At 39.9% G+C, this 281,553-nt stretch overlaps 4 protein-coding genes across 5 annotated transcripts; 2 read left to right on the top strand and 2 right to left on the bottom strand.

Annotated features, from left to right (window-relative positions):
- The first annotated feature begins 597 nt into the window (after positions 1-597).
- On the top strand, positions 598-41,759 carry ASZ1 (ankyrin repeat, SAM and basic leucine zipper domain containing 1). Its single transcript, XM_050323792.1, has 14 exons — positions 598-708; positions 2,221-2,317; positions 7,271-7,393; positions 10,453-10,564; positions 20,568-20,679; positions 20,925-21,059; positions 23,442-23,554; positions 26,493-26,568; positions 26,903-26,959; positions 33,598-33,710; positions 38,071-38,176; positions 38,597-38,710; positions 40,502-40,585; positions 41,697-41,759. The coding sequence occupies exons 1-14, from the start codon at positions 598-600 to the stop codon at positions 41,757-41,759; spliced, it is 1,416 nt and encodes a 471-aa protein (XP_050179749.1).
- A 6,099-nt stretch (positions 41,760-47,858) lies between these two features.
- On the top strand, positions 47,859-62,179 carry WNT2 (Wnt family member 2). The gene is made up of 5 exons (XM_050323796.1): positions 47,859-47,965; positions 49,289-49,512; positions 52,319-52,596; positions 55,494-55,758; positions 61,950-62,179. Exons 1-5 carry the CDS (start codon positions 47,886-47,888, stop codon positions 62,177-62,179), a joined length of 1,077 nt encoding a protein of 358 aa, XP_050179753.1. The 5' UTR covers positions 47,859-47,885.
- Positions 62,180-69,172: 6,993 nt separating this feature from the next.
- On the bottom strand, positions 69,173-211,451 carry ST7 (suppression of tumorigenicity 7). Of its 2 annotated transcripts, none has more exons than XM_050323790.1 (15): positions 211,253-211,451; positions 134,411-134,493; positions 126,086-126,245; positions 121,780-121,834; positions 121,091-121,206; positions 119,898-119,973; positions 117,989-118,143; positions 114,681-114,778; positions 102,725-102,839; positions 93,079-93,151; positions 91,426-91,528; positions 81,737-81,887; positions 77,374-77,466; positions 74,249-74,388; positions 69,173-69,494 (listed from the first exon to the last, which is right to left on the bottom strand). In XM_050323790.1, the coding sequence occupies exons 1-15, from the start codon at positions 211,401-211,403 to the stop codon at positions 69,399-69,401; spliced, it is 1,665 nt and encodes a 554-aa protein (XP_050179747.1). In that variant the 5' UTR covers positions 211,404-211,451; the 3' UTR covers positions 69,173-69,398. The 2 variants fall into 2 exon arrangements, with proteins under 2 accessions (XP_050179747.1, XP_050179748.1); XM_050323791.1 differs by lacking the exon at positions 211,253-211,451 and adding an exon at positions 174,574-175,063.
- A 15,802-nt stretch (positions 211,452-227,253) lies between these two features.
- CAPZA2 (capping actin protein of muscle Z-line subunit alpha 2) lies at positions 227,254-243,627 on the bottom strand. Its single transcript, XM_050323798.1, has 9 exons — positions 243,504-243,627; positions 241,312-241,363; positions 240,577-240,640; positions 239,806-240,012; positions 238,518-238,597; positions 235,932-236,010; positions 232,361-232,432; positions 229,117-229,179; positions 227,254-228,233 (listed from the first exon to the last, which is right to left on the bottom strand). The coding sequence occupies exons 1-9, from the start codon at positions 243,610-243,612 to the stop codon at positions 228,093-228,095; spliced, it is 867 nt and encodes a 288-aa protein (XP_050179755.1). The 5' UTR covers positions 243,613-243,627; the 3' UTR covers positions 227,254-228,092.
- Between the last annotated feature and the right edge of the window lie 37,926 nt (positions 243,628-281,553).

Below are 281,553 nucleotides of genomic sequence, written 5' to 3' on the forward strand. Positions count from 1 at the left end.
AAGACAACGCAGAAAGAATCGTGTCTTGTCGATATCTGGGGAGTCTTTCTGCTGTACCTTCTGCAACCGGACTTGTCTATCTCGCATTGGCCTTTTTAGCCATCAGCGCGCTTGTAGCAAGCGTGGGTAGAGCCCTTCTCAAATCTTCGTTCGTGAAGCCCAGCCATGACGATGACACAAATACGCCAGCCACAGATCTAGAGACCCAAATTCACACATTGCTCTGCTGCCTCACCCGGCACCCACAAAGCAGCTGCACGCCAGTGCGCCGTGTCACAGCCGCCACTGGTACTGGTTTCTTCTACCAGGCACCGTGATGGAATCCCCAGGACAGACCAGCCACCCCTTGCCCTGTCTCGGCACAGCCGCCCAGCCAGTGAGGGCAGTCCCCGCACGGCCCAGGCCCCGCTGCCCGGCCCGGGCCCGGCCGCCCCTGCACAGCCCTGCTGAGCCACGGCCGGCGCGCGCGCTCGGAGGGGCGGGGCCGGGCGGGGCGGGGCGCGGGCGCGCGGGAAAGCGGCCGTCGCGGGCGCGTGCCCCGGCGGTGCGGCGCGGCGCGGCGCGAGGCGAGGCGGGGTGAGGCCGGGCAGGGCCGCCATGGCCGCGCTGCTCTGCCGCTCCTACGTGGTGGCGGGCGGCGACGAGGGCAGCGACAGCGACAGCGACGAGGGCGGCTGGGACATCGGCATCGTGCGGCAGGAGCCGCAGGTGGGGCTGAGGCTCTTTGCGCCCGGCGGCCGCGGCCGGGCCGCCTCGGGGTGGGGGGCGGCCTCGGCCCGGCGGTGAGGAAGCCGAGCGCAGTGGGTCCCCGGGGAGCGTGCGCCTGGTGCTTCCTCTGAGGCCATTTCCCACCAGGGCGGCCTACCCTCAATCCATTAAAAGAAACCTGAGTGTTAGTTTAAAAGACTTGTCTTCCGTTTAGTAGCATGCCCGAGTCCCTCTTTCAGCTTGAGGGTGAAAGTGACCAGAGTCCTGTAAAACTGTTTTATATGTAGAATCTGTGAGACTGTGTCTTGCTAAATTGGAGATTTCAGTAGTTTTATTGCATCTAACAGGTGTGAGGCATCTGTTAGTGTTAGGTAGAGGGAGATTCCGTGAGTGGTTTTAGGTATTGGTTTGTCTCGTGGCAGGAATTGGAAAATGGAAGTAACTGAATTCTTGCAGTACTCAGGCTGAAGGTTATAGCGTTGCTTTAGGGTCTTGGCCTTGAAGTAGAGCTTCCTATCCAAAGGTGTCCATTATTTAAAAATTGCTGGCTGAAGCAGAATAAAAATAAGGCTAAATTATTTCATTGTCTCTTTCTCACCTTTGATTTTCTAGACACTTGGTAAAATCTTTACAAAAGTTTTTGGAAAGGTGTGGTACAATGTGCTGTGAAAATTGTATAGCTCTGAGTTATAATGTTATGAGCTAAAAATTTATGATAAAATAACTTTGTCTCATACTCACTTCTGTCCATAAAGAGACTATTGAATAATCTTATCACTAGTGTATATGAGTGTTCTGTACAAATCTGTACAGTGCCAGCATCAATCTCCAGCTGCATCTGCAGCTTTGATAGAGGAAAAATCTGTCATGCTTTTGAAAAGAAGTTAAATTGGGCAAGGTCTGATGTATAAACTAGTCTTTTGGTGAGAGTATTTTTCAGCCAAATCGTTAATGATGCAGCAACACAAATGCCACTGTCACCACAGGATTAGGAGGAAGGGTAGCCCTTCACAGCAGTGGACTTGGGCTGTGTTAGGCCAGACAGATGGTCACTGAGCTCCCTTGAGCCAATCTCAAACTTCCATGTCTGATAGTTACATTTTTTAATGTTGCACTTCACAACATATGAAATGTGCACAAAAAAAAAAGGTACAGAAACGCGTTGCTAAGTTTTTCTAGTGCCATAAGATGAAAACAAATTTTCATTGAAATCTAATACTGGTAAGAAAAACTGAGGGCAGCATAGGAGGATAGCAGATCTGTTGAGAAAGAAAATATTTACATTTTCAGAGAACGGAATCTTTCAGAATAATTTGTTTTCAAACTTAGGCTTTGTGGTAGACCCTAAACAGATCTACAGAGATGGAAGAAGGAAAGTTGTCTTGCTCTTTCTCTGCTCCTGCACTCTGCTCTTTCAGAGACCATTAGCACTTTTATACTGAAATGAAACTATATTGGTTTTGCCTTGAAACAGTCGGTAGGTTTTAACTTAACTTTTCCTTGTTTATCTAGCAGTTGGATCAAATGTTACAGGCGGAAAAGAATGAGGCATTAAAGAAGGCTCTGTTTCGTGGTGATGTGTCTTTAATTGAAGAACTCTTAAACTCAGGTGAGGAAAGGAGTACTCGTTTGAATAAATTGTAAAGTTTCTCCTTCCAAAATGACACGTTGAGTGCATGTAGGAATATGTGAATGTTTCCAATACAGGTTCTAAACTCTTATTTTAAAGATTAAATTACTTTTTCAGTGACTCAGCATTCAGGATTCCAGCACGTTCCTCCTAACTTATGGGTTTTTTTGTCAGTCAGGAGCCCTGAAAATTGAGAAAACTGTAATAGTGTGAACTGTGAAATGTTTCTTTGTTTTCAGATGCATCTTTAGCCTGCAAATATCAATTACAAACACTGAATTTGACGTGGTTTATATTGAGGGGGAGAATTCAGTGGGTGGTCTTATTTTGGTGTTGAAGGTTGTATGGGGCAGGGTAAGAAGGGGAGGCTAGCTTTTCTTTTTTTTTTTTTTTGGTCTTAATGCTTCCCCAGTTAGGAAATTCCTTTTCTTTTTTGTTTATTGGGGGTTTTTTGCCTCCTTCAGAGCACGGTTAAGTTTCTGGTATGTGCCCAGTGTGATACTGCTGTCCTGGCAACATCAGCTGGACAAAGATTTTGTGATTCTGAAAGGTCTAACAAGCTTTATGTGGCATTTGTCACCAAAAAGTAGTTTGTTTTAATACCAAAAGCCTTTTTTCCTGTTCTTTTACTTAGTATTTGTCTGTAATGTGTTTGTTAATCAGTGTTAGGCAGATTGGATCATTTATTGAAGCATCTAGGGCAGAAACTGCATAGCTGAGCTGACCTGCCTAGTGATAATTGTCAGGAAGTTCTGCTTCAGCAAGCAAGGAGAATATAGTACCCAAGAGCTTGTTCTCTAAGGAAAATCTGTCTTATGGCTGGAAGAAAGTAGTTTCTTAGTTAGCAATGGGTTTTTTTCTGAGTTTTAAAACAGTGACATTACTTGTCCTTTTAGAAGATGACTGTTTCTCAATACGATGGGGAAATGGTTTTCTTTTTACATGAAGTAAAACTATTGCATGGACTGAAATAGAATAGATGGAGTGCGAGCGTGAAATACATCTGTCTTGACTTGAGAAAATATGTTCTTATTTATGGGTAGAATTTTTAGTTATGTCTGTGCATCAGACTTCTTAGTTGTTTTGTTACAACCATCCATTTTCAATTGCTTGTATTGCAGTCAAACATCAATAGTTCACTTTCTGTGTTGATACCTGATACACAGTGAACAGTTCTGTGCTGCTAGAAGATAGGTATCTGTAAGAGCATAAGGTCAGGCCAAAGATTCATGTAGTCTAGTTTCCTGTCTCCTGAAATGAACAGGGTGGTATCACAGAAGATTATATAAAATGAGATCAGCACTAAATTTTGAGCCATCCAGTACTGTCCTGAAAAGCAGTAGAACACAATAATTCTCTATCAGAGAGATCTTTCTGAAGAAAGGTGACATTATCCTTCAGAGGATTGGTGCTCAGTCTGATTAAATCTTTGCCACCAGAGTTGCCTTTAGTGTATGTTCAGTAGAGCTTGTAGGAGACTCACTACCAGCACTCCACCAAACTGAGGGTTTGTGTTTGAAGTGGATTTCCTAGCAACTGTTGGGGCCATTCTTTCAGGTAGGGTGAGAACATGTTGTCTTCTGGTTTGCTTAAATGTTGCTTTAAGGTCTTTGGTGCTGAGGCAGGTTTAGAGAGCTCCTTTAGGAGATGGACAAGCACAGTGTTTTCTCTCCTCACTCCTGTAAAACAGCAGCTTGTTAAGAACAAGTTCCTGAAGTACAGTGTTACAAAAAGTAGTGCAAGCAAGTAGCAGGTTCAAAGATGACTTGAGCATTTTGGTCTGCTTTGGGATTAGAATAGTTAATGCCATATAATTAATGTGTTTGATATCCTGAAGGGGAATTCAAAGTTAGGACCTCATGATGGTTAAGGCCAATTAAAAATGTAAATACAGTCAAATCCTCTTTCCTGTTTTAATTCAGCAGTTTGTTCCACTTATATCTTTGCATGAGTGCTGGAGTGCATCTCATCTTTTGTTAGCCAGTTCAGAGAATTACAAATACTAGTAAACTACAGGAGTGGGAGGGGGCAGGATATGTGAGAATAATTCAGTTTAGGACTTTGAGCCCTGAGTCAGGTAGGAAAGTCAGGTTGTAGTTCTTCAGGCTTGCTAATCTTTTTGAATTTGAGGTGCATTTTTCTGTATAAAAATAGCCTTTCTACCATAGTTATTAGCCACAGCCAACAGAGTATCTGAACGGGATACCAGACAAACTGTAGTAGTTACAAAAAGAATGCAATTCTTCCTTTGCTGTTCTTTTGCTTCACCATTATTGATATGCTTCACATAGTTTCTGCTGTAGAGATCACCTTAGGCCAGAATTATTTCTCCCCATTGCTGGTTAAAGAGGAAGATATTTATCCGTTAACTCAGATTGTAAGAAAGCACGTTGTATCTGGTTTCTCTCCTACCTATAATTTTTGGTATCATGTGACTGAAAAATCTTCTCTGTTTATACCTACAAAGGAGCACAAAGAGGTAATGCCGGGTGGGGGAGCCCAAATAATAGCCTGACCCGGCTCTTCCCAGGCCCATCATGAAAGCCAGTAGCCCATCACAGGCGCATTTCTACAGTCTCAGAGGCAGGAACACAAATTACAGTCTCAAAGGAAGGGCTCTCGTAGGGCCCTTGTGCCTTTGGGCCAAGTGCCTTCAGAGACAGGAGCGAGTGAAAGATGTGCCAGTCACACGAGTTGGACCACAGGTCAGAGGCCTATGTGTCTGTGATGCCAGCAGCTGGAGGAGGTAGATGGCAGGATGAGACTATTGGCACTCTGTTCAAAGAGTGCTCTGGCTGTGGTGATCACTGTGGCCTGTGGTGTATGTGTGTGCTGGCTGGGAATACGTGCTCAGCATCGGTACAGGTTGGACCTTGGGTTGTGGAGCTACAGCAGACTTACTTCTCTCTGGCTGTTGAACCTAGCCTGATTTTTTGCTAAAAAGTGTTTTTCTGGGCTTCACTGTTGCCTTACAGGATTTCTTACAGGCCATTTTAAATGCTGAACTAATGCTGCTTACTTCAACAGCTGCTCATGTAATGAGAGTAATAACATACCTGAGTAGTCACCAAGGTGAGACATTTCTGGTTCAGTCAGCAGCTCCTAAAACCATGCAGCCAAGAAGCAACATGACTTACTGTTTCTGTTGTCCTTTCTTTGTCTTCCTCTGGGACTCCAGCTGGTTTGCATTATGACTTTCACACTGAGTGATACTTCAAGTCAGTCACTGCAAAGATGGCAGGAGACCATGCAGGACAAACAACATACCATTGCCAAATAGACCGTTCTAATTCTAGAACTTAAAAGAAGCACCAGCATCATGGCAGATACTGTCTGCTATATGAGTAAAGAAAGCATTGAGGAAAATACCTTCTCAAGAAGTTTGATAGGTCTTTCTATGCCTGTCAAATAGATCCTTTCTTGCTATGGGTCAGATACATATTAAAATAAAGAAAGATACATATTAAAATAAAATATAGAGCTCTGGATGTTACACAGACTGCTGACTGCTTTTCGTATGAGGAAAAGAGACTTCTTAAGGCTGACAGGGTGACCCCTTCTTGGTATTTCTTTCTTGCTAGTGTTATTTCAGTGGGCTGTTGAATCAGAGACACTAAATTCTTGAAATGACTTGTCTACAAGGAAGTTCAGATATGATGCTAAGGGACACTTGCTGGCTCTCCTTGTAGAACTTGTGTATGGGTTTCAACAGAATGTTTTGCACCCTGCAGAAAAACTGATGTACTGTGGCACTAAGGGCTGCAGCTGCTATGTATACATCACCAAGTAGATTTGATTGTAAGTTCTGTGGCTTGCAGGTGTTAGAATGCTTCAACACATGGCTTTCATTGCTGCCTCTTTACTGATTGCTTCTACAATTCCAGTGATCTAACAGTTAAAGAATCAATCCAAAAGCAGTGACCTGTTAGTCCCTCAGTTTTAATGACTTTATATTGCTACACTGAGCACATCTTTGGCATTGTACCAAGGAAGGGAAAGTAAATACATATTTTGCATGAAAAAGAAGGCATGTAGCTCAACTGTCATAAATTTGTTATGACAGTTTTGGTTTTTGGTTTTTTTTTAGAATTCTCTCTTCCAAAGAAGTATTTTTTATTACCTGTAGTTACCATTGGACTAATATGGAACCAGATGATGGAAACTGTTCTAGAGGAAGTAATATTTGTTGAAGGATTGAAGGAAAGATGATTCCTCTTATTGCAAAAATGCATAGAGTTTTTTATTTGAAAGTTGTCAGATGAGTATCTCAGTCTGGTACTTGGTTCTTTGTGAATTTGGAAGGGCTGGGCTGACAGGCAGAAACACTTCTAGCTATTGTAGCTGTTCTGGCTATTACAAAGAGTAACAAACAGTTCTGGTGATTGTGATTGAATCCTGCATAGTCTCCTATTTTTTCTGTTTATTGAGATAATATTTTGTTAGTGCTGAACGCAAATCTGCCAGTTAACTGCCTTGCAGGACAGGGAATAAAAGGAGCTGTGAAGCAGGAAACCCTGGATGATATGATCTTAATTGCCTGACAAGCAATTTGCTTCCACAGCAGTCCTCTTGGCTTGGCAAGAGTCAAAATTTTTCATTTTGATCTAAGAAAGCTATTTCACAGAAGTAGAGAAAACAGTGACTCTGTGCACTTACATGAAATTATTTTTGCAGCTAGATGTTTGGGATTTTTTAATGTAGTCTTTCTGTGGTAGTTAACTCCTTGGATTGAGAACTGAACTTCACTGATGTCAGCTTTAAAAGTTGTTTTCTGGTTCTAAATAAAGATGTATTAAAAAAATGCTGCAAGAGATTTCTTTTTCTGGGACTAAATGCATAGAGGGTGTAATGATACATTCTGAGAATAAAGTTTATAAAAAGCATATTTATTGTGATGCAGTTTTATGATTTTAGTATCTCAAATTTTGACAGGCGTCAGCATAGAAACTAGCTTTCAGTTTGGATGGACTCCCCTGATGTGTGCTGCCAGCGTGGCCAACTCTGCGGTAGTGCGTCTTCTTCTGGACAGAGGTGCCAATGCATGTTTTGAAATAGGTAAGATGTGAATTAAAAATACTGACCAGTAATGCTCAGCACCAGACATTGTCCCTATCCTTATTCTCTTGTTCACATACATAGGAAAAAAAATCAAAGCTCACAGTGGAATTGGGACCTAGTCTTCCTTTCACAGTTTGGAAGTAAAAGTAGTAGTTTTAAAATAAAAATTGTGGTCTTGGAACTGATCTGGAATCAGTTGATGCGTTTTCTTGTTCTCTCTCTCTCCATCCTGTTTTCCCTCCCACGTCTCAATCAGGTGTTTTTTTTAAAAAGTATTTGTAAGTACTTGTTCAAAAATTCTAGTATAAAATTGTACAGGTAAAAACTTCCTTTGTATGATCCTGTTAGAAAGTATATCCATGCAGAAACTAGACAGCATCCCAAACAACAGGAATAGCTTTCCAGTTCATGGGAAACTAATGTGGACTTCTGTAAAACTAGAGCGCAGTTTTTCTATTAAGTGAAAACTGTTCTTCATTGTTTTATTAGATCACCTTTTTCTGCAAGAATTCAGTGTGGCTTCTGAATAATATCAGTTCCTCTGTCAATTTTTATGGCTTAATAATAACTTTTTCCTACTTAAACTGTGGTTATTTTCCTTCTCTTCCATTGTGTTGGAATATTTATCCCGCAATACTGCCAAGTATGTAAAAGCAGTGATCATGTTTTCCAGTAACTTACCAATATCTGTAGTAATAGTAGACTAAAATGCAGATGGTACAAATCTGGCTCTGAAAGTATTCTATAACTTCTTAGCAGTTGATCAGAGTATGAGATTAGAGTAGACTGCCTGCACCAAAAGCAGACATGCCACCTTCTAGTTACTGTTTTTGTGGCCAGCTTCAGGGAACTTCCATGTGGCTGCCTACAGCTGTGGCTACCTACAGCTCAGCTGTTCCTTGTTTATGGCTGTAGAGCGCTATAAATGGGGCAAAAACTGCTATGGGCAATAGTTTAGAGTGTCCAGGTAACCAAATGTTTGGCATTTTTTCAGTGTGTAACTATATTTGCTCAAAGTGGCACCTTTCTAGGATCAGGTTTCTTGGCTTGTTTCCCTGTTAGACTGTGTAGGGAAACAGTAACTAGGGCATATGAGCAGCAGAGTACAGTCTAACCGGGAGCAGTCTTGTAAGTCATTGATCTGGGTCGGGACACGTGTTCAGTAAAACTGTACCATCCTAAAATGGTACTAAATCTCACCAGTCCTGCTATTTTTTTGCATCAGCAGGCAATCACATAATAATATATTCTATAATAATATCAACATATTAATATATATGTAACATAACATAATAATAATCCCATAATAATTATCATTTAATGCTTATAATCCTATTAACAGCTATACTGTTAATCACCTTCAGTCACTCTTCAGTCATTCTTTGTAAGTGGTTACTTAATTTTACCCTTTTTGGTAGTTCTGAAGAACAAGGAACGAATATATAATTTACTATGTGATGGGTTCAAGGATGTGTTGCATCCTTGAGGACTAATTTTGCTGGATATTCTGGGTTTTTCAGCTAGGTTGAACATAAACTTATGTTTTTTGCAGTTTTTTAGCAGTTTTGTCCACAAAAGAGAAACCTAATAATTCTACGATGTTTATTCCCTTTCTCTTGCTAACATGTATGAACTTGAGGTAGGCTGACAAAAATTAGTTTCCCACTCTTTATCACTACCTGAAATACTGAAAACAAGTATAACTACAGATTCCTCCTATACGGCATTCCCATATTAATGATGTTTATCACTACTTTTTTTTAAAGTCCTGACATCTTACCATTCAGGTTCTGGTTGATAACCAGGTTAAACATTTTGAGTTAAAATTGGTCACTGTACCAAGTAATAATTTCTATGTGAGTTAATTGAAAATTAAAAGATTGTATATTAAAAAAACCAAATTAATTTAAATGCAGAACTAAGTTGGGGAGATGAGGGACAAGAAGTGCTGAGAAATAGAGCAGAGAGGGTAAAGTACATAACAAACTTTCCATGTTTAAATACAATGAAGTCTGACCTCAGTTGAAGAATAAAGATGTTAATTATACAGTCTTAAAATTTCTACAAGAAAATTAGAAAATATGTTGTAACACTTGATGATGTGGTTTGAAGTAGGTACATCTAATACACTTGTTAAAATAAATTGCTGAAGGCATGTTTGAACTTGCGAACAGGTTTGTGCAGTAAGCAAAATGGGCAGTTATTCAGGTGGCAGTCTTCTAAATGACACTGGGGCCAACTAACTTGCTAGGATCCCCAAGGCATTACACTTCCCACATCTCTCTAGGTGAACCATGCCAAATGGGAGCTCCTGTGTTCTGTGGGCAGGCAGCAATGGTGTACAATTTTGATCTGTGAGCAAAGGTGGCATCGAACACCAAACCGGCTACAAAACTAGAGTAGCAGATAGCTGAGTATTCTTATGGATGGTGTAGATGATTCTAAATCCGCATCTACAACAATACTTTTAATACTCCTTCTGCTACTACTGCACCATAGTAACCTAATAAATTTAATTCCTTCTCCTTAAGACCTGTTATAAAGCTTTGTTCCTTCAACTGTGCGGCCCTCAGTTTTCCCTGAAACAGATGCTGCTATGTGTTTATAACACATTTCGTGCACCTTTTTTTGTCCATTGCAGTTTACTTCCTGTAAACTGTTTCTTCCTTAGACTGGAGGGGAGGAACAGGGACTGAATTGACTGGTGTGGAACGTGTTTTGAAAAACAGCCATCCACAGTTAAACTCCTACTGTTATTGTGGGGTATTTTCAAAGTATTCTAAACTTCAGTAGAAATACTATTTACTAGAAATATATTTGCTGTTGTGATTCACTCTCGTCTTTCTGAGTATCTTCTCAGGTGCCTTTGTCTTATCTGATAACTCTAGTGACATTCACAGACAGAAAAACAAGTTTCTTAGCCTCTTCTAAATAGCTTAGAGTATCAGAACTTGATTAACAACTCTAGCAAATATAAAGGCTTTTAAAGGAACTTCTGGATTAACATGCTATTTATATTTACAGATGTAATTTTTTAATTGTAAATTTCCAAACAGGTAAATACACTGTGTTGATGGCAGCATGTACTGCACAAACTTCAGAGGAGAACATCCTGAAGACTGTAGAACTGCTTCTATCAAGGAATGCTGACCCTAACCTTACCTGCAGGTACCAAAACCCCCTTGTCTGTGAATACAGCATAAAAGTTAATATTACTATACAGAGATGTATTTATAGACATAGGTGGTGGTGTTGGTTAAAGTGAGGTGTACATACTTTTTGTGGTTTCACTGCTGTCTGTGTAAGAAAAGATTAGTGCCCGGATACTTGTATCTCCTAGTACAGTTATTAATCTGAGTAAAGACTATAATCAGTTTTATCAAATTGTAAGTAAGTTCTTTAGCTGAACAAGATTTTAAATCAATTTTTCAGTTGACTGAAGTGTAAAGGCAAGAAATATGTTTCTGCCTTTCCCAAATCATATTGCCTCTTCTTCAAAGGGATATAAGTTAAATCAGTTAATTCTTTATTTAAATTCCTGTCCTCCTTTTGAGCTTTTTGTGGATATCTAGCTATATTCCTTTAACAGACTGCCTCCTGGGGATAAGAAAACTCTGTAAATAAAATAAATTTATTCCACTGCAGTCTGGAATAATCCATATTAAAAGGAGATTTTAATTCCTTTTAAAAACAAATAATAGCTTCTTTCTTCAATTATAACTTTGTATCTCAGCAGTTTGAAGCAGTGCATTGTTCAAAGATGTCTGTAGTTGCACAGTCTAATGCAATGGTTCATTTTACGTCAAAAATCAATAAATTCTGGGCTATCCCAGGGTAAACTGTCCTGCCTCTGTTGAAAAAAAGAAAATGCTACTTGGGTCAACTGGTTTTTCAGCTAACTGAAACTTTTTATACCACAACTCTTTCATCACATTACCTGGGATATATAGACTAAGTAGCTCTCTAAAAAGAATAGAATTGAAGGCCTCTTGCTTTTCATTAGTAGCATTCCAATACACAAGGCCCCGGACCTCACTGTGAGCATAGTACTGATAGACAAGGAGGAAACAATTGTGCTGATGTGCCACTTATGTCTGGTACCAAATTTAAATGCCATTCTTTTATTCTTATCAGAGAGGCTAAAAATTCTTCATGAGAGAAGAGAAGAGAAAGCTACAGTGTTTGAATTAATTACATATTATTGTTGTCAGATAGCTGGGTGTTAGATTAAACATCCTGCTTTAAAAAATGGGGGAGGTCTTTGCATTATTAACTTTGTCTTGGGTCTTGAAAATGTAAACCAAAGTGTAAAGCTGAAGGTTTACATTTGCAAAGGCCTTTGGCTAAACTTTGCTGGGTAAAAAAGTTTGGATGCTGACACAAAACATAGGAATTTTAAGGGCAAAACTTTATAAATAAACTTAGAGTATATTTTGCATTGTTGATCTTTATATACAAATATTTATTTACTATCTCTTTGTTTCCCAAGACCTTTTGCTAATGGGAGTTATGCTTGCATCCATCAGATAGTATTTAGTTGTGTTCTTTTCACTTTTGCAATAGTAGCCTTTCTCAAATGAAAAGATAAATTAAGTGACAATCAGAAATGTCATATTTGTGCCAAACAAAAGTAGAAGCTTGAAAAATCCAGACCACATCATCTAAAATCCTTGTGCTGCTTTTATGCCTTTCCAGTGTTTGACATCTGTGCATACCACTCCACCCTTAGGTCTGCTCAGGCAGCAGCTGCTGCTTCTCATGTCTTCTTCCTCCGTTTCTGAAACAGATATGAAACACAATGAACAGGGTTATGTGAAGATAAGGGATCAAACAGCCCCTCTCTGTGGCACTTCAGTCCCATTTCACCCATCTCGTTAGAGCAGGCAGGGTGTTCTGTAGGAGCCAACTGTCAGTGAACTGAGATTATTGTGAGAGTGCTCCCTGAGTGATCAGCCTGCCACAGGTGTTAAGATGTAAGGCTCACATTATTTGAGTTTTTCAGTGCTTAAGAACCAGAATGATTTAAGAAGCTTTTCTTTTATCCACCATCAACTGGAATGTATGTGAATGCAAAGCAGAATACTTAAATTTCATGTAAGGCAGAGTTTAATGTTCGTCCTTTTGTTGTTGCACTGTCGGGGCAACCGGTAGGCTCTTTTATTTCGTGTCATCTGGAGGTGATACACAGAAGCTTTCTTTTTTTTTTAATTTTTTTTTGGTCTGATTTACTAAGTCTGTGTGAAACAGGGAAGGACTAGTGAGAAACAAACTGGAAATCTTTAAGCAGTCTTTTTTTAAACCATTTTTTAAATCTCCGTGTTTTCTTAAAAGTTACACTGGTTTTATTAATGTTAAGTTAGGAATTCAATTAAGGCAAAATGAAAATGCATGACCAACTGGTAACTAAATTACTGCTGCTAGGATAACATGTCATAAGTTGTTTAGTAAATACGGGTTTTATTGACAGCATCCTCCAAGTTTTTGTTTACATAAAGCAGAGTTAAAGAATTGTAATGGATTTGCCTTTAAGGAGAGTGTTTTGAGTTGATGTTTGATGGTCATAGCTGTTTGTTATAAGAAGGTACAAGTAGATAAATGACTGAAACCTCCTTTGTTTTGGCATAAAGTCTTTGTCTCTTGTTCTGTATGGGATACGTGAAGGCTTGATTTTGTTTTTGAGTCATTTTTTCCCCTCACTTTTAATGTTTCTGGCACAATTGAGTCCTAGACAATGAACAAGCCATTCTTCAGTATTTCTGCTCTAAAATGGTTACAGATTTTTTGTACATTTAAAAGAAAGTCTTCAGAAAGTCTTGTGATTTTTTTTCCCTCTTTTTTTTTTTTTTTTTGATGAGTATTAGAAGAACTAGACCTTTTGTCTTTTGTAATTGTGCAGATTAAAAGTTGAAATGTACTGTCATGTACATGAATGCATGTACATGAAAGGTATAATCACTTCTTAGGTCTGGTATTAAGTTGCTTATATATGTTCACTTGTGCTTCCACTCAGAGCAGGTCTGGGGAGTATCAAAAACAGTTTAATTCTTAAAATTTTGGTCTATTTTGCCCTCTTGAGAAGATGATAATGGAGGGAAAATTTTCATCGCAGCATTGCTCAGTTCACAAGATAGGTCTTCAGGTTGCGTAGTCAGAACAAAGCAATTGTGTAACACCTCAATTTTAGCAAGATATATATTGCTACTGATAAGGCAATAAATTTGCAGTGCCACATAATTTCAAAGACGTTGACGCTGTCACTGCGCGATGGACAAACAATACATTCCAGTAAAGGTAAATAGCCTGGGAAAAGTTAATGTGCTATGGTGCATTCTATGTCTGGGGCAAGGAAATGAGAGAATTTTGTACTATTGAGTCAAAATCTTTGATCCAACTCCGAGCAGAAAGTACCTTGTGATGTTATACTATATTATACTTAATGCCTTTGAAAGAGTTTTTTATCCTAGCATTGTGAATAGGATAGAAAGACTTATATTGTTGGTCAAACATCATGACAGAGGGTTTTAATATAAGAAATCAGATGCAAAATTACATTTACCAAAGTACTGTGTTCATCTGGGCTATGCCCATGCATCTCTTCCTTCCTTCCAAGTTAGGGAGAAGTCAAAAATGTGGTAAATGTGTGAGTTCTGAGTTTGGCAGGGTAAGTAACTTTTGAGCGTAAGTATTGCATCTTGTTCATCAGAGGAGTCTAGACACTAAAATAGGTGATTGGATTTTTCCCAGCTATTAATGACTGTATGGCCAGGCTTACAGCTGTGGATCACAGTTTCTGAGCAGAGGTATAAAATACTCGGGACAGTAGGGAAATGAGAAGCTATTTTTCACAGAGGCATTCTGACAGTGTACTGTGGTGTCTTGAAAGGTCACCTGAGCAGCTTTAGAGTAAATAGAAACAAAACCTGTACTGAAATCTATTAGCATTCTATCCCAAGTATGTTAAACTTTCTATCATTGCTGCTACCTTACCCTGATGATGTGCTATTTGCATAGTATTGATTTGGATTTTTTACATGATGGAGAATTGTGCTTTCCTTAGAAAGGTGTAGTAGATTTCACATGTATGTGCTGAATTTTTGACTACAGAATTTACCTGCATTTTGAAAGTAGAGTTGAAAACAGTCTGAGAAGTTTTTATTTTGTGGGTAACTCATGATTTTCTATTTTATGTTTAAGTGTACATGTTTTTAGCTAAACAAGCTTGCCTGTAAAAATGTGACAGGAGTAAGGATGTAGGAGGACAGGAAGGATAACTGTGAATGTCACCACATAGAGTTCTGCCATCCTCATTCTTAATTTTTATACTAATTCCTTTTATAATCACACCCTTTTTATTTTTCTAGTCATATAAAGATAACTTCTTAGCTCTCTACTTTCCCACCTCTGTGTGCTGTAGAACTTCCACAGATACCTTTTTTAATTTTGAAACAATCATGTAAACAGAGTTCAGAAGCAGAAAAGTACAAGAGCTGACACTTTGAAATGAAACCTAAAACTAAGGAATCTGAAACTAAGCTGTCACTTTTTCCAACCCAACCTTTTTTCTAGAGCTGTATGTTCCTTTCTCCTAGAAAGTTCTGCTTCAGGAAGGTAGAGGACTCTCCTACCTTGCTCCAGCAGACAGAGCCTGGAAAAAGTGTCTTGTAACCCACAATACACTAAAGTATTTTCTTTCAATACTACCTGTTGTATACAGTTCCCCACTTCCTCACTTAAATCCTAGTAAGCCAGAAAATGGGCAAATAGATTTCCTTCTGTTGCTGTAGACACAGTTTTGCCACTGTTTCTCAGTTTGAGGCTTAATATGCAGCACTGGAGTGGTGAAATTCCAAGAAGTTCTGAGGATGCTCTCTGGTTATCCGAAGCACTGTTCAGTTTATGGCTTAGTAGTCTTGCAGCATCATTTCCTTGCTTTGGGATCTCGATAAGAAAAGACTGAGACTAAAGTCAGGGTTAAATTGTTTTCTACCTACTGTATTTTTTCTAACATTGATACACTGGTCTAGTTAATAAACATACATCCAGTTACGAGACTTTACTTGCAACTTTTCAAGATCTTGAAATACTGAATTTTCTATAGATGTTTCCCCAATAAACTGTGTGTAAATGGGAGATATCTCTTCTCCTTCCTCTTACGAAATTTTCCAGTGAAATTTTTATTGCTTGAGGGGATGATTCCAAACATAAGCATGTTTATTTGTCAAGTGCAGTGAATTCTGCACCACAGATTCATTTTAGTAGCAGGTACTCAGGACATTTTTCAGTGAGATATCTTGCTGTCTATCACCAGTTTTATTATGGCTCCTAGTTATCTAGGGTAGGAAGCTCCAGGGTGATAGGCCAGTTCACTGAGCTTGCTCTCTTGTGATAAAGTTTTGCCTCATTTTTTTGATAGGGTGAAGTGAGCCTGTAAGAAATTACGGTTGTATCTTTGTGTACATGTCACTTGCAAAGTTTTGGATGACCCTAAAAACTACAAAAGCTTCTGGTTTTGTCTTTCTCCAGCCTTAACACTGAAGCAGGGAGAGTTAGGGAATACGATGAAGCTTTGTCAGAGGACGTTTAAGTTGTATATCAGGAAAAGATTCTTCACCCAGAGGGTAGTTGGGCACTGGAATAGGCTCCCCAAGGAAGTGGTCACAGCACTAAGCCTGAGAGTTCAAGAAACACTTGGACAATGCTCTCAGCCACATGGTGTGACTCTTGAGGTTGTCATGTCAGGGGCAGGAGTTGGACTCTATGATCCTCATGGATCTCTATAAACTCAGGATATTCTGTTTTTCTAAAGATAAAAATAAACAAACAAAAATCTCGCTTCATTTGCATGAGACCTTTCTTTTTATTTAAGTGCTGAAAAGCTGGAAGCAAACATAGTTGAGGCAGGCAGCATCCTTCATTAATAAGTTACTCATATGCTCTTTAAGATTTTATTTATTTACTGACTGTGACTTGATTGTCATGTTCAATGTGGACAAATGTCTTGTGGCAAATTGTACCATACTTAACAGGTGTTTGGACAAGAAGGTCATCTGTAAGTCAGACTAGTGAAACATGGTGGTTCCTCAAAATGATGAAAGGATTCTGCAGATCTCCTATGTGGATGGTTATCACTACACTTTGTGAACGTTTTTAGATTACACTAACTGAGATGTACTGATATATTTAATTTCTCTTCAACTTAAGCAGAAAACAGTGGATTTGCCATGTTAAAGCTTGCTGTTGTGCTTGTGGGGGGTTCTTTGCAGGGTTAGGAAAACAAGGTTTGTTTTCCCTAATGCTCTCATCTCCCTCCTGTGGCCATACGTGTAAATGAACTCTGATTTCAGAGGTTGGCTCACAGCACCTCCTCCCATGTAGAGGTGTGAATTTGTGCAACACTCTGTTTCTATTTTGAAACAGCTTGTAGCCTTTGAAGTTAAAACTCGAGCATTAAAATGGAATACTTGCAGTACTAATTGTACATTCCTGTTGGTGGACCTTTTAAATGTCATGTTTATTGGGTTTTACTTGCAAATGGAGAAATTTTGTTGGTGTCTTTAATGTCATTGAGTTGTTGCCTTGATTTCAAATATCACATATGCAGTACTGTGCAACTGTAACCATATCATGTTCTTTAGAGAAAAGACTATTCTGTAGCCTCAGGGCTTTTGTTCAGTATTTTTCCTCTAAAAAAAAAAAAAAGGCAGATGGAAATTTTGAAGTAGTTACACTGTGCAAGTTCAAAAAACCAAAAAGACTGAGAGCAGGAGAAAGTAAAATGAAATTAGACATGGTTTGACTGTTTTTGCAGTCAGATGTAAATATTTCAAAGGCGATGGCATGGAAAGTGTGTCCAAGACTACCTACTACTGAAAAGAAATGTGTGGGACTGTCCACATTAGAGAAACAAGTTTGTTGCTACAAGGTGTTAGGTTGTAATCAGCTTCTCATTCTATACAACATAGGTATCCACAGATATCTGAAGATGTCTGGATATCTCGAGACATATAGAGACAGTGAGGTGTAGATATCAGTTAACTGTTAGGTTGCAGAGGCAGATTACAGAGTCTTTCTCTGTTTTTGTAGTATCTTCATAGGATCACAGGGTGATTCAGGCCAGAAGGGACTTCAAGCATTTTCTAGTCCAGCTTCTTCCTTAAAGCTACCTTTCCTAAGACACTGGGCTATATTGACATCTGATCTTGGAACTTGCTAAAGATGGAGACTAAAAAATTTCTCTGAGCAACCAGTTCCACTGATTGACCGTGCCCCATGGTAAAAATTTCTCCTCATATTCAGTCAAAACTTCTCTTTTGGAGGGTTGATGAACTGAATTGAATTAGTTCTAGACTGATACAAATATTTTTGCTTATTTCTAAGTAATTTACTTTTTTTCCCTACTGTAAGGCTGTTTCAAATTTGTAACGTGACTGGATTACTTTTAGTGCACTTTTAACTCTTTGCATAGACAAAATACTATCCTAGCATGAATGATCAAACCCAAAGAAAGATGTGCAAAGCCTTAGTTCTAGCAGTATTCTCTGGAAGTAGGCACAAGTTTTAAGACAGCTGCTTTAGGACATATGCTTTTTGGGATCCCTCTAGTGGTAGATGAATTTAGTATTAACAGACTCAGTACTGGGAGGAGCCATCCTCCCCTCTAGTCAGTCATCATGGCTAGGCTTTGCGAACGAAGATTTGAGAAGGGCTCTACCCACGCTTGCTACAAGCACACTGATGGCTAAAAAGACCAATGTGAGATAGACAAGTCCGGTTGCAGAAGGCACAGCAGAAAGACTCTCCAGGTGATATCGACGAGACGCGATTCTTTCTGCGTTGTCTTTTCTCCTCGAGAGTGATCCTGCGTGTGTTCTCAAAAGCAGCAGCAGCGTTATAGATGGTGTGTCTCCAGGCCTCCCGATTGGAGGCCAGGGTAGACCAATGGTGATGATCAATATGGCCAAGGCTGAGGGATTGTTTCAGGGAGTCCTTGTATTTCCTCTTCAGGGCTCCTCTCTTGCGGCAGCCAGTGGCAAGTTCCCCACATAGCACGATCTTAGGGAGGCGGTAGTCCTGCATCCTGGAGACGTGCCCTGCCCAGCGCAGCTGTGTTCTCAGCAGCATGGCCTCAATGCTCGTGACTGCTGCCTGTTCAAGGACAGACGTGTTGGTCACATAGTCAGTCCAGTGGATGTTTAGGATTGTATGGAGGCAGCGCTGATGGAAGCATTCTAAGAGACAGCGTTTAACATCCCCTCTAGTATATCCTAGGAAAATGAAATAATCTTTTGAAAACAGGTTTTTGACACGCAGCTGTACGTTACAAACAATAAATAGTATTTTTCATTAAAAACTATTGCTTTTTAGGATGCAGTGAATTTTAATTGAAGAGTAGTAAAATATATTTTAGCTTAAATCTGATTACTTTGTATCAACCAAAAACTTCACATCTTTGTCCTCCAAATACTACTTTCTTTTTTATTTCCTTTAAATCTGCAGTCTTATTCCACCAAAGAATAAATACCAAGCATCTGGAAAAATACTTGTGAACAGAAACTTTTGAGCAATATTTTTTTCTTTCAAAATATGCAGGGTGACTCACAATGACTTCGTCTTATAAGTATCTTTAGAAGGATAAGATCACTAGGCTGTTGTCATCATAGTTTTGGGATATAAAAAACAGAATAACGGAACGGTGGTGTCTAAGTACTCCTTCAACAATTGTAAGAAACAGTAATCCGTGTAGGAGAGAAAGTGTGAACAGCCACACTTTGTAGAATCACAGAATCATCAAGACTGGAAGAGATCTTCAAGATCATCTAGTCTAACCATCAACCTGCCACCACCATAATCACCTCTACACTGTTTCCCCCAGTGCCACATCTAGATGTCTGTGTATTGGGTCTTCACTGTTGCTTCCAGAGATAGTGACTCTACCACATCCCTGGGCAACTATTCCAACGCCTAACCACTCTTCCAGTGAAAAAAAATGTTCCTAATATCTAAACTGAACCTTCTGTGGTGCAACTTCTAGGAACAGAAAACAAAAATGGGATAAGGGGCAAAACTATTTTGGTTGCGTTTAGGTTTAGTAATTGAAAAGCTAAGATTTTCAGTGTGGTCTTTATACGTAACTCTCTGAAGACTCCTCTTGGGTGTACTTGGAGGGGGTGGTCCTGAACGTTGACAATGTATGTGTAGTCTGTACTGTTGCACTGCACCTCTGCACAGGGGTGGTAAGAGCTGTATGACCTGTGATTCTGTCACTTACACTGATGTTACCAGAGAGGGTTTAGGATTTATAAACACAGTTGTTGTTTTTAATATTCTTCCTCTTAAATATTCAGCTGTGATTTACAACTTGCCCTCCACGAAACTGCATATTTTTTTCCAAATTTAGGATTGAAATTAATCTGTATGTAGAACCCATCACTTAGGCTGCGTTTTAAAAATGAGAAATGGAAGTATGCCACTGTTTCATTAATTGAAGGGAAAAAAGATGATTTGTTGATAGTCTCTACTTTTAGTAGGGTAAAAACTGATCTGCACTTATGCTCATTCTCTTCTCATTAAGATGACCTGTGTGCTAAATGAGAGGCCTGCTGCTTCTGGGTCTGTGGTAGCAGCAGGAAGGATAGTCTTTAAAAACTGGTTTTGTATAGTTCAGAACCAGAACAAAAATGGTTTAGTCACCAAGCTGCAGCATTTCATAGCTGGGACATGTTAAGGTTTATTTGTGTGTTAATGTGCTACTTGAATTTGCAGGTGATAAAACATTGATACAGTTTTTTTTTTACTTTTTCTCCCAGAAGTACTGTATATATATATGTATCTATATTATAAACTACTGGAAGAGACATGTTTAGTTTCCTCTAAGTTTCCTTCTTGACAAGTTGAGAGGCAATTGACCTCTTAACTTTGTTTTAATCAGAAAATAAATGCAAACTACTAAAATACTTTAAACTTGTTAATTGGTTATAAATGAGTTGCTGGCTCTGTATGTTCTGTTGACTCCTGTGCTGAAGTATGAATGTAGTGTCTTGGTCTTTCATCCTCTGCTTAGTTCTTCTGCAGAACAGAGAATCTTGGCAGAACTGAGGTACTCTACTTGATAATACAGTGACATTTTAATATCTTAAAATACTTCTTTTTCACCTGACCTCTTTTCTTTCAGGAAAGAAATGACTGCACTGATGTATGCAGCTAGGAAAGGCTATGCTCGTGTTGTTGCTCTGCTTGTCGCTCATGGATCGCACATAAACGCCCAAGATGAAAATGGATATTCAGTAAGTGATTTACTTTTGTGTGTTGTAACTAATGATAAAAATTTTAAAAAGCAAGAAACTGCTAACTTGCTTCTAGGTACAGCTTTCTCAGAAATACCCATTGGAATTTTTTACTTTAACACTCACTTTGACATTCTTTGGCATTAATTGTCTTTGTCTCCAGATTGGACCATGCTTTATTGATTGATCCTCTGTTGTTTCTTGCTCCATACGTAAACTTGGTGAAACAAAGTTGTTCTTTGCAGGCATTAATGTGGGCAGCACAGCATGGACATAGAAGTGTAATTTTGAAGTTGCTTGAGCTAGGAGCTGACAAAGATCTACAGACTAAGGATGAAAAGACAGCAGCAGACCTAGCAAAAATCAATAAACATTCAGAGGTATTTCATTTCATTTTTCTTAGAAATGTAAATTTTATGTTTTACCTCAAAAATCTGTTAATAATTATATAATTTTCTATAGAAGTGTTACTTTAATAATTACATTAATTACATCATAATTATAGCAACTGGTTGTGCTGTTGCATCTCTATAGACAACTTTCTGTTATATCAAAGCCTTTCACAGTGCTGTAAAGGCATTATAGTAGTGTTTTGGTAACACTTTTTCTTTTTTCTTTATTCTTCCAGAATCCTTGACTTTAGATTTAGAATACAAAACAAGGGATTTTTCATGTTAGTAATGTTGGTAAGAGAAGTAGAAAAATATGTTGTTTTTTATCTCTCCGCCAAAATATGTGAGAGAATGCAGATATTGAACTAATTTGCAGAGTATAGTTTCTGATTGAATTTGGAAGTGAAAAGGCTAAAGTTAAAAAGAGAGGAAGTTGGTACTGACTATTTTCAAAATCTGTTCTTGGGAGGGAGGAAGGTGTAAAATAATGTAAATTGATCATCAGGTCGTGGGAAGAGCAGTGTAGAGAGCTACTGAAGACAATGTGTATTCTCCTAAAATAAATCTGTTTACTGCTGTTACCGGATGATGCATGGTGGATCAGTGAGACCATATTTCTGTGTGTTTTGCCTTGAGTTGCTCTTTCGAATGATGTGGCTTTCCACAGTGGCCCTTCAAAAATGCTTAATTCACTCTTACAAATTCTAATTCACTTTGCAACTTCTTTTTCTTACCTTTTTTTTTTCCTGCCAGACTCCGAGGCTAGGCAGGAGCAAAAATGATAACTATGCACAGAGCTGTCAGTGGAAGGTAGCAAGATCTGTGTCTGAGGCTCAGTGATCTGTTAGCTCAGGTTACTGGAAGAGGTTACAAAAGCTTTCTGCCTTTGATAAATGACTTGTTCAGCAGGTTACGGCCATATAATCTTATAACATGGCTTTCTCTGACATGGAGGGAATACAGGCTTCTCACACTTGAGAGGTGGGTCTTGCCTCTTGACCTGAAGTGCTGACTTTCACACAGTTGTTGCAAAGTCTTGCAGATGGTATTGAGATATTTAATGGTCATGAACTTCTTTCAGCTTCAGGATCTGCTCTTCAGGTAGTTGACAACCCAAGGGCCTGTCATACAGACTATGTCTGCAGAAACTGTTTCTGGGAGGGGAAATTTTTTTCATTTATATTATTCTGCATGTGACTGGGATAGAGTTATTTTTCTTCCTAACAGCCTCTATGGTGCTGCAGTTTGGGATTGTGACCAAAACAGCACTGGTAGCACACCAGTGTCTTAGCTATTGCTGAGCGGTGCTTGTGCAGCATCAAGGGCTTCTCTGTTTCTCACACTGCTCCCTATCTCCAGCAAGTAGGCTGGGAGTGAGCACAGCCTTGAGCTGCTAACTCCAGCTGACACAAGGGATATGCCATGCCCCAGTAACATGCTCAGTGATAAAATTGGACACCGGTTGTGCATTTCTCTGCTGGTGGGAGGTGGTGATTGCCTTTGCATCACTTAGGTTTTGGGTTTTTTCCCCTTCACCTATCAAACTGTATGTATCTCAGCCCATGAAAAGTTCTCTTTTTCTTACCCTTGTGATTCTCTCCCATACTGCTGAATTGAGTAGGGACTTACCAGCCAAGATCAACCCACTGCACGTATGTGTATGTGTATATGTATTTGAAACTGGCTAGTCACCTGAAATTCAGGCAAGTGATTTCACTATTCCGTTAGGTTTATTGAAGTTCTACTTGTTTTGCTGTTTTTCTGCTTGTTTTTGCTTGTTTGTTTTAGCGACTATCTTAAAACTCACATAGGGGCCGTTCAGTTTCTGGAATCCATCACTGATGCATAGTGGTGTCTAGCAGAAGGCTGCTTCTTTAATCAGTTGAAAGAATCTCTGTCTGTCAGATATAGTTAACTTAGATTGTCAGTTGTAAATTGATCAATGTTAAGTTAATATGTGTACTTGAAATGGAGACATGAAAACACTTGTGTGCTTTGTACCCTTTAGACAACTTATTGCCTTGAGATATTGAACTCTTGTCTACAAACCACAAAAATTAGTATGTTGGTGTTTGGCTGCTTCTGTAGTGACAGATGCTGACTTTTTTAGATCATGCTACATACACTGTTTTGTTCTGTGTCAGTTCATTGTTGTGCTGGAATTTGGTTAATTCAGAAATACTCTTGATAAGCTCTATGGGTGTAGTCTTAACTTCTCATTATAAATGTATGCTTTAGAGAAGAAGTGGCAGATGTTTCGTGTTCCCTGTAAGTAGTAATTGGTTATAGAACTCTTTATAGTCTTATTCACATGTATTTTTTTATACATTTTGAGTTTGAATAACAATTAATTCATTTCGGCTCTTCCAGATTTTTAGTTTGCTCTCTTTGGCTGCAAATCACGTGCAAGGGAGATACCATAAAACAGTTGAGCAGGAGGCTATCTGCAAATTTCTGACAGCAGTCTCTGACCACAGAGTTGGGTAAATACAGTTATAGTGTAATTTTATCTTATAAACTTGCCTAAGAGATTTTATTTGTTCATATCAATGATTAAGTTGATCCTATATATATGTTCTGTATTTTTTGGAGCACTGCCAAGAACCCATAGTAAGTATATTAATGTACTATTAATTTTTCAAGAATTATAAACAAAGAGCACAATCTAGATCTTTCTTTCCTCTCATTTAGTGTAAAGTGTAGTAGAGCCAGGGTCCAATGTCACTTCAGTTCTTTACAGGTCTGTTAAATTTGTGTACTCCCCTGTTGCATACTCCTTGTTCTGTGCATGTTTATTCTTTATTTGCATCTTTATTTTTGCATCTTTATTTGATGTTAAAATTACGATGCTTTTACTGAATGCCTCTCTTCAGCTTGATGCCACCAGGAAGAGCTACGCCTTTTTTTTTCTGCATATGAGTCAAAATTATGTATGAACACCAATTAAGCTCTAGGAGTTTGGGCAGAGCGTGCTGGTGACTGTGAAGCTTGAAGGTGTGTCCTATGCCTGAAATCAACCCCTGCTTCAGCAGCTTCAAAGATCTCTGATACAGTTTTGTTCCAGAACATGTTGGCTAAGAAGTCCTCAACAAACCATCTACTTGCAGCCTTCGTCTTGAGTTGCATGGTCTTAGAAAGACAGTTTCTAGAGCCCACAGTCTGTTCTGATAGATCAAATTGCCCCTGCTCAGCCAGGTCATGCTGAATTTGAAATGACCAAGTTTTGTATCATTAGGCTGATGGGTTGATGGCAGTTTGCAGGGTAGCAGTTCACGTCAGACAGTACCTCAGTTCGGAAAAAGCTTCACAGGGTTCTGTTGTTAGAATCAAAGAATCATTAATGTCGGAAAATACCTCCATCAAGTCCCAACTCTTGATCAAACACCACCATGTTAGCTAGCACTAAGTGCCACATCCAGTCACTTCTTGAACACTTCCAGAGATGGTGACTGCCACCTCCCTGGGCAGCCTCTTCCAATGCCTGACCACCTCTTCAGTGAAGAAATTCTTCCTGATGTCCAACCTGAATCTCCCTTATGTCAGCTTGAGGCCATTTCCTCTTGTCCTGTCTCTAGTTGCCTGGTAGAAGAGGCCAACCTCCACCTGGCCACAACCTCCTGTCAGGTAGCTGTAGAGAACAACTCTACAGGCCTTCTTTTCTCCATACAAAACAACTTCATCTCTCTCAGCTGCTCCTCACATGACCTGCTCTCTGGACCCTTTACCAGCTTTGTTGGCTTTCTCTGGACATGCTTCAGCACCTCAGTGTCTCTTGTAGTGCGGGACCCAATGTCTTTCTTGTAGTGAGTGGACACAACACTCAAGGTGTGACCTCACCAATGCCAAGTTCAGAGGGACAGTCACTTCTCTGGTTCTGCTGGCCACACTAGTATATGCCAGGATGCCACTGGCCTTCTTAGCCACCAGATCACACTGCTACCTCATGTTTAGCTGTCTGTCAGCCAGCACCCTGAAGTCCTTTTCTGCTGGGACTCTTTGCAGACACTCTTCCTTCAGTCTGTAGTGCTGCTTGGGGGTGTTGTGACCAAAGGGCAGGACCCAGCACTTCACTGTATTGAACCTCTACAGTTTGCCTCAGCCCACTGATCCAGCTTGTCCAGATCCCTCTGGCAGAGCCTTCCTACTCTGCAGCAGATCAACACTCCCACCCAACTTAATGTCATCTGTGAACTTACTGAGGGTGCCCTTCATCCCATCGTCCAGATCATCAATAAAGAAGTTAAAGAGGACTATCCCTAATACTGAGGCCTAGAGAAGCAGAACCAGTGACCAGCCTATTGGTTGGATGTAACTCCATTTGCCACCACTCTGGGCCTGACCATCCAACCAGTTTTTAATGCAGGGAAGAGGGTACCTGTCCAGGCCATGAGCAGCCAGTTTCTCCAGGAGAATGCAGTGGGAGACAGAATGGGAGACTTTACTGAAGTCCAGGTAGACAACATCCACAGCCTTCCCCTCATCCTGAAATGGATGGTCATAAAAGGAGATCAGGTTGGTCTAGCAGGACCCACCTTTGCTAAACCCATGCTCTCTGAGCCTGACCCCTTGTTTTTATGTACATGCTGTGTGATGGCACTCAAGATGCTCTTTCAATTTTTGACATGAAGAGGAGGCAGACCTTCATTTCAGGGCCTACAATAAGACGGAGCAAAGTATCTCATAACTCAGATTTTGGCAAAGGCTTCACTGTAGCAATAGCAGTAGTCCTTTCTGGATTTTGTATTTGTTCTTTGGTTTAATTCTCTTCACTACAGTTCATTTGATTGTTGAAAGCTGTTTAGTTATTCCCCCCTGTATACTTTTATATCTCTTGCTAGAGTGAGGAATCAAAATTGATATTTTATCTTTGATTAGAAGTGTTAAACTCTGAACCTACATTTCAGAGTGTAGTACCTCCTCAGTCTGAACAGTAGTCTTCTGACAACAATTTTCTTGACTGACTAATTTCCTCTATCTTTAGTTACATACATTTGTGTTTTCTTGATAACCTTTTTTGGCTTAACTGGGACCAGAAGGGTAAGAGTTGTGGACTGAATCCAGTTTATAAGAATGTTATCTGATAAGAATACACAGTTATCTTCCTTAACCCTACTTCCGCATTTTTCAGGCTTTTGTGACCCAACTTCAAGATTCAGTTGGAGTGCTTTGTGACTTAAATTGACCTTTATTTATGAAATTCATCCCCTTCAGGCTCAATTCAACTTATTAGACAGAAAAACATTTATAGAATTTTGATAGAGTAAATTGTATCCCATGATATTGATGGGATGCTTCTGTCATCAGCAGGTGTGTGCAACTTTAAGTTGCTTCACAGCTTTGTCTGAAGAGCTTTTCTATAGCTTTTTTTTTTTTTTTTAATTTCCACTGGTTTTAAATCGAGTCTCATTTATTATCTTACAGTTCCTGTTCACTCTTTGATGACATGGAAGTGTTTTTACATGGTCTTGGTCTAGAACACATTAGAGGACTATTGAAGGTAATCTTGTGGTGTGTCTGCTGTCTGTCAAGTAATCCGTGAAAGCCAAATGCAGCTACTGCATAATAAAAAGTTATATCACTATTACTATATTAATTCAAGTAAATTTATTAAACAGAAGTTTATATATAAAATGATAAGTTAAACTACAGTGAACTAGATTTAATTTCCTGATAATGTGCATTAGTCACAACATGTGATGTTTCTAAACTAGACAACTCTTTCATTCCTTTTGTTCCTGAAAACTGAAGTAAAATAAGGAAAAACAAATCAAGGGAAAACTGATTTCTTCTGAAATTCTCTTTGATGGTAGAAACCCCTTTGTTTTATACAGGAACAAGATCTAGCTTTAAGAGAACTTCTGATCATGAAAAAAGATGACTTAATAAAGGTCAGTTTACTACTTTGAAAGTTTTTTTTTCTCTTTTTAAAATGTTTTTAATCTCTTCTCTTTATAAATGTCTAACCTTGTAAGAATTCTTTCAGCATGTTCTGCAACTTCTTGAATTTTGATGTGAATACAGAATTTTTATGAAATGTGTAACAGATCAGTGAATGATCAGGGCTAAACAGGAAATAGTTCTGGTTTAAATTTTAGTTGTTACCATTTTTAGTATTTAGTATGATTTCCCTGAAAGGAAATCAGTGCTTGGATTAGAGTACATAATCCTAAACTACCACTTTAAATGTGGCCCTCCTTTGTAAGGTGGTAATTTTTGTTGGAGAAATGAGAGCTCTCCTGCATTAGAGTCTCTTACTTTGTAGAATCTTATATCCTACTCAGGTTTGTAAAACCTTACCAAAATAAAAAGATTTTGTTTCTTTCAGTTTACTGCAGCTTGGAAGGTCTTTTGCTGTTGTCCAGGATTAAGTGATGTATATTACAAAGCTTCAGTTTTCAGTGGAGATAAAGTGGTTGCTTTTACTTAGTCTTTACTAGATTTTTTCTTGTGGGGAACGAAAGACTTCCTGTGCTTACAGGAGAATGCTCTAATAAATCTGATTATAGGAACCTTCTTGGAACACGGCAAGTACTTCAGGCTTCAGAATTCTTCTGAGCATTCTTTGCCTGGTCTGGGATACCAGAGATGCCCCATAAAAATAGCTGCTTCAAGACTACTCCCTGCTGCTGATGTACTGCCATGTCCTTAATGTCAACTTTTTTTCCTCCCTATCCTGGTACCAAGGAGCCACATGTTCTAGCAGGTGGAACCAGAGTTTTATTCCTTTAAAGTGGATATCAACAAGGATGTTTCATTTGAAGTTTTGTCTTGTAACTGAGTAGAGTTTAATTGTTCTGACAGAACTCACAAGGAGTTCTGTATTCTCAGGGGGTGCACATATAGGGAGCTTTGTCAATTAAGAGATTTTTAAGAGTTCATCTAGGCCTAAACTTAAGCTAGTCACTTCGGTTAACAATAATAAGAAGTGCTTCTACAAATATATCAATAGCAAAAGGAGGGGCAAGGAAAACCTCCATTCTTTGTTGGACATGGGGCGGAACATAGTCACCAAAGATGAGGGAAAGGCTGAGGTACTTAACACCTTCTTTACCTCAATTTTCAACAGTAAGGCAGGTTGTCCTCAGGACAAGTGGCCTCCAGCTGGTAGACAGAGACAGGAAGCCAAATAGCTCCCCTGTAATCCAGGAGGAAACAGCAACTTGCTGAGCCACCTGGATCCTCACAAGTCTGTGGGACCACATGGGATCCACCCTAGGATAATGAGGGAGCTGGTTGAAGAGCTCGCCAAGCCGCTCTCCATCATTTACCGACAATCCTGGCTCACTAGGGAGGTCCTAGATCGTTGGAAGTTGGCAAATGTCACACCAATCCACAAAAAGGGCTGGAAGGAGGACCTGGGAAACTCCAGGCCCTTCAGCCTGACCTCAGTGCCTGGCAAAGTTGTGGAGCAGATCATCCTGAGTGCAATCACACAGCACCTACAGGATGGACAAGGGATCAGACCCCGCCAGCACGGGTTTAGGAGGGGCAGGTCCTGTTTGACCAACCTGATCTCCTTTTATGATCAGGTGACCCGCCTGGTGGATGAGGGAAAGGCTGTGGATGTGGTCTGTCTGGACTTCAGCAAAGCCTTTGACACCGTCTCCCACAGCATACTCCTGGAAAAGCTGGCAACCCATGGCTTGGACAAGGGCACTCTGCTGGGTTAAGAACTGGCTGGAGGGCCGGGCCCAGAGAGTGGTGATGAATGGGGCTGCATCCGGCTGGCGGCCGGTCACCAGTGGTGTCCCCCAGGGATCAGTGCTGGGCCCAGTCCTGTTTAATATCTTTATGGATGATTTAGATGAGGGAATTGAGTACACCATTAGCAAATTTGCAGATGACACTAAGTTTTGGGGGAGTGTCGATGAGCTGGAAGGCAGGAGGGCTCTGCAGAGGGACCTGGACAAGTTGGAGAGATGGTCTGATTCCAACGTGATGAGGTTCAACAAGGCCAAGTGCCGGGTCCTGCACTTTGGCCACAATAACCCCATGCAGCGCTACAGGCTGGGGACAGAGTAGCTGGAGAGCAGAAAGGGACCTGGGAGTTTGGATTGACAGGAAGCTGAACATGAGCCAGCAGTGTGCCCAGGTGGCCAAGAAGGCCAATGGCATCCTGGCCTGGATCAGGAACAGCGTGGCCAGCAGGAGCAGGGAAGTGATTCTGTACTCAGTGCTGGTGAGGCCACACCTGGAGTGCTGTGTCCAGTTCTGGGCCCCTCAGTTCAGGAAAGACATTGAGGTGCTGGAGCAGGTCCAGAAAAGAGCAACCAGGCTGGTGAAGGATCTGGAGCACAAGTCCTATGAGGAGAGGCTGAGGGAGCTGGGGTTGTTTGTCTGAAGAAGAGGAGGCTCAGGGGAGACCTCATCACTCTCTACAACTACCTGAGAGGAGATTGTAGCCAGGTGGGGGTCGGTCTCTTCTCCCAGTTAATCAGCAGTAGGACAAGAGGGCACAGTCTTAAACTGTGCCAGGGGAGGTTTAGGTTGGATATTAGGAAGAAATTCTTCACAGAGAGTGATCAGACATTGGAATGGCCTGCCCAGAGAGGTGGTGGATTCTCTGTCCCTGGAGGTTTTTAAGATGAGGCTGGATGTGGCACTTAGTGCCATAGTCTAGTAACCACAGTAGTGTTGGATCAGTGGTTGGACTTGATGATCTCAGAGGTTTTTTCCAACCTGGTTGATTCTATGATTCTAAATATTATAAGGCATGTCAGTGTGTTCTGATATTACTGATCATTGGATCATTGGACTGCATCCTGGTGTGGGACTTGTATGAATCCTAAAGCCCCTATTGACAGGAGTTTTGTTCTTAAAGAAGATACTTGTGGCTTTCATCTCATCCCTGTGTGAGCTGTCATGATTATATTCAACTGCAGATCTGACTGAGCATATCTTCATATTCATCGCCTCCTTTGGTGTTGTAGTCATTGCTTGTTTTTGTCCAGGGGACACTGGGGGAAGGCCTTGGATAGAATTGTGGAGTTGAGTGAATCGTTAAGCCTTACAGTTCCTTCTCCAAAGATGTGTAGTTTCACTCAATAGCTTCTGTTTCGGTGTTTTAAAATGTTTGAGGCTCCCTCAAACAAGACAAACTGAAAGTTTTGAACAAACTGAAATAGCCACCTGGATCAGCTGCTTCTGCACAGGAAGATAAAACAATTCCTGTGGATATCGCCTCTTAACTCTGCAACAGCAGAAAACAGTTCCTGGAAAATAAGTCATGCTTTGTGCAGGGACATAAATAAATTCGTGAGTCTTCAATTGAGAAATTAAAAAATTATGTAATGCTCCTGGCTTAGTAGCACTTCATAAGTTATCCTAAATTCTTGATGCAGTCTAGTTTTAGAGCTGTGCTAACAGTTTCTCCCCACACTGCTGATAGAACAAATCTAATCTGTTCCCTCGTAACTCCAGAGTTGAAAGTTTTTACTGTGATGGCAGACCTTCAGCTAACAGCCAGCTATTTTAAATAGCCTGGGTCTTATTACTACAAAGATTAATGATGACCTCTGATGGATGCCTCTGACCAAGCTGCTTTGTGTCCAGGGAACTGGGGAGAAATCCTGTCACTAACATGATACACTTTCCTCCATCAAACAATATCAGAAAGATATTTTCTCTGTAAATATCGTTATCTGTATTCTACAACAGAGCCTAAACAATGAGTCTTTCAAGCTGAAATCCTTGCATTCCTTAAGCTTATAAACGGTTCCATACTGACACAAATCTGTTCAATACACTGGGATGTGTCTCTTCAACATTTGAAGGGTTTTGTATGATTCTACACTGCTTGTGACACTCAAATTTATTTATTTTTTTAAGCATCTCTTGTTAGATAGCAACAGAAGTGATTTTACTCCTGGGTGCATTTAGGACTTGGTTTCTTTCTCACATTTTATTTAATTTAGAATAAGAGAAGTCAGTACCCTGTTCTGGATTTGAGAATAAATGAAATGTATAATGAAAAGTTGACACATCAAAATTCAAAATATAATCCAGAAATTTAACTATATCATTAGATAATTACCTCGTCTATGTGCTTCCATATCACAGTTCCAGGACTGTCACTCCTCTGCTCCCCCTCCCTACAAAAAAGCATTTAATATCTGACCAAAATGTGTCAGGTTATTAAAATTAGTGACCACTTGGGCAAGGGGGCAAGGATGTAAGAGTTCATGCATAGCCTCACTGGTTTTATCTGTATGGTATATCATCTTTCAGGTGTTGAGGCAATCTGTTATTCACTCTTGTACTGTTCATTCTGGAATGTGAGTTTGGGGCTTGGATTTTCAGGACTTGCTTTTTATCTATTTAAATCAAGAATAAAATAGTTGTTCTTTGAGTTGATGTGGCTAAAATTAAAATCAAGAGTGCACAAAGTCTGTTTTACGGATATAAGCAAGTTCTTCTAGAACACTTATACATTCTTAAGCAGATGGCCACTTCACAATAATATTCGTGTAATTTGGACTGCAGCACATCATTGAACCAACACTGACTTAAAAACTGACTTATCTATAAAGAAAGGCTTGTCATACTGTGATTGTCCCATGCATTCATTATTGCATGAACAGGTTCTGTGTCACCCTCATGGTCTGTCCAGAAAGGTAAAATATGTCTGCTTTGTGAAATAGTTTGGACTGGTCTATCAAATTCCTGTCTCTAAGGTTCCACACCTTTTTACCTTGATATGCAGAACTACTGTGGGGGTGAAAGGCTTTATCTGTGGTGACATTTATCACATTCTTTACTTCCTGAACTGTATTTTCAAGACATGGTGTCCCTCAGTCAGTGATCCATTTGCAGAAGAACAAAGTACAACATCTTCCTGATATACTGATCAGAAAGCTGCATCCTGATTTGCTGGTTTCAGGAAGGAGAAGGTGGAGTCAAAAGCACATCCAATCTTCACAGGAGTTCCTGCTTTAAGCAAGATAGTTCTACTATTCAGGAATAACTACCGTTCTGTAAATCAGCTTACACATACATGATAAGATAGCTGCTGTAATGCTTTGTAAGCATTAAGAAAATACTGATTCATATCAGATAGGGCTCCACAAGGCAAATGTGAGAGCTAATGAATTGAGCAAACTTACAGCTTGACATAAGTAAAGCAAATAATTTCTAGGAAGCCCAGACCTTTCTCTCTTAAGGCTACTAGTGATATTTGCTGAAATGATTTCAGTACATTTTGTTCAGGTACCCATGGTAACCTACTGGAAACTCAAAAGTTCTTGACACCTATACTTAAATTCCCAATAAATCTTGTTGGGATTTTACCTTACTGAAGAGCTTACCTGTCTATACACTTAAGGTTTTAAAATGTTTAAAGACACACTTGGGAGCCCATAGTTATTTGTTATCTGTGATTGGTGGAGAATCCAGAGGACAGTTTTATGCAGTCACGATGAACACTGGGTGTCACAAACGATAGTCTCAGAATAAAGCAAGCGTTTCTCTAGGCACTATCTCTTTCTTAGAGTTTTGATCTGATGTGTGTTGTCAGCTGTTCATTCAAAATTCTTTCTGCAGTAATTACAGAAATCTGGGATACTCTGAATACTAACATCTTACAGATTTCTGAGGCTTCAGAAGGGAGCTTGAGGTCCTCAGAACATCACTGAGTCTTGTATATCCTAGCTTTGGAGACTCTGGGATCCTTGCAGTCTCAAATTCTAGAGTGGTCTAGTCCCGCTGAATCCAAGTACTCAACTGGAAAGTTAGGGACAAAGTCATACTTGGAGCTGGCATTATAAGGTTTTTCACTTTTGTGGAGGATAATCTTAGGGCTGCTAACACCAGAAGTCCTGTCAGATGAGCAAGGAAAAGTATTGAGTGTGGGACAAAAGCATTTCCCTTTTAACAAAAGGACTATTTTTCTTAATTTACTTAAATGTTCTGCAAGAAAACTTTTAGCCTAGGATTTAAATATGACTTAAAGTTTAATCTGAGGTACTTGATGAATAGCACAGCGGACAATGTTTTCTGTCTCAGGGATTACTTGGAGAATTTTAGTTACTAGTGTTGGGTTTTTCTGAAGAAAATTGTGCTTTTCTTCGGTTAAAAAGGACCAGTTTCTTTCTGTAAAACTCTCCATTTGATGCTGATTTGATAGTTTCTTCTCTTTCTGAGTTAATGCTGTATCACCATTATGATTTGTTATTTTGCTCTCCGAGATGACTCAGATGATTCTGAAATAGATAAGCCTGGCATCCTAACAACACAGGGGTACTTACACAAACTGCTTTTAATTTTTTTTATAAATCCTAAGCCGATTTTCTGAGTATCCTGTGCAATTTCAATTTGGCAGTTTCTCAGCTCTTGTAATTCTGTTCTTCATCCTTAAGTATTTTTTGTGGTTTTTAGTTTTTTCCTTTGGTGCTTATGTACATTGTAATTATTGCAATAACTTAAAAGCAACTTCTTAATAATTAGAAGTTCATGTAATAAATGGTACTGTACTGTTATATCTAATAAGCATTAAAAGTAAATTGTGTTTGGAATTACTCTTTAAATTTAGATTGGCATTACAAATCCTGGAGATCAAGAGAAACTCCTAGGTGCTATTAACGAGCTGCAAGTGGATGAAAAAAGGCTTGAAGACTTCTCTGAAGTTTTGAAGCTGGAATTGAGGTATTAACTGTACATCTGTGGAAATGGAAGTGAAATATTAACTGTTTAAGGTGACCACATTATTTTCTGGGGCTCAAAGCTTAAATTCTCACACCTTATCCCATGCATAGTATTCATAGAAGATGCTAGTTAGTGAATTATGAGGGCTGGCAGTAGGTGTGTTTTTTGTAAAGAAAATTGGAAGCATAGATAAGACAGGCTCTGTTAGTCTTGCAATCAAATTTTTCTGATTGTAAGGTGCAATAAAAAGATGTGTGGGAGGGAGAGATGCATATAATTTCTCTATAGGCCTTTAATTTTCAACTGATAAATTAATATGTTGTACATGTGTATCTTAAATCATACATGTTACTTCTGTATAGATTCAGGGCTTCCTCGTTTTTCTCTTCCACTGGAAGCAGTTTTAACTGGTTTCTAAAACATCTCATTTTTTTATCTTACAAATTAAGCACTTTAGAAGTTATTTTCCACATCATAGATTATATGTATCAGTAGATTTATAAGGAAACTTTTTTTTTTAAGGAAGTGTTACTCCTTCAAATTTATGTTTCAACTTGATATTTTTCCCCATTATAGTCTTTAAGCATCAGCTCTGCAATACCTCTCATACTTTTAGTATAGTCTTGCGCAGTACCATGGAAGCCAGGCCTCTGAGCTGAGGTACATTGCTCAGCAACATTATTAAACTAATAATTTCTCTAAGCTCTGCTACAGCACTCCACATCCAGCACAAAAAGAAAAATGAAGGATATACTAGGTACAAAAGGAGTATTAGGATTTCTTAAACCTCTTACCCTTTACGTGTAAATACATTTTTTTTTCAGAAGACACACCTCGACTTAAGTTTAGATTCTGTGCTCGTATTTTTCCTCTTCTTACTTCCCAGAACCATAGAACAATAGCTACTGAAAATAGGATTAGACAGTAAAGGCTGAGTTCCTCCTTAAGGTGTGTTTATCTCCCTCTTGACTAGTGACCTGACAGTTGTGCTACTACTCTTTTAGATACTCTTTCCCTCTCCAAATCACTGGGGAGTACTATTCTATTATTTGGGTGCACTCTCTTAGTTATGTTGTTCATTGGACCAAAGAATGTGCCTGGGTTCAAATTCAGTCTATATGTGTCATGTTTTGGAGGCAGCTGAATTGCACCGTGACTGTGCATTAGCTGAGAGAGTTGGGATTGTTCAGCCTGGAGAAGAGAAGGGTCCAGGGAGACCTTAGAGAGGTCTACAAAGGGGACCTCCAAGACAACTGGAGAAAGACTTTTTACAAGGGCATGTAGCAATAGGACAAGGGGGAATGGCTTCAAACTGATGGAGGGCAGGTTTAGATTAGATATAAGCCTGGTGAGACACTGGAACAAGTTGCCCAGAGAAGCTGCGGATGCCCCATTCCTGGCTGGGTGTTGCATGGATACATTGGATGGGACTTCAAGCAACCTGGTCTAGGAGCAAGGTGTCCCTGCCCATGGCAGAGGGATTGGAAGGAGATGACCTCCAAGATCCCTTCAACCCAAACCATTCTATGATTCTGTGATTCTCCATCAAAACAAGTGGGTATTTTCAGAAGAAAATCCAGGTGCAAACTTGTACATGTGCTGTAAGACGGAAGAACCGAAGTTCCATCATGCAAAGGGTATAAACCAGTATGATGTTGATACACCATAAATAACTTTAACAGCATTTGAGCCATTCCTATTAAAATAGAGACTTTTAAGGGGACTTTGCTCAGTGTAAGCTTTATGCATTTTTAAGTTAAAATGTGTGCTTTTTCTATATCGTTCAGTATTAGTGTTCAGTATATATATTCAAACAGAGCAGCTTAAAAATTTGAACAGAGTGAATAACTGGAGAAATACAAAAAATTAACCGTTCACTGCATGTGTGGCCAAATGCAATAAAATACCAAAATGGTATCTGGTGCAGTCTCACACACCTATATAGAGCTATACAGTGATACATTTAATTCCTAGTACAGTGTGGGTTAAGATCATAGGAAGTTCTCAAAACCAGAAAATAATTGATTGATTGAAGATTGAAGTACACAAAATATGACAGCATTTCAATTATGGCAAGCACTGCATAGTTTTCTAGAAAATGGCTTGACATGTATTCTAGGAATCTGACCTTGAGACTAAAATCATAGGCTATGTTTACATGCTATTATATAAAGATTTTACTTCCCACTTGTTCAAAGTCATTCTGTGAGAAGGAAGATCAGTCATTAAGTCATAGAAAAACTAACATAGTAGAAAATGTTGAACTGATTGATTATAAACTCACAGAGTGTCTAGTGCTGTTTAGACACTGATGTTTTGACAACCATTCATTCTTTTTAAAAGTGATAATTTTTCGGAAAACATTTCTAAATATAAGAACAGATCACTACAATGGGTATAAAATTATATGAAAATGGGTCGGGGGGTGTGTTAAAGTATTAAGACCTATGGTATAGTGAAGTAGTATGAAAAGAATAAATGGTTTTCTTTCCCCCTCCCTAATTCAAGCCCTTGACACTCTTTATATTTGCTGAGAATCCTACCAGAATTCCAAAAAATAATTTCCTTTGTGATGAAACACAGAAGGTGCCATAACTGATCCCAGACATCAAGAAAGTTGTCTTTCTAAGCAGAAGGAAATGTCTGTGATTATGGCTTGGCTGTAGTAATGTGGGAGAAACTATGACACTATCTCCAGATGTTTAGTGTTTGAGTTTTTACTCAAAATACTCAGTTCAGTTACACTGTTGTGAAACAAATAGCTTATTTTGTAAATACATACTAATAGACTTTCTTACTCTCCCATCTTCATTAAAACCACGATCAATCTTAGTTTTAAACCTCCATTATGCCTACTGATGCATCTGTTTTTCTGTAAACAGGTATTTCTGTTTTAAATGTTAAAGTCTTAACAGTTCAGCACTGTTACAAATCACAGATGTCCTGAGCAGTGGTTGAAACTTTACTCACTAATGATCCTGTGCCAAAGTTGAAGGAAAGAGTTCTATGGCACTCAATGGTCTAAATTCCATCTCTGTCCAGATACTTGTGCTGCACTGGCATGTAGCTTAGTTTACTGGTTTGGCAAATTTCATGGATATCTTTTTGGCCTCAAAAGCAAGTAAGATGGTATGAGCATGTTGCATTTAGGTTTATTAGCAGATTGCCCTAGGGAATAGAGGAATGTTGGGATCTGAATTAGTTTATTCAGATCCTATGGATTTGCCAAAGAGGAAGTTCTACTTTAAGAATGTGTAAGTGTCTCTTGTTTTGACTCTACCTGTTATTCACCCGAATGACTCAGAGCTAATGGAATACTTTCCTACTGGAGATACAGGCACTTCTCAGCAGTTTTTCAGGGTTTGAGAGCTCACTATGTAAAAACAATTGAATGCTCTTCCTTGCCCTCTTTACCTCTTCCTGGTCAATAGCAACAAATTTCTGGCCAGCACCATAACTTACAACTAAAATTCTCTGACACTTCCAGAGATGTTGAGTCATTGTCACATGGAAGCTCTAAAATCCTACTGTTGAAATTAATCCCTTTTCTCCACTCTTTAAAAATTAGTTTGGTCAGTGTCTCCAGAGTTGTCTTCCTGTTAGTATTTGAGCACCAAGTATAAATTTTCTTCCAAATAGATAACATCAGATATTTTAGCCTTTGAGATATATGTTTCCAGATCTAAGGGCCAAGCCAGTATTATTGAATTCTTATTCCACTGTGCTGGGGACTAAACTACTCTAAACCTATTTATTTCAGTCCTAGCTCTAAAAGTAGAAAGCAGCTTTTTTTCCTCCCACATCTGCCTCAAAAATGTAAGCTGCAGGTCAGAAACATTGATATGTAGCATAAAATTGACTACAAATTCTCTCTTTTTGGTGTTGCAAGGCTTTGATTTGTGCACGCACACAGAGGAAAATAGTGTTGCAGTTATTGTGCATAGTGAGTTACAAAATTACTCAGGCAGCGGGTAACGAAATGTTGCAATTGATAATATAGGCTTGATGAGTCTTAGAAGTGCAGGTTAGTAGAATGTTTCTGAAAAGCTTTTGGGTGACACTTTTTCAGCTTTCAGTGTGTCTTACTAGTTGAATATTCCGAGTAACCTAATGATTTGTAGTCCTTCCAAAAAAAAAAGGGTAAGGGAGGAAAAACAGGACAAATAAGGAAAAAAAACTTGCTAAGATGTTAAATGTAGCCTTTAACTACTCAATGTTAAAATTACATTGGGGGTTTTTGTATGTGATGAAACTGCATTTCTGACTCATTAGCCAGTGTTGGAAATGCATAGGTAATATTTGGCTTGCAAAAAGTTGCAGGATTTTGATGAATTAACAAAATATTGCTTTATTTTTGTAGTGAAGATGAATTCTGCAAGTTTCTTCAGAAGCTGAATAAACAGTGTAATAAGTTGATCATTCCTGTGCAGAACATGAATAACCATTTCCGCAAAAATTCTCACAAGGTATTAAACCAAAGAAGAAAAGGTTGATTTAGAGTCTGTTATTCTATCTTGTAAAATGAAACCTATGAATACTTATCAAGTGTCTTGATTATTATATAGCTATATAGAGCCCTCCAGTGCTCTTTCTGTAAAGAACACTTTAAAAAAATAATTTATTTCAAAGATTTAAGCCACACAATTAAAGGAGATAGATTTATTTCATTATGTTTATCCTGATAGGAGAGATAATGTGACAAAAGTTTCCAAGAAAGGCTGCTAGAGATGGTAGATAATGTTGTGCAAAAATCATACAATTAAAACCCAACTTAAATGCAGTCATAAACTTTTCCTGGCACTATCTTTTGTGGTACATTAACTGAAGAATATTAAACTATAATATAAAATTATGTGATTGTGGCAAATAACTGTAACTATTAACAGATGGTACTGCAGTGGGCACCGACTGAAACTTACATTGAACTCTGCAAAGATTTGGTTTGCAGTGTTAAAAAGTTGGAAGAAGAAGTTGCCAAACTGAAGGACCTGGTGGTGGAGGTGAGTGTGTGCGAGTGAGGTTGTTAAATGTTATGTACAGATTTCTGATCCAACCTCAAATGTGACACCATCAGGGACATGTTTCATACATTGGTCTGCCACAGGCTTTTTATCCTTAGCTTGGGCATTGCATCCACCTTTCCCCAGACAGAATGAGAAATAATGTATAATATTCTACAGCAGTGTGGAGAGCCTCCAAAGGAAGGCACAGTCTACCTTTTTCTTTCTACATCAGGAAAGAATAAAGTGGAATGTATCCCTGCACTCTTGGACAACCATTGTGGCATAAACGCTATGCTGAATAGTGACACTCTTACTTTTTAATTAAGGAGTCTTTTGTTTGGAATTATTGACTCACAAGGAAGATACTAAGGTTTTATGGATTGAATGGGAGGCATCCCAGATAACTCTGTGGAGTGACAAAAGAAGAGGGTGGGAGAGGTCAAGGCTAGATGTTAGCACCACATCAGTCATTCTCAAACCAACACAGTGACACGCTCTTGTCAGATGGGGTCATTTTAAGTAATAGGCCAGTAAAAGAAACGGCTGCTGGGGTAGAGTAAATGGAGCATCAGTGTCAGAAAGGAATCTGTTGCTGAACGAAGCCATGTGGAACTCAGACCTTGAGTATAATGCTACTAATGCAATTTCCTGTAGTTTAAGTAAATTTAATGTAATATAACAGCCTTCTCCCAATAAATCACTTAACACCAAATATATTAAGAGGGAGAGATTGTGGCAAAAAACTTATTAGCCATTTGTTCCATTTTTTGCATGTGCAGTAATCAATTGCGTATATATTTGCCTTCTGTGTGTGCAGGCCAGTTATAAGAGCTGGGAGGGATCTGAGTTAGGTCCCACTTGAGTTTGCTCTTATCTGTACTTAAAGGTTTATAGCTGTCAAGATGAAGCATAGTGTCTTTGTATCCAGTGAAACAGACTTCTAATTGCTTTAAAATGCAGTTTTTGGTTTTTAAAATGCTATTATGTTTTATGAATTTTAGTTATGAAGACTTTAATACAAAACATTTTTGTGCTACTTAATTTATGATGGGGCACTTTTGAATGTAGAGCACCCAAATGTTTGTTATGAAAAGTGCAAATTTAAGTGAAACAGTTGAGCTGCTTACATAAAATGTTTGTATAAATTCCCTTAAAGCCTTCAGTACTGTTTGCAAAGCTTAGTCATTACAAGACTTTGTCAGCAGTACGTGTCTGTAGCATATAATTTTTGAAAGGGCAGTAAATGAGATGGCCTTCTAAGCATTATGAAATAAGGCAGGAAATCAGAACCTATCCCACCTGCCCTTCATGACAAGGCTCTACTCAGCTTCAGCATGTATTTGAGCAGGCACTTGTAAGGCTCTCTTTAATTTCGACAAAGGCTAATGTGTTACAAATTTAACTTGCTTTTTTAATAAGCAGTTGTTTTAGTAACTACATGGCAAAAGTTCTGGTTAAAACATTTGACAGTTGGAGTTCGGTTGGTTTGTTATTAGGTTTTTGTAGCATCTATTAGCCGTGTTTTACTCCTGAGTAATTAAGTTTGTAAATGAACAGTTTCTTTTTCAAATATATATTACAGAATGATTGAGTATTAGATAAGATAAAGGTTTACACAGTCATCTATTTCAGTTGAAGTAGGACAGAGACAGAAATAATATCGATCCTAGATGCATGTGAATTCTTAGGACTGGGTAATTTATAACCCACTTAATAAAATACTTAATAAACTTTCACACTAACTCTTTTTTTGTTGTACTTTTTATATGAACTTAACGTCTGCTTCAGCATGAACAGAAGAATGAACCCAACCAAGTGAAACTTCCGAAAAAAGCAGCCACCTTGGAAAAAAGATTAGTTAAAATGGGAGGGGTGACATTGCTTGGATTTGGTTTTTTCTTCTTTATAATTAAATTAGTAAAGAAAACCTAAATTTAAGTTTGGTGCTGTTTCTCATTATATCTGGTGTAGTATCAAGTATGTACTTTGATCTTGAAATAAAGTTATTCAAAATTGAAGCTGTTACTTAACAGTATCTTGTGGGTTTATTTTGAAAATTATTTTCTGTATACAATGTAGGTCTAAAATCCTGTCGAAGCTGCTTTTATTTTCTGGCTTAAGGCTGTGATTACTGCTTACTAATTACTAGTTTCTTCTTTTTTTTCCTCCATTTTTTACCTGTTCAGAGGTGAACATAAGCAAATTCGTCTGATTATATCACATGTTTGTATTTAAAATTATAATGCAGATGTGTTTTAGGCGTTGGGAGGATTTAAAATGTTTTAAGTATCATTCACAATCAAGAGGACTGTGAAGATCTTTTTACACATTGCCTAAAAAGTGATTTCCCACTGAACTATGATAATTCAAATTATACCTGAAATCTTTTTCCTTAGGGATACTCACTTCTATTAGGAGTTTCATCATATCTATTAAAAGGATTATAACAGTCCTTTGCTGTAAGAATGCAGGCAACTTAGAAGGCAAAGCAGCATATTTTTTCTTAATCTGGTCTTTCACTACAAATTTTTTCGTAATATTTTGTCCACTTCAAAAGGTATTTGTAATCCCAGAGTGAAGCATTAATAACTGGTTTTGATCTGCTTACCAAAACAGCTACGTTGGAAAAAGGTGAATTGGTGTAAGTGAATTCAAATCAGTTATGTTTTTACAGGCTTCAGTAAACATCTTTAAAAATGCAGAATATTTTGGACAGGAGATGCTTCTATCAAAATGAAACAAAAGGAATATAAAAAACCATAAACCTGGATGGGTGTGTTACACTTTAGATCTCTCAGTTTTCAGAAGTGTGTGGAGTCTTAATCTTCAGTATTCCCTCCAGAGACCACTAAGGAGAAGATAAAAACTTGAGTGCTATTCCAATTGCTGTTACTGCAGTTCACTGGTTTTTACCTCAGAGAACTGCATTGGGTGTTAATACGTTTCCTTGTTACTGCAGTTGTTTTACCTCTTTTCCTCACAGACATCTCCTTCAATGCAAGGAAAATCCCATAGAGTGATGAGGCTAGAGGAAAAAAGAACATAAGTTAGGATATCTTTTTTTCTGCTCCCCATTTTGGGTTAGAGGGGATAAGCTGTATTCACCACCACCATCTGCCAGCAGAAGTGGGAGTGAACATACTATCAGCCTGAACAAACGAAGTATAGAAAAGGAAATGTTTGTAAAATAGTCCCCTGTTTCTTCATAATACCTTGGAATTAATCCTAAACTAACAAGACATGTATTGTGAAAGGAAGAACCTTTTATATACACACCACTCTCTCTGATTAGCTCAAAATACAGTTCAAATGCAGTTGCCCAGTGCTGGGATTGCTCATAGCTATTACTAGAACTTTGACAGCTTATGTCTTTTGAGTGTTTCTGATGCATGAAGTTGTTGAGGTTTTGGGGGTGTTTGATAGTGGAGGGGAAATAGGCAGGCATGTTGTTCAGACTGTGTTTCCAACATGTACTTTGTATTAGTTAAGAGGAATTGTTTCCGCCACTAGTAAGATTTCTCTGATACTGCACTTGAGGAGATTCTGCTACTTAGCTCTTACTTCTCCACTTCAGTGATACTTTGCATTAACAAAGCCAGTTCAAAGGAGACTGAACAAAGCTTCCACTTCAAGAGGTGCGTTTCCTGCCACTAGTAGATCTTGATATTTGAGTATATATCGACAGTAAAAATGTAAATTATTTCTTTGCATGAATTTGAAGTAAGAATCTGGTCATATGGAGGCCTTTTGAGCTAAACTTGGAGGTCTTGCCATTGAACAGAAAATCTGCTCTGGAAAAGTTTTATCAGTGTTTAACTAAATTATTATGTCTTTGGTGTAAAATACTTATGAGGGAAAAAATAATGTGTGATAGTTGCTGATAATTTTTTTCTACTTTGAGAGTTGCAATAAAATATTCTTTGCAGACATGAGTCAGAGGTCTGAACTCTAGGAGGTGACCTCCCTAACACATTTGGAAGAAGCCAGTCCTTTTCAATTATCTTACAGATCACCTTTTTTGGATGCTTATGACCATGATTGCAAACACACGTGAACATCGTTTGGGTTAAACACAGGCTTTGTGCCAGCTGCATTCTTGGCATCGTGCACTGTTCAAGAATAGTGTTCAAAATGACATAAACCACTCATGGGAGTGACCATGTGTATGTTAATGCCCTCAGGACACGTGAGCACAAAGACTGTTTCTATTTTTGGAGTGACAGGAGGGTCTCAAGAGCTGTCAGTGGTAGAGGCCAAAATAAGCTTGATGGGAGACCAATGGCAAAAGCATCCCATTGTGACAGGGCCAGAAGCCCCTTGCATTCTCAGCATGGGTTACCTCAGGAGAAGATACTTCAAGGACCCAAGGGGTACTGATGGGCTTTTGGTGTAGCCACAGTGACTGAAGTAACGTAACGTTGGAGTAACTGCTTTAAGTTGTATTTGTTAATTATCAGTCAGGAACTGTGTTGCATGAAGAGGACATGCTAAGAGCTGAATGAGCAAAGATTATTTTGACCTATCATGTAATAAAAGGATTAAAATTTTGTTTACTTCCTTGGATTCCAGACTCGGGCTTAAAACAGTGAGTTTCAAGATCCTTTACTCACTTTCATGTTGTTGCAGTGCCTCTTTCAAATTCTCTGACAAGATATCACAATATGGTGGTGATAGGGCAGGGAGCAAAGAAAAAGATTCCTTCAACATCTGGCCCTGAGCTACACTGTCAAAATTCTAACCCCCACCAGCACTAAGGGAGCCTTCAGATGAAAATACCCCTGCTGAGAGGCCTCCTTCTGTAAGTCGTCAAATTGAAGTCATTATCCCAGAACAGGAAGAATACAATGATTTGCATATCTATGAAGGGATTGGAGGAGAATGCTAAAGAGCTTTGCATGTATTAAGCAGGTAAGCTGCGCAGCCCTGCTGGTATTGTTCTCCTCTTACAGTAGTGCAAATTGAGATGTGGAGGATTGAGTGAATTGGACCTGGAGCCAAATCCTGTGGATACCTAGTTGTTTAAAGATGCAGCGAGGTTCCTACTTGCAATGCCATTGGATACCTAACTTGTCTTGATATGGATGTTTATTCATACAATGGCCTTTTCTGAATCTTTAAACTGTTATGTAAAATTAGGGCCTTGGGTCATCCTGTGAAGATCTGAAGAACCTAAAGAATTTTTTTTTCCTAATTTTCCTGTCCAAGATACTCTGCGATTTGTGTGTGTTGTCTCTCTCCCTGTGCTTTGGGATTTGTCCCATTGTTTAAATTTGACTTGTGGAGTACATGGCCTGTCAAAAGACATTGCCCAGTTATTCCTGTTGGCTACCAATTGCAAGTAATAAAGAGTAGTTTGGGTCATGTGTAATTCTTAAATTGAGAGTGATGTTTTTTGATCACATTCTCCATTGACTTAAGCACGTTTGGTTTTTCTTCTTTTTTTTTTCGTCCAAGTGCTTTGTTGAGGACAAGACTAAAAATGTGCAGTTTATTATTTTTCCTCTTGTCATCTTTGAACCACCTCAGGTGTTCCCTAATGCTGTCACTTGCTCATAAGTGTGAGTAGGTGTTTGCTTACGTTTGCCTTCTCTGTTCCAGCAGTTCTGCAAAAGCTACAGGTTGTCTGTCCCAAATAAAGCTGCTGTGTTAATAGTAAAGTACTACAAATGTTGCTTTGGATCTTCTTTAGGTACCAATAAAAAGCTTTGAAGGTCTAAAAAGTATAACTGCAGGCTTCTGCTTTTAAAGGCATGTACTGTCATTTCTTTGTTCTGGAGGCACAATGGAAGTGTGTATTTGAAAATTTACATTTCCCTATTCTAGAAATAGGAATTTCCAGGTAATGGGACTCTGAATTGATAAGCAGTGAGATATGAAAAGGGGTATTACTGACATAAATCAATAATGCGATGTGTATCCTTGAAAGATTTAATAGCAGTTAAATTACTTCAAGCTTTTATCCTGATTCAAATGGTGGTTTCATATTATATAGAGCCATAGTCCCTGGAAGTGGGACTTACAGGGATCCCTCTGGATAAGGATTTTCACTTATTTTAAGCTGTGCTATTAGTAGTGATATATATGGGAGGATATTCTACTTAAGGGTTTGGTAGGGTTTTTTCTTACTAATTTTTCTCAGATGAGCCTTCCATGCCTTCAGCTTTCCTGAAAACAGTCTTTATTTGAATGTAGAAGTACAGGTTTAGCTACATTATTTTCACTATTGTATTGAAAAATCTCAGCCTGATTTCATAAGGTATGCAGAGAACTGGATTTTCAGTGTTCTGGCTACTCCACTGTCACCTGTGTTGCACCTGTATGGCATGATTTCTTAACTGGATGAGGAACTGTGTGCACATAATACTTGTTGAAGGCACAGCTTTCTAGATCCAGTCTGTGCTTGCAGCAAGAGAGGTCAGCAGCCTCTCCAGGACTGCATCAGGAACCAGCACACCCTCTCATGAGACAGTCCTCCCTGAACTTCTCCAACATGAGTCCTTCTCACGGGCTGTAGTTCTTCACAAACTTCTCCAGCCTGGATCCCTCCCATGGGTACAATCCTTGAGGAACAGACTGTTTCAGTGTGGGTCTCCTACACGTCCCAAGTCCCACCACGAGCCTGCTCCACCGTGGACTTCCCGCTGGGTCACAGCATTCTTCAAGTATCTACCTGCTTTGGTGTGGGGTCCTCCATGGGATGCAGGTGTATTCCTGCTCCACCATGGACCTTCTTGGGCTGCAGGGACACAGCTGCCTCACCTTGGTCTGCACCATGGTCTGCATGGGAATGAATCTGCTCCAACACCTGGAGTACCTCCTCATTGTTCACTAACCTGGGTGTCTGCACAACTGTTCCTCTCACACAGTCTTAACTCTTTGGCTGTAATTGCTGTTGCACAGAGGTTTTTCCCCCAGTGCTAATAAATTATCCCAGAGGTGCTGGTGGGATGGCTCACTGATGGGCTCAGCCTTGGCCAGTGGCAGATCTGTCTTGAAACCAGCTGGTATTGTCTCTGTCATATCTATGGGAAGCCTCTGGCATTTTCTCACAGAAGCCACCCCTGTAACATCTCTACTACCTAAACCTGGCCATGCAAACCCAATATGGTTCCCCAGTCCCCCTTCCAACCTTGCCTTGTCATTGTGTGTAATGACAGAGTGGTTGATAGAAATAATAGATCCAAGGTGAATTTGTGTAGGACCAGCACAAAATAGGGCTTGGAGAAGAAAAGGACATAATTGATGAGTTGCTGGTGCAGCTGTTACAGGTAAAGGAACTCCAGTTAGTACAGAAGGGTATCTCAGAAATTCTAACGGGTGAGCTTTTTATTGCAAGCCTGAGAAGGCTTGTAGCAGCAAGGACTGTAGCCTCTGCTTGTAGGGGTCCAAACTGAACTGGAATTTGCTGTCCTCTCTCTGGTGTTTCTCTGCCCTGGTAATTGATCCAAGGTGTATTGTAAACTTAAGAAATAAGTTGGCCAGCAGCTAAAAACTGGAGTGTGTTTTTACACACTGATAATAGCTTTATCAAATAGATATTGAGTGCTCATCTGTTGCTTTTAGGAGTTAGTCGGAGCTGTGGTTGCCTCTGGGCAAGTAGTACTGCTGGAGAAGCATTAATATGCTTCAAGCTTTAATTGCTCTTACTTCAAAGTCTTTGCAGCTTTTGGCATTGTAGCGTGTGGATGGGTATTGCTTTCTGGGGCTTGTTTGGGTTTTGGAGTATTTCTTTAAATTGATAAGTGGCTGATTGTTACCAACTCAAAAGTTGATTTAATTCTACCAACTCAAAAGTTGATTTAATTCTACCTTTTTCTTTCTGAAGAGGAATGTGCTTACATCTGGTTCTGTGTCTGATTTCTAGAAGTTATACCAAGAAACAGAGGAGACTGATGTCTCCTCTGCACACAACCATGGCTGTAATATGCTACCTGAAGAACAGCTGGCAAAGGATGCTTCCTAGCTTGCTTTTCCAGGATTTTCACCTGCAGTTGACAACTGAATTAATCTTTTAGGAACAAGAGCTGTGTAGTCCTCAGCTCTCTTAGCAACCTTTGTTTTTTGTCTGTTTCAGCCAACGAGGGCTCTCTTGGAACTAGGGCATCTCCAGCTTAGTAATGATAGTTCGTTGTATGAAATATTTGTTACCCTGCATTTGCCTTACAGAGATGATACCAAGTGAAAAAGTTCTTAAATCACTTGCTGAGTTTGCTTCCAGCCCCGGCCGCCTCGTCCCGCTCCCGGGCAGGGGCGGCCGGTGGCCGCTCGGAGCTGGGAAGCTCTGCGGCGGCAGCGGGTCCTCCCATCCCAGACTTCAAGCTCCGCGATGGGGCGCGCAGCCCGTGCCCTCGTGGGAGCGGGGTAGGCAGGGAGGCCCGGGGCGGAGCGGTGCCCGCGGAGGAGCCGGCCCGGCAGTGCGGGGCCCGGGGTGAGGGGAGCGGCCGGGCGCTCGCACACCCCGCACCGGGGCTGCTCTGGTTCTCCGCTTCTCCCCTCGCACCGCATCGCGGTTCCGTTCCGTGCTCGGCGTTCGCGAGCGCGCGTACCGAGCCTGAAATGCCGTCGTGCCGAACCCCGAGAGGTGCCAAGCCCTGCCGGTCTGTAGCAGCCGCCCGGGGCCGCCGCCGGCTCCGCAGCAGGTCGTGTAGCATCTGCTGGCGGGTTTGAACTCACTGTCTGCTCTTAGTGTTATTGGAAAGCAACTGGCTCCTCGGGATTCCTTGCCTAATCAGAGGTGTTACCTCCTCCTCTTCCCCCAGTGTCTCTTGACATCATTTCATCCATCAGACTTTCAGAGGAAAAAAAACACCAACCAAAGCAGAACCCACCCAGTCCGAGAGCAGCCCACACCAGCCCCTCAGTTTTGCCGTGACTGCAGGGAAGAGCTGGATCGGGGCAAAGATGAAGAATGGGAGCGGGGCTGAACTCCATGTCCTGAAGAGTTTGGTGCAGGGCGAACCGAGAGGAATCCAGAGCGATGCACCGACCGGCATCTCCCGTACCCCGGGAAGGGATCAGTAAGGCCAGGGGCCGCGTGTGGGGATGCGAAGGCGCTTGACTCACGGGAAAGAAGTAGCCCTCGAGGTGCGTTTGCCCCTGCTCGTAATTGTTTCTCCATGGGATTTCTTCTGCCCCCCGCAACTGACCTGATGTGGACCGAAGCGTTTCTAACATGAACTTTCTCCCTGGTATCTGGTGGTCTCTTCCCTTGGTCTTGATCTGGGCGACCCCACCAGTCACCTCTTCATGGTGGTAAGCTGTGCAATTCCAGGAATTTTTATTTGCTCTTGGGGAAGGTGGGGTCGGATTAATTGTGAATTGGGGGAGCCTCTCCCTCTCAGGCTCTGACAAGCGGAGCTCGCTGCTGCCAGCTGCTCCGGTCCATAAAGTCCGGCCTTAAGAGAGCGGGATTAGACAGTCCCGGCATCTCCTTCCACACCCCGTCCCCGCACCCCGACCTCCTCCTCCGCATAAGCACAACGCAGCAGCGGGGGCTTCGCGGGACTTTCGACAGGGCTGCGGGTGCGGGGGGAGCCGGCGGGGGCAGCGGGCACCGCCCGGGCGGCGGGGCCGCCGGGGGAGCGGGAGGAAGGCAGGGAGGCGGGCGGGGAACACGCCCGAGGGGCGCGGGTGAAGCGCTGCTCCTGGCAGCCGGCCCTCCGCGCCCCGGCGGTGCTGGGAATTGGCTACAGCAGCGCTATTTTTTTATTATTAATTTATTTTTTCCTTCTTCCTCGCCCTCCCTAGTCCCTCCCTCCTGCACATTTTCTCCTCGCTAAACTGCAAGGGCATAGGGCTGAGGGCCCTGCGGGCCCAGCTTCAGGTGATAGTTCGTGTCGGTAGCTTGCTGCACAACGGGTTTGAGTGAAAACACGCACTGCTCCTCAAACTGGGGACCCCAGCCAAGGCTAGCCTGAAAAGTCTTGGTGTAGGAGAGGAGTTAAACCCCTTCTTGTAAACCTGGGGAACACATTTAACCTTGACACCGGCTGACACGGGATCAAAGCCTGATTTATCAGACTGAGCATGTTTCAATAAAATGACTATCTGTGTCCTTAACTGTATAAATGTTATTTATTGCGATGTCTTTTTGTCATGGTGTCTTCTAACTGCCACTTAAATATATATATATTTGGAAGTCACGGCTTTAACGATTTTATGGTCGTATAAAATAATGAAAATGCAAGAAAATGACATTTTCTTCTGTTTGATCCCTTCAAAAGACACCTACAGAAGTTTGGGTTTTATGAAAGGTACCTTTCGAAACGTTTCAGGACTAATAGAGACCATCTGGATACAGATGATGTAATTTAATTTTTGTCAAGGTTTTTTTTTTTTTTTTTTTTTTAAGTACTGCACGGAGCTGCAACAGCGGGGCTTGGGGTTCTCCTGAATGCTTCACGTTATTAAAAAAACACAGTATCGGTGACTAATGGTAAAGGATTTCCACTAGAAAGGCAGAGGTAGCTGCAGCTCTGGACCACCTGAGGGTGCTGAGGACCCTCCTTCCCCTGGAGTCGGTGCACGGGGGTCGCCGCGGGCCCCCGGCGCTGCCCTGCCCCTTCCCTCCCGCAGGTACATGGGCGCCGTGGGCTCGTCGCGGGTGATGTGCGACAACGTGCCGGGGCTGGTGAGCCGGCAGCGCCAGCTGTGCCGGCGGCACCCCGAGGCCATGCTCTCCATCGGCCGCGGCGTGGCCGCCTGGACGGCGGAGTGCCAGCACCAGTTCCGCCGGCACCGCTGGGACTGCAACGCCCTGGAGCGGGGGCAGCGCCTCCTCGGCCGCGTCCTGCTGCGCAGTGAGTCCCGGGACCGGGGGCCGGGAGGGGCGCGGAGCCCCCACGCCTACGGGCTGAGAGTAAACGGGGCTTTAGAGGGTCGGCGTGAGGGTACAAGGGTTCCACACAAGGGTACCAGGGGTCATGTGGGCTGGCACTGCCCGGGCAGCGATGGGGAACAACGGGAAGCGGTGGCCATCCCCCTGTTATCCTTGTTCTTAGCAATGATGAAGCTTCGTTTTACAATTCAGGAGGAAGGGGACACTTGAAAGAACGGAATAACGCCAAGTGCTGCACTGCTTAAAAACGTGTATCAAATTAAAAAGACAAGGGGGTTGAGGGGGGATGTTGACATATTAAGGGCTGGCTCTGTAGTTCCCAACTTTTTCTTGGTGCATAATGGACCACAAATTGAAGGCTACAGGGAAACCGATGTGGCAGAATAGTGAGCAGGACAGAGAACTTTCCATCACAGCCCAAACTCGGGATACCAGTACTGGGGGTAGGGCAGGCTGAAAGGGGCAGCTTATGTGCCAACAGGAGCCCAGTGTGTTGGGATGGCAGACGACAACCCCTTCTGCAGGCTGGTTCCCACTGGAGCATTTTGCCTGGAAAGCACAGCAGCAGGGTACAATCCCTCCAGGGGTGTGAGGCTGGGACCTGCTCCCCACCTTGAGGGAGGATGGTTAAGCAGGGGGGGTATTGTCATCTAAATGTTGGGCTGAGGCATCTTGTGAGTCTTCAAAGCCTCTTATGTGGTCCTTTTGACTCAAAGAAATGGCTGGGATCTGTTACTGTGACAGAATGTCCTTACCTGAGTGATAAATGTGCTGAGATTCTTGGAAACTGTGGCTTTTTTCACCAAATACCACACCTGGGCCCAGAACTGTGGTGCACAGCCACTGTGAGCTGACCCTGAACTTGCACTTGAGTCCCTGGGATGTCCCCAGCACCATTCAAGACAGCCTCTCCAGGCTGTGAGCAGCATGCTGCCTGCAAGAAGAGGAAGAGAAAAGTCCCCAGGGGCCATTGCCCTACTGATGGGGATGGAGAGGAGAATGGGAGACACTGGACATGCTGGCCCAAGCAGTGGGATTTCATCCACAGAGCATCATTTGGTGCCAGGTTCTGCTACTGGTGAGCAGTTGGTTCCTGTAACCAGCTTCGTGTTCCCTTAGCAATTATTTGTGAGTAACCAGTAACCTCACCCATAGGCTGAAGTTTTCTGTGAGGTTTGTCTGTTATTCAGGAAAACATGTTTGGCAGAACATGGCCTAATTCTGATGAGGCTGCTTAATAAAAAAAGTAAAAATGCAGTTTTTCCTGAAGAGAAGTTTTCATTTCTGGCTCATGTGAGAGAATGATAGCATATCAGGCTTCTGAGCTCTACACTGAGCCTGATCAGGCTGTGATTGCCATGGAAATGTAGCTTGATAGTGCTCTAATAAAATTAAATGGTTTGTATTATTTAAATAAATTCAAATGAAACATTTATCTTCTAATGACACCAAGTGTTTAATTAACACTTTATTAATTAAATTTGGTTTTTAATTAACACTTTACGAAGTTTTGATAACTCTGAATAACCTGTCTCAGAAATAAGTCTTCAAAGGAGCATGATTTGTAACAAGCCATGGTATCTTCTGCCTGATTTTGAAGGCAGTGTAGGAAAGGCATGGTTTGTCCAGTTCTTTTGAAAACTTTTAGTTACCATTTGCTGAAGGTTTGCACAGCACAGGGAAGTTCAGGGACCATTCCTATTTGAAACATTTAGATACTACTGGAATTGAAATACTAAATAATAAGTTATATGGTGTAACGCTGCCTCTACAATAAAAAAACAGATAACATTTGTCTTTGGGGTCCTACTTTACTGTGCTAATATTATTTAAGGCTTACAAGTTCTTCAAACAGGTCTTTCTCACCGCTAGTGGTCTTAGGTACTGCACAAAAATCTATTTCTCCTTCTATGCTAGAAAACTCAAAAAGTAGAAAAATATTGCATTACCATAAATAGATTTGTGACAGTATAATATAGCTCTGCACTGTAAAGTACTATATTTTAAAAACAGTTATTACCTTGAAATATATACCTGAGAGCTCATGAGAAGGCATAGTCTAGAAATTTCTTTGGTATAATAAAGTATCTTGGTTAGGAGAAGGGAAAGTTGCCAGAGCAGCTGGCATGAAGAAGTCACAGCTGCCAGACCAAATCCTGCCTCAAGCATGACACAAGCAGTGCCATTGATTTAATGGAACTTGTTTGTGTCAATTATGGTTATGGGCTTGGTTCTAGGCAGAAAACCTAATTTTAGCTTATTTTCAGGAAATAACACTCAAGTTTTCTCCCTACCACCTTTTAAGCAAGAAAGTCTATTTCGAGTGCTTTGGAAGAGGAAAATCTAGTTTCAAGAGTTATTTGCAGTATTTTACAATGTACATGTTGTTTTAGTGTCCCTAGTTAATAATTTCTTAAACTTATCTCTCAAATCACCCTTCATATATTTTTATAAATCGGTGAAACATGATAGGAATACCAGCTGTCCTATTCAAATGTCTGTACAGAACAACTGATCCATGAAAGTATATTAATCAATATCAGAAGCAAATGTTTAATATTTTCCAACTCTAACACTATATTGATGAGCTTATACCAGGGAGGGGTCCTAGTTTGAACCATGACTAATTCTGGCTCCAGGGAATGTGTATTTGTGTGATTTCAGCCTAGTTTTATCTTTTGCTCTGCAAAAAAGTCCAGGCTTACTCTCTGGGCAGCCACTCAAACTAGCTACACCAGTGATTTTTAAAATGACTTCTTTTATTTCAGGTAGTCGGGAGTCTGCTTTTGTCCATGCCATCTCCTCCGCTGGAGTTGTTTTTGCCATCACCAGGGCATGTAGCCAAGGGGAGCTGAAATCTTGCTCCTGTGATCCCAAGAAGAAAGGCTCTGCCAAGGACAGCAAGGGCCATTTTGACTGGGGTGGCTGCAGCGATAACATTGACTATGGCATTAAATTTGCCAGAGCCTTTGTGGATGCCAAAGAACGGAAAGGAAAAGATGCAAGGGCGCTGATGAACCTTCACAACAACAGAGCTGGAAGGAAGGTGGGTGTCCATCCAACAGGTAGATATTCTTGGAAAACTCTTATGTGTCTGGAGCAGGTAATGGTTAGCTCTTGCTGTCTGGTCTCAGCAGTTAGGAAGAAATATAGGATGAGCAGAAGCCTGAGCTGCTGTTTCTGTCTCCCTTGAAGGTTCAGTGTGTGACAAAGTCAAAGAGACTGAATCCAACTGATTAATAGTCAGAGTCAGTTCAGTGGCTCCTTGTGTGGGAAGTTAAGCAGGAGTCCGAGTCATTGCAGGATCAGTTCAGATGGAAGTTTCATTTTGAGCTTAATTCTTATATAAGGCAAAGTTTTACTTTTGGTTAATACAGAATAGAAATTCCTGAAGACCACACTGAAGAACACGCTTGACTTTAAAGAGCAAATTCAAAATAACACTAAAGAAAAAAAAAATCATGTCTGTATGTATATGGTAAACCTACTTACAAAGTGAGCAGAGATAAATGGCAATTGCTTTACTTTTTAAGAGAACAAATCCAAACTACACGTCCCTCCAAAAGGCGTTGGTCTTGGGCCATGACCTGCCCTAAACGCCTTTTCTAAACACTGTATGAGAATATCACTCCTGAATTTCAACAGAAAGTCTTTACTTTTACATTGTAGGTGAATAGAAGGAGTAGTTGCCAGGTATGTTACCCACTACTGGTGCAAGGGCTGAGGAATTTGTGCATTAACATTTTGTGATGGTAGCTATAAATAGTAAGAGTAGTGCATGAAACTGGAATACGTTGTTTCATTATTTAAAACATTCAAAATTTACTGCTTCCACAAAATCTGAAATAATAAAAAAAATGTTTTATTATGCTAGACCAAGCACTTCTGAAACTATTTGTAGAGACTTCCTGTTTCTTACCTTTGGTTTTCCTTAAGGTATATTCAGTAGGAAGTAAATGGATCCTGTTCTGATCTTTTTATGTCAAAAATTTCCCTTTATATAATGTGTAAAATTATTTTGTATTAACTAACCATTGTTAAAAGAAATGATCCAATTTTAATGAATGGTACTGCAAGTAGATGATTTTCCTGATAAATATTTGTCCTTCACCATCTTTCCTCCACCTGTTTATTGCCAGCAAGTGTAATTAATAAGTAATATAAACAGATGAGGCTATTCAGATCAGTGATATGCACATGCAGTACTGTGGCTGTGTTTATGTTACTGTCTGAAAGAGACTACAGTCTACAAGAGAAGCGAAGTATTTTTAGGGGTGAATAAGTTCCATGATGAGAAGTACTTTCTGTGATAGTTGACCATCTTAGTAAGTTTTAAAAAATACCTCTGCCAAATACTAAAGAAGTACTGTTAAGCAGGTAGATTTTTAGAAGAAGATCAAGAGATTTTAATAAATATATTCTATTAAAAATAATGAACATGTTCTCATATGCCCTAGGACCTGCCTCATGGACAGGGATGCTGTTTAGTATCCAAAGTGCAATAGTGTAGGTTTAGCTTTGCTGGGATCTCACCACCTCAGCTCCCCATAAGCCTGGCATTTGGGCCTCGGTAAAACCATCTGTTCCCTTGGCTTTTTCTTGCCCCCAAAGGGCTGTCAACAAGTTTCTTTTAAAACTAGACTATTCCAATTGTATTAATTACAAGAGAAATAGAATAAATATTTGTTATATTTCCATATGAATCATAGAACATAACATGATGTGTATCAGTATAGGAACATCACTGACAAAAAAGGAGACCTGCATTCCTACATGCTTCTTCCGCTTTTCTGGCAAGTTGTTTTAAACATACGAGTAGTTAAACTGATTTGTGCTCAGATAATTAAAACCAAGCATCTGCTTAAATCCCAGATTTGTGATAGTATCATGGGCAATGAAGTGGGGCTGTGGGAATGCAAGTTACTTCTTCGAAGTAGTCCTATCATTTACAAGTTGAAAAGAAAATTAAAAGTACTTTGGTTTTATAATACATTCTCTCTTTATTACTAAGTGCTTGACTGAAAAATGCTGCTCCACTGTGCGTCAATCTCACTTCTAATCATAGAGCTTTCCTCTCTCTTACCTTCCTCCCATGGTGCAATCTCTCTTGTACAAATGCTAAAATGTTCATATTTCATGAACCCTTAAGGCATAATATTTATAGATCAAATATCCATATCTTCAGAATTAGAAATGAATTATTTATTGCCTATGAACCCATCTGTTGTTCTCCAACATCATGCAGATAGCCTAAATGTCTGCGATGAAGCTGACGTGGCTTTAATGCTATCAAGATGTTAAATAAATGATGAAGGCGATTTCTCCAGTGCAAGCTAATGAAGACCTTATTCTAAAATGTTTGTTAAAAGGTTTATAAACCTTTAAAGTATACTGTATTTTAAAATTTTGCATAGATCTGATACCCAGCCCAGGTTTGATGTTTTGTATAGCCTCAGTAAAATCCTTTAAATATGAGATGCCTATGAATTCCTGGACAATGTTTGAAACACTGTTCAAGGCAAAGGGCAACTTCATGAAGATGAGCCAGAGAGGGTCAGCATAGTGACGCTGCAGCTGGAACGAGGGGGAAAGGGAGTGCCTTCACCTCCCAAGGGGTTCAATGATTCTGTCCATTTCCCAGATCATCTCCTCCTGCCCAGTCTGCATGTGTGTCCTAGTGCTATGGACCACCTCGATCCTCGGGATGACTGGCAGGAGCGGGAAGGTAAGCCCACCAGCCGGAGGATTGTGTGTAAGGTTGAGTCAAGCAACCAGAGCAGACCAACCATGTGGGTTGGTGCTTGATGCTACCAGTGGGTGTCACTACAGACCATAACATGGACTCATCGCAGGCCTGGCATTACAGGATGAATGGAAAAGGGCTGAGAAGCAAGCAATTGTAGTTTGTTTTACCTGTGTATATTTTACTGCATTTCTAAACAGGCCGTGAAGAGGTTTTTGAAACAGGAGTGCAAATGCCACGGTGTGAGCGGATCGTGCACTCTAAGGACGTGTTGGCTGGCCATGGCAGATTTTAGGAAAACAGGAGATTATCTGTGGAAGAAATACAATGGAGCAATTCAGGTGGTCATGAATCAAGATGGCACGGGTTTCACTGTGGCTAATAAGAAATTTAAGAAGCCAACTAAGAATGACCTGGTATACTTTGAAAGCTCTCCAGACTACTGTATCAGGGACAGGGATGTAGGTAAGCCTCTATCATTACAGGTGAATGGTTTTATTTCAGACATTTGTAATTCAAAGGTCAAAAATTATCATTATTATTGAGAGAGAGTGTGTGTGTGTGCATGTGTGCGTGTGTGTGTGTGTATGTAAATCCATGCATGTAATCAGCTGGAAAAAGGCAGGAAGATGTTTTGGAAGGACAGCTCTGTAGAAGAACAATAGTTTCTCCATGTCTCTAGATCTGCAACAGCCAGTTGTTCTAATATAATTCAGCAGTTTCTGCCAGATGCTGTAGAGCCCTGGAGATGCTGTAAGGCAAAAGTGGCTTTCAGCCGCTTTCTGTTTGAGTTATGCTCTGGAGCAGGTCCACAGTGTACAGAACCACCTACACCTTGTGTCACACAGCTCACTCCAGAGCTGCCCCAAGTCCCGTGATGTCCCTGTGGTACCACCTCCTGTCACATTGCTTCTCTGCTCTGTTGTTATGCTACTGCTGCAGTGTCCTCCTTTATCTGCGCATTCCCTGCAGCTCACTGTGGCCGTGGCTCCCCTGGCTGTAGACACATCTCTCCCCAAGTGGCAGGTACAGCCCCTTGGTGCCAACCCAGCCATGCTTGCACCATCCAGGGCAGCTGTGGGTAACACGGAGAGGGGCAGCTGGAGGATGTGTAGGTGGGTGAAAGAACAGAGGTCAGAGGGACACCATGTTGAGTGACACTGTGGTTTATTCCTCCTTACGGGTGTTGGCTCTGTTCATGGCAACCACTGCATTCTCTGAAGAGTTGTGCCAGCCCCTGTGGGAAGAAATAAAGTTTCAGGGCTGCTATTACCGCTGAATTTCCTGCTTTCAGAGAGTCAATAGAGACACACCTAGCAGTGTTCTAGGATTCAAGGCATTGCCAAGCACCAGGAATCCTGCTAGCAGTTCTTGACCCATGTATAGTATTTCCTGATGTGGCAATTAAAAACTAGCAACTAGAAAACCAGAAACTGGGAAAAGAGAGCCAGACTGAGTAATGTATGAGAGATGTTGTGGAACTAATTAATAGGTTGTATAACAGACCAGATTGCACCCCATATGACATATCTGTAAGTATCTGGATAGCAGTGCAGCTCAACTCTTTTTGGCACTGCTGCATATTTACAATCCAAGTTTGCTTGGAATAAACATTGCAGAACAACTGTACCTAAATAAGAACAATATGTGAATTCCTGGTCATGTACTATTGATTTCAATGAACCCAGAATTTCATCCAGTATGCTTACATTGTACAGTGTTTTTGGTTAGTTGAGTAGTCAATGTAATTTTAGATGTTATTTATGGTTTTGGCAGGTGATGTTTATTACCTGCACAAGAACATATTCTTCCTTGAATAGTGGCTGATACAGTGAAGTCTAATACTTCAACACAAGTGAATAAATAGGCATGTTGTGGCATTGTGCAGAGACTAACTTTGCAGACTAGGATTTTTTCAAAACATTTCTTTCTTGATGTTGCTTCGTCCATTGTAAAATGCATGATTTCTTTTCTCCTGGAAGGAGAACCTGTACACAACCCAATTCTGTGTCAAAAAGCAATTTAATAATCTCTTTGTATTAAGCCTAATCTCATCTGTCAGTCTTGCATTTTTCACTGAAATGTATTACGTGCATTTGCCAGACACTGACAACCTGCCCAGAGATGGCAAAGTCTGACATGTGCTTTGGCCCCGTTCAAGATAAGGCTGTGGTTGAGGCAGCATTTCTTTGCTGCCCAGAATTCAGAGAATGTGGCTGTTTGGAAGAGTTTATTTTTAGCAAACTGCAGGAAACTTTTGGTGGGATATGGGGTGCCCTGCTACTTGTGTGGAGCAAAGGAAGAATCACACAAACAAAACCTGATCTGGCTTTGAGAGAGATGGTTTTTGGCAGCTGAACATTTTTTTCATTTTTTGTATTTGCCCTGTTGAGCACTCCGGAGTGTCAGCCTTGTTAAATGACTGCAAATGAAATGAGGTTATGGAAGTCTGAGTTTGGAAGTAGGTGGGGAGCATCTCAACATCAGCTAAATCTAATACCGCTTCATTTTAGTATGTCCTTGAATATAGTTCTACCTTACACTTGTATTCCCTGGAGAATGATTTAGTGCTTCAGGAAAAAAGTATACGTGGAGCTTGGTTAGTATGGGGACTGAATGAAGGATTCCCAGAGCAAATCTAAAGAAGTGTCCCAAGAGATGGTTTCACAAGCTGTAAAATGACCAAGCCAGTGTCCTCCGTGGCTTTGGTGTGCTAACACACAGGAACCAGTGGATTAAGGGTGCTCAGGGATTCTGCCATCAGCAGCCTACCCAGAAAAAATGCAGATACCTTCCCTTCTGCCACTGGAGCTTTTAGCCCTGGTTTTCCTCTCTATTGGTGGGCAGTCATCAGAGAGTGCTGGGGCTGAATACACCCCCCTGGGTCTGGCACTCTAAGCTAGGTAGCTGGACATTCATACATGGAACACCCCTACAGTATGAAAAATATGGTTTGTTTGGTTTTTTTTTCTCTCTAAAAGGAAAAGGGGAGTAATTGATTTCAGGAGAGATATAATATGTGGAAATCACTAATAGCAGTTCAATAGAGAATATAATAACATGACCACGTTTTTCCCCACATTAAGAATTCAGGAAGGACCCAAGGAAGATTTTCAGAAGTGTTCAGAATTCATTTAACTATGCTCACATAACTCTGCTGAAATAATTTTTGCTCACAATTTTGTACTCAAAATTTGATAAAAACAGAGATAGGGCATCCCAGAGAGCTTTGAAAAATCTTGCCATGAACATAGAAAGTTTGCCACTCTTCTTTATATTGTCATAAATTTCCAGCCTCCAAACCCAGTACAAGTATACCCAGGACTGCCTAGGGAAGGACCTGTTACGAATGATAGAGCTGTGGCAAGAACTAAAGTGACAGCTGCACAAGTGGCAGTGCCCCTGTCACACCTACTACCTTACTCTGAATGCATTACTTCACCTACAAAATGCTTTAAAAACCCCACTTGCTTGTCTGCTTTTATAAGCCTCTATTTGAAGTATTTTAAGTTTTAAAAGGTTGCTATTTGCCCATCCGTGCAGGCTAGGTTGATTGAAAGCTGTTGCCAGTTTATTTGGAACATGCTAGGAGACAAGCAGAGACTGCTTTAGGAATAAGCACATGAGCAGCTGTAGCCTGCTGGCCAAGCCTTTGTTAGAACCTGTTATTCATGTACACTACTAAGGCAGAGTAACATCTGCCTGCTAAAGAAACTGTTTTAGAACTGATTTATTAAAATTCATTTGTATAGAGCAATCAGAAAACTCCAGGCAGTATTTGGGTGAAGATTCCTTCTGCAGGGCGACCCCCACCAAAGCGAGCAAGCTGAGCTCAACTAAGCGTGTTGAAGTAACGCGTATGAGCAGGGAGGTTGTGTCCCCAAGTGTGGGCATCAAGGTGGAGGTGGTGGGCAAAGGCAGGATGGGGTTGGTGAGCATGTGTTGATTGTTCATATCTGTTCTGGTAGCAGCGAGGCTTCAGCCACGTGGAGGTGGTGGTGGAGCAGAGGCAGGGCATATCTATGCGCAGATAATCTTGAGCTGCTGCAGCAGTGCTTCAGGACCTGTTGCAAATCCATGTGCCATGTGCTTCAAGTCATCCCTCGGTTTCTCCCAGCGCTCGCATGGTCCCAGTTTGAGTACTGTCGACACCAGTGTCGCTGTCTCTGCCTGTACTTGGGCCTGGGATTGCATACTGGACTACAGTGCCCATCTCCTGTGTCCCCAGCTGGCAGGCAGGGTGCTGCAGCTGTGTTTGAGGGCCCTCCACATCTGGTCTCCTGGTGGAAAGCACTGTGGAGAGGCATGTGCAATGCTACAGGCAGCCCTCTGGAGCTGTGTGTTGGATGAGAAATCACTTGATCAGGGTGATCTGTTTTGGGTCCTTCACAGGATTGCTTTTGTGTTAATTTATTCCCCTTGCTGCCCCATGTCAGCCATTTGCTGCATTTTTTGAGGTAAATGAGGCCAAGTCCAGAGTGTAGCCTGGAATTTAAAGTGTAGCCTGTGAGTCCTGGTGTTGCACAAGATGTGTTAGTGCTTGAGGTATGTAACCCATGGAGGGAAACCAATCCTGATCTGTGTCAAAAACTTCTCACTGAGGTTGGCTGCGAACAGGCAGTCCCAGTGAGACTTCTTGGCCTGTACCTCCTAATCTGAGCATTGCAAGCACATTGGGTGTTCCAGCCCTGTGCAGGCTGACAGTGGAGCTTGTGATGACTTCCATTAGGGCAGCTCCCCTCCAAACACTGTCTGGCAATGGAGCAGCGCCATCACCCCGAGAGCCTCTGGGAGCTGAGAGGTTATGAAGGCTCTCAGTGGTTATGGAAATTAGAATGAAATACATATTTCCTCAAAACTGAATCTGGATAAGCTGTTTTTGTCAACATATTGTCGTCTCTTCATTGCTGGCCTAGGAAATCCCAGCCTCTCCTGCCTCCAATCTGTGCTGCCTGTTCTCTCCAGCCCCTCTATGCTGGGTTTTCTACATAGGTTCCAGTAGCTTTAGAGATACTTTTCTGTGAATATTTCCTGAGGAAAATATTGCTGGGGATTTCACTATTTTGGGGTTTTTTTAGGTGGAAGTCAAATAACGAATGTTATTTAATCAATAGAAGGGAAAAGATCATGTTATAAAGGAATAAATACATTTTAGAGCTTTAAGAATGGGGAAAAATATTTTTCAACTTAGTGTATGTTTGCTTAAGAAAACAGCTATGCAAACCAAGAAGAAAGGGTTTGATGTACAGACTGTAAAGTCAGCAGTATTAAAAGCTGTGGATGTTTTGCCAACATAATGTTGTGTGTAGGCATGGCAATTCCAACACTTGAAATGAAAACAAAGAGATTGCATGAAAACTTTTTACAAGTTAGAACATACTTCTGCCTCTTAAGTGCTGAGGAGGTGCTTCACAGGTAGCAGGCAAAGATCAGAAAACTGCCTTATTTTGTGCAGTGTCTTCTGCTGTCTTCATTACCCAGGGGCCTGTCAAGAAGTGCAGTAACTTGTGTGGCTCCTTGCTGCTGACTATTGCTCATTTTCTTTCTCACTAGAAAAGCCACAGAGATGCTGAAGACACTGTTTGAACTTAAAAAAAACTTCTAATTTTGCCTGGAAACTAAGCCTTTATATTAGCCTGTTTTAAATTTTGTCACAATCTGTGGATCATTTAGTCTCCTGTCCTAGTGGCGTAGCAAACGTTGATGTTGTGTTGTGGGCAGCATCAGATGTTAGCAGCTTCTGACTGTAAGCAGCTGAAATAATTTTGATTTTGAAGTTGGTGGTAAAACTCCTGTTGAAAGCAGCGAGTGCATTCTGCTTGGGTTCTTCTTCATTGCTGTGTGGTTTTCCCACACATCTGCAAGTAAGAACTTTGGAGCTGGAAACTACCCTGTGGCTCAGCTGAGGCCACTTGGCCAGTGCAGCAGCACCTTTGAAGCTCCAGAGCCCTGAGCCAGGGCCGGTGCCTCAGCCTTTGGCAGCAGCTGGTGAGTGGCTCCCAGGCTGGGCGACTGGGGCGGCCGTGGGTACCTGCTGAGCCTGGGGGCAGGTGGCCACACAGCACCCTCCTGCTCTGCCTGCAGCAGACCTCAACCAGCCATTTGATAGTAAAGCTTTCCAGGTGTATATTTCAACCTAATGAATATTTAAATATTTAAATAAATAGAGGAATCTAGGCTATGCAAGAGAAGGCTGAGGTGTGTTCTAGGGACTGAAACACTTCTCTGGGGCAGCAGCTGAAGCCTGTCCTGACTTAGATGCAAAAAGAGCAAAATTTCTGTCCCTGTGCCTGAGAGGCTGAATCATGCATCAGTCCCATGAAAAATCACAGTCTGAGGTGACATTGCTCCAGTCCCTGAGACCCCTCATTGCATCAGTGCCTTGGGGCCAGCCCTGAAATATTAAGATAATCAGGCAGAGCCTTGAAGTATTTGGTCCATTTTACTCCTCCTCATCTCCAGACCTGATTTCTAGGGGAAACTTGAGAGCAATTTTACCTTATTATAGGCATTTCTCTGGCTTGATGTTGAATCCTGGGTAATGTTATGCTGAAGGATCAAATAAATTGTGAATTATGTCTCCTATACCTATTTTCATATGCTTTCTGCCCTTCCTTAAAATCTGCCTCCTGACATTTACTGTGTTTCCTCTGTAGGGTCCCTTGGGACAGCTGGTCGGGTGTGTAACCAAACCTCCCGCGGCATGGACAGCTGTGAGGTGATGTGCTGTGGGAGAGGATACGACACCTCCCGTGTCAGCAGAATGACCAAATGCGAGTGCAAGTTCCACTGGTGTTGTGCTGTGCGCTGCCAGGACTGCCTAGAAGTGGTGGATATTCACACTTGCAAAGCACCGAAGAGCGCTGGCTGGATCTCCCGGACATAATGCACGGGCTGCTGATGCTGAGGACCACAGCCTTTTGCCCTTCCTGGTCCGAGCAGGGAAGGCATCTGAGGTCCTCACTACTTTTATGCCTGTTCTGCCTTTGTTGTTCATTGCACAGAAGTTGCTGAATAATTAATAGAAACGCTGCAGCATTTACTTTCCATTTCTGCATGACAGTGTTGCTGCAGAGTTGTCTGTGCATAAACTGATGCAGTTCTGGAAGGAAGTACTTGCGCCAGGACTCTTTCAACCACCATGTACCGTTCCTCCACTTGTCATCAGGAATACAGCAAGACACAAAAATGGGGCACTTCTTACCACCAACAATTGCATGGGCTGAACTTGCTCAATCATCTTCTGAAGGATCTTGGGCAGGTCACAGTTGTGCCCTGGATACAGAAGGGCTCAGGAGTTTGATTGGTTGGTGATTTCTCCATGAAAAAGAATTTGGGGCCAGGCTGGTGAAAGGCTTTACTGGAGGGGTGTTTGTTCATCCCTGGTGTACTGGAGTTTGCAGTAAGATGGCCACCTGAGGCCACCCTGGCCACCATTAGCACACTGTGGGGCGGAAATTGGCCCACATTTATTGGAATAAACCAAAGAAAATTGCAGGAGATATATTCAACCACAACACTTTCATAAACTGTTAATCAAAGCAAGTGTCTTAGTTATATGTTTGTGAAAACTTGCCTTAAAAGCTTTTAAAAAGTCATTAATATTAACTAGTGAGGTTTGGGGGCTTTTGGATCTCCAGGATCGAAGAGAAGAAATGGTTTCTCAGCTTAGCGAGAGTTGGTTACAGGATGCACAACTACCTAAGGATAAGGTTTCCTCTTTTTCACATGCAGAATAAGTGGAAAAACATTTGCAAACAGTGATGGAGAAGGAAATGCCTTGTCTCAATAATGATTTGGTTTCTAAAGAATTTATCAACTTCTGTCTTCTTTTAAATTTAATAAATCTTTAAAGTGTGTTCAAATGATACTTTCTATTCAGATGGGACTTCCAAATGAGATTTTTTCCTAAATACTTTCTACAAAAACTTATGCCTATAATTCAGAACCCATCCACCTTCGATAGAGGCGGTTCCAGGTTGTGTCAGGTCCATATGCTGGGCTGGGATCAGCACAAAACAAGTTGCTGGATAGATGTGCAGGCTCACAAGGCCCAGAAATCCTGCAGCCTTGGTGGAGAGGAACTGGGTCAGAGAGGGACCAGCTGCCTCTCCTGCAGGCAGAGACCAGCAAATGAGCCAAGAGAAGGATGGGTTCTGTGCCAGTAAGTCTAATAAGGCTCTCTAAAAGCACCCATGAAGAGTAGAGACAGGCAAGGTAATGAAAAAATAATCTAAGAAAAGGAGGTTGAATGGGTGATAGAATGTATTGTAGACACAGGTGAAATTTCCCTGTGAAAATGAAATAGACTGGAAGAACTCTAGTGGGTACAAACAGTGCAGGAAAAAGTAATATCCAAGTAGCAAATCAAGGCAATAAAGTGAGTAGCACTCTGGCTATGGTCTGGGGTTTTTTTTTGCTTTGTTTTGCTTTGGAGTTTTGTTTGGTTTGGGGTTTTTTTGTGGTTTTTTTTGTTTGTTTGTTTGTGGGTTTGTTTGGTTTTGTTGTTTTTGGTTTGTTTTGCTTTTTAACTATTTAAAAAGAATGGGGTTATGCATTCAACAGTTTTGAGAGAACAGTCATTTACATCTGCAAGGCTTTGGAAAAAGTTTGTATCATTAAAATGGTAATTCATCTCCAGAAGGCACAGCTGGCATTAAAACATGAGGAGGATCCAGAAGGGTATTTATTTGGACAATAAAATAACGTTTTAGTTACTGTATGTGGCAATGGTCATGGCTAGAAGTAAGAATAATCACACTTCTGTCTATAAGCCAGCTGCTGGTGGGAACAGCCCTGCCAGCGTTGGTGCACGTGCAGTGAGTGGTGTGTGTGTTATGTACGTACACACGTGCAGCTCAGTGGTTATACTGCTGGCCCCATTACTGCTGGCAGTTCTGGTTCTGGGCTGGATAAGGAAAATTTCATACCAGATTGTATTTAAAGGTGAGCTCCAAGGAAAATTTTTATTAGGGTTTTATTGTGAAATTAAATCTGCATGCAGTTCATAGCCTGAGCAATACCATACTTTAAGGCTTAAAGAATTTAAAAGCAGTATAATAATTTTTAATTTTTTAGTGCCACTTTTCTTGAAAGATTCAGGGAGACTTCAAGTAATCTAAAAAATTTCCTGTGTAATAAAGCTGAAAACATTTCAAAGTTCTGGAAAAAAAGAAAGCCTCATTCTTACAAGGGAATTTGTTCTAGGCAATGAAGTGAAAGGTAGTGAAGTCAGATCTTTTCTTAAATCTGTTATCTGGTTAATAATCCAGAAAACCAACCCACCTGAATTCTGCAGTACCAGGTAAAGTGTTTTGGGGTCATTGTATTAAAGGTGGAACTTTTATTCACCGATCTTGTTCTCCTGCACCAAGGTACATCTTGCTCCAAATCTTCCCCTGGTCTCAAAGGCTGGTGGTTCCTAAAGGCTGGTCTCATCGGGAAGATGGGGGCATTGAGTACCTTGGCCTTTTTGGTGTCCTTTGTCACCCCATCCAGCACCAGGCCCGTGCCAGGTGCGCAAAGCAGGATGACTTTCCCATTTCAGACGTGCCATATCAATAAACTGTCATGTGATGCCTCCACCAAACCTGCTTCACCAGAGAAAAACCAGAATATTTCACAGCATGGACAAATGCGTAAGCACTGAGCTGACCATTTATTTGATGATAGTTTTTTCTGGGCTTATATGTTTTTGGGGTTTTTTTGAAGAGCTCAAAGTAGGTGTGTTACAACTGTTAAGTATTTCTGCTGCGTCTTCCATGAAAAAAAAGCACTCCCAGAAGCTATTGCTATTTCTTAGTGGCAAAAGACTCAGAGATGTAAATATTGCTAGGAAAGGCCTCTCCGTAACCTTCAGCTAATCAAACAAATAAAAAAAGGAGGGGAAAAAGAGGAAGCAAAAAAAGAAGAAATAGAAATCAGGCAAGGCAAATTAAATAATCCTGTATTTTGTTCCATGGAATAAATTTACTCATGTATTTAGTCATGAAGAGGAAACAGCTGTCCCTAGGTAGACACTTTAGTGTCAGAATAATGTTAGTTGAAGCAAAAGGTTGTAGGATTATTTTTTTAAATAGGCAGTCCAATTTTCTTGAGGGAGTTCCCTTTAATTTGCTGCATGAACTCAGAGTCTAGCAGCGCCCTAAAATGCTGTTAGCCTGCCAAGCTTTTTGGGATCGCTCCCTCCCCACTACTTTCTTAACAAACTTTACCCTAGAAAAGTGTGTAGAGCTGTTTTATGTGAAATCTCATCTAAAAAATGTAATTTTCTTTTATCACATGGAAAATAGGGAATGACTTAGGAATGGTGGTGTATGCTACAGCATGTGGGCATTGAAACTTGAAGATTGTTGCTTTTTTTTTCCTACAAAATTATCTAAACCCAATTTGTGCATCTCATTCTGACCTCCCATCCCTGCATAACCTTCTTTGCAGATGGAAATTAGAAACAAAATATTGCATTTCTGGTAGTGTGTTGCACAGCTGCTGAAGGGCAGCCAGCCTGGATGCCCAAACCACAACTGCTGATCCCGGCCTGCAGGCTCCGTGTCCAGCCTTTTGTGGGCATCAGTGTATGGTGGCAAGGGGGATGTTTAGAGATTAGTGACGAAGATCTGGATCAGGGGAAGGTGCTTTTCCTAGGAAAAAACAGCTCCTAATCCACCTTGGCAGCACAAAGTATACCAACACTCGCTGTTCTACATGGCATTTGCCCTGCACTCTATGGAATGGCTACAGCCTTCATGCAGGGGATGGTTACTTTCAGGACAGAGATTACATACCAGACCATGCAGGTTTCCCCTGCCACTTCACATGACAACAAATGAACTTGTGTTATTATCTGAAAGACAGCAGCAGCTCGCGGGCTATAATCACAAACATGGTTTTGGGTTGGGTTTTTTTCATGTAACAGCTCATTTGCCTGCTCAGATGGGTACGACTTCATAAAGTAAGATCTCCTGTGTGGAAGTAGCAAAGGCACGTGAACGAATACACTGACAGCACCCTCTGAGGGGGGAGCTGGGCAGGAGCCCTGAAGGAAGCTGGGTGGCAGCTGGGACCAGGGGCCACCTTGTTCACTCTGTAACCAGAACCCCGAGGTTTTCAAGGTCTCCATGCGGTGGCAGCCACGCTGGCTGTGGAGTGTGCCGTGAGTGAGAGGTGCAGCTTCCTTTGGGTGTTTAGCTTCTGCAGGTTTCTGCAACACAGCAAAACTCCTGGTAATTTTCTACTGGGGTAAGGACTTCTATGTTCTCCCACTGAAAAATCACAGTCTGAGTATTCTGCATTCACATAAAACAATGAAGAAAATGCAGCCCTCCCCTACCAGCGCACTTCCTGCCTTGGAGAAGCTGTAAATCCATCCAGTGTAAGGGAGGGACAGAAGGTGACCAGCTTGACTTACCTGATGCTCCTCAGGGGGAGGAGAGTGTCCTCTCCTTTTTTGTTCTATGTAGATTAGTGTGAAGAGATAATGTGCATCCAAATTCTATCAGGTTGGCTTTAAAGAAAAAAGGAACTGCTAACATTTGGATTTAAAAAGTCCCCCCACCCTCCACCTCTTAAATCTGCAAACTGAAGATTCAGATGAGTTATTATCTGACCCAGATTTCCAGAAGGTTCATCTCTGCACTAAGCCAGAGGCTTTCCATCATTATAATTGTGGGCTGTATCTGCCTTTTCATGTACGCCATGCTGAACTTCACAGGAAACATGTCAGAGGCAGCAAAGCCTAAGGCAACCAACTCTGCCCAGTGGAAAAGAAAATCCTTTTGTTTGACTTGCCTAGTCTTCCAGATGCCTAGAATTATAATTAAATCTAGAGAGAGATTTTCTAGATAAAATCCATGGCTCATTACTACTAATTAGGGAGATGGATACTAGAAATGGTAGAGACAGAATTGTATAAAGGTATTTTTGAGTTCCTAAATGTTCCCCATAGTTCAAGGGAAGGACGTAATTCTTCCGGGAGTTATGCATTTCTTTTTATCAGAGTATTACAGAGTAATTCCCACACAGATCATAATTCTTCTAACAGAAGGTCAAACTACTACCTTAGCTGCTGATGAACATGGATATTTCTTTATACAGCTAGATATAAAGTGATGTGCAAATACATACTACGACTTATTAATCACAGCAATTTGTTTTTTTGAAATGTAGCGGATAAATAAATGAACTTTGAAAAATTTTTGAGGTGGCTGGGAATAAACAATACAAAGCAGAGGAGAAGAGCTCACTATGCCTGTTTCTTCTGACTTTCACCAGCCTTTAATTCTGACAATGCTGTTGTGAGGTAAACAAATTAATATGATTATCCCTAGTTTTTCAGCTAGAGATACCTGCTGTAAAGGTGTTTTCAGTGGCCATTCTAGCAATTCAGATGCAAATCTGAGAACACAAATACTGGCTCATTTCACACTTCCACATGCTTATCCGTTAGCAATCCACTAATATTAGCAATCCATTCTAATCTTATGCCACCTACTACATTACCTGTAAGCCATACATTACAGTGAATTGTTTTGCAGGAATAATTGCCAGACGAAAAACTTGTATGCAAATCCCCAACAAAGACACACCTCACCAGGTCTAACATTTGGCCATGGGGCTCACTGATCGCCTATGTCTTCCCTCAGCTCTCACTCTTACACCCAATTTCTCCTGGTGTGGGGCTGCCTTTTTTTTCCTTCATAGCACAACAGTGTTTGCTTTAATATGGTACTTTTACTCACTGGGACAAAGATCTGTCTTCTACCAGACTAACACATCTGTGATGCATCTAGCTAACACAAAGTAATGCATCTCCTGCTGTTAAGAAACACTTTCCTTTTATACTAACTCCAGTAATGGGAGTTTTGTCTTTGCTAACCCATTTCCTCACTGATAAACAAACTTATCTGCTGGTGATCACAGTCCCTCAAACTGCTCAACACTTTCAGAAGAATAGTGAAGATGAAATGGCAAAGTGGCATTTTTGATCTGCTTCATCAGGGTTATGTTTCCTTATCTGGAACAGCAGTTGAAAAAAAAAAAATCCTTGAGGCATCTGTAAAGATTCACTTCCAATTCTTGACAGAGAGGACTTCAACTTCCAGATGAAAATCTTAATCTGCCTTAGCAGAGGTGTCTGTGGGAAGTTTCCACCTACAGGGGTAACTTATAAATGAATACTTTGCCTAAACCTCTCACACCACAAAGATAAGATTTCCTGAGGTGAACACTAATAAGGGAAACACCAACCTCTCTATGAGCTGTGCACGAACTAACACCAATTTTGCTAATGAGCTTATAGTGTCAGGCAACAGTTTATAATGCTGATGTTTAATCTGTACAGGAAAAAGTTCCTGTTCTTTCATATCTGAAAAATACTACGAATGCAATAAAAACTCAGCAAGACATACACAAGAGCATCAGTGCAATGATCGTTCACTACAGGTAAATTTGTTTTCAATTCTCTGCCACTACTTGTTCTTTGCTCTGTAGACAGAGAACAATGCACAGAGCTCCTGGAGGTACCTGAAACAGCAGAGATGTGAAGAAAATCTGTCAAGTATGTGAACTTCTTGAAAATTCAAATGACGATAAAACTGACCTCTGTGCGGAGATGGGAATCAGAAGCCCAGTGTGCCATCCAAACTGCCTGGAGAGCCTAAACTGCTTTAAGCAAGAGCTTTAACTGTTCAGAAGCCTCTGAAGCAGTGATGCTTTCACCCAATGAACTCAAGAAAAACAGTGATAGTGTCGCTGACCTGTGAAGTTATTAGTGTTTTTTCATTAACTGAACAGGTAGCCAAGCCCTAGGTGGGGTGAAGCAGATGTGTTTATAAGCAAAAAGTAGAATCTGAGCTTTGAAGAAGCCAAAACACAGCAATGCTACAATACACAAAAGTTTATTTTTAAGTTTTTCTTTTCTGAAGGCAAAATATAATAGAACTTAACATCAATGTAATTTGTACAACAAAACAGTTTTTATGAGAACAGACAATCCATGAAGTGTTTTTAAGTCTTAGAACGGCTTCCCTTTTTTATCATGCTTTCTTGTGGTCAACAAAAAGTTGGCACCGAAGATGTCATGGCAGTCAGTCAGCGGGTGTGCTCCCTCAGATCCTCGTCAGCTGGTGCCACAGACTGGAGGGCAGGATACTTTCTACTTTTTCCATCACAAAATTTAAAGGAGCAAAGAGGGTGCTGAGAAACTGCAAAGAAATCAGACACACATTCAGATCAAAATCCAGGAAACAATACATCTCAAGAGAAAGCTGTCCAATAACACAAGTTATTCTTGCTGTGTTCCTCTGTAAAATCCTTCAGCATAAAAATTACATAATTCACATATAAAGACTCTCTGCCAAATTTTGGGTCTTGCATATACACAGATTTCTGGATTTTGCAGTAAAGAAAGCAAGAGCCTTATTTTTATGAAGATCAAAGTGATGAACTACAAAAGTTTTCACATATTTCACATGCTAGATTCAGGCTCATTCTGAAGCCTCTAAAACCTCAACCCAAAACCTACTGAAGAGAAAGAGAGGCTTTCTCATAGTGGCACAGTGTGCCAGACCACCTCTCAAAGATAAAAAGTGTGTCTTGAGATTCAGTTTCAAAATGGTCCTCTATTAGAAAACACAAAGAGGCTTCAAAATATTAATGTTCAGAACAGGCATATGTGAAAAAAAGTGGGTGACAGCGAACATTTTATCACAGGAAAAAAACAATGCTGGATACACATCTCAGAACTCAGGCACTCAAAGCACTCCCAAAATTCTGGGGAATGCATATTAACTGTGCTTTACATTACCTGCAATTCAACTGTACACATGACATACAGCTGTGCTGGGGCCCTATATGTGTATGAGAGAGTACAGCACATATGATGCTTATGCATTTTAAAGGCAATAGTAAGCACTCTAATTCTTGTTTTCCTCTTGGACGTGTTTGCATAAAATGCAGACACTGTATCATGGACAACTTGTGCACCACGGGAAAACTGGGTAACACTATCACTGGTAATGTCATTTTGTCATAAGCACAGGTCCAAAGAAAAAACTTCTAACTGAAGCAGAACACAATATTTCAGTCATGGTGCTAAAGGTCAAGCTGTATAACATGAGCTGCAGCTGAATCTATGTAACACTATCTTAGAGACTGCTGTCACTATTTCAAGTGGCTCCTCCAAGGAGAGGCATTCCCTCTGGTTAAGCTCTGAAGTGCTTAAATAAACGTGCCCCTTTAATTTTGCCAAATGCAAAAGGTTCATTAGAGGATATCTTCTGCTCTTTGAGAAGCACTTGATTTATGTGGTAAGCTTGTTCCATTACATCTACTGGAATAAAACTCAGCTTTGTAACTAGTGCAAACTATGTACTTGTTAAATCAATGACACAAGAATAATTTGCCTGACACTGAGTTTTATGGCAATTCATAGGAATTTTGTTGCTCAAGTAGTCAATTGTATTCTGTAACAAACTCTGCAAAGTATCTGCAGCTGAAAAGAAGCCAAGTTCTTCTTCACCTGAAAAATTAGCTGGTCTACAGAATACATTTAAAGTCATGGATACCAAAGCTTGGCTTTGATAAAGTCCAAGTAAAACCTCTGCTGACAGCAAGAAATTCAGGATGCCACCTACTCTCTCGTACAAGCTGATGTAAACATCTGCCTGGCCCTTGGAAAGCTCCTGGTGCTCAGTTCCTCAGACACCAATGGTAGATGCCTCAGATGCCCATCTGGTTTGTTGGCAGCACCCAGGAGGGCTTTGTCTGCATGACAGCGGCTGGTGGTGGTTTTTTTGTTTAGTTATTTTGTTTTAGTCTTTGTTGCTCTTTGGGGTTTTTTTAATTGTTTTGCATTTCCTTTAGACACTGACTCTCTTTTCCACAGGGATCAAAAAAAACCAGCACCAGTAGTACAGTAAGAATTCAGGGTGGCAGAAGGGGTGATAGGAGACCTGTAAAAAGTTTTTTATTATTATTTTGTATTTTAAAAGAAAATCAAGCTCAAATCAATCAAAGCTGGCAGAAAGCAACTTTCTGGGACTACCTTTTGAATAGCACCATTTGATTAAAACAGATATGTAAAAGCTTTCAAGTTTTCCCACACTGTTAAATTTCTGTATGTCAGTGAAAGAAATTCAATACCAACACCATGCTGGCAATTTCATCGAAGCTGTGCAATCAGAAATTTGTTCTGCTTGTATTTATATCTTAATTGACTTCCAAAAGTTTTTTTGTTAGAGAGGCTAGCTAAAATTAAAACCACAACACTCAGAGCAGGTTCTGGATCTAAACTATGGGTGCACTGATGGAGTTTGATGAATTCCATCCTACGTTAAACCTTCCAGAAGAAGAAGGGAGCTCTAAAATACCTTTGACCTCTGCATCCAGTGGCAGAATGCAGGCAGCTGGAAGGGACTGTCACAGTGCCACAGGCCACCTTTGGCAGTCTCTCACATGGAAGGGGTGCTCAGCACTTAAAGACTTTCTCCACCTTGAAGCACCCAGTCTCCGGGTTAATGGGCTATGGAAAAGCGCACGAAGATGCTACCTGGAGGACAGGTTAAAGTCCAAGGCCCAACCATGGCAACCTATTCAGTTTTTGTGAAATATGGTAAATATCAACTTACAGTAACACAGGCCTGGGCCATGGTGGCAATACTGCATCTGTGCAATGCTTTTGGGACTGGCAGCCATAAGAGGAAATTAAAGCACATGTGCACGTTTCACAGTGTAATCTACCACTATCACAGTGACTACCAACCAGACGGAACAGGTAATTCAATACATATAACAACAGAAACACTCATCACAGTAATCATTTAGCTATTTTGGGAACTAGTTACTTATGAAACGATTGTCCCTGAAAATGGAGAGTCAGGCCTGGCCAACTTCTCCTACAATCTCTCCTACTCTGTTCTGATAGAGCTGCACTTCAAAGAAATGTCTGCCATGATTTTCTTCAGTCTCATGCACCTGGGACACTTTTTCCAGAGAAGACAACAAAATGAGCCTTCTGAATCAAAGCCTTCCTATGAGCTACTAAATTAATCTCACAGGCTTAAATTCTGCCCTTGTACAACCAAAACTCAGCTGCTGCATGTAGTAGTTTATGAAGATTAAGATATAGTTAAACCAAGTCACAATGCATGTTAACTGACATACTAACCACACCCATACAGGTTCTGAGATCTTGAGTAATCTTTCTGTCTTTATGCACATAATGTAGCTCACATTTGAATTCCATTTGTCTGTGCTTATTTTACTAAGCAGGAGCTTTACCTGCTCTGATATGCAAAACTTGATAATGCCACAGAGAGCCTTGGGTGCCTATCTATCTATTAACACTAATGGCAACTGCACTTACACATCAGGGAAATAGATCCTTCTGGTCTGATTTTACTCTCCAAATGGCTTTGGAACCCCAACCACAGAGAAACAATTACCAACACAGCACCAGTGTAACTTTCATTCTCTCTCTCTGCACTCAGCAACCAAACCTGGGTGAGTTAAGCCAATGAAAACAGGCTACCAATTTTCTCCAATTCCAGAAGCTCACTGCCTGTGGCAGGAGAACTAAGCACATGCTGCCAGCTTAAGACGTATTGTTTGTTCAGGATACAAGGCTGATAAACACAGGAACAAGACTAATAGAGACAGATTTGGGATCAGTAACTATGACAGTATCAGAAAATCATAAATTCAACTGAAAGAGCCAAACAAGGGTCATGCACTTCAACAACATAAGGAACAAAAAACCCCCAACCACCACACAGAAGAAAAGCTTTACAAAGAAGTTTATGATCAGATGCCCAAGTTACACACTTATTGTCCACCAAACACCTACATACAAACTCAACAAACAAGAAAAAGTAATAATATTTTAGGTACATTTCAGCACTTTTGCCAATAGAAGTGGTTATCTTTTGCTACAACTTACCTTATTTTCTGTCTTCTAGAGCTAACAGAAGGAAATTCCTGATGCAAGAACCATTGCTGTACCAGACCTCTATCATTCACAAGTCCAGGTTAATAGAAGACCCGGCTTACTTGCAAATAGAGTCTCTTGCCACTTGCAAAGGGGTTTGAAAAAGTACTTACAATGTGGAATTTGCCAAAGACTTTCAGCCTTGCTTCCTCCACACCACTCCCTATGCCCCCCAAATCAAAAGCACTGAAGACATTAAAAAAAAAAGGCTAGGAGGTCATTTTGGAAACATAAGACCTACAGTAGATACAAATATGTTTGAGAAAATATATTAGAACAGAGGGTTATATTCAGTACTTCTTGGAGAAGGAGAAGGGTTTCTTATTATCCTAGAACTTTTCTGTTAGTGCATTTTTCATCTCCTAGGATGCTGGATCACTGATGTCCTCAGTTTTGCAAAGAAAAAAGTTTGTTTTAGAACAACTGATGGCTCTCCCCTCTCATCCTCTAACATTTATTAATCCTTGGTGGATGAAAAAATTCAGAATTAGGAGAGACTTCTCTGGATGTAGTTAAGAAAAGTTATGAGGAAATACTGAGACTACTTCCTTCTTGGCAGTTTGGGGAAAGAACACAGAAATTTGCCCTGTTTAACAGTACACTCTATTTCTGCTCATAATCAAGAGTTTCTGTTGCATTGGAAATCACAGCATTCATTATGGCTTTACACAATATAGAGGGGTTCTGCAAACCTTTATTAGTTTACTTTATTGGATGATATATGAAAGCCCAAAATCACAAGAGATCCAGCCTAGCAAGAGAGCCATATAAACTGGAGCCAGCAGACAGCGGTGTCTTTTACTGATTAGCATTCTTAACATTTGTGCAAATGTCCCCCTGCTCAGACATCAGTGGATGTTTTATTCATACTGCTGAATACGCAGATACTTGATACCTGGCAGTATTTAGCTCACCTAGTCCTGCATCAGTGTCTTTATCTACTAGAAGAGAGTGGCAGCAGAGAATACTCACAGCTTTTGCGAAGACCCCCATAAGCTCTGGGAACTGATGTGTCAGGAGGGCAAGCATGGCTGTGAAAGAACAGAGTCCAGCAGTGAAGAGGATGAAGAACGGAAGCTCTTTCTTGGGGTAAACTGAAACTTCATGAAATGCTGTAGAAAAAAAACAGGATGGGAAGGGGAATGCATTATACATTGCAAAAAAATCAAAAAACAATTACCAACCTGAACCAATCTAATGTTCTTACATGGTTTAAACAACTGGAAAGCAACCCAAAGTTGCTTTCAAAGGAAGAAATACATAGAAGGTCTGAAACATCTAAGGCCAACATTATTGTTGTGTCAGTCATCTCTGCCAAGTAATTCTCATCTGAAGACCGTTATTTCTGGTTTACTCTGGCCCTATGTACACATTACTTTTGCTTTACTTGTGTTAGCACTAACTATAATGCAGCTATGTAACAACCAATCCCAGAAAAGTAAGTTAGAAATAAAACATCTGGTTTTTTAATGCAGGTCCTTGACTAACAACATGGCTGCATGTTTGCTAAGGCTGATCCACAGACAGAGCAGAAACACGCTCCCAGGAGCAGCAGTGAGACCAACCTTACAGAAGCATGGCGGCAGACCAGTTTAACCAAGCTGTAAAACTACAGTAAATTCTGAATGTTTGATCTGTAGAACCAAGAAAAGTTACCCTAAAAATAGGACATATAAACATGTACTTTAAAACCTGGAAATTAAATTAATAGTGAATTTTTAAGGTGTTTGCTAATATACACTGAAAGGAATACAGATATTTACTTGATTCTGGTATAAAAAATCCTTCACTGGACTTTGGAGAAAGCAGCACTGAGAAGACCAAGAAGGTCAGAAAAGGACTGTGAGTACTTTACCAGAAGAATATATCCCTTAAACTTTTATGGTGGCTCAGACTGAAGGTGAAAATTTGGCTGGGTTGGCTTTTAAAAGTTCTGCTGGACTCTTACCTGTCTATTTCACTCCACCAGTCTATAGTTTGCAGCCACAGTCAAGATAAATGCAAATTCTGAAACGTTTTTTCTCATACAGGACCAACCTCAAGGCTTCCCATATATTCGAATCCTGTAGCTATTCATACACAAGAATACACTCTTCCATTTTTCCTACTTTCTTTGCTTCAGTGATCAACTTTCATCTCATTGTACTTGCAGACAACATAAGCAAAGAGTAATTCAGTAACATGGCAGGACAGTATTCTTGACTGCGTTCATCCAGAGTGCAGTGGTTCCCAAAACCAACAGCAAGAATTCATAAGAGTTTAAGTTAAAATATTACAAAATACATATGATTTTTGAGTCTGCTAGTTCAATCAGTTTAAAAAGGAAAGTAGAGATAGCTTACAACTTCTCTTTGATCTAAAATAAATTTAGAGATCAGAAATACCAGATCATGGACTTTTTAAGTCTAGGACCTCTTGAGCTCAGTTTCTTGCACTTCCTTTTGACACAGGCTCAACCTTGTTGTTCCAGTCTGTTATCCAGTCAGGGCAAAAGTTTCGTGACTGACATTTTTAATTTGGATAGCCTATCAGATTTTTGTGTTCTGATATAATTTCAGCTGACTACCCTTTATAACACGTGCAATTAAAGGGTGTGGACAGGTATGCAAAACCCCTCTAACCCACCTGCGTCTGTCACGGTATGTTAAACCCTTCCCTCCTCTAACCCAAGAGATTTTGCAGTGAAAGGCATTTCCCACTACTGCCAGAGCAGAACACGACTTTCTGCATATGCTGTTGAAGAGTCCCTGGCTTCTAACATTTGACAGAAACGATTAGTTTTGCATCTAAATAGAGAACGCTGAGCTATTCTGCATGACTTTGTCATTCCTAAGTCTCCTGACACTCCACCCTCCCCAGCTCAGCATCCCTCTGAGTAAAGCAAGCAGAGCACTCTGAGAGGTGTTGTTATAATTAGGGTGATTATAATGGGGTGGAGAGATATTGTCAGTTGCCAAGGATTTCTGTGTAATATCAGCAAGAATGTGCTGTGAAGGAGAGACTTGCAATGAGTGGATTTTCGCTGTTTTAGTCTCACCTAATGTTTACTCATGTAGGCTTACAAAAAGAGGCAACACATTTTTCAGCCCAAACCAGAGAGGTTTTGAATGAAAAACTACAAAGGGTGCAAATGCCCTTAAAACCAGCCTTCCCAGCAGAACCAGGCTTCATTTTACTTGTTCTACAACAGATTTCTCTTTATTCCTTCTTCAGGAGTGAGAAGGTGAGAGAAGAATTTCCTACCCTGGATTACCTTGTATTTGTCTCCTCTGTCCTGATTCTGCAAACCCCACTGCATTTGTGTGTTCCACTTATGTTCACTCAGTTCCACTGAGAGAAAACATGTGGGCATGAAGCATAACTGCAAGACTGGCTGCTTTGGTTCTTCCTCTGCATTCTTGTGCTTCTCTGCATGAACTGCAATGAGTCTCGTTAGGTTTGACTGTAACATTTCTCAAGGGCTGGATCTGTCTGTGTATCCATATCTGGAAACACTGTTGGCACTTCCCTAATCCATGCCATAAATCCACATAAAAAGGACTGAGATGATTTCACATCAATCTCTTCATAATAACACACACATCACTGCACGAAGAAAACCCTTTCCTGCTATTTAAGAGTACTTTTCAGAAAATGTCAGCATAACCTGTCAGAATAATAGCTGAGTTAATGATACAGCTGTCCTCAAGCAGGTTGCATCTTGCCTTGGAATTTAAGCAGCCAGTGTGTCTACAAAAGACCAACAAGGCTGCAACACTGTGCTTTTGATTTGATGGGATGTTACTCTAGATGAAAGATCAGACATATTTTCCAGTGTTTCGGCAAGAGAGAATAGCACGATCTAACTCATTTATATCTCTTTGGTAATCTCTCTCCCTGTCCCTAAGATGTCAAAAATAATAAATATAGCTAATTGTAATGAACTATGGCAAGAGGCTGCTTCTTAAACCATCACAGGAGCTCCAGAGGTTCACTGTCAATCCAGTTATTCTAATCCAGTGTATTCAATTTAAAAGACATCAAAGGAGATCAGTTCTGCAAGACTCAGGTAAACAATTCTTCGATGTCAACGATAAGAAGAAAAAGGTTGAACATACATGGCAGTAGTTCTCTATCTGCAGTTTCTGTACAAATAGGATAAGGGTAGAAGAGATGTCCTTTTTCCAAAGGATAGGGGATCATTCTGAAAGCTGAAAAGAAAACACCATGCACAAGTTACTGTGTGGCAGTCGTACTTAATTACATTTGCAATTCTGAAAAACAAACACTGACAAAACATTTATATTTTGCTACAAGTAACACATAAATTGTTTAATGAAATGCCAAAAGATAAATCTACATTTACCTTTTAATCTTGCAAACACCTATGTTTATTTTCATTCTTAAGAAAAGGTTAATGAATGTCAGGTGAGACCACACTACAAGGACATGCATTAATGTTTGCATAATCTAAGCCTCTTGTACTTCCACTTCTGTAGCCAAATTTACGCATAACGTCTTAGGCTTTTAGGCTGCAGAATTTTTAATTCTGAATTTCAGAAAAGCAGTGTATCTGATATAACAGGTATAGCCTACAAAAATGACCAGCTAAGCTTGTCAGCTTAGCTGACAGGTCAACACTCACAGTCTCTGTGCATCAAGTATAATAGAAGTTTTGCATGAAAAACATACTTTTTTTTCCATCACACTCCAGCAAGCCAGGTAACACTGATGACACAAGCCCTGAGAACCAGCTTTCCAACACGTCATGTTTTCATTTTCTATTTGGCAATCAAAGATTAATACTGAATTATTAAAACCAGGTTCCTCTCATGCATTCTTTCTACATGCAGCAGATCAAGTCAGGTTTCCAGTATAAATTTTCAGGTCATGGATTAAATAATACTTAATCTTATGAATTTTTAAAACTGAAAATAATAACAGAGAGGGAGGGAAATGGATTACTAAATCTGGATGATGCTGATGTCATAGGCCAACTGAGGGTGGTTTATAGAAACATCAGAATACTTGACTGAAATATAGCTTTGCAATCAAGGCATCCTTTTCCATTATCCTATATATTATTCTCACTGTTAAAATGTCATCAACATGTTATACACACTACTCTTATGAACATCAGTCACTGAAGCAATATTTTTCCCAACAGATGTCCTAGAAGCACTGTACATTTTAGCTGTTAGGTACAGCCCACTGCCACACAATAACACTCCATGATTGCTCACAAGACAACTGAAGAATTGGTTTAAATACACATTCCCCCAATATCTTCAGTTGTGCACACTGCATTTGAAATAATGTCAGCTGTATTTTTGTAAAATTATATGAGTGTATTTTTTCTTGGTTACTGTGTTTAAAGCAATAGTAAAGAACGTAGAAATCCTCGAAGATTGTAAACCAACCTGGGCTGTAATGCTCTCCCAGTATTAACTAACCCTCTCCATAGCAACCCAAAAAGCCAAGTAAAAATACAATAATCCAAGCTGTGTATGATCTTCACATGCAACAAACTTGAATGTCTGTACAAAAACATATGTGGAGCGATATTCAATGCTCATTTTTTCAAAATCACTAACACAAGTTTTTCCTTCCAATTTGGCTTAATACTGAAACAGACAATCAAGCTGCTTCTGCCTTATACTAAATCACAGCAATATTAAGATTTTAATCAAAAAGGGATGATAAAGATGTTGTTTTTACAAAACAAGTGAAAAATATCTGAATAGCTTTTACTTCATTTAAACAGTTATTCTTGACATGAGACCAACTATGGAATATTTACAGCAAAACAGTTTTATTTAGCAATGTTATCAGCCATGGAAGAAATACTCTGGTTCATCTGTATCAGTTTGTGTTCACTTCTCTGCCTTACTCTTACAGTATTATCTGACCCTATTTTACATTAATTGTCTCAGGTAGCACAGAGGCAGTTTGCCCCATTCAGCCGTGTGCCTGCTGTCAGGGATACTGTAGCATTTGAAACCCCCTGGGTTTCTCCTCTTCATTCAAACAATAGGAATTTTGATACAAGTTTAGAGACCAGCAGTGACAAACAATCGCCTCAGACTCTTTAGAAATTTGGTCACACTTCAAACTACAGACCTTCTGTACACAGAACCTGGTCCAAACCCAGTGGTGTCTCTTGGGTTTTTTTAGTGGTACTATTAACAAAATAACTACAAACGCCTAGAAAGAAAGTGAGGGCAAGTGATCAAGTACTATATACAGACTGTTGGGTAAAACTAGTATTTAATCACATTTAATATCTCTGTCATGTTTTCACTGATTTTACCTTACAGTTAAAGAGAGGTGCCAAGATATGGACCAAAAATTAAGATTACTGGACTAGATACTGGTGAAACTATTAAAACCCAAGGGAGTCTTCATGTATAAGCAAAATTTGAACAAAATTCTTGAAGATTGTTCATATCTTTCTGAAATCCCTGTGAATGAAATTATGGATTTTCCTGTAGAAGTTATGCTCATTTAGATCTCTACAGGCTATTATACAGCTGTTAGCTAATAAAGTACATATTCATATTACTCAATGTGGAGCTAATAAGAAGGAGAATAAGTTCCTGTAGTTAGATGAGAATGCCTTACATTGCCTTCAGGCAGAGATGACTAGCTTTTTTAAGTGGCAGGAGGACAGCAGGACAGCCATCCTTCTGTGCCAAAAACCGGTCCTGGTACAAAGCCCCATAGGGGTTCCCCAGCCTGACAAAGCAAAAGATCTATTCAGGATTCCCTGCAAAATACTGCTTTATACTGATGGGATAATGAACCTTGGGCTAAAGGACTTCTGCAATAATCTAGAAGCTAAGGAACACCACGTTAAAGCAAAGCACTGAAAATAAGCCACTGGAAACGACTATGACAGAGGAAATAATAGGCTATGAGAAATGATAGGAGAAGAGCAAGCAGATATGACAGAGAACAATGCAGCAGAGAAAACCCCAGGTAATACTGGTATGGATTACTGAGCATGGTGTTCTATACACCTAGAAATAAAGCTAATGCATCCTCAGGGAGCCTGCACTTCAAATCAGGAGAGCTCAGGCCATTTCATACAATGATTAAGACAGTAAGTCACTTTTACAATGGAGGTATTAAGTGTATTTCCATAGCAATTATCATGGTGACAAACTATCTTTTCTATCAAAGCTAAATGAGAACAAAAAATAGTGAAAGCAAGAAAAAAAAAAAAAGGTAGTATAATAACATATGGAGTGGCTGAAAAAGAACAGAGCAGAAAAGGGGAACCAGATTACATAAAGTAAAACCTGCACCAAAAAAACCCCACAAAAGCTGATTATAAATTGTACTTAAATTCTCTACCATCTGATAAAAAAAAAATCTCAAAACGATAAGATACATTAGAAGGTTAGTATATGACCTTTGGGGATCATATCCTCCAACCTCCCACTAAAAGCAGGGTCATCTTCAAAGTCAGGACTGATTACTCAGAACCATGACAAGCTGAGCTCTAAATATCTCTGGGATGGATATCCCACAGCCTATCCAATGCATTACCACTCTCATTCTGAAAATAGTTTCTTAGGTCTAGATGAAATTTCTCTTGTTTCAACTCATGTGCATTGCTTTTTGTCTTCCTGCTGGGCCATTCTATGAAGACTGTCTTCACTCCATTGGGTGGCAGAAGACAGCAACTGGATCACACTTCAGCCACCACAATTCTTCTCCAAGTTGAATAAAACCAGCTCCCTCAGCACCTTGTCCTACATAACATGTTCCAGTCCCCTATGCATCCTAGTAATTTTCCACCAGACTCACTACGGCTTGTCAATTTAAAAAAAAGTAATAAAATACAGTAATACTTATACACTACGCATTAATATGGATCCGTCTGTAGGGTACACTCATAATTTCCCAGTATCAAAGCATTCACAGAATCACAAAATGGTCTGGGTTGGAAGACAACCTTTAAAGGTCATCTAATTCCAATCCCACTGCCATGGGCAATGACATCTTTCACTAGATGAAACTCCAACCAATCTCGTCTTGAACACTTCTAGGGATGGGGCATCTACTTCTCCAGGCAACCTGTTCCAGTCTCACCAACCCTTATGGCAAAGATTTTTTTTCTTTATGTCCAGTCTAAATACATTTTCCGTTTGAAATAATTCATCCAAATAATGACACACAAATCTCTACAAGTCTGGACTGAAAGAAGGTAAATTATTATCCCCTTACCCATGAGTAAGAAAACATGTCTCAAAGAAGCTGGGAAATTTTGTTCAGTATTAGACAGCTAACATAATCCAAGACTTCAGAACCCTTTTTCTCATTAAATGACGTTTGTATTTTTACTTTGAATTCTGAATGTTTCAATGCTGATGTCCAAAATTCTCACATACTATACTTCACAATAAACTATTATTTTCTCATGACATCCAATAAAAATATTTGATTAGTTCCTCTGTAAAAAAGCAAATTACTTACTGCCTTCCCATGTACAGTGTAAGAGATTCAATGCCCCCTCTACTCTTTTCCAGTGTTGAAGATGAAAGAAAGCATATGCTATTGCTTCACTGTCCCCTCTCTTCAGAATATGTTCAGGGGGTAGAATTAAGCTTTTCATTTCTAGTAGATACTGCAATAAAAAATCAGAGCACAGTTATTTCAGAGGTAATATGAAAACACAGAAAGCTGCATGCAATTCTATAATGCCCACTGAAAGGTCTATTTCCTTAAAGTACTTTCTCTCTTAAATGTTTCATCAAATATTGCATCAGCAACTGCACTTGGAGACAATTGAATTATTCCCAAAGACCAAGATATGCTGTCAGATGGATAATGTTCTGCTCTTCAGCAGTAGTATGGGAAATACAGAGAAATTCAAAATAAGATGTCTCTCTTATCGAAGGAGATGGAAAAAAGGGCTCAAAGCAGAAAATGGAATTTAATTAAAAGACCTTTTTAACTAAAAGCATTTATAATAAAACTGGGGCTTTAAGCAGTTTGATGCACACTATCTTTCTCTAAGGAAACATGCAGCACTCATAGTTTCCACACAGGTTGCTTTATTGCATGCCATTAATTGCTAGATTTAGGAATATGCAAGGTTGGCAGCCACCTAGGAAGTTACTAATAAATTACAAAGTAAAAATGTTACAAAGTGTAACAACTTCCTGATTTCAGGGCGGGAAAAGACTGGGATGTTTAAACTTCCTACTTGAAATAGTTACTAAAATGAAAAGTAGCATTCACTAAACCTACAAGCAATTTTCACAGATAATTTCCCTGTAACTGGATCAGTGCTAACAGAAGCAGAGGAAACATACGAAGAGTTCATGCCATAGGAGACAACAGAGGTCCCAGGCATTATTCAAGCAGGTGGTTTTTCCTCCCTCCTCAACCCATGAACTAGACTGAGTTAACTAGACAAATAACTAACACCAGTCCATCAGACATCTCATCACTGGTGCTACTACATTCCAATTAGTGGAGGGGAAAGATGCAGCAGAGGGGAAAGATATACCCCTTGTTGGCATCCTTTACAGGGAAAGGAATGGCAGACAGAAAACAGGCTGCTGAATCAACTCCTGTCTGTCAGTCCTCCTGAGCATTGTTACACTTCCCAGCTGCACGCTGACCGCTCTTCAGTAGCACAGGGAAACTGTTCCCTTCTTCCAGGATGCCCGAGATCAAATGTTCTCCTCACCAGACTCTTTAGGTTAACACAAAAGGCAGCAGGTGAGTCAGGCAGTAGACTAGCATAAGGATGGGCAAAGAAGGAGTGAGTATGCAGCCCCTCCATTTCACCTTGTGCCTGCAGACTGGTTTGGAAGGATGAGGACTGCAGGACCTAGGGACTGACAACTTCCTAGTGCAGGCACCCACAAGAAAGCAACCTGGCACCAGAGGTGAAAGGGTGGCATGGGTGGTGCCAACCTTCCACAGCTCTTATTAAACACTGACTTTTATGAATGGGATGTACTGGTGCAGAAAAGAAGGAAAAAGTAAGAAACAAGGACTGAAAATCAGCCTTGTGGAAAGGAAGAGGAAAGGGCAGAAGGAAATGAGCACCAATAGCATGAGGTCGTGGAAGGTGTCCAAGACCTTGTTGTCCCTTTTCCTGAAGGAGCTAGCAAGCAGGTAAAAGATTTTAAGAGACCATGATCAAAGCAAAGAACCCTGGGAAATAGATAAATACTTCAAAGAGGAGAGAAATCACACATTTCTGACGTGGACAACAGCATTAAAAGAGGAGAAATTGAATTAGCAGTGGGAATAGTTTAATGTGATACCTGGATTTTCCCTAAAGCCTTTCAAAAAAATCTGAGAGAGCTGCAGAGCAGGTGGATTAATGAAGGAAGCTGCAGTTTAGTAGGCAGGCCAGGGGATTAAGGGTGATAGAGAGAACAGAATAGAGAGCTGACAAGAGGGAGGGAGCTGCCAGGCTTACACTGATATAGCAAACATTCACTGTCCTAATGAATGCCTCACCCTTTTAAAAACACACACTATACCTGTTGAGCAAAACGGAATAGAGCTGCAAGAGCTGCAGGTTTCTACCTGTTTTAATGATTTAGAACATAGCTCTTATTTCTATATTTTTTGCAAAATTAAATGAGAAAGTAATTTCTCAATATTTAAATATTTTAAACAAAGGAAAAATCCACTAGCAAACCCAATGACATGGTGCTATTTTAGGAAAAGAAAAGTCAGGAATAAATGTCTATTTCTTGGAGTGTTAAGATGAAAACACACTATTTTGATTCTTGCATATTGTTTGTTATCAGTCATTAAAAAACACAACTGGAAATACCAGATGGAAGCATGTATCTTGACACTTGCAAATCAATCTTAGTCTTTGCTCAGTTGTGCTGACTTTTCAGTCTGCATTTTTCTCAGGTTCAGAAAGAAAAACCTACTTTTAAAAGTTCAGCAGATCAAAACCGCTCATCTCTCATTACTCTGTCACAGCTGCTTTCACGAACAAAAAATCCATAACGTGGTTTGGTGATATTCAGAAGACCCACACACAAAGTTGATGGGTGGCTCAAGACTCTTTTGAACTCGTAATTACTTTTATTTTATGCATAAATGTCAGCCCCACCTTTTGGGCTGGAACACTCCGTACAGTTCTCATCAGGCACTTTCCAAAACATGAAGACCAAATTTCTGAAGTACAGAATAGAGCTAATCAAAGAAATGGCTTTGGGACAGGGCACTTGAAGGCCTCCATCTCCTTAACTTCTCTGAACAGGAGTAACAGGTACCAAAAAGCTACCTCTAGCTGTAAGTAGGGCTTGATTATTATGGAAGGAGAGATATGACTGTCCATGAAAATTAGAAAAGTCTTGATGTCCTAGAATATCATATCCATTGCTGTACTACTGTATTTTCAAAGAGAGTTCAAGAGCCCTGAGGGCATTTGGGTTCCTGGAGGTTTTGTTGACAGGGCTAAGGGTCTACCTGAAGATAGCATAGCCAGGGGCAGCCCCCTTTTACAGTAACTGTAGGCTACTGGCCCCAGATTTTTTATAGGCAGGACTAAGTCCCAGCAATCTGCTAGGTTTCCAGCAGATTGTCTATGAAATCAAGATGGTCCCCCAAAACATTTTGTATTGGACAAGTAGACAAATTCTAGTGAAATAAAATTAAATTTAAAAAAAAAAATCTTTCTTAAAAAACTATCCCATAAGCTGCAGTCCTCATGCTGCCCACAGTTTGTGTGAATCAAAATCCTGATGAATTTTTGCATGCAACAAGCATCTCCAGCTCTTGAAAAACAATCAGCCAAAGACATCTGAATGTAGTTTTGAAGAGGCTGTTATTGCATTTAATCAAAGGTACTACACCAGATAGGTGCAGTCTTCTCTTCAGCCATCAAAGATTTCAAGGTTGGATTCTGACTATTTATATCTCAAAATTTCCAAAGGCCTCATTCCAGAGCATAGCCCTTGTTGATCCTGGACTGTCAGGGACACAAAATCCAATCATACCACTAAAATTCACATAAGAAATCTACACCTCTTGACACACTCCCTATTAACTGTAGCTCCTGATATACTGGCATCCACTCAGATTCAAATACAACCTTCACAATTTAAGTAATAGAACTTCACTACATTGTCAATGCTTTGAATACCTGGCAGAGCTCTGAACCCAAGCATGGTTCCACTTCAGAGGGAGAGTCAAGGAAGAGGGTAAATAAGAAACCTAGCAAAGAACTAGGCATTCATGGAGGAAATGCAGATGATAAGCCCAACACATCTCCAGCTGCATTTGTTTTTCAGTAACAAATTAAGAAGTTTAACTAGAACAAGAAATAGCATGCCACCACCATCTGGGGTTATCAAGTTCCTTTAAAAACGGCAAACAGTTCAGACAAGACAGTCTAGAAAATTTCAGCCAGAATGATCTCTTCACTCTTGTGATCAGTGACGGGACTTGTATTGTGCACTGGAAAACAGGCTACCCAGGGGTGTGGTCACAGCATCAAGCCTGTCTGAGTTCAAGAAGCGTTTGAATAAAGCTCTTGGGCACATGGTGTGTGACTTCTGGGGAGTCCTGAGCAGGGCCAGGAGTTGGACTCAGTGATCCTGGTGGGTCCCTTCCAACTCAGCAAGTTCTATGATTCTATGACCTAGTCTCAATCAAGATGGGAGTGAATACTGAAGTTGTGCAATGATTCCTGCCATCAAGAGATGGCTCAAACAGCCCTTTGTCACTGCATTGTTCTGGCTTGGTTTTTTTTTTTTTTTTTTGTTGTCTTTTTTTTGTTTTTCTGGTCTCTCTCTCCTCTCCCTCTAAACTTTTTCTGTCAGGGAACTATATTTAGGAGATACAACATGTGTAACAGTAGTTTTCATCTGCTTCCACAAAGGGCTTCTGGGACAGTTACATGACACTGTGATAGACAGAGCTGAGCTACAGCCATTCTGTACACATATGGGAACATGTCTTTTAATGAGCATTTGGAGGATGACAATGGACCTTGTATACATGTAGTGCAACACGGTGGCGTTTATATTTCTCTTAGGTAAATTGAACTAAAATTATTTATTTCATAATATTGACAGCTCTCTGGCTACTAATTCTCCTCTGCTGGGAGTGCTTTTAGAATTCCACATTACTTCACTGACCTGTTATAAAATAAATCTATTTTATCTCAGGCAGATTTCCTTCTTTTCCTCAATTGTGCAATTTCACTCTGAAATTACAGCTCAGGTCGCAAACAGGCAACAGTCACTCCTGCACCTGTGACAGCATCCCTCCAGGCCAGAACATGAGAATTCAACATTGTTTGAACAGGAACTTGCCTCCTCCCAGTGGGATGAACAACACAAGCTTAAGACAATTCCAAAATACCGGTTTCTACATGCCTAGAGAATCCACTTTTAAGTCACCTAACAAATTCTCGTTGAACTGATGGTAATTAATAAGTTTGGCCTTTTTGCTGGAGGTACATAAACAAATCACTGTCTCACTGAACAGTTAAAAACTCTCTTAAACATGTCTCAAATAGTTTCTCTGTAATATCATGGGGTGTGCGGAACAGATTTATTTCCCATCTGGTCTACGGGTTTGTTTGCATTATTTGTTTCTATTAGCAACTACAAGTTACTAGAAACCACACAAGCGTACAGACAGGCACAGTTCTTATTAAAAAAAAAGTAAAAATAAATAAGAAAAAATTGAGAAGGGATGCAACAGAGAACAAATAAATCTTTAAAAGTGCTTAAGTCAATAGTTTGTTACATTCTTTTACATATGTTTACATATTAAATTGGCATTTCTTAAAGTAATATGAATATTTAAGTTGTCTGATTCAAATGCAGCATAATTCAGCAGGGACTCTCTCCAAGACAACATAGATCCTGGCTTACATACCAACCCCATACAACTGTGTGCAGGACACACTTTTGACTCACTTTTAACAATCTGATATATGGACCATCATCTGTTTTGTCTTTAATGAATAGCTCTAGTCTTACAGATCACAAAAGCATGGGGGCACTTTTCAGGAGTTTGAATGCAGGGAAGGAGCCTTGCAAATCAGTTCAGAAAGGGTGTTCCACAATTCAGGAATGTCCCAGAAACAGCTGTGGTAGCTTATCAGCATTAGCTTGGGAGAGTCGCATTACATACAAGCAGGGAAGCTCCAAACACAACACTGATGAAGTTGTGTGTGTGTATATATACTTTTTTTTCCCAACCACTCCACAAATTATGCACACTCCATGACATAGGATGTACTACTCTCTTTTCCATACAAAACCCTCTGGAACTACAGTTTCAGTGTGTCAATACACGTTCTTCTTGGGTTAACCCCTAAATTTCTGAGCAGTATGTTGTCAGACAGCGTCAGCACATTTCCTTGGGAACAAAACTATACAGTGCATGGTGCTACACTAAAATGAAGGGATATTAATCCATAGAATCTCATTTAAGACAAAGATGGTCAATAAAAATTCAGACAAATCTTCAAAAACAAGTGATAAAATTTGTTGTGATTCTTCTCATAGTGAAATTCACAGCTCTTTGCTTTTTTCTCTTTTCTGATGTGCTGCTGACTTTGATCTGCTATGGGTTATGGGTTTTTTCTACTAAAAAGAACCCTGAAAACACTTGGCCTCCTGAAGTGCTTTCTTTTTTACATAGGCAATCTCTGCCAAGGTATAAAGCTGCAATTTGCTGTAGCTGACTCAGTAACATAAACAAGATGAACTGTAGAAAGATGTTATACTTTATATCAGATTTGTCTTCCCATCACAGTTTAAAAAATTAAGCCACTTTCAAGTAAAGAAACCTTTTTACAGGCAAAATGTCTTCAGAACAAGAAGCACTGATCAGTTTGACAGTGGTTCCATTTTTGCTGCAGTCACAAAGGAGATCATGGTTGACAAACCTGAGCTGGCCTTACCCTGCACAGCTCAGCTTCCAGGAACAGCACAGTCAGGTCAGCTGCTTAGCTTCCTGGAGAGATCTACCAGGCTGCACTGAGTTCTGTATTGCTTTGTTCACTCAAACTGAATTCTGGTACCCTTCATGTGCCATATCTTGACTCTGGTGTATTCCAAAAATAATGAGAATTTATCACCTATGGCTGGGAATTGTCACAGAAATGTACTCAAAAATGGAAGAGACCTGTGTCAGAAAAGGGTTATTTGCTGTAAGAGTGGCTGCCTGAAGAACGACTGTCAGCTGTATTAGGCCTCTGTGAAAGTCATTTTCATGCAGACAGAAAATAAACCAGAAAGTGATGCATGGTCATCTCAAATCAATGGAAGTGGGTGCCAACATATTCATGACATGCATACTGACAAGACTCCCAGATGCATGCATACACAGTGGTTTCTGTGTGGAAAGGGGGTGTTTCTGCAGGGTTTCTAACATCTTCGTAAAGATGGAAATCTGGGATTTTTAAACCTCTTCTTCTTAAGGAGTTCCTACATATTTAGATGACATTTTAAAAAAAGGGTAAAAAGTATATCTGACCTCTGCAATATCACCATGGAACTGCAATCTGGCCCTCATCTTCCACGGAAAAAAAAGCATGATTGTAAGAAGCCCAGGGCTGTTTTACACAAACCTGCAATAGGTTACAGTAGGAGACCCAGTCTCCCTTTCTTGGTAAATCCAGCTTAGCAGCATCTCTCAGCATGTTCTGTTTCCTGCAGTCTCTTTGTCTCAGAATCTTATTAGCAAAAATGTGCTATTTCCAGTTAAATGTCTTGAAAATGTATATCCAGTAATAATCTTTTTATGTGGTAATTCTAAATTTTAACCATTGGCACTGAAAACACTAAAATCTTTTGAGACAAAACAGAAACATACCAAACTGCATTTTTTTCTCTTCAGTAGTGTAGAACCCTGCTTTCAAGGCTTCTGTTGGGAATCTAAAATAATTTGTCACCTTTTAATTTATTTCTCCCTCAGTCTGCACAAAATACTCATTAGTGTTTAAGTCCTAAAGAAGCTCTGAAGACACATTAGTTTTGTGGACCTGCTAGATTTCTTGTGATGCTGCTTGCTAAAACTTATCTCTATTTCATCAAGAATAAATTGGATATGACATCAATCATAATGGAGCAGAAATTGAGTTGTAATATCTACACTGTGCATAAAACTATCACCAAATCTATCCTTTCACACCTTAATATCCTTTGGCTAATAGCAGAAAGAAGAAGTGTGAAATCAGCAGTGCTGCGTATTAATCTGTATCATCACAAGCAATGCATCAAAGTTCTGATCTACAAGAAAAGCAAGATCTTGGAGGTCTGGAAGTGCAGAGGTTATGCAGCAGACGCCACAACTTACAGTAAGGTGAATTTTGTGAAGGAAGTCAAACCAAAGAACATCATGCACTTAAGCATAAATAGAAATAGAAAAATTAAAAAAGGCAGTAAATGAAGACTTAGCCTCAGTTTCATGACAGAGGAGAGCTTGGAGACAACAGCAGGATGGACATTAGGAGCATGTACAGAAGTGGAGGCCACTACCTTTGTCCCTCAACAGTGAATGAACCAGTCCCAGAAACAGCCAGACTAGCAAAACTGACCTAAAGCAAAACTGATCTAAAGCAAAACGATCCCCACTCAGAATCAAGTGATGAGAGAAGTAAATGCACAGCCATTCATTTAAAGGGAAACATTGTGTGTCAGTATGGAAATGTTAGTATGTAAACTGTTAAAATAGGTTTTGATGGAAATAATCACCAAAGGCACGGAGGAGATAAGTAAGGAAAATGGAAGAGGCTTCCAAGGATTGCTTATGACAGGTGAAACTAGTATCTTTGCTTGCCAAGATGTCTAACCAGGCTTCAGTAAAACACTCAGAAAGGTTCACCCAGAACAGGACTAGACTAGAGAATTTAACCGGCAATGATGTAGAAGAGAAATACCAACAGTTGTGTTGGTGCAAGAATCACTGGGATGGAAGAAAGTGAAAACAGTTCCAGAGAAGCAGCCCTGGAACCAAACTTCATATAATATTTTAATTTTATAGTATGGCACAGAAATAGAAGATCAGCTAATAATACAAAGGGACTCATCTCACCTAAAATTTGTTGCCTAAAAATGAGGCTTTTACTGGTAAAGAGTTAATCCTTTCATAGACAGTGTAGAAACAGACACCTTGGAGGGAAAATCTGTCTAGAGATGTTTAAGATAGTTTGTTCTTTCCACTGCTTGTAGAGAAAGTCTAGATAATTTTATTAAGCAAACCGCCTAACTCTGAGACAGCTATACTATACTATTTAGTGCTCAGCATAACAGATAAAGCTCACAGAGAAAACATTTAATTCCTGCAGTGCATGAGAATTAACTTTCTGCAATCCATGCATACATATGGGAGAGGTTTTGGGTTTCTCTTGACCAGACTTGGTGTTCAGCTGTACCTAATAAATAGGTTCCCTACATTAACATATACCAGTCTTCTGCTGCTTACTTTCAAAGGGCAATACTAGTCCAAAGGCTTGTGGGGTGAGGTTCAGAGGCCAAAAAGGTTCAAGGGCCAAAAAGTATCTGCCTATAGTTTGCCTTTTCAGTGAACTTACACACTGCAATATTGAGTATCAGGTGATGAAATAATAAAATACGTTAGCCTTTAGCAGCCTCTGGGCAAGATTCTTACTGCTGAGATACGTATCTAGAGAGGGGATTATGGAATTAGAACATAAATCCATTTTATGGATTTTCTTTGTAGTTCTATGCACTTTTTCATCCCTGAGCTTTGCATTCTCAGAACTTAATGACAGGGTACTGTCATTAATGCGTAAGGAATTACTAATGCAACTTATATAAAGCACACCATTAACTCCAAAGACAGTACAGCATGCCAAAACATATTCTTACATATAATCATCAAAACAAATAAAATATGCTATTTTGAACTAGAAGATCTTTGATGGTTATTTTGAAAATAATAATCTATCTTTATGTATGGTTCTGTGCTGCATCATAGCATTTGGTGGTGCCTACTACTGCAATCCACTTTAGCTAAAATTTCAAGTTGCACAGTCCTGAATGTGAAATGAAAAAACTATGTACACTAATAGCTTCATTCCCTCCCCATTGTTTGCTCCCCTTTTCAAAACATCACTCATTAATCTAACACAAAAATTGGGAATTATGTCCTCAGCAGTGTTAGAGCTACAACAATGTTTTCTCAATACTCACTTTTGGCACATGTGGATTGAATTCTACAGCTCTGTGAATAGCTTCTACTGCATTCATCTCTGCAGTACTCAGCCCTCGCCTTGAGGCAGCCTCTGGAGAAAATCTACAAAAGCAAAGAAACAAACACATTAGGTCAGAAACGTTAGCAAGAAAAAGCCAGAAGACGAATCTAGAACATGGGCCCACGTAACCAAACTGAGTCATTTTCCTGTGCTCTCCAAACTTCCATAGAAAGTGGAAATTCTGAGTGATCTATTACATCAAGGCCAATGAAAATCCCAGCAGAAGTGGAAAGCATGTTTGTATCTAATCATGGTAGAAAGTCCATCCAAACAGTCCTTTCTCTGTTGCTAATCTAAATTTGCTCTAGGTACCTTGCTAAGGGGCATATTCAAGGCTGAAGTTGCAGGAAAAAAAGAAAAGAAAAAAAAGAAAAAAAAAAAAACAACAAAATAAACAAAGCCAAATTATTGTTGGAGGGTTTCTATTAAAAACAGGTTTGGGGAAGTTTTAGGGAGGTTCCCAACCCATGCCCCTGGGTCAGGTTGGGATGGATGCAGCAGCAGTAGCAGGTGGTCTACTGGCCGCAGCACCATTGAGGGTAGCATGCCCAAACTGTGGGCAAATCATCTGCCCCAGTGAATAAAAAACCAGACCATGCAATCTCTTTCTCACCTCACACCCCACGGCTAACTCCAGAGCTGTACTTGGCAGGCAGACACCACAGGGAAAGCTGTGACAACCTTAGCCCTGCCCTCCCAAGCTGGAGTCGCTGTGTAGGGAGGAAAGATGTTGCAGTAGGTACTGGCGATCTACAGGATAAAAAGAATGAAAGAAAATTACTTAGATCTTGATGTGTACATACACTTTAAAAGCAAAAACTGTCAGGATGTCAGTCAAGAAAATGGCTTTCCACTCTACTTGCTTTCCAACTTTAGGGGAGCATTCGACCCTCAGGTGCACAGACACAACTCTGCCTGGGATTTGTGTAAAGGCATCTGAGAGCAGAAATGGGATTTCTGAGATCCATCTCACAAGGAGCTGAGTACCCTTTCAGAGCAGGCCAGTGTTCTCAAGGCCACAGGCATCACATAGATGTGCTCAGCACCTTGGAAGGTTGAGACCCAAGAGAAAAACATCACAGGAACGAACAGATATTTGTGTCTCTAAAAATATGAACGTCATCTACCTCTCAGAACCCCTGACATAATAATAATGCTAAATCCACCTGTTGCTAAATAAGTAGATGCGTAGTCTTCTGACACCTCTTGTAAAATGACATTGCTACCAGTGCATCCACATTTATTTATTACCTTTTTATGGTCACGTTTATACAAACTTGAAGAGGTTCAGCCACACAACCCTTTTTAGTTGCATCTTCATTATACTATCTAGGAAGCCAAAGCTCACCCAGACAGTATATTTAAAACTGAAACAAGAACTGAATTTATGCTGGTTCTCTTCTTCTTCCTTAATATCTGAAGTGCAATGTTTCATCACCGCAAATTTTTCTTATATATAACGTAATTTTGTAAATTTACTGCAGGACTGAATTTTCCTGCTACTGAGCAGATTGTTAGGGTGTGGGCTCAGATAAGAGAAATCTCGAGTTAAATCAGGATTTTTGCGTGACAGTGGTTCTTAAGCACTTACTTGTCAGAGACAGCTCTGGCTTTGAGCAATGCAGCTGTGTAACATATTGTTGCTGATTTTGGTAAGCTTATATCTGTTGAAAAGAAAGAAAAAAAGTAAACATCTGAAAACTTAAAAGTCTGCAGAATGACAAGTGTTTGATTGATGCTTCAGAGTAAGCATGACGTATGCAAAATTACTATGGGAACTCAGAATACTTTCTGATATTGGACTTGTGCTGCCATGTCACATGCATTTTTTAATTTTCACCTTATATACAGGCTTTAAAATGTGTTAATGACAACTGGAACTGTTATTTAAACAACAACTGGGTTCATTAGAGAACTAATTCAAAGACTGACATGATAGAGACGTAATGAAAGAATTCATTACTCCATCCATAAATGTATAGGTGACCTGGAATACATGAATTTTTTCCATAGTTCACAAAACATCTAAGTAATAGCTGAGGGCTATCTTATTCAGTCTTCATGTTTTCATGCAGAAGCAGTTGTCTAATATGAATTTGTGGCAGCTATACAAGTTAGGACAGCTATTCAAGTAATAATGGATTTGACTTGCAAGCAAATAACCAGTAGATTTATTGCTTTTAAAGATTAACTGTAAAATAAGGTGTTTTGCCTCTTAGGGTAATGTTGGAGCAAAACGTTCACCCGACAGTCTCTGGCCATTTTATCTTCTTCCAGAGACACTCAGCAGCCATAAACCTGACTTAACCCATTAATTAATTTATATCTGTTTTCTAATAGCAAATTGGCACAAAGCATTCAAAAGGTAGAAATGCTGCTTAACAAACTTGAGTGATATATTTGTTCCCACTGTTATAGAGAAGAACTGACTTCCACATTAGTTAATCTCGTGGTGTGACTCTTGGGGATGGTCCTGTGCAGGGATAAGAGCTGCATATTCTGTAATTCTGTAATCTAGCCAGCAGACACATATTATATAGTGACTGAAATATTCCAGCATTAAAAAGTTAAAGACTACAGCTCAATGAAAAAAACAACCAACAACCCAAACCCACTGAAGGCTGGATTCTGCAAACACTTCTGCACACTGTGAGAGCTTCCTACAGTAAATAGTAAATGCATTGTAGTAAACACAAGGCACTTCAGTAAGTCCACTGTAAAAGTGAGGAGCAGCTAATATGACTATTGTTCTAAGAAACTACCTATCCCTTGGTTTTTCATTAAACTGGCTTAGAAAGACAAAATTGCCATGGGTAACTTGGTAACTTTTGGATTAAGAGAAACTTGTGCTTTACTGAACTTGTGCCTTGCAAGAGAGGGAATTAAGGGAGTTAATGAGGATAAGCAAGTCATATCTCAGTGGTCACCATCCCTCACTTATTAATAACGAAACAAACAGGCACAATGTTCTGTGAGACAGAAAACACTGACAAAATGACTGAGGCCCTCTGAAAAGGCTACCTGTTAAATCCTCTCTATTATCTTCTTATGCACTTTCCCTTCAAGTATGAGATGTACAGATCTTGTTGGAGGCTCCTCTATAATATATTCCAACTATATTTTCACTGGAGTATGTAATTGTAGTGACTAAAGTAATTACAATCAACAGCATGCAAAGCAGGTTGGATGATAGATATGTTAATTACTCCACTAATAGAAGACAGGTACAGATACAGACATGAGCACATCTTCAATAACAGGTAGAGAAAATATTTATAAGCACATTCAATAACCCTGTTTATACCAGGTTTTCCTTAACATTAGGAGTTAAAAGTTATTTCTAGTAAACAGAAACGCCCTTTCCAGAATACACTGGTCTCTGTCGTTCCGTATAAACCTTATTCATGAAATTATAAATGGACTGAAAGGTATAGGAATGGAAAAGAAAAAAAACACATGAGAAAATCAACGATGTGCTTATAAAAACATTTATAAGCTTTTCAATTGCTCAACAGAATACCTTATTTTCCCCTTACCTGTAAGTGTTTCTCTGGGCCATCAAACCACCATTACCTCATAGGAAATATTTTTCCCTGCATCAGTTCAAACCTCGTAACACTGGTTTGGGATCCGACCTTTAAAAGTTTGCCAGAATGACACAGAAAGGATCTTCTGCCTAGAAAGGTCTGACTAGAAGATCCTGGCTACTCTCTGTATCTGGATTTTTTATCTCTAGAGATAAAAAAAGGGAGCAAACAGAGGATGCTTGCTCAGATTTCTAATACCAGTAAGAGCACTATTTCACTTTCTATCTGTTTGAACTAGAAGCAATCCAGAGGTCTGGATCATATAACTGATGCAGCAGAGGAAAAGCAGTTGTTATGCTGATAAAAGCTGCTCATTCAATTTCATCAAAGCAAGCACAAAAAGCCAGTAAAACCCAGAATGACAGGAAGAAAATGTCCATTCAGCCATGAGGTTAAACAAGGAGACCACTCAACTTCTAATTACATGAATACTATCTTGTTTCTGCATCTAATCATTGATACTTGAATGGAGAATGTTCAGAGGAAGTTGCATGGACCAAGTTGTGAGGATTATTACAATTCTTGGCTAAGAGATCATGCAGTAAGAACGGAGCTTGATATAGGGTAAAATACATTAAAACAAAACATAGTATTACAAAACAATATCTTCTAGTAGGCAGTAAGTGTTCCTGAGCTGGAAACATCTGTGCATATAGACTGCAAGATGATTCACAATGAAGGGCTGGCATCTGTAAGGAAGGGAAATGTGGTGAGATGAGGTAAGGCTCAGGTACACCACATGAATCATTTCTGCAGAAGAAATGGGATTTCCCAAAGAATGTTGTGTTCAAATCTGATCCCCCATGGTCAAGAACAACAAAAGTAAACTGGATTGGATGGTTTTTGTATCAAATCAAACGAAATAAAGACTGAGAGAAGATACAACTGTTCCCTATGCACACCCACATGGAACATCAGGAAAGGAGAAGGATTGCCTAGGTAATGGATAAAGCTGGCACAAGAATAAAGAGTTCAGAATTAAATCCAGGCCAGAGATTAAAAGAAGGTTTCTGTGAAGTGAATTTTTGAGGCAGATTTCCAGGTAGAACAATGGGGAAAACAAAACAGGTAATTCTAGGATGGAGCTTGCTCAGCTCATGGAAGGGGCAATAACATGCAGGGAATGCAACAGTGGAGGGCCTGACTCACCCAGGAAGACTCTTCCAGGCTCTTAACAAGCAAGCAGCACTTGTTTGAGGACAATACCTACAGTCCACTAGCAGTGGAAGAAATACACACAAATGTTCGTGTTTACCACAGAATCACAAAGCAGTTAGCGTTGGAAGTGACCTCTGGACATCATCTAGTCCGACTGAGATAGCCCTCAGTAGGTCCATGCCCTTCCCTTCAGAAGGGTTTTGCTTTTCATTTGTTCCATATTAGACCCTAAGTACTTGGTTCTGTTACATGCTGGTCTGATGACTACAATACTCAAAAATCCTCATATAATTTAGACTTCATCTCCAAAACTGCACCCTCATATTTTAGAGAAAGACATAAAAACAATTATGTCTGGTAACAACTTGAATTTAGCAAGGGAATCATGTCCAAACTAGTCCTAGGAGATATGTACTCTGTCAGGAACCAAAGTGAAGTTTTAATAAATGACTCTGTCCAGCTCTGTGAGCCATCTGGCAAAATATCTTCACATACACTGTTTCCCACCCTCCTGTGATTACTGGTGGAGCTCCCACAATGTGCTGAAAGATGTGACTGCTATTCTGCTGTCAACTCCATCATGACATTTTTGCCTAATAAGAACTGATGTGTCAGTCTAAAAAAGGCTCTCCTTTTTCCTTACTGCATGTATCCTTAAACAGAATACAAAAGTCTAGACTTAATTTATGAGCATTTTCTTTCCATTAGCTCCAGACAGGTATGGGGAGAGGCGGGACAATGAATTCTTACTATTCATTTGCTTCTTCAGCAGTTGCTTGTGAGACTGAACTAATGGAAATATGCTATGGATATCCCAAATATGCCATGTATCATCTAAATTCTTCACACAGCACTGTAGAGAGACAACATTAAGCTGCTGGAATCATTCATATATTTTCAAATATGTTACTGAAAGTTTATCAACAAACTGGAAGAAGTTATGCAAAGAGGTAAAACAAAGAATGGTGGAATACAGGACATATATTGTGCTATGGCTTGGGGGCAAATCTCAGCTCTGATTTTCTGTCCCTCAGCCTCTCTGCAGACAGTAGTGTTTAAGTGACAGGCCAACACTTGCTCTGTCAGCACAGAACCTGCCCTAGTTCTCAGCACCTGCAGGTTTGATTGTCAACTCTTACACAAGGGGTAGCAAGAATTGCTTATGGGAAAGCCTGAAAGTGCTCTAGCAAATAAATATGTGCAGGATGGATTGATGATGACAGAAAAGAGATCCAATCATCTATAAAGACACAAATATTAAGGAAGAAAGAGAATTAAACTGATACAAATGGCTAAAAACAAGGATAGAAATCAATAAAGTATGAACTGAACACCAAGGGAAAAATACTGTCAAAAAGATGTAATATCCTGTAGTATTACCTCCCATTAGAACAATCAATTCATTTTTTCCACAAAACATGGTAGAAACATGTTGGAGGGAGCACAGCTATGAACACGGTGCTTACAAAATAAAACAGTTCTGATTCTCTGTACTTTTGACATTCTTCCTTAGCGGTGGGAAACACCCAACCAAACACAAACACATGGCCACTATGTATGCTAAGGGCTTTGGACCCCTTTTTGGTCCCCTGATGGTATGGGAAAAAACACTTTGGTACAAACAAAAAGTCTTTATTTTGCCATGACCACAACTAAAACTTACGCTGCTCAGTTACAGTAAGATTTACAACTGCTGCTTTTAAACATTTCATATGCAACTCTTGCTGAGATGCATATCAGTGACCAAGCATGTGTCAGCCCCTTTAACTTCACCAAATTCAATCCTAAATGCCTATAGAGGGGAAGGAGTAATTTCTGATACAGAAGATTAAAAAGAGTAAGATCAGTACAATTACTTTAGACTTTTTGTGGTTTTGCACATACTGGACAAATGAAAAACTCCACATAATCATATGGCAAAAAAGAGGAGACCAGATGGTATGAACAGACACAGAACTGATGCAGAGACCTAGCTGAAGTGACAAGTGATTTTGACATGAGGAAAGAAACTAATTCTTAGAAGGAGAAGCTGAAAAAGATGTGATATGAACAAAGACAAACTATTCTCTTAATTACTGTTACACAAACTGCAGGTTAATGGTTGTTTCCAGACTGCCACTTGCTACATCTTTAACTCAGAAGAAAACTCTTTATTGCACTTAGAACACCTACCCAGTTAACTCCACCAGGTAGAACGTCTTCTCAAAAATGTCAAAGATAAATATGGCAAGTAATGAAATGGATGGAGATGTGATCTCAAATATATATATATATATACACACACACACATACACACACACACACAAAACCCCTGGAGACGACAACTAATGCAACTGATGGCTGCATGCAATTGGTTCATCAATCTGCAAATCTCTACAAAAGGAATATATATAATATAAATATATATTTCAATATATATAGATATACTATACCTATCTACATGTATTCAATATAAATAGAATTTACTCATTTCTTAAGTCTGTAAGGACAAGAAGAGATTGGACAGAAAGGGAGAAGGGACAGAGAAAGAAGAGTAGCCCCAAATAGGCTACATTTTAGAAAACTAATTTGTCTGTGTTAATTGTTTGGATTTCACTAAGTTAGAAGTATTATAAGAAAAACAAGGGTCTGTTTTTAAAGTTTTTCTTCAAAGGCCTGCATTTTGATTTAACACTAATTTAAAGTAGGGTTCTGCTAAGTAAGCTATTAACAAATAAAAAGGTGCCATAACGTAGAGCAGAATGAGACTTTTTGTATTTAAACCCCACTTTTTTGCTGTGTACCCTTTGGTCTAAAATATCTTCTTATGAACTCTGCATTTGGGACTCTGTCTACATGGTAACATGGTTCTTCTTCTGTGCAAAGGGGCATGTGGAAGAACAATATGTAGAAGATGCTTTCCTCCTGCAAACCAGAAGGCTTACAGTCTCACTGAAAAACACTGTTCTATTAAAAAATGAGAGTAAGGATAGGTTTAGAGAGGAACCATTGCATCACTAAGACTAAATACAGAGACAGGTATTCTTTCTAAACGTGACTTTCAATTGCCAGAAAAGTCTGAGTTTTCACACAGTGCCCAGGTAACCAGATAATATCTATCAAAGCAACTGGCTGCCCAGGGAAGTTAATAGATCAGTTGCTCTAAGCATTAAAACAAGTATACCAACTCCACTGGAAAAAAAATCTGTCTAAAAAGCAAGGATAGAGGAGCAGAGAGCCTTTATCTACTACAAATATCAGAAGCTTATTCCATCAAGAACAGTCTCTTTAGCAGCCATAACTATTTCTGCTGTAAATAACATGGATATGAGTCATATCAGAGCCAAAAATATTTTCAGAATTCAACAGTATTTAGGTCATCCTTACTCTTATTGATAGACACGGAACTCTGAAACCATAATGATGTAGCTCAGCAACAGTGCATGCTGTTCCACTAATGAGGCCCTTTTTCCATGAATAATGAGTATGGACATCAGCTCTGTTGCCAGGTACATAATATAAACACAATTTAACACATGGTTTTTGGTAAAGCAGTGTATCTGCTTGCAGAGGCTGAGGTTTCACATAATGTGATCCAACTTTGTAGCCCAGGGTGGGGGCAGACTGCTCAAGGAAATAATTTGTTCATATGTTATCAAAATACGATAAATCAGGTTTGGTCTTAGTCAGAAAAAAGGCAGTGGAGTGGCACCAACAGAACTGCAGATAGGAAAGTACAAATGAGTTCAGTGTTTTATATTTCAATAAATCTTACAACACATGAAGCTGATGAGTTCTAAAATGAGCTGAGACTCCCTGAGATAGGCCTACTGAGACCCATGAACTATAAGGGTTATACTTGTTAAGCCTGTGTTTGTCAAGTCCTTGTGCATACCTAGTGTATACACACACCATACTCAAAAGCATGAGCTGAAATTGTACATGTTCAAACAGCCAAGGTAAGAGTTTTTTTTTAAAGTCTCACTTGTTTTCACTCTATCAGATGACAAATTTAGAGAAAACAAAACACACCTTCAAGTTTTATCAACTTCCATGACATAAACTGCCACCACGGTGTTGCGTAAAACCAGGGATCAGTGCTTTAGTGTGCCAAAGTAGAGCCTGCATCTGAGTCTAGTCTTGAGAATTGGGAAGGCAAGGGTTAATTCCTTGTTCTGTCACAGTTCTGCTGTCTCTCAGGACTACTGCTTCACAACTACATTAAAGACTAGAAGGTGCCAACATCCTGTGGTGCCTGGGGCATAAAAATGGACATTTTTATTTACCTGCTTCTTAACATGCCAAAATAAAGACTACAGCGATCTATCTCTGTGTCACAAGAATTACTGAAATACGACTGATGTTACCACTTCAGTTGCCAATTTCTTCAACCAGAGACTAAGTACAACCAAGATCTCTTCTAGATTCATTACTGCTACTGAATGGCAGTATTCAAGGGCCTGGGTGACATTCTGATCTCTGCTTATAATGATTTGCCTCCAGAAAGAGTTGAAAACATTCCAGACTGGACTGGTAGCAGTGATTATCACTAAAGTTACTTGTAATCAGCTGCTTATTTATCTTTTGTTAAATAACCTCAGCTCTGCCACAGCCTGGTGCAGGAGTCTGAAATCTGGCAGTATGATCACGTTAGTATCAAGCCAATAGTCTATTACGAGTCTCATTAAAATTTATCTTAATTTCCTAAATTTATCTTAATTTCCTAAGTTGTAAGATGTTAGAAAAAAGCAGTTAGTACATATTCAGTGGAAGCTTCTGCATTTTTTTTGGTTATACCCTCCAAAGATTCTTTGCTCATCAAGTACACGTCTCAGTACCCCAGTAAACTACTGCATCACCCCCTTGCCCTGTGATGTTCCATGTGATGATACAGGTCCAAGTACAGAGGTTGATAGTGAGCAGCCTCTCTCTGCTCTCTGTTATGGCTCTCTCTCTCTATGAGCTGTTATGGCTCTAGTTTTTGGCACCCAGGCAATGCAACACAGAATGACAAATGAAGAGGAAGCAGAAGTCACAGAGAGAAGAGTAGATGGAAAAGATGTTAAGACAGGAGGAGATGTATCTTGATCATCACTGCCCTGAAGACTGGGATAGGTAGTTAAGAGAGGCAGAAGAATGGCACTGGGAATGAGGTATTGGCTGAACAAGGAGCCTCTAGTAGCAACTGGGAGCAATACAAAGCTGAAAATGACCATGCAAAAGTGAAGCAGAAGAAGTAGACAAGTGGGACAGAAGACCAGCCAATTCCTTCTAAGAATTGACAAGAAAGAGTGTCCCAGGCACTGCGGATATAGGTTGCAGTGTCCATATTCGTAGGCATTTATACAACACTAGCTCAAATAATGTCCCTCTACCTTTTCAGAAACTTTGGATGTTACAAGTCTTAAAATCTCTGTTCAAAGATCACCTGACCTAGTAAGAGCTAACAATTAAGAACATTTTAAAGGCTACAAGATAAATACAGAGAAAGAGTTAAGAAACATCAAACTTAAGGCTACATGGGTTTCATATAAGTCAGCTATTTGATTCATGCAGGTTATGATCTCATTTTTGGTTGCATGATTACATAACATTCCTTTCATAAACTCCCTTGCCATAACCCAGTGCACAGAATGAGACTTTTCTGAGGATGAATGAGGACTGTTTAGTAACACAATAGGAAACTGCTATAAATAGCTATAGGATCCTTGATTCACTTGTTGCAGAACTTCGAATGTAGCTACTGAGTAAGCCAGGGACTACAGCAAGACGAGGAAGAGTGGCACTGTGCAGGTTGATGAACACTGATCAGGAGAACTGGACTTTATTTCTGTTTCAGTCACAAAATTTCTGCTTGATACACGGAAAATCCATTTAATTTAAGCTAAACACTTCTCATTCTGTGTCTCCTAGACCCTGGTGTCTTGAACTGAAGTTCAAAGGTCTAGAGCTGCAGAAGCTGTGCTTTGAACATAAAAAGAGACATAATGCTGCACGAACCAGTGTTTACTAAGAAATATGAAAAATTAATACAAAAAGTTCATCTAGTCTCCTGAGCTTGCCAAGTTTTCTCCATAAGACATTCAGTCTGCTACTCAGTAGATTTTGATGAAGTTAAATCAACTAATGTTTGTAAAGCACTTGTATGCTACTAAATCAACATTCATAGGAAAGTCCACAAGGGAACTGATAATCCTTTCTTCAGACAAGGTTTGAATAGTATGCAATAAAAAAATCTGCAGAAGCTAAACAGTCATTCTTTAAACACCAATAGAAAGCAAAGAAAGCACTGAAGAGTTGCTAGTGAGTTCCATTACCCTGTACCATTAAGCATGGGTTGGTAGAAAAAATGTACAATGTTTAATCTTTGGATTAAGGACTGTGTAAGGGCATGTATGAAGCTCATGTCAATCAATTTAATTACAGTGTTTCCTAAATTTTAAGAGTTTGACTTCGAAATATTTCTTCAGTGTGTACCATATAGAGAAAATACAAATATATATTTGAACTTACCATCATACTTTGCTAAGACTGCCTGAACATCTGCATATGCTTGCAGTTCCAACAGAGCCTCCAGCAGGTTTTCATGGATGTTGAACATGCTGAGCAGAGGAAACTCCTTCATCAACTAAAATCAATAATATATGGAAGGGTTAGATTATTAACACGGAAATTGTTCAAAATGCATTAAAATAGTCAACACCAAGATAAAACCTCCCAGTTCCCCTTGCTCTTAGTCCTTTCCCAGAGTTCGCTATTATCTCAGGAATTTCTGAGGTCTTAATGGAGCTCAGGTTCTTGACAAGACATGCTTGCATAGGATGTAATTAGTGAAATCCAACAACACAGCTATCTGAATACATAACTCTCCTTCAAATAACAGGCTGCTTCAAAGTGAAGAAGAGTTATTGTTCTGGAAAAGAATCTTCAACAGTGTAGCTCCAGTACTAAGTAATCCAGCACCTCTCTGCTATATTAGTGGAAAAACCCAGAAAATACATTGAAAGAAAATCACAACATCAAATGAAAAAAGCTATATTATGAAGTATGCAATACCAGAATTCGTAACTGTGAATACTTTAGAATACAGTTGCAACTGTGGGCAATATAAAAAAACAAACAACCAAACAACCAAAAACCAAAACCAACCAACTAACCAATAAAAAACACACACTCACACACACACAAACCACAAAAAAACCAAAAACCAAAAAAACCCACCCCAAAAAACAAGAAAGAAAGAAAGAAAGAGAGAAAGAGAGAGAGAGAGAAAGGCAGCAACAATAGGAAAGGTAAAGTTCATACAAATCTAACACTATAACTGAGGACTCCACCTGGTACGACACACTGAATGAAATGTGTACTTAAAATAATCTAACACTTTCAGATGTAAGTGCCTTTACTTTATGAACTAAGCCTTGGAGAGATACCATGGATTTGTTTTTAGATATCCTCAGTTTTAATGTCTGCATGGATTCAAATGACTGAAGCTGATATTTTATCCAATCTCATTTTTGAAGTCACACTTTAAAGAAGCTCACTGCTTCTGTTTCTCTGTTTTTCTGTTTCTTACTGAAGAACTGACTAAACAATATTTTTTATCATCAGAGTGATTCCATAAAGAACTGAAGTGTTAAAAGATCCTTGCTTCCTTGTGTCCTTTTTACGGTTGTTTAATTGCCTACATGATGTACATTCAGCACAAAAAGGTCCCAGACAGTGTAGAACTAGGATAGCTGATACTACCACTGTTCTTCAGGAACCAGCAGGGAAACACTATCATTTACCATCTCTCTGATATGGTTTATGTCAACAGAAATGCTGTAATAAACCGAGCAAAGAAAATTATTCCAGCCTAGCCTTGCTCTATTTGAAAATAACAAGCTAGATCTGAAAACTCTGTCACTTACTAAATCTACATTTCAAGACGTAAATAGAGAAACTGATGAGAACCAGCAAATATTAATTTCACAAACAGGTAACATAAACAAAAGTAAACCAGGATTGAAATACAAGGGGCAATGAATCACCAAGAACTTCAGAAAATGAGAAACAGGTAATGCAGCAGAGTTTCTTCACTCTGTTAAGAGACCTCAACGGGTAAGCAGAGAAGCAAAGCACAGAGAATTTCTTTCTTATGAAATGGTCTGGTATAAGCTAATGTAAGAATTATTCTGACCTTAAAAATTAAGACTCTAAATTTGTTTGTCTGGATAGTAATGACTTTGCTGCAGTTTGAGGATTATTAAAATATAAAAGGCAAGGATGGCAGTGTTTTGTTTAACTGACGATATAAATTTCTGGTGAGAATCAGGATCACTGTGATAGCAGCTGCAAGAAAGCACTGAACTTTTCATATTAATGGCATGGGGATGGCTATAAAGCTCCTAGTCCCACTGGTAGGAGCTGAACCTGTGAAAAAGAACACAAACAAAACTGCATAGTTTGCAGGCTTTTCTCCTCCACTGAAAAAAAAACCAAACAAACCAAAACCACCAAAGGACCACAGACCTTGATGTTCACCTAGGTTGAATGGAAGGTTTTGAGAATAAAATAAAAAGTTTAAGTCATTGCTCATGAAGAAAAATAAGCGCAGGTGAAAATCCACATAGTTGGATTCATCAGTTAAAGACCCATCATAGAGTCTTCTTGACTTCATTCTTGTCCTTACTAACTATTGGATTTTTAAGAGAGGAAGCTACTATTTGGCAGGAAAGAGCATGACAAAATCTGGCTCTATGCAAATATGATTTAAAGTTTAGAATGAACATCTTGCAAAGAAACCCCTCTAGGGGATTAAGAAGGATTATCTGTGCTCATTGAGAATAACAGCTGGCACAATAACATTCCCTCCATCAGTGCAGAAAAGGGAAGAGCTGCAGCTAGTTACAGATGTACTCTGGCCAGTAGAAGCTCTTACTCTCGGTTCTCTGTCTCTCACTATCACTCACTAATAATCTTTTTTTCCCCTATTTTAATTAGGTTCTGTCAGAGTGATAAACCCTGTCTCGGTCAGCAACCGAATAAAGGTCATGGCCTGGACTGCCAGGCCTTCAAACCGGTAAGTGTTAAAAAAAGTTTCATCTGGGAAAAGTCAAATGTTAAGAAGTCCAACCCAGTAATAATGAACTCAGTTGATACTGCAGCCTCAAAAATAAAACACCTCTAAGTGGCCACTCAGGTATTTGAACACTGACTGTGAATGAGAGCATGTTTGCTATTAAATATAAAGAAAAGAAAAAAAGGTATGAACTAATTTCTCTGTCACGTCTGGATGTAGAATATATAGTTTTCACTGCAAATAATTTCCAGTCACAGTAAAAATTTGGTTTCTGAGAAACCTGCCAGAAAGTAAAGTCACTTGGATGAAGGAGTATTATGACAGGCCATCTTTCAGGTCTTTAAGTGAAAGCAAACACTGGGGAAGAAAAAATTGCCCCACATGGCTGGTGAATGGTCAGGGCAGGCCACGTACTGCATCATGCTGAAGAGCTACAGAGAGCAGACTGTGAGCTTGCTCCCCTCCCCTCCCTAGCAGATGGAGGGGGAGCTGGCTCACATTCCACACAGAGATGTAAAGATGGGCACGCTAACCCCAAACACAAGATGAAAAACACACCCTCCAGTTCCCCAGACCCGTGCAGCACTGAGCTCTCATCTGGCCTCCAGTTTAAGAGGCACAGACAACCCTTTGAACCCAAAGATTTATTTTCTGCAAAGTTACAGATCAGCATCTGCCAAATCATTTGGTTTATCACTTTTAATTATCTCTATGTTTTTACTGTAACCTGACAAATGCTTTCATTTGAGTGGCAAGCACCGCACTTGAAGAAAAGACAAAGGCTGTGTTATCATTTTTCTCTACACCTTTAGAACAAGAGAGCAGCCATCAAATTCAGAACTCAAGATTTCTCACCACTGCAGCATTTTAAAGACACACTAATTAGAACTAAAAATGCCATTGTAAAATTGCATGTAGTTGATTTCTTGGCTGGTATTAAAGAGAAGTGCTCCACTGAGCTAAGCTCACGTTCATGCCATATGAAAAGAGACACCAGATGGCTATGATCTTATTCCCTCCTTACAACATAAGGATATTCAAACAGCTATTGAACAGATCATACCAAATCTGGGTTAGTACATATTTTGTCCTAACTGCTCTGCATGTTTGGGGCGAAATACATACAGGCATAGAAAGTAGAACTGCTTTTCTTTGAAAGATTCATTAGGTACACTACAAATATACAGAAATGGTAGCTTTTGCAGATAATTATTAAGTTTTAATTTTTTAGATAAATAATATTTTGGGAGTGCAAGTTTGCAGAAGAATTCTGTAAATAATTGGATAATTAAAAATTATCTGTAATTAAATAACAATTCTGTAAATAACTCTGGATATCCTAACACTAGTTCTGGGAGCTCTGTATTCCCAGACTCACCTCAATTTACATTGCAGGGCGTAGGTTCAACAATTTTGTGATGGATATGAAAATATGATCATCACAGAAAATGCTTTATGGTAGAAGGAAATCCACATCTGATTTACTGGATGAGGAACAAGTTTTATCTCCCTAAGGACAGCTTAATGAAGAAGATTCCCTTCCTGAGAATATTTCAGTCACAAGGATTTTCTCATGAAGATCTAATTTTTTTAACATTTTCAAGGAATGTAGCTTTAACTGCTGCATCTGTTATTCTCCCTGTGATGGTATTAACATCTTATGCCTACAGCTAGACCCCAGGACTCAAGGGAATACAAAGGTGGATAAATGAATGATCTTATATATAACCTGGTGTTGACACACCTATTCTCCTTTTGCATTATGGCTGTAAACATAGCCACATATTTTACAGGCTGTGCATGCAACCATTCACTGCTGGTTGTACTCATATCTTCTCAACAAACAAACAAAAACATTTTCAGGTCGCTGCATTCAGCTGAATGCATTCATGAAAAGAGAAAATGAATTCATCTTAAAATGAAAAAATATCAAGCAAACAAAGGAAATTCAGTGCAAACAGTGAAAGTGTTACAACCTTAATTCCTAGTGTATATGCTCTTGCAGTGGGTATCTAAAATGGCAAAATCTGTCCACCACCATTGAAGAATCAAGCACACAGTATGGACAGACTGCCATTTTCACAAGTGCTTTGCAAAAACTGCTTTCTGGTACATGACCTGTAATCTGCAAGAACTGTTAAGTGAACAAGGTAGAAAAGGCAAAACTTCAAGCCATTTCTGAGCAGAAAAACAGAAACCTCCATTTTTGTGGGCTTCACTGGCTACAGTTGACCTTTGAGATGTTTAAGCTCTGACTGAAGCTCGCTTTGGGCTTGAGGCATTTGCAACGTCACTCCATGTTGACCCTGTGATGTCTAATAAGATACACCAATCTTTAGTTCTTCTCCTGGCCAGCTCACCTGGCAAGGACAGAAGGGAAGAAACATTTTCAGCAGCCTAAGGCTAGCACACAAAAAGGCCCTGTTAACAGATGCTTAAAAATTAGTCTAACTCCTGCTCCTAAAAGTCAAACTCATTCAAGCACAGTCTCATCTTGAGCAGTATTCATGTGATGTACACAGACACTCTCAGAGCTCTCTGAGTTGGAAAATGATCTGAAATACACAGGACCTACCTGAAATTAAAGTTCTGCTTAATTAAAGCAACAGTAGGATTCTGTCAATTCATTAATTTCTCTAAGTGCTGCATTTCTTTTGGTAAATAATCACTGTTTGAAAGCAGCTCCACAGTTACTCTTTCACAGCTCAGAGAGAATAGGAGCTAAGAAGCCAAATCTGTCAGATCTGTTTTGAAGCTTGCAAATGATTAGCAGTAGGATCCCCTGTATTTTCATCCATATATGGAATTCAGGAAATTTAACATCTTCAGAGTGGTAGAAAAGAGACCCAGATCCAGTTTACACTAACTGTGGGATGGCACAGGTTTATAATTTGCCAACATTCAATTTTAAATTTGAATTTAGACCAAGTGCTCCATAATATTCAAAGATAACTTCTCTTCTGTGTAGGATTAACAATGAGTCAACAGAGTGAAAAATATCTTTACTAAACATGCAAAGTCTAAGGAAATAAGCTACAACATGCAGCCTTGATGTTCTCTCTTAATTGGAAAATTAAAGTCTTTAGAGTATGACAAGCTCTTAAGAAATATAATTATGAAAATGCTGTTATTTGGACTATGTTATAAAAATGTATCTATTTCAGGAATAAAGATAATTTTAAAGGCACATGGGCCTGAACCCAGAAGAGTACAAGTTATTCCAGGTCTACGTTTAGTACTAAACAATCACATCATATAAAACCAATAACAGTGCTAAATTATAATAATGTTTGTTACATAAATATTAATAACTCTATAAAGCATGAAAATAAAGTCATTACTCATAGTCCTGTTCAAAAAAATTCCTTTATTTGCATCATAGAATGGTTTGGGCTAGAAAGGATCTGAAAGATCATCTCATTACAATCCCCTTGCTGTGGGCAGGGACACCTTCAACTAGAATCAACCTGCTCATGAAAATTCATAGTTACTACATCTAATTCTCCCTGAAAGTAAAAGTGGCTAGGAAGAGGTGGCTAAAGCAGTAGATAGAAGCAGAATTAGTCCTTGAAAAATCATCCCAAAGTACTTTTTGCAGCAACTGCCATTATTTTGAGAAGTGGATTTTTAAATTAAATTAAAGTGAGGAAATTATCTAGCAGCTCAAAAATGAGCTAGGACATTCCAGAGAGATAGAAGACCATAATTAAAGGACAATAAAGGCCTCTGACCATTGAGTGATGCAAGATGGTGAATAAAAAGGAGTCCAAGTTACCAGGGCTCCTACCAAGATTATGTGACCATATTCTAGCTTAATAGAATCCCAACACTAGAAATCTATAATTTAAATAGGAAACATTATTAGCAGTTTAGGTTGTAGTCACAAAATTTCTAGCTTATGAGAGTTTTGTGCAGAATCACAGTCATGACTAAAAGTGAGGGGTCTGAGTCCCGTGCAGATAAAAGGAAGGGATAAACACCATCAGGGGAATCACAGAAGTCTCCGTTTTGTTTAAGAGTCCATTGAAATGAGAGATGTTCCAATCTGCCTTTCCCATTTGCCATACTATGTGAATTTGTGACAAAACAAACCACATTTGAATACAAAGACATAAGAAAATATTAAATTCAGCATTTATCACTTGCTATTATTATTGCAGTGCTTCTGTGTCAGAACAAGAATTAACTGAAGATACTGCTCTGTGGTGGAGACTTGCAAATGTCACCATTCACAAGAACAGCACTCTTCTAACATCTGTGAAATAACTCTTGGTCTCGTTTAACTAAGAAGTACTTTCCCTTTTATAAATGGTACTAAACAAATATTTTTATAAATATTTATAAATGTTATAAATGGTACTATATGGTACTTTAAACAACTGCTATAGATGTTAGTAAAGCTAGAATCCCATTCAAGGCAGAGCAGCCTGCTTAACCTGGCCTGTGTAACACAAGCCAAAGAATCTGACTCACTAATCCTTGCCTCAAGCCCAGAAGCATTTGGGAGAGACAGACAGTAGCTGTCAATGCAAGTAGCTGCAGGAATTGCGTTGTTAAGTTGCTGAGGGATCACGACATCTTTATTAGCAATTAGTACTCTCCTTGTTTCACACAGCTTGATAATTCAATGTGCAGAACACTGCTGGCTATGTATTTGTATTACTCAAGAGGAAATCAGCAATGCACACAAGAATACAGAATTCAATAGAATATTGAACAGAAATCCTTATTCAAAGCCCAGCAAAAGAGTATGCCAAGAAAGTATGCTAGATTTGCAGAACCATCATACCAGCAAAAATCACTAAGACCACTGGTCATAAAAACCAAACCTACCCACATTGTTAAAACTGATTTAGTGTGATTGAGTACCATTTCAAAGCCTTCAAGTGACATAACCTCTTAAAGCATTTTAAGTTAAGTTTGAATGTTTAAAGAACTTATCATGCAGCCTATTGATAAGCATGCAGCACTCTAACAATACAAACTGCTTAGGTGTCTTCTGTGGCATAAAATACGCATTTAGAGACTGCAGGTGGGCACCAAGATGAACACATAAACACATCCAACTGAAATACCCTCAGCAAGGCTCTCAGAAATAAGTAGACTTCTAGGTCCTTTAACAGGATCTGAGGAGTAATTTCTTAGCAGATATGACTGATCCCAGAAATGAAACGCACTTTTCTGACCCTTAGAAAGTGCTTTTGTTTCTATCCTTCTCCAGGAAATACCTGGAGACCCTCTTCTCTCCCTAAACCTCACTCATTTATAAACAAAGCTGCAAAGCATAGAGCAAGTTGCAACTTCACTGTGTCTCAGAAATACATACTTATTAAGAATACAAAGCAGTCTTCAAGGGAGCACAGGGCCATAGGTTAGGAGATAAATACGCTCTAGAATGAGTTTCTTTCATCCTCTCTCTGAAGGAGGAAGCAATTATAAGCTTCTGTTTGCTTTGTGCACTAGCAAGCCTTCTGCCTGTCACACTTCTCTTTCATAGACACACATCACCCTTCAATTAAATCTTGTTCCACAGGCTAAATGTCCTCCAGAACAATCCCAAGAAGCTCCAATTAACTTGACAACTCACTTTCTTGCATGGTACATTTTCACCTGGATGTTCCATTGACCCAGTTAAGAGAAATAACTGTGTCGGTCTGCTCCTGAATTCAGTGGTGCAGTCACTGATCCAGCTGCCCACAAAGTACAGAGAGATGTGCCTCTGCATACCCTCCACATTCTCTCTGTTTTCAATCAATGAAAAACACAAAACACAAACCCAGCGCATTTCTGTTTTCTTCCATTGTAATGGTGAGGGAATCTGAAAAGAGCAGACAGAAAGCAGCTGGCACAAAAGGCTACCCTTGCTCATCACCATGTAGCTGCCTGGCTTGTAACACTGTCCACAATGAAAATTCAACATCAAGAGATACAAAAGATTCCCCACAGCCACCATTACAGCAGTTTGCCTCTGCACATACTAAATTTTCCAACATAATTTAGAACAAACTAGTTTAAATCCTCGTAACATGATCAGCACAACAAATAAAACAACCAGCACTGTAGACTTTCTCCTTGGGGACAGTAAAAGCAATCTAGTTCCCTCACAGACCATATCATGCTCTGTATAAACAAGAATAAAACTGGAATAACTCTGTTGACCACAATGGAGTTATTCCAACAATACACTAATCAAAATGAGATCACAAGTTAACTCAATATATACAAATAGTGACAGCTGCTGGTTTCCATAGCAAAATATAGTAAATAATTATCATCAGAAATACAAGCAAAAGTGACACCTATGTATGATTCCACTACGTGTTTCCATGGAAATGACAGGTTTGTAACTCTCACTAATTCAACTCAACTAAATGAATTACATCCAAGCAGCAAAGCCAGCAAAAATACACTACCTCAAAATCAATCACAGAAGCAACAGAAATTCCTAGCCATGTTTTTAAATTAAAGCACCCTTGATTTAAAAGTTTTTTCAATCAGTTTTTAAAAAAACGTGGTTTTTACTACCTTCAAAATAATATTAAAGATTATGGTTTTCCTATCAGCAGTGTATATAACCATAAAATCAAAATCTTAAGTGACCAACAACTCATTTTCATTCCACGAAGGTGTTTTAAGCAGAATCTCAGTCTTTTCTTACATAAAATTCAAGGAAGACAATCTAATCCATCAGTAATGTCCTCAAGATGGCCTCATATATGCATGCAATGAATTAAACACTCTCGAATATTTTGTTTTTTCAAAGTGGCAAAGACTCACTACATCCCAATCATATTTCCCAGATGGTGTCATGGACCTCTTAACACTTCATTTCCATCATGTTCCATGTCTTGAGAAACCTGTTTTCAATCTTTCAAACACAAACAGGGCCTCCGCCCTCTGTCCCCTGATGCTAGATTCAGCAGTCCCCAGCCAACATATTCTTCATATTCTTTTTCAGATGAATAAATTCATCTCCTCCCTCATCAATCACATTGAAACCTTCAGTGACAGATTCATGTTCTTCAAAGCTCTTCGTAAGTGTATTATTTATACCTTCTATGACGAAAAGGAAGATATGCATTCATCAGAAAAAAGTAGCTCCAAACCAGTCTAAGAAAAGAATCTGCAAAGCTGACTTGACCCTACTCTTGCTCCCAGTGTACTGGAGCTGTGACCTAGAGATACTGCTGGTTTTATATTTCACCTAGAGACTTGCTAATTCTCAGCTCTGCGTGCTTAAAACGAAGTGCTCTAGTGGCATCTAAATTCAGTTCTGAGGATTTGGCTCAGTGTCTGTATGCAGAAAAACACAGAATGCATTGATTTGAGCTGAAGCTCCAGAAGCTAAAATTCTATCTTTATACCTGCTTTGTCTTGTATCCAGTCCTTTAATTTTAGCATAACATTCCTGTTGAGGAGTGTTTTCAGTCCTTCAAGCGTCTAACGACATTTATGGTCTCCCTGCTATCGTTGCCTTTTGAGATCCACACTGTACTTAACATCCACAGTTCTCTATTTTGCTTATCAATTTAAGACAATTTTCTCTCTAGTGACAGAATAAGCCATTCATTATAATCAAACTTCTCTGATTCTCACTTTGCATAAGAAATCTAGGACTAGACCCACCCAAGTCCATGAATCCAGTGTCCTGCATACACAACTATCCATACATATTGACATCAGCAGAAGAAAGCCTCACAGAGTATCCGTTCCACACAGCCCTATCTATTAATCAGAAAACACATTCAGCAGCTCATAGTATGCTCTGGAATTTGCCATAATCACAATGTGTGTCAGTTGAATATGAAATTCAAAATTGTATCTTTCTTGTATATTAATGCCAGAACTTGGAATTCCAACGTTTGTCCCCAGAACATTTCAGTATTTGTCCCAGATTGTCTGTGTAGCAAAATTCATGAAAAATCAGTGGAGCTGATTGGACTGAAAACTATGGTTTTGAAATCAACATTCCCTCAACTGACCAGAAGACTGCAAACCCAGCTCTTTCTTCCTTATCCCTCTTTCTTGCTCCCCTAGCTATATAATGGCTGGGTTTTTTTGTCAAATACTTCTTCAACACAGTCTCGAATTCTAGTGATTCTGGAGATTGAGAGCTGAGTGCTTGAAAAACCCCAGTGAGAGTAAGGAAACAAAGTTACTCCACAACTGGTAGATTATCCAGGATGAGGACCTGCATTATTATGATGAACCCTGGTCAATGTTTTCAAAAAATACTCATAAGTGTAAGTTCCAGGAGAAGATGGTGGTACTGGATTCCAAGCCGGCAGACATACTTGCCCTATTTCCACTGATGCAAGTGCCTCAGCTCCAGAGAAAGTCACTTCCCTTTTTACATTAAAATTCCCACTGACTTGAAACAAGAATTTCCCTTTTCACTAGGCAGGTGTCTGGACCATTCATCTGAGCTGCCTAAAGCACACTTTGCAGGTGCTTCATTCCAGTCTGGGATTTCATTTTGTGCATTTAAAATTTAACTCCTTCAGCCTAACCTGTAGAACTCTGTACCTTGCTGGATTCAACTCTACCCGACTTGTGGGAGCTGGAATATAAAGCGTAAGAAACACAAGAAACAGTTTTACCATCATCTGCCTAGAACTCTAGCGCTCCATTCCTCCTTCTGTCACAGACTTGCTACCTTGGGTGACGCAAGTCATCTCCTCAAAGAATTGTGTTCCTAATTGCATCCAGGGGATCTCACTTGAAGAAATGCTGGGCATTCACAGCTACCTCTAAACTTGAGCATTTTACATATCTGAAACATATACAGTGCCTATTGTGGACAGCTGCCCCTTCTACCATCTCCAAAATAGCTCCTGTTTGGTGTTTCAAATTTATAGCTTTGTAGCTTATTGACTCATGACTACCATTGATAGCTCCCCTGGCTACAAAACAGGGATACAGTCAGCCTCTATCTCAGAGAGAGTTCAGTTCATTAGAGATTAATTACTTTCATGATAGGTTTTGCATGACTAAATAACACTGTCCTCATGTCTGAAAAGTGTGACACAAACAACGCACAGAGCCAAACTTTAGCTTTGCAAGGAGAAAACAGAATACATAGGATGTGCTTATTAAATTAGCAGAATTCACCACGTGCTTCAGAAAAAAATATTACTAACTTCACGATCAAATAGTAAATACTGCACTCCACTGCACACGTATTAGGACGGCAAATTCAGTGTACGGGTAATCGTCCATCTGGTATTTAATGTTGCTTTCACAACCTTATAAATAAACAATCTCTTAAATTAATCTTCATGTATGTTACACATGCAAAATAACTATCAGCAGTGCTGAATGCAGCAGGAACAGCTCCTAACTTGTAAGAAAACGTGTATCATTTCTGTGCTACTATTATCTAAATATCACACGTGAAAGAAAACTCACATCTCTCATCATTTTCACTGCTTCCCTGGTCCTTCCCAGCTTCCTTGCACACATTGCCAGCCTCCTTTTAATATATACTAACACATTGGTGTCCCTTCCTGTATAAGAGGAAAAAGAAACAGCATTAAGATAAAATAGGTAAAACAAGGGTTCATTTAGTATTCTAACACAAAACACAGTTTTCTTGCCATTTTTTTCTTATTCACTACGATCAATACTTTAATGACAATTTTAATAAAAAAATACCAAATTCTGATGATTCAGATGTGGCATAACAGCACTGAAATCAGTGGAATGAATCCAGATATACAGTGTGATAAATAAGAACTCTTGGGTTGGCCTTACATCTGTGAAATATAAGCAGATCTGAAGGTACAGAAAACACTACAGGGTACAGACTCAAGTGAGGCAAGGAGAACTCCTGTGAAGTTAACACTGGCACAAAACTCTGTGGTCACACTTAACAATTCACACACATGACAAAGACATGGCCACTGATGCAAATGCGTATTATACCCTGCTTTTTTTTAAAGTTATTACATACATGTTTGTTAATAAGGAGAAGTAGCAAAGCAAATCCTCATACTCTAATAGTCTTTTTCTTAATGATTAGAATAAAAGAAGCACATGCTGAACCTTCTGTTTATAGCCTTTACTCATTACCTAATTATCTTCAAATTCTCCACACCACTAATTACAGATGGGAAATAAACATATTTCAGATATGACAGTCCTGTGTGTTGGAAGACACCCTAACAGCAAAGATGACAGTAACTAAGTAGTGGTGAAAACTACTCTCTTTGAGAATTCTTCCTCCTTTCATTTCTTGTTCACTTCCCTATAATTCCAATGCGAACTCTTAAAACGGTTCTGGGCCAACAGGAAATGAGTGGACAGCTAATCATCTAAAAAATTACAGTATCATGAAAATATAAGACACCTGCTACAAATTATCTTTGGGTATAGCATGTGGTCTGTAAAGATTTTAGCCTGTTCCTAACATTTTCAAGCCTTTCATAATAAGAACAACATGTGTGCTGAAAATATTCCGAAGACCTACAAATTGTTTTAAAGCTGTGATTAAAATTTTCAGACAGATTAAGCAGCAGGTTGAAAGGTCTCCCTTTGGAGGTAAAAAATAAACAAAGGAGGGAAGAATTTCTTTAGCTGTATGTTACATTACCTGATTACTTATCTCTGTATTGATTCCCATATATTTAATACATAGTTTATTAGTTACACCTGTTTCAACATGGTTATACAGTGAAGTATACATGAAGTTAAGCTTCTTTTCAGGCTTTTCAGAAGGAATGGTCAAAAGTCATTTACTTCTTATGAAATCAAGATAATCTTTCAGGACAAAATTCTCTTATATGACTAATGATTTGGGATGTCTAACATGACCCATCTTAAAAAGATTGCCCATGCTTTCTGTAAACAAGCACCTTTTGAAAGAAGCCAAGTTGGGTACTTAAAGTCATTTACTCTTAAAATTTACTGTCTAACATAAAATACCATATGAAGGAGATGGAACACATGAATAAATGAAAATGTAGAGCAATATGCTGTTGTTCAAGAAATTACAGTGTGTTTCACCTGTAAAATACAAAATGCCCACTTTTCATCCGAAAATTTACTTCAAAGACCAGAAATGGAAAAACTGACTTCTCAGCATCATGCAACAGCAACACATCTGTCCACAGTCCTTCCTCTCCACCCTTGTAAACCATGCAGAAGTCCAGCATATAATCATGAGACTCCTGCATGAAGCCCCTTTGTCCAAGGCACCATTTGAGGCTGGAATTTCTCTTATTTCTGTGGGTGCACACTGACATTTTCAAGGGGAGATTGGGTGGTATAGAGAAGTAGGACCACCTAGGCCCTCCTGAAGCCCCTCTTGAATACAGTCAGAGCTGGTGGTCACTTTTCAGCCTCCCTGCTCTGTGGCAATGCACATAATTCTGTGATTCAACTGGTTACTTCCTCGGCTGAAATATCGAAGGATTCAGGTGTCAAATTTGATCAGGAGAGTAGTCATCTAGCACACACTGGTTACAGAATTATCATACTTGTATTCGCCTGCACAAACTTAACCAGGTTAACTTGAACATAAAGCATCATGATGGTGTTTATGCTAATTACTTACTGTGTACTTCTCACAGTCATTTTCTGCCCTCAAGATGAATTGAGTGCACAAATTAATGTTTCACAGAGAACCATAAGCGTGCTAGAGCACAAAAACTGCTTCAAGGGCTCAGCTGCTCTATATTTTTACTTTCATCAAAAATAAAGAGATCATCCTAAATATCATTTTACAACCAACAAATGTTTGAAATACTACCCCCAAGCTTTATAAAACGTCAGGGTTTCAGGTACAGACTTGCATACACTTTTGAAATGAGGGATTACAGACAGTTTTACTGTGTACAATTTTTATCAACAATCTCCAAATTATGTGAGATAGCCAGAGGCTGTAAAGTCACGTCCTTAGAAACCTGAAGATGGTCAAAGTGTGTTAGTGCTTGTATTTATGTAATTAAATGATGTTATTTTTGCCTAAGGTAGCCACTAGACTGCTTGCTTTATTATGTCTTTGGTCATTTACTGTCAGTGAATCCTCATGTATTTTCTTAGATTCAAGGAGTAGCTAATAAATATCAAAACAGCTAAATCTTCTTATTCAAAATTTTAGAAACATAATAAAAATCTAGGCTTTCAATTAGGGCACTGTATTATTCCAGTTGTTAATTTCTATGTTTCTGTGACCTTTCTTAATATATGCAAATAACTTTTCAAATGTCACACTGGTTAATGGGTCTCATTAACTTTTACACAGAACAAGGCAATGTACCCATTTATCCTCAGAGCTGACAGAAAAAAGCTGCCAAAGCATCACTTCACTCCTATTTCCATCATTCTTTACTGTTTTTTCACAACATGAACCCTTGTTTTCAAAATGGCTAAAGGCACTTCAGTGCAACTTCCTTAAACTGTGTCCAGCATTTTCTGAATACCAGATCTCTTTTTGCTCTAATACCTTTTCTTTTCTGTTAAGTTCATGCTACCATGTTTTCTGCCATGAAAAAGAAAAGGCATATCTGGAATCTGAGCACAGATAGCTCAGCAACAGAATCAAGTGAAAACACTGAAACAGAATAGTCTGGCTCTAGGGCAATATTCCAGCCAATGCCAAATACTGATTGCACAGTTCTTGCAGGGGAAAGAACACCAAAAAACCCCACCCATAAAACCCAAATAACTCCCTGGAACTTCTCTTAGAAATGGTCATTCCCTCATAACAAACTTACTGTGTTGGGCTTCATACTGGGCACCATGGTGCTGTAACTGCTGACTGCGCCTGTAACAGCCCTCTCCAGCTTTCAGAGCTTGCTTGAACAGCTTCTCTGCTTCTACAATTGTTGTTGCTTCCTCTTCAGCTAAGAGAATATAGGCAGTAGCACACCTGCAAAAATATGAGAGGAAAAACCATAAGAAAGGTGCAAGTACAGAGGTAAGGAGATTTTGTCCATGTACCCTTCTGATGAACTATTTTGATGAATAAATATTCTGTTGACCAGACTGTGGCTCTTATTTTTATGTACTATATCACTCAGTCCTTGAGTAAATCTACTGACAACTGCCCCAGAAAGTAAAGTTTTGTTTCACTAAACCTACATCCCTAAAACTCCTTTTGAAAACCAAGATTAGTTTTATGCACTATTATTTTAACACAAACTGTCTCCATTACTGTAATGGTATGAAAAGAAATCAACAGACCTATAACATTTGCCACATGCAAAGAACAGATTATAGATGTAATTGTAGAGATTAAAAAACAACAACAAAACCCCAACCCAATCCAAGTAAAACCAACAGAAATGTGCCCTCGCAGCAGAGCTGCACTAGGAGGAGTTTTTCCAGCAGGTCAAGGGAGATGATCCTTCCCCTTTACTCAGGCAGGTGAGGCCACACATGGGTGTGCTGTGTCCAATTGTAGGCTCCCCAGTACAAGAGGGACGTGGACGTACATACTACAGAGAGTCCAGTGAAGGGCCATGAAGATGACTTGGGACTAGGGCATCTCACATATGAGAAAAGGCTCAGAGAGTTGGGACTGTTCAGTCTGGAGAAGACTTTGGGGAGAATTTGTCAATGTTTGTAAATACCTGAAGCCAGGAAACAAACAGGACAGAGCCAGGCTCTTTTTAGTGGTATCTGGTGACAGGACCAGAGGCAGTGGGCACAAAATGAGATAAAGAAAGTTCCCCTGAACATCAGGAACACTTTTTTAACTGAAAATGTGACTGACAACAGCACAAGTTGTTCAAGGAAGTTGTGAAGCCTCCCTCCTTGGAGATATTCAAAAGCCTTTTGGACATGGTCCTGTGCAATGCGCTGCAGTTTGAATGGAGGGGTTGGATAATGAGCTCCAGAGATCCCTGCCAACCTCAACCATTCTGTAATTCTATGATATCTGAGTAGAACAGAATAGTCTTATAGCTCAGTTCTGCCTTTTATGCTACATTCTCTCAGTTAAATCACTATACAAGAACAAACAATTCTTTCTCTTCTTCTGATGAAATACAAGAAAGCCAGTCCATAAAGCACCAGTTTATGGAATTCTAGAATGCAGTAATCTCTGTCAGCAACATAAGGTACTCTCTCCACTTTATGCACTTGAGCAATATTTACATAGTTTGCCGTACCAGTAAAGCATTCCTGCACTGTTTTTGTGTTTATTGTGGGATCTCAAAATACTACACTTCTCATTGAGGAAATTAGTAACAGACTCAAAGACCAGAAGTCCCAGAAAATTACATCATATTCTCTCGTCCTATGAAATGTGTATTTCAGAAGCTGTTTATGAGTCCCTTCTTTCTTGCTTCTGTTCTTGATGACTGAGAAATTCAAAAGGGAACTCTCCATCTCATAAATGCATATTTCATATGCTCATCAGGAGGCAACTCAATTAAAACTTTTTGATGCTGTTCCAAAGCCCATTGGTATCAATGGGAACACTCCCACTGTCATTACTGCCCTAAGGATCTTCTGGGTAGCTAGGAGAACATGCAGCTGGGCTTTTTTCCTTCTATTGTAGGCCTTCCTGTGGCCTGTAATCACAGTCAAAAATTACTGTAGCAACTCCCCTGCCTTAAACTATCCCCAAATGGATTTTCTAAAAGACAGGAAATAAATGTTAATGTTGTTGTCACTCACTCATTCAATTCCAAAGCTTCATGTGCTGCAGAAATTCGGGCTTGAGGGTTTCTCTCTCTCCAGGCTTTTTGCATTACTATTCAATAAACAAAGAAGAAAAGGGGTACATCAGTCATTACAGCATAAACATGGAGAATCTACTGCTCTGTAACAACAGTCCAACTCACTGCAGAGCATTTCATAAAGCTCAAAAAGATACATAATGAATATGAGATTTTGTCCCAAATACTCAGCTTTTTTTTTTCTTTTTTTTCCATTTAATTAAACTTCTTTTCAGGAGGAAATCTGGTTGAGGCATCATGCTATCTGCACTGCCAGGTACAGAGGTGACAAGTAGCTATTTCCTATTGGTGTAGTACATTCCACAGGGATAGGTGGGTTTCTTACTGTGTTATTGCTTTAGGTGAATGTTAAACAGAAACAACATCCAGGCTAATAAAACCACCTTACACTTAGACCACCGAGTTCAGAAAATAGGATTCATGTTTATCCTGTGTCAGAAAAGCACAGTATGTTCTCCTTTGTAATTAATTATGCCTTCAGAATGGGGCACCCAATTGTCAGTATCGCTCCCTTCCTAAGAGACAAAGAGAATTTATCTCTTCAGAGGCAAATTCTGACAATCAAAATCATTGTTGTATATTTTTAGTAGAACCGAAGTCTGCATGTGGACTAAACAGTAAATGCTTAACACAACTAAAGCTGCTTATACAAATTCAGTTGTAAATTGCTGTTACCATGTTTTACAGAGCTTCTAATTACATCAGGGGATGAAACACAGGACTCAAGTTTTACATTAGCTCTCTCTCTTATGTCAGCATAGACGAAATGAGACCTGGATAATGTAACTCAACGTACTACATTGAAGCTGGATGCAAATTAGCTGCACATGTTTGAAGCCACTACAAGAAAGAGGAAAAAAAACCTAATCCCTTTACACCTGCAAATGGTACCTTGAATGACTTCAGCAAGATAGCAGAACAACACAGCAACATAAACTAGATAGTTTATATATATAGACACTTGTTCAGGTCTAGAATTCTATAAGTTAAAGAGCGACGGCTTCCCAGGCATGATTCAACTTTTGCCTTTCCTTATCTAGCCAAAAAAACTGTCTGACTGCATTTCTCTTGCATCGGTTTAAAGCACTCATTAAGCTATTAGCGGAAACAGTTGTTCACAGGGACTCTTACTAGCGTCTGCAGGCCGCAAATGATCTGTGTCACACGTAAAGAAAGTCTGATGGTCCTGTGCTGAAAGATTCATATCGTAGTAAGTCAAAGGTTCTCTCCCTGTTACCCATGTATACCTGCAAACATGCCAAAGAGACATTTTGGTTAGAGAGCTCACGCTTGGCAAAATAAATCTAGAAAAGAATCTTAGATCTTAGAGATGGGCAAAGCCAACTAAGGTCATTTGGCCAATTTCCTAACCAATATGCATTGCATTTCACTGTACTAGGATGGAGTAACAGTAGTCAAATCTAAGCTAATGAGGATGTTAAAAAGTACACACTGGAAATTGGTAACACATATATTCAAACATCAGGACTACATGAAACCTACACCTAATAAATGAGGTTGTTTGCTATAACTGATTTTAACAGGACTGCTGTATTAACAGTACCAGCCACACCACACTTAGGGTTTTCTATGTTTCTTTAATAAGGTCACAAAAAACTGCAGAAATAACAAGTGCATCAGCACGAATTCAAATTCCTTTTCATTCAGAAACATTTTACAAATTACAGAAAAATCTGGCATGGGTGCATGTATCCAGAGTTGGTTTTGGTTTTCCATCTCTGAGTTAGATTAACGGAAAAGTACAGTTAAGCGCCTTAACCCAGTACTATGCCTGAAAACTGTAACATCGTAGCACTTACCGATTATATTCGGCTCCTCTGAACAGATTTAAAGGATTTCGCCAGACTTTGCATTCTGTAAGAAACACAAAGACACAGTAATGAATCTCTCCCAAATTATAACAGTACTTGATGTTTATCAAAAACATCAGTTAACATATAATGAGCCTTATCGAATGATTTACTTTTTATAGGTGCAAATGGAAAAAAACCATCAAGAGCATGGAGATTCAGGTAACCAGATTGTTCTTCCTTTCTTAAATAATAATTTAATTATAAATTAGTGTCAACAAATGCAATCATTCCAGACAAATAACCACTAACAAAGCCCCAAATGCCAGATGAAAAGATAATACTGATTAGTGCCAGGACTCACATTTACCATAAGGCAGAACTGAAAAGGGATCACACTGGGTTATTACACTGAAAAATAGCAATTAACTCAGTCCCTACAGACTTATTATTTCTACAGAAAAACACCACTGTCCAGTCAATGTTGTAAATCACTGAGAATCTCTGCTACAGTTGCCAAATTTAATTCCTCCTAAGCTCATGAAGTAAAAATCCATGGAAACATCTGCTGTTCTTACTTAAGTTATAAGCAGATGCTGAAGTTGACTGGCAGAGAAAAGTTGATTGCTTTGCAAACGTTTGGGAACATTAAAAGCATTTTATATATTTCCCTCAGGGACAAAACTGTGAATTCTTCACACTACAATAAGTAATAGATACAAAAATCCACAAGACTGTAATTTAAAGCAGAACTGAAAAAATATAATCAATATCTATAGCTTTTGAAATGATGAGGTCTCAATTCTGGCTTTTCCTTTAATTTAAAACCAGATTTATTCTCTTAATTTCAACAAAGACAATTCACTCCAGTGAAGGTGAGACCAGAATTAAACACAGTACTTGCATAAGGACTCAGTGAGAGGCAGCATACCATTCCACCCCAGATCTGCTACTGGATGACACCTCACACAGCGTTCTGCAAAATCTCATCAGTAGCACTGGCCCTCCAGCATATCATCAGCTGCTTTTCACTAACAAAAGTCCATCAGAACATTTTTCCCTATGAAATTTTGTGACATCATTTCTAAAGGGATCACAGTATTAGTTTTCTGGTAGACTTAGAAGGTATGGTAAGTATATGCCTTATGGTAAGTATCTGGCTGTTCTCTTTACACCTATTCCATTAAAAAATGAGACAGAAATACTGAACAGCAAGTCAAGCCCTTCTCTTTTCTCATGGACATAGCTCCCACTTCTGAGTATGAGGCTACTGTGGCATGGACAGAAAGCATTTTACATAAATTATTTGCAACAACATAAGGAGACCTTCACCTACACAAAAACAAATCAAGTGGCATAGGAGACGGGCCCTCAGTTTGCTGCCTACAGCACCCATAAAGTGCATAAAAAAGATACAGGAATAGGCAGACTTTGGGCAAGAGTGACTGCATTGGTTATACATCTGTATCTTGCAACTACCCACTTCAGCAAGCTGCTATTATTAGAAAGTTCCACTGGTTTACTCAGCAGAAGTGCTTGATCGACATTCAGCTGCTCTGCTGAGCAGCCAGAGGGTATGGCTGCTTGACAAGCTTCAGTCTGACAGTTTTTACATCATACGACTTTCAAACCATTGTAAATATTAAATCAACATCAGACTTCTCAGTTCCAGAGGTATAATTCAATGGCTTATTCTGTTTGCAACCAACAAGATTAGGTGACAACTATTTGATTTCAGTGACAACATTTCTTTCACCTTATTTAAATTCAAGTGTTATGCTTCATCCAAAGTATGCAGTATTTTGGCACTGTAGCACGGAAGGGTTGAACTGGACAACAAAAAGGGGAGGTGAAGAAGGGCTTTTATTACCACCTCCACGTCCCGGGGGTGGTTTGGCATCAGCCTGGCTAGTTAAACGATGGGCTCTTGTTCCTTTCATCTTGGTATCTGCTAACATGCTGGGCAGTACAACAACATTCTTCTGATCTTTCTAAAGAACAAAAGTATTTACTGGAACTTTCTAACCCAGTCAAACATCTACACAAGAAAACATGGTGAGCCAAAAGAAAAAGCCATCTTCACCTTGTTGGATAGTGAAAGAAATATCCCAGTGTCGATGCACATTAAAACAAAAAGGCTGCCCTCTCCATTACACTACAAACTAATAATAAAACTATGTCCTTATTTTAACCTTTCAGATACTTGTACAATGATCATGTTTTTAGCACCGATACCTTTATGAAGGTATGAATGACAGGCTATCCGTAGATACACTCTCCAGAGACACTGAGTTCCAACTCAGCGCCAGTGCACTGAAAGCAAATATATTCTTTGACTATTTCTTTGTATCAGAAAAGCCAAGATGCTTGGGTGAACCCCCTTAGTCAAAATACTGTGCCTTCTGCTTTAAAATGATGGGAGTTACTTCAGAGCTGCTGAAGTGTGACTGAGCACACTGATGAGTGCACACAGGTGTTTCCAAGCTTTCTGCCAGTTCACCCAAATCTAATATCCTGGACCATGCAGTGCTGCTATTCACAGCCTCTCCTCAGATGGGAATGACAACAGCTGAATTTGCTGTGATATATGGAAGACTCCCTAAGGAGAAGTACCCTGTAGAGAACAAGGTTTTTCGAGGCCACTGATTTTATTTAACATGTGAGTTCAAAGCTAATTTTTGTTTGCTTGTTTTCACACACACTGAAAAGCAGAAATAAAATTTGCTGGGTACAGACATAGGTATCTCAGCTGCTGAACGATATTTTCTACATAACTGATTTTTTTCTTTTCATTCATTTTTCCTCACTTACTAATTCTGTCTTAAAAGCCTGCAGAGGAAATGAATTTAATAAAATTGCAACTGAGATTCTAGGGGCACATCTCTAATGAAAGCTGAATTAATTTCCAATATTAAGATTATGGCCTGTATACCAAGCTAGGGCTGAAAAAGGCAGGCTTTCTTTTACAGAGGAGGAACACAAGCCAAGATGCTCCTGCCCTGACTTTAACAGTGAGTATCTCCAACTCAAGGCAGAAGCAATAGCATTTCAGCATCTTCATCACTCATGGGCTAATTTTTCAATTCAGTCTCCCCAGACAGTTGAGTCACCTAAGTAGGAAGACAAACTCCCCTGGGACTCCTTCAGTCCATAAAGATCAGTGCTTGGAGGACTGATTTGTTTCAGTCAGGCCACCTCCTGCCTCTCAGAGAAAGCATCCCCCAGGCAACCTGGCACCCGACTTGAAGTGCCTCAGGCTTGAATGGCTTAAGGTCAGACACCTTCACTCCTTGCACTGAAAGTTGTAGGAGCTATGAATGCCTCGAAGCTCATAAAAATCGAGCCCCACATGCCTGAAATCATGCCTCCTAAACTGGAGGCCTTTTTCTTAAACCTGACTATGTTACGACTCGCCTAAAGTCACAAATCAAATCGGTAGCAGAGTCAGGAACAGAACAAGCCCTCAAGCTATTGAAAGTCACTATGCTTTCTCTTACTGAAGTGAAATCCAATTGTTGTTTACATACTGCTTATATTATCTAAAAAATAAATCAACGCAAAACCAGATTGGATAGTTCTAACATCTTTGCCTAATTTTTTTTTTCAACTTTGTTATTACTCAAAACTATTTCAATACAAATACTACCTACCTCTAGAATCACAGAATCCATCAGATTGGAGGGGACCCCAGTGAGTAATCTGGTTCAACCTCCCTGCTCAAGTAGGGTCATCCTAGCGCACATGGCACAGGATTACATAGAGACAGTTCTTGAATATCTCCAGTGAGGAGACTCCACAACCTCTCTGGGCAATCTGTTCCAGTCCACAGTCACCTGCACAGTAAACATCCTCCTCCTTCTATTCAAGTGGAACTTCCTGTTCATCAGTTTCTGCCCACTGCCTCTTGTCCTATTGCTTGGCATCACCGAGAGAGAAGAGCCTGGCTCTGTTCTCCTGTCACCTTCCCTTCAGATACTTATTGATGACGTCCCCTCTTAGTCGCCTCTTCCCGAGGCTGAACGAGCCCAACTCTCTCAGCCTTTCCTCAGTAAGAGATGCTCCAGTCCCTTAATCATCTTTGTGGCCCTCCTTTGTGGCTGGATAAACGGTGCTGCAGAAAGGGCACGTGAAATCTGGCAGGGCCTTCAGAACAAGGGGGGGTGGGGGGAGGAGGGGAATAAATGCATCAGCCACGCAGCCCGAGCAATACGCACTGCACCAGCTTGGAAAGCTGCAGCCGGCAATTAACGAAGCAGCTCTGCCTTCTGTTTGACCGCAGCCCAGAGGAAAGGAAGCCGTTCGCGGCCCCGCTCACCGGAGACGCTCTGTCGGTTCGCGTCCGCGTCCCCGCCGGCGGCGCTGGCGGCGCTGGGCGCGCTGTTGTCCACCCCGCCCAGCAGGGGGCGCAGGTGGCTCACCGAGACCTGCTCGATGAAGGACGTGCCGTACTTGCGGAAGTACCACCACTCGAAGATCTGCAACGCGGACACACCGTCAGACCCGCCGCCCTCGGGCCGCCCCCGCCTCCTCCTCCGCCCGCTCCCCCCCGCTCCCCCTCACCCCCCGTCACCTGCCCCACCTGCTCCGAGAAGGAGGCGGCAGCTCCAGCCCCCCCGCGCCCCCTCCCCGCCCGTGCCGAGGGAGGCACCCCCCGCGCCACCCCTGCCCGAGCGTACTGAGGTTAAGCGAGAGGCTCAATGTGATCCAAGTTTAGGTGGAGAATCTCAAATATTGTCATCTCGTCAGTGCAATTTTTTTCCTTTTCTTTTTTTTTTAAACACCGAAGAACCAAACTTTACGTCAGGTTATTTCTTTTTTAAAGGCGTTTAAAATTGTTAGGACCCTTCCTTTAAACTGACTTCTGGGAAAACCAAACAAACAAAACCCCCACCAACTCCCCCCCCGTAAAAACAAAAACAAAACCACCATAAACAAACAAACAAAAAAAACCAAAACAAAGTTCGGCAGTTCGGAGTGAACCCGCCCCGTCTTTCCCCAGCTCCCTCTGCAGTCCAGGGAACGTGAGGAAAAGCAGGTTTGCTTGTTTCCCCAGTAAATACTTCCACAGGGATTCACTGAGTTTAATTTAAAAAAAAAAAAAAAAAAGTTAAAAATTACAAACTCCAGGAAGTGGAATACTTTTAGGATTTTTTTTCCCCCCATCTGAAATGTGTTTTGTTTTGCTTTGTTTGGCTGATTTAGGCAGATCCAGAATTCATTTTATTTTCAGGCTTTTGGTTCAGCTAGCAAATCAGAAAAAATAAAATTATTTATGGAGCTCTACTTTTGAAATCATTTCACAGCCTATACGAACTCCTTGTAATTGCAATTATACACATAAATGTATATCTGTGGTATTTTCACCAAAAAAGTGATATTATTCAGTAAGAATACACATATTTCAGGAAACCATATAAACCTGGAAATGAAGACTATTTCATATAAATATGGAAAAGGTTAAGACTGTAAAAATTGTAAAGGAACACGTGCTTCTAATGAATAGGAAAACTGTACTGGAATGATCACCAAAACATCTACATACCAATTGAAAAAAAAGCAAATCTATGGAGTTTTCAGAAATTTGGAGGTACTTTGTATACTGATTGCACTAGAAATTGTGAATGAGCAATTTCTGACCTTTCTATATTACTCGGTGTCTCCATATGTTATGCCTGTGCTGAAAGCATTGACAAAATCTCTTCCAAAAAAAAAAGGTTCTTTATTAATTCTTACTACAATCAGGCACAATCAGAAACAAGGGAAAGGACTGCTTTCACATCTTCAACACCATCAGCACGCTGTCGGGCAGGTTATGGAGGGCCAGCCAGGAACCAGCAGGCTCTGGAAGGCCTCTTAGGGGTCTACCTGCTGCAGAGAGATTCAGGCTGGGCTCCACACATATTTTTTAGACTACATCTAACAAGCTTCATAGTTTCTCTGAGAGAAGAAGGAAAAAAAGGTTTTCCAAAATGTGCTAATAAATTCCTGCTCATTATTTCAATCATGATCAGCTTTTAGATGGAAAGTCAGTAAAACTCAAGAGAGGGAGTGAGCAGTACAAAAACATGGCTGAAGCCCACTCATGTAAGTATAAGTATACCAGCTGGAAAGCCATCACACTTAATTCAGTGAAACTGAGGGGACAATCACAAAGAATGCATGTATGTATGTATGTATGTGTGTATATATATATATGCATGGTCCCTGTTACAGTTCAGCTGAGTGTGAGTGATAGGAACTTGCTAACAAATGTGACACAGCTCTAAGTCTGCTCCCTAGACTTAAAAATACATTAATTACTTTAAAAATGACATTAAAGCTCATAAATTGTTTAAGACAGCTTTGAAAAACATTTGCTATGTTGAGTGAATCCAATGCCAGGAAATATCAGACAGATCTCAATGCATACAGTCTCTTCGAAATTAGAGCCATAAATCATCATCATCATAAGCCTTTGCTTGGAGTGATTTGTTCAGTCTGTATGAAGAGGTAATCTGTATTCTGGTACTTAATACAATAAATTCTCTTTGCAGATTTTTTGCACCTTTCTCAGACAGTGTCAGCTGGTTTGAAACCTGATTTCTATAAATCAAATTTGACTTCTAACTGCATCATCCAATTTGAAAGCAACATGAAGTCAACCATCTTGACAGTTCAGCAGATGAGAGATCATCTGGCAGAATAATAGCTGACTATAAGGATTAATTACCCATTGACAGATATCTGAGTTAGGGAGCAAATTAATCAGAAAGATCCTTTCTGCACCACTTCTGAAAGAAAAGGCCACCTCATTTCTGTCATATACATACAGTAAGAGGGCAGCTCAACTTCAGAGATCTCCTCCCCTTCACAGCAGTGGCAAACTTCTTGGGGCTCTTTCTAATCGGTTCCTGTGCTTTTCAAATTGCTTTCAAATAGGGTCAAACATCTCCAAATCCTCAAGGGATTTTTGGGACCATTATGTTCACAAAGGCCAAGTTAAAACCCTGTTCTGAAAATTTCCAGCTTTGTGTGTTTAGAAATGCAAATTAGAATTTTTTTTTTTTTTTTATAAATTCTGGTATAGGTATTGCTTAATGGAAGAGTATTTGATTTTGGAAATGTTGTCTTTTTAATGCATTTCAGAAACTTGCTTTGGAGTTTTTTTTGCTTTTGCTTCTCTGTGCAGGTACTTTTCTTCCCCTGTGCAATGAAAATGTTACAGTCTTCCTTATCTCTGCTCTCACATACAAACAATCCCAGATAATGTTATCTATCTCTGTAGCAACAAATCTATTCTGCATCACTTGGTTATCTGATCTTCCCGCCTGGTTTTTCAGAACAGATACTCCACCATAAATGCATCAGTTCACAAGGGATGTTTTTGATGGTGGTTCTTACTGAACCCAAAGCGTGATGTCTATCACTAATCTGAATTATGCTTTTCTGGTTATCGTATCTCAGACAGGCATCCTCTCAGAGTGAACTCCCTCTGTCATCATCTCCTGCTGTATGTGTGTGTATGGAGTCTTCAACAGAAGCAGTAAAGGATTTTGTTTGCTGGCAACTTCTACAGCTCAGATTTCTCTTTCAGCCTTGTAATGAGTCTTTCAGGTCTCAGAGGAGTAAGATTCGGAGTACTCTTGTAATAGCAATGGTGGTGACAACTGATCTAATGGATTTAAAAGAAACTTTCTCTCTGGAGGAACAGCATAATGATAGCAAAACTTGATTCCATGGTTAAGCCTATATTATAAATACAATGGGACCACAGCGCAGGTTTGGCTGGCTCAAGTCATCCATGCTGTTTGTTTGCTTGCACACTGCCTGGCCTGTGTCAACTCTCCCAGGTAATGACTGCATATGTTCTAGGGGTATTAAGCCCAGTGGCTGTTTCCAGTAGACAGTATGGAAAAGATCATCCTGTTTTGGGAGGCAAGAGTGTTTATCCATATGACTGTGACTATACAATGCTACTTGCCTTCGGACACAGAAAGCCCCTAGTCTGCTTTATTTAGCTGTCAGGGTAGCCAGTGACTCAAGCAGATCCTCCGTACTGCCCAGCCTGGATCTAGGAAACAGTCAGTATACCTCTGACCATGCTCAGTGTCCTTAATGACAGTCTTGAAAGATATGCAGCCCCATTCCTTCTGGATGAAGTACACCCATTCAGCATCCTCTTGGACTCTGCTCCTGGCCCACTTGTCTTATCTCAAAAGAGTCAGGCAGGAGAAGATACATGCAGTGCTAACGAGCAGCTTATTCAAAATAAGTAGCTATTTACTTCATCTACCTCTAAAAATACAAAAATGGGAAAGAAAATAATATATTGCCTGGACTAAGTATAGTTCTCTCAACACTGTGTAGACCCCAGCTAGTTACAATACCCTTCTCTGTGGACTGGCTTATAGCCTGCCTTCTGACAGATCCTTCCTCTCTCATTTGCTCCTTGGCAAGGGTTTCCAGTTTCTTAGGACCTCCCTATGATGATTCTGCCCTTCCTGACCTGTGAGCCTTCTCTGCGCCGAGCAGAAACTTTGAACAATTACCATGTATTGCTCTTCAGTCATCAAAGACTGTCCCTGCACAACTGTCAGACTTTCACAGAGTCTGTGGGAACACCCAGAACTCAGTCACCTTTCTGCGCCTCTGCAGCAGACTACACAAAGGTAATGAAATAAGAAGAACAATTAATATTTACAGAAAATAAGATACGTCCGTCCTGTGTTACTCAGGTCCACTCTCAGACCTCCTGTAGTAGTACCACCATTGGCTACAAAAGGCTGGGACTCTCACATGCTACACACATTCTTGGGTAGTAGCTGACAGCCCAGCTGCTCAATGCTAGGCAGAGTGTAGACTCAGAACTCATGCTCTGCCTCTGTAGACTGGCTTCCTAATTCTTGTATCTGAAAGAGCTGGTATTTGTGCATTGCAGAATGTTTCTCATTCTGTAGCAGAAGACTCTCATTACTATCACAAGCTCTGAAGTAGAATAATGAGGCATTCTTGGTGGAGATTCAAGTCTGAGGTTCTTCTACCTGCGCTTTGTTAGAACCAAGACTCCACCCGTTTGCAGTTCAAGTGCCAGCCAAGCTTGCTGACCAACTTTCCCTCTGGTGATAACTGTATGTTAAATATATGGTTTTATTTAGAAATCTCAGTGGTATTTACATAGTTCCAGTTCACAGCATTTACTGGATGTCAGCTGTGTTTCACGACAGTTTTATTACCCTACCTATGGAAAACCTCAGCCTTCCAGACAGTGAATACAATGCAGCTCATTGTATTCGGAGATAGAACACTGTATTTTAATGGATTAAAAGTAACTGAGGTGGAACCAAGTTTCCAATACAGTATTTCTAATGCAACTTTGGACTAAATCTTGTTCCTATTTTTAATGCCTAGAGTAGTGCAAGGATGAAGTGAATATATGCTAAATTGTTAACTTTAAACTATGTGGTGTAGTCAAGTAATTATGGAGAATGCTTGAGATAGAAAAGTATTTTCTGTATGGTTCTGAGCTATAAGGAAAAAGGTCTGAAATCCTTGCTTCAATTAAGTCACATTGGCTACAGCAAGGCCAGAATTTTACCTAAATAATTAAAACAAAGAGACAAAACAAGATGGGAGTGTAGTGTTTTGCAAAGGAGTCATGTAGCATACAATTGCCCAAGGCTGAATTTTACATTCATTGTTTCATGACCCAAACATGAGTTAGGAAAAGCAATCACTTTCCCATCAGTTACCACTTAAGAAGTGATGGAATTTTCCATCATTTCATAACCTGCAGTGCTGTGATTTCTCCTTCAGATTAGGAATTGCAGCCAACTGATAATGGAAAAAAATCTGCCAGCCCATATGGTGGAAAATTCCAAGAAATATTAGTACATCTAGTCTAAAAAATACCCCAGTGATGTAGATTTCGAAAGAGAATGTTTATTTTATAGAAGAGATTCACTTAATACCATTAGTTAGCACTAAGGATCCTTTAGAACTGAGTCTGTGTAATCTGACACAAATGGCAATGCAGGCAGTTCATCATGTTACTGGGCCATGGGTAAACAGCAAGGTTAAGAAATAATCTGAAGCACCACTAGGCTAGTGACAGCCTAGCACTATCTCACTCGAACCTAATCAGCTGTCTTCTCTGATGTGTGGTCTGTTTAACTTGCAGTTTCTTCTTTCCATGACCACGTCTGCTTAGTTCCTTTTCCATTATCAAGTTTACAAACAAAATGTTTCTGTCAGCACTGACATTGGTCCCTACAGTCTGGGGTTCCTGACTGTTACCTGTCTGGCCTACCCATCTTTTTCCCACTTAGGATGGTGGCACGTGAATATCAGACAACAACTGATAGCAGTAGTGAAGATACACAAAAAAAGACTTTCAGTCTTCGTTCAGTCTGTGTCTACACCTCCATCAACCCAGTGTTCCTTCAACTTGTTCATAACAGAGTTTCTCATTCAACACCAAGTGATTTCTTTTGATTAAGGCTCAGTCTGATCTCTTCTTGAAAGGTTTCTATTGGTGCCCCTTCTTCATATCAGTGTCTTTAATACTCCTTGCCACTTTCTTCTTGTCCTTTCCATCAAAATTAGAAATTTCTTGCTCACAAGTCATCTACTTCTGAGCTAAGTCCTCAGAAACTGCCTTCATGACTACAGTATAAAAAAATGTTCCTACACTTGTAATCATGATATACACAGAATTTAGCTCCAGATAAATTAGTCTCTCTTCAGGGTTTTATTCCTGTTTGATTCTGTGTGGTATTTCAATAGGGCACAAACTGTCTTTGTCTTGCCACATCCTACTACTTTGCTCTCTAGCAGCAAATAAGGAATTATGCCTGTGAAACTCATGTTATTTCTCTCATTCCTTCTCATCTTGGTGGTGGTGCCCAGCATTTTCTTCTGAGTGACAGTACTGAACGTAGCATTCAGTATTTCCCCCCCAGGCATTTGAGTGAGTTGTGCTGAACTGAATCCAAGTCTTACAGGTCTGGCTCCTGCTCGTATTCTGAAAGTTCTGTCGGTCCCTCTGGAGTTCTGTCCTGTGCTTTGGGGCTCAATCCATACAAGAATGATGAATGCCCAAGGTGCAGACATTAGGTAATTGCTTTCTGCTATGAGGAAACCCAGAGCAAGGCACAGCAGCAGTGCACCTGATGCTTTACACCTGAAATCATCTAAGTGATGAGAGTCTCCCAGGCATTAAGTAGTCAAGGATGCTGTTTGTTTGTCTACATCAGCTACAGGCCACGTGGAAGCAAGAGGTGTGGATTTCCCACACCAAAGTGATAATGTTTATTTAGGATTCTAGTTGCTTTCAGATTTCTCTGAGATCAGTACATCCGAGGTGATGTGAACCAGCCCCTAACCACATTTCTCTCTTTCCTCTTTTCACTTATCTCTACAGCAACTTACACATGGTGTCATTGGCCTCTCAATTTCATTCCTAGTTTGCAGAGGGTCTGCAGCTTCTATCTAGCAGATTTTAGAAGTGTACAACTTGTTTCTAGACAAAAAACCTACGACTGATTGAACAAACAAGACTAAAACAAAGACAACCTTTCCCTAAGGAGGGGAAGTGGAAAGGGAGGGAATGATTTCTCCTCCCAGGTATCCAGAGACAGATCACGTGGGAATGGTTCAAGCTGTGACAGGGCAGGATCAGAGTGCACATCAGGAAGAATTTCTTTACGGGAGGGTGGTCAAACACTGGAACAGGCCTCCTAGAGAGATGGTGGATGCCCCAAGCATGTCAGTGTCTAAGAGGCATTTGCAGAATGCCCTCAATAACATGCTTTAACTTTCAGTCAGCCCTGGACTAGATGATCATTCTATTCTATTCTGTTCCGTGCTATACTATCTATCCATTTGTGCAAGCAGTAAGCCAGCTCTTGGCAGTGAGGCAGTAAGGAAACAAGAACAGCCTAGTATAAGCAAAATACCCACTGTACACTGTGTGGATTCTCAGATTTTTATTTCCATTTGTTTCTATGAAGACATTTAATAAAATTCAGTGCAAATACTCCACTCCTGCTTTGCACTGTGATGGCATTATGATTCACTCCACTGCACCAATTTGCACAAACGAAGCCCTCAGGGATTACATATGGAAGAGAGGGGTTTTAAATGGTTTAAAAATATTCTACAGACATTTAAGCAAATAGGCAGATATGTACTGGGAAAGATTCTAAGAAGTGAAATAATTATGCCTTGGAATCTTGGCATCAGAACTGGTGTTTCTCTAATAAGACCTGCTGTAACTTTCCAAAAGGACCATGTTAAGCTGAAATAGTTGGCACCTCTCCTCCTCTTCCTTTTACTGGCCTTTTTAATTTCTGCAGTACTTGTCAAGGGAAGCACTTAATGTGCTAACACTTGTTATGAATTACTATAGGATTGTTAGTGGGTCACATTGTTCTTCAAGACATTTTTTCTTCAAAGACACAGATCTGAAATATTTTCTCCTTTTTTTTCTTCTTGTTCCCACAGAAAAAGAAGTACAAATAATGAAAGACAAATTTTATGTGCTGCAGAAGTAGAAGTTTAAAGAAAAAACAAAGACACCTATTAATTTGCCTAAAGCAAAAAATGTCCTTTTCTGGATATCTAAATCAAATTGTGAAGTGGTATTAATACATCTAGTACTTACCAAAATAAGTCCCGAAATTAATGAGGATGTGCCTGTCAGGGCAACGTAGAACTTGGGGGTTAATGTGTTCAAAAACATACTCACTGAAAAAGAAAATAGAGGAAACCATGAGTACAAGAGCAGGAAACGTTCTCCACATGCTTTGCAACTTCAGGTAAGTTATTACCTTAACTCTGATAAAAAATAATTAAACATTAAAACAATATGCTGTTTCATCTGCCTAACAGGCAATAAAGCAGAGCATTAGACTGCCACATACAAGACTTTGTTGTCACAACAGAGTCAATCACAAGGCACTGGAAAACAGTTGCACACAACTTTGGGACTTTGCTATTCCAGTCAGTGCCCCATCGACTCAGAGTTTAGGATTCCCCATGATATATGGGAAGACATTTTATTATATGCCTTTGCTACTCCATTGCAGTTAGAAATCTTAGGGGTCTTTTCAATGTCTGGAATTCAACACTGTCTTGAAGTTTTTTTAAGCTTTTTACTTCTCATTACCTTGGTTCCTAACTTATAAAGTAGGAGAAAATAGCATTTTCCAAACTCATTCTACTGCACTGAAGTTGGTACAGTTGTATGGCAACAGTGAATAGAATATTAGAAAAAGACCTAACTCGCTTTCTGTTAATAATGGGTGAAAATTATGACAGCTGTCCAGATTATTGGAAATCCAGGGCAGAAGTGAAGTCAGATAACCTGCAAGAAATGACAATTTTATCTGTATGGGCTTCTGGAAACCCAAAGGGCTTTTCTATTCATATCCAGTCTTGGAAGCTGATGAGAAAATCACCAGGTATATATGCTCAGTCCCTACAGGAAATTCCTATGGCATTAAGAGAATAAAATATTTTTCTAGGTTATGGATCACTCTACTGAAGCACTAGATAGAGAACTGGAGTTCTTCCACCAAATTCTACATGTTTAAAGAAAACTCTCACTTCCCATCACTTCTGTCTTCCACAAGAAAATATTCCGTATTGAACTACATGAAGGGTTAGAATATCTTCTGTAAAAAAACCCTACTGGTCTCATCCTTAATCAGTGCCAAAGTATTTCTCGTACCATGTATACACACACATCTGTATCTGTAGATGTACCTGCCTCCAGGACTGAAGAGGGAACTGACAATTGTTAGCAGGTAAATTTAAAAGGCTAATAGCAGACTACCAAACAGGCATTAAAAAACGTTGATAAAAGACCTGGGTACGTCAGGTGGGAGGCCCACAGTTTATTCTATTCCATTTAAAAATGACACTTTAATTAAAAAATATGGAATCAAAAAATGATGAGAAGACAACAAGAGCAGGATACAAATCATCAAACATATGAGTAATTTTCCATGACCAGTAAAACAGAATATTATTTTCCAGGAATGCAACACTAAAAGGGTTTGAAGCCCTGCAATTCAGCTGCTTTGTTTGGGTTTTGTTTGCTTATTTTCTATGGTTTCTTTCTTTGAAAAAGACATTAAGTGTTAAAACGAAACTGTCCTTTTCCACTTCACTAGTGGCATTAAACCCCAAGCTGATACAGAAAAGTAATCTGTGGCTTTTAATTCTATCATACATTTTCTTTCACAAATGAGTTGGATGTCAGATTCTCAGCTAGTGTAAATCAGCATAACACTCTCAATGTTGCTGTGTGCAACACGGCTCAATCCTTTTCCTTCCTTTTCCTTCCCCTCCCTCCCTTCCTTCCTTCCTTCCTGCCTTCCTTCCTTTCTTTCTGCCTTTCTTCCTTTCTTTCTGCCTTTCTTCCTTTCTTTCTGCCTTCCTTCCTTCCTTTCTGCCTTCCTTCCTTCCTTGTCTAATACAAACCGAGTTTGAAATACTGGTCCCTGCTTTCTCCAGCCCCACCACCTGCTAGGAGGGAAGAGGAATGGAGAGACTGAAATAGCTTTGGCTTCTACCAAGTACCATAAATCCTTTAGAAGAAACATTCCTCATTCTGGAATGCAAACATAAGCCAGAGACAGACTATGTCACTGGGGAAATTTGCCGGTAAAATTCCTCTGCTTAGGTTGGGATATTCCTGAGAGAGAATATGCTGTGATGGGATGTAGATGCCCATGTCCCACCTTTCTGCACAGTGCTGCTGTGGTGCCAACCATAACGTGAAAAGACAGGCAGCAGAAGACTTTACAGAGAAGCTTTCTCTTCCATCATAGCTTCACAGTTTATGGAATGCTGGAATTTTTCCTATTAAACTGGAAAAATTTTCCCACTGCCCTGGAGGTAATTTGATTTCCAAAGTTGCGAGCCACCTAAGTCATCTGTGAAGATTCCACATGAGCATATCCACTGAATAAGGATATAGTCTATTTGCTTTAAATATTATTACTGACTGCCATCCATAGAATTTGCTTTGGGAAGCACATCCCCACCTGGAAGAGCCCTCTCAATAAATTAGCTCTATGGAGGTCATTGGTGGTATTGAATGAATGAGAGTCATAGGAAATGCTGTTAAGCTTTTCACCACTTTTTTACAAGCAATGTATATTGATTTATAGACAAATCCTCAGATGGGTATGGAGATTAGATTTTATTTATCTGCCATTTCCACCAGTGTTACTGCTTCCTTTTTTCCCTGCACATATACTGATGCTCCTTTATCCTCTTTACTATAGGCTGCTGCAATTCTTCATTTTTGCAGCTTAGTCACAGGGACTGGCAAAGTGAAGAGATATGATGCTGGATGCTTTTAGATTGTATGAGCCAGACTCCCAGCTAACTGGAATAACTCAGTAGATTTGATACAGGTGCATTCAACTACCAGAGCTGTTTATCTGGACTGTATCTCTCTAATCCTTTAAATATAAGAATCTTCTATTTCATTATGAAAAATATTACCTTCAGCCAATTATTAACTACCCTCCCAGTCCCTTTGTCTCCATAAATGTTATTAACAAAAGCAAACACTTTCTAATAAGAAACGTATCTCCAAAACAGTAAAACTAAGCATCTGCAATCAGACTATTTTTATTCTGAAGTCAATGAGAATTCAGTCATTGTTTCAGTGGAAATTACATCAAAGTCTAGTTCTCATAGTAATTAATCCCAAAAGTAAAAGTCAATACACTTTTGAGTTATGTGATCTATATCACTATTCAAAAGGGAGTATTTCTTACAGTCAGCATTTTGACACTGGAAATCACTATTATATTCCATGTCTCCATTCTGCAGTAGAAACAGGGTTCCCTCAGTGTGATGCAGTAAACTAGAGCCATTAGATAATGCTACTTGTCCACCTGCCTAAATTTGGATAGCAGTATTTTTCATCTCTATTTCCATTTGATGAAGTAGCAGGATTAAGGAGCAGAGAGAGACTTCTGAGAGAGCTGAAGACAACAGCAGATGACTGCAGAATGCAGAATAAAGGAGCCAAGTAGAATCACCAGCAAAAGGTGGTACTTGTATATCCTTCCTTCTGAATGCATATCATGCCAGTATATGCCTAATTATTTCTCTCCATGAAGGAAAGATGGTGCAGCTATTCAGCTCACAGTATCATCTCTTGTCTGTAACTTGTAGACTTTAAAAGGGTAAGAAATGGGCATCTAGAGAAAGAAACTTGCTTGATGTTCCTACAGTGCCAACTCATTTGAAATTACTGTCAAATCCCAATTACTTGCTCAGGCTTTTGACAGTGAATGATCTATTTTAAGTGTGTTAGTACAGCTTGTTTTGTATTGTTTTAAACAAAACCAGCATGACCTATAAATTCTGTTTAAACAAGCCAAGCATGTCAGCTTATGAGAGCCTCCTGGCCTTACAAATACCCACCCCTCTCTTTCTTCCCCTCTCTTTCTTGCTTTCATTTTACTCATACTTGAGTCATCCAGAATAAGGCCCTATTTACATTTCCAAAAGTGCCTAAGTTACCTTGGTAAATCATTCCATCCTATTGTATAGTATCTGGAGAAGGACTGTTATTTCATTGTTAACTGTGCATGCTCACAGACATGAATTTATGTGGCAGACAAGCAAAAAAAACATGCAAGTCATATCTAATACTCCCAGCTGAGACTAATCAAAAGAGGTGACTGAAATGTTCTTGAAAGCTGATGCCATTTCATTCCTACTATATATGTTATTCATTGCCAATGCCTGTGATTCATTCTGAACACGGGAATAAAGAAGAGAAAAATCCAGGTGTTTTTCAAGTAACAAAATCCTTGAATCACATAAAATGTATCACTCAAGGTGATAAAACAGTGTTGCTTTATAAATTTCTTCAAGGTCTTGAGGCAAACATTTCAAGCATGTGAGGAACCATATAGGAGGGAAATACTGGAGTTAAACTGCTCAAAGGATCATCATTCTGCTGTTATCAGTTAATTACATTAGAAGATCACTAGGGGAGGGAAAACTGCAAACTACCTACTATTCCCACACGTAGGTCTACTAAAATGACAGTCCCATTACCTACTTCTGACTGGGAGGCGATATAAGTGCACAGTGAGGTGCAAATAAAAATTTAACAGCAATGTTACATAAATCATATACACAAACAGATCAAGCAAAGACAGGACTGCATAATTTATGGCACTTCTAAGAGGAAAAGTATCCTAAACAGAGTGTTATCTCAAAATACAGGCAAAGTATATATATATCAATCACTTTGTGTTAATAAATAAATATATATCAATATATAAATAAATAATATGTAAATTAAATTATATACATAAATAAAAAGATGCATTGCAGACCCAGAATTAAAGATCAAACATGAACAATTCAAGTAAACTGAAATACACATGAAGGCACAGCTCCTTTTGTGCCAATATCTCTGCACTCCAAAGTGAGACAAGGTTTCCGGGTACAATAGTTACTTTTATAAGAATAATTACCATTAAAACTTATAAAAGCTTTAAGTCACAGAGCCTTTCCAATGCTTTACTGGTCCTTAAGTTATCATGACCATAACATCTGCGTCACCAAGAAATTCCGCTGCGCTTTCTGCCTCCAGCCTCCATAGTATTTGCTTGGTATGCAGAACGATGCAAATTCTTTTAGCACCAGTGCCAAGAGCCCCAAATCCTTTAGACAGGCAACAAGCTAAGAAACCTCTTGTTGGAGACCTTTGACACAGCAATTCAACTTCTTTTCACTGCAACCATCCATTCAAGCTGCTGTTCAAACATGGTACAGAAGATATGGCAGCGACTGGCTTATTTCACAGGAGCCTCAGCTTGGATTAATGAAGCTCCCCAATTCAAAGTTGTTGCAGCAATGAAGAACTCTTCTACCAAAGGGTCAGCAAAGAGTGCAAAATAAAGTTCAATAAACTTTTAATAAATGTATAGACTTTCCCTCTCTGAGTACAAAGCGCTGCATACTCTTGACTTTAATAGAACTGTTTGTACATACCCTTTCCTAACCCTCAACTCCTTCCTTATAAGAGTGTTAACAATATACTTCTAGGAAAACAGGCTAGAGTCAGGCTGAATTATTCATAATGTACTATGATGGTCTCCAGCTCAATATAAATAAAAACCCCACCAGATTTAAAGCTAGCATAGACTATTGCTCAGAAAAACAAAACAACTTTTAGCAATTACCAGGTTTTCCCTGGGAAGCTACCAAGATTTTTTTTTAACTTCTTCAGACTTCTTAAAGAAATTCCCAAAGAAGAAGTAAGCATTCGAAATAGCTGCAGAGAGATTTTCCATTTTACTTTGCAGATGCTATGCAGCTTCTTCCTGTAAGGCCTTTTGTCTAGATCTGCTTGAAAACTTGAAAAAATTTCTCGCCCAAAAACAAACATGTGGCCATTCAGGCAGAAACAGCCACTGTCTCACACTGTGCACAAGGAAATCCAGATGCCCACTCACTCTCTTCAATACCTAGTCCTGTCCTAAAGGCATAGGGCTGAAGGAGGGTCACATTCAGACACCTGGAGCCTGCCCTAATGGCCAGTAGTCTGTTACTCCCAGTGACTGCTGGATCAGAGCCCAGGTGAGAGAAAAGGGTGATGTGCCAGAACCTACCTGTTACTTCAGATAAGTAATAAAGTCTGATTAACTACACAGTTGTGCATAATCAAAGTTCTGCCCTTATAAATATTTTCAGTTAGTAAAATAAAACTGTCTGGACTGAAGACCACCACACTCTCTCTTCCATGTTGACATATCTTAAACGCATGTTTTCCCTTTCTACAGAATAACACAATAAAATGGGAGAGAGAGTAGGGATAGTCTGATCTGAAGAAAAACTAGGTATGATGGGAGAGGCTTTCAGCCACAAAGCACAGCCTAAAGAGAAGAAAGAACTCAAGGCAGTAAATACAGTGCCAGTTCCATGTCAAAAACTTCCAAGTTCACTTACTTATAACTGAAAATAAAGAAGTCTGAAGATGACAATGATAACATTCTCTCCACTTTGTGACCCAGGGGCTCACAGTGTTCCAGCAGAGGAAATTCAGTCCATCTTTTCCCAAACAACCCTGCCTGAGGATTGCAAACAAATTCAATTTAATCATTCTCCCCAACATGCTAATGCACTAAATAGCTGAAGGCCACAGTAACACAATGATCTGTGCTGGCCTTGTTTTCAACACCAAGTCTATATTCATGTCATGATAACCAAACATTACTGGATCCAGCAAAACTCTGGCTCAGTCCTAGCAGGCAATAGTCTGTAAAGGTTCTGGAGCTTTTGGAACTTAGGTGAATATACTGTGTCCTTCAGAGTGCATGAACCATTCAGCCTGTAGATGTTTAGATTGCTGAGAACAGTATACAGGGAAATGTAACTGATAAGAGACAAAAACCATCAGAGAGATGAGGGCAGAAGGGCATACAGGTGCATCAAGGAAACCAGATCTGTAAGAAAAAAACACTTCAGACCCTATTGTGACTTGGAGGAGTAAAAAGAAAAGAAAACCAGAGATGAGTTAAACGAAAATTAAAATATGCAATGGCAATAAAATTTAGCACATGTAGAAAGAAGATAGAGACAAGAACAGCAAAAGTAAAAAAGACTCAAGAAATTACACATGCAGCATGAATGTAAATAATGGTTATTTTTACTTCAGCAAAAGATAGTTTGCATTTCAGAAGTACCTTTTCGCTGGGAGAAATAAGACTGCCAGCACTAACAGCTTCGGTCATTTAGGAAGAGATACTGTTCACAAGCTTTTCCTTGGTATCAAATACATCCCCCAAAGCCTTCTCTCACAAACTGAAGCCCTTAACAAAAGAAACTACTAAAGACTGGCATTCCTAGCTATATTTTCCCAGAATGTCCTGCCAAGGTCAACTGCTACACTGTGCCTCAGGAACAGACAAGGCTGGACATACAGGCACAGGACGCATTATATCCACCCCAAGAAAAACATTCTGTCCTGGCAATATAAATACTAAAACCAGCTTAGTATAGCTAGACTCAAGCACAGTATTTTGCTATTCCATTTGTCTGAGATTATGAACTCTCTACCTTGTGGATTTGGGGAGAGTAACAGTATGGACAAAAAAAGATGAACTTTCCCCAGTGCAAGCAGCTATTATAATGCAAATTTGCTGTCACATAGTTGCCCCTTCCAAGGGACAGGCACATTTGTGCTTGCTTTCATAAGGCAGTGGTGACATGAGTTAATTACACAGCTCCTGTTAATTGCAGAGCACCCTGCGTGAACACCAAGATTTGCTAGTATGTTGGCAGCAAAAAGCCTGTTTAAACCCTCCCCTCCCTCCACCAAAAATCTCCCAAAACAACAAAAACCCCACAGCATTTCCATTTAAAGAAAAAAGGGAAAAAGCACTTCTTGAGCCCTTACAGCTTAGTTATCAGGGATTGAACTACAGTGCATTTCTTTATGACCATCACAGTATTCCTAATTCTAAAAGCAGAATCATGGTATTACTAATAATTAATATTAATGGAAAGGAGGGACTGGGCCAAATAAGAATGAGGTATGAAGGATAAGCAATATTAATACTTGGATTTTTAGAGATGTGGATGTGTAAAATCATGTTGTTGCTTGGTTGTCAGTCAAATTGTCTTGCAATAGTTTCAACCCCAATTCTTCTAAAATCAGGTTGCTTGCAAATTGATTTGAAACGTTGCTATTATACATGTCTCCCCTGCAGATTTTAAAGTTTCAAGGATCATATCATATGAGTCCTTGCCTTAATTTTTATCTCGGTGTTGCACTACATGGGGAAGCACTCTCAGATTTGTGATGGGGGATTTCCTTCACTGTGAAATGCTAAGGTGTCTTTGTAGGCAGAACCAGTTCAGATACTGGAAAGGAAATCTTCATGGTTAGCTTGTGTTTTCCTTTTCTAATCACACACACTACTAGCATGTGTGTGTATGACTCGTTTCTCTAACACAAAAGCAAAGGAAATCCTGATGCGATCCAACAGCCAAATGAGGATGCATTATGGTCTCTTGGGCAGAGTACTACCATGCATAGACATCTTATGCCTTGTCTTAGATACACACTTGTAAGAGAAAGCAGGAATACAGCTCTTATTACAGTTTATCAGTTAGATGCTTTTAAGACTTTTAGATCTTCAATTTAAGACCCACAGCAATTGGGCTCTACTGAAAATCAACATTAATGTATTTAATTGCAAAAATGTACCTAAACACTGCAACAAAATACCTTATTTTCAACTCTGCACCCCAAAGTGTTCAAAGAAATCCCTATTTTAAAATTACTCTTAACATCAACTAATCATTCATGTAATTGAACTGACAGATCTTTATCCAGTTTGGACAGGTACTGTTTGTGAAGTCAAACCTACCTGTTACATTAACTGCCGATTATTCTAAGGTATTACACAGGTTTATTGGTTTAGCCTTTCAAAGCTGTATTAAAACAAAGCCAATTACTAAACCTCATTATCTGAAGTAATTTAAGGACATTAAAGGCTTTTGTTCCAAATACCAGATCAGTATAGCTCTCTCAATAAAAAGAGTATGTATTGCCCTCTTCTTTCATGCAACATTCAGGGAGGTAACTGCTCCATTAAATCTTTTTGATGTTGGTTCATTAGCTGTCCAAAGAATACCCTAAACTAAAAGTCTGCCACAGTGATTAATTCCAATGCCACAGATAACAAAGGCTAATCTACTCTAGAGAGACAAATCATGCAAAGAGTTTTCACCAGCAACTACCGGCATTCCACAAAAGCGAGAATATCCCATGGGTTCCCATTATCCAGGAACCTCTCTCAGAGGAACTATTCCCATGCTCAGACAAAAAGAGACACATGAACAAAGCACCCTCGGCTGCCCTGCAGCCTCCTTTATGTGCCTCCTTTTGTTCCAGGCAGGATTTGATATGGACACTAAACCTACAGATATGAGCACTGCTACACTTTCCATCCTTGCTTGTGTGTTGCATTCCCAGGCATTCAAAGACGAGGAGCACCATGAATTGTGCGTCCAAAAAAACTGTCTCAGCAATGAAAGAAAACCAGAAAATATGGCTGAAATTTGCATATTGACAAAAACTTTTTTTTCCTAGAGAAATATTCTATTCCAGGTATTTCTGTCCTAACCTTGATAGCCTGACTCTATATAGTACATCTATTTTGAGCGTCTCTTAAGATGCTGATCTCTTTCCATACAAGAAATTGCAAGATGCTTTTTGGAATAGAGGTGACTGGAAAACACTTTCATAATTAGAGCCAGCAAACTCACGAAAATTCCCTGGAGATCTACAATAGCTGATATCATTATCCTGCCCTTGAAAACTCATCTCTGCTTCCTACTCACAAAATCAATAGGGTGTTTGTGCCATTTTTCTCCCATGAGAAATTTCTACCTATGATAAATTTCTGTATGAGGCAGGGATTTTTTTTTCCCCAGAAACTAATGGTCTGGGTAATGTAGCACAAAAAGAAGGAGAAAATTATTTTTTCCATCAAATATGATTCATTATTGCTATGTATCTAATAATCAACTTTCCCCTTCAAAGTATTCTTAAAACTGAGTGACTCACACAGTAATTGTACCAAATGAAAAAGAAGACCAGGCAAGTAGAAAATTTTTACCTCTTTGCCTCCATTTTGGGGTATTTCTAAGAAAGCACAGGAGCAGGTTTGACAAGTGCTGTATAATTTCCACTGTCTCCTAGCCTCTTGGGATACCCAAAACTTAGTAAAATGGAAAAGGCTCTGCAGTAACTGCAGTAACTCTGCAGACAGAACTGCAATCTGCATTCCGGACCTGACTGATGAGGAGGCAAACTTCAGGGGAGAATTTTGCATGATAAAGATTTTCAGTAGACTGAGTTCCAGAGAAATTTCCAACCAAATTCATGGCAAATGGTGCAGCGGAGGCTGAGGGAGCACCCCTCTCACATAGACTTATTAACTTATTTCATGAAACTAGCCTTTTAAAACATGATCATCTTATGGCTGGGGTGGTCTTCCTGTCCTCCACAGGCAGTGAGTCTCTCTCTCCAGAAGGATTTCCTCCAAAAGTTCTGTGTGTCTGCTGGACAAAAAACAGACTGTCCATGGTTTTAAAGTTTGCTTTGTTTCCTGAGAAGATAAATTACACCACTTAGTCTACTTCATTAACATTAACAATAATGATGTTATTTGGTTTAGCCTTTGATGAAATCCCATGAGAAAAGGCAGTGTAAGACACCCACTATTTTTCTTACTGAATATTTGATGGTTTTAATTCCAAACATCAGCCATGGCTGACTTGGCTGAAAATAACTTAAAGAGCGTTCTGTCCAATAGCGTCTAATTTAATTTTCCTTTCTCCTGGTTATAATTACTGAATCTTTCCAGTGATGGTTCTCCTCACGCAGGTAGGAGAGACCACAGGAGGAGTGGGGCAGGACTTGCAGACAGGACTCGGTGAACTGTCATTTTTACCTGCTGCAGCAGTCAGGCTGTCCAGAAACACCAAATATAATTAACCCTAGCACTCTGTGTTAGCCACTGGCTACTGTCAGTGGCTAAAAGCCAAACAGCGCAAAAGGAGACATGAAAAATGCAGGACTAAATTAGCCAAACGTAGCACCCTTGACAGATGCAAAGCTTGCATGAGAAGCAACACCTGCACAGGACTTAGTGTAACCTGTGTTCTCACTCCTGTTGTTGCCCCACTCATATTGGCTCGTATTGGCTCTAACTGGAAAATTCAAAGCTGTGTTTGCAAGCTCCCATCTTTAGATCCAGCTGGGAACCTGTGAAAGTAAATGTTGTCTGAATTCTCCAGCTGGACATCAAAGAGCTGAACAGTGCACCTCCGCATTTTAGTAAATAAGGGAAATACTGTGCATGTCACACCATATCAAACTGTAGCTGGATTGTAAACACCATGATGCAGAAAGAAACGTTAAAAAACCCCGAAAGTATTTCTCTTTGTGATTAACAGGACATGTCTTGGGTCCTGCACTGTTTTTTGCACAATGGCTTGCGAAGAGAGATGCTGAGCTAAACGGAGGGCATGCCAGAAGCATGGCTGGTCAGCAACCCGGCCCTTCCCTTCCACTGCATCATGCAGATCTGGGTCTCAAAACAAACAGGTAATGGCTTAAGATCCTCCCTGCAATTCCCCACCTTGATACTAACTTGAGCACCGAGAAGTTGAGTTCCTAAAAAATCAGGCCGAGATGACTCAAAACAGATGTCTGCAATTAGAAAGCGGTTTTTAAAGTCTGGTCACAGGCAGGCAGTGAGTCACTGGGGTGAGACGAACCTCAGGAGTTCACCTTCCCTTTCTCTAGGGCTGATAACACCTGAGCACATGCAGTGATCGTTGCCTCTACTCAGTTCCAAACACAACAAAATGCTACTTCACTACTGCACCGGTGACCTGAGAAGGCCATGCTAATCCTTAGATGCTGGTGGTTAATTAGGATAATTACTGCATTGGGATTTTTATTTCTGCCCTTTAGTTTGACCTACTCAGATCACCCTGGAAAAACTGTCTTCAAGCTAAAACTTGCTGTAGTACCAAAGGTTTCTGGATTTTTTTCAGGAAGCGGAATGCCAGCAAAAAGATTCAACAGCTGGGGGACCTCACATCTACTCCCAGTTGTCCCTACACCTGTGGCCAGGAACCAGCTTCCTGTCTGGCCCTTGAGAAAGAGTGAGAGGAAAGTGACCTCCCAGTGTGTGGCACGTGGAGCCAATTCCCCTCTGAACATACATCAGAAGGAGCAACTGCTTCAACAGAAAAATCCAGAAGAAAACTTTGAGAGTGGCAGAATACCAAAATCAATACAGTGATACAATTAAAGTGAGCTCTAGTACAGAAAGCTCAAGAGAGAATGCAAAATTATTGTAGGAGCTACTTAACTTAATGCTTTTCAAAATGCCACTTGGCTCAGAAACAGAGAGATTCGGAACCTGCTAAGTGTGTTTAAGCACTTGGAATTGTAGCACTTAAATGACCAACAAAACCCTTATTGCTCATTATTCAAAGCACGAAATACCACTGAGAGAAGGGCAGCTGACTTTCTGGCTAGAAGTGCCCATTAGAGAGGCGCACTTAGGGATATATAATACCAGAGCAACACAGAATTTGCAATAGAGCTTGGCTTCTGCTCCCAGATTCATGGCTGGCTTGTCTCCGAGTTTTTTCAATGCAGTGCTCTGGGGCTTGGGCTCCCTGTTTGTGCTTTGCGAAGAGACCTAAGTAACCTTTTGTGTGCAGAAGCAGCAGAGATCTTTGAACTATTTTCTGGCCCTCCTGCTGGACTCTTCACTTACATATAGCACCTTCCTAAAGCCTGGGAAAGTGAATTGCTCTGGACTTCTCCAAGGACTCTTTCTGGCAGTGTCACCCTCAGAACCAAGAGGACATTACAGAAGATAAGCTGATTGTATCCAAAGGACAGTATTTCGTTTAGTGCTTTCTAGCAGACCTGATCTAGATCCAGACTGTCCCACGACAGCACAGCAGTCTACACCATGGTGGCCTGTGAAGCAGACTTGACTATTCTCTAAATATATAAAGGGGTTGGAAAATGAAAGAGAGTGTGAGAGGGCACGTAAAGGCAATTAGAACAAGTAACGAATACAGTTTTGCAGATTAAAAAAATTATTTTTATCAGAAAAAGTGAAGACCAAAAATAATCTACTGTATGAGGTTTGGGGTTCCCTATATTTGGCTACATCTCCCTCTTTTTTTTATTTTTTAGAAAGAAAAATAGCTCCCCAATGGAGGTTTCTCTGAGCTCCAGCAACATTGGCACTACTACGGAATGGCTCCCTTCAAGAGCACTCTCTCACATTAATCCTTCACATGGTGAAGAGCTGCCACTGAGCAGGAGGAGCTCAAACTTTGAAAACAGAAAACATCAGTTAGGGGAGTTAAGGAAAACCACCTGGGCTTGTTAAGGCATTGCTGCCTGAAGGAAACAGCACAGTGCCCAAATACATGCAACAGCTTGACAGCAAAGCCAAGCCCACAGTTGACACTGGTGGCAGAAGCCAAATGCAGGACATACCAGCAGGTCTTGGAGATGGTATGAAGAGACGTTACCATCATGTAGCTGTATTAAAAAATATATTTGTCTGATATGCAGTGGGGCAAGATTTGTTTACTTCTGCATGAGTCCATTAATAAAGAAATATTAAATTAACCCTTTTCTAGAAGCATTCATCATTTTCTCAGTGAAGCATAACACTAAAAAAACTAGTGTTTTTCAAAGCTGACATTTTTCTCCCATTAACAAGTTCTTTGTCCTGAGGACATTTAATTTTTAGATCAAATAAATAAATACAGGATTTTTTTTTTTTACATGGGAGTTATTAACACGGCTTTGTGGTAAAAATGCACATCTTGAAATGGAAATGTTATAACAGGCTTTTAGACTTCTCCAAAATGGTGGTTTCCTTTTGCTGAGAGGTGCGACTCCTGAGGAAACTACTCCACATTCATTGCTCATGAAGTACACTCATAATTTGGATAATTAACTAAATGGCACAGAATCATTATCTTTTCCCTAAAGCTGTTTTTTTTTTCCTGTAGGAGTTTTCCCAATTTAATTTACCACTGTCAGTTTTCCCTAGTTAAATGAATACTGCCAAATAGGTAAATCCTTCAGAGTTTACTTAGTCTCAAGCTAGAGCTGGGCAGACAATTTGCACTGTTTTTTCCTGCAGTTTTAAGTATGTTACTCTTACTTCTTTGTTTTCAAAAACAAGGAAACATTTTTAATCCTATGCTTGATTGCTCCTGTGAGGTAAAGTAAAAAAAAGGCAAGAGGACATTGTTCAGAAAAACAAAGCTCTCTTTGCCCCATCTGCCAGTCACACTGCCATCAATGCTCTTTGGCTGTGAGCAAATGCTGACTATCAATATATATCAGGAGAACTGAAATGCCACAAAATGCCACTGACATTTTCCTCATACTGAAGTTTTGGGAAATGCTGGCAAATTAGGCAAGCTGAGCATCACTGAGGCAAAAATGCAAGTAAACATGTAGCACAGAAATTCAAAGGAATAAATAAAGCAAACCCTCCTGAGTTAGAGCATGCTGCCTGGGTGTTTGAAAACAAGCCCCGAGGAGCGGTTACGGAGAGGCCTCTTCACTGAAGAGGCCAAGGATGTTCTCAAGGGCTGGAGAACCTCCCTGCATGCAGAGAATACTGGTTCCAAGCAGCACAGCTTGCCTTTGGCTGGGCTGCAAAGGGAAAACAGATTTTTTTATCCTGTAGTTTCACACTTATTTTATAAGGAACCGTGCAATTTCTGTCAAATCCTAACTAATAAACAGAAAAAAATAAACAGAAGAAAGAGAAGAAAAGGAACCAAAATTGAAGAAAAAAAATGAAACATGTCTGAGTTCTCTACTGATGGATATATTATACTATACTGAAATGTATAATTTTGTTTCTTTGTAGACCACTACTGCTTTCTCTGCTTTGCTCTGAGAAGAAAGAATTTTTTTCATCACAGTTTTATTCCCTTTCTTTGAAATGTTTATCACCATGAGCCCTGCACAGAGCTGACAGGGAAACCACATAGCCTCTGCTAGCAGACGAGCCCATTATAATATTTTGCTCAAGACCAGCATCAGTGGAACCAAAGTGCTGTCCATACATCAGATTAGCTGAGGTGGCTACATGGGTCAAAAGGACTGAATTATTTGTTCCTCCATTTCTTCAGGTCATACCTACAATCTGTAACCTGACTTCCCAAGCCCACCAGTGTCCAGCTCACAAAGCCGTTTCTACTTTCTTTCATGCTGCAATAGTTTTAAAAATCTCTTCTTGCCTTTATTTCTGTGATGTGCATCCACTTGCTGGCCTCCATTGCAGTTCCTTCCTCTTTGACTTGTAAATTATTCATTCTGTCATTTAGCTCAATTTACTTTCAATTTGCAATGTCATTCGAAAAAAGCAGAGCAGATTTATCCTCCTATCCTGTCCTACCCTATCCTAACCTATTCTTTCTCATCTGCATGCACTGGGAATGGTCTCAAAAGGAGAAGGAACCAGAGCCCCAAACTTCTGTTTATGTCTTTTCTGCCAGGAATGGATAACAACACCCATTTCTGAAGAGTTCAGCAGTAGTTGCCACTTACACAATCTAATTGTATGGTAAACAATGATTGACAAAATGCATATTGAATGCTGATGGGCAAAAAACTCTAGTCAAAGTTCCCACTATAACTGAAGAATTTTTTCCCCTCAGTAAATCATTTTGCAAAGCTTTCCCTGAAATTAGATTTCTCTGTAGGTCAGCTGAAAAGGCATGGAAGATATTACAATAAAGTGTTTGATGAACGAACATCAACAAACAAAACAAAGATCTGAAGGACAAGCAGGAATAATCAGGAAATACAGCCTTTTTTTATTTAAAGAAGAATAAAAAGTTTCTTTAACCTTGAAGGAAAATAACACTGTTAAAGAAAAGGAAACCGTCACTGCCAAGGGTCTATTGCAAGAATAAAGCCTGTGATCAATTCCTCTATCACAAGGCGGGGTGAAAGCACAGGGACGGTGGAGGGGTGCTGGTTCCTGAGGATAACCTGGGGAGGCAGCAGCAGCTGCCCCTTTCACTTTGGGGCAGTGCTGCCTCTCTACAACTGAACCATGCTTTGAAGGGGAACCCCAAGAAGCTGAAATCAGTAATTGAAAAAACTGCCATGTGCCACCTGCCAAGTCCAGGTTAGGGACAACGTGGGCCCTTCCCGGACAAAGTCCTGTAGCGAGAGTGATGCCACCCAGGTAGCACAGCCAGCAGGAGGAGCAGCGTAAGGGCATCCAGCCCTGCCTCATAGCACTGGATTACTAATCCCCTGACCCTGGCACCTAATCCTGCGGATGTTGAAAACTGAGTTTGCCTTCTGTTTACCTTCACTTTACTCCATATATTTGAAAACCTACATGACTTATTTTTGCTTACTCTTCCCAGATTTTCCAAATGTGTTTTAAATTCTTACAGGTACTACCATTTCCTGCCCCATTCCAACAGACTCAGCTCCCCTGGTGCACTACCAGGGAATCAGGCAGCCACAGCGCTCCTTCTTCCTTTAGAAAGAAGTAAGAAAGAGGTAAAAAACAGTTCAGTGCCAAAGGGCTCAGGGTCTAACTCTGCTCCTTTATCACATGCCGCCCAGTATCTTGCCCTGGGCACAGCACCTCTCACGCGGGGCGGCTGCCTGGGCCGGCGGTGCAGCCGCAGGTAGCAGTACTCACAGCTCAGAGCAAACCCAGTGGCACGGCGAGAGCTCACGTCATCAACCACACGTACTGCACCTTATGTAACTTCATTTCTGACTCACAATTCAAAGAGTGAAACAGTAGGATTTACTATAACCCACCTAATGCCAAAAGAATACCTGTTAAAACACATATTAGAAAAGCCAAAATTAATTTCTTGTATCTTTTATTTCTTCCTCCAGCTCTCCTTCCCCTTTCTCCACTTTTTCCCCTTTCTCCATCATTTTCATGTGATGCCAAGCCACAGACTCTCCAGGCAGTTTCCCAAAAAACCTATGCTTAAGATGGACTTTAAGGAGCAAATTTTCAGCCCAGGGATTTTGCTTTCCATCTCTGATTAACAGTACTGGCAGCTCAGCAACTAAGCTTTTGTGCATGGCACCAAGAATTTACCCATAACCATTTAAGCTGAGGGGTTTAATGAGATTTTGGTTGTTTGATTTAGTTCAGCAACTGCTTCAAAGCTGTTTGTTCCAGCAGCAAAACCTTCAGGACAGCTCTGTATCCAGCACTACACACAAAGTCATTGAGTGCAGTCGCTCAATGCTTTTTAGATTCATGACCTTGGGCAGCATTTTCACATTTCTTTTTCTGAAGCATAAAAGATTGGATCATTTACTGTTCTGTTTCAAGGTAGAAGGACATAGTTAGCCTAAAGTAAATCCTTAACAGGCACTTTTTTCTTCCCAGTAAACAGGAAAAGATTGTGTTGAGAAATTCTCATATTAAATGCAGAAGATAAACTATCTTACTGATGCTATTTTTTCCCCCCAATCTCATTGTCTTTAACATCTTCTGTAGGAAAGTTTTCAGCAAGATGCTTTCTCTATTTTGGACTTTCATACAGCAATAAATTTTTACAAATCTTCCAACAAACTAGACTTGTATTATCTGTCTTGACAAAGATATTGTTTTCAGTTTATAAATTACTGTAAAGCCTGTAACAAATAAAGATAGCAATAATTTTCATGAGGATTTTATAAAATGTTAATAAACATCTTTTGCACTTGAATCTTTTGTCTCAATGCTCAAAGCACCCAACAAACAGAAATTATAACTGTTCTTAATCCTGGAAATACAGCCTAATATTATGCCAATTTTCAAAGTGACACAACCAGAGCTAAACGGACAGAGAGGTGCATCCCAGAGCTCTGGTTCTCCTTGCTTTATGTTCATCCCTGTACTCAGCACTGGTTAGGACAGACCTTGAGTACTGTGTCCAGTTTGGGGCCCCTCAGTTCAGGAAGGATATTGAGGTGCTGGAGCAGGTCCCAGAGAAGAGCAACCAGGCTGGTGAAGGGACGGGAACACAAGTCCTATGAGAAGCAGCTAAGGGAGCTGGGATTGTTTAGCCTGGAGAAGAGGAGGCTCAGGGGAGACCTCATCATTCTCTACAACTACCTGAGAGGAGGTTGTAGCCAGGTGGGGGCGGTCTCTTCTCCCAGGCAACCAGCAGTAGGACAGGAGGGCACGGTCTTAAGCTGTGCCAGGGGAGGTTTAGGTTGGACATTAGGAAGAAGTTCTTTATAGAGAGTGATTGAGCATTGGAATGGGCTGCCCGGGGAGGTGGTGGAGTCACTGACCCTGGAGGTGTTTAAGAAAGGACTGGGTGCCATGTCTAGTGCCATGGTCTAGTAGACAAGGTGGTGTTAGACAAAAGTCAGACTTGATGATCTCAGAGGTCTTTTCCAACCTAGTTGATTCTGTCATTCTGTGATCCTGATGTTCTATTTTTAGATCTCTAGTCTGGTCTGAAGCCACTTTCTAAAATGGGATTAAGCACAGTAGCTAGAATAAAGGATAATAATGGTGCTTTCTTATACAAAACCAACAGAAGAATAACTTCTGGATATCAGATAAAAGGGGCTTTATTAATCAAGTCACATGTGCACATTGCAAGGAAATCTGGGACTCCAGGAAATGGTCAGAGCAGTCCAGTTGCTGGTTTTTTGGGTTTGTTTTTTGGTCACATCACCTTGCAGCATGAGCTATTGATGAAAAAACAGCATGCAGGTTATGCCACCTAGATCTGCAGTACATGGACCAGTGCTTTTCTGTCATGAGACAGGACTAAAAGAAGCTATACAAAGAAATTAATAGAACTCAACAGCTCTTGCCAACCAATATCTTGAGTCTTTGTTCATGCTAAGCACGTTTACAACCCTTTGCAACTTGCCATCATATTTCAATTTTGGTATGTTATTTGGCCCAAATAAAAAAGACAAACCAAGGAAAATCTAAGCAGATCTCAGTATCTGAATGTGTGGAATGACATCTGGTAAAGAATTAGTGAAGTGACTGTAATCTCTTCCTCAATCTCATTTCTGTATTCAGGCCATCACAATCATAAAAGCTCTGCAGTGACAAAATGGAAGATACCAAAACTGAATGTCCAAAAGAAGGTCTCCGTAAAGGAAAAAGGAGCCAGAGTAAGCAAGACTGCTTGGTTGCAAGACTGCTTACTCTGCTTCAGAGAGGCTTGCAGGTTGGAAACAGTCGGGTTTTTTTCCAGCTGTAACAACTGGTCCGAGGAGATTTATCCCTTCTAATAAACTTTGCTTAACACCTCAGTGTCCTTTCCATTGTAGATATCACACCACATTGCTAAACAGGGTGCATTAAATTCCAATTTACGAAAGGAAAACATATAGAGAGAAGCACTACTAAACACTGACTCAGTGTTTTATCTCAGACAGGAATCAAAGGGAAAACCATCTACCCACCTTGAAGCCAGGGGAAGTTTTGCAACTGGTGTTAGTAGGAACAGGGTTTCCCCTAGCAATCTGATACCTCTACCATTTCTCTGGTAGGGTTAACAATTCCAAAAGAGTCTCATCCAGGTAAAGCCATGTCGCTGATTTTGCCTCCAGTAATAGCATTAAGTTATGCATGGCATCATTAAGTGGTTGCAGCAGAATGCACAGTTCTTGGATGGTACCTTTTCCCCTGCACATCAGTTATGATTAACAATCATAAACATTAAACAGAAGAAAGCATCATCTGGGCCCCATTTCCAGGCAAAAATTACCTTAGAACACCCAGAAAGATAGGCCTGATAGACAAAACCCATCTATTTCAGAGCTGATTTCATTATTTTGTACATCAGTTCATTTCATTTGGTGTTAATATAATCTGCTTCACAAGAATCTTTACTAATGAAATAGTTGTTAAAGAATAATAATTTGCTTGATAGACTACTGCTCTCTCTATTGCTGCCTTTCCTGGATATCGCTCATACTGCAGATGCTGGGAACAAGCCAGTCACTGCAGGGATTTTTCCGAAGAACCTTACTGAGATACAAGAACTCCTTTTTTAAACAAAGTCCTCTCATGCCATCATGAGAAGACCATTCTTCTGCTCCCTTCTGGGCACTCTTTCTTTTCTTATAGAATTGTTATGCAATTTTTATGTAGATTTTTATCACACAATTAATGTGTGAATGTAGGATGGCATGCCTCAGTGGAGAGAATGACAAAGACAAAACAGGGCAGTTATGGCTCCCTTCTTTCTTTGAGTGTGGTTTGGGGGTTGGTTTGCGTTTTATTTATAGCTTTGATGGTCATTTTCACTTTGCCTTCCACTTTTGTCATCTACCTCTTGAGCATTGTCCAATCTAGTGAGGACAATGCACTCTTCATATTGACTGTCTGCATGCTTTAGTGACAGGAGAGGTGCTTAACTCCCCTCCTTATCCTCATGGATGAAAAGTTCATGCTCTTCAACTCTGACATTTGCAGCTAGCTAAGGGCAGGTGATTAGAAATGAGCCCAGGTATCCTGTACAGTTATAGAAACATAGAATTTCCTGATTTGGAAGGGACTCACAAGGATCACCAAAGTCCAACTTCTGGCCCTGCACAGGAAAGCCCCAAGAGAGTCACGTTATGTGCCTGAGAGCACTGTCCAAATGCAAACACTTCTCGAACTCTGTCAGGCTTGGTGCTGTGATCACTTGCCAGGGGAGTCTGTTTCAGTGCACAACCACCCTCTGGGTGAAGACCCATTTCCTAATATCCAACCTAAACCTCCCCTGACACAACTTCAGGCCATTCCCTCAGCTGCAGGGAATGCTACAGAAAGGTGTATTACAGAGAGCCCTGAATGACTGCTCACTGCTTCGGAAACCCCGAGTGGTGCTGTAGGACAATGCAACGTTCAGAGGCTCATTGTTATCCAAGACAACTCCAAAACCCTATGGAAGAGCTTGACAGACTAATTGGCTGGAGCACAGTGCTGAAGAACAATATTGCTTTGCTATTACCCCACTAGCTCAGTTGAAGCTCTCTCCACTGCACAGTACAGACATGCCCTTCACAGGAAAAACTTAGTTCTGTTTAGTAAGTGACAAACTCCTGACTCAGTTTGTGCCTCAGTTTTTACATTCCTATCTTCAGGTTTTTGGAGCTAAATATACTGTATGTTGAATGCCGTAAACTGCAGCTGAATCTAATTAGGCCTGTATCCAAAATCATCCAATATCCAAGATGTCACATATATCCGTATTCATCTGAAATGTTAAAAACTTCCAGTCTTCTCAGGCATAATTAACATTTGTGTTCTGTATATGCTTTTCCCTCTGGAAAAATAATGATCTATCACTTTGAAGGCATCAAAGCATGGCTGTATGATTGGCATCTGACAGATTTCATTAAAGTCAACTTTCTTTGAAAAGTGAGAGCTGTAATTCCATTTAATGTAGGAGTACCTCTGTGCATTTTATATGGGTAGACAGTGAGCATGACAGTATTTTCCCTCTTTTTGGAATGTAAATCTGTTTTTGGTATTAAAAGAGCAATACATTGAAGCAAGTAGAAATTAACACTAATTTTGTATTTGAATTTAATGTATGCAATCATGGCTAGGCTTCACGAATGAAGATCTGAGAAAATGTATGCAATACATCCTATAAAAATGTGTGTGTGAATTTATTTGATGGAGTTAATCAGTGTCTGTTTTACTGCTGGTTTCACAGAAGTGGCTTAAGACCTCAAAGGGTGCTTTGCTGTTCAGAACCCCACTGACCTATCCTTCAAGACTCTTCAGTTTTCTATCCTGAAGTGCAACCACAGTAGCCTGCTCCTACACACTGCTGGACCAGAACATCAGCCCACAAATGGTCTGGGTTCCTGTGCATACTTATCAGCAGGCTGATATCAGGACCAAGAATGATGAACTGGGTTTTCTCCCCAAGAAAGATTCAAGACACTGCCCCACTCAAATTTGCATGTCTTGCTTACCAAGTGTACTTAGTCATTAGCTAACCACAGTTCTACTAATTCCTGTATTTGAATGTTCTTTCATTTAATACTTCCTGCAGTAACTGCAATCTCATTTCAGGGATCATTGTCTGGGAAAGTTAAATGACATACAAAAATAAGATTAAAGCAACTTTTTAACTCTAAATGTCAAATATACAAGAATTTACTGTGAATTTCCACCAAATTAGACTCTCATTTGTTATCCTCCAGTTAGCTATATTGTCCTTCTATTCTATTTCTTTACCTTATAGCTATTGGTTAAACCCTTATGCTTTGGTTATTTACTACACTGAACAGAAGGAAAAGGGTAAAGATAAAGTATGCCAGAACTTAAAGTAACTTCTACAAACATAAACCCAAATTTTCAGAAGGGCTTTCTTCCAGTGGTCCTGAGGCAAATCCTGCTCACATTTTGGAATCTGTTATTTGTATTTGATTAGTATAATTCAGAATTATAAATAGTGCCATCTATTAATAATTATTATTAATTATTCATAATTACCATTATTACTTTAATCACGGCAAGTACATTTGCATCTTTAAGGGACTTATCAAGGTTTTGCATATGGATGACACTACTTCAGTAACAGGACAGCCACATAAATAAATACAAATTAAATATAAATTAATATAATTGAACATGCAAAAGAGATACAATTAAATTTATGTTATACAAATATATTCTGCTATGAACACTCTTTTTTTTTTCCTGGCAGCAGATAGTTCAACTTTTCCCTACCAAGGGAGGAGTCAGAATTACTGTTTAGTCAATACAGGGTTGAGAAAGAATTTATTTTGGATCAAGGGAAATAAATGATGAAGGAATCTCTAAGTGTCATTATATTAATACATGACTTAGAAAATTTACAGGGAAGGCAAAGGGAGTTGCTGCACTCAAGTGTCTCCCTTTCTCCCAATGCCAAGTGTAATTATAGATAGCAGCAACACGTTGACAATAAGCTTAAAAGGAGAGAGGGAAGTGGTGGGAATAGAAATGTAGCGTCATATATAAAAAAAACCAAACAGACAAACATCTGAAAATGCAGTGACCTTCTCTCCCCACAGCCAGACCCGTGGCAGCAGTGTGTATCTGCAGTTAAACAGATGGTTGCAAAGGCTGTAACGGCACAAAGATCACAGAATATCCTGCGAAGCCATAGAAGGAAGGAAACCAGTAGCATTGCTTAATAGTCTGCTTATTTTACAGTCAAGTGGACTGCCAAGCAACTAAGCTGTAACAAGCTCCATATTTAGGGGAAGAAATGTTTGTCTTCTGTCTGTCCCTGCTTGCAAATGGCAAGTGGAGGGCATTTCTAGGCCAGATAACTTGAGTACAGCATGTTCCCTGAGCCCTGAGCCTGTGCTGCCGAGCAGCCAGTGTTAATCACGGGAACAGTTGACACCCATGCCTTGCCAGAGTCCAAGTTTGTCATTATCACTGTGACTTTCTACTGTTCAAAACAAAACACACAAAAAGCTCCCCAAAACCCTGGAGTTACTCAGGAATCTGAGATCCGCACATTACTTAACATGACTGAATCTGTTTAGGATTCATAAATGACAACCCTTGGTGACAAAAAGAGCTTGATTTGGTTGTCCAAGCATGGGCATCCAAAGCTGTTTGAGATGAACAGGGTAGCTGATACACTGACACAGCACAGACAGAATGCCCTCAGGGACCAACAGCTGGCAGCCAGGTGAAATATGTTCCAGGGCATCTGAAATGGCTCTAGTTGCCTCATTTAGGCAACCGATCTGAGCCCTGAATGACCCCTTCATGTCTTGCATTCTGCAGCTGCATCACCCAGCAATGAAAACGGGTTAGCATTACTGTTGAAAAGCACCTGTATAAAAGTATAAACACGTACAGCATGTACATCTGGAAGCACATCTTACATCACTCACAAAGACTAAAAATGTACCATTCCTTCAGAATACAAGCACATATGGAAGACATTCACCCAAGAGAATCATCTTGTAAACACAATGCTCAAGCTTAAAGAAAGATGTGACTAGGGCAAATGGCAGAAGACACTAAAGGATAACACTTCAAGACCCCAGGTAGTCCAGTCCCTGTCCCAGGGCACCTTGCTTCTGGAGAAGGATAGTGCACGACTGAAACAAGCCTATCGATCACACACAAAAGCAGGACAAAACCCCAGCCTGGGCCATTGACATCTGTAACATTATTTCAAGGATAAATCTAGTTGTCAACTTCAGCACTACTACCCTACAGCAGAAGATGCCATTATGTGAGTGCTTATCTCATTAATGGCTTTTCGGGAAGCACCTGACCATCTTTATTCAAAGATACCACTTTTACCCTGAATGAGCTATCTGACATCAGTGTTTTCCAGGATCCTGCCAAATGGTGATAGAATAACATTTAAGGTGTGATGAAAAACTATAAACTAAGTGTACAAGTAGTACTTTAACCTACACTGATATTACATTAATGCCCAGATAAAATATTATGGAATGAGAAAGAATTGCTAAAAAGTAATGATTTAAAACAATCAGACTATTTTGAAACTGACTCTACTTGTAACTCACTGTTTTACTTCAAATAATAGCATCAAATTAATGATAAAATCACTGTTTTCCTGGAATCTGAAATGATACTAAGAATCACAGTAGAATTCAGCAATGGAAACATCCACTGGCTGATCAGCACTAAAATTTTATTGGAATATGGCTAAAGTGTCTTTGCTTGGGAAATTACTTCATTTAAAGTTGCTGTTTTCAGTTCCAAATTTACTATGTCTCACAGCCTTGACTCAGTTCCTCTCTTTATACCCCAGCACCAAAACTGACAACACAAACCCCCAAACACACAACTGAGAACAAACCTTTTCCTGAAGGAGGATGCAATGTAAAAGCTTCTTTATTACATACAAGCTATACAAAATAAACATTGTAGGCATATGTTAAATGTTTAAAACATTCAATATGAGCATATACATGTGCTCTTATTCTTTTATCCAGTAACTGCCACAAACATAAGCAGAGAAAACAAAAACAGGAGCATAAATAACTATATAAAATTCTATCATTGCCTTAAGCAACTGCTGCTCTGAAGCTACCTTCCACTCACCACAGGCCTTGCTGCTAAGCAACTTTTAAATCTTGTTCAAAGCAGATGGAATTAGTGACTGAAACTGGAAGCAGCATTGTGCTGTGCAGAGATGTACTGCAGGGAAAGCGCTTCCAGCTGTAAACCTGTAGCTGAAGAACCAAATTCTCTTCCTTACCCATTAAAGATGGCCATTGTCAGTCTACTTGGAGACCAGAAAACCCCACTTAGCAGAAAACCTAACTACCTAACAGGACTTGATGAAAAGTCTCCTCTCAAAATGAGGTGTTTAACAAAATAACTCACCAACTGATTTGGGTCTGCTGTTTAAGGGGTCTTAAGGAAAGCAAATGAAATTGTGTGTCTACAAGTGGAATGCAATACACATTTAGCTTCAAAATAAATTCATGAATACAAATTAATGGGATTGAACTAGAGTGGGAGAAAACTGAAAATGACTTTGGAATAATAGCTCATGCACAGTGCTGTCAGGCTATGTGACAGGGTGGTGGTGAGCCCTGGAATGTCAAAGAGAAGATCCCTTAAACTTAGAAACCTAGAAAATGTCATGAACTATAAATGCATGAACCAGAGTGGCCATAGAATGGAGCCTGAAGACCATCCAGATATGTTTGTAGTAGACAAAATGAGTAACTCTGGTTTTTGAGATGCACTGTCCATCAGATTGAGCCTGACCAGCCAGATCACATGCAGTACCGGGAGTCAGTCATGAGCAACAAATAAATAAGTGACAGGTTCAAGACAAAAATATGACAGACTGCTCCAAGCCAAATAACTGAAGGCCATGTCATAGATAACAATAACTATTTTCTTTAGCTGTGTGTTTGCTTCCCTTCTCCAGAAGGACAGGCTTGAATTCATCTTATTTATCTTTCTTACCTCATTTCAGGGATTATGTGAAAAAACAGTAAATCTTTCAGCTTCAGAACAGATTTATATCCACTTTCAAAATACTCAATGCCTATTTGTTAACTGAAAACACATGTGTACCTTTGGTCTACCTGTACTTCAGATGCTTTGACTCATTCATGCCAAAGACCTAGCTAAGCCCTCTCTGTAGCAAAGCAGTTCTTTAAACCTGATCTGTCCATAACAAACTGATAAATGTATTTTTTTTAGATTTATTGAATTAATTTAGTGCACCTTTTTATGCCCAGGCAACCTCTCTGGCATGTTATCTGGGCTGTAATAGAAAGGAGGGCATTGAGCTTTTTACAGCTGAAGACTAAATGTCCCAGAAGAACCTAAAACACCAACTCTTGGAAGTGATCATACAAAACATGAAACATGGCATGTTCGGTCATTTTCTCCACTGTCATCTTTAGAGTTCTGAAAAATAGGGAGAAAAATGGAGGTAGCTCTTTAGTACATTCATAATACATATTCTGCACATAGAGATTTTTCAGAGTAAAGGGAATATTATGCAGTAGGAAAATCTCCGTGGGGTCACACTGGCAATGTTGAATAGGTAACTAGGCCTGTGCTCAGAAATCCAAGTTCTAAACTACAAGAGAAGGAACCACAGGAAACTGCAAGAGATCTCATCAACAGAGACTATTTGCTCTGAACTACAAGGTGCTAGATCTAAAGCAAGTAACAGACTGAAAAGGACTTTATTGAGGATGCAGCTAAAAGGAAGGGAGACATCACTAATGAGGGCATAGATGCATTTGCTGTACTCACTTCTTCATTAGAGAAAGAAAAAGAAAAAAGATGGAAATGCCTTATTTTCACAGGAGCCGAAAATAGCGTGGCAGCCCACGAGAAGGCACAGCTGGTACTCGGGCATAATTACTGCTACCATCAAGGCTAATGGACAGCAGGATTAGGAGCACGCCAGGCTTCAACAAAACAGCATCAGGTGCTTTCTTCTCTCCCCTGCTCCCACCCCACCCCAGTTCTGTTCTTTCCTGCTAACTATGCTGTTAACTTGCATCCATCCCACTATTAACACAGCTTCAAATGGCAGACTGCACTGACTAGGGAACAAGATTGCAGCCTGAGTTCCTACCTGTTTTGTAACAGCATAGATTGTTTCCAGTACTGAAGAGGCAACCATCTGAGAACAAGAGCAAATGCTTGGCTACTTAACTGGTGCTTTCAGTAAAACAGACAACAGTCAGGATTGACAGACCCAGAGAAAATGACAAAAGCAGCCATCAGCCATCACTAGAGAAGAAAAATGGAGTGAGCTTCCACTCCAAACTCTGAAAGTTTTGAAAAAAGAATAGGAGTTGTGTCAACCCCTCCAGCCCTAGATTGCCTTGGTCATTGTAGCTTCACCACCCCAGTCCTAGAGACACTACCCTGTTTTCCCATCCCAAGCAGAAGCAGGGGGTCTGGATCTATGGACATGATGAACTTCCGTTTCCATGGCAGTCAAGAACTGAGTGGTATCATTTAGTACAGGAAATCATCTGCCACCCACCTTCTCATCTAGATATTGGAATAAAGGGATACTGATGTCTTTTAATTTCTAAAATGGTCTCAGTTATTAGAATCACTTAAATGGCATTTCCAGCATTTTCCACCATTCCATTTTAAATTTTAAGGATGTTTCTTGGTTTCTTCATGGGAACAGCAGCATTCTTTAAAGAAGGGGAGGCAGGATTAAGCATTCCACCATCAAATGTTTATTTGCCCCCCTACCATTTCACTCATCACCCCTCTTCTCCTGCACATATATAGTCCACATGCCTATTTGGCATATGAGATTTTAGCTCTCACACTTTCCAAAGCATCCACAGTTCAAGAATGCACTATTCCAGGATCTTCCATGATGCAGACTTGCCTCTCTCTTCTAGCTTATCACACCTCTTCAATTTTCGTGTTGCTCAGCAATGAAGATGATCTGACCTCCTCCTTCAGATTTCCAACCACTCTTCAGTTTATTTCAGTCTCCCAAGATCAGCCATTTAGCCTGTGCTTGATTTTGCAACAGCTTGCAAAATATATTTGTGCTCGATTCCTGTTTTTGTGAGAATCTTAAGTTTTAAAACCAGCTCAAGTTTAGTATTTAGATACAGAACAGAACACAAACAATAGGCTGCTTGGTATAGAGAAACTTTTATGTTACCTTGAACAGTGGCTTAAGTGCTGACTATTACAAATAATATCTTCATAAATTTAACGTGGCCCTTCTCATCTCGTGCTGTCAGAATTGTTGACTCTGCTACTACAAAAGACATGTCTCTTCCAACAAGCAAGTATCTAAGGAAAGCACGGCTACATCTATGTGTTGGGCAATTAACACTACCTACTAGCCGTTTTCTTGGCATCCTCCAAATATGTATTGTTAGCTTTCCAGAAATATCACCAAAGGGCCGACTGCATGGCAGCAAGATGAAAGAAAACAAGGTTATTCATTTGTTATGCTTAGAAACCACAGTTTATCTTCAGCAGACGTGAACTTCAAATCCTTTATCAAAGGTCATTCACGCTGGTCAAGAGACCCGAGAACACAGGAAACAAGGTGATATTTCATTTTGAGTTTCTGAAAACTACAAGGAGTGTTATGAAAGACATTAAACCCAAATCCAACAAACCATGATGACATTTTTACATGAATATTACTTTAAAGTCCTTTGACCTGCCTGCACTGCTCTGATGCAGTATGTACATTCTTGTACAGTGGTTCATGTACATTCTTATTTTAGCTAAGAGAGTTTATTTCAGCCACGAAGGTTTACTTCAATTAATCTTAAACCGACACCTTATTAACTCAATCTAGTCCTAATTGAGAATCTGTAGGGCTTTTTATACCATCTTAATTAACCTTTTTTAAAAAAACCCACACTTTTATTTAAACCTAAGTCAGAACACATCCAGACAAACCTTGTAAGAGATGATTTACTATTTCTGAGAATAGTAATCACAGAAAAGACTGATCTTGTCAATCAGCCTAAGCTCTTAAGATTCCAGCACGAAGGTTTTCAACACCTATTTGGGCCAAGTCTCTCACGGCTCAAAGCCACCCTGACATGCTGTTCCCAAAGAAAAGGTGACCAGCTGCAAATGGCTAACACTCAAACTTGATTGCAGTGAGACAACTGCTGTTCTTGACTTATTTTTGCACATTAGCATGTTGCTATAGCTGGTGTGAAATCACTTGGACAGATAAAACTTGAGTTCATGAAGGTTGGTTGTGTTTTGCATCGGACTCATGTAAAAGGCTCTGGAAAAAGCAGCTTTTTAAAGAACAAAATAAGTTACCTCTACTTTTGCTCATAGGTAGCTCTCTATTCTCCTTGCAAGGAATGCAAGTAAATTAAATGTTTGATTTTTATAATGTTTAAAATATTTCTTCACTGAGTCATTTAGGTTTGAAAAGACCTTCAAGTTCATTGAGTCCAACCTTTGACTGATCACCACTTTGTCATTTAGATCATGGCATGAAGCACCAGGTCTGGTCATTTCTTGAACACCTCCAGGGCAGCCCATTCTAATCCTTGAAGAAATTCTTCCTGATGCTCAGGAAGAACCTCCCCTTGTGCAGCTTGAGGCCATTTCCTCTGGTCCTGTCTCTAGTTGCCTGGGAAAAGAGACCAACCTCCATCTGGCTACAACCTCCTGTCGGGTAATTATAGAGTCTCCCCTGAGCCTCCTTTTCTCCAGGCTAAACACTTCCAGCTCCCTCAGCTGCTCCTCAACCCTTGCTCTCTAGACCCTTCACCAGATGTCTTTCTTGTAGTGAGGGGCCCAGAACTGGACATAGTACTCAAGGTGTCACCTCACCAGTGCCAAGTCCAGAGGGACAATCACTTCTCTGGTCCTGCTGGCCACACTATTTCTGACACAGGCCAGGATGCCATTGGCCTTCTTGGTCACCTGGTCACACTACTGGCTCATGTTCAGATGGCTGTCGACCAGCACCCCCACGTCCTTTTCCACTGGGACTCTTTGCAGACACTCTTCCCTCAGCCTGTAGCGCTGCATGGGGTTGTTGTGACCAAAGGGTAGGACCCAGCACTAGATCGTATTGAACCTCATACAGTTGGCCTCAGCTCATCAATCCTGCCTGTCCAGATCCCCCTGCAGAGCCTTTCTGCCCTTCAGCAGATCAACATTCCTGCTCAACTTCGGCAAACTTATTGAGGTTGCACTTGATCCCCTCATCCAGTTCATCAATAAGATATAAAACAGGACCAGGCCCAAAACTGAATCCCCCCGAATACCACTAGCGATGCCAACTGGATGTGGCAGAGTTCAGCCCCGCTCTCTGGGCCTGGATATCCAGCCAGTTTTTAACCCAGCAAAGAGGGCACTTATCACATTCTTGTCCTATCATGATTATCTTATTCACCAATTATTTTATCAATTAATGTCTTAGATTACTGCTCACAAGTTTATTTTGACTAAATTTAATTCTGACTATAAACACTTTTGTTGTTATTGACTGGCTGTCCTCATTTTCTTCTTCAAAATTATTTATTCAGACCATTCAGTGAGTTTGGATGTTAGAAAGCAGAAGCACAGCCAAACAACTGTGATTCAAGTTTAGAATTTAATAGTTGAAACAGCTGTGCATCTTTTCCTTTGAAAGGTATTTCCAGAATGAACTTCAGAAATAGACAGCACTAACAGTCAGATTTTAGCAAATTAAAAACAAAAAAAATATGAACCAACCAAAACAACCCTAGAAAGCAATCAGCAACCTCCAGCAGCTGATTTTTAGAGATGAAATTATAGTTTTTGAAAGCCAACTTGACAGTATGATCCTCCCTTACCTGTTCATAAGGCAGCACCTAAGTCAGCTGCAATGCAGGCTTCCCCATACTGCCTGCAATATACGTCCAACACTGTTCTGTCAGTATGTCTGAAATACTTCTGGAGATGAGAGGGTAGTCCAATTTCCAGATATATGTAAACTTTTGGAGTCCTCACCCACACAGGAATAACAAGACTTACTGACTGCCATGGTACTGAACTCTCTGGTGAGAAGCAGGAAGACCACAGCTTCTCATCAGCAATGATATGCTATGTAGGGACACAGCTTCAGGCTTTTCCTTCACTAGGAAAAAACTGTTTTAATTTCAGTAAACTAGTCTGTTAAAAAAAGGGTAGTTATAGTTTCAACTGAAAACTGTAAAAGTAAAATAAATAAATACACAGATAAATATACACACATACTACACACAAAAACAAAAACTGGCAGGTTCATTTAAACTCCTTTGTCCATAGTGAGATTGTTCAATGACATAAAGATGCTTCTTTCTTCCTCATGTTAAACCAGAGCAAATCTGGAGTACATACAAATCAGTGCCCTAAAGGAAAATAATTGAAAATGCAGACGCCCATATTTGCTGCCAGCCTGCAGACAGCAGCTGCTGCCGGCAGCGACTCCCTCTACAGTGATGGCGGCTGCACTGACGTTCCAGATTAGAGAGTCATATCGCTTTGTTCCCCCAGGGGAGCCTCTCTGTTTAAGGGGATACTATTTAGGATGCCAAGTCCAAACATAAGCCTTTTCTTTTTGTCTTTTTGCATAATTCTGCATATTTATCTGTATTTTATGGAAGAATTAACTGAATGTCACTATAGTTACACAAACAAGACATAACCTAACTAAATGCCAGGCACGTAGTTCACTAAACTGCTGCAGTACAGGGCACTGTTTGAAATCTACAGCTTCATTAAATCTACAGCTTCATTCCTCTCTGACAGGCAGCCAAGCCCCACAGAGAGTCTAAGTCATTAGCATACATGCAATGCCCCAGAGCGACCAAGCGAATGTCTCTCTGCATCCAGATGGTCACTGTGATGCACAATGCCCACAACAGTGCCACCTTCCATGGCATGGAGGTGTAGCCTAGCACAGCGAGAACCCCAGCTGTGAAAATACTTATACCTATGAAGATAAGTTTAGAAAAGGTCCTGTGTAAAGGCCTTTGAATGCCCATTCTCTGTGGGACCCCTCCCTGATGTGACAGACCACTAATGCTTTATCCTGAGTAGGCAACTTAATATCTCTGTTATCGTAGCTGTTGCATCCCTGTGGGTGGGGGCAATATTCCCTAGTCCCACTATAATGTGGCAACTATAAATTACACTAAAGATAATGTAGTACGTCTTATTTAACACCCAAGAAGTCCTTCATCCCATTGCTATCTCCTTGTGCTATCAGAACTCTCCAGCCAAAGTTGCAGAGAGATATCTCTAGCACGTCAGCAACTGTAGAGGATCTGCTCCTGCACAGAACCACTCCTGTCCTGTGACCAAGGACACCTTACCCTCCTGTGTGATGTTCATGTGTTAGGCGTCTCACACTTCCGTGGGTTCCTGGAGGAACTTCCACTCTTGAATGTGATGCTTATGGTTCAGATCTTGTTGGTTTTTATCTGGCTGCTCATTTCTATCATTTGGAGCTTTTCTCATCCACCTGCACAAGTAGCCCAATTGCCGATCTCTTTGCGCTGAACACCTTACTTGGAGTTATCATTGCAGACCACGCAAGCAGCAGAGGATGCAGAGAACAGGCTGCTGCATGTTGCAGAGTCAGAGGAACACCTCCCCTGTCTCATTTAACCTTCTAGCAGCCCTTTGCCTCCATCCACTGCCTATAAAGCTTCCAGAGCTTTGCAGCTGGCCTGCTTGTGCTCATGTTCTTGTGGATGACAAAGCACTTCATGGGATCTTCACATACAACTTGACGTGTTTCTTTGCCAGTTAGTTGACATTTCTCATCTCCTGTATTCTTTTTGATAACTTAAATTAAAATCTGAGAGTATTTTCTCAGCTGATGGTTTGAGTGACTCATTACTACCTACCCTGATGCAAATACAGTGGCACAATTTACTGCCACTGCAACAGTCCTTCTTTACATATGACAGTAATGAATGCAGCGAAAGGAAAAAAGGTTAGTGCTGCCAATATCTTCCACATTCAGGTCCTTTTTAAAATGTTAAATATACCTTTTTAACATCTTTCAGTATTGCTAATTATAACGCTTTTCTCCTCTTTTGTGACCAGCAATATTTTAATTGTGCTAAGTCAGTTCAGAGTCAGTGTGACTCGTATTAGGTATCCACAAGCCAGTGACTTATACAGTTGAGGTTCTGCCTGGGATGTTATCTTCTTGCATAAGTTTTTACTTTTCTTCTAGCACAGATCTTACAAGTAGAGTCCACTGCCACTTTTTTGACTTCCATGGAGCTGTAATACATGCCCTTCCCCTCAGGATTTGCTTTCTAGCAGTGCCTTCATCATACGATCCCTTACTACTAAAAAATGCAGCAAATACATGAAGTTAAAAATATCTGGTCTCCTTTTTCTACTCCCATCCAGGAACTTTTAAAATATGTAATTGAGTACATTTTTCTTCTGCTGCACTTGTACAACTACAACCCCTCAACATCAAGCCCATATCCTCTTAAAACTCCTTGATGGGTACTTCCACATTCAAACAAGTACAGCAGGAAATCCAAGTACACACCAGCTTTTCCAGACTCATTCCTAGTGGTAAAATGAGAGCTGGCCATTTGTTGGAGTGATGACTTATATGAAATCATATCATCACTGCAGATTGCAAAATCACTGGGCTAATGAGTGGCATATTAAAGGCGAGAGGTTAAGGGAGATAGCTAATGTTTCCACTGGCACCTGCAAAATCTCCTCAAGGCTTCTTAGGCTACAGTCCTTTTGAGCGCAAGGCACTTTCATCCAGAGCTCATTCCTACCACTCTCATCCTTCCTCCCAGCTTCAGTCAAACCTTTACAAAAGCTGCATAAGGGCTACACAAAGTTGGAAAGTCCCCACTGTAGCTATATACTTCTCTGACAAGCTCACCAACTTTGCATCACTTTCACCTTAGGCTCCTGCCCTATCTAGGCTGAAACCCTATCTCGGCAACCCTCAAAGCATGCACCAAAGACGACCTTCCAGCCACTCAATTTCATGAAAGAGGTCAAACATATCATACTTTAATTTTGTATGGCTGCCATGTAGTTTCATAGGAGTTTTTCTTCCCCTGTACTGATCAAAACACCTCATAAACCTCAAGATGCCATTTCCAAATGAAATTCATAGAGAGCCCTAGGAAGTCCTAAAATACTTTCCATCTAATTCTGGGAAGCAATGGCACATTTCTTGGTCCATGCAGACTATGGGTTCACTTCCACTCCCAATTTCTGAGCATCTTAAGTTGATCTCTCAGTGTAAGTTTCACCTTGACCAAACACAGCAAAGTCAGCCAATTTTTCACTGAGTTATACCAGATTCTGGGTAGCAAGTGTTTTTTCTCTGTAGTTGTACAGCTTAATTCCCTAATACAGCATTCTATTTTTTTCAATAGGGATCATTTTTAAGGCATTTTTAAGGTTCTTTAATCTCCCATTATAGATAGTAACCATCATACGAAAGGATCTGATGTTACATGAGTATTTTCACCAAACAGAAAAGATATCCATTAATGCAGAAAATCTGGAATACTCTGTATCTCTGAATCCCACATGATTTTTTCATAGCACTTTACAGACCTTTTCCTGGTGCTTGAGGAATCAAGCAGGGGATTCTAACTCAGACAAAAAAAGAGATTATTTAGATTCTTCTGTAAGTTTTTTTGCCAGGTATGACAATTAATTATCCCTAAATTACAATAAAACACTACTGCTTTTACCCCAGCTGAAATAATATGACAGAGTCCTCACTGCATATACTGCATTTCCTATCTAGGTCACACAGCCCAAAGGGACTCTAATAATCTTTCAGTCGTCCTTGGGCGTGAGGATTTATCCCTATTTCTGGTCCTGTTAAATTAAACTGGTCAAAGCTGAAGCTTGTTTTGATCTCATAACATTTTGCAAATATGTAGATTGATTCAGCTCATAACTGTCACTGGCTCTAACTTGGAGATTGGTCCCCCTTTGAGGGAAGTGCTGGTCACCCCAAATCTAAATTACTCTATGATTTTTATCTTAAATACGAAAGACCTTTTGTCATCTTTGACCAATCCCAGACCTGTCCACTAATTATAGCTCATGCTTTTAACTACGGCAAAGACAAAACAATTTGACAAGCAAAAGGTTACCTATTCACTTCATGTACCTTCAGATTTCTTCCCCATTCCAGAAGCTCATGTGTGGACACAGCTACACGGAAGACTAGCACTGTACTCAGTAACTCTACATCAGACCCTTGCAACCTCTAAACCCATGAGATAGGAAAGGGGATCCAGGGCTGCAAGAGACAAACTACCAAAGACTGTCAAATTCATGAGTCAGATCCAGCCTGTGAGATGTCTCAGTTCACTTCTTCTTTGTGGAGGAAGAAAGGGTAAGGTGCGCTTAAACTCTTCCGACAGTGCCTGTGAACAGCTCAACACAGTGAATTCAAATTGCCATCCGTGCTACTAGAGTAGGAGGGCTGCGCTTCAAGCTCCTGTTCTCTTGAACATGCAGTCAAGCCTTTGGAGACCATACCTCAGGCATCTAACCAAGTGGTACAGCCAAGGGAGTTTACAGAACCTGCAGAACCCTCTCTTATCTCAGGTTTGTACTTTAAAAAAATGCATTCATTTAGAAAATAACAATACTAGCACTCGGTAAATCCTCAAAATCTACTGTAAGTGGGAGGTGAGACTACATTTTCTCTCCAAATACCTTGAAGTTTCACTGATGCATTTGTCAAGTTTATTACAGCTTCTGTAATCTCAACCCCTTTCATAACCCAAGTTTACTCTGGCATTTGATGCTGCTGTAGCAAAGCCTCATTTTGACCTGGTTCTGAAATTTTTTCAAAAGCCCTGACTCTGTGGGGAACAACGGGAATCTCAGCAGCCAAATACATTGGTTTAAAGTTACAGTTTCTGGTACTTTCCTGTAACCTCTCTTTGATGTACTGTTGCCTGAGAAACCAGTGTGACATCATTGTGGAATTGTGGCTATACTTACTGCTACTTGCTGGTCTTGGCCTTTTAGGATGGCAGTGGGCTATTTATGCTCAAAAAAGGAGCATTTTGGTCATCTCCTGGTTCAATGGAGGCCAGTTTTGCCAAGGCATCCCACCAGAGTTTCAACAGTCATGTTGCACCCTCCCTTTTGCTGCTGCTCACTTAACCACCCCATGAATCTGCCTGGGGAACCATGATGCTCAAAACTAACTACCTGCAGAAGTGGTCAGGTTTTGGCTCATTCTCAAGATGGGGTGAGTACCAGTGCTGGGAACAGAGGAGGCAGGCACATCAACCTGGGATGGCAGCACCCATGCTGATCAGACTGTTCTTGCTCTCAATATCTGATGCTAAGGTCTCCCATTTCTCCACTGCTGGCTGCTGATGTTTTGCAGGGATATGTAAGACTACTTTTCTGATGCCATAAAATCAATTATCTTGGTGTAACCTCTGCCATTTATTGCATTTTGGCTGCAAGACAGTTGGGGAAAAAAATGCCTTAGGAACAAAAGCATCTCCTGAACAGACAGAGCAGAAGACAGTACAGTGAGCCTGGGACAAGCACAGCAGTTTTTCCTGGCACACTTAAGTGGGCAAGGTTTCCCCTTCTCCACAGCCATCCTCAGCCTCCCCGCAGAGAGCAGCATTCCAGCATTAGCCCCAAGCTCCAGTTGGCCTTTGGTTTTGTATTTCTCCAGCCCTTTGGTCAGCCCTCCTTTGGTCCATAAACCTTCTGCTTTCCAGAGTGCAGCTGCTGATCTACCAGACAGGGATCACGATGAGCGTCTCCCAAACAGCCCAGGCTGGAAGAGTACTTCCCAGACAAGTATATAACTCCCCTATAACCCTGACAGTTTAGCTCTGCTGCTAGGTTAAAACGCTCCAGGATGAACAAAGGTAGCAGCATTGAGAACATCACCTCAGACTTGCACAGCACACACCTGCGCCCTTTTAACATCACTAGGGCAAGCGGCATGAACGGGTGCGATTCCCTCCCTCGCAGCTTCCTATTGAGTTTCTCTGGGGTATCTAAAGCACACATGCATGGAGCACATTCTCAGACACACATGAAATGGCTCTCTGAGCCTCTCTGCTTGCTTTACAGGCTCTGAACTGCATCCTGCCCCATTCCTTACCCATACACAGACAGATTTGATGGAGTTGCATTGCCCTGACCTCCCCCATCACTGCTAAGTTCCACCAGCTGTGGGACTACAGGCCTGCAACTGCCAGTAATCCTAGTTAGACGAGGGATGCTTGCTGGTTATTTCTACTAGGTTTGGGATTACCTCTTCTCCCTGAGCTGAGAATGTCCTTCTTGTGGGGACCAGCCTGTCACTTATTCAGAGCTCCACCACTTCCCTGCTTCAGGGAAGTAGTGCAACACCATTTCACCTTCAAAAAGACTTAATTCTCAACTCAAGCTTTATCAAAGCAGATTTTATTTACCCCCTACAGAATGTGAAACTATTATGGAAAGCAGACAAATCTGTCAGGTCAGCAGGAGGGGTGGTGTGGGATGGACAGCTGTCTCCTCATGCACACAGCCCCCTGACACTGCCCCAGCAGCATGTCTGACAGTGGATCAGCACAAAAACACTGAAGATGAAGGGTCTCTGGCGCATATGTTTCCTGTGGGGATTATAAAGAGGACATGTGACCAATGGAAAAAAATGACCATGACCGTATAGCAAGTACTCTGCCACAGTGCAGCCCTTCCACAGACACTTCCTGGGTTTTCTGCTTTGCACTCTCTATCCTTGCTCATCATGTGCCGGACTGTCAGCAGATGTTTGTGCATTGCCTGCTGCCTTATCCCCCTTTATTGGCCGGCGTCACTGGCTGTTTGTCTTTCCCTCCATCCAGGAGGTGATAAGCAGATGCCTGTTCCTACAACAGCCCTCAGACTATCTTTTACTGCCCTTCTGACTGCTGCTACAAGCAAAAAGAAAAACTAGGATCTGAGAGTTGGTTTGACATTTAAAATATTTTGATACTGAGTGATAGACTAAAGGTTCTGAACCAGTATTTGCTTCTGACCATTTTTCTTGTTTTTTTAATCAGACAAAAGACAAATAAAATCCTAAACACTAAGTGTAAATAGTAGGATTAAAAAACCTGAAATCTGCTCACTTTATGCTTTTTGGACAGCAGCAGCAAGGGCCTCTGTTATATTTTCAAGGTCCAGATGATCTGAATATTTTTATTTTATTTTGTATTATTTTATGTTTTAGCTGGATAGAAACATTAACAGTTAGTACCACTGTTATCTTTTGACAGCCTGGAAATATGAAGAAGACAGGAGGAAAGGGAAAAACAAAAACCTCTTAGCTGTGACTGCATTCTGATTAAAATAATTTTGATACTGTCTTCTTTCTTTGAAAGCACACTCGCTGTTCCTCCAGCAGTGGTGTGGGCAGGGCTGATTATGCAAGGACTGGCCTGTGCCCCACTCTCCTCCCGCCAGCCAGCACCTGGCAGCAGTAGGCAATGGGGCAGCCTGTCCAATTTTCAGAGGAACTCCTGGGCAGGAGGTTCAGGCCTGAGCAGAGGCGTATGGGAGTTGCTCTTAACAAAGGCAAGGCCACCGCACTGCCTTTCTCTTTGTCAGGCCTGGGAGTGCAGGCAGAGACCAACCACAGCCTCTGCTCGAATCGATGGCAACCAGCCATGTTCTGCTTAACCCCTTTTTTAAAAGCAAATAATGTTTCTAGACTTCTCTTGGAAACAGGTAGTGGCTGTCACGGAAGCTCCCATCGCCCTTTCCTAAATTGTGGGAAACATGGAAACAAAAACAGCCACAGCTGCTGGTGCACAAGCCAGTGATTTTAGCCAATGAGCCTTGTAACCCAAGAAAATGAACAAGACTGAACAATCTGAGTAAGCACTATAGCTTTCTGCAAGAAGGCAGGTAGGGCACTGATTTTATCTCAGAGCATGTTCTGTGCATTTTGCATATGCAGAGCCCATGGATATAGAGGCTGGGGCTCACAGATCTGGCAGGGCAGAAATAGATACAGCTACACTTGGCATCTCTGCTCATGCTCCGCTGACCCAGAGCTGCAAACATGTTTACAACTGTGCATGAAAAATCTGTCCCCAAACAAAAGAAATCGAAAGGCAAATTTTGTTTTTGTGCTGCCTGACCTTGACCATGACCAGGTGGCAGAGGAGAGGGGGAGCTACCCGAGCCAGGTGACAGGGCCAATTAACCCTTTGGGAGCAAGGGGTTTGACAGCCAGGAGGATGTGACTATGAGGTATCCCGATGCTCTTGCCACTTTCCAGAAAGAGCCAAGATGCAGAACGAGTCCCAGCCTAAGTGCATGAAGACATTACACCTCAGTGCATGGTATAATGCCCTACAAAAGCCACCACTTAATATTCAAGTGAGACATGTTTTCAACACGCAGCACTATTTTGTGCACAAAATACAACATGAACTGACTGGTTTGTATTTTTCAGTCACCCAATAATCACTGGATCAGACTGGTCTCCACACAGCTGCACTGTCACCAGCAGCATTATTTATACATAAAACCCCTGCCTTCTTCCACAAACAGATTTGCCAGGTAGGTAATTGTTGTTCCCACTGAAGCAGAACTGGCTTGCTCTCAGTGACATGCATCTGCACTGCTATTATACTGCACTGCTATTATACTGCCTCAGCTAAGATTTTCCAGAACAAAGATCAGGAAGAAACAAATAAATGATCCTATTATTTTGCATTTTCCACCTCATATTTAGAATTCCACCTAATTTAATTTTGGATTCTGCAGTTAAAGAAGGGATTGCATACAAGCCTTTTTCCCAGAAACAAAAATGAAGCAAACTGGATAGTCTTTTCCTGAAGGTTAAATCACTCTCCCCAACCTCTTGCCCATCTAATACTGCAGCATTTACAGTCCCCAAACATATCATCTGATTAGTGAATTCATTAAGAGTGTTTGCAACCCCTGGTCATTGACAGATGCGATCTTATCAACTGACACATTCAAGCAAAACTGCCTTTTCCCCCCATCTTTCAGTGGCCTGAATTCGGCAGCGCTGACAGCCCTACGCTGTCTTACTGCTTGCATTGAGGATGCACCCACAATTAGGAGGTAAATGCTTCTCCTCTGGCATTTTTCATCCCTTCTCAAGCATGCAAGGACCACAGCTTTTAGCCCACGACCTACAGCAAAGAGAATGCAAACGAGGTGGGTAGAGTAAGGAAAACAAGCTCTGTCCTCAACAGAAAAAGGATGTAAGTGGGATGCATTTACTTACATGAAGATTCAGTGCCAAACATGGCTCTCCCCAGATGCTGCTATTTTAAAAAGAAAAGAAGAAAATAGTGGAAGACAGAGGGAGTGTACGAGAGTAGGGATGAGACTGCTACACAGCAGGGGTCATGAAGCCAGACAATGCAGTCCAGGCTATCCGAGCTGCCAGATTCTTCTCTCTCCTCCTCTCCCCTCCTCTGCTCAACACCGCAGACAGCTTTTCCTGGCAACCGCAGTGAAGGTCCTTCTTCAGGAAGCAAAAAGCAGGAGCTTCTGTTTTAAATCCGAGTGATAAGGACAGGCCAGAGTCCTTTCCGTGACACCGGCAGGCAGGAATAGGTATCAGCCACCAGATACTGCAATCCCCAGCCCCTGCTCGCCGTAAGACAATAGCGGAGCTTATGCACACACGGGATGACGTCAGAACACTGCAAAGACTGACTGCTGCTAACCCAGAGGCTCGGAGGGGGCTTGGACAGAGCAGAGCGGTTCAGATGGGAATTCCTTTGTCACAAAAAGCAGAAGACAAAGAACCAGACGTATATTTCCCTCCGTGATGCTAAAGCTCCCACGCAGGGCTGTAACGCTAGCAGGAAAATATCTGCCTTGATTTCAGGCTCCTTTTCTCAGCTGCACGAGATGCAAAGTGTCTCTGTGCTAACAGAATAAATTTCAGGGACACATATCCTAGTAAATGCCACTTATGGCATTTCCAATAAAGAAAAACCACGAAATTCTATCATTAACTCTCTTTATTATTTTTCCTTCATATAAATATTAAAATTCTGGGCCAATCTACACTTCAAACCTAATTTTCACATCAAAGTGTTAGCCAACTGTCTCGTTTAACTTAAATTTATTGTCAGAAAACATGCAACAATGCTCTAACCACAATAAATAAGTCACGCATCTAAATAAAAATAAAACCACTGAATTCAATGATAAAAAGGCATCCTAGCAAACAAATAAATATTTTCCTTATTTCTTATTATTCTAAACCATTTAGATCTAGCATTTGTTAGCCTCTGCAAGTGCATTTTTAGTGCATTGAGTTTCTTTTTTTCTGACACTCGGTAATTGAAAAAGGTTCAAACACAGAAACAAAGCCCTAAGCTAGCTCCTTCAGTCCTCTCACAGACACTAGGAATTTGCCTGCCTTGTGCTGGCAAGGGCAGCCAAGGCAGTAAGTTGATGGTTAGATGCTACCAGACATTGGGGGCCATCCATAGGAATGGCTGTCTGGAGGGGGTAAAACAAAGAACATTTCTGCCAAGTCTCACTGAACACATATGTGCAGTTCCCAAGATGGCATAGACTGGAAAGTACTGTTGGTGGATGAGGAGAAAGGAGGTAGATGCAGTTCCATTCAGTGAAGCATTTAAAGGAAAACAACCACCCCTCCCATTTCTCAGCTTTTGTGGGTTAACAATTCCCAAACACTCCTGATGCTCCATGTGCCAAGGGGGTTTATGGTGTTTGCAAAATATGCAATGCCACCATCAGCAGCAGGCTGGAAAAATGAGTACCACTGAAGGCTGAGAGGACCTGCCACCTGAGGATCTCAGTGTGCTGAAATCATTAGGGAACTAGGGAGTTGATGGCTCAAATGTTGAACAGGCCTTTTGTGTTCTGCACACACCATAAGAATATTTAGGACCACCGGGCTCATGGGAGCATTTAACTGTATTTCACCTCTTGAACAAAGCCATGGGAGAGGCCATACCCTGGGGTGACATCTTGCAACATACTTTCTAACAGGCAGCTTTTAGTCTCTCCACCGGCAGACAGGATGCAGTGAATGGTGACTCAAATCAACCCACAAATGTCCTAAATTAACCAGATGTCCTCAAATCTGTACTTAAGCACTTGAATTAATAGCCTGGCTATTAACAGTCATGAATATTTGCAGTCACGTGCATGCTCAGCACCAGGAAGCCATGTCCAAATTGGTTTTGACTATAATGACAGCGGCACAAATCCTCTGACAAGGACTGTAGCTTTGCTGTTCCCAGAGCTGAATTAGTTATTTTGACTATTTGGAGTGGGTAACACCTTCTTCTGTCAAAACGGGTTGATAAGAAGCTGCAGTGCATTGAACAAAACAGGTGTTCTGGCTGGGCTTTCCAGCAACTGAGGCAAGTTCACAAATGAAACGTGTCTATTATGTACCAGTAATCCTGCAAGCATCTTTAAACACAAGTCTCTGGAACAAAAACCCAAGTGCACTCATGCAATGGCTGAAGAATAAGTTCTGCTCTGATGAGCAGATCTGACCTTCCCCCAGCATAGTTTTCCAAGGAAGATGCAAAATCTCAGGGTTTTTCCTAAGACATCCTTGAAGGTGTCATGGAGTACGGGCCCTCTGCCAAGTTCTCATTACACTGACGCACACAGGCAGTTGAAAAGCCCAAACAACCTATGCAGTATCTCTAGAAGGATTTCATAATAATCTATTTCATTACTTTTAGGCTTTGCAGGTCAGTACACTGTGTGGATGCTGACCCATGACAGGATACTGAAGGACTTTTCTCTGATTCATTTACAATATACCTTCCATACATTTCTCCACAAGCCAGCATATTTAAAGCAGCAATAACATATGCTGTGCAAAGCTCTCTCTTTTATATTCACATTTGCCAGAGAAAGGAATGTGCTTTTCAACCATTGCCACTCCTGGAGTAGATTTGCTTTATTGCTCAGTTTATCACTGCAGAAAAATAATACACATATTTTACTTGGTTTTGTAAGGATAAATGTGTCTAAACCCTAAAGTACAGTTTCAGTTTTAATAATGAAGCTGGATAATGAAATGTTAAATTTTTTATACAAATTTAAATTTCTTCTTTGAAGTAACTTCTCTCTATAAAGACAGTGCAAGCAGAAAATCTGAGCTACCAAGAGAGGTAGATTTGTACACGTGCCTTATACTGGTCTACTAAAGCATAAATCTTTATTCTCTTGTCACTGGAGAAACATTTGATTTTGAACTTAACCTCCTTTTTCGCAGGGGAAACTCTGGGAACAGGAAATGAGTCCATCCCACCTGTGAGGTTCTCCTGTCCTACTGCCCTGAGGAGCTCACCTAGACAGTCTACAGGTCTCAGCTGTCTTGCCTCAGGGCAAGGGAACAGGTCCCACACCTTTGAGTCTCTAGAGGGGAAGTACAGGATAATCTCAATAGGCCTCAAAGGTGGGTAAGGATTTTTGCTAGTTAAACTTGTCTTTACTTTCCAAGTCCCCAGTTCTTTAAGTTTTGTAATGCCTGAAAACCGAACTTTTCTTAAGACATTAAAAAATTTAATGCATTTAAAGAGCTATTGGAAACCTCTGAGTAACTGTGCAGTGAGTCCACACCATTCAGCAACCCCCAGAATGAATTTATTTTGCCTCTAGTAATGTTAGTTCCCTCCTAAAAACCCAGTGAGATCCCCAGCCACTCACACTATGACGACCTCCAGCTTCTGTAGGTTTTGGTCAGTTCTGGCAACGGCTGCCACACCAATTATTGATCACCATGGCACTCACAAAATACTGCAAGGTGTTTTTTCATGCTCTATAGAAAAATGAAGCCAAAGAAAAGCACGTCTTACATAGCTACAGCTCTTTGGCTTCACACTTTCTCTGGCCTTCTTTTGCTCAACTCTGCTGACCCTAAATTATCTTTAAAAGACATCTCTGGTGAAAAAGCTGGCATCATGATTACACCATTGTAATCTAGTGTGGTGCGACAACTTCAGCTTCTCATCTTCCAGGGTCATGTATTTAAGGTACAAAGCCCCCAGACAACCAAGCCGAAAAGCCTGTGCTGATGCTATGACATAACAGTCCCCGATGCAGAGGTGTTTTCCAATACCTCTATCAATAAATGAAGCCAATGTCCCAGAAAGTAACTCTGTGGCCACAGCCACAGGGAAAAGGAGCAGGGCCAGCTGGGCTAGAGGACAGCCCTGACAAGCCCTTCCTGGCCAGAAAGTGGGCAGTGGAGTAGGGGTCGAGTGTGGTCTGCCAGCTTGTATTACACAGCATTCAGAGCCAAGGAGAGCCAAGAAAGGCATGTTCCACTGGAGCAAAATCTCTGAAGTTCTTCATTTGTGGAAATGCCAGCATGTTTCCACAAGGAGCCAGGCTGGACAGCAAGGAGAAGCCCAGGGACTGAGGCAGGTGGCTGAGACAAGACCACACCAGGCAGCCAAGACATGAAGGCAAAGGGACTGGCTAGACAGTGAAAAATATCCTTGAAGATATGAGCTGTCTGGAAGTCCTTAGTGTTCTCCTCATAGCCTGCCCTTATCACCTTTGGCTCAAGGTTTTCCACCCGCATTCCCTATTTGCAATTTGCAGTTCTGTTGTTATGTAGGCACAGAAAGGAAGGAGACTGCTGGTAGAAAAGTCAAGAACTTTGTCCTGTTTAACACAGAGAAAGGATTTTACACCAGGCTGACTAACAGGTGGCAGGGATTTTTTTTGTTATTATTATTTGCTCTTGTATTGATTTTTCAAATATTTCTGTGCAGTCCATATTGCATTTATGCAACCCTATTTCATATAAAAATTCTTTTTCTCTAGCATTTTTAGGCAATTAATGCCTGGAAGAACTAAGATTTTTGAGTAGACATATACATGTATATACACACAAGTAACAAAACAGACTGAAGATAAAGTACTTTTTGCTACCAAAAAAAAAATCTTTTTATGTCTGTGTTGGTCCTTATCTGAGAGATGAAGTTCAAAAAATTGCTTTTTAAAGACGAGATACAATGAACCATAATAGCCAATTATTACATTATTGTAATGCCTTTCAACTTCACTTTTAACAAAGATCTTAGCTTCAGCACAGCTTTGTAGATGATTACTGCAAGCCATTTACCATGGGCATCAAGCAGCAGATGCTCTGCAATTAAGAGCGGAAGTTCTGTGTGTTCTGCCTCTCCCAGGCCACCCAGCCATCTGGAGCACATCTAATGGACATGAAGCTCCAGCAGTTATGAAATGGTAAAGCATTACAAACAGAAAGCTGTAAGTAAAGAATACTGCATATAAGAAAGAATATAAGAAAATATTAGCTGAGGTTAAGTACCTAATTCTAGGCTACAACTGAGACTGTAGATTACAAGCAGGTGTCGATCTCTCTTCAGACGGCTCAGTGTCTGAAGAAACCCCAAATCTTGGGCTTCTGCCTTCTCATAGGAACCAGGAACTTCTGTAGGCAATAGGGCCTTGAGATACTAAGCAACAAAGTATCTGTTTCTCCTCTGGTGGTAGCCGTGGACTCTACTTGCCTATCCGGCATCTAGGAACAGGGAGTAACAGAACAGAACGGTATTCCCATTCCCTATAACAGAGGATACAGAACAAACAGTCCATTTTCAACAACTTCCCTTACAATATTTAGTGTGAGACTGGTAAAAAAGCAGTATCATTTTGTAAGCAGCAGAGTATAACTCACCTTCTGCATAATACTGCCAAAAGATTAGAAGGATGATTCACCTCTTTTTGGTTTTGTTGGTTTGGTTTTCAGTTTGGTTCGTTTCCTTTTAAACATAGAACTGTTTACCCACAAATGGACGGTTACCAATACAGTGTGACATTCTATTCCCTGTGTGCAAATGACATATAAAACCCAAGTGAAATCTATTATTTTTTCAACAGTATCAAGACCCATGGCTCAACAGAGCATATGTAATGGCTTCGTCAAGTTCCGAGAGCAGTTTTTGTCCCAAATTCATGCATGTGTGATGAAATGGGACAACTGCTGTATCTGAAAAATGTCCCAGCAGAAGACACTACTTCTCAATCCAGTCCAAGGAGAACTTAGAAACAAAGGAAGCATCCAAATCCAAAGAAGGATTTTCTACACTGAGGGAAATACTTAAAATATTTCGAGGGTTTTTTTTTTGGTTTGGTTTGGGTTTTTTTGTTTTGTTTTGGTTTTTTTGTGTATCCTAGTATCAGGGTCATTTCCAAGGATCTGTGCCACAGGACTGCACATGAGGTACACATGAAAGCCTCAAATGTCAGAGTGAACAGAGGTGGATAACAAATTAAAAAAACAGATTATAAACAAACTGTAATTTTTTTATGCAACTCCAAGAGATCACAAATTAGGATTAAGGACGACTCATCATAAACCACATGCAAACTGGCATCAGAGGGAACATGTGTGCCCCAGAAAAAAACCCACAAATATCCAATTTATCTGTATAAAAATAAGTCAGAGAGACTTACAGGAGTAGCAGACATTGCCAACACTGCATTACAATCTGCATTAATAATGTCTGATCTAATGCCAAAACTTCATGATTAGCAAAAACTTCATGATTAGCAGAAAGTTTTGACTGTTGAGAGAGGAAGATCAAATTTACATTACTTCTCAGTCCAAGTAAACACACTAAGAGCATTCAGTCTGACATTACAAATAGCCATGATTTCATCGTACATATGGGAAAAATTAAGGACAACTAAGCCTTCAATGGAATATGCACACAAAAAGGTAGGAAGGTCCCTGCTGGATGGGTGAGTGCTGTGTTGAGTACACTCCCTAGCAGACATAAAAGAATCCACAGCATAACCATAGGAAAAAAAAACCAATTGAGAGTTTTATTTTCCTCAGTGGGCACTCCTGTGCATAACACTGGGTGAGCTGACACTGCAGCCACAACTATAACACAATTGCAGAGTCAGTGGGGAAACCAAGTGCAGTAGCAACTGTTGCACTAGTTCCACTGGACAATGTTGTAGTCATTTAAGGATTTCAGTTTTCCTAAGATGTAGCATTTTGGTAGTGCCCCAGCCTCTCTTTCCAGGGTTTCACCCCACTTCCATGCTACAGTACCATCCCTGTAGACTGAAGATTTATAATTCCTCTCTCAGCATAAAGATTAACTACAAAAATTAGTAAATGTTTGGATAACTTGATTATCATAGCTTTTCTTGACAAAGAACAGCTTCTAAGAGTCAATAAAACAATCAAGTGGCTTATGTATACAGTTAGGGGAAAATAAGATTGGAAAAGGTGGTGGTATCTGCCACCTCATGACAGAGTACCATCAGCCTTGTCACCTGGCACCAAGCATAAAGGAAAACTGCAGAGACTCACAATTCTAACTCCATGTGGAAACTCATCTTAGGACAAACAGTAGACTTTTACTAGGAGCTCATGGCACTTACTGGTTCACAAGGTTCCCCTCACAGCAAACCACTGTGCTGTGAAAGCACAAAGCTGCCTCAGTAACTACAGCTTATGCCTTCTGCCTGGTGATGGTCAAGTGTATGAACACCATGTAGAACTATGACTCCAGATGGGCAGGACAGTAAGTAACACTTGCAACTTAGTGACAGTTAAATGACCAGACACTAACACTATTCAGGTTTCTCAGAATCCTCCCTCTGAGCAGACCATACTTCTCAGGACCAGGGTGCTGATGTCCCCCTGCTTGGCCTTTCTTCAAGTAGAAGGCTTTGTGGCCCTTCCGATATACCTGATTCGTTTACTTAACGCCACCTAAACAGTTGTCAAACCAGGCTGAAGAGCTTCACCTTGCAGCAGAGCAGATGCATACAGCTCTGCTCAGTCTGCAAGGCAGGCAGATTGTGTCCAAGCATCCCTTCTTGATGCTTTGTGAAACCCATCAGCCTTTAGACAGCCCCTGGCTCTGCTTAGCACTGTTTGCTGTCAGTGTTATTTACCCACTTGAGCCTCCGGCCCTGTTTACACTATGGGCAAGTACTGTTTTATACCACTTATCCTTCACAGAAGATGGTTTGGTGGTTGGCCAAAACACAACCTCAAGCACAAAGAACAACTCTCCTCATGCGTTCAGTTAGTTCACGCTGCTCCTGTGGGCACCCCAAGGGCAAAGGCTCACGGATCCCTTAAACTTCAGTCAAACTGCATCAGAATTACATCTTGTGCAAATATTTTTAAATGAAAATTCTCAAGAAAATTTATTTTGAAATAAATGACACAGACTGTTGTGTCTTCCTTCAGCTCACATCAAACATCACTGGAAACTGTGCACTGGATGAATGTGGTCCAGCATGGCACCTTCTCCAAACCCGACCTTCACATCTCCTCACAGAAAACTGGTACAGACTTATAGGTTTCATTACTTTTGTTGCTGTGTGTTTGACTGAAATTGGTACAACACATTGCAGGTAGGGAAAAGCAAAGGGTTACGTACTTGAATAAGAAAAGGGTGTGTATTATCAAGTGTCCAACTATGAACATACATTCTCTCCCCTGGCATGCAGTCTCAGGTCCTAGAGAAAAGACCTCAGTGGAAAGTCCTACTATGTCTTAACCACATGCTCAATATGCCCCTTATTCCAGCTACATTTCTTATCTCTGAGCAGAGAGAATTAAGACTCTTCTGGGACATTGCTTTTGTTGTATGAATAGCAGAGCAGTTATTTTTACAGAGTATATTCTATAAAAAAAAAAAATAGTTCACTCAGGTCTACTTTAGCCCTGCAAATGAATGCAGATGCAAATGAAAGCAACACGTAATGTGAATTTGTATTTCACCAGTAAACTAACCCATCCCTGTATTTTCATTGTCCTTTACTAGTTTGAATTAACATCCATTTAAATGTTACATTTAACTTAATGTACTTAACTTACATTTCACTTAAAGAAATGCCAATCTTATAGTTTAGTTAAATGGGGAAGATTTTCCGTTGAATTGTTCGTATCATCACATAGTTCGTATCATCACACAGTTCAAAACGACAACTCAGGGGATTAAGTCTCCAGCACTTCAAAAAACTTTCCTCCTTGTTCCAGGGTGGGGGTACTGAGTGCTTCCCAGAGCAGTTCCCTGTTGCCAGCAGTGTCTGCCTGTGCCAGTCGTCTCCTGGAGCGGTTCCCCACTGCCAGCCATGCTGAAAAGACAGGGAATTTCCTTTTGGGGAGCTGCCGGGGCACTTGCTGCCACGTGGCTCACAATCACCCAGTCCTGGTGCCGCTCCAGTTCCATCACTGTCAAGTGGTTTTGCTCCATAAGGATCCATGCTGCTGTCTCAGTGGCACAGGACTTTTTTCTTCGAATGAAATACTCTTGCAGGTTTTTCTCATTTTAACCAAGGGGGAGAGGGGTCGCTAGGTGACATTTTTTTCTGCTATTTATTGTTTTTGTTTTGTTCTCCATTTTTTTTAGTAAAATTGTTATCTTTTTTCCCTCCTTCATTCAGACTCCTCGTAACCTCAAAATCTGTCAATATTTGGGGAAGGGAAATAAACAAAAGAGAAACGGGACTTCATTAGAGCTCCCACCTCCTGAACATACTGTCATTAAATCAAGACAGCCAAAAACTTTTATTCTGCTCTGACATAACATTAAAGATTTTAAAAACCTCCTTGTTGAAATGTCCCTTACGTGTTCTTTGGTAAGGGCCTGCCCTGGCACAGGCAGTGGGGCAGACACGCACTGCATGCTTCCTGTGGAAGCCAGAAGGGAACTGGAATATCTTACTGCAATAGCCACAGTCACAGTTCAGCTCTGCTGCAAAGTGCAGCAGATTTACGTGCACTAAGCTACAGAACCAGATGTCTCCAGGGCAGGAGCTTTCTGAAGGGGTAATTTCATGGCTAGCAAGCTGCATTTTAAGTGTTTATTTTCTTTAAAATCTGTATTTTAATTTTTTCTTGGTTTATATTAATATTTAAAACAAAGTGCTTACTAGTTTATAACAGACAAGGACTAGTATGTTTTCAGCAGTAAACACAAAGCAAAACCAGATCAAATAAAAGCCTAAAGGGCCTGGTGGCAGCGTGGACAGCTCCCTTGCAAAAAGCCATAGTGAAGTGATAAATCACCCTCTAAGGATAATTCAAACAAAGCAATACAGTCATGTCAATAGATCTTTACTCAAGTAAAGTAAAATCTAAGTTGGACGACATGGGTACAAGCAAGGTGGTTACTTGTTTTACCTATCCAGCTACAGCCCTGCACTGGTCCCAGCCCTGCCTTTGCCTGCCCCGCGTTTCCTAATCCAGAGCTCTGTGGCCCCAGTGTCTGTCCTTCCCCTCAGGGAGCATCCAGCTGTTTGCAACACATAGCCAATTCCCTTCTCTTCCCAAGCCCACAGAAAAATATTCTCCTCTCTCTTCTGCTCTGATCCATATCCTCTGCTTTAAGCCTCTTCAAAATCATCACCCAGAAGCACAGGTTGCAAGGGTATCCAAGTCCTTGTTCAATCAGGTTGCTCATAGTTACGTTCACCTGGGTTTTCAATGTGTCCAAGGATGGAGACTCCACAGGCTCTCTGGGTAACCTGCTCTGGGGTCTGAACACCCTCAGAGTAAAGAAGCTTTTCTCATGTTTCGAAAAATTTCTTGTGTCTGAACATCTGCGTGTTGCCTCTTGTCCTACCATTGGGCCCCATTGGGAATCCAATCTATGAAACCAAGTCCGCCTCAGAGTGCAGTCCTTCCTGGCCCAGAATGCACCATTCCTTTCAATCTCCTGATTAAAATACCCTTCCAGCTCAACTAGAGATCCCTTGGAATGAAAACAAGGATACAATAATGTGCACAATTTATTCAAATAATGGTACTTAAAGCAGATGGACATGTAATTTGATTCTTTTTGCCTTCCTTTTCCCTAAAATCTTAATATTACATTTTTTGTACGTCTTTGGAATTAACTTCAAATTGAAACTCAGCCTTAAGAGTTGAATATTTTTCAGGCTTCTATAATTTGTCCAAGATTATTCATGTAAGAAAAGTATTCTGTCCATCACTACATTTGAGGCAAAAGGACATATAATAAAGTCAGCAAGTTTTAAGGAGCAGGAAGCTTGGATCTAAAAGCACAACATTGTGCCTTCTCTGAATGAGGAACTACTGAAGCATAAACATACATCTCTGTAAGGCACATTTTATAATGATAATTTTAACTAACAATCCTTGACTTTTGCCAAATTAAGACCCCAATAATGCTTAGACTGATCTAGATTTAGGAGTGCATAATAAATAGATTTTAATACATTATAAGTACTAGAAAAAAACAACAGAAAGGATGTCTTCACTTTCTCCCTTCTAGCATTTAAAAAAAATAATAGAAATTGTTAACAGTGACAGGACCCTTTTGCCAACCAACAAGTACAGAAGTAACTCTTTCAACTGCACTCTAAGGAAAAAAACCATGCAGTGATGACATGACTAAATATTTCCATGTCATCAAGCCCAATGAAACAAATTGTGTCAGAGAGTTCCAAAGTTTCTGCAAATAAAAGAAGATCCTTAGAATCTTTGATTTCCCAAATCAAGGACTGTTCCATAATGTGCTTTGGGGTATTGCACAGTAAACAGTATAGACAGCAGTTCAGAACCAAATAATAGTTCATATTTTTTTTAAATTACAATATTTTTTATTGTTTCTTGAAAATAATCAGACAACTGTTTCAATTACTTCTTTGTCTTTGTTGTGAAACAACTGATATAGAGTTTCTGAATTTCCTTGATTTAAGGCACCACTGACCTCAGAGAAAATATGATCTTAATCACATCTCTGGTTTTTTCTTCCAGTTGACAGATGAGACAGTATGTATAAGCTATTCTTTTAAAGACAGTACAGTTCTTATGGGAAACATAAACCATCCTTTTTCATTCCAATGATGGTTGAAGTTATTTTTGGATAAAGTTTGAAAAAAAGTTATAAATTTCTCTTGATTTAAAGGTGTTGCTTAAGTGGAAACCAAGCCCTGCATCTCAAATGACAACTGCTGGTCTCAAGGCACAAAGGTAGCTCAAGGAAATGAAGCACTGTCCCACAAATGTGGATCCAGTGCAGTCTCTGAATTCCCACTGCTGGGGGAGAGCTCACCAGGAATCTTTCACACATTCTAACTCTTTGTCCTTTTATTTGTTTGTTTGTTGCATAGTTTACTGTCTTCAAGCTGCCAGCAGGATCTCAGGAAGGCTTCTGAGCTTTCAAAGTCTCACGTAATTGCTCCTACTCTCAAAGAAAAAACATTTTCTTCCCACTTCCACAACTCCCAAGCCCACTTTCTACAACCAACCTGCACAACTGATTAGTAAGCACTGACAGCAGAGCGCAGTGAGCCTCCCAGTGCCTCCCCCACCTCCAGACCCTTCCCCTAGGGAACAGCTTCCCAAGAGTTCCAGCACAGCTTTTATTTAATAGTTTCAGACCCTGCTAGAAGCAGCTGGGTTGTCAATATTCAAATCTGTGCTCTCTACACAGTACTCAGATGGGTTTTTGCAGTAGTAAACATCAGCTCTCCCATGCGGCATGCTCTTTACACAGACATGACTGAAGCTTTAAAGAAGTCTTCTTCCCTGTGCTCCTATTCCTCACTTCTAGTCCAGACACAGCATTCTTCTGACTGAGACAAGGAACTGAGACGCGAGGAACAGTGAACAAGTGCTCACCCTGCCAGGGTCCACAGATCCCCATCAGTCACCACTCACTCACTTTACCCCCCAAAAACCGCTCACATCATTGCATGCCTTGGAGACCACCCTCACCATCCTGGAGTTGAGTTGGCTATCACAGTTTTTTCAAATCCCTGATTTTGCTTCGACAGGGAGCTAAACCCTGTTGATAAATTGTTCTTGTCAACACCCACCTTCACGGGACCCAACAGGCACCAAAGTCTTGCCTGAGAAATAATAGGCTAATGTGCAAAAGACTGTCTAGTGCCATTACATCAGCGCAAGAGAGCCCTTCCCAGCAAATAGTGAAGAACTCAAATTAAATATCGCTGGATTGCTGTGTGGCAGCAATCCACACAATGGACTGGGGTAATTTCCCAAGTCAGCCAAGGTTTTAGCCAGTACAGGGATGTACTTAAATTTGCAACACCATTTTATCTAAAATCTTCATGAGATTGCAATGGAGAGCTGTGCTTCAGGGACCAGGCCCTGCTGAAAAGCCAGAGACCTGGCAGTCAAAACACACTGCAGAGAAAAGACAGAGTCAGAGCAGAGTGAGGCAGGAGCACAAGAGAAGAATGTCAAGAGATGGGAGAAGGTTAATGGAATAATATGGCAGGGAGCATCAGTCTTCCCTCTGTGTGCAGTCATAGCTGCCTGAGCCACATCCTGTGACCAAAGAGAGCATCAACAACAAATCTCCTCTCAACCAGCGTGGCTGTCAGAGGAATTTTCCCACAGTAAAGATCACATTCATTGGTCTGTGTCAGGAACTATATTGCATTGTAACATCCCTGGAATTCGAGCAGACAGAAGAACAAATATGCAACCTCAGCCATGAACAAACTTCCAGCTGAAGTGATGAGGAGCAATGCTCCTTTGGTTGCACTGCAGCATGACAGATTTTGTATGTGCTGAGCACATGGCCAAGCACAGTGACATGAATGCAAATGAAGAACAGAGACTATACCTTAACAGACCTGAAAAAAGATAGAAACCCCCAAGCACTAGATAAAAACAAGTGTCTGAACCTTATGGATGTGTATGACCAAAAGAAAAGAAAAAGAAAAAAAAAAAAAAAGAAAAAACGAAAAAGAAGAAAAAAGAAACAGAAACACTTTGGATTTTGAAGTGTTTTCTTTACCTTTACAATCTCACAGATTTGTCCATGGAAGGGGAACATGGTGATGGCCATGCAGACAACACTGCAAGCATCACTGTTTTTTAAAATAATAAACTAATATTTCCAAATGTTTTTTCAGGGTTCAGTTTTTTTAAGTTTCCCTAACATGTGGCAAAGCTTATGTCTTTTTAAGAACTAGACTTTTTGTTTTATCTGTAATGGTCACTGTTATTTTTCTTCCTACATATTTTTCAAGTAATCTTTCTCAGCACTTGTATGAGAACAGGATTTCACAGCCACTCTAGTTTTTCTTTTTTTGGTCTGGGACCACTCTGTACTTTCTCACAATCTTTACAGCAGGAAGGCTGTAGCCTGCACAGAGAGGAAAGCATAAATTACACTATGACAGGTTTATAAGACTAATTCCAATAAATATCTCTCAGTAGCCTCCTATTCACTGTCTCCCTAGAAGAGCAAGGAAGGATTTCTCTGCTGGCAGCATTTTCAACTGCATCAACATATTTCATGGAAGTGCATAAATTTCAACAAAACTTTGCCAGGAAAGGCCAGACAAGCTTGCAGACCATGAAGCACTGGGAGGACTCTGCAGAACCCTCTAGAAGGACATTAGCTTGGGCTAAGACAGACCAGAGATTTGATCTTATTTCATGACCAGGTGCATTCCATCTACCTTTTTTCACCTCAGATCACTGTGTGTCAGGCTTCGATCAAAGCTTCTTCCCCCACAAGGCCCTGTCCTGGTCATTTCACCCGACCAGGAGCCAGGCAAGGCAGAGATCAGAGATGTGAAGCAGGTTCCCATGTCCCAGGATGCAGCCATCAGCACCCGCAAACCAGCCCAGCCTGACCCACTTCCCAAAGGCACCTAGAGTTTTCTTTCATTCCTTCACGTTGTTTTGTTTGGGTATTCAGGAAGTCCAAAACTCAGCTTAAAGATCTTTTCATTTCAGTGGGACCTTTATACATCCTTTATTTCATTATAGCTACTGCCACTGGATTTTTATTGAGGAAAAAAAAAGGTATCACAGAGAGACAGAAATTACAGTCTGGAAAGGAGCAATGTCCACTGCTATCACAACCAGCTATGGCACATGCTCTGCATGTGGTAGATGTATTTTTCTCTCAAGTCATCCTTTCATAATTATTAATTGTTCTGTTCTTATTGTTTTAAAAAAACCCCAACATTTCATACCTTACCTACATGTATTTATTTTAATATTGACTCAGCTGTGTCATTGAAACACTTAGAAACTCACATGCATTTTTCAAAAGTTAATTAGGAACCTCTTTATTCAAGTACCACTGGCTTTTCTGGAAAGTCATATCACTTCTGAAAATAGGATTTAGATGCACAATGATATGGAAGGAAATTGATGACATCTTCATTTTGGAGACGTTAACCAGTCCAACAGCTTAGCCCTGACCTGTACTCACATCACTTGGTACCAAAGTCTTTTATTGTGAAAGCTGCAGTGACCAGAGAGGTCTGTGTGTTCATGGCTGTTTAAATCACACAGACCATGAAAGTCTGGGATTAAAGGTTTAAGAAACAGAGGTTTAAGGACGATGCCCAAAGGCTAGAAGCACTGAGTATTAAAGCATCTTCTGCAACACTCGCAAGAGTTTCTTCCTGTGTTACATTTGACACAGAACATATCAAATTATGGCTTTCTACTCTCAGACTAACTCCATTCTCTGTATTGCAGTCTCAGTGCACAACTAAGACTCAAAAGAGTAACATTAAAAAAAAAGTTAAAATTGAAAGTTGAGTTAATCTGGTGATGGAGTTCTTGACACTTTGTGCGTCAACTCTCCTTTTCTGCTTGTATTGAGTTGCACTGACTTGCAGAAATACTGAGAAAGTCTTTTAAGCTTTTCCCTCATGCAAGACGTGCAGCTGGACTTCTCCTTTGGTCTTCATGAAATGCCTTTACCCAATCCCTCTGTACTTTTCCTTTTCAGCACAAGCACAGAGTATCTAACCCCACCCCCACTTTTTGTTGTGAAATTGGAACATGCCCAACATTTTTTCTCCAGTAGACAATTTATTTTTAAACCCATGGCAAAGAATGCAGCATAATATATTTTAAAACAAATGTTCTTAGTCATCATTCCATAATATTTCAACTCTTTCACAGGAAATATTATTCAGAACTGCAACAGAATAAAAATCAACAGTTTTCTATTAGCAAGTGTCCACATCTCTTAATTTCAAATCTCAGAAATAATAAAAAACTGCAGTAATAAAAACTTGGATAAAGACCGACTATTTGGAGATCTGTCAGGAAGACTAACATCATACTTCAGTGGCACATCGTTGGTGAGCTACTGAAATGAATGTTTAAATTATGTTGTCTGTGTTAGTAGCATGACAGACCTTCTTGATCTTCAAATAAGTAAAGTTTAATATTTATTAGGAGATAATATAGGTCTAAAACTAAATTGCCTTCCTGAAACAAACTGTCATTCATGACTCTTCTCCTAAGGAAGGTTTTTTTATCGTAGATGAGGTGAGACAAGTTCTCCTGTACATTCATTCCCTGTTACTTCTTAAAAGCACATCATACATGCACAGAAAATGAGGTTAAATGCCTGGTACTTCCAACAAACTAGTTCGTCCTCCTTCTTTTTCCACATAGCACTACTAAATAAAGGTGTGTTGTTTGTCAGTAATGAGGGAGGAAAGATGTCAGGTCTGAAGGATCAGGCTAAAGTTTTAAAGTTTTGCAAATTACACTTTTATAAATGCCAAGGCCATGCACCTACACCACAAGTCTGGGCCAGCAATTTTGGTCATCACCAGGAAATACTCCTTGGTTCCCTGGCTACTGCATTACACTTTGGTACAAAACTGCATCTCCCATATAATATCAAAGCAGATGAATCTCTCCATTACACTTAAGGATAATGAAGGTAATGAGATATTGCATTGACCAAATGTATCTTACTATGTGCAGCTGGGGGAAAAATAAATTTCCATTAAATTGCTATATTTCTTCTTTCCTTTAGTTGAATTATTACTTTGGCTTTACTTACTGTCATGATTTTTTATTTTTAGGTTATCTCTACTAAAAGAAGTAGGAATAGGCTGTATATGAAATAATGTAATTTATGTTCCTCTTTTTCCTACAAAATTATTCCTAAACACACACAACTTAGGCAGAAACCACAAATTCATGATCAAGCAGAACACATACTTTTGATTCATTCTGCCACAGACTTTTAGCTATACCAGCTATTGACACCACTGTGAGCAGGTCAGACAATTCAGACAAAAATGTAACAGGATAATGTCACCTTGGAATTAAAAGAACTAAGTGGTAATCAAAACAGAAAATGGTGTAACCTGTATTGTTTTCTTTCAACTCCATTAAAAGGTTAAAGGCAGTTATAAATACACTGTTTTCAAAAATGAGCTTATCAGAGGCAACATGGAGAGAATAATGGAGCATGTCTGATGTTCAAAACCTATAGCATTTGCTGTCCCTCTAGCACTGGTTTCTTGAGTGTAAAGGACATGATTAGAGAATACACTGCACCTGAAACTATTTGCAGAAACCAGTATTCATGCCTTTGTGTAGACTCATACATCCAGAAACCAGACCCTGCTTGAGTACCTGCTGAGGGGACGACATGCATCTCCATGGCCATGGAGCTCCCAAGGATACCTATGTTCCACAGAAGTAATAAAAAGACATTAAATAAGAAAATTACTCCACCTCCACAGTTACCTTTGCAATTAGATTATCTCAGAAAACCTGTTTGCGATCACTGATAAAGAGACTCTCTCACCTCATATTCCTGGCAGAGTCCAGTAATCTCATAAAACCCAGCCCCTGGGAGGCCTGGATATTTAAGGCACCCTCGAGAAGGGGTATCGATGTGCCACTTGTATTTACATAGGGTAATCTATCCAAAGAAACTGGCTAAACAAAACAATGTTTCTAGCCAAAAATGAAAACCTTGAAAAACAGCATAAATCCAACACACCCTACAAAGCTGGACCTCATCCCATCCTAGAGCCCCAGGTTTACCCAGAACCCCAAATCTCAAGGTCCATCTTGCCTCTTGTGATTTTTGTACACTAGGGTAAAAGGCCTTTATGGGATCTCCTATTTCTCTTGCTGTTCAGACAGTTCATAGAGCAGAAATCCATCTTGACTCATAAAGTGTGGTTGGTTTCCACCTAACTGGACAAGGACACTTTGTAAAGTCAAGGGTCTTGCTGGTAGAAAACAACTGCTGCCCTGCTGTGCCAGAAAATCTCCTCTATCCCTCGCTGTCCATGAAGTATCATATCTGTGCTGAGACAGAAACGTGAACCAGAACACAGTTTCAGCTATCAATGGTTTTCATACATCAGACAGAATTCCAAACTTTATATGGGGATATATCACACATGGCTACAAACATGCCTAAAAGCGCTGAGATTCTCACTTATTAGTAAATAACAAAAAACTTATAGTGATTCCTTACATTCTTGTTTCTGTTTAATGCTGAAGATGAAAAATTGTTAACAAACCAACAGCAAAAAGAAGACAAACCTAAAAATGTTAACCTAAAATAGAGCCCTATGTACTAATTTGAGATAGAGAAGCAGTATTTTTCAAACATACATAGTGTTTGGAAATCTCTTCCAAGATTATGGACTTTTCCAAGTTCATAAAAGAAGTAGAGAAGTAGCAAGTAGTGCATAATTCTTTTATTACTTTAGAGAAAATTAGTAACAGAAAAATTCATCAAATGTCTACATCACACAAATTAGTAAAAACCACAACACATAGTTAAGATCTTGTTATGGCTGAAACATTCCTGTGTATGACTTTACAACACTGAACTCTTAACATCCACAATTATTTGTAATTTGTGAAACTGTAAAACGTTTTGCACCTTGCTGTAAAGATTTTCCAAAGAGTCCATTACCTTGCTGGGGCAGGCACGCCTTCCATTAGACCATGTTGCTCAAAGACACATCCATCCTGGCTTGAACACTTGCAGACAGGGCATCCACAGCTTCTCTGGGCAGCCTGTTCCAATGCCTCACCACACTCAATAAAAATGTCTTCCTTATAGCCAATCTAAATTTACCATCTTTCAGTTTAAAATCCCTTCGCCTTGTCCTGCCGCTACAGGCCCTGGTAAAAAGTCTGTCCCCATCTTTCTTATAAGCCCCCTTTATAAGGTCTCCCTGGAGCCTTCTCTTCTCCAGGTGGATCAATCCCAGCACTCTCAACCTTTCCTCACAGGAGAGGTGTTCTGGCCCCAGAATGCGAAACCAGAAGTGACACCCCATCACACCAGAAATGACATCGTGTTTAATGGTCAGACACTGGAAGAGTTTCATTTCCATCTCACAGGTGTTAAGTCTCATGTAACATGCAGACAAGAGAGGTGCCACACAGTACACAGAGGAGAGCAAACAGTGAGTCTCTCGGGAGGACAAAGATATGCCCCAGAGCATCAAGGCACCATTTTGCTCATCTTCAGCTACATCAGTAAGCTAAACTCAACGACCTTCCTGTCTAGCACATGCTACCTCCCAAATTCATAAATCTTGACAAAACTATGTAAAAAGAAGCAAGATTCTCAAGTGGTATAAAAAACCTGTACAGACAGTTTAGTCCATGGAAGTAAATGGACTCATAACAGCTACAGAAGCACTGACCAGATTTAGATTTTTTGCCTGGCAAGCTCTCCTTCTCCTTGCTACTTCATCAACTTTGCAACCTTTGCCTAGCAGTTTGAACAGGGAAGACATTCATCTCTTTAGACTTTGCTTCAGACTTTTCTCTCGAAATCATAGAGTATCTTGAGCTGGAAGGTACCCAAAAGGATCATCAAACTCCTGAAATTGTCATTGCAACAACCCATGGTTATCCTCAAGTGTCCGCTGGCTTGGCCTTACTCTCCAAGTGAAAGTGATGCTGGATTACCTCTTCTATTTGTCCCAGAGGATGCCAACACCTATTCATATTCAGCTTTCAGTGTTCCTCAAGTTGTCCAAGTTGCTCCAGACAGAAGGGCTTGCCACCTTCTACCATCCACAGACCTCCAGAAGAACCTCCAATGTATGACAAACTAAATCTGACAGGATTTGTAGTATACAATGTTTTCCATTATCAAGAAGAGCTATAGAATTAAAGCTTCTGGCCAGTCAATGCCCTTCTGTTTCCATTTACGGTTAAGAATGCAAAAACTTGATGGTAATTTCTTTCCCAAACTCTCTTCAGCCTGTTCCAATTTTGGGACATAATTCAGTCTAGTCAAAAATATTTTAAACAATGTAGTTTATTTATAATTGGAAAAGGCATCTTAGTAATCATCAAAATTACTAGAGGTTACTATATTTAAAACACAACGACCTCATTTTCCTTCTCCCCATACAGAGCAAAAGATTGAGCATAAAATGTGAGCACTGCTGTACACAGCACAACAGAACTGATTCCCTCCATGAACAGCTGCAGGCAGAGACAGAAAAAAGCAACCTTTTTAGGTTTCCCTAACCAGCCAAACAAATGAGATATTAGGGATGGCAAAAAACATTAAATAAATAATCTATTTTACGTATCATAGTCCACCTATATCTTATGAGTACTACCACCTATCAAAATAAAATTACTATGGAGGAAGATGTAGCAATGGTAATACAAATTGTAAGATTAAAAAACTCAATACTGCTTAGGTCACATAAGACTTAAAGGAGAAGGGATACTGTAAGTGTAGAATAAAAAAACAGAATTGCAAAGAAGCAGTTCTTTAATATATGAGACAAATGAGAACTGTACAAGAAGACAAGAAGGTTTTCACTAAATGTAATTTGCTTGCAGCAGTCAGTATGAAAAGATGAAGTCAAAAACTATCAAAACTCAAAACTGGAATTACAGTAAGACTATCTGTAACAGTATAAAAAGGCAAGCCAAGTAGCAAACTCACATGTGAAAGTAAACTAGAGATGAAGGAAAATCACAGTTGTCACCTCTTTATTAAAAATTATTTTCCACTGTCTGCTGAATCTGTATCTGGTATTACCTATTCTCAAGAAAAAAATACACCACCCCTCCAAAAACAAAAATCCATATCCACCTCCCCCAAATCAACAATAGAAATGTTCTGAGTGACTCCATCAGAGGTTTCTGTCTTCCATGTTGTTTCTGGAGCACAGTCTACCTGTACACACAAAACCCTTTACTCTGCTCAAAAATACCAAAAACACATTAAAACCCTTGTTTTACAGTGTGGTGGTTTGACCCTGGTTGGATGCCAGGCACCCACCAAAGCCACTCTATCAATCCCCTCCACAAATGGACAGTGGAGAGAACATAATGAAAAGTTCACAAGTTAATAAAAGGACTGGAAGAGATTGCTCACCAAGTACCATCATGGGCAAAACAGACTCAACTTGAGGATATTAACTGAATTTATTACTAACAAAATCAGAGCAGGATAATAAGAACTAAAGTAAATCTTCCCTCCACCTGTCCCTCCTTCCTGGGCTTTACCTCCTCCTTCCCCAGCGGTTCTGGGAGATGGGGAATGGGAGTCACGGTCAGTTCATCACAGGCTGTTTCTGCCACCACTCAGAGAAAGGAGCCGGCTGGCATTGGCTCTACGGGACATGTGGGAAGCTTCTACCAGCTTCTCACAGAAGCCACCCCTGTACACCTCCCACTACCAAAACCTAACCACACTAACCCAATACGTGGAATAATAGGAATATTCCAATTATGGGAAACTGCTGGATGATTTCGAGGCTAAACTGAAGAAGCTTTCAACAACTATCATTACAGTAAAAATGTCACAATTTTTCCTCTACTAAGATTTTACAGCAGTACTTCAAATGAGTGTTAATTATTCTGCATGAGAATCAAAGAGAGAAAAGTCACCATTTTGGTGACACTGCTTCTTGGTAATCTGGATGCCAGACTCCAGCTCACTAAGCATTGTTGCCTACTCTCTAAGCATCATTGCCCACTCTCCCATACAACACACTGAACTCCTATCTGATGACTGGAACGGAACTTTCATGGCAATTAAACCCCATCCTTCATGCCTATTTATTTTCAATCAAATTACCTTCCCCAGGAAAGCAGACCGCCTGGTTCCCAGCATGAAGAGAGGAAATTAAAATAAATGCTAGCAAATATGCAATGCCTTTTATGTTTTCTGTGATGGCTCCTTGAGGGTTTCACAGAGGATGCTACTATGGAAAGGAAAGCTGCTATGTTCTCACTCTCCCCACATAGCTAGATGTTAAAAGCTTTTTACCTAAATTTGGTTTTAAAACTGTCAATAGAAAGTGACACATGAATTTTGAACTCTTTGCATATCATTGCCTGTGTTCCTCCGTGTATCACAAATTTGGGAAGGGGCTACGGTGACAGGGCTTAAGCAAGAAACAAGTCAATTCAAACACAACAGGAGGAAGAGTGTGTGAGAAAGTTATCACTCAAGATTTGGAAAGCAAATGAGAACCTGAAACCCAACCGATGTTGTTGTTATCAATTGAAAGCACTTGAGAAATTATCAATAAATCAGGCATTTTCCTTTTCCTTTACATATGATGAATTTTGTTTAATAAAAAATACACAGTAAGCTCTGCTCGTATTTCACATTCACTTACTTCTTCTCAGCTTTAGAGGTTACAGTACAATACAATCACCTTTAGATGTTACAAAAGTGGTTCCATAGGAAACTACTTCACATGCAAAATTCTTTTAATGCTTCTGACCTTGCCATTGTTATTCAGCATTAGAAGACGTTGTAAGCTAAGGAAGGCCCAAGGGCTTGTCTACCAAGCCAGATATTCTTTAAAAGTCACTACTCTTCCAATTATTTTATACCATGTTAAGTGCAAGAGAGGACAAGGTTGAAATATATATTATGATAAAGAGATGTATGAGATAACTCACTGGAACAGAACACCTATCCCTATGCCCTTGACATTCAATGTGAATTGCTGGTTACCATACAAATCTGTTTTCTTGTATTCTGCCTTCAAAATCTCTCTGAAGTTAAGGTGCTGCCTTGATAGACACTAGCAAATATTTTTATTCCAGCTATGAATATCTGTCATAAAAGTACATCACTGCTGAGACTGGTCTCTCTAAAGCACTTTATGGGCAAAAATAAGTATTTAAATTGCTTCTACCTGGTATGCCTCATTATAAGTCTCTTTAGCTTAAGTTGTCATTCATTTAGAACAATACACACACTCAGAAAATCAATTTAATAAGCGCAGAACAGGTGGGCAGCTGGCATCACAAACCACTGAGACTTGTTGAGTGCTTAGCAACCTACTGTAACCATACCTTCAATGCTATTTTTCATCTTTTATTACTTATGTTTATCTTTGGTCTGTCTGAACAGATCACATAAAGGTAGGAGCTAGCATTTAATACACAGCCATATAAACCGTAGGCAACTGAGCCCCAATCTAGCTGAAACTCCTCAAATAAGCTCATGGACAAAATCTCAATGAAGCAAACGTGCACTATTCCAGAGGCCCCTGATGCTGTAGAGTCTGTTTGAACTGCCTGAGCAGCTTCAAACACCTACATTTTAAATGATGCTATTGTGCACACAGAGAATATCAATGGCAGTCCAGAGAAAGAATAAAAATAAGTTGGAGAACAGACTGAATGAGCAGAATTAGAGCACGATTGATTTGACTTATAAAAGAACAATTTATAAAAGAACAACCTGATATGTGATTTTTTTTTAACAAGGTAGACATAAACATCAAAGGAAAGTAGTGACTTCTTTCCTGAAAAATCTGTGATAAAAGACATCAAATGCTAAAAATGAGATACATTTTTTTTTATAAACATTATATTGAAACAAAAAGGGTATTTTTTAAGCCTTTTATCAGTGTCTGTATTACAGATGCTGAATGGATCAGCTGAATTGGGCTGGGAGGATATAGAAAATAACTAACACCTTTTATTTGTTTGTACACATAAAAACCCAACAACAAAAATATGTATAAATGTACACGCAAATGCTCAGGCAGGTTATACATGAGATCTACCTAATAACAGCTAGGCAGGAGATGAACCCTCAGGAAATGAAGCTAATTTTGCTATTTGTACAGAATCAGAGTCTGACGCACATTAAACAACAACAACAAGCATCAGTTTTCCAGAGCCTTAGAAGTTACTTTAAGTCTGTAAAAACGTCTTGTGGCCTTAACAGTTGAGGCACTGGGTTGAGTAAGGGCAGGCACTTCACTGTCTTAAAGCCCACAGTCTGCAGGAGCCTGGGCACACAGACACAGCACTCATCACCACAACTGTTTCCAACCTGCTGTTTAATTTACGTTGTGGTAATTGCTTCAGGAAGACAAATATGAGACATCTTTAGACCACAATCAGTCCTCTAAGTCCTGCATTTTTTATTTTTTGTCCTACCTAAAATAATCTGGCTTTACAGCAGTCACCATAGTTCCTTCAAATTTCTGAGCCCAAATTTATGAACCTCATCTTTCATCTGACCTTGTAAAACCAACTTAGAGGACCTCCTCACAGGAAGACTTCAGAAGGTCAAGGGTGGAACTTTGCCATACAACTACAATAGCTGTAGGATGGCCTTACAGCTATATTCCTTAATCCCAACTGTGTCCAATTTAAGACTTCCCCTCTGTGGGTAACCTGATGCAATACAATGACAGTTTGGGGTCTCCACCTGCAGCTGTAGGGGCTCCAATCACAAATTTGCTGCATGGGGCTATGTCTGTGTGTGCAGGTCTGCTGTTGGAAACTGCTGACCCTTTACTAGGTCTCTGACACACAGTCAGACCTGCGTTTTGGTCAGACTTCATTTCCCACAGGCTGCAGCTGCCTCTCCTTGTCTCTGCATGACACAGGATGTCTTTCACAGGATGCCCTCTAGTGCGAGAACTGTACTTTTCCACTCCTGCCACATTACTGAGTATCAAATGCAAAGTCTAGCTTATGGTAGCCTAAGTAAGACACGGTGCAGGGCTGGCTCAAGCGCTAAGGAAAGGACTGGAAAGGAACCAGCAGAGACAAGGGGAAAAAAACCCTACAAAACTACAGTGCAGAACAAAACTCTAATCTCACCATTCCTATCTAAATAGCAACCACTAGGAAATCAAAGTGACTCAGATGCAAGTGCATTGGCTTCTAGTAAAGTTTTCTGCGTAATAAACATCTCGTGAATCGAAAATACAATTTCAAATTCAAAGAATCCTCTCTACTAAAGTTAAACTGCAACATGCCAAACAGTACTCTTAACTGTCTGTAAGTAATACACCACTTATTTTGTTCACTATAAATTAAGAATAGAATTCAAAAATCGTATGTTTTCCATCTACTGCCATGCAGTGCCTGGCAATCACCAGACCAGAGAGACCCATATTTTAAGAAAAACATTGAGGACCCAAGCCAGTCAATGTTCATCTTGCTGAACTACAGCATTCACAGAAAGCAAACACGGTAACCAGATTTGTTTAAACTGGCATGTATTTTTGGTTTATTATTATTTTATGGTGTTCTCACATCTCTCATTAATATTAACTTTTATTCCAAACTGACAGCATAACTTCCTGCAAAAGCAAGAACTACGATGTACAGAATTGCACTAGCATACGAGTAAAAGAATATTGTGCCATCCCAGACGCACATAATATACTGTATATCAGAAACGCAATGCTTTTCTTTCAATTAGCAAAGTATTTTTTATTTAATACTAAGTTCATTATAAAGAGTTTATAAATAAATACATGTTAATAAGTAAAGGAATGGCTGACTAAAGTATGTAGGTGATGAAATACCCCAGGTGCTTCTGAAAACATTGCCCTGTAAATAGAATTCCAGTCTGCATGTTCAAAAGACATATCCCAAACAAACTAATGTTATAAACTGGAACTGAAAATATACTTTTGAATTTATTTTCACCTTGAAGACCAAAGGCAAATAAAATCTGCCTTCTGTATACAAATAAGAACACATCCTGAGAACTGCAGAGCTGACCCTGCACCAGAGACCTACTCCAGCAATGCCTTGGGGTTTTGACCCTTACACAAGGAGAGAGTTCCTGAGGGGCCAGGCCCAGGACCCTGTGGTTGTGAGGGAGTGTCAGCCCCCACGGACACCATCAGCCTCCTTGCTTCACAAACAAAGGCTTCATAAAATTTCATCTTTCCCAGCATCCTTCCCCCTTAAATGCTTCTCTGTTACATTAGATTAGTAAAGGAAAAGAAACATGAAGTCAAACAAGAGAGATTTTGTTTGGCAGGCCTCTCGTTATTCATTTACTGTTTATTATTGATTTTTGTGCCCGTGCAGAAGGATCACGTGTGCACTGGAAAGAGGACGGTGGCAATGTACAGAGGGCTGTGTATGCCAGGGAGCTTTCAGCCAGAGCAGCGCTCTGTGGGCTCTCTGTGGCTGTTTTGGGGATTCCTGGTTGTTTATTTTAAACTAAGAAAGTCTCCAGTGTTCACCCTGGGCTAAAACACAAATTCCAGCACTAAGGGTCCACTGCCAAGATGCAAAGGGGTCATAACTCAGAGCTGAAGAGCTGAGATCTTCAGTGATTCCCAGGGTGGCAGCTGCCCTCCCTAGGTTGACCCAGTGAACTCAGCTGGGTCAGCATTTACAGCTACTGAGCCACCTTACAATGACCAAGGGGTGGCTGGTCTCACTCACACCAACAGACATGGTCCATCATAGCCCTGCAGCAAATGAAGAGCATGGCAGCACACAAACCCACACACTGATGCCATCCAGCAACAGGAACTCCACCACATCTAGGGAAGAATGGATTTTTAAGGAAGATATTGTAGGCTATTTACTTCAAGCCTGTATTACCAGCTCACCTAAGGAAATCAGTAAATGATGCTGATTAGTCCTGCACATCACTGACTCTACACCCCAACTGATAAAGCTGTAGCCTCAAACACAAGGGGGGCAGCACTGTATTTTATTACATATATATTACTACTCTATATTATATGTAACAGATAACAATACATTTTCTATATATTATATAACATATATTTTATAAATAAGTGTATGTATTATTCGGAAACCTCAGTAAAACCAATCGCCCAATAAGGATATTGTTCCATAATCAGTCACTGTCAGTTTGAATGTGGCCTGCAGAAAAATTGGGATTTTTAGATCTACCTGACTTTCAGAAGACAGTAGAATAGTACTTGAAGCAAAATTTTCAGTGGAGGGATTTATTAATTACCAGGTTTGGCTTATATTGTGTAAAATTAATCATACTATCAGGAAGCTTATCATACTTTGTAAAACTGAAAATTTATACTGCAACTTCAAAAACTGAAAAAACATGTGGGAAGATGCCTGATTAAAATACTTTAAACATAAAAGCACTTGAGAAACTCTGTAGATTAGGTTTAGACAAGTCAACTTTTTTTAACACTTAAATACCTTTATTTAATTCTGTCTTACCTGCACTGCTATCAGTTCTCAGTTTCTTGATACCTGCCATGTTCCAAATCCAGGAAGGCAGCAAATGTGCAGACTTATTTCAGATTGCTGGGGGGTGTATGAGAGTCATTCACACTACATACCCTCTTCTATCAGGACCAATGTCAAAAAACTCTCAGGGCAACACAGTTGTTACCTTAGAGTGAGTAGGAGCTTTGCCAACTGTTTCAAGGAGGCCTGAACTGCAACACAGACTTTCTCAAAATAATCATGGAAAGTTAAATTTCATTTCTACCTCACGAACACCAATTTATCAGCTAAGGCTTAAAAACAAAGCAGCATCAGCTCTGTGCAAGTAACACCCACAAGATTTGAGATGTTCAAAGATTCCCCTTGCTTTAGTGAAGACAAAAGTCACAGAAATAAAACCATATCTGCAAAAAGTCAAACTAAGTTATTACTTGAGCTGTATAAAAATGGTTAATATATATCAAAATAAATCCAACAAACCAGTAAGACTATTTCAACAAAATAAATAAAGAGACAGTAAGGTAAGAAAGAGGATGCAGCACTCCTCAAACCAAAGCAAATACTTATTTCATTTTTGAATGGGAACAAAACTGTTGAATGTGGAAGAAAAAAATAACAAAAGGTCAAGGAAAGAGATACTATGACAGGAGAAACAGATATAATTCAAAGGACTTAACATGCTCAAGATATGATTGAGTGTAAGATTAAAAGAATATACAGAGATCATCTTACTGAAAGAAATGGCATTTGAAAAAGCAAGCCTAGTATTGACACAGCTTTAATAAACTGATGAAACTCCCCAAATTGTGCCAGAATACTTCATATTTCTGTATTTATTATGCAGACCCAAGCTACTGCCTTATGATGAGGGAGTAATATGTGAAAATTCAGTATTTTAAAGATAACAATAAATTAAGCAAAGAAGGTACTTGAAAAATAGGATAAAATGCAAAATAAATAAATCATGCCAGACCAACCAGATGTGCTTCTTTACTAAAAATATTCAGTTCTCTGACCAAGAAAAATGAGTAGCTCTACAATGTCTGGATTTCAGTAAAGTACTGAGAGTGCCACAGAAAGATAGTTAAAACAGGGGGATGTGGGGAAGAGAGAAAGGAAGTGGCAGACATGGAGAAACCTGCAGCTCATCTGGGAGTGCTGGACTGTGAGGACAGCTCACGGAGCTGCCAACTGAATCTGACTATTTCTATTACCAAAACCAGGAGGTGCAGATGGCTCCTGGTATGACCTGCCAGAGATGCCATATCAAAGTTAATGGGGCAAAAGGCAAGGGACCTGCAAGGAAAAGTATTTCCAGTGGAAGATGAGAAGGACTAATTACACTGTATGAGGCAGTTTAAGAAGCCTTATCTTGTCGTACGATGTACAACACTGGTTACCCAGCTATGAAATGGATAGAAAACTGAAGGAGTAGAGTATTACCAGCAGAATCAATGACATCCAGCCATTTTAGGAGAGTAGGCTAAGACAGCCCAACTGACTCAATCTCATATAGGAAGGACAAGAAGGAAAAATCCCACGAGTGCACTGGGAACCAGTCCTCATGGCAGCAGTGCTGGTTATGAAGGTAAAGAAGAGAGCTGTCCTGAGCACAAATGCATGCAAGCCAGCCACAAAGCTGGAATGAGAGCAAGGTTTCTATCCACCAGAGTTATCAGGTTCTGGAAAAAGTCTTTCTGTGAAGCAGTTTATGGGAAGATAATGTAAAATAAAACTGAGGACCCAGAGCACAGCCCCTACATACTCCTCACAGGAGGACATCAAGCATGAAAACTACAGCTTTTGCAAAGCCACTGGCAAGATGCCCTCAAACTATAACACAGGCCAAACCCTCCTGGCCAGGTCTGGGGAAGTCCTGCAGTCCACCTTCAGAAATCCCGGAGCTAATGAGAGCTCCTTGAGACTCGTGTTTCCCACAAGACTATGTGGCTGTTGGGGTGGCTGCTAACACAGCTGTGATCAGCACTTTCAAATCACAGACTCTTGACAAGGATTCCTGAGAATATGTAGGACAATATTTACTGCTATGAAGTCTGTTTTGGGGTCTAGTTTAACCTTCTCTCTGCAAACTGATGAAATGACTAGCCTGGGACTCTAAGCCGAGATTTGTGTAAAACAAACGGCTGGGTACACTGCTGTCAAGTTCATTTCAGAATTAAAAATAGCAAGAGAAATTTCACATGGAAGATTAAGTGCATTAGTGGATCATATAACCTTGCTTCAGACCAAGCCATGCTGTAAACAATTTTCAGTCCGCAGCATAAACCATACGGGACGTTTGAAAACAGGACATTGAAAACATTCAGTTATGTGAAGTTCAACATCTATGATGTTTTCAGGTTACAGGTTTATTTTCCTGAGAAATAAATGGCAGTGTTACAAAATAAAACGATGATGATGATAACATTTCTTGTACTTTAAATCTGATCTCTGAGTGTCTTGCCACTGAGCACGAGACCCTGCATATCAACCTATCAGGCCTGACATTTAATAAGCCAAGTTTATTTCTAGAAAGTGAGCTGGAAATGAAATCTCATGGTTGCAGTTGGCACACTGTGCAGTAGAGGAATCTTAATGATGACTGCATTTCATTTTTGCCCTGTAACTTTCATCCTTCTAATCGGTATATTTAAGTGCACTTAATCACTTAAGCATTGAGTTTACCACAGTGACAAATCTCCAGTTTAGACTTCACAATAATAAATCTTTGTCTTCTCTCAGCAGCTGGTGAGGTTTGATTTGAACTTTGAATTTAGGCCTTTTCCTCAGGCTTAACAGTAACATCTTGTTTGTTCTGTCTGCTGAAAGCGTGACATTAACTCTTGTCTTTAAATGCATTAACATTGCTTAAGCTTAGTGTTCCCAGCGTTAAAACTGGTTACCCTTCTGCAGTGCCTGACTAAGCCACACAAAAAATCCAATTAGCCTGTGCTGGGATTTTACAAAGCAACTTTCACTCATTTGTATTTACACAGCATCACTGATCCACATGACCCTTCACAGACATGAGGACAAGCTGGAGCTTATAACACAATCTTTCAATAGATGCCTCCAGTGCCACAAAAAGCTAATTTAAAAACAGGTGGAAGGAGCCTTCAGATACCCCCTTTAATAGTAACATCCCCACAAGCACCTCACAGTCCAGCCACAGCATCAGGTTTGGTGTTATCCTCAATTCTTTGACAAATGCTCTAAGTATGTTCCTGAAGTAGCTCCGGTAAAAAAAGGCAAAATTTAGATGTCATCATCAAATCACAAAAGGGAAAATTGCCTTTGGACTGAAGCAACTGGGGATTCTATCCCCACTACTGCTACAGGTTTCCTGCACTACTTTAGTATATACTATTTTGGTCCAAGCCACTGAGAATTCATGCATATTAACCATCTGTGCAGTAAAGGCCTGGATGTGTGCAACAAAGCCCTGGACCTATGCTTGCAAAACAAACCAAGTCATTGAACATTTGCAGTTCTCCTTTTACAGTTCAACAGAACCCTCAGTTGTATTCAACATACCAACAGGTATGTGGAGCAGGGCCTTGTTTTGCTAAGTACAAAATACCTTCTTAAACAACTAGCCTTGTTATAAAAAGGCTGAATCCTGACTTCTTGTGACTGCTACACAAAAGACTGCACCTTCACCAACTTCTGCCAGCAATGTTCATTCCTGCAGACTTCAGTCCAAAAGAAACTGCTTGGCCAACCTAAGTCACCACTTGAGAGGTTTTATTTGCTTTATCACTTGCCAACAAGACAAATAACTCTTCCTCAAGCACAGAGCTTGCCAGCTGACTGAGCAACACACAGAAACCTTGGACTCGGCGGGGACTGCTCTCTGGCACGTGCACAGAAGTCCTGGCACATCTGGGGACTATAAGAGACTCTGTGCTTGCACAACACACCTGCTCACCATCAGCAAGTATTTCTAACTGAATGGGGGTTTTCTAAACCTCACCATGATAGTGTTTTAACTAGCCAGCTCTCCTGTTTATCATGAGCAATTAGATTTCACTCCAGTTCCCCCCACTGTCAAGCCTGGCAATCCTCATCACACTGACGGTCTTAATGCCACAAACGTCAAAGCTGAAGAGCCATAAGCACCCTTTGCCATTGCAGTTGGGTCCAAAACTACATCTTCAAAAATCTCCTTTAAAAAAAACTTAGCATGTGCATTCCTCTGCATTCAGTTTGCTGCTGCCCCTTTTTTAAGATTAGTCGCCCCTATAAATAAATGTTACTTTAGTACCTGCTATTTTCTTCCTACAACATAGTTTGCAATGTAAGCAATCACCTCTCTATTAGTGAGGGCACTGCATGCAGCATGTTCTGCAGCCTGGCTGCTTCATCAGACCACAGATGATTTGGGCCCCAATTCTGCCTAGTATAACATGCATTTTAACTCCAAATATTTAGGAAGCTCACTATATGTCTGTCAACTAGATTAAAGCTCCTACACCTCCTTAGCTACTGTCAAGTAGCTTCTGTGGCTTCTCTGTGATTAGATTAACAGCTTGAGCTTCTTTAGGCTACTAGTGTGCTAGACTCTCCACAGCTTGTCTTGGAGAATCCATTTTAAAACACAGACATGTCATTCCCTCCAAAATCCCTGTTTTATCCAACATCATCTTCCCAATTCCTGCCAGGTGCTACTCTCAGGCATGCATCATGTCCTTCTGTTTTTCTCTTAATGTAGAGCCTTGGCACAGAATTATGTGTTTTTCTCTCTCTTTTCAGTCCTTCAGGCACTGACACCACTTAGCACTTCTTTTGTCTTTCACAAATGCAAATTTATGATCTAGATTTTTGCACTTGTTCTGTTTAAAAAATAACCACATAAAAATACCTATTTTATATTTTTCCTTTAATTTAGAATGGTGGTATTTATGCAGCCTCAGGCAATTAGGACCCATGACCCCTGTGAACAACAGGGGGGCTTTATGTTCTTTCAGGCTAAATTTATCCAGGCAGTCACTGGATGCTTTGGGAAAATCCTACTACATATATGCAGTTTTAGAAGCATTTCCATAGATTTTCATCAACACAGAGGATATTAGACTTCAGTTAGAAACTGGCAGCACAGATCCATGGTTGCCTATCGGTCAGTGTTACAGTAAGCTCACTCAAGATGTTATCAAATATTATTTTGAAGGCTCTGGCTTACACATTTCCCCTGAAATAACACCTGCAAATCTTCTAGAGCTTTTGCAGTAAGAAAGTCAATTTCTTAAAGAAGCATTTTCTGAAAACCTTGCATTTCCCCCAAACCTCATTCCATTTTCAGCATTCAACTGACTGAAAATTTAAGCTCAATCAAAAAGTCAAACTGGTGAAGAAATGTCAGAATTCATAGAAAACAAGTATCATTGTACAGCTGAATTCATCAGGAATTGATCAAACAAGTTTTGATTGGGCTTTTCCCCCAAGAACACCCTAGCTTAATGTATAAAGACTTTTGTCAAAAATAACACACTACTTTCACGCCCATTGTAATCTTTTCCATAAAAAATTTAAAGGAGTGTACCATGATGAAAATACATGTGCTATAGCCAGGTAGCAACTAATTTTTTTCCAAAACCCACAAAGACAGACCAAAGAAACCTCTAATATCCAAACCCTGTCTAGAGGCTCAGCAGCCACTACGAATACTTCACAGTGCTTTAACTGATACAAGTGAAGAGAGAGATTAACAGAAAAGAAAACACTGTCTACTTTAATTCTACTAAGACAGCAGAAAATAAGATCAGTATTTAGGAAATATTTCATTTACATTCTAAGAAATGCAAAAATTAATGTAAGTGATTTCCGGTCTGTGAGTAAACTCTCTGTCTATAACCAATTCTGTGAAATCCATACACAGAATTAATGCTGACCTTGACAAAAGTGGTCATGCATTTGAAATTTTACTTTCAACAGACAAGTTCTTAAAAAAACCTCCTAAATCTACACCGCATTTGCAGGGAGCTAAGAGTTCTTCCATCCTCTTTGGTGGCATAAGAGTTTTGCTCCAGGTTTTCTGTCAACTCACAGACACCACCACACTCATTTCTGTAGTTCACACAGCAGATGCTTACAGGGAAACCCATCACAATGATGACAGATGGCTTTGAAGAAGGGCCAAGCAACTACCTGCAAGTCTGCAAACTTAAAATTGTCCTTCAGTTCTTCTCAGAAAAAGGAATCTGTTCACTCTTTTTTAATCCGTTTGAAACTCCCTGGCCTTTGTCAGGTTAATGTTTTCCAACCGTCATGATTAACTTCCCAAGCTCAAATTTATGAAGGGGAACAATACCTCCTGACCAGCTGTCAACCCCCCAGACGCCTAGTCCCCAGAAAATACTTCTGCCCTAAGGGTGGTTTATCACCGTAGCTCTGCACACACGCAGATTCAGATTGCCAAATATCAGCAGCTGGAAAAAAGTGACCACTAGTTAAATTTTAATAACAGATAAATGTTTTATGCTGCTACTTGAATTTGAGACCATGGGAGTGAAAAGGTACATTTTTTCTCACATTGCTACTTATTGGGGCACGTTGCACCAGTGCCGAGTATAGATCTGCAGGCTCAGGAGGCCCAGAAAGGGAAGACCAGAGAGATGAGATGATCTGCATTGACAGCAGCCACCACCCTAAGACAGCACAGCCCAAACACGAGAGGCAGGCTCCATCTCTTCATCTCCTGCAGTATTTCTGCTTACGGATTCACACCCAGTTTTCTTGCATGGTTTAATACAAGATAATTTCATAAAGTGAGGGTTCAGTGAGATGGGAGTTGTCCCAATGCTTTGCTTACCAAAGTCAGTGCAATGTGCACACAGATGAACATATTTGAGGTGGGACAGATCACCATCAGGCCGTCTAGAAAATCCTCTCAGTTTTGTGTCTTCAGAGAGACTCTTGGATGAAGAGAAAGTGTTATCCTAATTTTACAGGACTTTGAACATGTCTGCTCCGTCCCTCTGCCCATGCATGCACCAAACCACAGGGGTGAGTAGGGATCTGGTGATGGCCAGAGATGCCAGCCCTGCTCCACACCAGCCTCTTCCCTCTGTAGGTGGCGGCACCATGTGCAGTGTTTCAGGTGCTGGGCTTTAAGAGAAGCCTGTTACGTGGTCACAAATCCCATATTAATTAAAATTCTAGGTAATTACTTGAGTAGGCATTCTTTTCAGTCAATCGTAATAATAATTTAAAAAATCATAATGAAGAAAGACAGCTGTTCCTCAGAACACAACTTTGTCATAGCCAACAGAGCCTCACCAAGGTGATATGGTCTTCCTCCTCCAGCCAGTGTATCACACTAACATATTTCACTGAGGATACTGAAATTACACTTGGCCAAACCATGAGGACTTTCAAGCCCGGAAACTTGCACTACCACAGCTACCAAATGCTCGGGGAGTGCACAGTGTACAACATCAAAAGAGGGGAAAAAAGGCCCCACACTTCATCTTAGTAAAACTTTCTGATACAAGTGACCACGGGCCTATTTGGTGAAACCATCTGCAACGACTGACTGCCAATGGTAGCTCAGCCTGCTGCCTTGTCTTTGCCAAGCAACAATTTAATCCTGCATGAACACTAATCACTCCTATTTCACCATCAGCTTTGAAGACTTTCAGACATGGGAAACCCAGAGGTTCCTCTAGCAGCTGATTCACAGTTTGATAAAAATTAATGCCTGATTATGGCAAAATTGAGTTTGCCCTCTGTTTCCAGTCATCAATTCTTATCATTCTTTTCATGATTAAAAGGCCATTTTTTCTCCCCATAACAATACCTCCTTACTGTTATCTAGTCATCTTCCAAGTAAAAGCTTTTATTCTGATGCTTCTGACTTTGAATCATTTTTCCACTATCTTCTCTAGCCTTTCCACTTCCTTTTCAAAATACAGACATTAGACATGGAAAAACAAAATCACACAGCAGTAGGAAGCAACCAGGTCCCTTAAGGCAGGTGTTCTCCCTTACATGCCACACTAGTCCTTCATATCACATCAGCCCACAGTGGGCTCGGTTTAAGGTGTCTGTTCTAAATATCTAAAACCTTTCTAAATCGCTATTTCAAGAGGTTCAAATCATACCTATGGAACTGCATTTTTCTTACTGGGTGCCTAAGCCTGCCTCTCTGGTGGTACTGAAGACTAGTTTGTTTGACCTCAACTCACCACTCCAGATCCAGCTTGTTCTGGGAAAATGCCCAGTCATTGTTTTTTATCACCTTATTATTTCTTTACGTCACAAGGAAGTTTAAGTAGCAACATTTACACATTTATTTTCAAATCATGAGATGTATTTGATATCACATAGCCAGTTGCTGTGATACTTTATGCATAACCCTAAACTAATAACATTAGTATCCTATTGTAATCAACTGGGGGAATTCACAATAAATCAAATAGTTTTTAATCCCTTCAAAGAAACTTTGAAAAACTAAACAAAACAAACAACCATCATGTTATTGCCACTGCTTTTTTTTAATAAACCCCATTTAGGAACAGATGATGCATAAAGACTGTACTGTGCCTATTGTTCTTCCCTGGTACTCATTTTCATCAGGCACTTTGGTGCTTACTGGTAATTTTTTCAGTCTTTTTAACCTCCTCAAAGATTTCATACTGTCATTTTACTTGCATTTTGAGACATCTCAGTAAACCCCAAGATGACTCAGCTGAAGACAGCTGGAGTAACATTTCAAATGAGAAAGTGCATCAAGAATTAGTTCATTCAAATTCAGGAAGAAATCAGAGGGGGTTGATTAGGTCTCAGATGGATGCCAATCATTTTCAATAGCAAAAATTATGAGATACAGCATTCTGACATTTTTGCTTGACAACCACGGCCTGCAACGTTTACCTGGGACATACACATTACATAAATTATTAAGACTCAAGCAACAAGAATTACATCCTGTTCTAAACAGTGTGGGGCAATATCAAAAGAAACAGAATATTGTTCAAAGACATACTGTAAAAAACTGACCCAAACTGAATTTAACGGTTGTTTATAATTGCCTTTACACTTAAAGTGAAAATTGCAGTGTGCTGAATCTGGTTTTTTTTTTTTTAATTCTTCTTTGATGCTGGATTTGCCAAAGGCTTATCAAATGAGAACAGGCCAGGCGCGTGAAAAATTCTCTGATAACATTCAACTTCCTAGCAGCAGGGATGCCACATGAGTTACATCGCATCTGCCCCCAAAATAAATGGCCTTCTCCAGCATGGGGGGGAAGAAATTAAATGAAAAAGTAGATAGATAGGAGAAACGAGCAATTTCAAGATAAAGACATAACAGCCCAATCCAGACCGGCTAACACTACATAAGTTACTGCTGATTCAGTACAGTAGTGGTACACTACCTTAGCGAGACTAAACAGCCAAAGTCCATTGCAACAGAGATAATCTCCCAGCAAACTTGCACTCGTATTATTCATTATCATCCAGAAGAAGGAGCTGAGATCGAATTTTTATCAGAAACATACTAAAAGTTTTAGCTCTGTTTGAAAAAATAAATGCTGGAGTACAACACCCGTAGTATAAACAGCGTAAGCCACTACTCGAAAGCCCGAGGGGGCAGTGGCGGGCGCTCCCCCATCGCCAGCCCGGCGCCCCCCGTCCCGTCCCCGGGCTGAGCCGGCCCCCGGCAGGGGAAGGGGCGGCGGGACAGCACCGCAGCCTACCTGTGGTTAAATTGTCATTGATCTTCAGCGGCACCCTTAAGATGTAGACGAGGAAGAGCATGATGAAGAACCACAGAGTCCAGAGGTAAGTCCAGGACCAGACGATGCAAGACTTGAGCTGTTCCAAAAAGCCCGTCCCAGCTTCAGCCATGTTTTTTGGAAAAAAAAAAAAAAAAAAAAAGAAAAGGAAAAAAAAAAAGGGGGGGGGACGGAGGAGGGGGGTGGGGGGAACAATCCAACCCAAACGCTGCTCTCTGCTGCCACAAGCTCTCAGCGTGTGTTTGTGGGATGGTCTCGCCTCTCTCCCTCCCCGGGCCGGCTCTCCCCGCCCGCCCCTCGCACCGCCCGCCGGGCGCTGCGGTCCCCGCGGGGCGCTGATGGCCCTTCCCGGGGCCTCGGCCGGGGCTGCCCCGATAAAATGGACTCCCCGAGCTCCCCCCGCCCGGGCGGGTGGGGACGTGCTGCGGTGGCGGCGCCGGACCTGCCCCCAGCCGGGCTCGGCCGCGCCCGCGGCTCGGCCCCTGTGCTCGCACCCCGGCCCTGCCGCATAATGAAACGCGGGGAAACGGCGAGAGCCCGCCGAGACAGCGCGGGGCGGGCGGGCAGAGTGAAAAGAGGGGGGAGCGCCGGGGGAAGGCCGTGCAGCTGCTTTTTCCACATCTTTACCATCTTGAACAAGAATTTCAGGCGGTGTTTTCACTGCGTAGCAGGACTTTAAGCCTAAAAAGGGCTCACGTAGGATGTTTGTTTGCAGTTGACTCTCCTGACCGCCTCGCTGGGATAATGTAACAGGCACAGCTCTGCGTGCGTGTGTTGGTGCGTAGAGTGCCCGGCAGAGTCCTGCACTGTAAAACTCCCTCCTTGGAAGATAACTCTGTGTCACAATAAATGGATTGGAAGGGACCTTAAAGATAATTTAGTTCCAGCCCCCCTGCCAAAGGCAGGGATGTCACCCACTACCTAGTGGGTGTCATTAAAATGGTGTCGGTAAAACATACACTTCAAGTCATAAATTCGTACTTGTGAAAAATACATTTTGCTTTGTCCATAAATGAGGTATTTATTCATGAAACAAGATTTAACAGCAGAATGTGATAAAAATTCCGAGGTTGGTTAACACAGCTGATCCCTGCTCTTTTTTTTTTTTTTTTGGATGTTACACAGCTTACAAACATTGATACACACTGCATATTGCAATTTGTTTGGATCTCTCTCCTGTGTTTCCACAGCCTGTATCTAGTGCAAAAACACTCTCTAGCATCTTAAGAAACAGGTTAGGAATTACCAAAAGACCAAAAACTGGAGAATTTCTCCAACTGATAGTAGCCACTCTGTCCTGAGATTTTCTAGACTGCCAGTGAAAAAGCGATCACAGAGAAAAACGTAATAGCTTTTCCAGAATGTTTACAATATCCAAAGGCATTAAACCAAAATAAATCTCTAATTGTACAAATTGATACCTTCTCATGATAGCAAAGACATGAAACTTGTTCTTCCATACTGCTATGGGTCTCGAAGCTGGATGAGGCATACTGGCTCTGTCTTACACAGTTGATGGTGACAGGATCTTCTGATAAAGGGACCATGGTGTCCATATCAGAATATTGTCAAATATTTCAACTTTCCCTGAAGTTGAAATTATAAAGGGGAGAAATATTTAATACATTGTCACATCTGAAAAAACTCCACATTATTCAATCATGCAGTTATTTCTAAATCAAAATATTAATCTCGTTTTCCTATGTGTTGGTAAAAAGACTAAAGCTCTAGGCAATTTTTCAGCTCTAGGCAATTTTTCACTTTCAGAAATTTTCTTCTACATATTTTAATTTTCAGACTATTATTGCTTATATTTTTAATAGATTTTGAACTATGATCAATTCCTTTTATGTATGAAACACAGAGGTGGTTTGTGGAGCTTTTTAAAAGTTTATTATTACAAACAACTTTTCCTTCTCATTCTGTTTCCTTTTATTGAAAGATAGGAGTGGGTTGTGTTGGTTCCTCCAGCTCTGCTTTCTTTATATCTCTTATATTACTAGAAGATCAAAACACTACAAACTGTGCCCCCTTAAAGCAGTGTTATTAATTTTATGTCTTTCTTCTTCTAAGCACACCTGTTTCTTTTTCCCTGAAATTAATTACAGCAGTTATTAATACTTTGCATTAATGTTATGCATTTCAGTCCTGGATTTCCAGTGTTTTTACAGTGAGCATAAAGTATTTAAAAAAGCAACAGAGCCCAGTTCTTCAGGCTCCCAACCAACAAAAAAACCCAAACCAAAACAATGACCCAAAAAAAAGTACCAAAAAACCCTGAAAGAAAAACCTCCCAAAACTCAGGAAAAAAAACCCTGTTTGTCCAACCCCAAAGGACTGTGTGAGGCGAAGAAGATTTATGTGCTAGGATATCTTGACTCGTTACTAGCGTTGTGCACTCATATGACAAATTACATTTCTGTTGTTCCTATTAAAGAATCACCTAAGCTGATACTCAAGGCAAGTTCACAGTTCAGGCTCTATTTAAGACAAATTATCTCTCCTCTCTCAGTTCTGTTTGAAATAAATGCCAATGATTAATATAAAGCCTTGAAACATGCATTTCACAAGTAGAAGCAAACTGTTCACTACTATGAAGAGACAATCTTATTGAGTGTCATCTGGCTTCAGGCACTCATGTGGCCTCAAGCTATAACAGAATACAGTTGAAGTGATCTCTGGACAAAAATAATTTTGAAAATAGTCTTTTACCTTTCTGCTAAGATTTTCCACTCAATTATCTCACTTATTTAGAGTTTCCTCACACAAGCCCCCAGTTCCTACCTCAAAATAATACCTGCAACTGCGAACACTAATTTGTTTGCCATAAACTGAGTTCAGTGTTCCTGGTTTCTCATATGACTGTTGATGACTTTGCTAAATGAAATCAGGAAGCAGAAGCGATGACGGTTACTAAACATGAGTGAAGTTATTGTTTCTTTCCAGAAGAAATAAATTATCTTGAACTTGGATCCTGGCAAGTAAGAAAGAATAAATAGGACCACTATGCAGCAAAATTCTAATTTGAAATTTTTGCCCACACAGTCTGTGTATGTGGGGTTTTTAATGTTTTGGGTCCTTTTTTTTTTAATAAACCTTAAAATATTTTCTGTCTGATAATTTCAGAGGTCAAAATGGGAGACTTCTTCTAGGCCCACAGTGTACAACCCCCTTGGAACCCAGCTATAAAATAAGATTGCATTGGGGTCTTGGAAACCAAAAGATTGCCAGGTGCGTTAGTTGAGGGCATTCAGAAAGGGCACAAATGAGCTCCACGTATATGTGAGCACTGGGAAACATTGTCAGCTTGGTTCAAAGACGCCAGATATCCCCCTGACCTTCAGCTGATGCCTCATTAGCAACTGAATTCCATTAAGCAGTGTTGTGCCCAACACCTTTTAATCCAGATACATATTAAACAACGATATACCTATGTATGCATCCCTATATCCGCACGTGTATCTACATACATATAAATACATACGCATATAGTGCACCTATTAAACATATCAGCTGCATATTGAACAATATCAGCACTGAACTGGAGATGGCAGTCTAAACTGGAATCAGCAATGGTGAGCGGTAGCATGCCAATGTGAGTGAAAGCACTGGAGGAGAGTTCATGGGGTCCTGCAGCCAGCACTTTTCAGACATACCAAAGTCTGCATAAGATGGCTTAATCACATAGCAGAAACCTGTTTTCAAAGTACACACAATCCTTAGTCCCAATCCAGAGAACTGAAAATATGCTAAGAAACACTGAAATAAAAAGTCATGCCTAATTTACAATTTAATCTATGTATTTTCATTAAAACAAAGACATTTCAAAAGTATGCAACTACAGACTTCTAAACAGTGTGCCCAGGCTGAAGTTTCTGTTCCCCATTCTAAAAGTGAGATATTATGGCATTGAAGGAATATTCTTCAGCTTAAAGGAAGAGAGTAATATTTAAAAATATGCCACCATTCCTAGTGAGAAAAAGTCAAAGTTCAGAAAGCTTAAAAAAATTGTCTCCAGTATTACCACGGTGTTGTCCATGGCCATGGGGACTCTGCCAGAAAATTGGGTAGGTGCATGGGAGGGAGGAGACTTCCTGAAAGTTGTTTTAGGATCTTTACTGACAAAAAAAAAAATCAACCAACAAACTGCCCTAATTGCAAGACAAGTCACAAAACCCAAGTTAGAACTGGCTCAGTTAAGAATCATATGTCAGTGCAAAGACAGGACAAAGGAAGATGTTGCTAAATAGCTGGTGCAACTTGGAGCAGAGTTTCTGTATTTTTGTGTAGCATTCAAAATGATTCTTAAAAAGGAAAAAACACCAACCAAATCCTAAAAAGAAACATCAAAAAAATCCAAACCTGTTTCCTTCTTTTGCTTTTTTGCCTAGCAAATTCCTTTTTGCCCTAAAAATGAGACGGGGATTCCATCCTGACCATCAGCACACCTAGACATCAATATGGCACAGTGCCCCATCCCAAACACACACATTTGCTAAAGCAAATATTTTTTTTCTTTTTTTAATCCATGGAAATATCTCCTTGTAGCAATTAGGTATTTTTGTGAAGGAAGTAGACATAGATATTCATTGGGGCATTTTATTACAATTCTTTATAAAAATCAGGTGGTGGAGCAAGATACATCAGTATTTGTGCAAGATGGTGCATGCTTAGGGTTCATAGAAATCATGTGAGCTGCAAGGTTGACCCTTGGTCAAAAAAGAGCTCTCTCAAAAAGTCTGGCATCTGCATCTACACATGTTCTGTACATCATGGGAGGCTGTGGGAGAAATAGGGAGGCAGAGACAGATGGTGAAAAGCCCAGAGGCAACCAGCACTGGTTTCTCCCTCCCCCATTTAGGTTGAGGAAAAGGACAAGGGCTCAACTCCCCACATCCATGCCTTGGACTGAAGCCAAACAGTAAATATTTTTTTTTTTAAAAGAGATGCATTTGTGGAAGATGGAGGTGGAGAGGACATGGCATTTTTTTACTGACTGGTATCTTGATCTTTTTTTTCTTAAGGAAAAAGATGTTGAGCATGGTCTTCAATTTGTTGAGCATTGATACAATATTTAATGAACAAACATTTTAAAGAGAGAAAAGATCTTCCTTCTGCTGGAAATATCTCCTTGTAGCAATTAGGTATTTTTGTGAAGGAAGTAGACACAGATATTCATTGAGGCATTTTATTATGATTCTTTATAAAAATCAGGTGGTGGAGCAAGATACATCAGTATTTGTGCAAGATGGTGCATGCTTAGGGTTCATAGAAATCATGTGAGCTGCAAGGTTGACCCTTGGTCAAAAAAGAGCTCTCTCAAAAAGTCTGGCATCTGCATCTACACATGTTCTGTACATCATGGGAGGCTGTGGGAGAAATAGGGAGGCAGAGACAGATGGTGAAAAGCCCAGAGGCAACCAGCACTGGTTTCTCCCTCCCCCATTTAGGTTGAGGAAAAGGACAAGGGCTCAACTCCCCACATCCATGCCTTGGACTGAAGCCAAACAGTAAATATTTTTTTTTTTTTTTTAAGAGATGCATTTGTGGAAGATGGAGATGGAGAGGACATGGCATTTTTTTACTGACTGGTATCTTGACCTTTTTTTTCTTAAGGAAAAAGATGTTGAGCATGGTCTTCAATATGGTGAGCATTGATACTATTTTAATGCACAAACATTTTAAAGAGAGAAAAAGATCTCTCCTCTGAAGTCTGCAATTAGCAGAGCATAGTTTATTTTTCCTCTATCATTTACAACTATTGGCATCTTTACTAGCTATGTATTGGTAGAAGCACAGAAATCCATTGACAGTGACATTTTACTCAATCTCCAGAAATTCAGAGGAAGAAAATCAAGCAGTCACAGTGCTGGATCAAATACAGATAATTATTACTACTTGAGGCTAGCAACTATTAGGGAGGATAAGAACAGTAGAAAGGCTGTAGATCCTTGTAAATCCCTGTAGAAAGGCAGGGACTGAGCAAGCAGCACTTCCTCTGCCATGGAAGCAGGTAGCATCCAAATGGCACAAAATTTCCTTATATCGCAGCTAGATTTGGCTCCCAAGCCAAATCTTGTTAAATCTTTGCAAAATCAACTACCAGAATATTATTTTGCTTTGCCTGATGCAGTTCTTTCCTTCTTGGCCTACTTGCCTTGCCTTTCCACATCTATCCAGTACATCATTGCTGAGAAATCCTCCTTTTGCAGACCAGAGAGGCTCCCTCTTCTTTCCCTCTCCACAGATGGAAGTCTCCATGAGCTCTTGTCTTTAGATTTGAGTCACAGAACAATTGTCTGTCTTACATATTGACTTAATCATATATTACTTTCATCCCTCTGTTGCTCTTCAGTCTGTTTTGCTTGATCTGGTCTTGCTGGGTCACAGCATTCTCCCTTCTTCACCCAGCAGTAGTTCTTACAAAGAAATTCCTTTCTCACAGCATCCTTTAATTCAGTCCATCCTGCCTTCCCTTTTAGTAGTGATGCAATCGCTGTACCACATTACATTTACCTCACTATAGTTACGTTATAATATTGTGAAAGAATAAGGAGAATATTTTGGTGATGTGTAAATAGAAAATACACCCAATATTGTCAATAGCCCTGATGTAGTCTGTTAAGGAGAAAGAGAGTTCTGGAAAAGAGTTCTGGAAAGAGAGTAAAGAAAGGAAAAACCACGGTGACCATTTCTCAACTGAAAGTGTCCTGTCTGCAAAAGTGACATTTCAGAGCAAGCTTGGCCTAAGATTTAAGGTAATCCATACTCTAAATACTCAAGAAGCAGCAGAATAACCCTATGGGCAGTGCTTTCTCACTTCCAAGGTGGCTGGGGAATGCAGCTCTTGTCTATAAATCTCTTCAGTTAGTGGGAACTGGCAGACTTTGCAGCCTGTCTCAGGCCCTGCATGGGCAGGTGAGGGGTCCAGAAAAGAGAGAAGGAAGCTTGCCACTAGTACAAACACCAGGGTTGCCCAACAACCTAAAACAAAACTCAGTGTTAATTGTTGGTGTCATATCTTGTGTTGAAGTGGGATGCTTACACGTTACCTGAAATCATTTCAAGAAGAAATTTAGTACAATCATATCATATAATGGTTTGGGTTGGAATGGACCTTAAACATAGTTCCAATCCTCCTGCCATGGGCAGGGACACCTTTCACAAGACCAGGTTGCTCAAAGCCCAATCCAACAGGGCCTTGAACTCTTCCAGGGATGGGGCATCCACAGCTTTTCTGGGCAGCCTGTTCCTATGCCTCACCACCCTCACAGTAAAGAATTTCTTCTTAACATCTAATCTAATCTTTAATTTCATTAATTTTGCAGTAGGCCTTTTTTCCCCTCTTAATCTAAATAGTTTGTGTATCTCTTTTCTTCTACATTATTCAAATAGATTGTGTGCTCTTTGGCCAAACTCAGGCCTAAGTGAATTCTACATTATATTTATGCTTTTATGTAAGAATTTTGTAGTTCAGCCTCTTTCTGATTGTGAAGAACACAGAAGGGTAAGGTGATGGGGTCACCTGGTATAAGATTTTCTTCCTTTCTTATCCTAGTGTTGGTAAACACAAAGTAAAATGATTTTCCCTGTCAAAACTTACTGCTAGCTTATATCCCACTTATTATTTCTTACCATGCAGCTCTGGATTTACTGCACAGCACAGTGTGACCGGACAGCCCTAGCTGAGACTGTTATAGACACAGGGCTGAGGTTTCTTTTATGACACTTGCCACTACAAGGACTTCATAGACTGCATATGGACTTTTTCCACAATCTCTTTGCAAACAGAAAGCTGGAACGGCACTACATAAAGTCATTAATATGGGATGTTAGACATCACTGGATACTCACGACTTCATATTTATTGAACGCCAGCCTGACATGAGTTTGAAACAGCAAGTGCTTCTGCAAATTTGGGCTTCTCTGGGCTTGCATGCCCCAAGGTAAGAAATGAGCAAAAGAGGATTTTAAGAAGCATTATATACAGAATTCTTCAAATTCCCAACAGCTGCTGCTGTGTGGGGAACAGAGTGGTGGCTCTGCAGCTGTAGGGTGCACAGAGTGTTGCAGTGGTTGGGAGAGGGTGCCAAAGTCAGGGCAGCAGGTTCAGTTTTGACAACAAAATGCTCTGCAATGGCTCCAAATATATAAATGAAGCATAGTGGTACTTACACCAGAGCTTTATACAGATACAGACTCGTGAGAAGTCACTATCTTTATAAAACTCTTTCTCAGTCTCGTTCTCCTTGCCCAAAGGTGATCACGCATGGGCAGCTTCTGCTGCCCTCCCACAATCGCTGCAACAGAGGTGACTTGCCCAGCATCAGGGGTGCTCTGGGTGCCAGTAAGAGAGACATGTACAGGTAATAGTTATCACAGTAGCTTTGAATTCCTTCCCTTCTCAATATATCCTGCCTTTCTATACATCATCCCTTAGAAACAGGACTCATTTTCATTCCTGCTTCCACTATTCAGCCATTTTCAGAAAGGAAGAGAGTACTTTCTTCTGCTTTTCCCATTGCTTTTACTAGAGGTATTTGTATATTTTTCTTGCCCTCTCAACCCCCAGAAAATTAGCTGTTAGGCCTTTTCCTTCCTGAGATATAGATTGTTCCCAAAGCCTTTACCTTTTCTATATTGCACTTTTATCTTCTATGCTCAAGATTTAAAATCCTTAAGAACTCCACTCCTACAGGCTACCCCAAGTCTGCTCTGGCTAATTGGTTTTAATGGCATACCTTCCTCTCTTGCTACAACAGAAATTCTTCTGTCCCATCTCAGTTCATGACAAACACATATCTGATGAATCCTCATTTATATTTGACTCCAGTGTTGGCTCACTTCACTTTCTCCTTAGACACAATCAGTGCAGGTAAAAAAACCAGCTTGTCTTCCTGCTGCTGACTGAATTAGTTGCTCTGAACAGCAGCAGGAAAGAAGAACAAGATGAAAACCCTGGTGGGTAAGCAGAGAGCTTCACCCATACTCTGAATGAAGCTTCTTTTCTTTTCCCTTCAGTATTTCCTAACCTTGTTGGCAGGCACAAATACCCACATTTGAAGGGGTTTTTCCTTACAATTTCATCAAAAAACTACGAGAGATTCAGAGAAAAGGACATAGTAATGTTGCTGCTCCCAGGTTTTCACCTTCTGTGGTGATCACCACCAAAAACTGCCATGATTGTAGCAAACCCATCAACTGCACTGAAAACCCACTGTTATAGATGACCTTGGAACCTCTTTCACTGGTTATGTTACTTTGGTGGTAATTTTGATGATTCCTAGAACAATAATCCTTGACTGTGGGATTGCCCTGGTTGCATCTGCTACTGCCCTGTTTCTCAGTTTTGTCATCATCTGTGTTTTTACACCAGACACTGGGTTACCCTCTGTCAGCAGTTACAATCTGGGTAGCAACTTTACTGCATCTGAAGGGACCTTATCAGGAGGGTGAAGTATCAGGTAGCTGGATTCATCCTTTGGGAAATTATGCATTGGCACTCTCCAGCTTAATTTACATTCAGGTAGAGTAACTCTGGCCATACCAACTGCTGGTAGGTCTGCAAGGCACACAGTTTCCAGCTAAAAGAGCTAAGGAGAAGCAGACAAGTTCTTAAATGAAAGATGATGGCTCACTAAGTTTAGTAATGAGCTGGGATGGGACACATAATCATTACTGACTTTAACACATCATTTTGCACCCAGAGAATCAGTCATGCAGAAACCTTTGCCTTGCAGCAAAGTCTTGAAACAGGAGCAGCACTTCAATTCTTCATGAGCATATGGCATTTACTTTCTTAGCAACATCTCTCAGGTCTAGCCTTCTGCAATTGAGCTGACTCCTGGCATCTGTGACAGCTAAAAGACTCTTCATACTCACTACATGCCTACAGGACCTTTAAACAGGGTCTTGAGTGACACACACGTTTCAGGTGCTCTAGAAGTAGTTCTGGCTAGCTTGGTGGAGGATACTACCTGTCCCTACACACAGAGTTGTTGAGACATATGGAAAATGGTTGCATAGCTACCATCCAGTTTTCACCACTGCATGGCAGGACACCTGAGATGCATTTCACTGCTTGTCAACTCTGACTGATCATCAATTCCTTTTCTTTTCCATAGTTAAAAGGTAGGAAATAAAGCTTATTATGTGTTTCTTAGCACAAGATGGGATGGTGCATTTTACCTCCTCACTTTTAACTGACATCAGTGCCCACAAGGTACTGTCAAACTGCTTATTGCTGGTATAAATACCCCAACTAACAAGGATACAGCTCATCACCCAAGTTCACAGCAGCCCTTGTCTCCTCATGCCAGGATGCATTTGCTGGCTGGTCCACATTGTTAGGATACAGACAGTCTCATTTTTGTACATTCCCAGTGCCTGCTTTGTCAATAGAGAAGGATAACATCAGGCACACATACCTAGCAGTGGCTGGTCGATTCTTTTACTTCCTTAATTTAGCATGGGCTTTAACACTGGAACAGAAATTTTCTAATTGCTCATGAAGACAATGCTAGAGAATATTATAGCAATCAAGGCCAGATTTTAGCAAAAGGAAATACAAGTACTAGGTTAACATCATTATAGCCTGCAATATCACCAGGACTGAAAGGAACAATATACAGAGAAAAAAACAAGCTCCTCAACATGACCAGAAACAAAAAAGTAGGATGTAAAGAAATTACTTAGAAGTAGTGGATTTCATGTAGAAATGAAAAGTTGCTGGATTCAGTCTTTAATCTAAAAGCTACATAGTGTGGAGACACTCTTCAAATACTTAAAACATGTTGCAAAGAGAATAGGAACAAGCCTTTCTGTATGCCCACAGCTAAGACAAAAAGAGATCAGGATCCAGCATGGCAGATTTATCTTTCTCTACTATCTACCTTAATACTAATAATACCAAAGACTTACAAAGAGCTTGGAGAGGAAGGATGATCTTAAACAATTTATTTCAGAGCAGACAAGTCTGTCCTGCCACATATGGTGAAGATGCAGCTGATTGTGCCATGCTGTGGAATAAAAACCAAGATGAACTTTTGCATTCCATTCAAGGATTTAAATTCTAACACCACTATTGTCCAGAAATCTTACAATTGACTATTGAAATTTAGAATCTTTAGCCAAAACTGCTTTTTGGCTAATCATGTTTTTGCTACCTATTACAATGAAGTGAAAGACTTGCAAACCTTACCAATTTTACAGCATCTGAAAGCTGATTTGACAATCAGGCATCATGTAAAAGGAAAGAACAGATTTTCCTTCCTGCTACTTAGTTTAAAACTGCTAATGACTGCTGAAAGCTCAGGTTTCTAGTCTAGTTGCATGTGCAGATATTAACCTTAAGTGTCACAGCAAAGTTGAGAATGTATAAAAAAAATAAATCTGTTCTTATTTTGAATAGTAATTTATTTATTAATGAACTTGCTCCTTTTCCAAGTCTGTTTCCCTAATTTCCAAATTATGTGGAAGTTATTACTGCATGGTTAGACTTCCAGACAGGAGAAAGAGGTGCCAGGTTACTGTACAAATAGCAGGTTATTAATAGAAGGCCAATGAGGCATTTGGGGCAGCAGCCTCAAGAGTTTTGCCTGGGTTCAGACAGACTCTGCTGGGAGAGAGTCTGAGAGGGAGAACAGCCTGAGCAACACCTGAAGCACAGAGGTGCCATATGCAAGGCTCAGATTCAGGAGCAGCACGTGTGCCCAACAGGTGGGCAGCAGACACTGAAGCTCACAGGCACTGTGTACTGAAAACTGAGCACTGTGTCAGTCTCCATCAGACCTGCGCTCCTGGAGTGCAACTTTTACTCCTCAGAGCTGCAGCGTCAGGCTCCCTGTTACCAGGCTGAATGGCAGGCTTGGTTGAGTGGAAACACGTGGCACCTTTCTTCCTTAAAGAAAATCATAACTGATCACAATCTTGTACCTCTTATCATATTACTGACATGTCTTGTGTTAACAACTGTATGTGCTGCCTTATCTGGGAAAAGGCAATGTGACAGTGTCTCAAAGCCCCATGCTGCACAACTGGCCCTTCTGGCACCTTCACAGCACAGAAGAATTTGAACATTTCTGCCTTTGGGCACATAACTTTTGCCTCTGCAACAGATGCCCAGTCTATGACAACACATACTACCACCCAGTACCCAAGAAAGCCTGCACCCTGGGCAGGGAGGCTGCTCAAGCAGCACAAGGAAAATACATCCACTGCATCCACCTCCCAAGAGAAGGAATGTTAGGTATTTTTCCTGCACTCAAGAGCTTGCAGTTGTGATTTTTCAGTTTGGTTCATAAACACTTCATCTGCAAAAAAGGAGAGAGACTCATTTTCTTTTAGCCAGTTATAAGAAGATTTGCTCCAGGGAGGCCGAGTCCCTTCTTTACCTCAGGGACTAAAAGTCTCTTCTCTATGTTTGAAGGAAAGTAGTCTGGGTTCCAGATATACCAGAAGCAGGCTGTTGCACTGTAATTGGCAAGGCTCTGGGGGCATTTTTTACTTGCTAGGAAAGAGATTTTGAACATGTTTTTCTGTACCCTGCTTCACACCAATGCTTGTCTTGCATTCACACTGGTGTGGCAAAGTTGCAGCTCAGCCTCCTATATTAACATTCCTAAGTAGTTTCTGAAATAATCTTGAAGCGTAACTCAAACTGAGTTGCACACTGGGAAGCTACTTATTAAAGGAAGTACTCTCAGTTCTTTCCCTGATGCCTAAAGCAACTGTGCTCAGTACAGACATGGAAAATTAATAAGCACATTTAAATACAAAACTGAAAAGAGTATTTACTTCAAGTAATTACAGGCACCTGGTGGTGTCCTTCCAAACCAACCACCCAACTACTACTTTAGTAGGAATATTTACAACCCTGTAAGTTGTAAGTTGTTTCTGATCTGAAGTTACGTCAAACTACAGTTAGCCCGGCAAAAGTCTCTACATACTCCTGTTGTCTTAAGAGGAACAAACCTGACAGATTTGCCCCTGCACAACTTTATTGATTTGCAAAGAAAAGATGCACAGTGAAGTCTGAATGAGTTTACAGAATACATCCTTTCAGGCAATGATTACCACTCTTTCTTATGATGAGCACATGGCTAACATCATGCTGAGCAATACCTGTTACAGGTAAGCAAATCACAGTAGCAGTGGAAATATCGCTACTAAGAGAACCTATCAAGTACTAAGCATTCATTTCCACAGAAGGAATAAAGTGCATATCCACAGTTCCTTTCTTTTAGATGTGAGAGAAAAATTGACTTTTTTTGGTTGAAATCGGATGCAAATTTTCCCCTTAAAAAAAAAAAACAACCACAAAACATTAGAGTTGGAACTGTCACACAAAAATTGACACTGCAAGGTTATGAACAAGCTAAGTTTAATCTAAACCTAGTTCACAGTTGCATCAGATGAAGAACAATTTCAGTCTCTCCAGTCAACAAATGCAGCAGAAGCTATGTCTGTGTCAGCAGGTAATTCAATACGATAAGAGTGAGTCCACAGAATCAAACAGTTGATGTAAACTTCTATACTCATGGTATATACGGTCCAGAAATTTGAAGGCCAGGTTTAGTCTGATGCTTCAGACATCCTCAACACAAAGGTGGTTTCATGCTCCCTGAAAGAAACCACTGCTACTGATTGGGGTCACCATTCAGAGCTGGAGGGCATCTGGTGCACACCCAGAGCCCAGTTCCAAGTTCTCCAAAAGGAAGTGAACTCAAGCATGCCAAAATGGCTTTAGCAGCCAAACCAGTCTGGGGCAAGTGGGGATGAGAGAGGGATTTGCTCCCAAACTGCACAAACTACATTGCTGCTGTAGATGCAGCTGGAGCCATCCCCTAACGAGAACACACCTATTGGGATGTTGGGTCTCACGCAATGCTTTTAACCTGGGGCTGAACGACCATTTCCCAATGAACTGCATTGCAGTGTTCCCAGTGGCAGATGGCAGAGCTGTTATCAGCATGTAAAGCATAAGAAGTAGTAACAGTGTAATCAAAATGACAGTGATATAAAAGTTTCATTCTACCCACAGTATGAATTTGAAGACAGTCATACAAGAAGAGGCTGCTCAGGAGAAACCGAAAGCAGAATTGCCACTCCTGTTGCAGATGTTCATAAAGAAAAGTTGCTTATTTGCAGAAGTTAAAAATTCCTTCGTATAAAGGGGCACTAAGATGCATAAGATGTAATACACTTCAAAAATGCAAGCATTGTACAAGTCCTTTTTACAAGCCATAATGTCTATTACATCAACATTCAACAATACAAAGCTTGTATTTATATTTAAATATAGAATATAAACAAGTAGTAATTCACATTAAGTCAATTGCCACAGCAAAATTTCTCAGAGAAAGTGCTTTACCTATACAAAATACCCTAAAGACTAACAAGCAAGCTCTAAAGTTCTCCAATTTAAAAGGGGTAGGGATAAAAACAAAAAAAGTGCAAGTGGCATCCACAATCTTGATAGAAATCAAGAACTCCAAATATGCCATGTGCCTCAACTCAGAGTCGGGTCAGCTTCATCTGGGGAGTCATTACGCCCTAAATATGATACAACACTATTTGGAAAAAGTAACAGAATAGTTGATTTACTTAGACATGGCTTTATTGAAGCTATAACTTAATAAATTTGATGCTCCAGCTGTAAAGTTATCCCACAGACTAAGAATTACCACAAGAAAAAACATAACTAATACAAATCTACTTTGTCATCCAACTGGTAGAATTGAACCTGCAGGATGCTATTCTTTCAAGATAAGGAATTAAGACTATCACAGGACTGAATAAACAGGGAAATACAGTAATGGAGTACTTCACAGTACAATACCTCTTTATTAGGAATATATTTAAAAGCAGCTTTTTATTTCAGGTAAGAAAAATAGCATTCTGACTTTTAGTCAGTGCTGATTCTGGTCATACACAATATTCTAAACAGCTAGAAAAGTTATTTGCACCACTGTTGCCCATTAACAGTTCTCCCAACTGTCCATACACTGCTGCTTAGCTTGTTCTTAAATACGTTGGAAGAAATTCTTCAAATAAGGTTTGTATTTAGACCTTAGTTAAGACTGACAGACTGACTTGACAGTGCCTCAGCATTTGTTATTGGCTCACATACAACTTTTACAAGCTGATTTTAAAAGAACACCACAGTTCAGTAGCGTATATACAAAGACAATTGAGAGGCCAACTCTCCAGGAAGACTGCGGTAGAACAAATCCCATTCTTCTACTATACAGTTTAGTACTGTAAAGTAGCAGTAGTTTCAAAACCTTCTATACCCCTGTATAAGAGAGCACTGAAGAATGCAATACTGGAGTATTGCTATTACAATTCAAACGGCAAACTACTTTGTGTGTACTTTTTTATACTCAGTACAAGTCTAGACTCTTTCTCTTGTTATGCTGTAACTTGACAGTTTAAGGTAGTTAATTAAATCATGCTGTAAACAAAGACATAAAACCTTTGTGTAAGCTTTACTGTTTAGGAGTGAGCATGAATACGTGCCTTCTCAAAAATAAAAAAGCTTTTTAATTTTCCATCATGAGTATGTAAGTATGTAGCATATTGTAGAACAAATTTTTATCCAATTAAAAATGAAAGTTATGCATTTCATAGAAGTGCTATACAGCATTTGTAATGGACTCTGTGTTTTTAGATACCTGACATCCATTTTCAATATGAGATGCATCAGGGAAGGTATTCTCCAGATACATGTATCAATTTTTGGTCTTGTAATTTATTCCACACTCTGTAGCCAACATGAAGCTAAAAGATACCTGTTTTAAGTAGACTTCCATATGTAGATGTTTCTTAAATAAAGATGGAAACAACTGATAATGATATTACAACCTCCAAATACACAAGTTTGTGGCTGTTTTAAGCAGAATTTTAAAAATATTTAGAAACACCAAAACCAGGCTACATCAGGAAGGAATCTGATACTCAAATAAATAGAAAATTTGCGTTTTAATGTCACATTGAATTTTAGTACATTTCAATCCAAGAAAAAATAAACAGACATAGTAATGAGTACAGGATTATATATATTACAATATGCCTTGTTATAATACATTTTTAGCTTTATGATAAAAAAGCTCGAGGGCAGATGGAGTTTGAGCTCATTTAAGTAATTGTCAGAACAAAGCATTAAATGCATTTCTGGAGTAAGTACTTTTTATTTGATTTCAAAATCTTAAAACAGCATTAGACCTTGGCCTTTTCTTTAAAAAAAAATTTAGATACCATGGAGCTATAGCTAGGTAAGTCTTCTGACAGGTTTAAATGATACAGAAAATGCTTTTCCCAATTTTACATAAAATGAAAGGATAGATGATTTCTAAAACAGCACCTACGGGGAACTCCATGTTGACCTTGACCTAGAAATGCACGTTACTGATCTCCACAAGGAACCCAGCAAATTTTGGAAGTTGTCCATTTCACATGAAAGCAAGAGAAAGGGTTATCATATGCAAAAATATTTTTCCAAACTGTTCTTAACATGTAATTGAAAACTAAAGGCATGGTCTCTTCATTATAAAAAAATAAAGGTACAACAGAGACTCTACAGGAAGATACTCAGCTATACTGAAGTTGCAACCCTCTGAAAGGAAGGAAAAAGGAAAAAAGTCAATTAGCTAAGCTTTGTGCTCTAACCAAACTACTTACAGTGATTTTCAATGGCAAAAGCCCATGCTGACTGGGTGATCTGACAGTTCCAAATACTTTTTGTAATAATTTTTATTTGTATACAAGGACACTAAAACGATCCAGTCATGCAATGTTCACTTTAAGCATTCTGCATTTCTTTTCCAATCTTATAGCTAAGGATCTTGTTCCAGTCAATCTTGGTGCGGGTAACTGGCAACTGTCGACGTAAGGCCTTGAAAGTAGTGTCGGACATAGTCTGATAATTCTCACTGATAGCAGTCTGTGAAACACAAAGTCATAGAAAACAAAGACACATGAAGAACAGGACTGGGATGCTCTATAAACGTTAAATGATTGAGAAGCCTGCTACCTCTTAAACAGGTTTGATAAAAACATTTTAAATTAAAATAATATTTTATGAAGGAAAGCTGTTAGATATAGATTCAAACTATGTGAAGAAAATTAGTGAGACATAATAAACCTGGCCATAGCCAAAGTGTTTCAGCAAACCACTGTGGTTAATCAGCAGCATGTATGAAGTGCTGATCAGAGTTAGCTCATACATCAGTAATTACAGACACCAAAGTCTTCCACTGTTTTTCCTATGAGTCAGTCCACAACATTGTATCAACTTGAATATAATGCATACTATAAATATTTAAAAATTTTTTATTAAATAGCATTTTTTTTCAAACTGACAGAACATGGTGTCTGAAATTTACCTTATGTTCAAGACCTGAATGAATATGTATCCACTTCTGCTGAGGGTATCCAGAACAGTTACACTTTTTTAACTCTGAAATGACTAACTGAAATAGGTAATGCCTATAGTCATATTTAGCAAAATTGTCCAACAGAGTAGGCTATTAACAGAATCTGTACAAAAATTCCACTTAGGGAATGCACTAATGCTTAAAGAGATCAGAGTTGCTGATATTTGATCCTGCTAATAGCTTTTCTGCTGTCAAAAAATTCCTTCTACTGTAATGTGAAGTAGGTGAGCACAATCACTATAAGGTATGGAAAGACAAGAGAGAGTTAACAGCAGCATGTAATCTATTTATATTGAACTGCATTATCTTAATATCATAAGCTTGCTAGTTATAGAATACTAGCTTTGGTTAAGTATATGAGTAAGGATACAGCATTTGTTTCCAACATACCTGATATTCATTTTCTGCAGCCTCTACAATTTTTATAAATTCCTTCGCTGTCTGGGCTTCATTCTAGGAAAAAAGCATTTGAATTAGTCTGATATACAGCATAATCCTAGGACCAGTTAGATTATGTTTTTCCTATAGTTATCAGCTAGGCTCAATGAGAACACCTGACCACATTCAGTGGCTAAACCAAAATTGAACAAAACATTAATCCAAAAGGCATATTCAGCCAAACTGCAACAAGCATAAAGGTTACCATGGAGCTTATTAAAATATTCTATGATATGATAAAAACACACACAGAACAGAACAGCATTTGGAAATATGACAATGCACACACAAGTCTCTAAAAGCATGCCAAGTACTGATAACAACATTATCAATGCTACATTTCCAGTACACATCCAAGAAGCACCAGCTAACCCAAAAGTTATAGCAGAAGGCAACCACAAAACCAAAACAGATATGTTCACCTCTAAACATTCATTGCAGTCTACAACTTCCTCACAAGGGGAAGAGGAGGGACAGGCACTGATCTCTTCTCTGTGGTGACCAGCAACAGGACCCAATGGAATGGCCTGAAGCTGTGTCAGGGGAGGTTTCGGTTGGATATTAGAAAGAGGTTCTTCACCCTGAGGGTGGTTGGGCACTGAAACAGGCTCCCCACACAGCACCAAGCCTGACAGAGTTCAAGAGGTGTTTGGATAACACTCTCAGGCACACAGTGTGACTCTTGGGGATGGTCCTGTGCAGGGCTAAGGTTGAACTTGATGAGCCTTGTGGGTCCCTTCCAACTCAACAGATTCTGTGATTCCGAATCTGGAGACTAAGCTGAGGAAAACACTAGACTTCATATATCTGGTCTTCTAGAAACATCCCCAAATATATCTTTTAAAAATGAGGGTGCAAACACTAGGCCCAAATTTCATGAAGACTGAAAAGGATGAGATTGGAAGCCAAGAAACTGTTTAAGGATGCAAGTGTATGTTTGTTTTAAAAATAAAACATTTTCCATCAGTCAATCTGGAGGCAAATTAGCTGAAGTGCTTGAAAGAAGTCTCAAGAAAGAAGAGATGGTTCACAAATTTCCAAAATTCCAACTTAGCATTGAAGACATTCCTAAAGGTGCTTTTGCAGAAGCTGTTAAAAGTAGGAGTGTTCTTGTCCCATGTGATCCCTCATTCCCACAAAGGCAAAGACCGGGAGGAAATGAACAGTTTCAACTATAACTGGTTCAAAGTTTCAGTGAGACTGCATCTAACAGCTGTGAAAGTGCTCCTGGACATTGAAAGAGAGATGAAGGAGGCAGCAGAGACCAAGAAGAACAAAGGAAAGGGTTTTGACTTTTCAGTGAACTGGGGCAATGCCTTCAAAGGCTCTGCTAATGAAAGGAAAAATTCAGAGATACGAGGTCTTATTTGTCTCAGAGAAAAATAAGGGATAAGAAAATAACCTTCAGCAAAATTATTCACACCTCTAGCAACAAGAGAACTCTTCAGTCATTTATTTCAGTTGTGCCTGTTGATGGTATAAAATGGCTTCTCTGCCAAACAACAAAAAAGAGGAGACACTGAGGCTCCTATGTACTTGGTAGGTCAATCTACCTACCATTTCTTCTGTGTAAAATAAGAACCTGTACAGCCTCTGTCCTCTGTGAAGCTCAAAGTCAAGGTTAAAAATTCGTAACCAGCAGCATACTTGCTTTTGTTCTAGTAAAAGTTAAGTAAAAGACATTTTTCTGCTCAGTCTTCTGCTGTTTTACTGAATTGTGAAACAGAATTAAGTTTTCGGTCTCTTCTCCCAGGTGATCAGCAGTAGGACAAGAGGGCACAGGCTTAAGCTCTGTCAGGGGAGGTTTAGGTTGGATATTAGAAAGAAGTTCTTTACAGAGAGAGTGATCAGGCATTGGAATGGCCTGCCCAGAGAGGTGGTGGATTCACTGTCCCTGGGATTTTTAAGACGAGGCTGGATGTGGCACTGAGTGCCATGATCTAGTAATCACAGTGGGGTTGGATCAAGGGTTGGACTTGATGATCTCGGAGGTCTCTTCCAACCCAGTTAATTCTATGATTCTATGATTCTTCCCAATAGAAAGCGAAGCAAAAGCTGTTGAAAGGAGAACTGCATCCACATAATCTTCCCTGAAATAATTCTTATTTGAATGGAACCCTAAGTAGATCCCTTTGCTCAGGGGGTCAAAAGTAATTTTATATCTACAGCTCCAGAAGTGCTATCAGTTGGCACCACACTCCCCCATTCTTTATGGTGCTATTGCAACTGAAAAGCCAACAAGCCTCACTTTGTATTAATAAACAATGTTCTTTATTGATGAATCGAGCTCTTGAGCCAAATCAGTTACTGCTAGTCGTTATCATTTAAATACTTCTACTGTTCACTTTTACAGTTTCTCTTTGCCAGTTTAACCTCACTGGCTTAAGTTTTATTAAAAAACACTCCAACAGAAAATCTTACTGTTTATAAACACAATTATAAACACATTATTTCAGAAGCAGTAGTTGTTCTTGCTGCAACATTTTCAGCCCTTAGAAGATACATCTGGTATTATTTCCAAACAATTTTAATTTCTAGTGTTTGCTCCTCATTACTATAATGATCCATTTGGAAAGAAGTTGAAAAAGATGATGCTTTAAATATAAAGTTTGTTATACTTCTCAAGTTGAAGCATCTGTGAAAGGGCTTTTTGTACAGAAAAGCAGGAGGCTGACAGCACCAGCTACAGACAGGGAGAAAATGAAGAGAATACCTACTACTACTTGTGATAGCATTCTGGTAGCATTTGTTTACACTATTTTTAGCATACAGGTCTTCTCCTAGCAAGCAACGGAGGCAATCTCCTACTAAAGTCAGTTATTATAACTCAAACCTCCCTCATATTCCAAAATTAATTCTATAGGTCACTCAGCAGACAAAAGTTTAAATACAACAAAAGTGTAGAAAGACTGACAGCAAGCTAGTTAAAGCTTTAATATCACATTTATTTTAACTTACATAAGCCACCTGTAAGCATACATTATTTTATCTTTTTATTTTTTTTAAACACTAACTACATATTAGGTGAAAGTAGTAAATATCACATGCAAAATATTTATAAATTAAAACATTAATTCCCATGCATGCAGAAGAAAAAACTTGCCTCCAAACTTCTGAGCTTTTTTTAAGCTTGCTTTAATTTTTAAATTAAGAAGTCACTTCAATATACCCTTTAAGGTCCTTAAAGTTCACTTACAGACACTGTTAGAGAATCTTGTATGTCTTTATGGCTCACCAGCTGAACATTACCATCTTCATAATAGTGAACCTACAGACAATTAAACAAAAAAACTCATATTAAATGTTACAGATCAACAACATACAGTAAAATCAAAGTATTGTGTTATTTATCATAGTAACAAACGTACACAAATCAACCAAAACGGCATATAAAATGTTACAGAACAAAAGCAAATAGGAAAATCAAAATATTGTAGAATTTACTATTTTTGAGGGGGAATACTACAGAGGATACTCTGGAAACATTTTTGTGTTGATGTGCCTTATGCAGTATTTCATACAAAGAAGTTTAGGTTTTGATTAACGTCATGAAGATGACAACATACAATTTATGTGACCTTACTAGAAACACCTGAAATGAATAGACTAGACTACTGTAAATGGTGAAGATATATTTCAAATTAGAATAGTTTTGGCAAGGTTTCAGGACACTGTGAAGTTGTTCTGGTTTCCCCAAACTGTTTCCTAGGGACAGTGCAACATTAGGCTTCCCTTTCTAGATCTGCCTGGGTTTGATATTTTCCTCTGTTAGATATGGCTCATAACAAAAGCTGGTATTTATCTAGACAAAGGAGTTCTTTGGAACAAAGTTTGCCAAGGTTAGATTGCAAAGCAGGATAAAAGCTATTTACTCTTGAAATGTTCTACCTACAGAACAGCTTCCTTGATTATTTTGCAGGAGAAAACTAGTAAAACTCTACCCCAAGCTAACTTTAGTACTTTTAAATTCAGCTGGGAAGGATTTGAACACATTTAGTTCCTAATACAACTGCTGGAAAACTTACAAACTAGGAAACATATATAAAATGACATGTAATCATTCACAATAATTAATATAGAAGAGTTATGCAGGTCACTGACATTTAAACAAGTATCTTTAAATATTGTTTTTACAGTTTTGATAGTCAAGATAGTTAATATAGTTGACATTATGAGAAAATGAAAATTTGTGTCTCACCCTATTAGACAAGAAAAGATTTTAATTTTGAGATTAATGCACAATAGTGTAATTTCATATGCATTGTGATCATGCGTGCACAAGACTCTCAGTTTTATAAATAACAATAGAAAAAACATGACACACAGTAAGAGAGCTATAATACCATTGCAAAAGAAAGGTTTCCTATATGGGAAAAAATTATTTCCTACGATTCATCTTACATGATTATTTTGCTTATCCTCAAATACTTGTTTTGCAACAAAAGGTATCAACCTAACCACAAAATAAGTTTCTTTTCAAATCAAACATTGCTGGGTGAAACTTCTGCCAATCTTTTTCAATTCAATTCCTAAAGATGAGAAGTGCTTAATCAGTGCAAAATGCTAAGAAATCCCAGTGAAATGGCAGAACCCAAAGAAATATAAATCTCCCCTCTTGTCCATGACAATCCACTGCAGAGGCCCAAACCTCCTCTGTGCTCTCAGGTCAACACCAGCACAAACATCCTATCTGTCACTGAAATACATTCTTGGCAAACAGTCCTAAAATCTTAACAGGGGTGAAGAGGCAAATCTAATTCTGGGATGTGTTATATCTTAAACTAAATATGAGATATAAGTGTTCTGTATTACTGACATCCTTCTAGAATGCCAGGTCTGGGTTCAGAAGACTAAAGAAGGAGGATGTTTATGAACAGAACCTCTTAGAAAGGTTAAGTTAGGAGGGATCTGAATAACAAATTATCTAAGAGATAAAGTTAGTAACCAGCACACTTAGTTTTCCATGCACAGTTGGAACATGTTAAGCACTGAGGGACTTAGTTTTAGTAAAGAATTCTGCTGTTACCTTTCCTCTTACATACAGAACAAAAAGAAAATTAAGCAATGGAAGAGACTGACAGTTGACAATCTCCTGTATTAGATTTTATTAAGAGAACTAAAAAAAAAAAAAAAGAAGAAATTGTGCAAGTGATCTTAAAAATGCTGAAGACACCTGTGATGCTGCAATTTCCCCCAACTTATTCATAAAAGGCCTTATCAGAAACAGGGCAATGGCATATTGATGTCAAAGATTTTGCAAACAACACTGAAACTACTTAAATTTCACTCATATTTTAAGGAGTTGATATTTCAGATGATTGTTTTGTTCCTTAAAAAAAAAATTAAAACACCTTTTATTTTTTGGTTTAAGAAATGAAAGGGGAGCACTCCCACATACCCTGAAGAAATTGTACACAATTTGCAAAAAATTGAAAGTGAGTTCAAAATTTCTTGGTGAAACAACTGTACAAGCAAAAAAAGTAGAACTTCTCTTCACTCTCTGGAACACAGACTTTAAATGAATGTAAATAATTACTTGATTTATTATGTGAAATAACAAGAAAAGACAAAATCAGCTGGTGCCCAAATTTAAAAGCTGATTAAAATTTGAGTAAGTTCCTTGGTTGAACTATTTTCTAGGCTACTGGGCTAATCTTTTATAGAATTAGGTAGACACCTGCTTCCTTGTTCTGGAAAACCTCTGAAGACAATTAATCAAAAGTGTGTGCTGTGCAGAAAATGCCTGTTTTGCTGCAAGCTGAATTGAAGTGACAAAGTCTTGAAAAGCCTAGAAGTTACTTAAGGTGTTTCTTACTATGAGTGTTGTGATCTGACAACATAATAATGGGTGTCCACATTTTGACTGTCATTACAAATATTATGGAATTTGCCCCAGAATGGGAAATCAGATGCAGGTTCCCTTCCTTGGGTGGATCTGAACACAGCTACCATATCCTAAAATAACATCCTAGCCTCAGGGCTATGGCTAGAAAAACATCCCTTTGAATCTTCTTTTGAATTCATCACTGAGCAGTAAGGATGAGCAAAACTCACGGGGGCACAAAAAAGCAGGAGAAGGGAACTTGATCTATATCTTGTAAGAAACATAATAAAGTACTATGCTGATAGTCAAACTGCACTAAGATTCTAGTCCTTGATCCCAGAACTGTTTTAATAAACTCTTGCAAAGTATGTGTACACATTCCAGAGAACCAATCCAGGAAGTCAAGTCTCCCTGCCTACCACATGACAGTCAGACTTCCTTTGGTGTCAAGACTTCTGCCTGCTTTGAATTCCTCCTTTCTGAATGCCCTAAAGACAACAGGAAGGGCAAATTCTGAATGAAGAAGATGCAAATTAAAAAAATTCTGATGGTGCAACTGCTGAAACCACAGGTTCTGAACAATAGGGTAACGCGAAAAAAACCCTATTATTAGTTAAAATGAAAAAAGGTTCTACTTCAGAAAGGGCCTACCCTCAGGAAAGACTTGTCCCACTGTGAATTCAAGACACAGGAAACCAAAGAGGTATATGCCTAACTGAGGTGAATAAACCTTCTGAAGTCTCCTGAATCATTATCTTAAACACATATTTTGTGTTTGTCAGGATTAGGTAAATATGCAATTAAGTCACTCACACAGAACTGAATTGCTGCTTTGCCTACTGGGAACCTAAATTCTCTTAACATATTTAATACACTGGCCTGAGTCTCCTTCTGTAATAACTGGAGACTTTACTGACCAGGACACAGTTTGAGATAAGCATACCTGAATTTTCAAGATGCCAGCCACTTGAGTGGTTGAAGGGGTGATTGTAAACTTCCATTCTGACCTCCAACGGCCATTCCTTTAAAAAACAATAAAAGAGAAATTGGATGTCACCCCACTGGTTAAGAAAAAAAAAAATCCCAACATAAAACTAAGAGTCAGAGGAAACCAGAGAATGAAATCTGCAATGCAACTACACATGCACAAAATCTTACCCTGAAGACTTAGCCTCTATCAGTAAAGAACAGAATAGTTTTTCAAAATATTTAACCTCAGTTTTCAATGTGGACCAAAGAGACTTATTAGTAAGGATATTTTAAGAATAGGACTTCTGAAAATACCTAAAGCCTACAGTGTTCTTTCTGTCTTTCAGCATTAATTAGGCATCTACAGTCAATATTTTGTTTCCTGGACCTGGATGACTTGCTGGATCAGTCAAAGTCATGTTTCACCTCAGGCTATCAAAAACTTGAATGGAAGGAACATTAAAGTAGCAAGACTTTCTGCTATCTGAGCTGTAACTAAGCCTTTCAGCTCTTCTAGCATTTCCCTTCCAGGACAACTATTTCCTTCCAGTTCTCTTCCACAAATTCAATATCCGTGTCAAAATGCTTACAGGGAGTTTCAAACATCTGGAAAACAGTAGGAGGAGAGTGCAGTTTCACCTGATTTCTTTCCTGTAGACTAGACATTTTCTTATTCAGTTATGAGGTTAGTGGATTAGAAGGTTAGTACATTGAAGCTGTATTAAGAATGCACTGCAGCTGTCCTTGATTCCTCCTGTGTTTGCACTTAAAGAAGGAAAGAAAGTTGATACTAGGAGTTCCAGTCCTGCTAATGTTAGGTGTAAGTTCCAGTGCGTTCAACAAGGGGAGAGAAAGAGATAAAATACTAACATTAACAGCTGCTAATTAATCTATATAATGACACATCTTAGATACAAACAACAATAACTTAACTATAAAGCATTTGGTTATCCTTCAGTAGCTAGCTAACAAATTTGTTTGCTTCTTAGCCACTTTATGGTCCCTTGAAGTTAAGATGACCACAGTGTTTCCAGTCTGGGATACTTGCCCTTAAGATGCTTTCCAAAAAAAAAAAAAAAAAACCACCAAAAAAACCCAATGTTATTACTTTATTTAGCTCTACTGACTTCAGATGTTTTGCAAGAGATTAACTATCCTCCTTTTCTTTCACATTCTTTAATAAGCCATCTATCCTACTACACTGATAGTATTTCAGATAATCATAGAGTATTTTTCTTTGGTATGTATTGGCTTTCTATCATCCAACAAACTTGCTCTCATGGTAGGTTGACAGCCTTCCAAATGCCTAAGAAGTTGGGACACCTTGAGGATAAGTACTGCCTGTATCTTGGGCTGGATATCCAGACATACAGCTGGATCACTGAGGAGCCTGGTTAACTTTGAATCCATTTCTCCATCCCCATATCCCCCCAAACCAATATGCATTATTACAACTTGCTAAGAATGAGAATTAGACTCTATCCCCCTGAAAAACTCTTAGAAACATAGTAAATATTTACCCATATCTTTAATAAAGAAAACTTCCAAGAAACATCTTCTCCATTTATAAAAGGTTGCTACATATCTATCTCTTGTATTTAAAGACTATAATATTAAAGTAACTGTTTGGAATATCAAAATTCATTCACACTTCCAAACTAAAAAGAAAATCATTATTATTATTTCAAGTTACTTATAGTATTGATGTAAAACATGCAGACTTAACTAGTCAAGTTTAAGTCAATAGGAAAAATAACTTACTAGCTGTACCAATTCAGTAAAAATTGCCATACTGGGCAAATAATTTAACCGATACATACACATGGTGAAATTATTATGCATATGTAATATCAACCTTCAGCATTAGAAAACAAAGATTCCTGCACTTCCAGTCATTACCCTTGGGATTAGTAAATATAAATTTCAAGTACATGCAAAATAGCAAATAAAATAATCAATATATTTCTTCAGACAGCTGCATATATTAGTTATCTTTAGGGTATAACCTCCTTAACCCATTCCTGATACTGTGATACTTATCTAAACTCTGGCCAGTTTCCTGCAAGGTGCTATCCAAAGTTCACTCCAGACTGTGGAAAACATCAGTCAAGTCCAGAAAAAATAAAAACGTGCATTTTGTAAGAGTTCAGTTCATCCAAAATTATCTTTATCTACCTCTCACAAAAATTAATCATGCAAGTCCTAATGTAAATAATTCCTGGTCACTTCTCTAAGACATTCAAAACAGGAAGAGCTGGTTTTATTCTGTCAATCACAAAGGAAACAACACATGCAAAAGCAAATGCATTATTGGTGCCAGTGTGATCAACTGTGTCATATGGAATTTTACAAAGTTCTGCAAAGCAGATGCAGGCACCTAGTCTGACATTTTACTTACCACAGAGGAAGAGATTTCTACAGTTTTGTTGAGTGGGATGGAGGGAGAAAAAAGTCACACACAAGATGCGTACTTGTTCTCTGAACTAAGGATTATCAGTGTAATGGCATTTACTCAGTTTGTTGTATTTTACTCTGTGTGTGTATCCATACAGAAACTTACCAAAAATTTTTTGCTTGGAACTGATGGCTCTCTATGCATGCAATAATGGTTTGCTGTCCATCAATTGTTTTACCATACACCTGCATTAAGAAAAAAAAAGAGAAGAGTAAAAAAAAAGAAGAGAGTCCAGGTTTCACTATATCTTGCTCAAACTGCTTAGAGATATCTGGTTTTACTACAGTTAGGTAAACTGTAAAATTTCATTTTATGACCATTATGGTTTTTACATATTTCATACATTAAACATAAAGTGTTTATTACAAAGCAGAAAAATCTAAGATTAGAAAACCTGAAGGTCAATCATCTTAACTGAATTTTATATACTGTGAACTCATTTGTCTGCAACTATAAGAATTTTAAGCCTATAGCACTGACTACTGAGACTATATATATATTACCAGCTGGGTTTCAAACACCAGTTATTCTACACCGAAATGATGACTTAAGCCTGTACAGAATAGCAAAATGGTGACTAAATGGGCGGGTTTGATCCTCTGTTCTGTTTTATCCCCTAAAAATCAAATACTACCAAATATTACCTCAATGAACATCCAATCTAGTTTCCTTTAGGGGAGCTGGAACTCATCTGACTGCCTGGGAATCAAATCCAACTTGTTAATTCATCAACTGATTTATTTTTTTCCCCTTGTAAATTTTTCTGTCACATCAACATAAAGCACAGGACAACTATGGATAGATCAGTTTGCTGAGGTTTAAATAGTCAGAGGGCTTGTAACAGCAAATGAACACTATTTTAATCCAGACTGAGAGGTTTTACTTTAAGAAGTCATAAGAACCTCCAATTCTGGTGGTTAGAATACTGCACTTTGACATATAGGAGATATGATGGAGAGAAAACAATTTGCTCTTCTAAGACAGTTTTCAGTAAACCAAGCTAAGGCAGACATTCGTTTCATGGATTTCCTCTCCCTTTCCCCAACCCCTTCCTCCCCCGCCTTCCCACCCAAGCAACCAGCCAGCTAGCCAGAATTAGTGGGATCATCCTGCAGTAGTCCACAGAAGATCTTAATGCTTTACGAAATTTAAATAAAAATGTTTCAAAACTGAGAGGTAAGTCTTCACTATGACCTGCAGTAACCACCCACTAATAATCCAGTAGCTGACATATTAAACTTCTGAAGCCTTCCCTTATTTCCCTGTATGAATTCCTGACAGGACTAAGTTCTTTACAGTCAAAACTGCCTATCTTCCTGGTTTACAAATGGCTACTTTTTTAAAATTTATTTCTATCTATTGTGGTACAGTGGTTATGTAATTTAGCACTTACTGTGCAAACACCATTTGGATAGTGTTCCTTCACATATGCTTTCATTGCTGTTTCAACTGAATTTCTCCAGGACTCTATGGCATTTTCAACTTCGTGCGGTCTAGGATCAGTAGCCTCCTTTCTTAAGTGATCAAATTTAAAAGAAATCTTGTTCTTGGGATCCAAAAATTTTCCATTTCCCAAATCACCATGTTCTGTTATCAAAACCTGTGTTATTAAAATTTTAGTTAAAATTTTACATTTACATATATCCATATCTATATTACATAACATTTATTAAATTATAAAATTAGTTATTAACATTTGCAATTTAATAAAGAGGAAAAAAATGCCACACCAAATCTGATTATATCCGACATTTAATGGAAGCCTATTCACATCCGACTCACACTTTAGATGCATATAAAATATGCAGAGAGAAGGCTAATATGATACATTGCCTCAGAAAACAAATTTGAATCTTACCATTTTACTGCAACAAACAATGCAAGATATAAATTCATGTCTTCTAGTACTGAAGACAGAGCAAATTGTTTTTACAGGTCCAAAACACATCTGACTGAATTGAGCCAACATTGCAGACTGAAATGTCAACCTTTTTAGTTGCCCCTGTGTGATTAACTTATGGAACTGGTACTACTGGAGGGGCACAACCTCTATGCTTTGGTGGGGAAGATGCATTTCTTCTAATTTTCTTGCCAAGAAATGTTCCAATACCAGAACATCTTTAACAGTTTAAGGAAGATTGCAAGTATTTAGTTGTATTCATACCTGTTCATCATAACCGTCAATTTTTACTGGAGTAAACTGGTCCAAGTTGTACTGTGCAAATGCACTACAAGAGAAGAAAGCAACAACAAAAGCCTGCATCAAACACAGTCTTTTTCTTTAGTAGCTGTAAGAGATTTAAGTAATAGCTAATAATCTGAGCAATGATGCATAAAAAAATAGGAATTCTTTATTATCTAGCAGCCCCAGATTCTTGGAATCATCTTGGTTCACTCAGTGCTCATATTACAGATTCTAAACACCATTACACAAAGATTAACATTCAAAACTAACCTGACAAGACAAACACATAAGCTTTACAGTATCCCATAGAAACTGAAGGATGAGATAAAGTATAAATTCAACAGGGATCCAACTTACTAAACCAAACATCACTGTTCTTACAGATGAAACTAATTTTGGCATAAAATACAGTAGGCATAATGTTTTGACATAAAAGTAGGGTCTAAGATATTTAGTAACATCTACTAAGAAAACAAAATCCGAAAAGGTGGAGACTAATTCCAAAATCCAGGTCATCCCTTTCCAAAACAGCTGCTCTAATCATTAGGATACAATACAGATCTCTCCTCTGCCAAGAACTTAATCTTGATCAAAGATGCTCAACACATACAATAGAGTTTTACTTGCCAAGCACACATCTAAACAAACCACTTACTGATTATGAAAGTCTAACTGACAAAATATCTTGCTGAGGATGTGGCATCTGGTACTTACTGGGCTGCTCCTTCCCTGAGAAGATTATCATTATTAAGCAGCAACCGAACATCTGAAAGGAGATATTTACAACATAAAAGTACAGTTATGTTGTATAGAAACTTGTTTCAGTCACACAGCAAATGTCAACAGACTGTACAAAGCAAAAAACCCAAACCACCCCATACCCACTGAGTATTTTGCTTCGTATTTTGTAATTTTGACTGAACAAAATGAAAAGAATGGTATAGAAATGGATCTCTTCCAACACAATCTGGTAAGCAGATATAAGCCATATTCAACAGGCTGTGTGACAGCTCTAGGAATCTGTCAAACTAGTTTTTAGAGAAGTTCTGAATGAGAACAGCACAGAATTCTAACAAGTTCACTTTAAAGACGTATAATACCAAATCCCTCACACTATATTGTTGTTACTGTATTCTGATGACACTGATACGGTATGTGTTGCACTTACTGTTTTTTAAGCCTTACAAATTACGATCTTGTTCCATAATGACACTCTACTAGTCAAAGGACAATATATGACAACAGCATTTCTTCTACCATCACACAAGAAACATATAAAGTAAATACTCTCCTCAGAATAACTTCCTATTTACTATGGAACAAATTCATTATTAATGTACTTGACTTACTTCCTTATTATTTACTAGGCACTGTTTTAGTAACATTTTAATGCACTGCTCATAAACTAACCAATCATTAGTCTTGCCACACCACATTAAACTCTTCTAAAGATTCCCAATATATCAGTCAAGTGAAAAAAAACCACCTTGGACTGTATTTGAAGTATTTTTTCTTTAAAAACAAAGAAACAAACAAACAAACAAACAAAAACCCCTCCTCAAATGAACCAAAAAAAAAATCCCCCCCACCTAAACCAAAATGCTCCACAGTCACCCCTCACCCTCGCAAACCAAACACAAGCACAAATTATAGAATTGGAACTGAAAGTTTTCTTTCTCTTTTTAAGAATGCAGTCTGAATCTCACTGAACACTGGTTGCACATTTATGATCAAATGTTTTCTATGTATTTTCAAACATATTATTTTTGAGCAGGTAGTTGCAACTATTTGAAAGTAATAATAATAATAATAATAATAATAATGGCCAGTCTTGGCGAGCGAAGATCCGGGGAAGGTCTTTACACCTTCCAGCCTGCGCATTGGATTTTTTAGGTGAGACACAGTGTGCGCGGAACTGAGCCCACCCTTTAATCCTAAGGTTCATCTGCCGGGGCCAAGCGAGCTTGGACGGTGGCAGTACTACTGTAAGAAATTTTAATAACCTTCAGGAAGTTGAGTTAGGCTGCTCACCAACTGCTCACCAACTCACTTCACAAATGCAGTACTAGTTAGGTTTAAATAATAATCAGCTGGTCACAGTTCAACTCAAAAACAAGGTACTTGTAAAAGAATTGCATTCTTTAACAAATTTAAGCTCTCTCCTGTCTGACACTGAACTACAGGTTTAGTATACTGAACTTACTTCTTTATTTAAATAGCTTCAGAGACATTTGTAAACCACAGCTATAAAAGATATGGCTTTTTATACATTATGTATGCCCACGTATTTTGATGCCACACAAACACAACAATTTTTAAAGAAAACTAACATCTTAGGTAAAGTTCAGGCAACAAGAATTGAGACAAGGTAATTTTAAGTCCTCTTTCAGTTTACCAATACACTCAGTAAAATGAAGCGTGCCCAGAATTTAAGGGTCAGAAATGTTTGGAGAATATTAATATTCTTTCCACAAGTGGCATTAGGCAGTAGTCCTCTGTATATTCAAGGTTAAGTATTTGTAATGATATTCCTTCTTAAAACAGAAAAAAAGACCATTTTAATTTCAGCTAGTTTAATTGTTGAACAATACAGTTGTTTATCAAAGACTGAAAAGAGTACAGGTGGTTTCTAAATGAAAACTCCAGCATCTGTTAATTCATGACTGATTAAAAATGGAAAGAAAGCTCATTCTTACATCACAAAGAAAAGTAGCACTTCCCTCCTTTTGCATTTAAACTTCAAGGTGTCTTGTGACTGAACAGCTTATTATGGCAAGCTACAAAACCAGCTCTTACAGCGCGGGAGCTGCTACTATATAAACTATGTGAAATTTAAGAGAGTGACCAGCAATACAATTTTGGATATAGATGCCTTAAGTGAAAGGACAGAGCAGATAGATACTCACCATTGAACACCTCATTGAATTCCCCAGGAGGAGCATGAATTATGAATTTTGCCGCTATACGCACCTTAAATACAAAAACAATCATACAGTTGTATATACTTGTATTCATTACTATTCAAACCAGTCATGCATCAAGTAATTTTAATAGCCAGACATGAAATTGTACAACTCCCACTGTTTCACGTATTTGTTCAGATTATTTTATCATCCTGTCTTCGTTAAAAACACAGAATTTAAAGTTCCACCTCTTCAGACAGAATAAAAGAGATTGTATGTGATGGAAGTAGATGGAGAAATTGAATCATTCATATTTTGTAGTTATTGGCAAAAAGAAAAAGATAAATATGATACACAAGATCAATAATAGATTCACAATCTATTTTAACTTTCAGTCCATGGATGCCTGGGAATCCATACACAACCCAAGAGAGCCAGAAACCATGATGAAGATACACTTGATCTTCAAAGCCTATCTTCTAATTTTACTACACATCCTATGGTTCTATATTTTCTAAAACATCCACAGTTAAACAATAACTTATAGACTACATCAGTTTAAAACCACTGCACAGACACCAAAACATGTAATTTCACTTGCATCTACCTATGACCTTAGTGCCACAATATCAACAGATAAAGTTCAAAAAAACCACCTTGAGATCTTAATTAATGCAAGTCCTCCAACAACTGCCTTCAGCCACAGCTTCTTGTACAGAAAACACAGCATAAGCCAGTATTTCCACTAAAAGTATGTGCACCTGCCCTGGCTTTCTCCCTCCTCCTTGCACAAGCCCTTTTACAATAGCACAGTGAATAAAACCAGAAAATTTATTGCTCTTTCTTTTCCTCAGACCAGTTCCCTGAACTGGTTCACTGCACAGCTACAGACACATGCTTGCAGAAGGAACACAAAAATACTTTTTTATTGTGAAAGAACCTTAAAACCTCTCAACTATTACCTTACTTGCAGAATGTCACTCAGAAGACTTGTTTTCATTTATTCTGTTATGGGCACCCATTATGGAAACTAATTAAATAAATATGTTGGTTCCCTAATTTCACCTGACAAAAGTTCCTATCTTTCATACTTTACAGTCATCCAAGTTCATCAGACACTCTAAGCTCTCTTGCATCCCTGATACGATGTTGCTATTCAAATACAGGATACCACTTGAACCATAGTTCCCATTCCTAACACCTTCAATTACATTTCTACGGAACAAAGTGCTGGGAGATTAAGTGTCTGCACACTCTGAGAGCACTAAATGAAATTAAGGTGTTCAAGAACCACCATACTCCATTAACAAATATCTAAAAATATCTAAAAACCAAAGAATGCTTTGCATTTACACATTTATATGTATTTGAAACTACAAAAGAACTGTCTGAGCATGCTAGAGCTCTTGAACTGACTCGTAAACAGCTTTTACTAGCAGCAATGTAGCTAGTGCTCAGGCCCCTGGTTCTTGACATGGCCCAAGTTTCAGACAACAGTCTCCAGAAGAGGTGACTCAAACTTAGAGTATCCTGAGAGAGTGCTTAGCTGTGTCATTAGCAGTGTTCAAATCTCAAATGACTAGCCTAGGCAGCTTTCGGCTCACAAACCGCATGCCACCGCTCAGAGTTGGCTAATGGAAATGGAAAAGCTGTCAGCTCCCAACTTTCTAACCTGAATGCTACATTTTGGATTGCAGACAGCCTTTATCTGCTGTCTCAAATATCCACATCAGAACTCTTGTTTTCCATGTAAACATGAATTTGCATTATACTGAGATAAATGTAACAGGCTTTACTCTTCCCAAAAGAGACAGAGACAAGAGCATCTTCTTCTATGGCAACTTATTAAAGCAATTGCCCAGGTAAGAAGAAAGGAGACTTGGATTGTCTCCTTTGAACTAAAGCAACTCATCTGCATGAGCAAGATTATCCCAGCCACCAATCTGCACACTCCATACCTCTCCTGCTGAAGTCAGGGCATTGTACTCAGCAAAATGTTCAATCCAAAGAAAAATAAAGGATGTGAAATACAGCTAACGTACGGTACTATTAAAACACTCAAGAAGAAGAAGGGCAAGACTGGCTCCAAGATTCTACCATTAGGTCATTTTACCAAATGACCAATTGTGGTGGTTTCGGCTGGGGTTTTCTTCTCAGTGGCTCCTATGGGGCTGTGTTTTGGATCTGTGCTGAACACAGGGTTGATAACAGAGATGTTTTTGTTATTGCTGAGTAGGGTTTGCACAGAGCCAAGGCCTTTTCTGCTTTTTGTACTGCCAAGCTGGCAAGGAAGTTGGGGTACATGGGAGGTAGGGAAAAGACAAAGCCAGGACAGGTGACCCAAACTGACCAAAGGGATATTCCATACCATATGACATCATGCTTGGTATATAAAGCGGAAGGAAGAGGAAGAAGGGGGAAATTTTTGGAGTGATGGTGTTTATTTTACTAAAGTCACTGTGACATGTGATGCGGCCCTGCTCTCCTGGACATGGCCTGTCTATGGTATGTGCTGAATTAATTCCTTGGTTTGCCTTGCTTTTGTGCATGGATTTCACTTTCCCTAATAAACTCTCTTTATCTCAACCCATGAGTGTTCTCACTTTCACCCTTCTGATTCTCTCCCTGATCCCACTGATGGGACAGTGTGGGGCTTGGTGGCTGACACCAATAACAGTCAGGGATTGGGCCTCACACTTAAGAGCAAGTATTTTAGTTGTGTCTCTTCAGCATGACTGTCAGCAAAAATAACTTCCTGTGTCAACTGGACTAAAGTGCAGCAGACTCCTGGCTCAAAGTTAGATGAAGGAACACTTGAGGTGAACAGGATTGCTCTCCCCTGCCAAGGCCAGGTTGCCCAGGCAAGCAGAGAAACAGAGGCATTTGGAGCCCTGAAATAACAGCTCCATCAATTCTGGGCTGTCAGAAGCTATATAAGCAAAACTGAGCAAAACTTGGGTGCCCAAACTGCTCTGAATGACTGCATGCTTTAAACTGGTAACATCTCTAAGGTGAGATATTAGGTCTGTACTAAAACTGCAATGCTACCTTATTTTCAGCTGTTCTGGTAACATAAAACTCGTTTTGCTTCTTTTTTTCACTATCAATAAAAACTATTCTTATCAGTCAGACTAGCTATGGTATAAGTAATATTCATTCAAAAACATTCAAGAGTAACTGATGTTTCTTCAGGACTGACCAAACTAAACATTACTTTTAATGAACATGCCTCACTAAGAATTTTTTCAGTATGATAACTCATCATAGAGGACACTTTTCACAGAACAAAAACATGCAAATTTGCAATGAACATCTCATCAAGTATAAAATATATTCATACTTACAGAAGCAAAAAACCTGAGGTGTCTTCAGAAGTTGCATCTGTTAACTAAGACTCTGCATTTTAACCTGCCTTTGTGAAGTCAATTTAAAAATAATGAACTTTGCTTCAGCAGTTAAGCCAAATTAACTTATCTGTGATGACTATCTGAAAAAGCCATATTTCCCCAACTCATACATACAGGGAGCCCATATAAAAGAATTAAATCCAGTACTCTTACTTAGCACATTACAACGGAAAATCACTTACAGCTTTACTGACACTGAATTTTTCCAGAAATAAATGCTCTAAAAGAGGCTTCTGTTTTCCAAAACCAGACTATGCTGAAGGATAAATGAATGCACTTCCATAAGCAGCAACAAGATGAAAATTTCTCCCTTTTGCCAGTAAAATGCCTCTGGCTCAGCTAACACTTGGGGAAGCACAATTAAAACAAAGGGACAGTCCATATAAAATGTGGTATTTATGGGCAACTAAAAAAAGATAAATTAAAAATGCACATATAGCAAGAAGCACATAACTTGTAATACAAAGTGACAGGCAAAAAATCTCAACTGCACTTCAGTGCAGCTCAGACAGGAAGCTTTTCTGCTGAAAACTGTTTTAAGAAAACATGTCAATCAGATGCATTACAGCTGCAACCAATGCTGATTATTCAATACACTGAGACTTTAAAAATTGACTTGAACAGGCCAAAACAGAAACAACCTAATATTTTAAAAGTCTAAATGACAAACCCTTTTTCATCCAAGAGAACTGCACCTTCACACACAGTACAAGAACCTTACACAGCTATCAGCAAGTAACAGAAATTTAGGTTACAGTTGAGTATTTCTTGAGAAAATATCAAAGCAAAGACAGAAAATACCTGAAGTTTCTCCATTTATTATTCTAGTTACTCCCGAAACACCACCTGAAGTTGAAGACTGTGTTCTATTGATGCAACTTTCCAAGGTTTGATTTATGGACACTGTTTTCAGTTTAAAGTCTTCAGAGTGGCAAAAACCTATGAACTTCAGAGTTCACTAATCAAGAACATCCAATCATCAGTGGTTCACAAAAAGGCAGCTTGTAACCACAAGCCTATGTAAGGAACCGTGCCTTTATTATACTAAATTTCTTTAATGCAAAAACTCCCAATCTAAAGATGTTTTTATGAAACGTGGCTTTGTGAGGTTTGAGCATTAATTTGGGCAAATCAGACAGAAGCTGAGAATAAGTTATATTTAAAAAAAATATAAAAAGGAGACTGGAAACATTGAGAAGGGAAGCATTCTGCACTGCAGGCATTCTCTTTATCCAGTTTTCACATATACACCACTCTCGGTCTTGCTTAAATGGAAGCCTGGTATCAGTAGGTAAGAACTAGCAACATTTACTTTCTCAATGCAAGTGAAGCCAAATGCTACTCATCACATCAGTTACAAGCTTTTTGATTTTACAAAGTAAACTATTTCAGTGAAGGTAAAAATTCAGACAGAGAAGTTTAACAAAAGAGAAGGACACGTTTATTGTATGTGATGAGCATGGTTATTAGGCATAATGACTAATTCTTTATTCTGCTAGAAATTAAAACAGTTGGTCCATCAACAAATGCCTACACTTAGTTACAACAGTATTTGCAGTTTTCAGATTGCATAAGTACAGAGCAATGTAGTAATGTACAGAATGGTGACAGTTAGGCTAAATTCACCTTTCTTTTCATCCTTCTGCCTTTATTTCACAATCTAATTTCTCTCAATGTGTGACACCCATCAGATATATTGAGAAATCCTACTCCTCTCCCTTTTCCAGCCAAAGAGATTCTCAAGTTTATTTTCTTTTAAAGTTATACATAGTGACTTCAAATGCCCCCAAACCACTCTTCCTGTTCGTGGCACATCAGAAGTGACACTGGTTGAAGAAGCCCGACCTTCTGTGCTGTCTGTGCCTATATATGGTCAGGAATACGTGCTCGCAGCAGTGCAGGGGCTCCACAGTGCCACGCCACTGTCAGCTCCCCAAGGCATGCTCATTCCTCTTGATCTGCTAAGGTACACCTAAGAGTAATAGGGGCATTAGAACGTCCCCCCTTTCCTTTCCCTTTCCCCTTGTTAACTTAACTGAAACACGGCTGTATTTGCCAGGCAAATTTGCCTGACAGCTCACTCCTTCAGTCAGCACCCGTGCTGCACAAAAACACGCCGATAAACAAGATGCTGTGAAACCACATACTTGGCCCTACTCTTTCCTACACATCACTTTCAAATTCAGCTGTGAATTCCTTGTAGATGGGAGACCCACCCTTCCTCTACACTTGTAACAGGTTAAAGTTCATTGCTCCACAGCAATAAAAATGAAATAGAGAAGCAGATATTAAAAGCCTTTTTTACCTAAAAAACTGCACAAAAATTTTGGGGGAGAGTGTAAAAGATTCCCATAATACACAAAGACAACTTTGTTGCTAAAAAAAAAAATATATCTTCCAGAAGTTACTTTTCTTAGTGTTATAGCGTACAATGTCAAAGCATTGTATATCATGCATTTATATTCTGGATTTCTGAGGGCACCCTAGCTATCTTATAAAACACAATAAATATCCCATTCACAGGAACCTATGCTTGGCAAAAAAAGATGAGATATCACATCAGGGAGAAGGGAGCTCCAGGAACAGTAGAGTCCAGAGAGCTCTATTCTCACACATGCCTTCTGCTGTAGTTCTTGTTGAAAACTTGTCTGCAGGCAATTAAACAAATGGCTTTGTCTTGACCCACTCTATTTACAGGTGCTTCTCACAATTAACCCATAGTTACAGAAATTTTAACAGTTAAACTGATTTAAACTAGGTAAGTTTCAATTCTCTCAAGACCCTGTAACTCATACTCACAATAACATACCAGCCATTCAGGGATCCTGCTTGTACTACTTGGACTAGATACTAGACAAACGACTTACTGAGTTCTTAGTTTAATTCAAACTTGTGGTTTGGGTTCAGCTTGAGCTGTACCACTATTTTTCAATATGCCACTATGACATCTACCAGTTAAAATGAATTTTGCATTGACACATGCAACAACACCTCAAGGAACACAGCCTAAGGTTCAAACATTTGCAAGATACAATGTTTGATGCTTTGTCAGCACTGAAAACATAAACATAGTTTTTGAGTTTGTAAACCCTTCAGTGTTTAAAAAAAATGTAACTGGCTTCTCCTTTAGATAGCTAGACACTTGGTATCACTGTCTCCAACTGCTCATAAAATCCTTAGGTTAGATCTTACCAGGATGTTACACCAGCAACGACCACGCATTTTTTTAAATAATAAAACAGTTGGGGGTGTTTCCTAGGTGGCATAAACTGACCTAACACCATGTTGCCGCTGCCACCAAAATGACTAATCTCCCTGCCTCTTCCCAAATAAGCCCTGTGATGCATTTTTACAAACTCCCATGTAGTGCTCATCTATTTATGTGAATATTCAGAGAAGCAAATTCATATAGCTAAAGAATGGCTTTAGAAGGTGGCAAGAAGACAGTTTAGTGCTGACAGTTTAGTGAGGTGAAAAAGCTTTCAAACAGCTAGACAAGCACTGGGAATATACATGTGAGGAAGGGATCAGCCCACGTCAGCAGCAAATTGCCTTCTTAGCCTCTCATGAAACCTCACCATACCCACAGGTATAATTTCAAATACTGAAGCAGCATCCCAAAACATGCATCATCTCACACAAACATGGAACCAAGGCTCTGGTAGACAGGGAATGAATATAGAAGTACTGTTGCAACTGCCTTCCTACCAAGCTCAACCTAAAAATGCACTGTAGTATGCAATTCACTTCTGCTTCTGGAAGAGCTGAGGAAGAAAACACTGCAAAAATGTGGTTCTGTGGCACAGGAAAGGAGGGGCACATTCCATGTCTATGGCTTTGACTGAACAGACATTTCCTTATTAGTAATGCCTAGAGCTGCATTGCATCTGTAGAATGTGTTTTCCCCAATTATTTTTAATACACATGTATTTAAGACTATGTAACAGTAACAGCACTTAATAGTGGTGCAAAAAGCAAATCTTACACAACATGAGGTATTCTAGCTGCCTTCTTTCTACCTGAAGACCTGACTTGGATAATGAGATTTATTTTGACAAAAATAACCACTTTGAGAGGTGCCGGATGCTTCACTGTAGGGCCTTTCAGCAGCAGAGTATCTAAATATCGTAACAGTCTCCATCTTAAAATCACTTTACGCAGTGAAATGTAAATATTGTGTAATATTAAGATGAAGGATTAATGAAACCCAAACTTAAAACAGGACTCCCAAAAGTAATTGTATCAGTCACAAAAATCAAAGGGGAACATGAAAGCAATGCATGTTAATTGGGCAATACACAAGTCTAACCATAAAAAGATATTAGAGAAGATAAATCTCCCTAATGTAATTTTGCAGTTACCTTTATAACTCCTGACTATATCTAATTTTAATGTCACATGCTTTCACAGATTTTAACTTGGAAAAGGAAAGTACTATACTGGTCTCAAATTAGTGAAACAAGTACGTTTTGTTTGTAGATGTGAAGGGATTAAGATCAACCTGAGACTTTAGCTTCAGCTATCAGCATCAATTAATAAAATCTCTGAACTAGAAAAAAAAAAGCTTGTAATTATAATACAGACAGTAAAATACATTACTTTTCCTTACATCTTAATTTCTCTGAAAGTTTATGTCTTCTCAGTAGTTGGCTGGACAACAAATAGGCCAAGAAAACTCCATGTATGCAACAGTGATTCTAAAATTATTGGTAGGGCCACATTTCCCAAATTTGCTGAATAGAACATTCTTCCCCAAAGTGTCTTAACTACAAGGTTTTATCTTTCATGTAGTAGTCCTTTTTCCAGTGATGTACATAAAAGTTCAGAACACAAACAATCAGAAGGAAAAAAATAGTAACATCTCAGGTTTACAATTCGGACAAAAGTTGCTTTCAGTAACTTCCAAAGGACTTTCTGGAAAAAAAAAAAAAAAAAAAGAGAAAAGGCAAAATCAAAAAAAGCAAAGGGCAGGGGAAGAAGACAAAAAAAAAGATGAGTAGGAGGTGTGTCCAATCAAGTAGCACTAAATTCCAGTCTTGGGAGACTATACATTGGGTGCTTCAACATATCAGTATTTGAAATTACATCATTTTTGATACTTATTTCACTGTAGAGTCAAGCCCTAATATATGTAATCAGCCAAAACAAAATACTGTGTGAGAAGCATGCTAGAGATTAGCACTCCCTTTGCTAAACAGAAATCTCATATAATTTGAGAAGTATCTAGTGCAGGCATTGGTCTAATGCAAAATTATGAGTAAATGTTACCCATAAAACTTTAGCAGCTGAGCAATTGCATACTTAGCTTATGGATCAGATAGGGAACAGATAGAATCACAGAATCATAGAATAGATTGGGTTGGAAAAGACCTCCAAGATCATCAAGTCCAACCCCTGATCCAACTCTAATTACTATATCATGGCACTAAGGGCCATGTCCAATCTCTTTTTAAAAACCTCCAGGGATGGTGAATACACCACCTCTCTGGGCAGGCCGTTCCAATGCCTGATCACCCTCTCTGTAAAGAATTTCTTCCTAACATCTAACCTAAACTTCCCCTGGCAGAGCTTGAGCCCATGTCCCCTTGTCCTGTTGTTGGTTGCCTGGGAGAAGAGACCAACCCCCACCTGGCTATAACTTCCCTTCAGGTAGTTGAAGAGAGTGATGAAGTCACCTCTAAGCCTTCTCTTCTCTAGACTAAACAACCCCAGCTCCAAAAAATTATCTCTATTTCCTCGCAGAAGTCATTCATTGAAAACTGAAAAAATAATACAATTTTACATTTAGGGAAAAGCAAAAGACTTAACTTTTTGCCTGAAAAGTAAAAGGTATAAGAAATGGCTAACTAAGACTTCATTCATTAAGAAAGAAACCAACAGTATCATCTCCCACATATAGAACCAAGACATCCTGTTAGCCCTACACACATGATCCTCGCTTTCTCGGCAATCCTTACAAATACCCACTATAAGCTAAAAAGCACTTGGTTAATATTTGAAAAGTATTCTTCCACTACACAACCTAAATTTTTAAAGTGATTCTTCCTTCTATCCCAAGATAATTCTGTTATAATTGGATACTCCAAGGACATCAAGCCTGGATTCAGTAGCATTTGGGGAAAGAAAAGGAACAGTATCAGAGCTTGCTCTATGTAAAATAAGGTGCCACCTTAACTGTATGCCTCCCCCTCCCAATTCCAGTGTCTTAGAATCCTCTCTCAAAGTTACCTATTAAAAATTTTAACACCTTCTGTCAAGTCAAGAAAGTATCTGAAGTATTTTATATTTCAGAAGCTTTTAACTAAAGCATTATAAAAACATAATTGCCATATGCTGAAAAATCTACTTTCATTTTTCAATAAGCAGTTCAAACCCCTTTACACCCTACTTTCAGAAACTGAAAGTGAATGTTATAAGGTGTTGCCTGAAAAAAATACACTGTTTTGATAAATAATGTGGCTAAACCCTTATATCCTGCTCTACTTTGACTGTCAAAATTGAAACCAACCAAAGATGGACTTTCACAGCAGAACGGTTGATGATTGTGTTGGTGTTCAATAGAATCACATCTATTACATCTGAAATTGTCTCCAGTTTCATTACCAGGTTTGCCAATAACTTGTTCTATTGCTCTTTTCTATTTTTAGTTCACTTTGTCTCTCTTATCTACTTAAACTATGAGGTTTCCTGGGTAGCAAGCTTCTGCACAAGTTTTGTGAGCACAAAGGTGACAAGATGGTTCTGAACTGCCACTGCATTATACATACCCCATAACACAGTAAAAGTCCACAAAAAGTCCACAAAAAGTACTTAATTTTTCGAACTACTAATAGGAAAAGACTATGTGAACTGCAGTTTTAAAAATCACTTATAAATATAATACAGATTTCATTTGTGTTCATCTTCAAGCTTCAAGTAATTACTTTTAAACTTGTCAAAAAGGCAGACAATTTTGCTTTGCATAGTGACTTTCTCTGGAGGTACACAGTGAAAGCCCAGCAGCAAGTCCAAGCAGCACTGGAACCAAGTTGCAACAATTAAATATTAGGAAAAGTTTCTAACTATGGGCTCACTCAAACATTGCAATACCTCACCCAGAGAGCCAGTATCATCTCCACCACTGGAGATACTCAAAACTCAAACTGCAAGTCCCTAAGCAACCTTATCTAAGTTGGCCCACTTTGAACAAGCAGCATTTGAGTTACCTCCAGAAGTTTCTTCCAGCCTGTAAGACTGTAGAAATAAAGTTATTATTTGCAGTTACACACAGAGTACATGATCATTTCTTCAGACAGTGTTTAGTACTTCCCCAACAAAGTGACTCAAATCTCTGTACTGTCCTTCAATCTCAGTGGTATTGGTGCATTTAAAAAAAAGCAATTCTTAAGACAACACACTATCTTCACACACATTTTCAAAGACATTCTGAGATGTATGTGAAAATCTTAATCTTGGAAGGACTGCTATATTCAGAACTACATGTCAGTCTGAGAAGTACTCCCAACTTCCTCATTCTTATTAAATAATTTCCTCAAAATGTTATCAAAGTGTAACCATGGAGTTTAACCTCATCTTTGTAAAAACAATTCCTTCCACACCATTACACACAATTACATTTCACTTGGGGAAAAAATATTAACTTCCATAGCTTTGAAAGTGTAGTAAATTAAACACCAGATATGCTTAAAAAGTAATTGAGTTACTACCCATTTAAGTATTAAAGGTTTTTCAAACTTTCATCAGATCCTGCTACAACATTTCCAGTTCCATTTAGCATTTAAATACAAACAAGATCCATGATGCTTATAAGGTCTTTCTGTGACACACGTTATCAAAGATGCACTTTTGCACAAAGCATACAGTGATGAACAACAAAGAAAGAACATTAGGACACTTGCAAGACTTTACCTTAAGTTTACGTTACAGATTACATTGCAATTATACCCAGTAAAGGTTATTCAAATCTGGCTCCTACTCATCTACGGTCTCCAAGTCTCACTCAGCACAATTCTAAAAGTCAGAATTCTAAATCCTTTCAAAATTAATGATTTAGAGCACAGGAATTGCTTTAACACATGTAAAGATTTTAGAAAAGTAACATTTTTTTCTGTCAAAAATTCTGCTAATGTTTCCAAAACACTTACATGAGAAAGATTTTTATTTGTGTTAAGGAAACACCTGAGCCTCCCACACTGGGGGCTTGTATGTCCAAGTGCAATATGCAGTCAGTGTATTACATTTTAAAGACAAAGTTCCACAAGAGAGAAAATGCATTTTACTGTCACAGCCTTCTCATTCCAAAGCACTGACTCTTCCTTTATCTGACAAAACTACAGTACACAGTTTAGTTAGTGTAAGACAAACCTTTATAACTTATTAGGTGTCAAAACTTACAAATCTAAGAAGTTACAAAATTACCAATGCACCAGGAGTACCAGGAAGCAATGAAGGCTCATTTTCAAAAATGAGACTACTTCCTCATCATAAGAGAAGTTTTTTTTCTAATCACAGAAAGCTGACCCATTGTTGAACCCCCCTTTTCTGAACAAGTGAAACTACTGAGACATAAGCTTACTGAAAGAGGTGTGGTTCCTTTTTTTTTTTTTAAAATACTGTTTAACAATTCCCATATTTATTATGTTCAGGAATGCAAGGGCTAATTTTGTATTAAAAAAATTCATGTGTTATCCTTTCCTAAGAGGATTCTCCCCTTTCCTCCCTGAAGGTATCCTCATTTTCTCAGGTTTTATCTTGAGACATACACAGCTATTTAATTCCTGTGCAACCAAACCTACAGTAAACATGACCCTTCAAGTCACCAAAAATAAACTGCAGAACACAAGCTTTATGTTTTAAATAGTTTTAGTGTTGTTTTTCATTTGTGCTGTTGTTTGTCAATATTTACATTAGCAAATGCAACATTTACAGTAAAAGCAGTACCTTCCATCAGTCATTGCCTATATTCACGTAGGTAAATTGTACCTTTTATTTTCACACTAATATGCTCATTAAAAATGTTTTTATATATATTTATTAGTTGGACACTTTGCCACAGGTAAGAAAACAATTTCTACAGAAACTGGAATAAAACTGAACTGCAAAAAATGGTTACTAGGCTTAAATTACTTCAAATATCCTGGATACAAAAAGAGGTTTTGCATTCAAAACATATTAAGTGAGGATGCATTATCCATAGGTAGGGCACAGAAGTGATGATTTTCCATTGCTTGAGAGTTCAGAGCTTCAAGATTTAGAACTGTCACACCTAATTTTTATTTATAAACTGAAGTAAACATAAACTTATATTTTCTACATATCCAAAAGCTTCTGAACTTTCAGTGACCTACCTGAATAAAGCAACTACAAAACACTGTGCCTCACAAATACTGTCTTTAGCACTGAAAAATCGCTGATCCTGCACGCTAGAGCCAGTAACTTTGACTGGCAATAGCCCAACTTCAGATTTTTGGATCTACACAAATCTTACACACCTTATTTACTTCAAACAGTTCTCAGATTTTTTTTAAAATGCTTGTTCAAATTTATCCTCCCACTTACGATCATTATTGAAAGAAAAGAAATGCTTCAAAAACTTCACACTAAAATGTGAATCAAGGAAGAAGTTCAAAACCAGTTACACAATCTTGAACATTGAAATCATACTTCTTCTGGCAACTGACTCTTCTTCCTTCGTTTTACAGCTTCTTTACCTGAACTGTAACTATCTTCTGTATTCTCAATTATGCTAAACACTGCAAGTTTTAAACTTGAATTATGCTACAGCTAAACACAGTTACCTTAAATCTAGCAAGAATAAGGTATATGCAACTGCTTACTGTCTTTGCAACACTTAAGTCTTTTGACTACACGTGAAGTAAGATATGGATCCAAGACCTTCCAGAACGTGTCATATCACTCGATCTCCTACTTACTTGTGCTTGTACATAATTATTAGGAATCTGATACAAAAAAACTTATGTTATTTGGTTCCCTCCTTGAATTTCAGGAGTTTTGGCCAGGGCTCCAGTTATGTCTCTACTGAAATTAGCTACAAAACTACATCATCACCATCATCTGCATCAGCCTTCAACACTATCAGTTCTGTATCATGGGAGAAAAGTAGCAAGGAGCAATGTGATTTATTTGCCATGAAAAATCAATGTTTGCCTGTTTGCATCTACTCCTACATTTATTTATAGTCCCAACTGTATGAGTGAGAAGTGTGTGCATGTCAAATTCTATCCAGCTGATTTTTTTTTAGCTCAGTAAACTGAATGTTTCAAATAACATTTTTATTTTACAATGATACAACAACTTAATGCATCAGAAAAAAAATCTTAAGGCATCACAAAATCTACATCGACATTTGCCTGTTTTTCCATAAGTTTGCAGGTTACCCATCGTTGCTTTCTTAGCCAATAAAATACATTCTTAGACTTGGAAAATTCCACTCATATAGGACAATCAATTATATACAGGACTAAAGCAGGTAAGTAATCAATTTAAATTTACAATGGATGAGTGCTCATTCTATTCACTTATATCAAGGCAGGAAGAGTCTCCAGAAGGTCTGCACCCATTTTCAGAGAAAAGAAAAACTGAAATTAGTGGCTGGAAGAAAGTTCAGAAAACTCCATCACTCACAAAAGCCCAGACCGTGCTTCAGAGACAAGATAAAACTGTCGCTGTGTCTTTTCTTATTTGACAGGACAACAAGCAATAGGCACAAAATGAAACCCAGGAGGTGCCATCTGAGCACCAGGAAACACCTTCTCACTGCAAGGGTGACCAAGCACTGCCACAGGTTGTCCAAGGTGGCTGTGGAATCTGTGTCCTTAGAGACTTCCAAAAGCTCTTCCACCTGCACGTAGTCCTGGGCATCCTGTACATGACCCTACAAAATGATCTCCACGGTCCCTTCCAACCATTCAGTGATGACAAGGTAACTTGTAGTCTAAGTATTTTCTGCATACCCTCTAGGTACAATGTACTCGATCAGTGTTACTTGTATTTCTATAAGGGGCTAAAAGATAGCATGGATTACCATCTATACTTCTTGATCACATTACTACTTGCACCAACACAGAAGTGGCATTTGAATGTGAATTACATAGACGAGGGCACAGTCTTAAAGTCTCTTGGGAAACAGACAACGAGACCCTGGTGCTTCACATCCCTTGGCATATCAGTACACCTCTAGTCATGAAAAGTGATCAAACAGAAAATCTGCCTTATTGTAACCACTTACACAGTTTAGACATCCTTCTAACTTCAGACAAGTTTGAAATATCATTTATTGATGCCTCTCACATTTGTGTCCTCTCACAGCTTCCACAGCCATGAAAATCTAAATTTTTAAAGTCGAAAGTGAGCAAGATCACACATTACATAAAGGCACGAGCAGCGAACCAGCATCCTGTAGACAAAACACCACACCCTAGCTTGGAAACAGGCAGCTGCCATGAAGATGGATCCAACAGGGGATGACAAGGAGGAGTGACAACTGAGGTTTCTCAAGACATTCTGATCCTTGTGAGACTTTTCTGGAAAACTCTGCCTTAAATCTAAGTTTCCAACTGCCACAAAAAGAGATTATAAATACATCTCGCTAATACGGGCCGTCTGCTCCTTGACCTTACGCTTCTCCAATTAATGCCTCCTAACAGGAAGTAAAACAGCGTTCCTCACGCCCACACCCCGCTCCCCTCCTCAATCACCTGCTCCCCATCTCCTCCCGCAGCCTGCGAGGGTGCAGGGGATGCAGGCCCGGTGCTCGGCTGGCACGGGCACGGCGCTTCGGGAACGGGAAGTGGAGGTGGGGGAAGGGGAGGGAAGAGCCCTTCCGCGTCCCTCCTGCCTCTCCCTGCCGTGCCCGCTCCCGCACACGGGCCGGCACAGCGCCCGGCGCCGCCTCCGCCGGGCCCGCACCGTACAAGGAGCGGCGGGAGATGCGGCCGGGCCAGCCCAGCCCAGCTCAGCCCTGCCCCGGCCTCCCCCGATCGCCCCTCCGCCCGCCGGGCCCGGCCCGGGGCCACGGCGACAACAGGGACCGGGGCCGAGAGCTGAGCTGGGCCCGCCGGCTCGGGGGGCCGTGGGACAGGAGGGCGGTGCGGCGGTGCCCTCACCCCTGCAGCCATCCCTACCTTCTCCTCGTCGGACAGCTGCTCCTCCAGGTCCGCCATCTTCCCGTCGGCTGCGCCGCCCCCTCCCGGCTCCTCCTCCCGGCAGGAAGGGCGGGACCCGCGCGCACTCCCTGCGGGGCCGCGGCTGCGCGCGCGGGCCGGGCGGGGATCCCGGGCTGGAAGGGCGGGGACGGAGTGGGAAGTGGGATTGCTGTCCTTGCTTCGGCAGCAATTACAGGTGTGGACAGGCAGAACTGAAAATCACAGAGTCGATTAGGTTGTAAAAGACCTTGGAGACCATCGAGTCCAACCTATGACCCAACACCACCATGTCACCTAGACCATGGCACGAAGTCCAGTCTTTTCTTAAACACCTCCGGGGACAGTGGCTCCACCACCTCCCCGGACAGCCCATTCCAATATCTCATCACCTTTCTATGAAAAAATTCTTCCTAATATCCGATCTGAACCTCCCCGGCAGAGCTTGAAACTATGTCCTCTAGTCCCATCGCTAATTGCCTGGGAGAAGAGGCTGACCCTCACCTGGTTACAGCCTCCTTTCAGGTAGACGGAGAATGTCCGGGTTTCAGACAGAGCCTTGGCAGGGTGCTCAGTGCGGGTCAGTGGATGTGGGTTCTGAGGGCGAGGGCCGCAGGGTTGTCCAAAGCATCCCACAGGGTGCTGGGGAAGGCTGTGGGAAGCTCAGTCTGGAGCGACCGACAGTGACTGAGGAAACAGACTGTGTGAAATGATTCATACTGTAGAAGATTGGACATGGAATATGGTCACTGAGAGAAAACAGAAAAATAAATAGATTGTGAAATTTTTGCCACAAGACCGAGAAACATGAAGTGTGTCATCCAGTGGTGTGACATTGCAGGTGCAAAGGGCATTTGAAATGATGATTCACAAGGATTGCCCGCAGTCCACTGATAAGTCTTTGTAACATTTTAATGTCCAGCACAGTGTACTTCACCCCATTTATGACAGACAAGGAAAAGCTGATCATTGACTGGAAAATCAGGTGTCGGGATACATCTAAGTCAGTCATGGTTAGTGGTGTGAATGTAGCCAGCTTCTAGCCAAAGGATCTTGTGCTATGGAGTTCATCCGCTTCTGTCTTTCTTGCATGAGTGTTTGTACACAAATCTTGTCACATACAGTAGAGCAAATTATTGCTAATAGTTGTAGAATTTTTCAGGGCTATCACTCTAGATGCAGTAACAGGTCTGGTGCATGGAAATGAAGGAAAGTGATATTGGACAAAAAGTTGTTACAGTCAAATGGATACATAGATATCACAATAGCATTAAAAATCTATATATGAACAAAGGCTGTAAATGAAAATAAGTCAAAATAATGTTGGACAACATGACTGATTCAGGAAAGGGAAAGAGAGATTTAAAAGTTCTGAAGCCATGGAGTATACATGTAATGGACAGTAGTTTATCTATGTCAGGAACAAAATAAAGGGTGACCAAAGCTATTGTTTGATTAGGCCATTGCTAGATGTAGAGTGGTGAAATGTAGAACAGAAAAAGTGCATCTAAGGGATATTTGGGTTTGGAACATGGCACATTTATTTTTTGGACTCAATAATAAAAGGTAATGGTCTGTAGCATGGAAAAGCATTGTGCAATGTTCAGTTTTTTAACTTCCACCCAGGAGTCTGAAGAGTAATTAGCTGAGGAGGTCTCTGAAATGCTCCTGTTAATTTTTAACACACCTTGGGATTTGCCATGGATGTTATTTGTTTAATATTTATTAGGAGGATAGTTCAAAAAGGTAGATCTTATCAGATAAATGTGAATAGTTTTCTTATGAGTTAATATATCTATCTGTTGGATGTACCATATTTACACCATTTTTTTTCTTGGAAGTTTGCTGAAACTAGCATGATGAAATGAATGATTCAGAGGAGGATTGTGTAGTCATCGTAGAAACTGATGGGAATCTTCTGAATAGTATCCTCACAGGTGATTTACTGTGACCTTAGGACTTAAAGGGAAATGAATAATCATGCAGAAATAAGTAGCGTTCTTGCCTTGTGACTCAGTATTTTGGATAACTTGTGTGTCTTCTCAGGAAGAATATGAAAATTTCAGAGGGATTTTAAAGAAGGACTAAAAATAATCCTGGAGATGCAGAGCAAATGCAGGAGGTAAGGCTCAAGGATGTCAAGACTGAGAAGTGACCTTGGAAATAGCAGTGATACACAAGTTAGTTTAGAATTTATATGCATCTTATATGCATATTTTTATTTCCTCTTTTAAATTGAATACAGCCAATTTCCAAATAGTATATCTTCTCATGCTATAAAATTCACCTTTTTTGATGTGCCAGTGTATTTACAGGTTGATCAAAGGCTAGTTTTCACTACAATCACATACAGAACAACAAAACATCCTGTTGCTCCCTAGGTAGCTCATGTCTTAGTAGATACCTAGTCCTACTACATGAAGCTCAGTGTGGGCTAGCAGATCTGTCTGATGAGCAGCGATGTGGTTTATTGATGTAGTGAGAGAAAAACAAATTATTAAAAAAAAACCCAAAACCAAACAATAGCTATTGAGTTCTACTGGATCTGATCAGATATGACAGAGCTACCAACCATGTACCCTGCTATTTTGCTGTACTGCTTCTTCATTTCTTTCTGTATTGACTTCATTGGGCCAGACCCCTGGCCCTTGAGTGCCACTGAGAGGGAGAGCACAGCACTTCTTCCTGCAAGGTGTCCCTGCAGGGCTGTCAAAATGGCTTGAGAGAAGTCCAGTTTCTGTGCTGAAGCCATCCTGAAGACTGGCAAGGAGGCAATGGGGCACAACAGTTAGCACAGCAGACCTCCTCTCTCTGTCTGCTCTGGCCCCAAATGCTGAGATAAACAATGCAGAAAAAAATAAATAAATTGACTTTTTTTTAATTGCATCTGCTTAGAGGACAAACTGACGAGAGGGGTATTTGTACATTTGTACAGGAGGTATATTACTCCTTAAATCTAGAGGACGTACTACACTCTGTTTCCTAGGACAAAGGTGGACTCTGGTCAAGCTCTGAGTCCTACTCAGATGGTGCTCCTGGAAGTGGGACAGGAGGAGTGGCCAGAAAGGTGTGGTAGGCTGTGTCCCTGCTGCCTGCTCCTTTCCTTGGGAAGCATTTTCCTGCATCCTGATAATTGTTTGTATAAATCCTCACATTCCTGTGGGTTGGTGGGAGGCATACTCCAATTCCTGAGATTCCCAAATACATATCTGATCTTAGAGCCTTGGGAATTGCCTGTCAGCTTGTGTCCGTATTTTTCAGGAGTTGTTGTTTGCAAACCTCCCAGTTTGCTCTTTGTATCTTCTGGATCCTTAGCAGCGAAAGCAAATAGGTTTGTTCCAAAGAAGTTGAATGTTAAATCCTTCAAATAGCATTGGAAGAAAAGCTATGACAGGAAGAAAACTATTAATCAAGTGTAACTGTAGGGCAAGCCTGAGACCAAGCTTCCTTCTAAGATAACACTTAGGATCTTTCAGGCCCCAGCAGGCATTCATGAGAATGACTCAGTAGTCCTTTACCTGCTGCGGAGGTGCCTTTTAGAGTTGTGGAACAGCCCAACTTGGAAGGGACCTTGGAAGATCATCTGGTCCAACCTTTCATGGGAAAAGGGAGAATCGATGAGATTTATCTAGTACCCTTTCCAATTGCATCTTGGAGGTTGTTCCAGTTAATGTTTGTTTCCACAGTAAAAAATGTCTTTCCTATATTAAGGTTTTTGTTGATACCTTAGAATTTACTGTCATTTGGTTTCTTGCTTATCAAGCTCATCATCTTGTTTACTGTGTCATTTTTAAGATTGTTACATTATTTATGCTTTACAACCATAATATTTTTACAAGTTTTATTAATTTTGCATTCTATTTTATGGTTTTCATGGAGACTATGGATGTTATAGTTATTTAGATCACAAACTGGATGGTTAGAGTGTATTTCTTTTGTCAGTTTTAGGGGTCTTTATTACCACATTTACCCTAAAAGCTCTTTTTAATTTCCTCATAGGATTGGATTAGATCTTATCCAGGCTTGCTTTGTGACTTCCTACTCTGTTTCTATTCTTGGGAGTTTTCTCAGCTTCTTTCTCCACCCCATCCCCTCCATGAATAGTCAGCTATAGCTTACCTTAAGTAATTCAAATTCAAAGTTTTGCATTCGTCTGTTTTTTGACATGTGCCTAGGAATTAGATACACCTGTTGTTTCTTAGATTTATCTTGAAATGCAGGCCAGTAGTTGACTTTACTGGTTACAAGAAGATTTATCTGTCCCATAAATTGAGGTACTTTGAAGCAGATGTACTCTTTCAGGAGCTGAGTGAAATTAATTCGCAATACAGAATTTTTATCCAAGAATGGGAATATGCGAAAGTAGGGTGAAAAGAGCAAGTGTTGAGCATTTCAGAGGAGGACAGCCAAAGGAAGGAAATACAGCTATGTCTTGTTGGTTGCTATTCTAGTTCCAGCAGAGAGAAGGAGTTACACATTCTTGAAGGCAATGGGCAGTAGTGCAGCAGAATATGCAAAGAGCTAAAGTCAACAAGAAGATAATAAGGGTGAAGTGTTGCATACTCAGCAATCTACTTTTGAATCTCATCAGTTTCAATCTATCTTTTCAAATGAGCAAAGCCTATATGTTCTGAATTACGTACAGATTTTCAGAGCTGCTAAAAATGTTGTGTTCTACTGATCCTGTAGCCTGTAATCTTCAGACATGGGTTATGTGTTGGTAGGGTTCTCCACAGTGTTAGCTATTAAAATGACTCTACCTGCTAACTTCTTTTCTTCAACTGTTCTTTGACTTCTTGAATGCATTGTCTGATAAAGTTGTCAGACTTGCGAAGGCACTTTATCCAGAATTCTCTGAGGAAAGAATCTCGATTTCCTTCTGAAATGTAAAATGAAGTACTGTCAAGCAAAGAAGATTAGTGACTTCTTATAAAACATTTTTCAGTACAAAGAATTGTTTCTCAATGCTAATTTATTTAATTCTAATGCAATGTAAGGAGCAACTACATAGTAAAAGGACATTCTAAAAGTGGTCTTGAAGTCAACAGTACATGATCTGAACCGAACAAAGCAGTGCCAGAACCAAACAATTTTAGGGATTTAAATTAAAACACCAGAATTTTAAGGAAAAAAAGACAACTAGAAAAGTATTCTGTGACATTGTTCACAGTATCTGTGGGAAAGCTGCTAACTTAAACAATCTGTGCTACAGTGATAAATGTTTTATTAATAAGATATATCCATGTACTGTGACCAGTGTTTTGAAAGAAGAGTATAAACATGTCTATTTTACAGACTGTTTTTCAGAGATAAATAAATTTGCTATAGGCAGGTACAGCTAGAGGTTTTCTAGGAGAACATTTATGAATTGCAAAGAGTTCAAAGAATAATTAGGCACTGGAAAATGCAACCAATACAATCTCTTATTAGTTTTATCAGAGAAAAACCCACAACAACAAACACCTTAAATGTTTCTAAGTACTTTCTGAGAGATCAGAAAGTTGTTAATAGGATGTTTTGGTATATTATAATATTACAGGATTCATAGCCAATAGTTTAAACAAGACAAATTCAGGCTAAAAATAAACTTAGCATTAATTGTCAGAGCAGTTGACTACTGAAACAATTTAACCAAGGCAACATTGGCAGTAGCAATTTTAGAGTAAAGATTGACTATTTTTCTAGAAGATATATTCTGCAATTCAGCAAGGACTTAAGGAATCTTGTGGCCTGTGTTGCAGGAGAAGGTAGCAAGGAAGATCCTGAAGCAATCCTTCTAACACTGTATGGCTTGATTCTCTGAGCCCTTTTCCTGTTCAGCAGCTGACAGAGAGAAACTCAAGTGAGAATGGAAGTGGTTCCATGGAAGAGCCCAGGAAGAGAGAGAATAGTTTGAGCATAATGAACTGGATCCAGTGAGAATGGAATTCAAAAGGGAGCAAAAAAAAAAGGTAACCAGGAAATTACTGAGGATAGAGTAGGTATTACTGAAATGGGGAATATCATGGTCGAATAACTGGTTGTAAAAAGGTTTAGCTGTGTATTTAAAATTGTATTATTGAGGAGTATTTTTGATTGTTAAAACTGATAAACAGCTGAGTCTGAGCTGGGAACTCTTCAGCTTCCGTAGAATCAACAGGGAGAAATAAGCACTCCAAGGGTGAGATTCATCTGACTTAGTTAAGACGCCTGCTGCAGGACAAGATTATTGTCTTTAATGAGATGGCTAGTTCAGACCCAGTTGTCTAAATATTAGGCGTCTCTGTTATGACAGCCAAATCCTTTTTCAGTGTTAGAAGATGAAAGATGGTGATGGACCAACGAAAGGGGACAAGGGCTAAGGTGAGAACATGAGGAACTTGTAAGAACTTAAAAGGCTAAGGTAAGGGAGATGGGACTGTGCTTGTCATTCAGCATTGCTCTATGCTCCTTAGGGAACCTGTACTCAGGGAGGTAAATCTCATATTGATCCACAAAGGACTTTGTACCAAGAGGGCTATATTTCTGTATAGCCTTTATTGCAGCTCCTACTCAGACATCAGGAATTCTGTATCAGTAAGCTATGAATAAGAGAGCAGGATTAGGACTGAGAAAGGAAGAGGACCAATCAGAATCAAAGGATAAGGGTTCTGCACCCCATAATGGCTGAAGAGTGCCCTTAAGATAGCAGTGTGTCTTTCAGTAACTCTAAGACTTCTCCAACCTGAACTAGTCTTGTTCTCTTTTGGTGTACATCATTTGTTTGTCTTTTCTCTGTACCAGGATAGATTGAGAAAACAGCATGATACTAGGAGAAAGCAAACTGAGAAAAGCAAAGGAGCTGGAGCACTGCTTGCCCCAGCCATCAACTTGTTACAGGAATAGAACATTAGCTCACAGGATTTGAGCAGCCACCTGATTCTGGAAAGCTCTATGAGAAAATGCAAAAATTCCTTTCCTTCCTTCTCACTGAGCCTGGTTCCTGCTTATATTTTTAATTATTCCCTTTTGAAAAAAGAAAGTGTAGTCTTCTAGCTGGATTTATTTACTTTCATTCTAAAGGAGACATTGTTTGGCAATTTTATTTTTCAACAGGAAATGGCAAATGTGCTGATTTGTTTAATGAAGTTGAGTTTCACTGCAGGAGTCCAAATTCCTTTTTCTTTTACTCTCTGTAGAACCAAATGTCTTATGAAGATAAAATCTCAATAAAGATAAACCATGCAAGCAGATGTGACTGAAGGGCTGGGAATTTCTGTGCTTATGTGGTAAAAAAATGCCTCACAGAGTCAGTGGTACTTCATGATGTTTAACAGCAGCATGGGGTCTTAATTTTTCATCTTGTGTTACATAGTAGAGGAAATAGTAGGAAGAGGAATTAGGATTTTGAAATAAAGCAATGTAATTTTGTTTTTAATTGTGTGGGCTCTGAGTGAGGCACAAAATTAGTATTTGAGTGCACTTGCTGCTGTGACCAGCTTCATAGGCTTCATATTTACAACCCTTTATTCAATGGTTTACAAGGTAGAATTCCTACACCCTCCCCCAAGCATTTCCGCTATGGATTATCTCTATAAGAATGGGATTTTGAGTAGGTTAATAATTCTGTCTATTCCTGAGAAGATTGTAAACCGGGAAAAAACTTTTGTTGGTGGTGGTGGTGCAGTAAATTGGGATAAAGGGATAGTTCTTCCTCAACTGGCATGAAAGACAACTGACAAATGTCTAATGCAAACCCAGGAAAATTACATCTCACCATAATGTCCTCGACACCCCCCAACGCCCCACCCCCAAAGTAGTCTTTTGGTTAAGAAGAACAACTCAGAACAAAAGTAACACAAAGATTTAAGGTCCGATTTTACTAGTTTCATTTCTCCATGTTCAAGAAATGCACAGAGGAATAAATCATTATGCTTACTCTGAAAAAATGCTGTCATTTTCCACTTTGTGGGCCTTTAGCAAGCATTTTGTTTGAACTGAAAGTGGAAAATATTAAAACTGGAACTGTGTTTTGGTAGTACTTAATAACTCACGAAATAATTTCAATATCTAAATGAACTATTTTGAACCAAAGAAAATTCTTTTGATCCTGAAAGGGAACAAAGTTTTATTCCACATGTGATTTAACCAGTTTTCTAATTTTTAGAGAATTGCTTTTCCTACATACCTGTGTGTGTTTTAACTCCTGTTGCTGTGTTATAATGATATTTCTGCCTGATATGGAACATTATTAGTCTGACGGAAATCCTTGTGTGCATTCTTTCCAGGTGATAAGCTCAGGCTTTTTCTATCTGTGGAAGGTAAGTGCAAATATTGTACTCCACTTCCTTTCTCACCAGAAAATTCTGAAGTTCTGGTTTTAGTCTCTCATGTCAGATCAGGATATGCAGCAAAAAAAAGGAGTCTCACATCTCTGTTGTACTGTGTAGGATGAGGTGACAAAGAGGTACAAATAGAACTGGGATATCCAGATATGTAAAGTAACACCATCTAGTGTGATGGAGAGGTCTGTCTTTTCTCCTTTTTTTTTTTTTTTTTTCAAATTTTTGTGGCCTTCGAGTCAAAAGTCAGGGAAAGAGGTAAAGAGCAGCAGGGAGCCTTTATAGATGTTTCAGGTGCAACACAGGAGATGACAGGTTTTTTTTAAATTTAATGGTGGCAGAAGGTTAGACTTTGATAACCTATGAAATAACTAGAAGGAGCGATACTAGGCAGGAGGTGGTGAGACTCAGGTGAACCACTGCTTTTGTCTGCTCCTTTCTGGCATGATGAATGAAAAGCTATTTCGAAACCTAGTTGAGCTTATTTACAGACCTGCTGTAACGAGTCCACCTTCCTCATGCAACCTGTGTCCTCACACATTGTTTTCTGGCTGTTCTCTTGTGTAACACATGATGATTGGACCTCTGTGTGTTGATTTCTGGTAGTTTTTAGCTCTTCACTGCTAGTTACTTTTTTCTGGGTTTGGCTTTACATTTCTTTTAGTCACAATCTTTTCTTTGCTCTCAGTTGTATCAGGTTGTTGCTGCCACCACTGCTTCCTGCCTCATGTGCTGGGACTTCTCCTGTGAGCCAGGAAAGAAAGAGAAGACCTAGGAAAGTAGTGGGAAAACGGGAGGGTAGGGAGGAAGGGGAAACACTTCTCACGTCATGTTTTTTCCTTACAGCATACTGCCCTTCACAGTTTCTGTGCAATACAGCCTGCCTCTTGTGGGTTGTATTCCAGGGAAGGATTTTTCACGTGGTCTGTTAATAAACCCTTCATTGACTCATGAAAGTCTGTTCCAGCTCTTTAAACCAGCCAAAGTTGGGGTTTTGTTACAGGTACAGTGGAGGATCTGCTGACAACCAGCCCTGCACGTGGCTGAGGCCAGGAGGGACAGTGGCAAGGGGCTGTTCCTGCCCATGGCAGGAGGTGGAGGGGAACGGACTAAAACAGGCCAGGCCTATGTCACACCAAGGATGTTGTGTTTTAATATTTACAGGAATTTCTGTTAGCCAAGCAAAACAAAACAAAAGGGAAACCCAAACAAACAGTGAAGTGTTTTCAGTGGGTGTTGATGGACTAGTTCCCCTGATGTCAGCTGATGAAGAAAGCTGCAAAATCTGAAGGATGTATGCTTGACTTCTCTGCATGCTGCACACATCTGTGTGCCCAGTGTCATCTGAGACGTGCCTGACACTATACTGTATGGATTAAAGATTACTGATACCAGGCTATGGGACAAAAAAGCTCCATGAAGTACGAGTCCTTGTGGTAGGAGGGAATCTGAGGCAATTGATTGTAATCTTTCTTTTCCTTCTGCAGGATATACAGCCTTAATTTTAGGCTCTCTTTTGTAGTTTAAGGCTATCAGTGTTAAAAGCTGACAATGAATGTACATTTATCTAGTGTAGAGGGCCAAGTATAATGCTAGATATGGGGGAAGGGCTCTATAGGGTCTTGGGAAAAGAAAGCCAAGTCAATATTCAGTGCACCTGAAAGGGAACACTTAATAATTGGGAACATTAAAGCAGACAGACAGAAGCATAAAGTTCTATGGCAACAAAATAGGAGAGCAATTCTATGGAATTATGACTTCTGTGAGGGCTCCTCATATGGGTTGGACTCTAACTCTTCTAGGGAAGAGGGTTTAGAAGCAAGTCTCCCTGCTTTGTTAGTGGTGTATGGGAAAAAAAACGTTAATGGCTTACATCTTTCTAATAAAAATTATCAGTGTCCATTGGCAAGGGTTACATTTAGCAGATCCTATGCAGATACTACACTACAAAAAATAAAATGGTACTACCTCTTTTTGCTCTCTGTAATTGCTCACTGTTGTGTATACATATAGATCAGAGGCAGCATAGCTTCATGAGGGAAAAGTCCTGCTTTCAAATCTAATTTCCTTTTATGACAAGGGAACTCACCCAGTTGGTCAGGGGAGCCAGTTGATGTAATCTTTTTGGATTTAAGTAAAGCTTTTGATACTGCCTCTCACAGTACCCTTCTGGACAAACTGTCCAGCACACAGCTGGATAAACACATCCTTTGGTGGGTGAGCAATTGGGTCATGGGTTGAGCACAGAGGGTAATAGTAAATGGGGTAACACCAGACTGACAACCTGTCACTAGTGGGGTTCACAGGATTACATTTTAGGCCCTGTGCTCTTCAACATCTTCATTAACGTCGTGGACTGGAAGGGATACTAAGTTTGCCAATGATACTAAACTGGGAGGAGCTGTTGGCTCCTTGGAAGGCAGAGGCGCCTAAAGGGAAACCTTGGCAAATTAGAGGACTGGGCAATCACCAACTGTGTGAAGTTTAACAAAGACAAGTGTTGGATTCTGCACCTGGGATGGGGCAACCCTGGATGTTTGTACAAATAGTGGAACAAGATGCTGGAGAGCAGTGCCGTGGAAAGGGACCTGGGGGTCCTGGTTGATGGCAAGTTGAATATGAGTCAGCAGTGCCCTGGCAGCCAGGAGGGCCAACCGTGTCCTGGGGGGCATCAGGCAAAGCATCACCTGTGGGGGAGCCCAGCTGGTTCTGAGCTCTCTGTAAACTGAAATACCAAAGATGGAACTTCTTACACCTGGCAGAGGGTTAACCACGGACAGTAAGGACTGTAACACAGAGTGGGTTTCCTGTCAGGAATGTTAACTTATAATATTCGGACATGTGTAGCTATGTCCAATCATGAGTTGTTATGTTAGCGGTAAACCAATGCTGTGTGTACATGTGTCACCCAGAACTGTATAAAGGTAGATACACTGTTGCCATAAAGCGAGCTGGTATCCTGAAACCGTGTCATGATCCCACCTCGACCCATGACAATCACCAGCTGGTCGAGGGAGGGGACTGTCCCGCTCTGCTCTGCACTGGGGCGACCTCACCTTGAGTGCTGTGTGCAGTTTTGGGCACCACAATGTAAGAAAGATTTAAAGCTATTAGCATCCAAAGGAGATACAAAGATGGTAAAGGGCCTTGAGAGGAAGCCATATAAGGAGCGACTGAGGTAATTTGGCTTGTTTAGCCTGGAGAAGAGGAGATTGAAGGGGACACTTGATGAGGAGCAGGTGCCAATCTCTTCTCTGTGGTGACCAGTGAGAAGACTCAAAGGAATGTCATGAAGCTGACTCAGGGGAGGCTTAGGTTAGATATGAGAAAAATGTTCTTCACCCAGAGGGTGGTTGGGCACTGGAACAGGTTTCCTTGGGAAGCAGTCAGAGCACGAAGGCTGCCACAGTTCAAGATGTGTTTGGACAATACTTCCAGCTACATGGTGTCATTCTTGGGGTTGTCCTGTTGTAGTGGGTAGCCGGATGTCAGGTACCTGCTAAAGCCACTCTCTCAGTCCCCTTTTGCAACTGGACAGAGGAGAGAAAAAAAACACCAACAGTTAAGGGTTCATGAGTTAAGATAAGAGCTGTGAAATGTCACTTACTGATTACCTTCACAGGCAAAATGGACTCAAAGTGGGGATTTTACTTAAATTTATTACTAACAGGATAAGAGAAAAAGACTGAGAAAAAAATAATCTTGAAACCACCTTGCCCCCATCCCTCCTTCCTTCCATGTTCTCCCTCCTCTCCCCCAGCAGTGCAGGGGATGGGGAATGGGTGTTGTTGTTGTTGTTCTGCTACTGCTCAGGGAGAGGACTCCTTCCCCTGATCCCGTGGGGTCCATCCCACAGGAGACAGTCCTTGATGGACCTCTCCAGTGTGAGTCCATCCTACAGGCAACAGTTCTTCCCAAACTGCTGTCCCATGGGTCACTTCTCCATGAGGTGCAGTCCTTCACGAATGAGCTGTACCAACATGGGTCTCCCACAGGGGCCACAAGTCCTACCTGGGAAAAACCTGCTCCAGTGTGGGCTTCCCTCTCCACAGGCTGCAGGTCTCTGACAGGACCCTGCTCTATCTTGGGCCTCCCATGGGGTCACAGCCTCCTTTAGATATCCACCTGCTCCAGCCTGGGCTCCTCCATGGGCTGCAGGGGGTCTCTGCACCCCGATGGTCCTCCATGGACTACAGGGGCACAGCTGCTCCACCATGGTCTGCACCACGGGCTGCAGGGCCTCAGCTCTGTGCCTGGAGCACCTCTTCCCCCTCCTTTTGCACTGACCTTGGTGTCTGCATTGTTGTTCCTGTGTTCTCACTCTGCTCATCCCTGGCTGGAATTCTTTCTGCACAACAACCTTCTGTTCTTACATATGTTATCACAGAGGCATTCCTGTCACTACTATTGACTTGGCCTTGGCCAGCAGCAGGAAGCCAACCACAGAAACCTGTGCAGGGCCAGGAGTTGGACTTCCATTATCCTTGTGGATGCCTTCCCATCTCAGGATATTTCACGATTCTAATAAAAAGCCATGGGAGATATGTAGAGATTTTTATCTATTTTAGTTTCTATTATAAAGAATATAGAATCATAGAATGATTTGGGTTGGAAAAGACCTTGAATATCATCTAGTTCCAATCCTTCTACCATGGGCAGGGATACCTTCCATTAGACCAGGTTGCTCAGAGCCCTTGAACTCTTCCAGGATGGGGCATCCACCACTTCTCTGGGCAAACTGTTCCAGTGTCTCACTACCCTCATGGTAAAGAATTTATTCCTAATATTTAGTCTAAACCTTTCCTCTTTCAGTTGGAAGGCATTACCCCTTGTCCTGTAACTTCACGCCCTTGTAAAAAGTTCCTCTCCAGCTTTCTGGTAGGACCTTTAGATACTGGAAGGCCACAGTGAGGTCTCCCCAAAGCCTTCTCTTCTCCAGCCTGAACAGTCTTCACTCTCTCAGCCTAGATACCATCTAAAGACAACAGGGATGTTTCAATATAGTTGCTTTGAAAGACAAAACCAGTTTAGAAACCAGAGAATTACTGTCAATTTAGGACTTCATTTATTTCAGTCAGTACAATTTACAGTCAGTATTTACTATTTGAGTAGATTTAACTTGAAGGTGCTATTGATATGTAAGTATGTATTGATATGTAAATATGATGTAAAACTTTGCCTAGAAGTCATGTATTCCCCGATGGAAAGATTCAGGACTTCAGGCATATGGAGCATGACACTAATTTTTCTGACCTTTTCCGTTTAGCATTAGGAAATAGCTGAAATAAAGAACTGTGTGATCCCGTGTGATGCTCCTTGACCACAGCGGTGCACTAGATGGCACTGTTGGTTTTAGTTTTACTGCTGCCTTCCTCTTCTAGAGAACTTGTCTTAATTAGCTTCCTTTTGAAAACAAACATGCTGTTTCAACAAAGGGTCAGTGTACATTGTTCTGGGCTGCTGCTTTTATGTTTATAGTCATGTAATCAATATGTTGGAAGGGTAATTAATTTTTAACTTCAAGCCAATTGTAGATCAAATGCCACTAGAGTTACTGGGTGGAGACAGTTTAATTTCCTTTGAAGCAATGATACTGATTAGCTGTAAAGGGTTTGCAGTGAGTTGCTAGAGATTCGGAAGACCTTTCACTTTGAAATACTGGTGTAAACTTTAAAGAACCACAATTCCTGTGATACAGATTAATGAGTTGTGGCATAATTCTGATGAAGTTCCTCTCATTTACTTGCTACATTCAAAGCAGCTTTATTTGCTTTGACTATTCCCTTCCTATCAAAGGAATGGTACAAAGTCAGCTTTAAGTTGATCACACTAACTTTCTGCTTTTTATCCCTTTTCTCTCATTATCTGCCTTTGGGGACTCTAGAGGCCCATGGATAAAGATGAGATATGACCTTCCATACAGCAGCATAAAGGAAGGATAGTGTAAGAAGCTAGAGGATTTTGAAATCTATCTAACCCCTGCTTGTGGTGTCCTGGCCTCCTGTCCCTTTCTCCTGCTGTCCAGGGCAGCTCTGTCTATCTCTCAGGTTCCTTACTTTGAGACATTTTCTAGCTCAATACTTCCAGTGCTTTCAGCCCATCCCCTTGATGCTTCCTTGTTGTCTGAGTTAACCTTTCTTGATCACATTTTCATCCATTCTCTCTCTTTCATCTTCTTCCTTGCCTCTGTACTTCCACATTCAAGCAAAGTAGAATCTCAGTGCTCAGCTCTCCATCCCTGTCTTACAACTTTAACATCTTCCTCCTGCTTCTTTTTTACAATCAATAAATGGGCCATTTTCATGGATAGGCTACTGATCATTTCTCCAGGGGTCTGGATTCTTTCTGTTCTTGTGTCTTTGCTTTCCATTACATAAAAATTTCACTACAGGCGCTGACTATCCATTCTCGGGCAAGTTGCAGAGCCTCTCTGCTGTCCTCATCTTCGTTGATCTCTTGGCCAACTTTTGATACTTTGATCATTTAATTGGATTTCATGCTGAGTAAAACAAGGAGCACTGGTTTAATTTGAAATTAACTTTTTTTTTTTAGTCTAACATTAAAAAAAAAAGGTCAATTTCAAAACAAAAAATATTTCCTTTCTCTGAAAAAAGTCTGTTGTATTTTTATATTTAAACCATTATTATATTTAAACTATTAATTGAATTCAGTCTGGCCTGAGCAACAATTTCTGTCCTTGTGAGTCATACTTTTGAGTAAATCTTATCAATTAATGGGACTGTGTTATTGAGCTGTGCCACAAAAGTCTCTGATTTCTGTTGGAACCAAGAATAGCCCTCAGTATAGATTGGCACAGCCATCAGCTATTGAGACTTGTCAGATTTTTAACCTTTTCAGGAAGACAAAACATCATCAGTAGGATAATGATCAGCAGAGGTTAGGGTACACACCATTATGTTTTCTGTCAGAAATTAATGTTGTGACTAATAAAGGCAAGACTGCAGTTACTGCAGCAGACTGTTCTGTAGACTGTAGTCTACAGTTGTTTGTAAGATATTAGATTAAGATCATGAAATTTGTTCCAGTTTTGAGACAAACTAGAGATGGATATTTGCAGCATACAAGAAGATTGAAAACCCAATTATCATAACCACAAGAACTGGAAAGAAAAATCCGCGCTGTCTTCCTGTCTGTCAGTTCTACAGGATACATCTTTTCAGTGATCTCAGTCACAGTGCTTCAGAGTAGTACTTTTATCTAATCAGACCATTTTGGGAGGCGGTGGGGAGGCAGAGTAACATATCCCAATGTATTTACAGCAGAGGGAGCTGATGTTCAATGCATGTGCCTGTCAGCTTTTACTGCTGTGCCAGTCTTTGTACAGTTGGTGCCATTTACCCGAGTGTGAGCACTGCTAAAGAAATACCACCTTCTCTCAGGGCCTTGGGTGGGATACCTCTGCATCCCTTGCCCACTGGCTGCAGTCTGATGGAGCTCTCTGGGAGGGTAAGTGGTCTCAGAGAGCACTTGTTAGAAGAAGGCCTGGAGCCCCTGGGCATCAGGTTTGACATGAGGCAGAGACTGGCAGTAGTGATGTATAACACTGCAAACAGCCTCAGCCCTTACCTGCCCAAGTCTGATGTTTCCATCTTTCCAAATATCATAACTTCCTATTACACTGCAAACAATGTCTCTTTTGTGCTCTTAGCTCTTAGCTTTGCTCTGATCCCTGGGTTTGGCTTGTTTTTTTGCCTGACCCATTGCATGAATATGTGCTCAAGAAATTCTTTGATTTACATCACTCTTTTTAGAAGCCAGAGATTTCTCCTTCTCTGGCACTGCCTGGATGGATTATGCAAGTTATTAAAAGTTAATGAATCAAGGTTAGTTAAAATAGGGACAAAGGAAGTGTGAAACCACTGAATACATATACATTTTTAAAAAATATATTATGTAAAATTCATGTAATATTATTTAAAGTTAATTTCTTTGGATAATGCAGGCTAAGAGATTGAAGGATTAGGGTTCCAATCAACTTGAGTTCATGCTTGTGGCCTTGCTGTAGCTCTTTTGTTGAAAGTTGTCCTCCTCGTGAGGCAGTTTTCCTGACTGCAGTGGTTCAGCTAAGGTAATCACAAAAGAATGAGTTAGGGAGGGGACATTGTCTCGAGACAAATGTAGGATATATACTTATGAAAAAAAAAAAGAGGACTCAGAGAACTGCAGACCCATCTAACTTGTATGACCAGAAGGATCCTCAAGCAAGTTATTAATTTGTCTTGTTAGCACCTAGAGCCACAGTTCTCAATCTGTTTGTGGACAAAACCTCCAAGCACATAATGTGCTGTAGCACCTTGTTTTTCCAGACAAGTTTTATTATTGATGTCTTTATTTAGCCATGAGCAACAGAGACGCTGACCTAATCACTCTACAAAGTGGTACATTTGGAGACTACCAAGTTCATCCTTGGCAGCACACTACAGAAATAAAGATAGACTAGGAAGAACGAGCAAGAAGAAAGTTAAGAAGTTTAGAAAATAAAGGCCATGACTAAAGGTTGAAAAAAACTTTTTATCTTAGAAAAGATGAGATTAAGATGGGACATCTTTGCTTAAAATTTTTCTATAGATAACCTGTCATTTATAATCAGTGGTGGGGCTGAAAGTGGTGAGTCTCATGCTGAGCAAGAAGGATTTACAAAAGAAATTCAGGAGAGTTTTTGCACTATACAAATAATGAAACCCTGAAATCCTTGTAGCTTTTAGAGGTTGGGTTTTTTGTTTGTTTGTTTGTTTGTTTTTGTTTGTTTTGGTTTTTAAAAGAAAACATTAGACAAATGCTTGCCAAGGCAGCTTAGGTGTGCTCACCCTATCTTAGTGACATGGGATGGACCAAACAATCTCTTGATATGTCTTCCGGCCCTATATTTCTGTGTAAAAAACTCTCCACAATGGGTAGTAGTATTCATTATAGTACTTCTTGGCATAGTTATAAAGGAAAACTCATAACTCCAAAATTGGTTCTTTCTGCTAGTTCTCTGGTCAGCTTTCCTTCTCAAGCCTTGGCATTAGGCATTATCATAGCAGGCTGAAATTGTCACTAGATGTTTAAACAGAGTGTATGATTAGAAACATCAAAAAAGGAAACAAGGAGGCTTGTAAAATGACATTTCTACAATGTTTCAGTACTTCTTAATCACAAGTAATTTTGGTATTAATTTTCTTAGCCAGTCTTCCTCAGAGAGATTGATTTTTGAGCTGCATGCTGTGGTCTGCGCTACTGGATAATACCTTCATGTTGGACCATGTACTGGTGTTATTGCAGAGGTAGGATGGATTTGCCACTCTTTTAACAGCCTTTTATCACTTTTTCCTTGTCTTGAAGCATGAGTAATTGTAGGCTGAGGGACATATATTATACTCTGTAAGTGTAACATGGCTGTGTGGGAAGATGTATTATATACACAATTTGTATCTAAAGAAAACCCACTCCCCAACATAAGTCTCTGAAGTTGAGGATACCTTTCACATACATGAAAAATACAACACTGGCATTGCAAAACATAGATTAAGTTGAAGCAGCAGCCCTCCTCGTTCAGATCCCCTGTATCTGACTGACACAGCTTCCTGCCCAGTTCTGCTTTACTACTGAACAGAAGTTCCCTTGCAACTGTGCAAGTCTGTCACTTTCTGCTTAGATTTTTGGAACTTGCACTACATCTGGGGAGTGAAAAAACACTGGGAAGCATTTCAGATCTTGGAGTTGAGCACTTCAAACAGATGGCTTCTTTCCAGAGAAACTCTTCCAGCTTTCAGAAATGCTCCTCATAAAATTAGACCTAGCTATTAGGGGTAGTATATAACTCAGTAAGGGGGATGACATGAAACTTGTAGAAAACAGTGTTGGGTACCTTGAACAGTAAAATCTTTTGATCTACGTGCAGTCTCTAATTTCCTGATTGTGGCTGAATGTATAAATGGTAGACAAAGTTTCTATATTCTCATTCAGGTGGGAAGATTGATGGGTTTTTAAGCTTTTTGGTGTTATTTTTGTGTTGTTTTTTTTTTTTTTTTGGGGGGTTGGGTTAGGTTTTTTGACTGAAATGAAACCTTATTAGTTTAAATTCAGGTTGAAAATACCAGAGTGTATTTGCTCCTCTATGTTTTACTGTATGAATGGGTCGTGAGCCTGTTTTATGCAATCTGCTTGGCAGACTAGTGCATAAGCACAGTATGACAAATATGATCTAAACCAAGCATTTCATTAAGGAAAGACATTTGTTATTGGCTTTCAGTATGGGCCATTAACCTTCATGAACACCACTTTCTCTGTAATGAAGTTACTGTTTTAACACCATTCAAGGTTTTATGCAGTAAAATATACAACTATATAAATTTTAATATGGCATGGTAAGTACTATAAGGACTGTGAAAGGGGGTCATGAGAAAAGTGCTGTGTTAATGATTTATTCAGCACAGTAATAATATTTGTTTATATTGTTCATCACCACCCAGACTTTATCTTCCTATTAAGGATTGTCTGCAGAAACTAATATTGGGTAAATATTTGCACACAGAACCTCCATATCGTGATGCCTTCTGGTAATGGGAAGATACTAAAGACAAGAAAAAGAATGAAGTACTTGGTAAATCAGCCTTGGCAGACGAGAGAACCTTCAAGTACTACAGAGAAAACTAGTTTCTGCCAAATAATCCAAAATCAGTTTCCCTGGACTCACACTCAGCTTTCAGAAGAAACGAAATTCATTTTAAGATGCCCAGAATGCTTAATAGAAAATTCCCTTTATTTATCCAAATGGGCTGGTGGATACATTTTGAAGCAATTCACTCTCCTAGACATAGATTTAAACACATTTTAAAATAATTTACTTTGTATTTTTGTGATGGCCTCAAGAAAACCCTGCTGCTATAAATTGGTATCAAGATGCCTAGCAAATATATTTTATTATTGTTGTTGCAGATGCACAGATATTTTTTCAGGGTATTTTTGAGTGAACTTAATATTCACAAAAAGAAGTAGAAATAGTCCTGACATAGATGCTCTTTATTTACCTGCATTTTATGCAGCAGCCCATGTTACACTTGTCAGTGAGGTGTTTTCATCACTTCAGTGACATGATTCATGGGAACTGCCTGGGTCTGACAAACTTTTACCCTCTTTCCATCTGATTCAGATCTTCTGTTTGAAAGTTCTGCCGATAGCTGCAACAATTTGATGCTCAGGGGTGTATAGAGGACACAAGCAGTGCTGGAGCACTTTTACAACCATTGAGTTGTTGATCTTTGAAGGAAATACTTCAATACTGTTACTGTTCTTGTGGCCAAGTGGCAGATACATCACATAGGCATGGCTAGTGATTTAATAGATCAGGTAATTTCAATAGATACATTTTCCATTTCCAACTGACAGTGAAAGAAGAAGCTATTCAGATAATTACATTTCTCTACAAAATGCAAAAGTTACATGGTGAGAGTGGTTGTCCTTCTTGTACCAGTAACTAAGGTTCTAAGGTTTGCTTAAGGAAACCAATAACATGCAATTGGAGTTGGATGTGACTTACTCCTTGTTATGTCCTACTTGCTTATGAGGGTGTGTGTATTGTCACATCTTCACATGTGTTTGCCATCAATTCTATACCATGAGCTCCAACAGGCTGCAGCTCCACTGTCTTTCTTAAATTCCCTTTATTTTTTATTGAGCCACACAAATGATAGAGAATATACCACTGTCATCTGAGGGCCTTTTTTCCTTCCTAATTAAATTTCAAACTCTATTTTTAGCATTTGTTTTCAGTTTTGTCACACTTGCAAAGCATGCCAACTGCCCCAGTGAGCTCCAACCTCATGGCAGCTGAGGTGTCCATGTTTGGTCATGCACCCTGAAGTTTTTGGCAATAACTTTTCACATCTTAAAGGAGGATATTCAGCTGTCATTTGTGCCAGAGAGGGTCTCCATGTGTGCTTGATAATTAGAACTCTGGCAAGTGTTAATTCATAGCATTTGTAGAAATGCAGAGAGCCTCAGAGGCCCGAGCAAGGATGATTTCCCTGTTAAATTGTCACAGTGAACGTGACAAGACATCGGCAGATACTAATGAACCTCCTGATGGTGCTGGGCTGTGGCAAAGTACTTACTACTGAAACAGAAAAGCACATGAAAACCAGAGGTCTCCCTGGGCTGACTATGGCAAGGATTTACCTTCTGCTGAGGGTCTCTCTGGTCATGGTGTGTTGTGAGGAGGCTGCTAACTCTGGAAAGAAAAGCACCAAAATTAGTAACAGCCAGGGAAGCAGCATTCCTTACAAAACAGAAATCTGTTTTCTTCTGTCCCACAGAGGTTGTGGAATGGCTGCAAGTGCTTAAGATTAAGTCAGAAGAGTCTTTTGGCATCCTCTTTGGAAGTGATTACACCTGGAGTTTTAGCAGGATGGGGATTGCAAAAGGCAAATTGAGGTTCAGTGTCAGAGCACACAGTTTCAGGGTGAGAGGCTGATTTCTACTGAGTTGCTGTCCGTTGAGTCAATAAAGTTGCTCTGAATTCTCCCTGCTGTCAATGAGATCACAATTTCTTGTAAATGTTTTCCCTAATCGGTCTGGCATAATCCTAAGATTTCCTGTGTCTTTCTTCAATGCTCGGAATACTCAGTTCATGACCTGTTTGTTAAAAATAATGGAAATTGGAATTTTCAGGAATAGATGTTTGACTTAGTGAGTAAAAAGCCCATTAGGATCTCTATTTCATTTATCTACTGTGACCTTTTCCTGTGATATAGTGTTATAGCTGAATCCCAGAAATGAAATTTCTGAAGGAAGAGTTTCATGTTTAGGATTAACATTTATTTTGATGTCCTTTTGCAGTTGCTCACCTGTACTGCTTCTGCCACTGTAATCCACATTGCAACCTCATTGCTTATTTATATAAAGTGTGTAGGTCTCTTCTTCATGACTGATTTTAACACCAGAGACAGAAAATTAGCAATATGCAAAGACTTAGCAATCCAGCACAGTGTACCATTTTCCTTGATTTTGGAAACCTTTAATGTTGTTGGATATATTAAAAATCTTCCTTAAAAATTATTCTCAGTGGATAATAGTGCATTAAAAAAGTAGGTGTGAATTCAGTAGGAAAATTTCTGTGGGGTGAGGATATCCTTCCCTATTTTTTAATCTCTTGGCTTTTGTGTAGAGTATCTGTTATGCAATGTTTTGAGCACTGGCCACATCCACTGTTAATACTCCTGTGAGAGGAAGGATACCAGTTTAAGTCAGTTGCAGATCTGCTGCAGTGTGTACCTGATACAAACAAAATTACTAGGATGAAAAATTGAGCATATGGAGCTTGTGATTCTGTTGACCCTTTAAAAAAATGCAATATATACCGTCCCTGAGAAATCATGAGAAGTAATCAGAGGAATGTGTTACAAATCTGGTATTTAAGTTCAGGCCATCATTTGACTGAGTGTTATGCTGGTTTAGACTGAAGACCCTGGTATGAATAGCGGACTGTGGTAAAACCTTGGACATTTTTTACTGACTTGTCAGGGAAATCCTGAAAATGTATTGGAAAGTAAATTAGATGTAAATAATTAGAATAAAAAATGTATTAGGCTTGTGACACAGCAGAATGTTTCCATCCTTAACTGCTATTTTCAGTGCCTTTTTTCACAGAATCACAGAATAGTTAGACTTGGAAGGGACCTCTGGAAATCATCCAATCCAAACTTTTTCCCCAAAATATACTTTGAGTTGAAACTGAGCATATACATTTTTTTTGTTAAGTAAACATGGATGGAAAAAATGTGTTTTGATGTTGGGTTTGCGTGATATTTTGAAATGACAGCAGCATATAAATGCAATTTTTTAATCAGCTGAGACACTGTGCGATGAAGTATTTCTGAGTGAGTTAAGTATGAAAGTTCCGCTGAAATAAGACACTGAAGAAACAAGCTTGTAGTATCATCTAAGTTAAAAGTGACACAGGACAGTGTGTGTTGCAGTGTTTGTGGAGTACCCACTTAAAATACTCTTCACAGAAGTGAACTTGTGAATTCAGCAGGAAACATCTAACGTAAGTGGAAGGAAATGCATGGGAAAAAGGTGGGGCTAGCTCCTCTTACCCTAAAAGAACCAAGGTCTCTGGAGACTGCAATGCCTTCTCTCTTCAGGTGTCACAGATACAAAGCACCTTGCAGAGATGAAACAC

The sequence above is a fragment of the Myiozetetes cayanensis genome, unplaced genomic scaffold (genome assembly GCF_022539395.1).
Source record: "Myiozetetes cayanensis isolate MyiCay16 unplaced genomic scaffold, myiCay2020 scf3, whole genome shotgun sequence".
NCBI lineage: Eukaryota > Metazoa > Chordata > Aves > Passeriformes > Tyrannidae > Myiozetetes > Myiozetetes cayanensis.

Bases quoted from the DNA above. Each gene is read 5' to 3' on its own strand.
- ASZ1 (XM_050323792.1), top strand. From the start codon at position 598: ATGGCCGCGCTGCTCTGCCGCTCCTACGTGGTGGCGGGCGGCGACGAG. The intron at 21,060-23,441 runs GTATTTCATTTC...CGGCTCTTCCAG, and splicing joins AAATCAATAAACATTCAGAG to ATTTTTAGTTTGCTCTCTTT. The intron at 26,960-33,597 runs GTCAGTTTACTA...CTTTAAATTTAG, and splicing joins AAAAAGATGACTTAATAAAG to ATTGGCATTACAAATCCTGG.
- ST7 (XM_050323790.1), bottom strand. From the start codon at position 211,403: ATGGCTGAAGCTGGGACGGGCTTTTTGGAACAGCTCAAGTCTTGCATC. The intron at 93,152-102,724 runs GTAAGTTCAAAT...TCTTTTCAACAG, and splicing joins AGTCTTAGCAAAGTATGATG to ATATAAGCTTACCAAAATCA. The intron at 77,467-81,736 runs GTAAGTAATTTG...TTTTCTTTTCAG, and splicing joins ACACTGTACATGGGAAGGCA to CTTTCAGAATGATCCCCTAT.
- WNT2 (XM_050323796.1), top strand. From the start codon at position 47,886: ATGAACTTTCTCCCTGGTATCTGGTGGTCTCTTCCCTTGGTCTTGATC. The intron at 47,966-49,288 runs GTAAGCTGTGCA...TCCCTCCCGCAG, and splicing joins CCAGTCACCTCTTCATGGTG to GTACATGGGCGCCGTGGGCT. The intron at 49,513-52,318 runs GTGAGTCCCGGG...CTTTTATTTCAG, and splicing joins CGGCCGCGTCCTGCTGCGCA to GTAGTCGGGAGTCTGCTTTT.
- CAPZA2 (XM_050323798.1), bottom strand. From the start codon at position 243,612: ATGAATACAAGTATATACAACTGTATGATTGTTTTTGTATTTAAGGTG. The intron at 236,011-238,517 runs GTAAGTTTCTGT...TGTTTTTTAAAG, and splicing joins TTCCAAGCAAAAAATTTTTG to GAATGGCCGTTGGAGGTCAG. The intron at 229,180-232,360 runs GTAAGTGAACTT...CTTTTTTCCTAG, and splicing joins AAGATTCTCTAACAGTGTCT to AATGAAGCCCAGACAGCGAA.